The 288,358-nt window shown below is 38.3% G+C and overlaps 6 protein-coding genes, 5 long non-coding RNA genes, 1 other non-coding gene and 4 pseudogenes across 16 annotated transcripts; 8 read left to right on the top strand and 8 right to left on the bottom strand.

Annotated features, from left to right (window-relative positions):
* Nucleotides 1–30,745: 30,745 nt before the first annotated feature.
* Nucleotides 30,746–30,851, bottom strand: LOC126764764 (small nucleolar RNA U3; annotated as a pseudogene).
* Nucleotides 30,852–38,939: 8,088 nt separating this feature from the next.
* Nucleotides 38,940–40,188, top strand: LOC126764122 (uncharacterized). Its single transcript, XM_050481919.1, has 3 exons — nt 38,940–39,166; nt 39,229–39,959; nt 40,063–40,188. Exons 1-3 carry the CDS (start codon nt 39,045–39,047, stop codon nt 40,149–40,151), a joined length of 942 nt encoding a protein of 313 aa, XP_050337876.1. The 5' UTR covers nt 38,940–39,044; the 3' UTR covers nt 40,152–40,188.
* A 13,038-nt stretch (nt 40,189–53,226) lies between these two features.
* On the bottom strand, nt 53,227–53,594 carry LOC126764369 (uncharacterized). Its single transcript, XR_007667981.1, has 2 exons — nt 53,544–53,594; nt 53,227–53,487 (listed from the first exon to the last, which is right to left on the bottom strand). It is a non-coding gene; the product is annotated as an uncharacterized LOC126764369 (long non-coding RNA).
* Nucleotides 53,595–58,935: 5,341 nt separating this feature from the next.
* Nucleotides 58,936–65,908, top strand: LOC126764038 (uncharacterized). Its single transcript, XM_050481764.1, has one exon. It carries the CDS (start codon nt 59,144–59,146, stop codon nt 65,480–65,482), a length of 6,339 nt encoding a protein of 2,112 aa, XP_050337721.1. The 5' UTR covers nt 58,936–59,143; the 3' UTR covers nt 65,483–65,908.
* A 1,788-nt stretch (nt 65,909–67,696) lies between these two features.
* On the bottom strand, nt 67,697–68,739 carry LOC126764146 (probable deoxyhypusine synthase; annotated as a pseudogene).
* A 6,352-nt stretch (nt 68,740–75,091) lies between these two features.
* LOC126764185 (putative nuclease HARBI1) lies at nt 75,092–76,102 on the top strand. The gene is made up of 3 exons (XM_050481975.1): nt 75,092–75,453; nt 75,517–75,661; nt 75,726–76,102. Exons 1-3 carry the CDS (start codon nt 75,355–75,357, stop codon nt 76,100–76,102), a joined length of 621 nt encoding a protein of 206 aa, XP_050337932.1. The 5' UTR covers nt 75,092–75,354.
* Nucleotides 76,103–76,170: 68 nt separating this feature from the next.
* LOC126764207 (uncharacterized) lies at nt 76,171–77,736 on the bottom strand. 2 transcript variants are annotated; one of them, XR_007667824.1, is made up of 3 exons: nt 77,215–77,736; nt 76,941–77,121; nt 76,171–76,880 (listed from the first exon to the last, which is right to left on the bottom strand). XR_007667824.1 is itself a non-coding variant. In XM_050482002.1 (2 exons), exon 2 carries the CDS (start codon nt 76,818–76,820, stop codon nt 76,296–76,298), a length of 525 nt encoding a protein of 174 aa, XP_050337959.1. In that variant the 5' UTR covers nt 76,821–76,880; nt 76,941–77,736; the 3' UTR covers nt 76,187–76,295. The 2 variants fall into 2 exon arrangements, 1 of the variants encoding a protein (XP_050337959.1); XM_050482002.1 differs by having other exon boundaries at nt 76,187–76,880; nt 76,941–77,736.
* A 12,656-nt stretch (nt 77,737–90,392) lies between these two features.
* Nucleotides 90,393–226,594, bottom strand: LOC126764158 (ATP-dependent Clp protease proteolytic subunit). Its single transcript, XM_050481952.1, has 4 exons — nt 226,456–226,594; nt 159,182–159,598; nt 96,413–96,654; nt 90,393–90,547 (listed from the first exon to the last, which is right to left on the bottom strand). The coding sequence occupies exons 1-4, from the start codon at nt 226,495–226,497 to the stop codon at nt 90,520–90,522; spliced, it is 729 nt and encodes a 242-aa protein (XP_050337909.1). The 5' UTR covers nt 226,498–226,594; the 3' UTR covers nt 90,393–90,519.
* LOC126764261 (uncharacterized) lies at nt 105,941–115,338 on the top strand. Of its 2 annotated transcripts, none has more exons than XR_007667841.1 (2): nt 105,941–106,624; nt 114,033–115,338. It is a non-coding gene; the product is annotated as an uncharacterized LOC126764261 (long non-coding RNA). The 2 variants fall into 2 exon arrangements; XR_007667842.1 differs by having other exon boundaries at nt 114,112–115,338.
* On the top strand, nt 177,583–177,777 carry LOC126764749 (small nucleolar RNA U3; annotated as a pseudogene).
* Nucleotides 179,493–179,701, top strand: LOC126764758 (small nucleolar RNA U3). The gene has a single exon (XR_007668096.1). It is a non-coding gene; the product is annotated as a small nucleolar RNA U3 (small nucleolar RNA).
* On the bottom strand, nt 187,656–193,834 carry LOC126764332 (uncharacterized). Its single transcript, XR_007667945.1, has 3 exons — nt 188,964–193,834; nt 188,684–188,899; nt 187,656–188,146 (listed from the first exon to the last, which is right to left on the bottom strand). It is a non-coding gene; the product is annotated as an uncharacterized LOC126764332 (long non-coding RNA).
* Nucleotides 226,595–226,603: 9 nt separating the features above from the next.
* On the top strand, nt 226,604–228,726 carry LOC126764280 (uncharacterized). The gene is made up of 2 exons (XR_007667882.1): nt 226,604–227,907; nt 227,969–228,726. It is a non-coding gene; the product is annotated as an uncharacterized LOC126764280 (long non-coding RNA).
* Nucleotides 228,727–238,205: 9,479 nt separating this feature from the next.
* LOC126764265 (uncharacterized) lies at nt 238,206–241,087 on the bottom strand. Of its 3 annotated transcripts, none has more exons than XR_007667848.1 (4): nt 240,363–241,087; nt 239,188–239,276; nt 238,778–239,121; nt 238,206–238,700 (listed from the first exon to the last, which is right to left on the bottom strand). It is a non-coding gene; the product is annotated as an uncharacterized LOC126764265 (long non-coding RNA). The 3 variants fall into 3 exon arrangements; XR_007667847.1 differs by having other exon boundaries at nt 240,517–241,086; XR_007667846.1 differs by having other exon boundaries at nt 239,188–241,083.
* Nucleotides 241,088–253,859: 12,772 nt separating this feature from the next.
* Nucleotides 253,860–255,064, bottom strand: LOC126764675 (uncharacterized; annotated as a pseudogene).
* A 3,627-nt stretch (nt 255,065–258,691) lies between these two features.
* Nucleotides 258,692–259,603, top strand: LOC126764676 (uncharacterized). Its single transcript, XM_050482330.1, has one exon. It carries the CDS (start codon nt 258,692–258,694, stop codon nt 259,601–259,603), a length of 912 nt encoding a protein of 303 aa, XP_050338287.1.
* The last annotated feature ends 28,755 nt before the right edge of the window (nt 259,604–288,358 follow it).

Genomic DNA, 288,358 nt, shown 5'->3' on the forward strand with positions numbered 1-288,358 from the left:
CAACGCACTGAATGAAGGACAAAAGATACATTCAATCTACACCGATTTTAGTAAAGCTTTTGACCGAGTCGACCATATGATACTCGTCTCAAAACTCAATAAATTTGGCTTAACTCATATTTAACTGATAGGTTCCTACAAGTCAGGGTTGACGGACATCTGTCTAGAGAATATGAGGTCACATCTAGATCTCAGGGATCGCATTTAGGACCATTACTCTTTAATATTTTTATCAATGACATTGTAAACAATATACAGTCTAAATGTCTGCTATATGCCGATGATTTGAAAATCTTCAGAATTATTTCTAATGATTCCGATGTCACACAACTACAACAAGATATCAACTGCCTAACAACCTGGTGCCTTAAAAATAATCTCGATCTCAATGCGAAAAAGTGCGCTGTCGTATCCTTCTCACGCTCGCATAACAACATTGTCACCAACTACAAACTAAACAACGAGTATCTGCAGGAATTAACCGAAATCAAGGATCTAGGAATTATTATAGACAACAAACTCACATTTGCAAAGCATATTGACAAAGTAACTGTGCAATCTTTTAATGTGTTTGGACTCGTCATCAGAACAGGAAGGGATTTCAACAACCCGAATTCTCTGGTCACTCTATACCGTTCACTTGTACTGCCAATACTAGAGTATGGCTGTGTAATCTTGTCTCCATATACTGATACACTCATCAACAGAGTTGAGAGAATACAAAACAAATTCTGCAAGACATTGTTGTTCCATCAATCGTTAAGGATGCAGGGCCTCTCCACCGAGGACATGCGCTCCCGTTTCAGACTCAACAGCTTAACCTCGCGTCGGAAGGTTTCTGATGCGGCATTTTCCTACAAAATTGTCAACTGTCTGATTGACTCCTCAGAAGCACTCAGCAGTTTTGAGCTTGCTCCTACTAGCCTCTCGCTAAGTCACAACAGACTGTTAAAAACAACGAAGGCTCAACGAAACTACGTATACCACGAACCAAATTATAGGATTGCTAATCTCGCAAACTCATTACACGCAGACATTGATTTTTATGGAGGGACATATCAAGCTTTCATCTCGCAAACCAAAAATTTACTTACATTCAACCGATTGTGTATATATAACACTTTCCAAATTCTTATCTCTATATCATTTTGTACATTTTTACTAACTATTCGATGTATAAAGCCGATTGACGTATGGTTTATTAAATAAATAAATATAAAATAATGAGAATGTATAGGTTTGAAAGGGAACATTTGTAAAATTTGAATTGGAGAAATCACATCACAACCATGGAATTCAGCCTGTGAAATGTTAACGCTGTTTTGATTTTAGCATAAGGGAATCTGTATAATTACACCTTTGTTAACATGATCAACCAAGGATTATAGTAGACCAACCGAAGAAAGAATATATTTATGCCATACAATTTCCAAATTTCTTATATTTTTAAATTTTTTTATTTTTGTATTTTTTATAAATTTATCTATGAGCTAAAATTAGTAGTTGAAAAATACATTGTTATGCATATTTATTTCCTTACAACAACAACAACTTAAAAAACATAAAACTGCCTTTTGCCGTCGGCATCTTCATATCTATGCGCAATCAAATCAATAAATATGTGTAAATATATAAAAGCATATCTTCATTTCTTTGATGGCCCAATTTACAAGTTTCGATTAATGCGAAAATATCAAAAAAAAAAATGTTAATATTATACCTAAAAAATAAAAATTCTTTCTATTTTTTATTTTTTTATTTTTTTTTTTAATTATAATTTAATAACTTAATTAACTATTTCAAAATACATAAATGAGTAAATATCTTCTACTTCTTTTACTCTTCTGAGTTTGCGGGGTTGTCAGTTTTCCTTTCAGAGGAACATCAGAAAGTTGTTCAATTTATGATTTTTAACTTCTGCCATCATCGCGGAAGGTCGCTTGTCGGCAAAGGCATGCTCGGGGAGATGTTACGGCGTCTATTTGTATGAAAGAAATGAGGTCGCTTGTTGAATGTGCGCCTGTGTTTATGAATGAAAATGTTTTTGTTGTAATACTATGTTCGGACCGACAATGATAACATGTTTTCGTGGAAAAAACTGGTTTTCACACGAAAACTTGCCTTTTTGTCCATGTAATACTATGTTCGGACCGACAACGAAAACATGTTTTCGTGGGAAAAACTGGTTTTCGCACGAAAACTTGTGCTTTCGTCCATGTAAAATCTGTCAAACGAAAAAACAAGTTTTCGCTGAAAACTACTTGAAAACTTACATTCCCCTCATTATAATCGGTGCCTGCTCTAGTTTAATCAATGTTTTGGAAGACATATTTTGCCGGCCCTAAATTGTCACTTTAAATTTGTTTACACTCCATATACAAAAACAGCTGTCGCTTGATATTCTCATAAAACGGTGATTCTCTTGCTCTTGCAAAACCTTGCACGGTGCAGAAATTGCAGAATTTTCCTCTTAGTGCAACGGCATAACAACAAACACACGGAGAAAATTATTTACAGTGGCTATAAATATGTCAGACAGAAACCCACGTTTATTTTCGTGCCGTCTTATATCACTAGATTCTGCAATGGGTGCTCTCTTTTGGCCTTGCATATTTCGGTATAGGATTTTTGCATTTTGTGTCATCGAGCAATCTAGCAAAAGAATGCCGCTATTGATAGTTGTCAGTGAAAACTCATCGAAAATACACATTGTCGGTCCGAACGACTTAGATTCCACAACATACAAATGTGTTTACAAATGTTTACAATGTCGGTCCGAACATAGTATAAGATTTACTACATTCGGGCTTCGCCAATTTGGCTGCCATATTGACTTGTGATGCTTATGCTATTTGAGACAAATGTTGTATTTGTAGAATTATATTTAAATTTTTTGTTGGTGACATATTAACATGTGTACGGATATGCAAGTTTGTGTGCTTGTGCATTATTTGTTCGGCAATGTATACAAATATACGTATATGTATACATGTATGTACATATGTCCAAATAGAGCAATGCGGACATATGCAGGATATTGATAAGTGATAAACTAATAATTTGAATTTCTGAATGCCAGTGGCGTAGCTAGGGGGGCCGAAGGGGCCGACGCCCTGGGCGCAATGTCTTGGGGGTGGCAAAACGATCTTCGCTGTTTTTTAATATATATTAATAACAGCTTTTTTGTGTCAAAAGTGTACAAGATATAGGGCGAAAATGGGTTTTTTCTATGACTTTTAATAAGATGTCTTGTAAATTTACTATCAATTTCCTCAAGAACAGTATTGTGAGAATTTTGGAACTTCAGAATTTGCGTGGCTTCTAGTTCCTAAATTTTATATACTTAGTATCGAAGATATTTTTTAAAAATTCACTTTTGTTCGAAACTCATGAAACTTGTAGGTAGGTAGATAAAGGGGGCGGCAGAACATCCTTGGCCACGGGCGCCCGAAGTTGTAGCTACGCCACTGCTGAATGCGCTCATACATACATTCATATGTGCATATGCAAATACGTATATATTAGGTTGTCAAATATCCTTCCTTTTCCTATTCCGCCTTTTTGACTTATGAATCTGCGGCTATGTATAAAGTGCTATAGAGCTCGTATTTGGCAATACTATACATCTTTGAAAGGTCTTGATATTACCTACAAAACAACGCTATGCATGATTAGTTTGGTTATTGCGTTCAACAGTTATAGACGTGGAAACATGGAATTCACTAGCGCCGCAATTCGCGCTATTTAAAGTTTTCCTTCGTTAAAGGCAAATCCGCTAGAGAAACTTTCCGGGAGATTAAGGGCATTTTGGGTGATGGTACTCTATCACTTCGAACTGCGAAGGAATGGTTTAGACGATTCAGAGCGGGTGAAAACGACATCATGTATAAGCCGGCCGGCGGAAGACCTGTGACGACGAATACCGATCAAATCATGGAAAACATCGAGTTAGAACGGCATGTAGAATCTCGTGACATCGTCCTGAAGATGGGAGTTAGTCACCAAACCATTTTAAACCATCTGCAGAAGACTGGATACACAAAAAAGCTTGATGTTTGGGTGCCGCATAATTTGACGTAAAAAACCTTCTGGACCGAATCAATGCCTGCGATATGCTGCTGAAACGGAACAAACTCGACCCATTTTTGAAGCGGATGGTGACTGGCGACGAAAAATGGATCACATATGACAATTGGTCAACAGGAAGGGTGCAGTCTTCCACCAGTACAACGCCAGACCACACACTTTGTTGATGACTCGTCAGAAGCTACGGGAACTCGGAGTGATTACCACCTGTTCCTGTCCATGGCGAACGCCCTTGTTGATGTAAAGTTGAACTCAAAAGAGGCTTGTGAAAAATGGCTGTCCGAGTTCTTCGCAAATAAGGAGAGGGCCTCTACGAGTAGAGTATTATGAAGTTGCCGTCTAGATGGAAACAGATTATTGAACGAAACGGCTCATATTTGAACTAAATTTGATCACTGTAACACTTTTTATAGAGCATTGAATAAAGAGCAAAAAATCGGTAGGGAGATATTTGACAACCTAATAAGATTATTAAATATTCAAGTCCAAATTCACTATAAATACAATACTACTTTGCAATCAGTCATACAAATTGGCATAATTTTACGTACGTTTATACATCAATAAATATAATCGTACATAAACTTAAGCCAAAAGGCCATAAATGAAAGGAATGATCTACTAAGTGTGTACATACATTTTGCACTTTTAAACCAAAATAAGAAAAAATATTAAAATGATAAGGAAACCAACTTTTGCATAAACTTACGGATATTATCCATTCCACATTTGAACAAAAAATAAAATTCCTATATTTTTTTCATAAAAAACTATCAAGCATAAATATGTGACATGACATTATTTTCTGTTTAACTCCTTCCATTTTTCTCGTTTGGTTGACGATCCTCTCTATGTATGCAGTCGGTTGAAGTTTTCCGGTTCTGTTAGCCGTCCAATCATACAAAATTCAATTTGCACCTTTTCTATGTTTTATGTTCTTTGGTTTGACGACGCAGTTTTTATTTCCACCCCAATTTTGAAGATACAACATCCACATGCCTAGCTTCGGTCGCGAGATGGCAACACAGATGAAATGCTAATGCCACGAGCAGGAATAATGGGATGCCCAACTCCTCTCTCACTGGAAGTGAGAGAACAATTGCTAAACGTCAAAACCACCTAAACTTTGACAGTTGACTGGATTGGGGAGGTTTTGACGTTTAGCAATTGGAAACGAGCGATGGCCATATTGAAATCTTACCAAAAAAATATATATACGGAGGGATTTGTTGTATCGTTCAAGACCTCTTATAAAAAATGTAAAACAATGAATATTAAATAAATTTGTGAAATTTAAAGATCTTTGATGAAACGTTTTGTAATTTGAAGCATCATAGTTTTATTTTCAATGGAAAATGATTAAAAACATTTAATGATTGAGAGCTAACAAGCTTTAATCCTTTTATTGGGTATTGAAAGAACAAATGTCAGTTTTTCTAATATTCTTTAAAAAGATTTAAATAGTTTTTCCATATAATAAATAACCACTATTTAGTAATTTTTATACGTACTAAATGTTGGGTGTTGGGTTAATAAATTCCCAAAAATTGTTATTTTGTTCGATCTGGCCATAATGGAAAATGTTATAAAAAACGCTTATTTTGAGGCGCTCTCACACTGGAGTAAGTTGGGCATCCCATTATTCCTGGCCACGAGTTTAATGTTTTGTTTGCGTAAACTTCAATTTAGCAGATTAATGTCCAAAACATAAGTCTTTATTAACATGGAAAATGTTTATTTAATACTTACATATGTTCGTATATATATAGTCAACATTTTATTGAAAATGGTTAGTATATGCAAATATTCGTATTTAATTATTGAATTGGTAAATAAACATTATTTAAGTTCAAAAATACAAAATCATATATTTCTAAAAAATACACTTTTAGAAAAAAGAATAAATCTACATAATTTTTTTTTCATCCTCATAAAAATTGTAAACAGTTCGAGAGCATGCTCTATATCAGCTCGAACCTACTTACCCGTCGCCATTTCGAGCATGGTTAGTTCATGATAGTAAATTTCCACACAAGAACATTGGCAACCTCGATGGCAATGTATTTGACAGATTATAACCAATGGACATCGCGATTGGAAATGCGGGGTAATATCACATGTACCGATACTAAAGTCCGCTATTCAAATATCGACATATTCACCACTCAATTAACCTCCAACGCTACCCGAAATTTTTTGTTAAAGTTATCATTAGCGTCTTATAGGATTAACATTTGTAACCCAGACTACCTGTATTCTTGTTACGCATAGCTCTCTACATTTGAAGATGTAAATATGCGTTGCACAATGAATGAATTAACTGGTTAAAGTCTTATTACTTTCTATTCAACATCGCAGAAAATAACAAAACTTTTGCCATAATTTCGGTAGTCCACTCACTATAACTGAATACATACATAACAATCTAAGAAAGGATTGTGCAAACTTAAGAATATTTTAATAAGACTGCGCCCCAAATTTTTTTTGCGGAGAAAGAATTTTCTATGGTGTAAACAAATTTTAGATTTTGCTGTGCCAAACGGCATGCAAAATTGTTTATAGTTCCATTTCAAAACAAACGGAATTTCACCGCTTGAATATTTGCCTAGTTATTTAAATAATTAAATATGTAGGTATTTTAATATCTTCACATATTCATATAAAAAAACTTTACACTAAGCTTTATGAACTACGAAAATATTTTTTTTACTTAAATCTTCTAACTTAATTTTAGTTGCCAATATTTCGGCTATTTAATAAACAATCAAAAGTAACCAAGAAATTTTCTTATTTATAGAGCATTTCTGTATTGAATAGAATAAATAAAAACATAAAAAATGGAATAACCACGATTTAATAACATCTATTATAACATACTTCTTATGTGTTTATACAGCTTCTTTTAACTTCGTTTGGAGTTATATGAAGAAGTTCACGCAAGTGAGGAAAGTCCTCTGATTGCCATTCACTTGGGAGTAGTCAGAGTCGATTCTTTTACATATGGCTCAAGCAAGTATCCTCTGGATAGCCAAAGAATATCAGTTTAAAAGCGAGCTAAAGTGAGAAGGCAAAGCATCTCTCCTTAGGGTTGTGCGCTGGCCTTGGGACTCGCCACGCAAAAAACGCACTTGTGGCAATTACTACATTGGTCCTATAAAGGAGCGCAAGTTCGGTGTAATGTTCGAGGAGGGAGAAATACTCCGTCGTCGAGTACTGTCATTCACCCCAGTGGATGAACGTCTAGCCACAATCCTCATCAAGGCGAAGTTCTTTAACATATCGCTGATTTGCACCCACGCCCCGATGGAAGAGAAGGACGATGTGGCCAAATATAGCTGTTTAAAGGAGTTAAGTGAAGCATTTTTATTTAACAAAAGAGAACAAAGACCAAACGGAGTGCGAATAAAAGTAAAATATAAACCTTAAAGTGCCGTGCAATGGGGTGACAAAAAAAATAAATTGTATATATATATTTATACATTTATGTAAATACTTGAGGATCCGTCCACGTTTTACTGCGGCTGATACATAGGTAATACAAGTACTACCATCTAAATGATTTCTATTAGTTGGATTAAAACTGTTAGTTAATGAGATATAGCATTTTTGTGAAGCAACTTGTGTTTACAAAAAAATGAATCATATAGCATTTCGTGTGTTAATAAAGCATTGCTTTCTGGGGAATCTCCTTTCTTCTTCTTCTTTATTGGCACCGCTTACGCGATTATAGCCGATTTAACAACAGCGCGCCAGTCGTTTCTTCTTTTCGCTACGTGGCGCCAATTGGATATTCCAAGCGAAGCCAGGTCCTTCTCCACTTGGTCCTTCCAACGGAGAGGAGGTCTTTCTCTTCCTCTGCTTCCCCCGGCGGGTACAGCGTCGAATACTTTCAGAGCTGGAGTGTTTTCGTCCATCCGGGCAACATGACCTAGCCAGCGTAGCCGCTGTCTTTTAATTCGCTGAACTATGTCAATGTCGTCGTATATCTCGTAAAGCTTATTGTTCCATCGAATGCGGGATTCGCCGTGGCCAACGCGCAAAGGACCATAAATCTTCTGCAGAACTTTTCTCTCGAAAACTCGCAACGTCGACTCATCTGTTGTTGCTATCGTCCAGGCCTCTGCACCATATAGCAGGACGGGAATTATGAGTGACTTATAGAGTTTGGTTTTTGTTCGTCGAGAGAGGACTTTGCTTCTCAATTGCCTACTCAGTCCGAAGTAGCACCTGTTGGCAAGAGTTATTCTGCGTTGGATTTCTAGGCTGACATTGTTGGTGGTGTTTACGCTGGTTCCAAGATAGATGAAATTATCTACAATTTCAACGTTATGGCTGTCAACAGTGACGTGAGAGCCAAGTCTCGAGTGCGACGACTGTTTGTTTGATGACAGGAGATATTTCGTCTTGCCCTCGTTCACTGCCAGACCCATTTGAATTGCTTCCTTGTCCAGTCTGGAGAAAGCAGAACCAACGGCGCGGGTGATGAGGCCGATGATATCAATATCATCGGCATACGCCAGCAGCTGTACACTCTTATAGAAGATGGTACCTTCTCTATTTAGTTCTGCGGCTCGAACTATTTTCTCCAAAAGCAGGTTAAAAAAGTCGCACTATAGGGAATCGCCTTGTCTGAAACCTCACCTGGTATCGAACGGCTCGGAGAGGTCCTTCCCGATTCTGACGGAGCTTTTGGTGTTGCTCAACGTCAGCTTACACAGCCGTATTAGTTTTGCGGGGATACCAAATTCAGACATCGCGGCATAAAGGCAGCTCCTTTTCGTGCTGTCGAAAGCAGCTTTGAAATCGACGAAGAGGTGGTCTCTGCCGTTCTCTGGGTCCGGCACCCGGCCGCAGTGCGACTCCACATTGGACAATTGCCCTTCCTGCATTTAGGTTTAAACCACAGCCACCACGAATCTCCCCAAAGGGCCAAAACCCAATGAGCAGCCTGAAGCGAACTTCAGGGGCGGCTGCTCCCCGTGGTACCATGTTTTAGTCTTTGGTGTGACCTGTAGCCCAAGCTTGCGCTTAAGCTACTGCCAGTCGAGCCCCCAAAAATTCCGAGGAATTTTTAAGAACCCGACTGTATGATTTTTTTGTTATCCCTTTAGATTTTAGAATTTGTTATATAATCGCAAACCCATTTAAGAATATGACATCATTTCGAGCTATTTTTTTAGCACTGTTCCGACTTAGACCATGTTGACAATTATAAACAGACCTGTACTTGTCAGACATAGTGCATTTGGCTTTTAGTCGCCTCTTACGACAGGCATGCCTTGCCGCGGGCATATTCGGTTTCCCCCCCTACCCGCAGGGGGAACTCCCAAGTGAAGGGCGATCAGAGAACTTTGCGTGAACTTCTACACATGACTATTTCTGGGAAATATACTGTTGAATATGGGCTCAGGGAAATCCGCCGTTGAAAAAATATTTGCTAAGGTGGAAACAGGCGGAATGAGCACCGAGGACAATGATGCTCCAAACGCGAGAACTATACGGGCTTTTACAATGTGGTATAATCATTTTTCGTAGTAAATTTTCGATTTCTTTAATAACAAAATTTTTTGCAGATATAGAATAAGGATAATATTGATTGGTCTGTCATCCTTAGTTCTAATTTCTGCTTTAATATCTGTACTAAAAGATAAATCCATGTTCGCGTTTTGAAGAGCTTTATTTATTATTTTAATAACATCCTCTCTTAGCAATGGAATGTTGATATCTTTTGTTTCATTATTATTATATTTATACATATCAGCAAGTTCGTTAGAAATTTCAACATTACTTATATTTAAAATAATGTGAGCATTTGCTTCATTTTTCTATCCGTAGTATGATGTTTTATTTTATTTTTGCATTATTTTTCAATTATTTCGCTAGTATTATCTTTGACGGGTGCATCAGGATTTTTTGTCCCAAGGGGTTTAGTATAATTAAATCATTCAGAAATATTTGGAATATCAATTGTCGCTCCGATTTTATTTAGGAAATAAATTACAATTAAAATATCGTTCTCTAAATTGTAAATACGTTTCTGTATACCCAACAGATTGATATTATGAAAATGTTTTATTATGATCGAACCATGAATGGTTCTAACCCTCTTCTTAATTACTAAAATGTTTTCATTATTATAAATTCCAGCCCGTATATATGAGCTGGTTGCTCCCGTATCTATGAGAATTCAAAATATTTGCCCAGTTTTTGTATCGGTTTTAATAACATAAGGCAAATCGGAATTTATCTTTAAAAAATGGTTTTCACCAATATTAATGATTCTTTGAATTTTTGGTTGAAGTTGTTATTTGTTGGTTGATAATTGGTCTGCCAATTATACCTGTTACTCCTTACATGTGGTTGGTTCCTTTGCACAGGACTGAGTTTATTTATTAATTGAATTGATCGATCCACTTCCATGGGTTCTGGATGATTGGAATACACTTGGTATGATTTATTATTCGTTTGGGGGTACCTTAAGTTATTCTGAAAATTCCGATATCTTCGGTTAGCTTGATGCTGGATTCGTGAACCAATTTCATTGTTGTTTTTAGTAGTATTTGGCAAATCGGTAGGTGTCAATGTAAATAGTATTTGGTTTAGGGGGTAATTTAAACCAGTTATAAAAGTTCTTAAAGCGGTTTCTCGATTCTTAATATTTAATTGTTTTGTAATATCTGATTTTGTTCCGTGCGTCATTATAATTTCATTTATTAGTAATGCCAATTTCTGATTGACTTCATTATAATAATCAATTAAGGATACTCATCTCTTGATCAATTACTTGAATTGGTAGTCTGTCGGCGTAAGCAAAATCTAACCTTGCAAATATTGCTTCTAAATTCAAAACTGTGCCATGATTAGTTAGCATATCATTGGCATTACCTACATTCTTATTTCGGAAGATAGTTAGTGCTCCGAAATACCTTCTACTTCCTTCAATATAGACGCTCATCGAATTTATTGCAGCTTCTCTCCAACTGGCATAAGATTTACCAGAGAATTCTGGCAAAGACTTTACGATATCTAAATTTTGGTTATATGTTATAGAATCATTAATTTCTTCAGTTTCATACTCAGTTACTTGTGCCGCATTTGTTAAGGTTTTAATTTTGTTACTCAACTGAGCTATGTCAGTTCTTAAATTTGTGGTTTATGTAGCTATTAATCTAGCTATATCGTCTACAGTAAAATTATTCACTGCCTTTTTTGAAAATAGTAAAATTATTTTGTCCACTTTAAAAATTCTTTATTTCTTTTTTTTCTTGGTATATATTTAATGTACTAATACAATGTATCTTGTTGAGATAAAAATTTATCTTGTTTTCTTTTTCTTAAACACGAGAGTTGGGAGTGGCAATTAATAATACATATAATACTAGAGGAATTATTTCCCATGCAATTAATGAATATAAGAGTTACTTACAACTATTTTTTTGTTGTTGACTTTGATGCTGCTATTGAAGGTGTTGTTGTTGTTGCTGTTATTGAAGTTGTTGCCTTTGAAGTATGCTACTGATACTGCTTTTGTTGCTGCTATATTTCAATAGAACCTTACGCGTGATATTGGACAGGCTTATCCCACAGTAGTTGGTGCAGATTGTGGGGTCTTAATTTTTGTGGATTGGGCAGAGCACAGATGCTGATCCGTGCTCCTTATCAGTTCTTCGCCGTTTTTGAATAGCTCCGCTGGCGACAGGGCACTCCTTATCGTATCAATTAGTCTTTTGGTTTTCGGAAAATCCAATGGTTTTTTTAGGGAGCTTGAAATGTCGTTCCACAGTTCCCTTATAACGAGTTGTTGACGAGTGCTCCCAGAGACCAGGAGTGCCAGTCGAGTAGAAAATCATTCGGCTGTCGGTTGTGATTGCAGCTTATCGACGTCACGCTTTCCTTGTCGTTGTTGACGTGCACTTTTGCTGCACAGAAGCGGGTGCGTATTTTAGCTGCAACAAAATACTGGTCCGAGTCAATGTTATGACATCAAAGCTTACGCACGTCTAAAACACTGGAGTCTTCCGTCTACCACATGATCGATCTGGTTGGTGGGTTTCCGACCCGGAGACAGCCAGGTAGCTGAATAAATTTGTATATGCCGGAATATTATATAATTACTGCGTGGGCGCAAATCAGCGATATGTTGAAGAACCTCGCTTTGATGCGGATAGTGGCTAGACGTTAATCCACCGGAGTGAATGATATTAATCGGCGAAGGAGTCGGAAAGTTGCGCTCCTTTATATGGCCATCATAATAAATGCCACTAGAACCTACTCGCCTCAGTCCTTGTCCTGTCCATCGCATTTCTTGGACAGCGGTGATGTCAGCCTTTATTTTCATGCGGACGTCAACCAGCTGGGTAGCGGCACCTTCCTAATTAAAGGACCGGACATTCCAGGTACATGTCCTCAATTCATAGTCCTTATTTCGTTTGCCAATGTCGTCACCAAAATGGGAGGTCTCTCATCCGAAGCTGGTTGTTATTTTTCATTGGGTGGTGTTTTTTTTTTACGTGGCGGGTCCCAAACCCAGCGCATAACCCTATGTAGGGAATGTTTCGCCTTTTCACTTTAGCTCGCCTTCGAACGGATGTTCTTAGGCTACTTGGTCAAAGACCGGAAATCGTGAGCTGCTTGAGTTATATGTAAAAAAATCAGAGAACTTTCCTCACTTGCGTGAATTTCGACACATGACTCCATCCTCCAAAGTGGTTACCATAGAATTTTATTAACGAGTTTTGGTCCATCAGAGATTATTTTAACTATGAAAGCTTACTTAAACCCAGACTGCGTAGAAGCCGCACGACGTAGATTTCATAAATATAAAAGAATAGTGTTGCTGGCGGAGCTACCTTAGCAACAGGAAGCTGGGGTCACGACAGATAGCAGTCACGTCAGGAGCAGCAGAATGATTCATTCTAGGCCCAGACTTCTGGAATTTGAAATTGGTAAGCGAAAGCAAATATTAAATTTTTGCATAAAAAGCAACACAAAAATAAAATATAAAACAAGCAAACAGACATACATATATGAATGTATACGAGTATTCTCAATATACATACCACAAAAACATATTGACAAAAACCTAAACATACATATAATATCAAACATATTAGAATATGTGATTATTTATATACTATATGTACATATATGTATATAATAGTGCATACGTTAAACATCTGTTTTACTGACTCCGTTTTCGTGCTCTCTTTTCGTCGCATAAATATATTCTTCTTCTTAATTGGCGTAGACACCGCTTACGCGATTATAGCCGAGTTCACAGCGCGGCAGTCGTTTCTTCTTTCCGCTACGTGGCGCCAATTGGATATTCCAAGCGTAGCCAGGTCCTTCTCCACTTGGTCTTTCCAACGGAGTAGAGGTCTTCCTCTGCTTCCCCCGGCGGGTAGGCGGAGTGTTTTCGTCCATTCGGACAACATGACCTAGCCAGCGTAGCCGCTGTCTTTTAATTCGCTGAACTATGTCAATGTCTTCATATATCTCATACTGCTCATTGTTCCATCGAATGCGATATTCGCCCTGGCCAACCCGCAAAGGGACGTAAATCTTTCGCAGAACTTTTCTCTGGAAAACTCGCAACGTCAACTCATCAGTTGTTGTCATCGTCCAAGCCTCTGCACCATATAGCAGGACGGGAATTATGAGTGACTTATAGAGTTTGGTGTTTGTTCGTCGATAGAGGACTTTACTTCTCAATTGCCTGCTCAGTCCGCATAAATATATCGTCAATCAAAATCAAGCGTAATTTTAGACAACACATTACAGCATATTCTTTTCACACAGCCATTAGCACAGAGAATTCATATATTTAGCGAGCTCTCAATTGCACAAAAACATACAAGTTTCTACAAAATACACATCGTTCATATCCGAAAAGAAAAAATATACATAATGCGAACTATGCACAAGAGAGCATAAACTTTTTTATAACGGCGCAAATTTACAAAAAGCGAAAAATAAAGGGCCGAGGTCCTTGAATATTGAGCAAATAATAAAAAATAGAAATAATAAAAAATGTGATCAAATTGAATTTAATTTATACTTCGCGTGTTTTTAAAATCGGTAAATTTTTTTCTGTAAGTTGGTAATACTGTTAGTGACATCTATGCTAAATTTCACGTCAAAGTATTCAATAGGGTGACAAAAAAAATAAATTGTATATATATATTTATACATTTATGTAAATACTTGAGGATCCGTCCACGTTTTACTGCGGCTGATACATAGGTAATACAAGTACTACCATCTAAATGATTTCTATTAGTTGGATTAAAACTGTTAGTTAATGAGATATAGCATTTTTGTGAAGCAACTTGTGTTTACAAAAAAATGAATCGTATAGCATTTCGTGTGTTAATAAAGCATTGCTTTCTGGGGAATCTCCTTTCTTCTTCTTCTTTATTGGCACCGCTTACGCGATTATAGCCGATTTAACAACAGCGCGCCAGTCGTTTCTTCTTTTCGCTACGTGGCGCCAATTGGATATTCCAAGCGAAGCCAGGTCCTTCTCCACTTGGTCCTTCCAACGGAGAGGAGGTCTTTCTCTTCCTCTGCTTCCCCCGGCGGGTACAGCGTCGAATACTTTCAGAGCTGGAGTGTTTTCGTCCATCCGGGCAACATGACCTAGCCAGCGTAGCCGCTGTCTTTTAATTCGCTGAACTATGTCAATGTCGTCGTATATCTCGTAAAGCTTATTGTTCCATCGAATGCGGGATTCGCCGTGGCCAACGCGCAAAGGACCATAAATCTTCTGCAGAACTTTTCTCTCGAAAACTCGCAACGTCGACTCATCTGTTGTTGCTATCGTCCAGGCCTCTGCACCATATAGCAGGACGGGAATTATGAGTGACTTATAGAGTTTGGTTTTTGTTCGTCGAGAGAGGACTTTGCTTCTCAATTGCCTACTCAGTCCGAAGTAGCACCTGTTGGCAAGAGTTATTCTGCGTTGGATTTCTAGGCTGACATTGTTGGTGGTGTTTACGCTGGTTCCAAGATAGATGAAATTATCTACAATTTCAACGTTATGGCTGTCAACAGTGACGTGAGAGCCAAGTCTCGAGTGCGACGACTGTTTGTTTGATGACAGGAGATATTTCGTCTTGCCCTCGTTCACTGCCAGACCCATTTGAATTGCTTCCTTGTCCAGTCTGGAGAAAGCAGAACCAACGGCGCGGGTGATGAGGCCGATGATATCAATATCATCGGCATACGCCAGCAGCTGTACACTCTTATAGAAGATGGTACCTTCTCTATTTAGTTCTGCGGCTCGAACTATTTTCTCCAAAAGCAGGTTAAAAAAGTCGCACTATAGGGAATCGCCTTGTCTGAAACCTCACCTGGTATCGAACGGCTCGGAGAGGTCCTTCCCGATTCTGACGGAGCTTTTGGTGTTGCTCAACGTCAGCTTACACAGCCGTATTAGTTTTGCGGGGATACCAAATTCAGACATCGCGGCATAAAGGCAGCTCCTTTTCGTGCTGTCGAAAGCAGCTTTGAAATCGACGAAGAGGTGGTCTCTGCCGTTCTCTGGGTCCGGCACCCGGCCGCAGTGCGACTCCACATTGGACAATTGCCCTTCCTGCATTTAGGTTTAAACCACAGCCACCACGAATCTCCCCAAAGGGCCAAAACCCAATGAGCAGCCTGAAGCGAACTTCAGGGGCGGCTGCTCCCCGTGGTACCATGTTTTAGTCTTTGGTGTGACCTGTAGCCCAAGCTTGCGCTTAAGCTACTGCCAGTCGAGCCCCCAAAAATTCCGAGGAATTTTTAAGAACCCGACTGTATGATTTTTTTTGTTATCCCTTTAGATTTTAGAATTTGTTATATAATCGCAAACCCATTTAAGAATATGACATCATTTCGAGCTATTTTTTTAGCACTGTTCCGACTTAGACCATGTTGACAATTATAAACAGACCTGTACTTGTCAGACATAGTGCATTTGGCTTTTAGTCGCCTCTTACGACAGGCATGCCTTGCCGCGGGCATATTCGGTTTCCCCCCCTACCCAAAGGGGGTCCCCCCTACCCGCAGGGGGAACTCCCAAGTGAAGGGCGATCAGAGAACTTTGCGTGAACTTCTACACATGACTATTTCTGGGAAATATACTGTTGAATATGGGCTCAGGGAAATCCGCCGTTGAAAAAATATTTGCTAAGGTGGAAACAGGCGGAATGAGCACCGAGGACAATGATGCTCCAAACGCGAGAACTATACGGGCTTTTACAATGTGGTATAATCATTTTTCGTAGTAAATTTTCGATTTCTTTAATAACAAAATTTTTTGCAGATATAGAATAAGGATAATATTGATTGGTCTGTCATCCTTAGTTCTAATTTCTGCTTTAATATCTGTACTAAAAGATAAATCCATGTTCGCGTTTTGAAGAGCTTTATTTATTATTTTAATAACATCCTCTCTTAGCAATGGAATGTTGATATCTTTTGTTTCATTATTATTATATTTATACATATCAGCAAGTTCGTTAGAAATTTCAACATTACTTATATTTAAAATAATGTGAGCATTTGCTTCATTTTTCTATCCGTAGTATGATGTTTTATTTTATTTTTGCATTATTTTTCAATTATTTCGCTAGTATTATCTTTGACGGGTGCATCAGGATTTTTTGTCCCAAGGGGTTTAGTATAATTAAATCATTCAGAAATATTTGGAATATCAATTGTCGCTCCGATTTTATTTAGGAAATAAATTACAATTAAAATATCGTTCTCTAAATTGTAAATACGTTTCTGTATACCCAACAGATTGATATTATGAAAATGTTTTATTATGATCGAACCATGAATGGTTCTAACCCTCTTCTTAATTACTAAAATGTTTTCATTATTATAAATTCCAGCCCGTATATATGAGCTGGTTGCTCCCGTATCTATGAGAATTCAAAATATTTGCCCAGTTTTTGTATCGGTTTTAATAACATAAGGCAAATCGGAATTTATCTTTAAAAAATGGTTTTCACCAATATTAATGATTCTTTGAATTTTTGGTTGAAGTTGTTATTTGTTGGTTGATAATTGGTCTGCCAATTATACCTGTTACTCCTTACATGTGGTTGGTTCCTTTGCACAGGACTGAGTTTATTTATTAATTGAATTGATCGATCCACTTCCATGGGTTCTGGATGATTGGAATACACTTGGTATGATTTATTATTCGTTTGGGGGTACCTTAAGTTATTCTGAAAATTCCGATATCTTCGGTTAGCTTGATGCTGGATTCGTGAACCAATTTCATTGTTGTTTTTAGTAGTATTTGGCAAATCGGTAGGTGTCAATGTAAATAGTATTTGGTTTAGGGGGTAATTTAAACCAGTTATAAAAGTTCTTAAAGCGGTTTCTCGATTCTTAATATTTAATTGTTTTGTAATATCTGATTTTGTTCCGTGCGTCATTATAATTTCATTTATTAGTAATGCCAATTTCTGATTGACTTCATTATAATAATCAATTAAGGATACTCATCTCTTGATCAATTACTTGAATTGGTAGTCTGTCGGCGTAAGCAAAATCTAACCTTGCAAATATTGCTTCTAAATTCAAAACTGTGCCATGATTAGTTAGCATATCATTGGCATTACCTACATTCTTATTTCGGAAGATAGTTAGTGCTCCGAAATACCTTCTACTTCCTTCAATATAGACGCTCATCGAATTTATTGCAGCTTCTCTCCAACTGGCATAAGATTTACCAGAGAATTCTGGCAAAGACTTTACGATATCTAAATTTTGGTTATATGTTATAGAATCATTAATTTCTTCAGTTTCATACTCAGTTACTTGTGCCGCATTTGTTAAGGTTTTAATTTTGTTACTCAACTGAGCTATGTCAGTTCTTAAATTTGTGGTTTATGTAGCTATTAATCTAGCTATATCGTCTACAGTAAAATTATTCACTGCCTTTTTTGAAAATAGTAAAATTATTTTGTCCACTTTAAAAATTCTTTATTTCTTTTTTTTTCTTGGTATATATTTAATGTACTAATACAATGTATCTTGTTGAGATAAAAATTTATCTTGTTTTCTTTTTTCTTAAACACGAGAGTTGGGAGTGGCAATTAATAATACATATAATACTAGAGGAATTATTTCCCATGCAATTAATGAATATAAGAGTTACTTACAACTATTTTTTTGTTGTTGACTTTGATGCTGCTATTGAAGGTGTTGTTGTTGTTGCTGTTATTGAAGTTGTTGCCTTTGAAGTATGCTACTGATACTGCTTTTGTTGCTGCTATATTTCAATAGAACCTTACGCGTGATATTGGACAGGCTTATCCCACAGTAGTTGGTGCAGATTGTGGGGTCTTAATTTTTGTGGATTGGGCAGAGCACAGATGCTGATCCGTGCTCCTTATCAGTTCTTCGCCGTTTTTGAATAGCTCCGCTGGCGACAGGGCACTCCTTATCGTATCAATTAGTCTTTTGGTTTTCGGAAAATCCAATGGTTTTTTTAGGGAGCTTGAAATGTCGTTCCACAGTTCCCTTATAACGAGTTGTTGACGAGTGCTCCCAGAGACCAGGAGTGCCAGTCGAGTAGAAAATCATTCGGCTGTCGGTTGTGATTGCAGCTTATCGACGTCACGCTTTCCTTGTCGTTGTTGACGTGCACTTTTGCTGCACAGAAGCGGGTGCGTATTTTAGCTGCAACAAAATACTGGTCCGAGTCAATGTTATGACATCAAAGCTTACGCACGTCTAAAACACTGGAGTCTTCCGTCTACCACATGATCGATCTGGTTGGTGGGTTTCCGACCCGGAGACAGCCAGGTAGCTGAATAAATTTGTATATGCCGGAATATTATATAATTACTGCGTGGGCGCAAATCAGCGATATGTTGAAGAACCTCGCTTTGATGCGGATAGTGGCTAGACGTTAATCCACCGGAGTGAATGATATTAATCGGCGAAGGAGTCGGAAAGTTGCGCTCCTTTATATGGCCATCATAATAAATGCCACTAGAACCTACTCGCCTCAGTCCTTGTCCTGTCCATCGCATTTCTTGGACAGCGGTGATGTCAGCCTTTATTTTCATGCGGACGTCAACCAGCTGGGTAGCGGCACCTTCCTAATTAAAGGACCGGACATTCCAGGTACATGTCCTCAATTCATAGTCCTTATTTCGTTTGCCAATGTCGTCACCAAAATGGGAGGTCTCTCATCCGAAGCTGGTTGTTATTTTTCATTGGGTGGTGTTTTTTTTTTACGTGGCGGGTCCCAAACCCAGCGCATAACCCTATGTAGGGAATGTTTCGCCTTTTCACTTTAGCTCGCCTTCGAACGGATGTTCTTAGGCTACTTGGTCAAAGACCGGAAATCGTGAGCTGCTTGAGTTATATGTAAAAAAATCAGAGAACTTTCCTCACTTGCGTGAATTTCGACACATGACTCCATCCTCCAAAGTGGTTACCATAGAATTTTATTAACGAGTTTTGGTCCATCAGAGATTATTTTAACTATGAAAGCTTACTTAAACCCAGACTGCGTAGAAGCCGCACGACGTAGATTTCATAAATATAAAAGAATAGTGTTGCTGGCGGAGCTACCTTAGCAACAGGAAGCTGGGGTCACGACAGATAGCAGTCACGTCAGGAGCAGCAGAATGATTCATTCTAGGCCCAGACTTCTGGAATTTGAAATTGGTAAGCGAAAGCAAATATTAAATTTTTGCATAAAAAGCAACACAAAAATAAAATATAAAACAAGCAAACAGACATACATATATGAATGTATACGAGTATTCTCAATATACATACCACAAAAACATATTGACAAAAACCTAAACATACATATAATATCAAACATATTAGAATATGTGATTATTTATATACTATATGTACATATATGTATATAATAGTGCATACGTTAAACATCTGTTTTACTGACTCCGTTTTCGTGCTCTCTTTTCGTCGCATAAATATATTCTTCTTCTTAATTGGCGTAGACACCGCTTACGCGATTATAGCCGAGTTCACAGCGCGGCAGTCGTTTCTTCTTTCCGCTACGTGGCGCCAATTGGATATTCCAAGCGTAGCCAGGTCCTTCTCCACTTGGTCTTTCCAACGGAGTAGAGGTCTTCCTCTGCTTCCCCCGGCGGGTAGGCGGAGTGTTTTCGTCCATTCGGACAACATGACCTAGCCAGCGTAGCCGCTGTCTTTTAATTCGCTGAACTATGTCAATGTCTTCATATATCTCATACTGCTCATTGTTCCATCGAATGCGATATTCGCCCTGGCCAACCCGCAAAGGGACGTAAATCTTTCGCAGAACTTTTCTCTGGAAAACTCGCAACGTCAACTCATCAGTTGTTGTCATCGTCCAAGCCTCTGCACCATATAGCAGGACGGGAATTATGAGTGACTTATAGAGTTTGGTGTTTGTTCGTCGATAGAGGACTTTACTTCTCAATTGCCTGCTCAGTCCGCATAAATATATCGTCAATCAAAATCAAGCGTAATTTTAGACAACACATTACAGCATATTCTTTTCACACAGCCATTAGCACAGAGAATTCATATATTTAGCGAGCTCTCAATTGCACAAAAACATACAAGTTTCTACAAAATACACATCGTTCATATCCGAAAAGAAAAAATATACATAATGCGAACTATGCACAAGAGAGCATAAACTTTTTTATAACGGCGCAAATTTACAAAAAGCGAAAAATAAAGGGCCGAGGTCCTTGAATATTGAGCAAATAATAAAAAATAGAAATAATAAAAAATGTGATCAAATTGAATTTAATTTATACTTCGCGTGTTTTTAAAATCGGTAAATTTTTTTCTGTAAGTTGGTAATACTGTTAGTGACATCTATGCTAAATTTCACGTCAAAGTATTCAATAGTATTTGAGATACGCGTCGTTTTGTGAGACTCTAAAAGTGAATTCTTGGATTTTTTCTATGTCTGAATTTATTGAACAACAAGTAAGGAAGGGCTAAGTTCGGGTGTCACCGAACATTTTATACTCTCGCATGATAAAGTGATAATCGAGATTTCATTATACGTCATTTACATATTTTTCAAATACCGTATTTTTGTAAAGTTTTATTCCGCTATCATCATTGGTTCCTAATGTACTATATATTATGCAGAGAAGGCATCAGATGGAATTCAAAATAGCGTTATATTGGAAGAAGGCGTGGTTGTGAACCGACTTCACCCATATTTCGTACATGTTATCAGGGTGTTAAGAAAATATTATATACCGAATTTCATTGAAATAGGTCGAGTAGTTCCTGAGATATGGTTTTTGGTCCATAAATGGGCGAGGCCACGCCCATTTTCAATTTTTAAAAAAAGCCTGGGTGCAGCTTTCTTCTGCAATTTCTTCCGTGAAATTTAGTGTTTCTGACGTTTTTTGTTAGTCCGTTAACGCACTTTTAGTGATTTTCAACATAACCTTTATATGGGAGGTGGGCATGGTTATTATCCGATTTCTTCCATTTTTGAACTGTATATGGAAATGCCTAAAGGAAACGACTCTATAGAGTTTGGTTGACATAGCTATAGGAGTTTCCGAGATATGTACAAAAAACTTAGTAGGGGGCGGGGCCACGCCCACTTTTCCAAAAAAATTACGTCCAAATATGCCCCTCACTAATGCGATCCTTTGTGCCAAATCACTTTAATATCTTCATTTATGGCTTAGTTATAACACTTTATATGTTTTCGGTTTTCGCCATTTTGTGGGCGTGGCAGTGGGCCACTTTTGCCCATCTTCGAACTTAACCTTCTTATGGAGCCAAGAAATACGTGTACCAAGTTTCATCAAGATATCTCAATTTTTACTAAAATTACAGCTTGCACGGACGGATGGACGGACAGACGGACGGACAGACAGACATCCGGATTTCAACTCTACTCGTCACCCTGATCACTTTGGTATATATAACCCTATATCTGACTCTTTTAGTTTTAGGACTTACAAACAACCGTTATGTGAACAAAACTATAATACTCTCCTTAGCAACATTGTTGCGAGAGTATAAAAAAGTGCGATAATGCACCATCTCATACTGCATTGATTATTCGTAATCATTTCGCCACATTTTCAACTAATGTCGTGTCGCAACTACCGCATTCGCCTGATTCACTTTCGGGTAACTTCTGGCTATTCAGCAAATTCCCATGACCACTCCGAGGATACCGTCTCAACTCAATTGAGAATATAAAAGTTGAATCGAAGAAGGCTCTGATGTCCATCACGACGGAGGATTTCCATGATTACTGGAAAATTCGCTGTTATAAGTGTATTGCAGCGGCAGGGAATTACACCTTTCACCTTTCAAGTTGATTATATTTGAGTATGCAGTGGTTCGTAACCGGTGACACCAACATCCCGGTCCAGTTGAAAGGCATATCAAACAGGTAGAAGTGCTAGTTTTTGAATTGGTCGCCGAATGATTCCCTTCGTTGTTCGATATATACGCTGACTGTTCCGCAGAAGTCAATACCTCAACGTGCAAAGGGGCAAGATGGAGTCAATCGTTCGACAGATAACTGTCCCATTACTTGGTTCATCAGTTTTGGGTTGTAACGAATACAATGTGTGCACGGTTTGACGATACGTCTTGTTAAATCGCGTACAATGACTATCCAAAATTGAAGTCTTTTTAGAGCTACGAATGTCTTTGGTCCTGCGCGGTTGTGTTTCTGATGTAGGTGGCGTGTTTCCTTTCTTGTGGAACACCTTGAGCCTATTGTCAAGTGACTCCAGTTACTGACAATGTCTTTCCAAAACTACGATGCAATCTTCCCATGACGGCAGCGCTCTGAAGTCTAACGACTCTTCCACCTTTTGTTGGTCTGTTCATCAGACTTGTGCAAAATTAGAAAAGTTAGCATAGCTTCGGAAATTTGCTTGTCACTATATAGTGATGTCAAAGAACCATAAATAGCAGAAGCTTTATCAACCAAACTTCATACCTGAATGCTACTTGGTTTCATAACTGCTGGAAAATCAAATAGTGAATTTATTCCTTCCAAGAAAATTAGTTTTGTGTTGTCGTTCTAAAGCCTTTCGGTAGTTTTCATTTATCACCTAAAACGCATTTACAGTTTCAAAGGCTTGACATTGGAAATAATTTTGTAAAGGGTTGAATTTTTCAATACTTGATAAATTGAACTCGGTAATAAAGTTGGGAGGATGGAGACTTGTGTAGAAGTATACGCAAGTGAGGAAAGTTCTCTGATCGCCATTCACTTGAGAGTGGCCAGAAACGATTCTTTTACACATGGCTCAAGCAGCTCACTACTTCCGGTCTTTGACCAAGTATCCTCTGGGTAGCCTAAGAACATCAGTTTGAAGGCGAGCTAAAGTGAGAAGGCGAAACATCCCCTGCATTGGGTTGTGCGCTGGGTTTGGGACCCGCCACGTAAAAAAACACTCCAATGAAAAACCAACAAGAGCCTCGGATAAGAGACCCCCCCTTTTGATGACGACCATGGCAAACGAAATAAGGACTACGAATTGAGGGCATGCACCTGGAATGTCCGGTCCCTTAATTGGAAAGGTGCCGCTGCCCAGCTGGTTGGTGTCCACATTAGAGTGAAAGCTGATATCACCGCCGTCCAAGAAATGCGATGGACGGGACAAGGACAGAGACGAGTAGGTCCTTGTGACATTTATTACAGTGGCCATATAAAGGAGCGCAAGTTTGGTGTAGGATTCGTGGTGGCAGAGAGACTCCGTCGCAGAGTACTATCATTCACTGCGGTGAATGAACGTCTAGCCACAATCCGCATCAAAGCGCGGTTCTTCAACATATCGCTGATTCGCGCCCACGCCCCGACGGAAGAGAAGGACGATGTGACCAAAGATGCCTTTTATGAGTGCTTGGAGCGCACTTACGAAGGCTGCCCCGCCACGATGTCAAAATCGTGCTTGGCGACTTTAACGCCAGGGTGGGCAAAGAAGGTGTCTTTGGCACTACGGTCGGTAAACTCGGCCTCCACGACGAAACATCTCCAAATGGGTTGAGGCTGATTGACTTCAACAAGGCCCGAAATATGGTTATCTGTAGTACTAGATTCCAGTATAAAAAGATTCATCAAGCTACCTGGCTGTCTCCGGATCAAAAAACTACCAACCAGATCGATCATGTTGTGATTGACGGAAGACACGTCTCCAGTGTCCGAGGTCCTAACATCGACTCGGACCGCTATTCTGTTGCAGCTAAGATTCGCACTCGCCCCTGTGCAGCAAAAAACGCACGCCAACAAACACAAGGAAGGTTCGACGTCGAGAAGCTGCAATCACAACAGATAGCCGAACGAGTTTCTACTCGGCTTGCACTCCTGCTCTCTGAGAGCACTCGTCAACAACTCGGTATAAGGGAACTGTGGGACGGCATTTCAAACTCCTTACGTACAGCTGCAACCGAAACCATTGGTTTTCGGAAAGTGCAAAAGAACAGCTGGTACGACGAGGAGTGCCGTGTCGCAGCGGAGAGAAAACAGGCTGCCTACCTCGCAACGTTACGATCGACCACTACACGTACTGGATGGGATAGATACCGAGAGTTGAAGAGGAGGCCGAAAGGCGTGAGTACGAAGAGCTTGATAAGCTGGCCGACAGGGGTAATGCTCGAAAATTCTACGAACAAATGCGGCGGCTTACAGGAGGTTTCAAGACCGGAGCATACTCTTGTAGAAACCCCAAAGGTGATCTAGTCACTGATGCCCAGAGCATACTTAAATTAAGGAGGGAACACTTCTCCAGCCTGCTGAATGGCAGTACACGCACAACACCAGGAGAAGGAGAACCCGATTCCCCAATCGATGACGATGGAGCAGACGTTCCATTACCCGACCATGAAGAAGTACGAATAGCAATTGCCCGCCTGAAGAACAACAAAGCGGCAGGGGCCGACGGATTGCCGGCCGAGCTATTCACACACGGCAGCGAAGAACTGATAAGGAGCATGCATCAGCTTCTTTGTAAAATATGGTCGGACGAAAGCATGCCCAACGACTGGAATTTAAGTGTGCTATGCCTAATCCATAAAAAGGGAGACCCCACAATCTGCGCCAACTACCGTGGGATAAACCTCCTCAACATCGCGTATAAGGTTCTATCGAGCGTATTGTGTGAAAGATTAAAGCCCACCGTCAACAAACTAATTGAACCTTATCAGTGTGGCTTTAGACCTGGCAAATCAACAGCCGACCAGATATTCACCATACGCCAAATCTTGGAAAAGAACCGTGAAAGGAGAATTGCCACACCACCTCTTCGTCGATTTCAAAGCTGCTTTCGACAGCACGAAAAGGAGCTGCCTTTATGCCGCAATGTCTGAATTTGGTATCCCCGCAAAACTAATACGGCTGTGGAAGCTGACGTTGAGCAACACCAAAAGCTCCGTCAGAATCGGGAAGGACCTCTCCGAGCCATTCGATACCAAGTGAGGTTTCATACAAGGCGATTCCCTATCGTGCGACTTTTTTAACCTGCTTTTGGAGAAAATAGTTCGAGCCGCAGAACTAAATAGAGAAGGTACCATCTTCTATAAGAGTGCACAGCTGCTGGCGTATGCCGATGATATTGATATCATCGGCCTCAACACCCGCGCCGTTAGTTCTGCTTTCTCCAGGCTGGACAAGGAAGCAAAAGAAATGGGTCTGGCAGTGAACGAGGGCAAGACGAAATATCTCCTGTCATCAACCAAACAGTGTTCGCGCTCGCGACTGGGCACTCACGTCACTGTTGACAGTCATAACTTTGAAATTGTAGATAATTTCATCTATCTTGGAACCAGCGTAAACACCACCAACAATGTCAGCCCAGAGATCCAACGCAGAATAACTCTTGCCAACAGGTGTTACTTCGGACTGAGTAGGCAATTGAGAAGCAAAGTCCTCTCTCGTCAAACAAAAACCAAGTCTAAAGTCACTCATAATTCCCGTCCTGCTATATGGCGCAGATTCTTGGACGATGTCAACAACGGATGAGTAGACGTTGCGAGTTTTCGAGAGAAAAGTTCTGCGAAAGATTTATGGTCCTTGGCGCGTTAGCCACGGAGAATACCGCATTCGATGGAACGATGAGCTGTACGAGATATACGACGACATCGTCATAGTTCAGCGAATTAAAAGACAGCGGCTACGCTGGCTAGGTCATGTTGCCCGGATGGACGAAAACACTCCAGCTCTGAAAGTATTCGACGCTGTACCCGCCGGGGGAAGCAGAGGAAGAGAAAGACCTCCTCTCCGTTGGAAGGACCAGGTGGAGAAGGACCTGGCTTCGCTTGGAATATCCAATTGGCGCCACGTAGCAAAAAGAGGAAACGACTGGCGCGCTGTTGTTAACTCGGCTATAATCGCGTAAGCGGCGTCTACGCCAATTAAGAAGAAGAATAAAGTTTTGATAATTCAAATACTTGCTATCAAACGTAGGAAGCTTAAATAGTGGAAGTTTTGAACTTGATTGTTTCACGGAAGTTGTATTCGAAAATGAAACGTTGTTATCTTTTGCCAGTTGGGATTGGATAACCAATTTAGATGTTATGTAAAATTCTTCTATGTCAGCACATCCTCCGTCTTCAGTGTCCAATTGTTAGATGTGCTGTGCTGTGTGCGAGCGATGATGGCGTGTACAATGGTAAAGATGTGCAATGGTGATGATCCAATGACGATAATGTCTAACGATGCAATCTAATACTGACCACCAAACTCTGAAATGATGAGTAAATAACGAAACAACTCAATAAGCTATAAAGTATTTTTTTATGATCGCGCAAGTTTACAAAATGCGAAAAGTACAAGATAAATTGCAGCAACGAAGAAAATGATAAAGAACAGGGTAATGGCACTGTTAGATGGTCAGGTATTAGACGGACTTTATTTGCAAAATTCTTCTCCTTAAATAATATTCGAAACAATATTTCAAAACTGCTAAATACATAATGCCGGTCTGTATAAATTTATATAAACACTAAAGGACCCGTCTACGTTTAACTGTGGCTGATACCATCTATATGATTTCTATTACATTATAACTATAAAAAATCGCCTGGCCCTGACACTGGTAGACACATAATTTTTGACATGAAAATTCTTACGGCCGTATTATTGACAAGTTCGAAAACTAGTTTAACGTGAAAATTGGTTTAATAGGCTATTTAAAAACTAGTTTTGAGAAGTTTGGTATTATTCACTGTAGTTTTACGGAATAAAACTCGGGTTTTGAAAACTAGTTTCAGTGAAAACTAGTTTGCGTCAAAACCAGAAAAAGCTGGCTTTGGCGTCGATAAAACTAGTTTTGCCTCTGAATCACATTATTGATTTGAAGACATGGCACGTCCAGCAGCACTGTATGAAATGGGAATGGCCGATTTTTTAGCGGATGAGGACGATAACACCAATTCCAACTCTGACGAAGAATATGAAGCCGTTCGCGCTCGTCGACCATATACACTACGAGCCCACGCAGTAGTTGATTAATGGGACGATGTGGCCGTTCATCAGCGATTCCGAATGAAAAAGACCACTTTTCGGCGCGTGGTAGCTTTGGTGGAACCGAACATGGTAACGGAGCCAGGGAGGTAAGTGTCTTTATTTGGGTGCTCGCTATTAAGTACAAATAATTCGTGTTTCAATAGATGACGTTCTCTCAGCACTGAGCAGAGAGTTTTGATTCTGCTGCGCTTTCTGGCGGCTGGCAGCTTTGAGCAGAATGCTGCAGATTTAGTGCGTGTGTTTCAGCCAACTGTCAGTCTGAATTTGCCAATTGTGTGCGATGCGTTGCTTAATCATTTTACCGAATTTATTCGGATGCCACAGACATCGTCGGAGCGACAAGCGGCAGCACTCGCATTTCATTCTCTCGCTGGTTTTCCGCGGACTATCGGAGCAATAGACTGCACCCACATCAAAATTTTATCGCCAGGAGGTTTGCAGGTTAATATTGATAACAGTGTTGGTTATCTCTTCGCTTTTACAAGTAAACAAATTATTATATATGTATTACTTTTTCAGGCCGAAACGTTCCGCAACAGAAAAGGGTACTTTTCTCTCAATGTTCAAACGGTTTCTTCTGCCGATTTGAAGATTTTGGATATTGTTGAAAGATGGCCGGGTGCAAGCCATGATCAAACCATTTTTTCTGCCTCAAATTTGAAAATGCGTTTCGATACAGGTTATTTCGGCCAATACATCATGGTCGGCGATTCAGGATACGCTTCGAACTGCATCGATGTTGCGTTTACTGGTTCGGCGTTGTGTTTGTGTGGGAAAGTACTGTGATCGCCTGGGAATAGGAGTCTCGCTCATTGATGCTACATTGACTGATAAATTAGATGGAGGCACGCATTCGGTTTCAGAATTCACAAAAACTTCGCCATTGGCCAATTCTAATTCGACTCGAACTGTTTTTGGTAATGAATCTTCGGGATCCTTTACCAAATCGGTCCAATGGTCGGTGACTGCGTCCTCAAACAGATAAGTATTTCCAGGTCCGTCAATCTGACCAGTGACTGGCGCTTCATTAGAAATGTCCAACGTTTGTGAGTCCGAGCCGAATCCAGGCAGACCAGTGACGGAAATCCCCAAAAAATTACACAATTCGAAAAATGGATCTGTAATTTCGAATGGCGTTTTTTCTTTGCTCAAAGTGCTTAAGCCACCTCCTGTCGCTAAGATATTGTGGCGTTCAAGCGCATTGTTCTTCCGCAAATGCATTACGATAAATTTATATCGGCCGACCAATGCTTTTCTATCTCGTGGTGGATGTAGCTGCGATGAGAACAAAAAAGAAAGATTTCACTCATAAAATTTTCCACACATGAAATGCACTGACTCACCGAGTTAAAAAAATCCATGATGGTCGCCCACTGAGTATCTTTTTTGGCGATTGTTGATTTATTGGTCTCCTTTGATAATATGCCACTTCCACCATGTGAAACACAGAGAGACACCAATGTTTCCATTTCGCCTTGGCTCCACTTTTCACCTTTGCTGCGAATACCATCAGACGACGCGGAAATTATTTTTTTCGAAATGGTTTTAGAATGGCGCTGCATATTTTTATCAACACTTTAGTCGTTGAAATAGAACTAAAATAAAATAAATAAAATTTAACACACATTGCAAGCAATATTTATTTAAATCATACTCACGAAAAATATACAAAACAATATTTTGTTTCAAGCAATGAAATTAATAAGCAGTCCTTTCGCACTCAAAATATAAACGCTGACTGCGAAAGCATGTGTTTTGATGCACAAAACTAGTTTTGACAACAAAACCAGCCATGCGTTTGAAAACTGAAACTAGTTTTATTTTCAAACGAGAATAATACCAACTTTTTTTTAAAACTAGCTTTGAATGATTTTCACATTTTTTCCACCAGAACTAGTTTTCACGAAAACTAGTTTTCAGGCTGGTTTTATCGAAAGTGAATAATACGGCCGTTAGGTGTTACTAATGCAGTTTGATATTCTGAAGTCAAACAGAATTTTTCTATCACTCACAGATATTCTGTTACCTGCGGCCTTAGATTTTACAACACATAAAATTTCGTTATATTGCATCATCTCATATCTCATACCATCAGGGATTTTCCGGTTTAGACCGGTTCTGCCTGCCTGTTTGATGTAAACTGCGTATTTTACGATCATTTTATTTTACAAAATTTAGCAGTAGACTAACGGTGTCCGTTACGTATTCTTTGTTTGGATATCACATGTTTTGACTTCACATTCTTTTACGTTTTTGAAATTACTGTGTTTAAGATTTTTAAGTACAATGCCTAGGCAGCGCGTAAATAGTGCCAATAGTTTTTGTTATGTGTGCGGAAAACTAACTTTTAAATCGCAAAAACGTAATTCTACTGCGCTTGTGTTAGAAGCTTACGAACTGTATTTTGGTATTAAAGTTGGAGATCAAGACAGAGCATAGGCCCCTCATATCTGCTGCAAAACTTGTGTAACATTGTTAACAGCTTGGTTAAAAGGTTCAAATCGTAAAATGCCCTTTGCAGTGCCAATTGTTTGGAGAGAATCTAAAGACCATGTTACAGGCTGCGAATACTCACGAATATTAAAGGTATTAAGCCGAAGTCTAAACATACGGTTAAGTACTGTAATTTACCATCAGCCTTAAGACCTGTCAAGCACAGTGAATAACTTCCTATTTCAAAAACACCAGAATCTTGTAGTCTCGATGAAGAACTAGAATCAGAGATAAAGAGATCCCCAACTCTCCTGTCACTGGAAATTTGAGAACCGCTCCCCTACTAAACTTTGACAGTTGACTGGCTTGGGTAGGTTTTGCCGATTTGCAATTGGAATGACTGGAACGACCAGATTGAAATTATACCAAAAATATAAGTGAACGGAGGAATTTGTTGCCGCCGTTCAAGATCGCTAATAAAAAGGTGCGCGGAGTCCCTACGCGCGGATGAAGTTATACTTCTTAGTGATATTCCAAGAAATGCATATCATTTTGTATGAAAGAAAACTAGAAAACTTAAATTCACATTTTATAAATTAAAATAAGAGCTTTCTCCTACTAATATATTGGGCAAATTGACAAGTGTCGATAATTGCTCCAAAATCAAATATATTATATATAACATCATTTCTAATGTGCCACAAGTCAAAATTAGAAATGAACTTCTTAACCTCACGCTGTCAGATAAAACGAAAATACTTCGTCATCGCGGGTCGATTTTCAAAAAATGTAAATGAAGACTAACTACAGAAATGATCCTGTAAAGTATAGCCTTAATTTTTCAACGGCCAACGCAGAGTATTTTAACCAAAATATATGCAAAGTAGTTGAGAATTCGCAGAAATGAAAGACAAACGAAAGAAAAAGAAGCATAACTTCAATAATGCACAAGCATACAAACATATATATGCGCAGCAGCAGCAAGGAAAGAGGTAACAATCGGCGATCCATTGTATATTTCTTTCATGCATAACCAAACCATAATTAGGACAACGCAATACAAGTGTCAATGGTGGTGTTGGTGGTAAGCGCTTGAAAAGTTACGACAAGCACGTAGGTTCGAATCCCAACAGAATTTATTTTTAATTGAATATGTCACCAACCAAAAATTGAAACATTGTTCTACAAAAACAACAACAGCATAAGCATGGCAACATTGTGTTGTTGGTAGAAAAGCAGAGCTGTGCCGAAAGAAACGAACAGACCATCGCCGATTGTCACCGCTTCGCTTGCTGCTCGAACAACTTCGCAGACAAAGTTGCGTAGATTCATATTGAGCAAGGTTGCGCAACCTGAATCTATCGCAACCTTTTCCGAACTCGTATAAGAGTATAACTTAAATGCGAAACTTAAATATATTTCATGAAATGTTTTGCATAGTAGAATTATATTTCAATTACAAATGATTAAAAACAATTATTAATTGAGAACTAACAGGCTTATTTCACCTGTACAGTATTGAAAGATCAAAAGTTAGTTGTTTTAATATACTTCTTCTTCTTCTTCTTAATTGGCGTAGAAACCGCTTAAGCGATTATAGCCGAGTTAACAACAGCGCGCCAGTCGTTTCTTCTTTTCGCTACGTGGCGCCAATTGGATATTCCAAGCGAAGCCAGGTCCTTCTCCACTTGGTCCTTCCAACGGAGTGGAGGTCTTCCTCTTCCTCTGCTTCCCCCGGCGGGTACTGCGTCGAATATTTTCAGATCTGGAGTGTTTTCGTCCATCCGGACAACATGACCTAGCCAGCGTAGCCGCTGTCTTTTAATTCGCTGAACTATGTCGATGTCGTCGTATATCTCGTACAGCTCATCGTTCCATCGAATGCGGTATTCGCAGTGGCTTTTCTCTCGAAAACTCGCAACGTCGACTCATCCGTTGTTGACATCGTCCAAGACTCTGCACCATACAGCAGGACGGGAATTATGAGTGACTTATAGAGTTTGGTTTTTGTTTGTCGAGAGAGGACTTTGCTTCTCAATTGCCTACTCAGTCCGAAGTAGCACCTGTTGGCAAGAGTTATTCTGCGTTGGATTTCTAGGCTGACATTGTTGGTGGTGTTTACGCTGGTTCCAAGATAGACGAAATTATCTACGACTTCAAAGTTATGACTGTCAACAGTGACGTGAGAGCCAAGTCGCGAATGCGACGACTGTTTGTTTGATGACAGGAGATATTTCGTCTTGCCCTCGTTCACTGCCAGACCCATTTTCTGTGCTTCCTTGTCCCGTCTGGAGAAAGTAGAACTAACGGCGCGGGTGTTGAGGCCGATGATATCAATATCATCGGCATACGCCAACAGCTGTACACTCTTATAGAAGATGGTACCTTCTCTATTTAGTTCTGCGGCTCGAACTATTTTCTCCAAAAGCAGGTTGAAAAAGTCGCACGATAGGGAATCGCCTTGTCTGAAACCTCGTTTGGTATCGAACGGCCGTATTAGTTTTGCGGGGATACCAAATTCAGACATCGCGGCATAAAGGCAGCTCCTTTTCGTGCTGTCGAAAGCAGCTTTGAAATCGACGAAGAGGTGGTGTGTGTCGATTTTCCTTTCACGGGTCTTTTCCAAGATTTGGCGCATGATGAATATCTGGTCGGTTGTTGATTTGCCAGGTCTAAAGCCACACTGATAAGGTCCAATCAGTTTGTTGACGGTGGGCTTTAATCTTTCACACAATACGCTCGATAGAACCTTATGTGCGATGTTGAGGAAGCTAATCCCACGGTAGTTGGCGCGGATTGTGGGGTCTCCTTTTTTATGGATTGGGCATAGCACACTTAAATTCCAATCGTTGGGCATGCTTTCGTCCGACCATATTTTACAAAGAAGCTGATGCATGCTCCTTATCAGTTCTTCGCCGCCGTGTTTGAATAGCTCGGCCGGCAATCCGTCGGCCCCTGCCGCTTTGTTGTTCTTCAGGCGGGTAATTGCTATTCGAACTTCTTCATGGTCTGGTAATGGAACGTCTGCTCCATCGTCATCGATTGGGAAATCGGGTTCTCCTTCTCCTGGTGTTGTGCGTTCACTGCCATTCAGCAGGCTGGAGAAGTGTTCCCTCCATAATTTAAGTATGCTCTGGGCATCAGTGACTAGATCACCTTTGGGGGTTCTACAAGAGTATGCTCCGGTCTTGAAACCTTCCGTAAGCCGCCGCATTTTTTCGTAGAATTTTCGAGCATTACCCCTGTCGGCCAGCTTATCAAGCTCTTCGTACTCACGCATTTCAGCCTCTTTCTTCTTCTGTCTACAAATGCGTCTCGCTTCTCTCTTCAACTCTCGGTATCTATCCCATCCCGCACGTGTAGTGGTCGATCGTAACGTTGCGAGGTAGGCAGCCTGTTTTCTCTCCGCTGCGACACGGCACTCCTCGTCGTACCAGCTGTTCTTTTGCACTTTCCGAAAACCAATGGTTTCGGTTGCAGTTGTACGTAAGGAGTTTGAAATGCCGTCCCACAGTTCCCTTATACCGAGTTGTTGACGAGTGCTCTCAGAGAGCAGGAGTGCAAGCCGAGTAGAAAATCGTTCGGCTGTCTGTTGTGATTGCAGCTTCTTGACGTCGAACCTTCCTTGTGTTTGGTGGCGCGCGTTTTTTGCTGCACAGAGGCGGGTGCGAATCTTAGCTGCAACAAGATAGTGGTCCGAGTCGATGTTAGGACCTCGGAGCGCACGCACATCTAAAACACTGGAGACGTGTCTTCCGTCTATCACAACATGATCGATCTGGTTGGTAGTTTTTCGATCCGGAGACAGCCAGGTAGCTTGATGAATCTTCTTATGCTGGAATCTAGTACTACAGATAGCCATATTTCGGGCCCCGGCGAAGTCAATCAGCCTCAACCCATTTGGGGATGTTTCGTCGTGGAGGCTGAATTTAGCGACCGTATTGCCAAATATACCTTCTTTGCCACCCTGGCGTTAAAGTCGCCAAGCACGATTTTGACATCGTGGCGGGGGCATCTCTCATAAGCAAGCGCTCATAGAAGGCATCTTTGGTCACATCGTCCTTCTCTTGCGGATTGTGGCTAGACGTTCATTCACCGCAGTGAATGATAGTACTCGGCGACGGAGTCTCTCTCCCACCACGAATCCTACACCAAACTTGCGCTCCTTTATATGGCCACTGTAGTAAATGTCACAAGGACCTACTCGTCTCTGTCCTTGTCCCGTCCATCGCATTTCTTGGACGGCGGTGATGTCAGCCTTTGTCTTTAAGAGGACATCAACCAGCTGGGCAGCGGCACCTTCCCAATTAAGGGACCGGACATTCCAGGTGCATGCCCTCAATTCGTAGTCCTTATTTCGTTTGCCATAGTCGTCATCAAAAGGGGGTCTCTCATCCGAGGCTGGTTGTAGCTCTTCACTGGGGGTGTTTTTTTTTACGTGGCGGGTCCCAAACCCAGCGCACAACCCTTGTAGGGAATGTTTCGCCTTCTCACTTTAGCTCGCCTTCGAACGGATGTTCTTAAGCTACCCAGAGGATACTTGGTCAAAGACCGGAAGTAGTGAGCTGCTTGAGCCATGTGTAAAAGAATCGTTTCTGGCCACTCCCAAGTGAATGGCGATCAGAGAACTTTCCTTACTTGCGTGAACTTCTACACATGACTCCATCCTCCTACCATAAAGTCATAAAAAAGGATTTAAGTAGTTTTGCAATATCTTAAAAGTCCAATATACAATAATTTGCGATCGTAATAAATGTTGGGTGTTTTAATTTAAATGCCCAAAAAATCTTATTTTGTTCGATTTGGCCATAATGGAAAATGTTATAAAAAACGCTTATTTTGAGGCGCTCTCACACTGGAATAAGTTGGGCATCCCATTATTTCTGACTAGAATTGATTAGCTCTTCAAGTGATGTTACAGAAACCGCAAAGGAAATGACAACCGATCCTTTATTTGATTTACCAGAATGTTCAATAGTGCCGCATCTAATTTCACAGGATGAACTTGATGACTTAGTTCGAGATCTACCTTGAATGACCTTTCAAAATCGCAGTCCAAAGTTTTAGCATCCCGACTCAACCTTCTCCAAATTGATGTAAATATTACTTTTTACAGAAAAAGTTAGAAAGAGCCCACAAAATGCTTTCTTCAAGAAGAAGATTTAGTATACTGTTCAGAAGCTAATTTTTTGTTTAACGCAATAGAACAGAAATATGATTCAAGTGTTTGGCGTATATTCATTGATTCCTCTAAACTTAGTTTAAAGGCGGTATTAGTTCATAACGGTAACAAATATCAATCTGTGCCCTTAGCTCATGCGCTTCATATGAAGGAATCATATGAGAATATGACAGTACTTTTATGGCACATCCTGTGTATCATGAGTATGGTTGGGCAATATATGGAGACCAAAAAGTAATAGCTCTTCTTCTTGGAAGGCAGCTAGGATATACGAAATATTATTGCTTCCTTTGCGAATGGGACAGTCGTGCGAGAGAGAGTCATTATGTACAGAAGCGGTGGTCAGTACGTCAGGCACGCACTCCCGGACAAAAAACGTTACCAGTGAACCTCTAGTTGATCCCAAAAAGGTATTACTTCCACCTTTGCATATTAAATAGGGTTTAATGAAGAATTTTGTTAAGGCAATGGACAGAAATGGAAGAGGGTTCTTTTATCTGAAACAAAAATTTCCAAGAGTCAGTGAAGCAAAAATTAAGGATGGCATGTTTGTGGGTCCTCAAATAAGAGAACTAATGAAAGATAAAACATTTGAGGAAATGCTCAATGAAACTGAAATACGACCCTCGAGTGCCTGGAGTGCCTTGGAGTGCGTTGTTTAAAACTATTTTTGGAAATGTGAAAGCTGACAATTACAAAGATCTTGTGACTGCACTATTTAATGCTTATAAAAAATGGGTTGCAGCATGTCCCTTGAAATTCGCTTTCTGAACTCCCATCTGGATTTTCTCCGGGAAATTTTAGGGACCGTAAGTGACGAACATGGTGAACGGTTCCACCAAGGCAAGTGGAGAGCCAGTTTGCTTGCCGATTACTGCTGGACATTGTTAAGGGATACTCCAAAAACAAAATACCGCCGAAAACTATCGACAGTAACATTTTCAGGCACTCTTTAGTAAATAAAATAATATATCTATCACTGTTTTTTATTAAAAAATCTTCATAGCTAAAAAACTATAGGTGAGAGAAGAAATCTATTTTCTGCATTTTTGGCAATTTTCACATAATAAGCACTTTGATCTGTTCATGTCACAAAAAGCAGTGTAATTTAGCAAAGTATCCGCAATGTCGTGCCGACAAATATGTCAATGCCATTTTTGTTGTGATATTAAATATATCTGACGAGTTCGTCCTAAAAAACAACAGCCTGTTTCAGGGGGTTTTCTGGTCTAGAAGCATGAATTTCAGGTAATTTTTAAAGTGTCGTAAAGAAAAGGCAATTAATATTTTTACCATACATTTTTTTATTAGTTATTTGTTAATTTTAGAAGAGTACAGAAAAAAATTAAAAACTAAAAGAAGTAAAAAATTTCAAAAATTATGAGCTGAACCTTTCAAAATGGTCTCTAAAAATTTCCACGTGACCATATCATGATTTCAGCCCTCCTAGTTATCTGAAACCAAAAAAAAAAAGATTATTAATATAGAATAATGTCGCATGGCCGGAACTACGGAAAAGTGGGAAGATTTTTTTTCGCAAAATGGCGACTGCCTGAAAAAAAAAGTTTTTTTCAATCACTTTTTCTGACTATTTCGAATTTTTCAAAAATAATAAAAATAAAAATTTGGGGATGGGGCTAGTTCCAACCATAGACAAGCCTATAAAGAAGACTCTATAAAAATTTAAAGTAAATCGGTCCAGTAGAACCTGAGAAATCGTGTGTATCGTTCCGAAAAAGTCAATTTTGAGAGAAACGCGTTTAAAGTTTCGCGTAAAGTCTTTTGTTCGATTAGTTCCGGCCGAACCAGTTTGGATGCCGGGTCAGAAAAATGCCAATATCTCCGAAAATAATTTGAGTTTTGAAAAATCCTCTTGTACACATATTCTTGAATAGTTATGCTTTGAAAATAAAAAAAAAAAAATTCGATTACTTTAAATTTCTAGACCAGAATACCCCCTTCAGGAGCAAAAATCAGTATAACTCATATACTAAGTATGTATGTTTGGATATGAAAATTTGTACTTTAAACGCGTTTTCTCAAAACAAACTTTTTTAAACTGGCGGACAATTTTTTTTTAACGTCCGCAAAATGCCTGGCTATCCTCCATCATATTTTTTAATAATTTGTTGACAATGTTACGTCAAAATGTATGTAAAAAAACAATGGGGAAAAATTAAAAAAAAAACTAGTTTTCTAGTAGGGATGGTAACCATTCACGTACCTTTTAAGAATAAATTTGGTTTTTGTGTTTCAGATGATCCAAATATGAGAAATCGTTTCCGCCAGTGAAAAAACGCGTCTCATGCACCCAGCCATTTCTCTGACAGATGTCATCAAGATTCAGGCCAGATTACCCTATTGATCCCTTAATAAATATTAAGCGATGTGAATTCTTGTATGGCGAAAACACCTGTTTTATCATCTGTCCCACGGCAGTGAGAACGGCAAGTTTAGTGAAGAGATTAATCTAATCACCAAAAATTTTTGGTGGACACATACCGTGCTATTATGTACTGTGATACAGCCTCAAGTCTCTAAATTTGAGGTTTTAAGTTAGAGACAATTTTTGAGACTTGAGACGATTTTGCTATTCTGTAAGTACAGTCACAAAATCTTTTACATTTCATTATTCAGAGATGTTTTTACTCTTGAATGAAAATAAATATGTCGTTAACAATTATTAAATTTTCTATAACATAGTAAAAAAATAATTATCAATAAAAATAAAAAATATGACTTCGCTTCATAATTTTTACGAAGTTTATGTAAAATTGATTTATTTTAAACTTTTTGGTGTTTGAGTTGCTTACAAAATATAAAAAAAAGAGAATCGATTAATACCTTTGATGATCTCTATTCAGTATATTCAAAAGCGGCCTTTACACGGTCACACAGGCGTGACAGCATGTGTGACATCACACCAAGTTGTATCGTGTAAAGGGAAAAAAACATGCTTGTCACGCATGTTCAAAGTTTTTAAACTTGTTTAAGTTTTCTGCTGGTGTGTCACACATGTGTGACCGTGTAAAGGGCTGCATGATGCACGAAGTGTATTTTTTCAGTCGGAAAAGAGACAGCGTGCAGGAATGGTGTCGCGCATGAACGAGCAATTTTGGAAAGAAAAAGAATGCAAAGAAAGTTTTTGTAATGCTTTGGGCAAGATATTTCTAGTTCTTTTAACAAATTTGTATGCGAGCGTGTTGGCCTTTTCTTACGCCAATCTTGCACCCAAATTCGTTTTTTCTTGCCACTTTTTGCAATTTCTTCCTCTTCCTCCATTTTTAAAATTTCTTCAATCAGAAGAGCTGCCATTAATGCGTGTGCCATGTTTACTCGTTGAAAGCTGAAAAAAATGAAGTTCACGCACATGCATGACCGTGTAAACGAAAACGTCAAACTTTTGCATCATGCCATGTTCGCGAGCATGTGTGATCGCGTAAAGGCCGCTAAAGTGGCAGACAAGAGTTATTTTTAGTTTTGTGACCTGCTAACTATCAGGTCTCAAATTTGAGGCAATATTTTAAGACTAACGCCAGAGACTGTTTAGTGAATAGTAACTTATCTCAAATTAAGATTAGAGACTGGTTACAGAATCCCGCTAATAGTATTATACATATATCGGATCGAATTTGTGGATGATTATTTCATGATAGCAAAAAAGTTCCTCACAAGAACTTTGGCAATAGTAAGGGCAATGTATATTGTTAACAATATACATTGCCTGTGGAGATGCAGAGTTAGCTTTAGGTTAGATATCGGGTAATAATTTGCTTCTATTGAGTCCAAGTACTTTTTATTGTAATATATGTCCTGGGGGTATTTTTGCTAAAAGAATAGGTTAACATGGAGACAGATATCGCCAATTGTTGTGAAGTATTGCAAAAAGAACTTCAAGAGGCAAGGGGTCGTTTGGATGTGCTTAACGATAATATTAGAAAAATTGTGGGTCGGCCCAGAGATTTGGGGTAAATTTATAAGAAAGCAATTGTGATGTTTTTTTTAATTTGTTCTAATATTTCGAAATTAGGAATGAAAAAATCATGGACAGTACCAAGGATGAAGGGTGTCAGAAATATGGAAGTGAAAGGAAGAACAGAAGAACTAGCGATTGCAAATCTGTATTTAACCGGTTATCAGTATCAAATGATGATTTGAGACCCAGGTTAAGTTCACGCGTTATAAAGGAATTGCCGACGAGACAAGAGGTGTTAAAAGCCCAAGGATCCGATTCAGAATCCAGAGCAAGAAATCGAAGAATGTTTGGATGTCTTTTAGGCACACTTCACAAGTTTTGCCAGGAGGAATCTCGTCTTAAATTAAAAGAGGACAAAAAGGCACAAGTAGAAAAAAAATTAGAACAACAACAATTACTAGAACGAGAGGCAATAAGGAAGGAACGAGATTTTCTTTTAATCAAGCGACAAAAAAAACAAGCAAAAATTACAACTTTGGAATTAAAAATAAATCGTTTGAAAGATTTTACTGCTTATGAAAAAACATTAAATAATTTTAAAAGCTGTATTAAAACAAAGACGGAGCCGTCTATTTATTATAGGCCATACAAATATTGCAAAAAAACTGAGCTACTTTTAAACAGTAGTCGGGAATTATTGCAGACGGAAATAAGAAAAAGGAAAATATTGCTTGACAATGAACTGAAAGAGTTTGATCTCCTAAATGGAAGTGATGAAAGGATTGTCAAAGGAACAGCATTAACTCAAAATATAACAAAGTTGAATAAGCCATTAGGAATTCAAGGTAAGCTTTTTGGCCCCATGCATCTAGGGGCGAATCTATTTCTAACGAAACTGTTGGAAATAGTTTTGGCCGTTAATATTTCTTACCAACTTTGTTTTTGCAGGTGAAATGGAGTTCAAAGAAAATGAATCCCGAAACTCGAATGCACCAACATTAATTAGCAGTATAATTGTTGTTAAAAACAATAAATAGCTGTTTACATTTTTGATAATAAATGAATATCGACAAAGGCACGATTCCGATTACTTGGCGGAGGGGTAAAAAAACCGAATTTCCGGTGGGGTATGTACGGATAGGGGAGCTTCTCGAGAGGAGGAATATCCAAAAATAATGTAAAAACTACTAATATATTAAAAGTTCAAAAATTTGCACTAAGAAAACATGTTTATTCTCTATGTTTCGCAAAATTTGTTCACATTTTTTGCTTTGTATATTTAAAAACACACTCTAAGCTTTGAAATAAGCTTACATTTCACTTTTATTTTTCTATATTTTACGTAAATTTATTAATTTAAAAATCACTTAGCACATTCATCGTTGAAAAGGTTAGATTGTTTACAATTATGAGGAAAGCGAGCCTTGCCACATCTTAAACAGTAAATATGTAGGATTTTTAATAATTTTTCTTTGTTTGTTTTATCGCGTGATTCTGTTTTTCTTTATTAACTATAAAACAAATACTTTCTACATATGTATATGTGTAATACGTAATTTATGTGACTGAAATACTTTCGCGAAGTACTCCTTTTTGCGTTGGCGGCCTTCGGCCGCGCTTTAAAAAAATAACCCTGGTCGAGCGAATACCCGGGGTGACTGAAGTACTTTCGCGTAGTACTCCTTTCTGCGTTGGCGGCCTTCGGCCGCGCTCTAAAAAAATAACCCTGGCCGAGCGAATACCTGGGGTGACTGAAGTACTTTCGCGTAGTACTCCTTTCTGCGTTAAAAATAAAAAAAAATATATTGGCTTTTTGTTATTAAGTGGTGAAAGTGGTTATATTCTTTGGTTATTATGCACTCATATTCAAACAAAATTTAAGTTTTCGTTATAAAATTGATACATTTTGATTATTATTTCTGTCAGCGATTTCCATTTATTTTTTATGATACATTGGATTGTATATTAGATGACGATATATATATTATTATTTTTAAAATATGAGTTTTGGATATAAAGTGGTTATATTTTACGGTTATCATGCACTCATATTGAAACAAAATTTGAGTTTTCGTACTGTACTGTAACCTTACACTTTATTACGTAACATTATTATATAATATTAGGCTATGTTCGTAAATGCATAATGACGCGCATCATGACGATTGCATAACAAACAGAACGTTCATAAATGCCAATATTGCAGCACTGCAATAATCAAGCGTTCAAAAACACAACACTTCTATCAGTTGTCACTCATAATTTCTATCAAAAAATTGTTTACTGCATTTAACTACGATGTCTGACGAAAAGTGTGCAAAACTGTTTTATTTTAATTTTTGTATTGAAATTTAGTTAAATTATGTTAATAATAATTGTATAAATTATTATTTTTAAATTTTTAGTGAAAATCTCAGTAATGCGGAGACACAGTTATTGCTAAGAGTGCGGTTGAATATGGAGGACGAGTTTAAATCGGGTAGAAGGAAAAAAAATGTATTGTGGAAGAAAGTTGTGACCGAAGTTAAAAATGTAAATGAAAAAAATGAAAATTAAAATGAAGTTCATCAGAAAAAGTAATAAAAAAAATTATTCAAATAAAGGAAGGGGAGGTAAAGTAAATTTTTTATGATGAAAACAGAGTAGTAAAATAGTTTCTTCTATCGATTTCATTGTTGGTTTCCATATCGGCATGTGTTATTGTATCGTTAATATGTTCAAAATAACCTCTCTTATTTATGATAAAATTGTGTAAGATAGCGCAAGCGAGTATTGCATTAAATGTGGCTTTAATGCTCGAATCTTCAATATAATTTAAAATTTTAAACTGTTTCTTAAAAATCCCGAAAGTTTGTTCTATAAATACTTTGTCTTTTAAAAGACAAACATTTGTACCTACAAATTTTTCTTTTTGACTTCAATACCCTTCTTTTTCTTAAATTTAAAGAAAATCTACCATTTCTTTGCTCACAAATTTCGTCTAGTGTTAGATTCAGCAAAATTTCCATTTTAGTATTATACGCGTTCAAAAATGCAAACAAATGTATCTGCAAATTGTCAAAAATTGTATAAGAAGTATCACACGTCAAACTTGCAGTGTTGCTACTGTTGCTTATGTTGCAAGTCATGATGCATTTACGAACATAGCCTTACTTATACGTATGTATATATAATATTATTATATAATATTACTAATACATGTATATAATATTACTTATTTGCTTAATAAATTTAAAAAAGAAAATATCCATATGCATGAATAGAGGAATTTTTGCGAAAAAGAGGAATTTCAGCGAATTGCCTTGTCATCACATGGCAGCGCTCCATTTCTTCGTAATTTTTGGTAAACAAATGAGGTTCAAACGAGTGTAAAATGTAATTTTTAAAATAAAGATTTTTGAAATAAAAAACCTGCCAAAGGTGTAAAATGTCGATTTATTTAAAAGATTATAGTGTAATTTAATTAATTTAAAGAGAAAAATGTGAATAAAGTGGGTTTAACGTGGTGAAATAGCTTCTTGAAATGTTCGAATTTTGCGAATTTTTGAACTTTAAGGTCGAATATCTCGTAAACTTAGCGTTTGCGGTACCTATAAGCTTATATATTTTTTAATCGCGGCGCCAAAGAAATCGGAATTATGCCGTTATTTTATTTTCCTACTATATAGGGCAGCCGTTCATAACAATCAGATTATTAGAACTAATTTTTCGGTGCTCGCACCTGATAACCTAACACCTACCAAATCTACTAGCCATCACTTCGCGTGTATTGCTCTCATAACTCTTCATTCGGCAATTTTCACAGTTTGGGGCTATTGATATCGTTTGATACTGGCAAGCTTTTCCATTGTTGTCTGCAATTTGAGCCTCGCACTTTTGATGTTGTTTGCGTTGCAATTACAGACATAACTGCATTTGTTGTTGTGAGCTATTGTGATATGTTAACTATTCCTCTGCTAGAAGAGGAGGTGGGTACGGATTAATTAATCGGATTTCCACAAATCTGATACCCTTTTCCCTTTGGTCCGACCTCGTCGTAACAGCACGTCTCTTAGGCCTCCCGTTAAATGACGTCGACGACAACCTAGATAATCCTTATCCTAACGGGGATAAGATATCCGGTAAAACAACAACGCCCACGGATTCGTTAAGAGCGTTGTTTAAGATTGCAATACTAACGTTGCGTTTTCAGCGCCTTTTGACTATGTGGACTAAAATGACAACAACAAAAAAGGTACTTGTTTACAACTATCAGACCTTTGTCAGTTTCCTCTATAGGTTCGATGTGATCTGCTATAACGGTTTGACAGTATGTGGGGTTTTGGCTTAGTAGATATTTCACAAAATGTGTGGATGGCTCAAGCAGCTCACGACTTCAGGTCTTAGACCAAGTATCCCCTGGGTAGTTAAAAAATATCCGTGTGAAGGCGAGCTAAAGTAAGAAAGCGAAACAGCCCTCCCGAGGGCACAATTCCGATTTCTTTGGCGCCGCAATCGTACCGTTGGAAAGAGGAAGTCCCCCTGATTAAAAAATATACGAACATAAAACGCTTTGTTTACGAGATATTCGATCTCGAAGTTCAAAAATTCCCAAAATTCGAACATTTCAACAAGCTATTTTAACGCATTAAACACACTTTACTCACATTTTTCACTTCAAATTAATTAAATTAAACTATAAACTTTTAAATAAATCCACATTTTACACTTTTAACCGATTTTTTACCGAAGAAATCTTTATTTTAAAATTACATTTTACACTCGTAGTGAACATCCTGAGTTGCCGAAGGCCGCCAACGCAGAAAGGAGTACTACGCGAAAGTACTTCAGTCACATAAATCACATATTACACATATACAGGGATGGGCACCATCACAATCAAACAAGCATCACAAAATGAGATTGTGTTAGTGCGCTTACTGTGGGACCAAGCGTACCAGCAACCAAAAATAATCAGTCTGCTTGCAGATGTCGAACGAGCAGGTCTATGTCGCACGAAGCCGCCTTGCTACGAATACGTATGTAAGTTAGCACCCCATACATTCAAAAAGTATCATATGATGCACTAATATCATATGATACAAAGTAATATAATATGACACCACTAAATCGCTGAGAGTGCGACACGTGTAGTGGCAACCTGTGGGAAGCGCAGCGTCAGCAGCTCCATACCCTTTGCAGCGGCAAGCATAAGTCAGTCTAGGGTTAAGTATAATTAATTGTAAGTTTTAGTTCTTAAGTGGAATTCAATAAAGGAGCATAGCTCCCAGAAAACATTTTTTTTAATAAAAAATAACAAAACGTTTTTTAACTGGCGCCCGAGCAGGGACCAGCGCGCGTAATAGTAACAGCCTGAAAACAAAAAGTAAGGCTTCGCGAGTGGCGAACGGTAGTGATTGTGAATAAAAAAGAAAAAATTTTTAAAAAAACATTTTCAGCTTAGTTCTGAAGAATAAAAAGCCTGAAAATAAAGTAAGGCTCCGTGAGATAAAAAACAAAAAAAAAAGTGTGTAACAACGGAAAATACAATAAATACTGTGCTAACGAGCGGCTAAAACGCGCAACGTGGGATTTTTAAACGCCGAGGGACCTCAGTACTGTTAAAGAAAAGGGACAACCCCGGAGCGCATCACAACATCCTATGGAAAGCTGGAAACACCTAATAATACTACTACCGCTATGCCTGGCGGAAGTACAGATCCTCGACTACTCAAACTCCCAATTAATAACAATAGAAAAGGGAACAGCTAGACTGCAAACAGGAACATTTAGGATAATACATGAAATTGACATAGAAAAATATACGGACACACTTGACCACATAGAAGCGACTATCAAAACTGAAACTATCCGCAAAAACCCTAATTATCCCTTCATATGCCACTTGATAACACAGATAAGAGCCCAACTTAACAATCTCAGAGTAGAACAAAAAATAAAAAGATCGTTAAATTTCCTGGGTAGCGCATGGAAATGGATCGCAGGAAGTCCTGACCATGAAGACTACGAAATAATTTCAAATAAAATAAATAATGTCTTACAAAATAACAATAATCAGGTATTAATTAACAAACTTACAATTGGCAAAATTAGCGAGATAACCAATATTACAAATAATATAATTAAAACCATGCAAAATGAAAAAAGTTTAGAAATTGAAGCATTTTTACAGCTAAAATATAAATTAGAAATAATTAAAGAAGAAATTTTAAATATTGCATACGCAATACATTGGGCAAAAGCCAACATAATAAACTCTTTTATTTTATCAAATGAAGAAATAAATATTGTGAAAGAAGTAATAGACAATGACAATATTCCATATGTAAATTTAGACGAAGCACTCGAATTTTCCGAAATAAAAATTGCAACTAATGGCAAAATTATAATTTATATTGTTAGCCTCCCAACCGTAGATAACCAAAATTGTAAAACATTAGATATTAGGGCAGTAAAAAATAACGGGAGGATCAATAAGATAAATTTTAATACAATTTTAAACTGCGAAAAGGGAATTTATGGAATAGAAAATTATTGTAAGAAATACAATTCCCTACAAATATGCTTAAGTAATAATGTAGTAGATTTAAGTAATGATACTTGTATAATTAATCTTTTAAAAAGTCGTTTGCCAAACTGCACGGAGGTCAACAATCAGCATATCCCAACTATAGAGGAAATGGGACCTGGAATTTTACTTTTAAATAAATACAACGGAGAAATTTTAATAAACAACGAATCTACATTTCTAAACGGGACTTTCATCATTTTGTATACCAACGTAACCATTGCTATCAACCGGAAAAAGTTCTATAGCGAAGAAAGAACAGCAAGTAAACCACTACCAGCCATCCTACAACCGCCATCCGCACCACTCAAGATAGAAGAATTCCTCTCGCTGGAAATGCTGAAACAACTTAACTTCAACAATACAAAGGAAGTAAGTCTGTTAGAAGCAGCAAACAGAGTTAAATTCGGAACCAGCATCACTCTAATCGTAATTTTAATAATCATCGCCTTAATTTTCGGGAAGAATCTTCTGATGAAACAAAAGGAAGAGGAACCCAATAAACTGTCACAAACCGCAATAGAAGGACTCAACCAAATTTTTAATACACCTAAAGGTTCAAACGAGGACGTTTGAATTTCATGGGGGGACTAGTTAGCACCCCATACATTCAAAAAGTATCATATGATGCACTAATATCATATGATACAAAGTAATATAATATGACACCACTAAATCGCTGAGAGTGCGACACGTGTAGTGGCAACCTGTGGGAAGCGCTGCGTCAGCAAAGTGCCAACCTGTGGGAAGCGCAGCGTCAGCAAACTCCGTACCCGTTGCAGCGGCAAACATAGGTCTAGAGTTAAGTATAATTAATTGTTAATTTTAGTTCTTAAGTGGAATTCAATAAAGGAGCATAGCTCCCAGAAAACATTTTTTTTAATAAAAATAACAAAACGTTTTTTAACTTGTATATACATATGCACATTTTTAAGAATATGTGCATAAACCATTGAATATAAAATATAATTATTTTTCATTTCAAGCAAGAATAAAATTTAAGTTATTAGTTAATTATAAATTAGTAATCTAATTCATTTAAAAACTTAAAAATAAATTAAATTTGTATATGAAAAGAAAATATAAATCTATATTTGAATTCATCGAATATTTTAAATATATAACGAAACTTCAATAAAGTTAAAGCTATTAGAAAATGAAAGCTATTATAATATGAAAGTTTATGAATACACATTTCAAGAGGTCAGTTAATTTCAAACAATTATCCGAGTGTCAAAAAAAAAGAGTTCATTCTGTAATAAATTTAAGAAGGTCGTCATAATTTATATCAAAATTTGCTACCTTTATTCTAAGCAGGTCTTCTAAATGTTTGTCTGAAAGCCTTGTTCTATAGGAATTCTTTATGTATACCATAGCAGAAAACGCAGATTCGCAAATATATGTGGTTCCAAACATTGAGTACAACTTATAAATTTCGTTTTTTAAAATAGGATATTTATTTTCATCAATATTTTTCCAAAATTGAATACCACGGTCTAAAGGAAGGTTGATATCATTCTGAAGTTGACTGAGCTCTTTGTGTAAATGTTCCTCTTGCTCTTGGATGTCACAGAGCAAAGGATTCTCATATAACCTTATTACACGTTTAACTTTGATGAAGTCTTTGAATCTGCCATCTAGGTTAGTTTTAAGATCCTCAAAGGACTTAAAATATTGTCGTAACTCTTGTTGCATATTAAAACGGTCACATATTTCTTTAGTATATTTAAAATTATCCAATACTCCAGCTCGAAATTGTTCTTCGAGAATTTCCAAACGTCTTCTAAAAGCATCCATAGCAATTGTAAAATCAAAAATAAATTTGTATTTACCTTGCATATTCAAATTTAATTGCGAAAAAAAAATTGGTGATATCACACAAAAGGGCAAAACTTAACAAAAAACTTGGATTATTTAAATTATTAATTAATTCTTTTGTATCCACGGAAGTATCTTCCGCAAAAAACAAAAGAACGTCTGTCTTCAGGTTAAATAGGCGCTCTAGACATTTAGCCCTACTAAGCCACCTCACTTCGGTGTGAAGCAGAACATCGTGGAATTCTGCTTCGGTTTCTTCCAGAAACTGACGAAACTTTCGGTGGGTGAGAGCATTATGTCCACCGCGAATTTTTTTAATGATTTTTACTGTAGTTTCCATTACATTCCCCACCTTAAAACTTTTTGCAAATAGTTGCTGTTGGTGCAAAATGCAATGGAAAGTAAAAATATTAATATTATTACGAATAAGCTGTCCAATCAAACCATCTTTTTTGCCTATCATAGTAGGTGCTCCATCTGTGCAAATGGATGATAATTTTTCTTTTTCAGAAAATGAGAACAAATTATTTTGTAGAACCTTATATATATTTTTCCCGGTTGCATTTTTGTGCAATCCTCGCAAACAAAGCATGTCTTCTGAGACATTAAAGTTTTCATCAACGGTCCTTATGCAAATTAAAAGTTGACTAATATCTTGGATATCAGTGCTTTCATCTAAGGCAATCGAGTAATATTTGGAGGACAAAATTTTTTTCTTTAAATTTAAATACATATAATTTGAAATATCTCCAATGCGTCGGGTAACTGTTCGAAGGGACAAAGGAATATCATTGATATTTCTTGCTAATTCGATTCCAGTTTCCCCAAAACAATGAAGCACCGCTATTGCCATTTCTTTAAAAAAAGTCCCATCCTCTAAGGGTCTTCCTTTCTTTGCTAATGCGTAGCTTACAATACACGATGCTTTTAAAAATGCCGAATTTAAATCATAACTTGGTTCATTAACGTTTGCGTTAATTAAAAATACGTGTTTTAATTCAAAGAATTTTATTAATTTTTCTTCGTTATTTAAATTATTTATTTCTTTGTGAAAGATTATAAAATGTCTTTTTAAATTTTGTTTAAATACAAAATTTAAAACTTTTTGACATAACAAGCACTGCGGCTTCCCAGAATTATTCAAAAGAAAAAAAAATTCAAATTCCCACTCTGTCTGAAACGTTTTTTGGTCTTCCATGTTTATACTCGCATATGTGTTCATTTATATACGGCATACAACTCGTGCGCATCAACCTGCTCATTTCAACTTCTGATTGCAGACTGATTTTAACATCGCTTTGTTCCATCGTAAGTGCTCTTCGCTTGTGCGTGTTAGTGACAATCGGTGTGTGTACGTATACGATAGCTTACGCTCGTTTAGCACCTGCTAAGACTTTGCCCATGCCTGCTTATGAATTATAAAAACCACTAGTAATGTTTTTAATTACTTTTGATTGTTAATTTCTTTGTAAATCTTTAAATAAAATACACCTTTTTCTGCATTGAGTTCAATAATGCGAAAAACCAAAATGACTGCCTAATTTCAACTGTCAAATTACCGAGAAAGCACGAACAAAAGGGAATAAATTAAACCCAGTTAGCAATAAATGTATGAAGTGAACGCGAAAAGGTGTTCAATGCTAAAATACTGTGGATGGCGTAGCCGGTGTTGGACCGGCCAGGGTTATTCTTTTAAAGCGCGGCCGAAGGCCGCCAACGCAAAAAGGAGTTCTATGCGAAAAAAATTCTGAAACACCTGGTTGTTGGACCGGCCAGGGTTATTTTTTTTGAAGCGCGGCCGAAGGCCGCCAACGCGAAAAGGTGTTCTATGCGAAAAAATCTGATACACCCGGGTGTTGGACCGACTAGGGTTATTTTTTTTGAAGCGCGGCCGAAGGCCGCCAACGCAAAAAGGTGTTCTATGCGAAAAAAAATCTGATACACCCGGGTGTTGGACCGACCAGGGTTATTTTTTTTGAAGCGCGGCCGACGGCCGCCAACGCGAAAAGGTGTTCTATGCGAAAAAATCTGATACACCCGGGTGTTGGACCGACTAGGGTTATTTTTTTTGAAGCGCGGCCGAAGGCCGCCAACGCAAAAAGGTGTTCTATGCGAAAAAAATCTGATACACCCGGGTGTTGGACCGACCAGGGTTATTTTTTTTGAAGCGCGGCCGACGGCCGCCAACGCAAAAAGGAGTTCTATGCGAAAAAAATCTGATACACCCCGGTGTGGGACCGACCAGGGTTATTTTTTTTGAAGCGCGGCCGAAGGCCGCTCACGCAAAAAGGAGTTCTATGCGAAAAAAATCTGATACATCCCGGTGTTGGACCGACCAGGGCTATTTTTTTTGAAGCGCGGCCGAAGGCCGCCAACGCGAAAAGGTGTTCTATGCGAAAAAATCTGATACACCCGGGTGTCGGACCGACTAGGGTTATTTTTTTTTAAGCGCGGCCGAAGGCCGCCAACGCGAAAAGGTGTTCTATGCGAAAAAATCTGATACACCCGGGTGTTGGACCGACTAGGGTTATTTTTTGTAGCATTAATAGATAATTTGTACCATTAATAGATGCAATTAAATATGTATATACATACATTGCACTGAAACATTTTGGGTTTCTTTATTTTGAATTATTGTCCATACAAAAATGTTGGCTGGGTTGCATTGGTTTCAGTTTGTATGGAAAAATGAGCAAAAACACCGATTTTTGGTCATTTTCAAAGGGCTCCCTACAGGTCTATAGTGGCTCTAGGGGGTCGAGGGGGGTTTATTAAAAAGTCCTCTTCCGATAAGGGGGCGTGTTTTTCTCCATAAACGATACTAAACCGGCGCGATACTAAACATTTCCCTTTTTTTATAGTTAATATAGGAAAAAGAATCACGCGAAAAAACAAACAATTGTTAAAAATCCTACATATTTGCTGTTTAAGATGTGGCTAGGCTCGTTTTCCTCAAAATTGTAAACAATCTAACCTTTTCAACGATGTATGTGCTAAGTGATTTTTAAATTAATAAATTTAGGTGACATATAGTAAAATAAAAGTGAAATGTGAACTTATTTCAAGGTTTAGAGTGTATATTTAAATATACAGAGTGAAAAACGTGAACAAATTTAGTGAAACGGAGGAACCTCTAATTAATTTCCCAAGGGCCTTATCTATTTTAATATAAATAACTTTCTGTCTATAACAATAAATATGTAACTTACGGTGTTCGTACATTTTATTTTCTTCTAGGTTTGAATAAAAAGACATATGCGTATTTGCGTTAAAATAATTCGGACAAAATTTTATTTTTGAATATACATATAATATATGTATGTATGCATTTAATGCATGTGCGAATAGAAAAATATTTATGTTTGAATAATACGCTGTAATGCTGCAGCAGCTCCTGAGTTGTTCTTTCACATTTTAAACCGTAAAAATAAAGGAAATTATTATATATGCACCAAATTTAATAGATTTGCAAAGTTACTCACTTTTCTTGGTTGTCCATTTCCTAATTTTGTGTTCTTTGTTTTTGTGAAACAACTGGTTCACAGCAAAGTGCTTTTCACTTCTTTTGGTGAGTTTTTTGTGTTTTTTCTTGTGAGGTTTGAGCAAGAATAACCTCACAAAATAAAACTCACAACAAACCTCACATATTTTGCCTCACAAATCAGTTATGAGATTATCTCAGAATTACGCTGCTAGTACCTTTGAAAAAGTTCATAATTCGTTAAAGGTTCCTTGATATCAATTATTTACCTAGACGGAATTGATGAACTATTGAAAATTTTGAAAACTTATCTATGCAAGTTAGACATTTTTTCCGTCTGTGTTGGGTTTTCCCAATTCAGGATTTGGAGGGTGTCACTATCTTTCCCTTCTTGGCAAATTTTACAGTTAAGTTTAATTTCATTTGACATTTTTCGCATGTTTGGAAAATAGTGATTTAATAATATTTGCACAACGTTTTCTCTGAGATGCCGGTGTGCTCTATTATGCCCCGTATGAAGAATTTCTTTCTGATCATTCCTCGTTAAAGGTGTCAGAGGCCAATGACTTTCTAAGCACGAATTTTACTGATGGAAAAGTTCTTTTAATTTTCTTTTGAACTTTTTCATTTGTAACATTTAAGTTGAGTAATTAACTGTTGGATTGATAAAAAATTTCTTCTATATTTTGAAAAGTAATATGGCGTCTAATTCGTGATTGAAATCGATTTTTTGTAGTTTTTCAATTTGTATTTGTATAATTTATAACAGTGGAAATTTCTTCTGTGGATTTATTTCTCTGTGAACAGTTTCGTCGCCTGAGTTGGGTATACCCTTGTGTTCTAAACTATTTATGTGTTGTCTTGACAACAGTCCCGCGACAACGTTTTCCTTTGCCAGGTTTGTAATGAAATTTGGAGGAGAACTCTTCTACAAAGGTCTTCTTTTCAATTTTGCAATAGGGTTTTTATCTGATATCGAATACATGAGCGTTTAGTGAGCAGTAAATATGGTAATATTAGTTGTTCCATTTTGTTAATTTCTTAATTTTTGAGGGACCCAAACAATTGCGAGGAGCTCTCGCTCATTTGCTGCATACCCTGCAGGACGGAGGTAACAGATTGCACAAACACATTGAAACATTTTCAGCTGTTCACTAACACTGTTACATTTTCTGGAATTTTCAATTGAATGGGAAAAAACTCACCAAAAGAAGTGAAATAGAGAAAAACTATCGACATTCTAAACATATTGTAATATTAACTTGCTAGAATAGGAGAGACGAATGCCCAATTTTTCAAGAAGAAGAAAACGAAAAGCGCATTTTATTTTGGTTTTTAAAGAGGAAAGTTCGTTATTTCATTATTTGATATTTTATAATTAATTTCTTATATACATTTATACTATACTTATATGTTATTAACTTCTTTTATATAGAGTAAACGAAAAAGATTAACAACGAGAAAAAGGTAAGCATTGTGAATTGAACGTCGTGTGTGTAATTAAAATTTTAAATATTACAGAAATCATTTGGAGCGTTTGGATGCGTATAACAAAGACGCACCATTCAATTAGCCGCATCACCGGTGACTTGGAGGACGAGCATTACGTGGAGCTCGCAATTAGTTTAAGTAAATATTTGATTATTGTGATGTTATTATTAAATAAAGCGAAATAATAAAAAAAACTGAATTTTATTTAAAAGAATTGAATTTGCTAGAAGTAAAAAAATGGGTAACAGATAATCTTGTTACTGCTTGTTCTTGCTAACATGCTTATATATATTATATAAATAATAACACTAACAGATATTCGGGTAACAAATACTTTTTGTTATCCATAACACATAGGTAAGCAATGCGCTAACAAAACAATTTGTTACCCGTAACATACTGTGAAGAGATTTGCTAACAAATGTATGTATTCTGTTAGAACAAGGAAGCATGCGATATTTGTCAAATAGCTATGTGTTACTTTTTTCCCACTCTCTGAACAAAAGTAACAAATATTGTAACGAATGCAAAAGTGAACAATAACAAGCCGTTTACACGTTTGCTAACAGCTACCCGTCTTGCAGGGTAGCTTTCTTCAGTTTGCATTAATTCGTGATATCATAGTGATGGGTCTGCTACCTTGTAAGTTTGCGATTACATGAAGCAACTTTAGTTGCTAATTCTCGGGCGATTCTCTTTTGCTGTCGCCCATTACCTTCACACGAGCAACTTGTGTTGCGCAACTCTGCTCGAGTTTTTTTCTCATTCCCTTTCACTTTACTTTAACCCATTGTCTACTCTTTACTTTAACCCATTGTCGTTTCTTTTTCCTTATAAGTATTTGGGCCACTCTATCACATATATTAATTAGCTCTGTCAATTAAGAAATACATTTTATTTATTAAAACCAACATATATCACCCTTTTCACTATCGTCTGAATCAATTTGTATGGCTTCCTCCATACATTTCACAATATCTTTAATTAATTCGATTTTTTCCTCATACTCCATTTTCTAAAATATTTATATTATATTATGTATATTTGTATACATATTTGCAAATTAATTACCAAAAGATGAAATTAAATTTTTTAAATATATTCAAAATATTAATTTCAAAAAAAGATACGCAAATGCAACTATGTACTACGAAAGAAAGAACACGAATGCCGAAAAACGTCGCAGCGAACTGCTACGAATAAGAACACAAAGCGAGTTGCTGAACACTGGAAACTCGGCGCGATTCTCCTCTCCTCGTCGCCCCCTCGCCAATAAACCAAGAGTTGCCGCAACAAAAGTTGCTTCGTGTGATAAGGCTCTAAAAGTACTGCACCCAAGGCGTGAGAAGACGCATCCGTGGTTAATTCAAAAGATTTTCGTAGTCAGTAAAAAGAAGAAGTATATTTTCTGAAGATTACAGCACTGTTTTCACCATTATTAATACGTAGCCTTTTATAAAGCGCCTGTAGTAGCCAGACAAACCTGAAAGAGAACGCAATGTTTTAGGAAATTCATAGCCGACTAAGTCTTTTCCCTATTTCTGTAGGTTCTAATCCCCTCTTTAAGATATCAAATCCTAGGAATTCAACGTCTGATTTAAAAAAATGGGTTTTTTCTAAAGAAGCTCTCAAGTTGGCTGATTATAATTTTTCCAATATTCGGCTGACGTTTTGCAAGAGTGACAAACGTCACGGCTCTTTCCATTTTCCTCCCTCAGCACGTCTTTTATTGCTGGTTGAAAAATGGCAGGGCTGTTTTTCAACTCAAATGGCAACCTGCAAAACTCGTATTTTCCGTTTTCCACAAAAAATTCAGTGTTTTACAATTTTTATCGGCAAGTGTAATCTGATGAAACCCAGATTTCAAGTCTATTGGCGTAAAAATTGATGATTTGTCGTATTTCTAGCTAATAATTTTTTTGTTTAGTGCTTGAAATCAATGACCTCAGTATATACAGTAATAAACCTTTTCTTTGTTTACATACATATACTCTTCTTCTTCTTAATTGGCGTAGACACCGCTTACGCGATTATAGCCGAGTTAACAACAGCGCGCCAGTCGTTTCTTCTTTTCGCTACGTGGCGCCAATTGGATATTCCAAGCGAAGCCAGGTCCTTCTCCACTTGGTCCTTCCAACGGAGTGGAGGTCTTCCTCTTCCTCTGCTTCCCCCGGCGGGTACTGCGTCGAATACTTTCTGAGCTGGAGTGTTTTCATCCATCCGGACAACATGACCTAGCCAGCGTAGCCGCTGTCTTTTAATTCGCTGAACTATGTCAATGTCGTCGTATATCTCGTACAGCTCATCGTTCCATCGGATGCGATATTCGCCGTGGCCAATGCGCAAAGGACCATAAATCTTTCGCAGAATTTTTCTCTCAAAAACTCGTAACGTCGACTCATCGGTTGCTGTCATCGCCCAAGCTTCTGCACCATATAGCAGGACGGGAATTATGAGCGACTTATAGAGTTTAGCTTTTGTTCGTCGAGAGAGGACTTTACTTTTCAATTGCCTACTCAGTCCGAAGTAGCACCTGTTGGCAAGAGCAATCCTGCGTTGGATTTCCAGGCTGACATTATCAGTGGTGTTAATGCTGGTTCCTAAACAGACGAAATTATCTACAACTTCAAAGTTATGACTGTCAACAGTGACGTGAGAGCCAAGTCGCGAGTGCGACGACTGTTTGTTTGATGACAGGAGATATTTCGTTTTGCCCTCGTTCACTACCAGACCCATTTTCTGTGCTTCCTTGTCCAGCCTAGAGAAAGCAGAACTAACGGCGCGGGTGTTGAGGCCGATGATATCAATATCGTCGGCATACGCCAGCAGCTGTACACTCTTATAGAAGATGGTACCTTCTCTGTTTAGTTCTGCAGCTCGAACTATTTTCTCCAGGAGCAGGTTGAAGAAGTCGCACGATAGGGAGTCGCCTTGTCTGAAACCTCGTTTGGTATCGAACGGCTCGGAGAGGTCCTTCCCGATCCTGACGGAGCTTTTCGTGTTGTTCAACGTCAGTTTACACAGCCGTATTAGTTTTGCGGGGATACCAAATTCAGACATCGCGGCATAAAGGCAGCTCCTTTTCGTGCTGTCGAAAGCAGCTTTGAAATCGACGAAGAGGTGGTGTGTGTCGATTCTCCTTTCACGGGTCTTTTCCAAGATTTGGCGCATGGTGAATATCTGGTCGGTTGTTGATTTTCCAGGTCTGAAGCCACACTGATAAGGTCCAATCAGTTTGTTGACAGTGGGCTTTAATCTTTCACACAATACGCTCGATAGAACCTTATATGCGATGTTGAGGAGGCTAATCCCACGGTAGTTGGCGCAGATTGTGGGGTCTCCTTTTTTATGGATTGGGCATAGCACACTTAAATTCCAATCGTTGGGCATGCTCTCGTCCGACCATATTTTACAAAGAAGCTGATGCATGCTCCCTATTAGTTCTTCGCCGCCGTGTTTGAATAGCTCGGCCGGTAGTCCGTCGGCCCCTGCCGCTTTGTTGTTCTTCAGGCGGGCAATTGCTATTCGAACTTCTTCATGGTCGGGTAATGGAACGTCTGCTCCATCGTCATCGATTGGGGAATCGGGTTCTCCTTCTCCTGGTGTTGTGCGTTCACTGCCATTCAGCAGGCTGGAGAAGTGTTCCTCCATAATTTAACTATGCTCTGGGCATCAGTGACTAGATCACCTTTGGGGGTTCTACAAGAGTGTGCTCCGGTCTTGAAACCTTCTGTAAGCCGCCGCATTTTTTCGTAGAATTTTCGAGCATTACCCCTGTCGGCCAGCTTATCAAGCTCTTCGTACTCACGCATTTCGGCCTCTTTCTTCTTCTGTCTGCAAATGCGTCTCGCTTCCCTCTTCAACTCTCGGTATCTATCCCATCCTGCACGTGTAGTGGTCGTAACGTTGTGAGGTAGGCAGCCTGTTTTCTCTCCGCTGCGACACAGCACTCTCCGTCGTACCAGCTGTTCTTTTGCTCTTTCCGAAAACCAATGGTTTCGGTTGCAGCTGTACGTAAGGAATTTGAAATGCCGTCCCACAGTTCCCTTATACCGAGTTGTTGACGAGTGCTCTCAGAGAGCAGGAGTGCAAGCCGAGTAGAAAATCGTTCGGCTGTCTGTTGTGATTGCAGCTTCTCGACGTCGAACCTTCCTTGTGTTTGTTGGCGTGCGTTTTTTGCTGCACAGAGGCGAGTGCGAATCTTAGCTGCAACAAGATAGTGGTCCGAGTCGATTTTAGGACCTCGGAGCGCACGCACATCTAAAACACTGGAGACGTGTCTTCCATCTATCACAACATGATCGATCTGGTTGGTAGTTTTTCGATCCGGAGACAGCCAGGTAGCTTGATGAATCTTCTTATGCTGGAATCTAGTACTACAGATAACCATATTTCAGGCCCCGGCGAAGTCAATCAGCCTCAACCCATTTGGGGATGTTTCGTCGTGGAGGCTGAATTTACCGACCGTAGTGCCAAATATACCTTCTTTGCCCACTCTGGCGTTAAAGTCGCCAAGCACGATTTTGACATCGTGGCGGGGGCATCTCTCATAAGTGCGTTCCAAGCACTCATAAAAGGCATCTTTGGTCACATCGTCCTTCTCATCCGTCGGAGCGTGGGCGCAGATCAGCGATATGTTGAAGAACCTCGCTTTGATGCGGATTGTGGCCAGACGTTCATTCACCGGAGTGAATGATAGTACTCGGCGACGGAGTCTCTCTCCCACCACGAATCCAACACCAAACTTGCGCTCCTTTATATGGCCACTGTAGTAAATGTCACAAGGACCTACTCGTCTCTGTCCTTGTCCCGTCCATCGCATTTCTTGGACGGCGGTGATGTCAGCCTTTATTTTTGCGAGGACATCAACCAGCTGGGCAGCGGCACCTTCCCAATTAAGGGTCCGGACATTCCAGGTGCATGCCCTCAAATCGTAGTCCTTATTCCGTTTGCCATGGTCGTCATCAAAAGGGGGGTCTCTCATCCGAGGCTGTGTTTTCCTTTTCATTGGTATTGTTTTTTACGTGGCGGGTCCCAAACCCAGCGCACAACCCTATGTAGGGTGTTCAAATATCATTGAACATGCTTATTTATCAGCAAAGCCGAAATTCTGCTGAATACAAATATTTATTTATATATTAATAAACATATATATGTACATACATAATGCATTTACATGCAATGCGCATGCAATAAAAACAAAAATGCATAGGGACACATGTCATAAATTTAGAGAAGAGATAAGATTATCATACACACACATATGTATCAAAACAACCCCATGTCAAGCAGCAATAAACAATATGCTGCAATACATATAATATACACACATACGCATATATTTAGATAGATAAGATAGTTTTACAAATTGTATATAAGCAAGAAAAATACGAAATAAAGATCAGATTTGAAAGAAAATCTCAATCGAAAACATTCCTTTTATTTACAAATTTTACTTCCCCCCACCAGTGGTAAGGGGTAAAAGAAGAATTAAAAGGAAATATTTCAAATAAAGGAGCCGTTAGCTATCATTTATTGCCCCCCACCCGAGGTAAGGAATAAGTGAAGCAAAACGCTTAACCTTTATTAACATATATTTGGTCCAATCGAGCCTAAATTAAAGAAGCCCTGTTATTAATACAAATACAGGCAAAATTAAATTGTAAGACGGGTGTATATTCCCGCATATTGACAAAATAAAAATAATAATTGTAAGACGGGTGTATATTCCCGCATATTGACAAAATAAAAATATATGTAAGACGGGTGTATATTCCCGCATTAAAACCGATCGCATAAGCCGTTTTAGCAGAGACTAAACGCAGTGATCTAACTGCTATCCAAAAAATATTCAGCGGCTGTGAGTCGAGGCACAGCAAGGTCAACTAGGCGACCAAATCAAATACCTCCCACGATTTCTTTGGAGAAAAGCAAGCAGTTCATCAATAAATAGGAGAAGTTTTGCGAAAAAATTCTCGAAATGGGTATAAACAGAAAGAAAATTCTGGATGCCCAGGCAGATTTAGCCGAAAAAGTGTTGTCCACATCCAACACTATTTCAGGAAAGGCATTAAAGAAAGCAAAAATTGAAGAAAACATTAAAATTCTTGAAAAGTACCAAAAAGAATTCGATACCAACCACGAAAAGTTAATGGCAGATGGCATAGGAGAAGAAGATTACTTCAAGAAGAATGAATACAATAACACTATGATTAAAATCGAAGAGGCAATCAATGCATTAAAGATGAGCATTTTAAAAGATAAGCCTCTAGTCGAATTTGATCGGCAAATTGAAACAGTTCAAATACGATGCACTAATCCAGATCAAAAAACTTCCATATTCATGAGGAAAATTGAAAACCTCAGAAGAAAAATGGAAGATCTAAGCATGGAACTAACGATTGACAACGATCAAATAAAAGGCTTAGACTGCTTATTCAATGACATCCAAAATCTAAAAAAGCAAATTAGATTTTAATGTTGAAATTGAAGACATATTCGAAAAAATATGTGACGAATATTACGAAGATCTTCAGAATTTAAAAAGGAAATTAAAAAAAGAAGAGCCTCAAATTTCTTATCGCCCTAATTTGGATTTGGAAAAATTAAAAATTCCAATATTCTATGGCGATATTAAAGAATGGGCAAATTTTTATAACGTGTTCCAAGAAATGGTACACAATAACGAGCAGTTGCCAAGCGCAGAGAAAATGCTGCGTCTTCGTCTCTGCTTAAAAGGCGAAGCTGCGCGATTAATTCAGCACCTACAAATTTCAACAAGAAATTATGAAGCTGCATGGAGTCTGCTAAAACAAAGGTATGACAACCAAAGAATTCTGTTCACAACACAGTGGGATAGAATAATGGATCAACCAAATATAAATAGTGACAATGCTGAAAGCGTGAGACAACTATTAGATACAACAAATGAGTGTCTTAATGCTATAGAGTCACTGGGAATAAGCATTGAACAAGCTGATCCATTTATTGCGCGTGTAATTGTCCGGAAGTTAGACAAAGAAGGACTGAAGTTATATGAGCAAACAGTTAAAAAGACGAGAGAAATTCAACAATTATCGGACATCAGAGATTTTTTGGATCAACATTTTCAAACATTGAAAGCAGTGGCTGATAAAGAACATCTTAATAAAAATCGTAAACAACATATGTTCAAAGTCAATAATACCTTCAATAATACAAGACAGCCAATCAAGCAGATGTGTTCCTATTGTAAAATTGTAGGTCACACTTTACAGCAATGCAGAAGATTCAAAAGCATAACCATTGATGATAGACGTAAATATGTAAAAGACAACAAAATCTGTTACAGGTGCCTAAATCATAATTGGGGAGAAATTTGCAACAGCAACATCAAGTGTACGAAATGTTCTCGAAATCATCATGACACCCTACATGTTGAATCCGAAGAGAGCAAAAAAGTTATGTCCACAACAAATAGCTCAAAAGCTGTTATACTAGCTACAGCTCAAATAAGAGCAAAGACAGCAAGTGGAGAATATATATTGCTACGCGCACTTATAGATCAAGGATCACAAATAACCACAATATCCGAAGAAGCAGCACAGATATTAAAACTGCCGAGGATGAAAACAAAAACAAAACTATATGGTTTAAGTGACGCTGTAGTTGGTGAATCAAAAGCTACAATTCAAGTTGAAATTAAACCAAGATTTTTAAGTAACTACAAAGAAAAGGTAAATGCCGTAGTTTTACCAGTTCTAACCAGTGCACAACCGGATATCTCATTTAATTACAACTTTAAAATTTGGGAAAATTATACTCTTGCTGATCCGTTATTCAACAAATCAGACAGAATTGATATGATAATTGGAGGAGATATATTCAGCAGTATAATTGAAAACGGAATTAAAAAAGATCACGGTGTTCTTGGTCAAGCGACGAAATTCGGCTGGATATTATCTGGCATAGTTAAAGCAAAAGTTACTGGCAAAATAACGACAGCGGTAACTAATTTGGAACGATTTTGGGAAATCGAAGACATATCAACTGATGATGATGTACAAGAAGATGACACCACCTTGAAGCAGTACGAAGAAACTACCAAAAGAGATGCAGATGGCAGATTTATTGTGGAAATTCCATTCAAAAAAGATAAAGAATTAGGAGAATCACGTAAGAAGGCAGTAGCGCGTCTAATATCAATGGAAAACAGATTCAAGAGCAACAGTAAACTCAAAGAAGAATACAGCAAATTCATCAAAGAATATATAGACCTTGGCCATATGAGAAAAGTTGATGACAAACAAAGAGGTAAATATTATTTACCTCATCAAGCTGTTATTCGGGAAAATAATATAACAACAAAACTTCGAGTGGTATTTGATGCATCAGCAAAAACATCAAATGGTAGAAGTCTTAATGATATCATGTGTACTGGACCCAAATTACAAAGAGACATATTCGATATCTTACTTAAATGGAGGCTTTGGGAAGTTGTCATCACCGCTGATGTTGAAAAAATGTTCAGGCAAATTAAAATAGCCAAAAAGGATCAGGAATATCACAGGATTGTATGGCGTGAAAGTAATATGCAAAAAATAGATGAATATGAGTTAACAACAGTAACATACGGGACCGCATCTGCGCCATATCTAGCAGTGCGTACATTATTTGAAATCGCTAATAAGTGTCCAATTGAAAAGTTACAAAAAATAATTAAAGAGGACTTCTACATGGATGATCTTATGACCGGTGCAAATTCAGTAGAAGAATGTGAATATATACAACGAAACATCAGCAATCATCTTCAGGAATTTGGATTTCATCTCAGGAAGTGGTTATCAAATCAAACCAGCATTACTAATAACATATCTAATACTGGGGACAATGAAGTCATACAAATAAAGGAAAATGAAGCTGTAAAAACACTTGGACTGCATTGGGATCCACAGGAAGATCAATTCCAATTTAAAATTAATTTAAAAAATTCAAAAACTATTACAAAAAGGAGTGTTCTTTCTCAGCTTGCACAAATATTTGACCCACTGGGTTGGCTTTCTCCCATAATTATAATTGCAAAGTTATACATTCAAAAACTTTGGACACTGCAATCTAGCTGGGATAATCAACTATCAGAAGACCTACAGAAGGAATGGATGCAATTCATAGAGAAATTGCATTTAATAGAAAATGTACGAATTCCACGATGGATAGGAACTTGTATGGACTCTCAAATTCAAATGCATGGTTTCTGCGATGCTTCAGAAAGAGCTTATGCCGCAGTTATATACATAAAAAAGGGTAATAATGTTAAACTTTTAACGGCAAAAACAAAAGTAAACCCGCTCAAAAACCGAAAAACAATTCCGAAATTAGAACTCTGCGCAGCACACTTGTTAGCTAAATTGATCAGTAAAGTGATAAAAACAATAAGCTTATGTCAAGCAATCTATGCATGGAGTGATTCAACTATAACTCTAAGCTGGATTGAAAATTCAAAAAATAAAGACAAATTTATAAGAAATCGAATTGAAGACATCAAAATGCTTACTTCTAAAGTAAAGTGGAAACATGTAAGCTCTAAAGACAACCCAGCAGACGTTGCATCAAGAGGTATTTCTGTGGAGAAAATATCAAATCTAGACATTTGGTGGTATGGACCAAAATGGCTGAAATTATCTGAAAGTCAATGGCCAGAAGTCAAAACAAACAACTCAGCAAGAATATTGTTAACATCAAAGGATCAGAACGAATTTATGGATAATTTAATTAGCAGATATTCTAGTTGGTTGAAATTACAAAGGGTTGTGGCATATATACTACGATTTGGGAAAAAACAAAGAAATTATCAAACCGTAAACTTATCTGCAGAGGAACTCCAATCAGCTAGAAACATAATCATTCGACAAACTCAGAAACAGTTATTTAAAAATGAAATAAATAAGTTAATGAGTGAAAAACACATTAGCAATACAAGTCAAATCGTCAACCTCAATCCATTTTTAGATAAAAATGGCATTATGAGAGTGGGAGGACGACTAACAAACGCAGAATTACCGTATTGCAAAAAACATCCTATAATTCTTTCCAAATCCTATTTGAGTTCGTTGATAATTAAAGATGCTCACCATTCCACCCTACATGGTGGAAACAGATTAACAGAAGCAATAATAAGGAGACAATACTGGATCATAGGGTTGAAAAATGCAATCAAAAGTTGTATACGAAAATGTTGCAAATGCATAAGATACAACCAAGTCACAGCAAAACAAATAATGGGCAATTTACCAGAATTCAGAGTGTCACCATCAAGTCCTTTTACCTACGCCGGAGTTGACTATGCTGGACCGTTTCAGATGAGATGTTCTAAAGGCCGTGGGCAAAAATCATTCAAAGGATATGTAGCAGTTTTTGTATGTCTTTCAACAAAAGCAATACATCTAGAAGCTGTAAGCGATTTATCGACTGAAGCTTTTCTAGCAGCGTTAAGACGATTTTTTGCCAGAAGAGGAAAGAGTCTTCATATGTACTCCGATAATGGAACAAATTTTGTTGGAGCCAGCAGATGTATTGATAAGGAGTTCAAACATGCAGTAAAAAATAACAATGAAGTATCATCAATTTTAGCGAATGAACAAATATCTTGGCATTTTTCTCCCCCGGCAGGCCCACATTTTGGAGGAATGTGGGAAGCAGGAGTAAAGGGAATGAAATACCACTTAAAAAGAGCAGTTGGAGACACTAAGCTAACTTTTGAAGAAATGTCAACAGTTTTAGCACAAATAGAAGCTTCGTTAAATTCGCGTCCATTATATGCTATAAACGATGATAATGGAATAGATGCGTTAACACCAGGACACTTTTTAATAGGAAAACCTATGTTATCAATTCCCTCTTCGGGTGCAGATGTAAACATTTCCTCGTTAAATAAATGGAAATTAATACAAAAAATTCACCGAGATTTTTGGAATCGGTGGAAAGATGAGTATTTACATACACTTCAACAAAGGAATAAGTGGAAAATTCCAGCGAATAATATAAAAGAAGGAGATATTGTCATTGTAAAAGATGAAAATACACAGCCTACCAAATGGCCTCTTGGAAAAGTTATAGAAACGCATGCAGGAAATGATGGACGTGTTCGAGTTGTGACGTTAAAGCTTTCCAACAACACATTGAAAAGACCAATCCACAAATTATGTCCACTTATAAAACAAGCAGACAATAATGAAGAAAGAAATGGCGTAAGAACTTCTGCAATCACAACCAAACCTATGAAGAAGCAACCTGTAAGTATGTTTGCGCTCTTGATCTTAGCGTTTCTTTACATGGCAACAAGTACTCTTGGTATGAACATACACATTCCTCAAGAAAGAAGTGCAACAGTGAGCAAACTTCCTGAAAATACTACAATTTATCTGGACTCACTGGGAAAAATGGATGTAATCACATCTACCTGGGATTTGCTTATATATTATGATCTTAATGCATATTTCGAACAGTATAATATGTTGCCAAATTGCATTCAAAGAATAAAAAATCATTGCCAGCTATTATCCCAGTTTGAAGAAGCATGTAATGTCATATCATTATCACTAGGCAAACGTTACGAAGATTTAACTCACAATCATAATTTGATTGTATACAATAAAAGGCAAAAAAGAGCTCCATTAGAATGGGTCGGTTCAATTTACAACATGCTGTTTGGATTAATGGATACAGATGATCAAGAAGTAATAGAAAGTAATTTTAAAACGTTACTTTCTAATCAACATCAGATCAAGAACAGGCTAAAATCTCAAATATCCTTAATAAACTCTACAGCCAACATTATAAATAAAAATTTGAATGAAGTCAATTCGCAGTTCTTTAAAATCCAAACACAAATAAACAAATATCAATCCGAAATTATAAAGGACATAAATCGTGATAAAATGGCGATTCAATTTCAAATGTTAGTTACTCAAATTACCATATTATTGAGTGAATGTGAAAAAATACAAAATGCAGTAATAGAATTGCTGATAGATTTAAACCAAGGAAGAATAAATCCAACACTTTTGACTCCAACACAATTACAAACAGAACTGATGTTAATAAAGGACAAACTGCCAGCAAAGTTGTTAATACCTGGACAACAAACCAACACACAACTAAGAGATGTATACAATTTGATGAAAACACGAGGATTAATTGTGGACGATAAATTAGTCATAAAGGCAGAACTACCTTTAATTCAAAGTGAATCATCTGAAATATACAAACTAATAGTAATTCCACATGAATATAATGGAAGACTATTAAAAGCAAAACTAAGAAACGAATTTTTAGTTTACAACTTTGGACTTAACTCATATTTTTTGATGTCACAAGCAGAATTAAATAAATGTACAAAAAGCCTCAACAACCATTTAATATGCAAAGGAAAATCTCCATGGCAACCTGCTTTAGATCAAACATGCGAACTTTCAGCGTTGTTAAAAAGCGGACACACCAACTGTAAATATGAGGAAGTGACTAAATCAATATTTTGGTCAGAACTCTTTGAAGAAAATACCTGGATCTTTAAAGTGTTCAAAAATTCTACGATCCATCTAGACTGTCAAAAGGGCAAAACGCAGATATTGGATATTCCGGCACAAGGAATTCTTTCAATCAAAGCTGGCTGTACTGCAAGATATGAAAGTATCACCTTAATCGGTATGCAAATATTTAAAATGCAGAGCGACATCAAACCGACGTTGGACCCGATCGTGACAACTATAAAGGAAATAGCGGAGGACCATATAACTACTCTTCAAATAAGTAGAATAGACGACAACGAACAGCAGAGAAAGCTACGAGAAGACATTGACAAGATCAGCAACAACGAATTAAAATTAAGTGAGTTAAATTTAAGAAACCATAGCGGACATATATCTTTAGTGTTAGTAGTAATTGTAATATTATGCCTTTTAATACTATATTTCCGTTATAAATGTAAAGCGAATCATGCTGATAGAATCATTGTCAATATTCCCAACCGGTAGAATATTAATTACATAAAAAATACAGTCCACTAATAATCATTTCTTTCCCTCGGCAATATGTTCAAATATCATTGAACATGCTTATTTATCAGCAAAGCCGAAATTCTACTGAATACAAATATCTATTTATATATTAATAAACATATATATGTACATACATAATGCATTTACATGCAATGCGCATGCAATAAAAACAAAAATGCATAGGGACACATGTCATAAATTTAGAGAAGAGATAAGATTATCATACACACACATATGTATCAAAACAACCCCATGTCAAGCAACAATAAACAATATGCTGCAATACATATAATATACACACATACGCATATATTTAGATAGATAAGATAGTTTTACAAATTGTATATAAGCAAGAAAAATACGAAATAAAGATCAGATTTGAAAGAAAATCTCAATCGAAAACATTCCTTTTATTTACAAATTTTACTTCCCCCCACCAGTGGTAAGGGGTAAAAGAAGAATTAAAAGGAAATATTTCAAATAAAGGAGCCGTTAGCTATCACTTATTGCCCCCCCACCCGAGGTAAGGAATAAGTGAAGGCAGTAGGATACAATCCTGTGTGGTAATTTGTCGTTTGACATACATATGTATACAAATTGACAATTCGTTAGCCGTTATAGGAAAAATCAATTGGAAATTGAGTTTAAACAGAAATGTTGAAGTGTTATTATATTAGTGTTATTAATAAGTTTTTATTGTTTATATTGTGAATAAGTGTTGTTGCTGAAATAAAGAAAGATTAAGGTAAGGTGTATAAATATATTAGAAATATGTCGAAGTTTTTAATAAGTTTGTGTTTACAGAAGAATGCCGAATTCTTGAGTGAGAGAATTAGCAAGGTATGAATTTATTTTGGAATATGTGTTAGGTATTTAGTGACACTTGGGTGAATTTTTATATATATGTACATTCATCAAATATTTAAGGGTCTATACCAGTGTTACCCATGGAAAATTAGGCGAATTTCCTGATTTTTTAAAGAAAGTACTTAATCGAAATTTTCGAAGTTCTTTGGACATAATAAGGTATATTTTCGGCTATTTTTTATGTTTTTTTTACAAAAATATTGAAAAATAACGAAGTTATGTGCTGTTTTCGGAGGTTAAGAAAAAAATGTCTTTTGAATATATCAAGACAAGAAGACTTTGCCAAGACGAACTAGAACACTACTTCGGACAGATTAGGAAAGGGGGAGGATTGAACACAAAAACAACTCCTTCTATGTTTTCTGACCTTTTCCGCCAATCTTGGGGCCTTAGACATGTCAAATTTGTGAAAACTGTATAATGTTAGGAATTGTATCGAAATCGATGTAATTGAAAGCGATTTCCTACAGCGAAATTCATTTGCATATTTTTGCGGTTATATGTATTATGAATATTTTAAATTGCATAATTGTTCCCAACCTTTGCCACCTTTTGAAAAAGATCAGATCCCTGACGACGCATTCACTTTTACAAAAGAAAAAGTGTACGATTCATCAAATCTGGTAAAAGCTCCTGAACGCTTCATAGATTTTTTGAAAAAACTTGATGCAATATTGAATGACAATTTTGATTCTTGTTGTCATCTTGTAGGATTTTCAAAAAAATTACATAGTATGATGGGAGATGTAGAGCTTTTTTATTGCTGCGAAAATTCACAACCCGACGTTTTAAAATACCTTTTTATAAGAATTAGAACTTATTTATTTTTAAGAATTTTTAATAGGCAGGCAGCCAGCCCTCATTTTCGGCACATCAAATTTTTGTGCATTTCACATAGGTAACTTCTTCCCCCTTCTAAAAGTTAGTTTCTATATTTTAATATATTTAATAGAGTTATAGGATGAATGCATCTATTGTGGGAGCTTAAAAATCTTATTAAATTATTTTGTGCAATATTTTTTATTTAAATTTTTATGTAAGTTATTATTTATTTTTGTTTTAAGTTGTGAAGCTGAAAATAGGCCTACCGGGGGACCGAACACCTAAAAAAAAGTCGGTAACGCGCCTTATTGCAAACTTCAGTGGTGGTGTGGAAAAATGCAAAACTTAATAATTCAAAAATAAATTATTAAAAATATTTATAATGTTAATAAAATTTGTTTAATTTCGTTGGAATAAAAAGTAAGAAGAAATACATATGCCAATAAATTAAATCTGAAACGAGTTAACAGTCCTTGATCGAATATAAATATACTATAGATCTTCTGGTGACGAAGATCGTAAGTCGTTATTGACTAAACTTTATTAAAAAGTTCGTTTACTATTACAAATTAGAGTCCACAAATTTGCATTTTTTACAATTATTTATTATCATGGTTCATTACCTTTTTTTTGCATTGAAATGTCTTTTAACAAAAGTCTCACCAACAATCAATGGCACTACTAAACTAGCTTCTGCATACACCTTAACTGGTGAAGCTTCTTTCTTTATTTTACCCCAAGAAATAGCCTCATCTGGTCGAGCACCACTGTCACTGCCATCGAATTTCGAAGCTGTGTTAATAAAAACGGAATAATCGGCTCCACCAATTATAATCATTCCCGATTTGGTGGCTTTCACAGCCATAGTGGAAATACATCATGTCACCTAGGCTACCATCTGTAAGCGCAGGGCAAAACACAGGTATTTTATGTTTCGCAGCCCAGTAGTATATTGAGCTGGTGTCGTTTATCCTTCCCCCAAGTCGTTGTATAATACAAGAAGGAGACCAAATCAAGCCTTTCGTTTTTTGCTCTTCAACCATTTCATCAAGTAGCGGCATGTCGTTTCTACACAATCCAATCGTAATGTCTCCCGTAATCCCGACGACACTAGATTAGATGTGAATCCAAGGGATATTGTACAGCTGAATTCATCCGTTTCATGCAAATCGGCTTCTACAGGTTTCAACGGCTGCTGCCTACAATCAAGCTAAGAATATTTTAAAATACATAAACCTTTCCATAAAAAAATGGTTACATTACCATTAGATTGATTTCTCTTATTGCCAACCCAAGATTAGTAGCTTGAAACCCCGTATTAATACACGACTCAATTAATTCTGAGTAATCAATTCCTTGATTCCAATCATAGCCCCCCACGATGGGTGTGTTTTCCGGTATATTTTCACTTCGTTTAAGTACCGCTTTATTGGCGATATCTGGTTCAACGGACATTTTCTATTGTATAAAACTTATGTTCACTCCAATTATTAAACTTTAAATAAAATATTTATAACTTTATACAAACTAAACTTTGTTTTGATTTAATTTGAATGTTCGAATATGAAAAGCTGCTGCACTTTTTATGTTTTCTGTCGGTCAAATGTAAACAAATACATTCAGAAGAAAACTCACCACCGAGAAATCGAAAAATAGGGCTGAATTTTGTTATTAGGAACTGACTACAAAAAGAATATCTGAATATCAGTAAATGATATTTTTATGGGCGAAATATTGCATACTATGGCATTTAAATCACCTATTAGTAAATATATAACATTAATAAATAATTTCCTTTTATATTAAGCAACAATATTTATAGCTTTTATTATTTATTAAAATAAATTTGCTAAGTATTTTCTGCCTCAATTTATACAGCACTGCGTTGCTACCACTGAAAGATGGCTGCTACTCACCCCTCAGAAAGCTACCACGAAAAGGTTTTCTACTGTATATACTGTGTTTTAAAAATATTGTGATAAAACGAATTCATTTTACAAACATTACGAGTAAAGACCCTAGGGAGCTTCTATTGCTCTTGCACGATCACACAAAATGCAAAAATCCTTTACCGAAATAAGCAAGGCTATGAGAGCACCCATTGCAGAATCTAGTGACATATGATCAGCTGATTCGGTCAATTTATTGAGAATGACTATTGTGCATGGCTATTGTGAATTGGCGAAAAAAACAAGTTTTTATAGTTTAAGAAGAAATTATAAAATCTACTTAACAATTTAACAGCGAAATATGTATGTCTTTATATAACAAGATAGCTGGCACAGAGTTGCAATTATTTTTTTACGTGTCATTGCATGAAAATAAGCATGGGTTTTGGTCTGACATACATATTTACAGTCATAGCAAATATTTTTCTGCATGTGTTTTGTTGTTGTGTCGTTACACCAATTGGAAAATTCGTAAAATACGTGTACCGTGCAAGGGTTTTGCAAGAGCAAGAAAATCCCCCTATTTATTTTTAAGTGCATACCCATACTCCAAAGGAGTTACGACTTCCAGAATGATGTCGGCTCAGGTGGAAAGTCAGTCACTACCCAACCGTTCATATCAGTTCATTATACATAGGTGCAGACTTATTAAATAGTCTAAATGCATTACTTAATTTCGAAGAAGGTTTTTTAATTTTAAATGAGAAATCAGTGAATTTTATAAACAAGCCTTATGCCAAAAAAATTTGTTCACTTGAATCAGTAGATGGTGATATAAAAAATTCACAACTCGATCATTTAAACAAGGAGGAAATGAACAAAATAAGAAAACGTATAATAGATTATTTTTTAAAGAAGGAGATGTGCTTAGTAGTACAACGAAAATTCAACACGAAATTAGAACGATAAGAGTTCATCAAGGTATTCAAACCCTTTAATAGTTGCTCCAAAAAAATGGGCAACTCAGGCATAAAAAAATTTGGGTTGTTGTAGATTACGAAAATTAAATGAATTAATAATAGATGACAAATATCCTTTGCCCAATATTGATTCAATATTAGAAAAACTAGGCCGTGCCCAATACTTTACAAAAATAAATTTACCGAAGGGATATCACCAAATTTAAGTAAAAAATGAAGATTGAGAAAAAACAGCATTTGTAACGCCACATGGTTTACATATATGAATTTATAAAACTGCCATTCGGGTTAAATAATGCAGCCGCCACTTGGCATGTGTTGTCTATTTGGACGATATTTTGATTTTGAACACATCTTTAAGTGAACATATTAAAGCCATAACAGAGATTTTCGAAGTCCTTGAAAATCAAAATTTAAAAATTCAAATAGAGAAATGTAATTTTATGAAAAAGGAAACAAAATTTTTAGGGCATATGAAAACAAGATTAAGGCAATAAACAATCTTGAGTTATAACGAACAGAGAAACAAATGAATAGTTTCTTGAGTGCTACAGGGTATTATAAAAAGCTTATTAAAGACTACGAGAAAGTAGGCCAACCAGTCACAAATAATCTAAGGAAGGGAGATAAAATTAATTTAAAAGATCCCACGTATATTGAAGCATTCGAAAAATAAAGAAGGTTAATAAGTACACATCCGATTTTGCGTTATCCAGATTTTGAGAAACAATTTACGTTGACAACAGATGCATCCAATTATGCAATAGGAGCAGTGTTGTCACAAGAAGGACATTCGGTGTGTTATGCCTCTAGAACTTTAAACAATCATGAAATAATTTATTCGGTAACAGACAAAGAATTTGTGGAGTGTTTACTACTTCAGGCCATAACTTTATAAAAGAAAATTCAAAATTCTAACTGATCATTAACCGTTTAAATTTTTATATTCGAAATATAGAGGAAAAGACATGTTCAAAATATATATATAATATAATATATACATATATTCTCCGAAATATTTGAACACAGTCATAATATAGTGCAAGGGATGGAAATATGGACGATGATTACAGACGGGAAATACAGAGACGTTTACTGAATAATGACAATAGTAATAGAAATTGAAAACAAGTAAGGAAGGCTAAGTTCGGGTGTAATCGAAAATTTTGTACTCTTGCAACTTGCAAGAATCAAAGACAGGGAAATAATTTAAGGTGTAAAACCAATCATATAGAGTACAGTCAGCCTGATGTTCGAAAATCCTGATTTCAGTTATTTAGGGGATAGGCAAATTTTTCGCTCAAATTTGTTTATTTTAGGTATAAAGATACCCAGTTAATAAAACAAGCGCTCTTCTTTTCATTGGGATAACTCACATATTGGCCGATATGTGCTTTACAAAGTTTCCCGGAAGTTCTAAAATATTTATATTAGTGATATGGGGGCTAAGGGAAGTATTGATTGGATCCACCTCTTTTTTACCATTTCAGTTATATATATCACACATTGACCGATATATCAAAAGTCAACTATAGGCACCGACGTCTAAATATTCGGTACCTAGGGAATTGAATAGTTTTTATTGGATTTAAACAATTTTTCGTCATAAGGCACACACTAAAGACATTATTTGTGCAAAGTTGTATCCCGTTATATTAATTACTTCCTGATTTGTGTACTGGAAACTGAACAAATTAAGCTGAATTTAAAATTGTGTTATAAGGGAGGAAAGCGTGGTTGTTATCCGATTTCGTCCATTTTCACATTGTGTCATAAGAATGGCACGTACTAAATTTTTCGAAATCGGTCAGTCGGTTCCCGAGATTTCACCATAAAGTGAGCGATGCCACGATCATTGTCCAATTTTTACACCAGCTCAAATATGGCCTTCTTATACCATCTCGGTGGTAAAATTTTATGTCTTTGGCGTATTTAGTTATTGATTAATCGCGCTTTTAGTAGTTTTTACATTTTCACACTATCGGTAAATGTTCTTATAAGATTTGTACTCAGCAAATATGCTTGTTGTAGCCTAAGTGGTTAAGGAGATATTTACATTGAACTTGTTAGAGATCGGGACCCCGTGCACTTTTTCAAAAGATTTTGTCCACAAGCGCCCCTTGCTACTGCGATCCTCTGTACCAAATTACTTATTTATATCTTAATTGAGTGCTTAGTTGTGGCACTTTATATGTTTTCGGTTAATGACGATTTGTGGGCGTGGCAGTGGTCTGATTGTGCCCATCTAGGATCTTGAAATTTTTTTGTACTTTTGTACTAAGTTTCATAGAGATGTCTCAACTTTTACTCAAGTTACAGCTTGCACGGACGGACAGACACACAGTCAAGTGGATGCCAACTTTTATCGTCATCCTGATCATTTATATCAGGGGTGGGCATATTAGCCCTCAGTGGCATTTTGCCCGTTCGGGCACGAGTGCATATTTTGAGGGGATCATCGCAGGCAAACATGAAGAGGGAAGTTAGAGCAACGTATTTTACCACTCCATATTTACAAATGAGAGCAACGTATTTCGCCACACCATGTTTACAAATGAGAGCGCGCGCATATATGGGAAGTTGCACTGTGGGTAATAACTGTAAAATTGCCTAACAATTTTAAGTTTCTTTTTAACTACTATAAATTTATAAAATGTAAGATAAATAACAAAAAGTATAATAAATATTTTATTTTAGTAATAATTTTTTTAACATGTCTTTATAACAGCATTTAATTTAGTTTATTTCATACAATAATTTCTATGTTTGGTTTAATCTCATTTGTTGCAGCTACACGCATAATTGTACCAAAATTTAAATCAGATAACCTACTTCTTATTTTATGTTTGTTTAATTTCGTTTTTGAATAAAATTGTTCACAAGTGTATATGCTTCGAAACATAGGGATAATTTTCGAAGCAAAAAGTTTCAAACCAGGTAATTTATTTAAGCTTCCTTATAAAAAGTAATTTCAATAATAATTCCAGGTTATAACCCACTGTTTCTTCAAACGCACGTACACAAATGAATCTTATGGGAGGGCAATGTAAATAATTACCCAAAAACGCTTCTACCGCCCACTTACCGTAGAATTTCCAACGACTTGGGGTTTTCCCCATAGAAACGACTCAGCTGATTGCTCTCTCACAATGCAGGGTTGCCAGGCTCGATATACTGTAGTAATTATAAAAATCTTCAATATATTTGAAATTTTCTTAAACTAACGCAAAATCAGAATCGAATGCTATTATTTATAAATATATAAACTAGTTTTACTAGTTTGATTTCAGTTTTGATATTTTATATTACGAAAAATTATAAATGAAAAGTTAGATGTGTGCAAAACTACATATGCGTTTTGAGTAATGGCAACATTGTTCGCATGAAAATGAGAACAAAACGGTTTCCGCTCGTAGCGGAGGGAGAAAGCGAAATACGTTGTTTCTGACATTAGCGTTTGTATTCTATTTGTGCGCTTAGCCACTCTCAATCAATAATGCCTTACCGCGCAAATATATTTCTATTTGATGTTTCCTTATATTTTTGAAAATATATGTTTCCTTTCTATAGCGCGTATTATTTATTATTTTAATACATTTCCAGAGGCAACTTAGATTTTTAAAATTTAACAGAACAATTATAGAAAAAAACCTCAATTCTTTGAATAGGTGAATGTTCAGCAAAGCGGCTTTTCCGAAAACGTGCACCAATTTTCACGGGAAATGTCTTAAAATACTCAAAATACTAGTTTTTCTTTCTACTTTACGAATATGTTAGGCGCGTGCTTTTAAAAACAATATTTTCTTTGTTTTAATAGCAAAAAACATCGTATTTCCCGAAATCAAAAATTCACTTTTGCACTTTACACGGCTTTAGATGTTAAAAATATATTTTCTATCAATTATATACACGTAATTGATGTTAGTCAATCAGTGCGTAAGGTGACTTTGTTGGTTGGTATGCGTATGAGCGACGGTGAATGTGTGCAGCAATATGTTTGCGATTTCACATCAGTTGCAGAAAAGCTTGAAGAGATTGGAGTTAATTTACAAGATGAGTTCTGTGTAATAATGTTACTCGCCAGCCCTCCAAATTCATTCGAGAATTTGGTTGTGGCATTAGAATCTCGAGATGAGTTACGAAAGCTTAGTGCTGTGAAGATAAAGTTAATAGAAGAGCGTGAACGTCGAAAGTGCACCAGTTCGGAGCAGACCGAAGGTAATGTGCAAGCGTTTATGGTACGCGAAAGTACATGCGATAAAAAGAATAGCAAAACTGTACATACAAACGTGCAGAATACAGCTAGCAGCGGTCAAAAGAGCAAGCGGAAAATTTTCAAATGCTACAGTTGCGGCAAAAAGCGGCATTTCGCTGCTCAGTGCAGAGAAAAGCAACAACAAAACAACAATCAGAAGAGTGACAATAGCAACAGTAACGGATTGTTTGCAACAGTCGGGTTGAAACAGTTACATGCCGGCGTTTGGTGCGTCGACAGCGGCGCCTCATCACATTTATGCTGCGATCGAAATCAGCCCTATTCTGCATTTCGATTACGTTCCCGCTCTACGCTCCGTCTGAATCGAAAGTAGGTATTCTGAGTTACGATTGGATTGAAAGAAGAAGAGGAAGAGCTGTGGCTCTTTCGAAGTCAGCTGTGTGCCTTGAAACGTGTGAAAATGAAACATAACAAAGCAAAAATACACAAATTATTGTTGATTTATTAAAATAAAGAAATTATATCGCGTTTTATTTAAAAAACACTAACATGGAATCAGTAGCGGCAGCGATATTACTTGAGGAGGAGAGCAATGCATCCGATAATGCCGTGGCCAGAATTGAAAGGAGAAGATTAAGAGATATGTGCAATCCTTTTGAAATGAGTGCCGAATTGTAAGAAATTGAGTTGAAAGTGATAAATTGTATTTTCTTTTAATAATTTATTTACTTATTTAGGTTCAAAAAAAACTTTAGACTCAACAAGGACGCTTTCAAGTACGTCCTAGACAGTTTTGCGGAAGGAACTCGAGCAAGTACTTTGACGTCTTTATCTCCGCTCAATCGAATAGTTGCTGCTTTGAGATTTTTTGCGGAAGGCAGTTACCAACATGGAGTTGGTACTGATTACAACGTAGCAATGGGTCAGTCAACAGTGTCAAAGTCACTATCGAATTTTCTCGATGTCATGGAAAGAAAGCTTTGCCGTGAGTGGATAAAATTTGAGTAGACCGACGAGGAAAAAAAACAAGCAAAACAGGAGTTTTATGCGAAGGCAGGCTTCCCAGGAGTCATAATGTGCGTTGATGGTACGCATATAAAAATAAGAAAACCGTCTAAAGAGGGTTTTCTATACTACAATAGAAAAGGTTTTTACAGCATCAATGCTATGGTGGTGAGGATTATTTTTTCTTACATCAGTGCCACAATTGAAATAATTTTATCAATTTATTTTTAGGTATGCGATAACAGATTACGCATAAAAAGCATTGATGCGCGGTATCCAGGATGCAATCACGACTCACATGTGTGGGGATTGAGCAAGTTGAACTTTCAGATGGAACGGCGATATCGCGAAGGCGAAAGAAATACATGGCTGTTAGGTATTTAAATACATATGTACGTTTCTTAAACTCAGTGTTGAATAGTTATTTGCTTTTTTAACAGGCGATGCTGGGTATCCATTGCAGCCTTGGCTAATGACTCCGTATCGGTCCGTAAATCATGGCAGCCAAAAAAGAAGTTACAATATGAGGCACTCTAAAACGAGAAATATTGTAGAGCGGACAATTGGGGTCTTGAAGAATCGTTTTCGATGCTTGTTGGGAGCTCGAGAACTACACTACTCACCGGAAAAAGCATGTCAAATTGTAAACGTTGCTTGTGCCCTCCATTATATTTGCATCCACTACAAAGTGGATGATTTGAGCGCAAATAAATTCGATTTTGAAAACCGTGAGGAAGAGGAAGAAGAACAAAGCAATGACCCCAATTATGCTTCCATAGCAAACCGTATTAGAGACAATATACTTTCTGCTTTTTAAATTAAAATATTTTATATTCATTTTTTATTTTATTCAAAATATGCTCTACATTACTCTATTAAATAAAAACAATTGCATTCAGTCCATTTTACAGCTCCTACATTAAAAAATTAAATGCTTTTTTTTCATTTCACAGCTCGTTATATAAATGAATAATAGTAAAATAAATAAAAGGCTAACAATTAAAAAATGACTACTTTGAATCAGGCTTATAATTTGGATCTAATCTTAGCATTTGCATTTTTATTTCTACTTTTTCCTTCAACAGCTCTTCCTTAATTCTATTGTGTCGCTTCTGTTCTTCAAGTTGCTTCACTGCAGTTGCCGCCAAAGTTTCAAGAGAACGATTCATGTACCGTAAATATTTAGTAACTTCTTCCATTTTACCAAAGGCAGCTTCATTGAATTTTTTCGTCTCTGCATAAAATTCTTTTTGATTTTGAATCTGTTGCTTAAGTAATGAAGAATGAGTAATGAAGAAGTCTGCTCTCGGCTCTCTATTTTGGCTGCTAGCTCCACTGGTTGAAGGGATATCATCCGAACGAGCGGAAGTGTCCATTTCAGTGGTTTCGGCAGCATCTTCTACCTCCACACTATCGCCATAATCGCGGGCCCCACTTATTCCACTTGTGCATGTTTCCAAACCCGTCAAAGCTATCACCTTTTCCTCCAGTGGGCTTATGCGTTGTAAACGGCAAGGACCTCCACCGGTGCTCATCCTTTATTTTTTGTTATGCGATAATTTTCGCTTCATGTAGCATTTCCAGTCAATCCAGACCTGCACGAAAACGTTAGACTTAACTTAATTTTTTGAAATTAATTGTAGGTAATACCTTACCTTTCTCCATGTATTGGAATCTTTTGTTGGTGGGCCAAGTGCATTTAAATTCCTTGCAACCTCCTCCCAAAACTCTTGTACTTCTTCCTTCGGTCGCTTTTGGAAGCCCTGCGCAATATCTCTTTTTGTGGCCATCATATCACACAATTTTTCGTATTGCTCTGCCGTTGTTACTTTTGACCTGCAAACATATCAAAAAATATCATTTAAGCACAAACAACCAAGGACACCACCATTATATCTTTTACAACTATAATCATAAAGTTTTACTTACATATTTGAGGAAATTATTTTATCCAAGTGCACGAAAATGAATATAACGGCTTTCCGCCAACAAAACTTCAACGTACATCAACGTAATTACGATCGCAATGCAGAATACATAGAATTGGAATTTTCGAAGTTAAATCGAAACGCAGAATACCAAAGTTGCCAATCGGAGAAAATTTCGATTCGAGTAGAAATGCAGAATAGGGCTGAATATGTTTGTCGAGTTCGAGCAATGTGAAGAAGCGATCATACTAGCAGGTGACAACAAAATTTTAGCTACTGGCAGAGGAGTTGTGCGTTTGAAGTCGAACATGTGTGACGTAACACTTGTTGATGTGTTGTATGTATCAGGGTTGCAATGCAACTTCGTTTCGGTTGCAAAGGCAGTCAACAGTGGATACATTGTAGAATTCAACAAGCAAACGGCAACAATCAAGAATCAGCACGGAGGAATAGTTTTACATGCAAATAAGGTCAGTGATTTGTTTATTTTAGAGCCAAATAAAAACACATTGTTTTTTGCAAGGAAATCAATTGATGATGCTATGAAGTGGCATTCGCGCTATGGTCATATTAATTTTGCCAAGCTACGATTATTGAATGAGAAGCAAATGGTTCGTGGAATGAAGGTTAGAGTACCACAAGAAATTTGTTGTACTGTGTGTATGACAAGCAAATGTACGCAGAAACCATATAGCAGTACAGAAAGGCGATCAGTGGAAATATTGGGAGTAGTTCACAGTGATGTGTACGGCCCAATGAGAATTCCATCACTTGGTGGCGCAAGATATTTTCTAACGTTTATTGATGATAAAACGCGATACGTTTTTGTTTATTTTTTGAAGAGTAAAGATGAAGTCTTCAATAAATTTAAGGAGTTAAAAACAATGGCAGGGTGCCAAAGTGGCAAGAAACTCAAAGTGCTACGAAGCGATAATGGTACAGAGTTCGTAAATAATTCGTTTGATAATTTCTTAAAAGAAAATGGTATAATACGGCAACTTAGTGTTCCATACACACCTCAGCAGCACGGCGTTGCAGAAAGGTTTAATAAAACGCTGGTTGAAATGGAGAGGAGTATGTTAGTCAGTTCGGGTGTAAACGAAACCCTTTGGGCATAGGCTGTATAAATTAACGAGACGGAGGTTTATTTATTAATTAATTTTATTAGGTCGGCACTACATATGTGCCTATTTTATTATCTTAAAATTATTTATGTTTTTTTAGCGGCACTATGTGCCTGTCGAGTCTAGTAACTTAAAAAGACTGACTACACTTAACTTTAAAGTTTATAATCTAACCTATGCTTGAGCCGGCCTACGTGACCAAAGATGCTTGGTCAGCTAAAAGGGTTTGCGCGTGTAGCGCTCACCTGCAGCTATTTGGTTTTGGGGGAGAAGACATGGTTGCTCGTGTTTCGCTCACTTAAGAATTTAGCGGATGCGCGTTTAGCGCAGTTGCACTTTTGGTTGTAATAGGACTCCAAAGTATGCAAACGGTTTGCATGTTTCTAGCATATACGGTGGGAATGGAATTTATGTAGTAGTTCATAAAATATTGTGTTAACTCCTCCCTCCGAAATATCAAGCGTCCCCGCTTGATTAATTAAAAAAATGGGATGTCGTTAAAACTTCTATGCTGCGTCCTTTTAATTACTGTCATTTGAAATGATTCCGGTTTGCTAATAATTATTTCAGGCTTTACGCGCTTTTTGCATCTGAAAATTGCAATTATGGTAAGTACTAGGGCTAATAGCCCAAAATGAGTGAATAAACTGGATTTCACTAAAAGATTCAGAAATCTTATTTTTTTAATATTTTTTATATTAAGCTCTTTCATAAGTTTTAAGGATAGAACTTCCTCGAACTCTGAATTTGAGTTTGAATGTTGGATTAAAGCAAGCAGTGGTCTCAAGCTATGTTGTTCTAAAGTTGTAAAATTCATGTTATTTATTCTTATAGTTTCATTAAAGATTCTTATCAAATATGATCCTCTTAATTTTCTAGTATTATTATTTGTAGTAAATTTCCTTCGAAATTATTTAAAGGTATTAATCCATTATTTATTTCTACAATATTTTTAACATGTTCCGTATTTGTTACAGTGCACTTATATGGTTTATTCCTTATTAAATTTTTTATACAATTTTCGTTTTCCAAATTAACAATTTGGGTTTGTTTGCAAATTTTTATTTCATTTGTTATTTTACAATATTTTTCTATACCATAATATTCTTCATTACATTTCAGTATTTTTTCAAAATTTATCTTTAAAATAGTTTCGTTTTTACTTAAAGGCTTAATTGTAATAGATTTGCAAATTTCTTTACCGGTTTTCGGTATTTTTATCATATAAATTAGTTTTGAACGTCTGCAAAATTCAGAGATTCTTCTAACGAACCAAATTGCAGATTCTCTTGGATAAAAATTTTATTTATTCTATGAGCTTCTTGATTGTTAATAATAACTAAGTTAATAATGTTCGCTTTAGTTAAGTGAATTGCTCTTTTAATATTTTCTAACTCATCTTTGATTATGTCAATTTTAAATTTATATTTAAGTATTAGGGCGGTTTGAAATTCGTTACTACTTCCTAGAGACTTTATTATTGAGTTGCTAATTTCTGTTATATTGTTTATTCTTTCTAAAATGTTTTTGTTGATTATTAATTGTTGGTTGTTATTCTCGATTACTTCTTTAAATTTGCTGTTGATGGCTACTAAATCGTCATGGTCCGGGTTGCCAGCTATCCATTTCCAGGCTGATCCTATGTAGTCTAGTGATCTTTTATTTTCTATTATGGTATTGTAGGTCACGTTCTTGTGCTTTTTTAAGTTTTTCGAGAGTTTTTGTTCTAGTCTCTTCCCGATTTTCGCGATTGGATGGACAGGGTCTGCCAAAAAATATGTCAACTGGTTTTTTTCCTGTAACGGAGTGGATAGTATGATTGTATTCGTTTACAGACCATTGCAAAAGGTCCTCAAAGTTTTTGTCTGGGTATTCTTGTCTAAGGCATCTCATTATTTCGAAATGTCGAGTGGAATCTTTCTATTTGTCCGTTCACTTCGCTTTTGTATGGTGGTGCAGTGAAAATTTGTATGTTAAATTCATTTTCTAGCATGAATTTTATTGGTTGTGAACTAAATGTCTTTTCGTTGTCAAAAACCATGCATTTGGTTACTCCGAAGTAAAATATTATGTCTCTTAATGGTTTTTTTATGTTTTCGATACTTTTCCCGTCTATATTTTTTATTACAGCTAATTTTGAAAATTTGTCAATAGAAGTAAGTGCTTGCCTGTCGAAAAAATGTCTATATGAATGGTATGTCCTGCGTACTCTGGTAGAGGTGTAGCGCCGAGTTTTGGATTGTTTGGATGTCGGTCATATTTGTTCTCTTTACATATTCTGCACAACTTAATTATTTTCCTAACTTTCTTCGCCATCGCGGGAAAATAATATTTTTCCAAAATCTGTAATTTATTTTCTTTTTCGTTTCTATGGGCACGGTTATGTTCTTCGATAATAATTCTGTCTTGATCATCCGTATTTGTAATATCTTCGACAGCAAGTTGTGTGAATCGTATTTTGTAATTAGCGAAATGTAGAGGGTAAATGGCTTGAATTTTTAGCATAATCGTTTCTGTTGTTTGAATGCCATTTATTATTGAAGGATTTAGATGTTTTTTTAAAAGTGAATTCAGTGACTCCTCGGAAAGGATTTTTTCTGTGATAAGATGTCTATGGTACATTGGAAAAATTATTTCGAATTTATGTGAAGATTCCGGTCCTTCAGAGATAAAAAGTTGGTTTTTAAAGACATTTACTGGGGTTTCTACTGAGTATATCAGATTTTCCGGTGAACTATCATTACTATGAACTGTAAGTGAGTTAACGTTTGAAATTGGTGGTCGTGAAAGGAAATCTGCAACTACATTTGAACAGCCGGGTTTGTAAATTAGTTCATGGTTGTATTCCTCTAGCTGAGCTTTCCATCTCTTCATTTTGGTGTTTGTGTTTTTATTGCTTATAGCGAAAGTTAAGGGTTGGTGATCGGAGTATATTTTGACCTTTTTTGATCCGTAAAGGAAGCATCTAAGGGACTGTAAAGCCCAAATTATCGCTAGCATTTCTTTCTCGTTTGTTGCAAAGTTCTGCTCCGCTCTGCTTAGCGTTCTTGATAGGAAGCATATTGGTCTACCATCTTGTGAGAGTACTGCTCCCAAAGCGTAATCGGAGGCGTCAGTGGTAAGCTCGAATGCTTTCTCAAAATTGGGATAATGGAGTATAACATCTTCGGATGTGGGGCACATTTTTAGTTGGTTGACAGCTTCCACCTGTTCAGTTGTCAAATTCAGTTTGGTCTTTTTAGACTGATGTTTGGAAATTCTTCCCAGTTCCCCTCTCAATATTTCAGTGAGTGGTTTTGCGATTTGAGCATAGGCTCTTATGAACTTGCGATAATGTCCAGTCATTCCCAAAAAGGAGCGTAAGCCATGAACGTTCCTGGGAAGCGGGAAATTTGTTATTGCCTCCACTTTTTTTGGTGTGGTGCCAATACCATTTTGATCGACAATGATACCTAGAAACTCTATTTCTTCTTTAATCGAGCTTCTTCCAACGTATTGAAAATAATCTTCAGATTATCGAAATGCTCTTTTTTAGTTTTACTAAAGATTATAATATCGTCTATGTAGATGTAGCAGCGAATGCCAATATGTTCTCTAAGGACGTCATCTAAAGTGCGCTGAAAAATGGCAGGTGCGTTCCTTAGGCCAAATGAAAGTCGTGTAAACTCAAATTTTCCATTCGTAACCGAGAAGGCGGTCTTCTCAATGTCAGCCTCATTTAGTGCAATCTGGTGGAAACCACTTTTGAGGTCAATGGTGGAAAAAAATTTATTTTTCCCTAGGTTGGACTGAATGGTGGTAATATCCGGAATGGGATATTTATCTGGGATGGTTTCTTCGTTGAACTTACGATAATAAATTACCATCCGATATTTTCTCTGTCCCGAAGCATCCTGTTTCTTTGGTACTACCCATACAGGGGAATTGTATGGGGATTTCGATGGACGAATGATGCCATCATTCAACAATTCAGCAATTTGTTGGTCAATCTCCTTTTTCAGAGGCATAGGATATGGGTAAGTTTTTGAGTAAATGGGCCTTTCATTCCTTGTTCTAATTTCTGCTTTGACATTAGTGACGAAAGTCAATTTCTTGTCGGGTTCGGCGAATAGGGTTGGACATGAACTTATAAGTTGCTTTAGTTTTTCATTATCTTCAGGATTCAAGTGATTAGTCCGTAGGGTTGTATGTGTAATTGAGTTTATTGGAAGCTGTTTGCCCCGTTATGAAGTTGTGGCCTATTCTGATAATTAACCTGTTTGGTTTGTATGGACTTGTCAACGTTGGGACTGGGGGTTTGGGTGGTAGTTGTGGTCTGTAACCCTGTTGAGAATTTCCGTAAGCGTATTGTACGATGTGACGTATCGATTTGCTTGTGGTGTGCCGTATTGTCGATATTGTGGAGTCGGATTTGAAACGGGTTGTAGTACGACATTCCGTCCATATTGTAGGGGAAGGTTTAGACCATACCTTTGTGGAGGTCTAGGGAAAGATCCTTGCCCAAAATTGGCAAGCTCTGGGTAAAACGATCGTCCTTGCGTCTTAGCGGGGTATGTTCGTTGTTGGGAGTGGTTTGTCTGTTTTTGATTACTTATCATACGGGAAATGTTGTTGGCATAGCTTGTCCGATAGTTCATATTGTCCAATTTAAGGCACATGTGAAGGGCTTGTGGCAAGCTGGTTGGTTCCCTCACACTGAGTAAACTTGGCAGTTGCCCATTGAGACCCCTAACGAAGGTGTATAGTGCTCTTTCTCTATAGGTATTAGCCATAGCAGTCATGGCTTCCTCTCCTAGCTCCAGACAATAAATCTTATCTAGTATGAGAGAGAGACACCTGTAGACCTCGTGGTAGAATTCCTCTACTGTTCTACCCTGTTGGACAAGAGTTGTCATTTGGTACTCTAAGGTACTGACGTCTCTTTTATCCGAGAAATGAAGCATTAGGCACTTCTTGATCTTACTCCAATTCAATGGAGTCCGATATGACTCGAGTGCCGCGTCGGCCTCGCCTGTAATTTTGTGTCTGATTGTGTGAAGAATTGAATAATACTTTGGCGAATCCCTGTTTTGACCATGCATCAACAGTATCCTATCTACGGATTTCCTCCACGAGCTAACCTCTCCTGGTCTTCCAGAAAATTCCCTCAAACACTTCACTGCATCTGGTATTCGGTCTAATGACTCGGTATGCCTACTGAAGTCCACTCTATGCTCCTCTTCTTCTACTACTCTAGGGTGTAGTAGGGCGGTAACTGTTTCTGTTATTAAGTTTGAAAGCTCTCTTCTCTGGTTAGCAGTAAAAACAGAGGGTAAGGAGGAGGTACCTGAACTGTTATTATTTGCCTGAAAATTTAACCTCGAAAGGGTCTCTGCTATCTGTTCTTCTTGCGCCATTTTGTTCACTTGTTTATGATTATTTAAATTAAATTTTTTTTTTTTTTTACAGTGTTAACTTTTCTTTTGTTATAACAATAATTATTTCCTTTCACATAACCTTACTTACTAATAATTTTAATATCAAACTTACATAAATATCATTTGCATTTTCCTGTGTTGATAGTATTTCCTCTTTTGTGTGATTAATTTAGATTTCTCCTCTTGTAGTGGTATTTGTTGTATTGGTTCTATTTGATGAATTAATTTAAATCTTTCCTCTTGTAGTTGTATTTGTTGTATTTGATGAATTAGTTTAAATCTTTCCTCTAGTAGTTGTATTTGTTGTATTGGCTGTATTTGATGAATTAATTTAAATCTTTCCTCTTGTAGTTGTATTGGTTGTATTTGATGAATTAACTTAAATCTTTCCTCTTGTAGTTGTATTTGTTATATTGGTTGTATTTGATGAATTAATAGCAAAGTTCAAACCAAAAGGCAAAGAGTACATATTGGTAGGATACTCTGATGTATCAAAAGCGTACAGGTTATACGATCGTGAGTCGAGACGATTGATAGTTAGCAGAGATGTATATTTCGTTGAGTCAATGGTGCGAAACCAACAAACGAATATTCAAACGGCGGTAGGTGTACATGAGTAGGCACATTTACATGACAGCGGCAATAGCGATGTTGCAAATTTAAATACTAATTCAGGCGAAAGCGAAGTACTACAATCAGCATTAGTTAACAGCGATCCAATCCGCTGAAGAAGAAGAAGAAGTTCCAGTACTACAAAAGCAGAGAGGACCTGGTAGACCGAAAATTGTTCGAAGTGGAGGGCCAGGCGGACCAACGAAACAATACAACTATTTAAATATGATGCAATATTATGAAATAGAAGTACCAGAAACGGAAAAACAGGCGTTGACAAGCCAATACGCAAATAAGTGACACGAAGCTATGGAAAATGAATACCAATCGTTATTAGACAACGATACATGGCAACTTGCGGAATTGCCAAATGGGCAGAAAGCAGTGCGCAGCAAGTGGGTTTTTGCTTTAAAGAAAGACAAAAACGGTAAAATAGAACGTTTCAAAGCAAGATTAGTTGCTAAGGGCTGTTCGCAAACATACGGTGTAAATTATAAAGATACGTTTTCACCGGTGGTGCGGTATAGCACAATAAGAATGATGTTTGCGATTGCAGCGGAGTATGGCATATTTGAACAGCGAGTTGTGTGATGAAATTTATATCAGCCAACCAGCTAGGTTTGTAGATAAACGATATCCAAATCATTGTCTGAAGTTGAAAAAGGCATTGTATGGACTTAAGCAGTCTGGGCGGCAATGGAACATCAAGTTGGACGGCATATTAAAAGGTATTGGATTCCAACCATGTAAAAGCGAGCCGTGTGTATATGTAAAGCACTATAATGGCCACATCAATATTATAGCAGTATATGTCGATGATCTGCTTATAGCGTGCTCCGATTACAAACAAATGCAACAAATAAAGAATGACATTTCGAAAGAAGTTAAGATAGTTGACAAAGGACCAGTACAATATTTTTTGAGCATGGAAATCGATCGCGATGGTGAAACTGGGTCCATATGCGTTGGGCAAAAATCGTATATACAAAAGATGTTAAGCGAATATAATATGGAAAACTGTCGACCAATCGCTACTCCACTAGTTACGGGACATCAAGTAAATTGTAACGAGAGTAAATGTAAGAAGGCCAACCAGATGCGGTACCAATCATTAATAGGTTCATTGATGTACCTAGCAGTATGTACGCGGCCAGATATTTTGCACTCAGTGCGTAAACTTGCGCAACGAAACAATGATCCACATTCAGAGCATATGGCTGCAGCTATGAGGTTATTGCGTTACCGGTGTAATACTCAAGATATGCGATTGCGGTATTATAGCACTGGCAAAGAAATCGAATGCTTTGTCGATGCAGATTGGGGCGGCGATAGCAGCGCGGGTAAGTCATATACGGGGTATGCATTCATACTTGCTGGAGGTGTTTTTTCATATGAATCAAAGAAACAATCAACAGTAGCCCTCAGCAGCACCGAGGGCAAATACATGGCACTTACGTCAGCCGTGAAAGAAGCAGTATTTTTACGAACACTTATGGAAGAAATGAGAATCGAATATCCTAAGACGATCATGGTAAATGGAGACAACCTCAGTGCCATGAATCTTGTGAAGAATCCGGTATATCACGCAAGAACCAAACACAACGACATAAAATATCATTACATAAGGGATATTTATCGAGGAGGCGGCACCGATATCAAATATTGTTGCAGCAGTGACATAATTGTTGATATTTTGAGGAAAAACTTAGCAGAAGCCAGAAAACTTAGCCACAAGAAGTTAACAAAGATGCTAGGTTTAAATTAATTAAATGTATTGTATTATTTTGTAATATGCATGTATATGAACGTTGAGGAGACGTGTTGAAATGCAGTCCTGTGTATAACAAAGTACATATACATGCAACTCTGATGTATTTGAAATGAAATCGTATTGTAACTGAACTTTATTGTACCTACACATTTTTCTCACTCTTGTTCAAACCACTGAAGGTTAAACAAGTACTTTTAATAAAAAGTTTAACAAAATTCAACAAAAAACACGAGTTTTAAGACATTTCCCGTGAAAATTGGTGCACGTTTTCGGAAAAGCCGCTCTACCTTTGAATATTTTGATAAAACAACCAAACTGAAAATATCACAAATATTAATATATATATATATATATTTATTTAATATATATATATATATATATATACATATATATATTTAATGTATATTTATATAAGCATTTTCATTAAATGGAACTGCAATATGTTGAAACAAAATATAAATTATGGTCACAAGTATCTTTTTTTTATGTATGCAGATATATAAAACTGTCTTTCTTATGTACGTATTAAAGCCCACAACTTGAGAAAAGTTTTCCCAATTGTAGCTAAAATGAATTTTTACAACTGGCATCATCACCATTACTGTTCTATCGCATGTACAGTGTTGTGAACAAAATAGGAACAACCATAAGGTGTTGTGAAGTTTTAAAATGTGCTGGTTTCTTATTAAATAAAATTGTTTTTAGATACAAGTACAACTCATATAATTTTTCCAACCTGTGATTAGAATTTCCCACCATGCAAAGGTAAATAAAAACAAATATTAATGCGAAACTCTAAAACCTGCAAATTATGTTTACCTCTTTTTGTTCACACAACTGTACAATTCCGATATGAAGTAAACTTCCGCTCTTTAATTTGTGTACAACAGTGGTCAGCATTTCATAGCAAAATTTTGCAAACTAACTTCACACGTACGCTTACGCTCTATCGTTCAGTCGTTGTCGCGCCAGCAACGAATTAACATCACGCAAGACTATAGTGCAAAACTAAATATGCCCTGCGAGAAATATTTTATGATTATAAATGCCTTTGGTGCCATGCAATGCCATTTATGTTCCAAGTCTTTTAAAGATAATAGGGAATATATCCTTAAAAGACGTTTTGTTAATTTTCATTATACTCTTAATTAATTATAAAATTTGCTTAATTTTAATTCCAATTTCTCACTGGGCCACTTTTTTTTCGTGCTCACCAACACAGTGAAAGATCCTCTCATGCCGACCACTGGTGTACAATGTCAGTATTGCCGCAACCATTCTGCCAGAGATAATTAGTCTAAATTAAATTAGATTATTCCTTTGAGTTGCTTAAAAAATAAAAAGAAAACCACAATCGATTAATATCTATGATTATCTCTATTCAGTATATTCAAAATGGCAGCAAGAGTTCGTTTTAGTTTGAGCAGGAATAAAGGGATGTTAAACTTATTCAAGTGTGAGAGCGCCTCAAAATTAGCGTTTTTTATAACATTTTCCATTATGGCCACATTGAACAAAATAACAATTTGTGGGCATTTATCAACCCAATACCCAACATTTAGTACGAATAAAATTACTAAATATTGGTTATTTATTATATGGAGAAACTATTTAAATCTTTTTAAAGAATATTATAACAACTGGCTTTTGTCCTTTCAATACCCAATAATAGGATTTAAGCTAGTTAGCTCTCAATCATTAAATGTTTTTAATCATTTTCCATTGAAAATAAAACTATGATGCTTCAAATTACAAAACGTTTCATTAAATATCTTTAAATTTCTCAAATTTATTTAATTTTCATTGTTCTACATTTTTTATAAGTGGTCTTGAACGATGCAACAAATCCCTCCGTTTACACATTTTTTTGGTAAGATTTCAATCTGGCCATCGCTGGTTTCTAACCTGAAATCTTTTGCTTGGTCAGCAAGTGTTAATAACTGAAATTTAAACATTTTATTTGGTTACCTTAACATAGGTAACCCATGTTAATCTTTTGTTCGGTTACCAAACAAATGTTAAGGTAGCCAAACAAAATGTTACGGGAAGTAAACAACAGATTTTAGTAACAATTTTTGACGTTTCATAACATGAAATCCATGGTAACCACTGTAAATAACATAAACGTATCATCTACTTACGTTAACATATCATATTAAATATTGTAGCCCTCAACTTTTTATAACAATTAGGAACAAACTTAAATAGTATAGTTATAGTAGTATAGTATTTATTTTTAAAATTGAATGTTAAGGTATCTAACAAACACAAAAAAAAAATAATTTAGTTCTTTATATTAATTTTAGACATTTGCAAATTTCGGATAAAAAATCTCAAGCCGGACCCAATCATTTGGTAGCAACGAATATGTTCAATTTTGAACAATATTATTATTATATTTAAATTACTTAATACTAATAGTTCTAAATTGATTAATTTAAGATATCATTGTTAAATTAACTTACATATGTATTGTTCAAAAAGTTTATTCTACGAGCTGAAATACCATAAAAGAGTTCAGTTACTAAAAAATAAAAAACATCCGACTATTTTAGGCTAATAATGTTCAACAAACTGATTTCAGCTTTTCACCGTTATTCCGAATGTTTAAGAACTTGGATGATTAGCCGAAATCATCTATAGGTGGAAGTTTGTGGTGAGCATGCACTAGAGATGACAAATATCTGAGTACCTGTGACTTTGTCACTGCTACTTAAAAATCACTGGTCACAGCTGTGACAAGTTTCCTAATGTAGCAGTGACTGGAAATAACGAACACATGGGAAACAAAGTAGCAGTCACAGTATCACACGAAAAATTGCGACTGTGACAAAATAGCATTTACAGGGAAACATGAAAAATTACGACTGTGACAAAACAGCTTTCACAGGGAAACATGAAAAATTGCGACTGTTGCAAAATAGCACTCACAGTGTAAAATAAAAATTGTGGGTGTGATGAATTCATATTCATTAAAGCTATGAATTTTCTTCAATTTTAGATAAGTAAAAATTGGTTAACATACAAAAAGTTAATTTAGCTTTAAACGGGTAATACTTATGTACAAATTAAATTGATTACAGAAACCTCAATGCTGTAGTAAAGCTAATTATAAAACTTTTAATCTTAAAATTGCATTAATTTATATAGTTATTTAAAAAAACTTATAAAAAGTATTTTATAAGTAACGAAATATTTTTAAAAGTATGTTTTCGTTTACTTAAAATTGTCATCCGATCATTTACATTAATTTTTGTATGAAACGGTTACAAATTAGTTTGCTTATACGTAATAAAAATTAAAGATGTCTGTGTCAAAAAGAACCAAAACAAGTTATGTGTGGCAATATTTTAAAGAGATGGATGCTGTTTTCGCAAAATGTGATATTTGTAAATCCAAAATATCATATAAAACGTCAACATCAAATTTAAAGATAACATATCGAACGGAGGCATCCTACCGTTCGATTGGAAATGGTAATATAATTTTGAAGTTATTATCAAATAGGTATTGTGAAAATGTTTTTGCAGTCGGAAACTACGCCAGCGCCGCAAAATGCGCCTGTTACTTTTTAAGAGGATATTCCATCAACTTCGACTGCATTACCAAAGCCTTTAACACAAGCTAAGATTTTAAATGTCGCGCGGCTAAAATCAAAAAGTGAAATAACAAGCAAGTTATTGCAGCTCTTTACGGTGGATTTGCAACCTTTCTCTATAGTTGAGCACAAAGGTTTTCGGGAATTTGTAATAGCCCTAAATCCATCTTATGACATTCCTAGCAGACGTGTGATTTCAAAATCAATGATTCCTGCATTGTATGAGGAATGTAAACATAAGGTGCGAGAAATGATTAGGAGCGGGGAAAAGTTTTGCATCACCACTGATTGTTGGACATCGCGGAACACGTCTAGTTTCATTGCTGTAACGGCACATTATGTCTCCGAAAATGTTGAACTATTTTGCACACCATTAATGCTTTTGTTGCTTTTACCAGGGTCTGGTTCACATGCTGCTTCCACCGCAAAGTTGAATCCAGCGTAAGACCAAGATATTTGGCCCTGCTAGTCATCTCGACCTCTCTACCACCAAGTGTGAGTTTCCTGAGACCAGGTAGGGACCTGCGTCTCGTAAACGGAACTACCGTCGTCTTTGTCCGTAGACACTTGGTCTTTTAAGGGGGTACTCTCATGTGAACGCATACATTTTACCACCTTTTAGGAATTTTTTTTTTATGTGACAACAAAATTCAATAATTTCAATTTTTTAATATATTTTTATTTGTGTTTTAAAATGTACAAAATTTTTTTTTGTTTTTTACATTTTTAATATATTTTTTTTTTAAATCAAAGTAGTCCCCAACAAAAAAAAGTAGTTCACTGGTCATGGTGATAGCGGCTGTTCATGTTGTCTGAAATAAAAAAAATCGAATGGATTATTATTCAGTATTTCTGCGGCTATCGTCCCTACCAAATATAATCAATATCATTAAAAAAAATGTCGAACTTCAAAAAAAAAGTCACGAAAACCTTGTTTTTATTCGTTAAAAATCGTTTAAAAAAATATGAAAATATTTTCGAAAATAAACAATTCTGGTAGGGACAATAGCTATAAATGAGTAGAAGAACATATGTAAATTTTAAAGCAATCGGTTGAATACTTTTTTTTAGGACCATGACAGTTTCAGAAAATTATGATTCGAGAAAAATGCGTTTAGAAACGTAGCAGCTGCAGACTTGTCATGGCGTCTGGTAGACAGTCGCTTACGACACGTCGGCGACTATGAGCTGTAACTTATCAAATACTATGAATTTCGGTCTGAATTTTTCACAGCATGTTTTCAATAGGTTTTACTATCAAAATTTAAAAGCAAAATCGATTTTTCGAAGTGATTACATGAGAATACCCCTTTAAGGTATTATCAAAACTTTTAATGCCAAAGCAAATAAATATATATGTATGTAACCTATATTAATTATATATTTAGGTAATATTATAAACCTTACTTAAGTATGCATTTTAACAGATTTTGTGGAATTCAACAAGAAATAGGTCAATTTGCACATATGTACTTATCTGCTTTAATATCAAATATATAGAGAATATAATTAAATGATATCCGTAGTAGTTTGCGGGTTTGAAAATATGTGAATATATATATAATATTTCCCCTGCATACGGTTGTGCGCTGGGTTTGGGACCCGCCACGTAAAAAGCCCCCCCAATGAAATCTAAACGACAGCCTCGGATGAGAGACCCCCCTTTTGATGACGACCATGGCAAACGAAATAAGGACTACGATTTGAGGGCATGCACCTGGAATGTCCGGACCCTTAATTGGGAAGGTGCCGTTACCCAGCTGGTTGATGTCCTGGCGAAAATAAAGGCTGACATCACCGCCGTCCAAGAAATGCGATGGACGGGACAAGGCCGTGTAGGTCCTTGCGAAATTTACTACAGTGGCCATATAAAGGAGCGCAAGTTTGGTGTTGGATTCGAGGTGGCAGAGAGACTCCGTCGCCGAGTACTACCATTCACTCCGGTGAATGAACATCTAGCCACAATCCGCATCAAAGCTAGGTTCTTCTACATATCGCTGATTTGCGCCCATGCCCCGACGGAAGAGAAGGACGATGTGACCAAAGATGCCTTCTATGAGCGCTTGGAGCGCGCTTATAAGAGCTGCCCCCGCCACGATGTCAAAATCGTGCTTGGCGACTTTAACGCCAGGGTGGGTAAAGAAGGTATCTTTGGCACTACGGTCGGTAAATTCAGCCTCCACGACGAAACTTCCCCAAATGGGTTGAGGCTGATTGACTTCGCCGGGTCCCGAAATATGGTTATCTGTAGTACTAGATTCCAGCATAAGAAGATTCATCAAGCTACCTGGCCGACGGATTGCCGGCCGAGCTATTCAAACACTGCGGCGAAGAACTGATAAGGAGCATGCAGCATCTTCTTTGTAAAATATGGTCGGACGAAAGCATGCCCAACGATTGGAATTTAAGTGTGCTATGCCCAATCCATAAAAAAGGAGACCCCACAATCTGCGGCAACTACCGTGGGATTAGTCTCCTCAACATCGCATATAAGGTTCGATCGAGCGCATTGTGTGAAAAATTAAAGGCCACCGTCAACGAACTGATTGGACCTTATCAGTGTGGCTTCAGACCTGGAAAATCAACAACCGACTAGATATTCACCATGCGCCAAATCTTGGAAAAGACCCGTGAAAGAAGAATCGACACACATCACCTCTTCGTCGATTTCAAAGCTGCTTTCGACAGCACGAAAAGGAGCTGCCTTTATTCCGCGATGTCTGAATTTGGTATCCCCGCAAAACTAATACGGCTGTGTAAACTGACGTTAAGTAACACCAAAAGCTCCGTCAGGATCGGGAAGGACCTCTCCGAGCCGTTCGATACCAAACGAGGTTTCAGACAAGGCGACTCCCTATCGTGCGACTTTTTCAACCCGCTTCTGGAGAAAATAGTTCGAGCTGCAGAACTAAATAGAGAAGGTACCATCTTCTATAAGAGTGTACAGCTGCTGGCGTATGCCGATGATATTGATATCATCGGCCTCAACACCCGCGCCGTTAGTTCTGCTTTCTCCAGGCTGGTCAAGGAAGCAAAAGAAATGGGTCTGGCAGTGAACGAGGGCAAGACGAAATATCTCCTCTCATCAAACAAACAGTCGTCGCACTCTCGACTTGGCTCTCACGTCACTGTTGACAGTCATAACTTTGAAGTTGTAGATAATTTCGTCTATCCTGGAACCAGCATTAACACCACCGACAATGTCAGCCTGGAAATCCAAAGCAGGATTGCTCTTGCCAACAGGTGCTACTTTGGACTGAGTAGGCAATTGAAAAGTAAAGTCCTCCCTCGACGAACAAAAGCTAAACTATATAAGTCGCTCATAATTCCCGTCCTGCTATATGGTGCAGAGGCTTGGGCGATGACAACAACCGATGAGTCGACGTTACGAGTTTTCGAGAGAAAAATTCTGCGAAAGATTTATGGTCCTTTGCGCATTGGCCACGGCGAATATCGCATTCGATGGAAAGATGAGCTGTACGAGATATACGACGACATTGACATAGTTCAGCGAATTAAAAGACAGCGGCTACGCTGGCTAGGTCATGTTGTCCGGATGGTTGAAAACACTCCAGCTCTGAAAGTATTCGACGCAGTACCCGCCGGCGGAAGCAGAGGAAGAAGAAGACCTCCACTCCGTTGGAAGGACCAATTGGAGGAGGACCTAGCTTCGTTTGGAATATCCAATTGGCGCCACGTAGCGAAAAGAAGAAACGACTGGCGCGCTGTTGTTAACTCGGGTATAATCGCGTAAACGGTGCCTACGCCAATTAATAAGAAGAAGAATATATAAGCGTACATTTCTAAAGATTGAAATTAGCATCATAGTGCTACTTTGGTAAACAGAAAATTCAGTACAACGAACAGTGAGAGAAATGGCCAATTTGGCGGAGTTTTGAGGAAATCATATATTTTCGAATTCCGCCAAATTTCCTTGTTGTTTTGACAATTAACAAATCGATTGATTATTGATTTTCTTCTCAACTAATTTTCTTTTCCTACTCTTATGCAGTACAAAGTTTATTCACAAAAAAATATTCTATTTAAGTATACCTTTTCCTTTTGATTTGTTTGTTTGAAATTATTAGGTTGTATTAAATTTAAAAAATGTGTTTGTGATCCATGTTTATATGTTTTGTTACTCAATCACGGTGTTTGCCCCCCCCTTTGTAATAAAGCACATGTTCGACCTGTTTGGATTGTTTTTTTAAAACGATGTATTATGTATGTTAAGTTAAAAAATTAGCTTCAGGCTTTTTCAAGTTTTTGTTTTTTTTTAGCAGTTTTTAGATACAATGTCAGTCAGCAACAGAATGATTCGCTAGTTTTTTCATTGTTAAGCTCAGAATCTGCAATAACATCAAAAACGATTAAAAGTTTAGATAATGACACAAAAACCCGATACTGCAATATGTAGGTTGTTCGTCGGGATTTGGTAACACTAGTGTTGTAATCTGGAAACTTACAAATTCATCGCAAAATTTGGCATTTTTGATGGTATGCTGCATACTCACAACGTTTTGATATACGAGCTATTTGTGTTGTTTACATTTACTTAAAATATTCTTCCTAAAAAAACAGTACAATTATTTTTTTATTTATTTACTCCTTTAGAAGAGGAGTCAATTATTACAATTGTATTACTTAAGTGTAAAGAAAATTAAAGATTAGTTTGTACTAATGCCTGGTTTCCATTAGGGCAAAATAATTGACATCAAAAATTGCCTTAACGGACTACTGTCTGGTGTCAAATACGTTTTCATTACAACATCGAAACTGACCAAATGTCGATATAGCAGTGCATTTAAAAAACTGTCGGCAGTTTTCGGAGTCATGTCATTGACCATCCGTTTTTACTATAGATGTCAATTGTGACAATTTTGACAGCTGTTAAATTTGAAATATAATTTGCTAAAAAAAAGTGCGTAGTAGTGAATAAAAAATTAATAAAAAAAAAAGAAAAAGTGCAATAGTTGCGGGGATGTGTCTAATAACGACGCTAAAAGCGTGGAATAAGAGGACAAAGCAAAGAAAACCAAAGTAATGGTGGATTAAGTCAGGTTTGAGGAACAGTTCCATCTGTAGTTTTTACACCACACTACGCTCCAAGCTGGTTTCTCAGGACTCAAAGTGGTTGAAGAACTTCCTGAGAATGAGTCTGAAAGATTTCGTGGAGCGTCTTACGCCATATGTTTCAGTGGAGCGTCTTATGCCATATGTTTACAAAAGGAATACCAAATTCCGTAAAGCGATTTCGGTCGGTGAAGGAATACCGTAACACTACGATACTTATCCACAGGCGACTACTTCTCGAACTTGATGAGTGATTTCCCATTAGGATGCTTTTTTTCAAAAGGTAAGTATTCATTTCTGTTCGATGAAAAAATATAAATTGCATTTTAATAAGATTCCCAGCACTCATTAGGAATGCATAAATGTATCAGAGCGTTTTTACTAGCGATAGCATTTTCCCAATTGCTGTGGAGCATTGGATGAAAAACACATAGCGATTCAGGCGCCTGCGGTTCAAAGTATTTCAACTACGAGAAATACAAAAGCATAGTTCTGATGGCTTTGGTTGATGCCGATTATAAATTTTTGTTTGTAGAAGTTGGAGCTTATGGTCGTAAAAAAGATGGGGGAATTTTTGCAAGGTAAAACTATTACAAAATAATAAAATTAGCAGACACTTTATTATGAGGTTGGTAAACATGTTTGCCGAATCTGGGAAACCCAGATGCGAGTGTTGGGGTTCAACAAACAATCGCGGCAGTTGTATCGTCAATTCAGGCACATATATTGGTCAACCATACTTCTCAAAATTTGAAAACAAATTAATAGCAAGAAACTCCCCTTTCCCAAGGTCACCTGATTTGACTTCTTCTTTACTGGCGTAGGAGCCCCTTACGCGATTATAGCCGAGTTAACAACAATGCGCCAGGCATTTCTTCTTTTCGCTACGTGGCTCCAATTTGATATTCCAAGCGATGGCAAGTCCTTCCCCACTTGGTCCTTCCTCTTCCTCTGCTTCCCCCGGCGGGTACTGCGTCCAATACTTTCAGAGCTGCAGTGTTTTCGTCCATTCGGACAACATGACCTAGCAGGCGTAGTCGCTGTCTTTTAATTCGCTGAACTATGTCAATGTCGTCGTATATCTCGTACAGCTTATCGTTCCATCCAATGCGATATTCGCCGTGTCCAACGTGCAAAAAGACCATACATTTTTCGCAGAACTTTTCTCGCAACGTCGACTCATCAGTTGTTGTCTCCTTGTCCAGTCTGGAGAAAGCAGAACTAACGGCGAGGGTTTTGAGGCCGATGATGTCAATATTATTGAGGCAATCCCAACTTCAACCCTTCAAGCCGCAATGAATAATTTTCAAATTAAATGTCGCATATGCGTGGCTGAGCATGGAGGTCATTTACGGTTCATAATTTTAAAAAATAATTAATTATATTAAAAACAATAAAATTTGATATACAATGAAAAAATATAAATGTAATGCATTGATTGAAAAAACTATTTTAAGGTGTGTTTATACAGCACATTTTACCTACTCAAGCGAATAATACTTCAACTTATTATTTTAAAAATCAGTACATATATTATATCATAATGGTTTTATCGCTTCAAAAGCCTTTAATAAGTGTGTACAATTCTAATTATATATGTTTACCCATCTGAGTGTTTAACTGTGGTCATAACATCACCATCTGCCTCCGATTGGGGAGGGTGTTCCAGAACATGATCAATTAAACCCATTCTTTTCGCCTCTTCTGGCGACATAAAATTATCACGTTCCATATCCTGTTGAAGCTTATCGTAGCATTGTTTCGTATGTTTTACGTATATATTTATCAATTGCTTTTTTAGCTTTATAATTTCTTCTGCCTGGATTTGTATGTCCGTTGCTTGTCCCTGAGTAAAAAAAAAACATAAGTATTGGGTTAATAATACATATATGTACATACAAATCAAAAAACTAAATGCAACTAGAAAGTATAAACTTTGAGAAATTTCGAAATTATTTTAAATTTGCTCTAAAATATTAACAAGTAAAAATTGCAATAATTTTCTAAAATCCCAATAAATTTATTAACATAGTAAAATAATTCGGATACATTACCTACAATCAATCAGTATCAACGCTTTTCTATCTAGCGAAAAGAATAAATATGAGATTAGCTGAAAAAAAATGCTGCTAATTCTATCTTTTTAATACAATTATTTTACTTTTCGCCATCAATTGCTAAACATAATAATCTTGTCTCAGCATGTTTCTATCTCAGTTAAAGAAGATTTTTGTCAACACTATACAAAAAGGCAATGGTGTTGACTTAAGAAAAATAACGTAACATCGATATAATCAAAAGAAGCCCTAAATTCATAAATGCCTATGTATTTTATTTTTGTGTTAATTAAAATTTAAATCGCTTACTAAAAAAATAATACTTACACCAGAAAAAAGAACATTAAAGTAGTGAAAATAATTTTAGATCTTATAATAGTTTTTGGGGCCTTGTTTATAAAGTGCTAGATGTTTGTTAACAAATGTATATACATATATACATACAATAAGTTTTGTCGTTTCATAAGAAGAACATAAGTTTATGATTCGAAATACACTTTATTATTATGCAGTATAATCTCCCTGAACATTAATACACTTGCCCCAAAGATCCTCCAATCTGTGGATGCCATCTCTGAATTGAGAATCCGGAAGGTCTGCAAAATACGCTTCAACAGCCGTTGTGACCTCTTCAACTGATGAAAAAAGCTTGCCACGTATAAATTTTTTGAGTTCTGGAAACAAATGGATGCTCCACTTCGAACTTTAATTCATGGATTTTAGCCATTGTCAAAGTGCTCTTGTGATACGGTGCATTGTCCTGATGAAAAATAATTTTTTCTTCAGCAAACCTTGTATTTTTTCACGAATTTTCTCATTCAACTGGTCCAAAAGGTTGCTAGTAATCCACAAACTAAATTCCTCTCGCATCCCAAAAAACGGTTGACATAACCTCCTAGGCCGATTTTCGGACACGAACTCGTTTCAAAGCCGAACAACCAGATTTACACCACTCTTTAGCCTCTTGTTTTGATTCAGGATCATGGTGATAAACCCAAATCTCATTCGTAGTCATAAATTGACACACAAAATCCACTTCATCCTTTTTAAAACGCTTAAAATGTTGCTGAGAAAGTCTCACTCGAATATGTTTTTGTTTAATTGTTAGCGAATACGGCACCCATTGTGTACACAGCTTTCTAAAACCCAAAATGTAACTTAAAATATAGCTCACACTGCCACACATGTGTAGAGCCTCTACTAAATCTCTCTCAGTCAATCGACGATCTTCCAAAACCATAACCAGTGTTTTGGTTATGATTTCTATTGTTAATGCGCTTTTTGGACGTCCTTCACGTGGATCGTGTTCAATGCTCGTACCACGTTTAAATTCAGCAACCCATCTTTTTACTGTTCTTATTGTAGGTGAACAATCATTATACACTTTTAACATTCGTTCGTGAATTTCTTCCAAAAATAAGAATTTTATCACTGCACGATATTAAATTTTTTCTATTGTAAATACTGTGACACGCCGACACTAAATGGTTTGTGAACAAAGAATGAATTGACAGATTGAAATGAAACTTCACATACGTTCAGATGAAGAGTGTACCAACAAAATAAAATAAAAAAAATGGGCTAGTAGCAACATATTCTCTTATCGAACGACAAAACTTATGGAACAACCTGGAATATAGTATATATACATATGTATATTCATATATCTTAAACGTTATACACATTTGGAGGATTTGCTTTTTGCATAGCATAGGTCCAACAAACAGGGAAAAAGTTTTTAAAAGTTAACACATAGACCTTCAAAAATATTTTACTAGAAAGAATGAATAACATAATTCGAAATAATAGGTACTAAGTTTGTAATATAAAAAAAAATTTAACATTATTTGTATTTTACATACTTCTGGCCATGAATAATTGGTATTCACAACTAAGCTCGGAAGCAATATAACATTAGATATACTATACTCCAAAAATCGTACAAATTGCGAAGCTTTGTTAAAAATCGTGATCATATATCGCAACCGCAATTACTACATTTACCTAATAGACGAAAGAATTATATGTATTAGATTATTTAGACATATAGAAGTGTATGGGTCATTACTTATAGTTTTCAAATCGGACTATTGGCAGATGTCTGATAGCTTTTTTTTTTAATTTTAATTATTTCTCTTCTATATACAAGGTGCGTTCCAAAGTAAACAGGACTTTAAAAAAACAGGCCAAATGTTTTTTTCAGCAAAATCAATTTATTTTATTCAAAATAGTCTCCCTCTGCATTAATACAGATTTTTGCACGGTCTAAAAGCATGTCGAACGAGTGTTTTAGCTCGTTGGCCGGTATGGCCGCCAGTATGCCGATGAAAGCTTTTTGAATGACCTTTTTCCGAAAACGAAGAAGTCGCATAGTGCCACATCAGGTGTGGGGAGTGGTTAATGGTTAAAATGTGATTTTTGGTTAAATAATCGGTCACAAGCGTCGATCGATGAGACGGCAATTTTTGGTCGTCAGTCAATTTGTGCGGAACAAACCATGCCCAAATGTTCGGTCAAAATGCGATGTTTAGGAGATCTTCAATTCCCTTTCCATGAATTTCAATCATGATTTCGGCTGATTTTTGATGAATTCACACAAAGTTTCGATGGAATTTCCGGTGATCACGGATTTTGATTGGCCCACATGTTGATCGTCATTTATGTCCTCACGACCACTTTGAAAACGCTGAAACCATTCGTGCACTCTGCTACCGAATAGGCAATCATCGCCATGAACTTGTTTCATCAATTGAAATGTTTCGGTAAAAGTTTTACCAAATTTAAAACAAAATTTGATGTTGGCTTTTTGTTCGAAGCTCATTTTCGCACCAATAATACAAACATCTTCTTCTTCTTAATTAGCGTAGACACCGCTTACGCGATTATAGCCGAGTTAACAACAGCGCGCCAGTCGTTTCTTCTTTTCGCTACGTGGCGCCAATTGGATATTCCAAGCGAAGTCAGGTCCTTCTCCACTTGGTCCTTCCAACGGAGTGAAGGTCTTCCTCTTTCTCTGCTTCCCCCGGCGGGTACTGCGTCGAATACTTTCAGAGCTGCAGTGTTTTCGTCCATTCGGACAACATGACTAGCCAGCGTAGCCGCTGTCTTTTAATTCGCTGAACTATGTCAATGGCGTCATATATCTCATACAGCTCATCGTTTCATCGAATGCGATATTCGCCGTGGCCAATGCGCAAAGGACCATAAACCTTCCGCAGAATTTTTCTTTCGAAAACTCGCAACGTCGACTCATCAGTTGTTGTCATCGTCCATGCCTCTGCAGCATATAGCAGGACGGGAATTATGAGTGACTTATAGAGTTTGGTTTTTGTTCGTCGAGAGAGGAATTTGCTTCTCAATTGCCTACTCAGTCCGAAGTAGCACCTGTTGGCAAGAGTTATACTGCGTTGGATTTTCAGGCCGACATTGTTGGTGGTGTTTACGCTGGTTCCACGATAGACGAAATTATCTACAACTTCGAAGTTATGACTGCCAACAGTGACGTGAGAGAAAAGTCGCGAGTGCGATGACTGTTGTTTGATGACAGGAGATATTTCGTCTTGCCCTTCTTCACTGCTAGACCCAACTTTTTTGCTTCTTTGTCCAGTCTGGAGAAAGCAGAGCTAATGGCGCGGGTGTTGAGGCCGATATCAATATCATCGGCATACGCCAGCAGCTGTACACTCTTATAAAAGATTGTACCTGCTCGATTAAGCTCTGCACCTCGAATTATTTTCTCCTGCAGCAGGTTGAAGAAGTCGCACGATAGGGAGTCGTCTTGTCTGAAATCTCGTTTGGTATCGAACGGCTCGGAGAAGTCCTTCCCGATCCTGACGGAGCTTTTGGTGTTACTCAACGCCAGTTTACACAGCCGTATTAGTTTGCGGGGATACCAAATTCAGACATCGCGGCTAAAATATAGGTAGCTATTTTTCGTGCTGTCGAAAGCAGCTTTGAAATCGACGAAGAGGTGGTGTGTGTCGATTCTCCTTACACGGGACCTTTCCAGGATTTGGCGCATGGTGAACATCTGGTCGGTTGTTGATTTGCCAGGTCTAAAGCCAGAGTGATAAGGTCCAATCAGTTTGTTGACGGTGGGCTTTAATCTTTCACACAATACGCTCGATAGAACCTTATATGCGATGTTGAGGAGGCTTATCCCACGATAGTTGGCGCAGATTGTGGGGTCTCCCTTTTTGTGGAGTGGGCAGAGCACACTTAAATTCCAATCGTTGGGCATGCTTTCGGCCGACCATATTTTACAAAGAAGCTGAGGCATGCCCCTTATCAGTTCTTCGCCGCCGTGTTTGAATAGCTCGGCCGGCAATCCGTCGGCCCCTGCCGCTTTGTTGTTCTTGAGGCGGGCAATTGCTATTCGAACTTCTTCATGGTCGGGCAATGGAACGTCTGCTCCATCGTCATCGATTGGGGAGTCGGGTTTACCTTTCCTGGCGCTGTGCGTTCACTGCCATTCAGCAGGCTGGAGAAGTGTTCCCTCCATAATTTAAGTATGCTATGGGCATCGTGACTAGATCACCTTTGGGGGTTCTACAAGAGTATGTTCCGGTTTTTAAACCTTCTGTAAGCCGCCTCATTTTTTCGAAGAATTTTCGAGTATTACCCCTGTCGACCAGCTTATCAAGCTCTTCGTACTCACGCATTTCGGCCCCTTTTTTTTCTGTCCGCAAATGCGTCTCGCTTCCCTCTTCAACTCTCGGTATCTATCCCATCCCACACGTGTTGTGATCGTTCGTAACGTTGCGAGGTAGGCAGTCTTTTTTCTCTCCGCTGCGACACGGCACTCCTCGTCGTACCAGCGGTTCTTTTGCACTTTCCGAAAACCAATGGTTTCGGTTGCAGCTGTACGTAAATGAAATGTTGTCCCACAGTTCCTTTATAACTCAACAACTCGTGACGAGTGCTCTCAGAGCGCAGGAGTGCAATCTCGCCGAACAACATGATCAATCTGGTGGGTGGCTTTTCGATCTGAAGACAGCCAGGTAGCTTGATGAATCTTCTTATGCTGGAATCTAGTACTACAGATAACCATATTTCGGGCCCCTTCGAAGTCAATCAGCCTCAACCCATTTGGGGATGTTTCGTCGTGGAGGCTGAATTTACCGACCATAGTGCCAAAGATACCTTCTTTGCCCACCCTGGCGTTAAAGTCGCCAAGCACGATTTTGACATCGTGGCGGGGGCAGCTCTCATAAGTAGACGCGCACAAACATACCGGCACTTAAAACGCAATAACTTCCAATCTATGAAATGGTCAATCGATAAAGATAGCAGATTCTAGCGCAACAGTCGATGTATAGGTGGCGCCACCAGGGGGCGCTAGATTCAAAAAGTTTACTTTGTACTTGTAAAACTTTCGCAAAACATTTTGTCGACCACTCCTAAGGTGGAGCCATTGTCCATGCTTCCGCACCGTATAGCAGGACAAGAATTATGAGGGACTGGTAAAAGTTTAGCCTTTGTTCGTAGTCTTATGGTAAGATTGATTTTACTTTGGGTTTCAAGGCTGATATTGTTGTTGGTGTTGATGCTAGGTCCAATATAGACGAAATAACCTACCACTTCAAATTTCTAATACAAAAAATCGCGAATGCCATAAAGGTTTTCTTGAAGACAGGCGATATTTCGTCTTGCCACTTCCTTATCCCGTTTAAAGAAAGCAGAGCTAAAGGCGCAATGACAACAATTTCATCGGCGTACGCCAGGAGCTGTACACTCTTATAGAAGATTGCACCTTCTCTATTTCGCTCTGCAGCGCATTTTCTCTAGCAATAAGTTGAAGTAGTCACGGCATAGTGAGTCCTCTAGTGTAAAACCTCATTTGTTATCGAACGGCTCAAAGCTTTTATAGTCTTCTTCTTCTTCTTAATTGGCGTAGACACCGCTTACGCGATTATAGCCGAGTTAACAACAGCGCGCCAGTCGTTTCTTCTTTTCGCTACGTGGCGCCAATTGGATATTCCAAGCGAAGCCAGGTCCTTCTCCACTTGGTCCTTCCAACGGAGTGGAGGTCTTCCTCTTCCTCTGCTTCCCCCGGCGGGTACTGCGCCGAATACTTTCAGAGCTGGAGTGTTTTCATCCATCCGGACAACATGACCTAGCCAGCGTAGCCGCTGTCTTTTAATTCGCTGTACTATGTCAATGTCGTCGTATATCTCGTACAGCTCATCGTTCCATCGAATGCGATATTCGCCGTGGCCAATGCGCAAAGGACCATAAATCTTTCGCAGAACCTTTCTCTCGAAAACTCGTAGCGTCGACTCATCGGTTGTTGTCATCGCCCAAGCCTCTGCACCATGCAGCAGGATGGGAATTATGAGCGACTTATAGAGTTTGGCTTTTGTTCGTCGAGAGAGGACTTTACTTTTCAATTGCCTACTCAGTCCGAAGTAGCACCTGTTGGCAAGAGCAATCCTGCGTTGGATTTCAGTCTTTACTGATATTTAATTTTTATTTGAATTTTTATTTTTCTAAAAAAAATTTATATACACACATACATCATAGCAACTTATCGTTTTTAATGAATGCCATTTATAACAATAGTCAAAAAGTGTGGTAGAATCTTAAATTTGCAAGACTTGCTGAGAAAATGTAGAGTGTGTATGTATGAGCAAAAATATGGACAAATTTCGTTAGACTGACATAAATAATGATGTTAGCAAAAAAAATTTGGAAACATTTCTCACAACTTTGCCAATCGTAAAAAAGGCGGAGGGAACTAATATATTGTAGCAATATGTAAAAAGATTTAATTTTAACACGTTGCATGCTGCGCACATAAATTTTTATTTATCATCGACAAATTGAAAACTTTTAACCGGTTTCGAGATGTTTTTTTTAATAACAGACATAAATAGTTTGCAATTTGACAGTAAAAAAGTACAACATCAAGATAAGTTGTTTTTTTATTCATGAAATATACGAGGGCTGCTGTATATGTATATTCTGGCCGAGGACAACACTAAGTGTTGCCAGGTGCAATCTGACATTTCCATTGAAAAGTTTGACTTTTTTTTAGCATAACATCACTCAGAACGTTTTGTCATTTAATCGTGAATTGTTTTATTTACAGGGAATTAAAAAATTCATCTCGGCCAAATATGGAATTAACTCGTGAACATTTTCGTGCGATCATTTTTCACAACTTTCGACGTGGATTATCACGACAAGAGTGTATCGATGCACTAAAATCTTTGTATGGCTATGAAGCACCATCCTATAGCACTGTGAAAAACTGGTACAACGAATTCAATCGTGGCCAATCAAAGACGAATTCCGTGAAGGTCGTCCAAAAACAGCCGTTGTGCCAGAAAACATCGATGCCGTACGTGAACTGATAATGCAAGACCGTCATGTAACATACCTTCAGATAGAGGCATGCCTATGCATTTCTCCCACCAGCATACTACATTCGATATTGCATGAACACCTGGCCGTAAAAAAGGTTTGTTCTCGTTGGATCCCGCACAATTTGACAAAAAACTTGACGTTTATGTATTTACGAGATTCAGGTAAGGTCTGCTGTAGAAGAACAGAAATAACTGAGTACTTAAAATTTCAAAAAACATCCAATTCAAATTGGGTGTGCAAAGTTAAAAAAATAAAGAAATATCTTTTGAGTACATGTAGGGAATTGTCTTTCCAACATCAGTCAAGGCATCCGAAAAAATTTACATTTCACTTTTAAAAGCGTGATTTAAAGTTAGAAAAGAACGAACAAGATATTCGAAGAATGAGAGGTTCTTTTTTAATATCATTAACAGAGTGCCACAAAGTTTATAAAATCCAAAAAGGAACGTCGGAATATATATAATATATAAAGGGTGATCCATTTCGAGGTTCACTACTTTTATAAAGAAAAAACACAGAAACTTCAAATTTTATGTGAAATGCTTATTATCATTCGAAAGAACCTTTTTTGATATTAAAGTTTTGAAGGTTAGATGATCTATCAGTTCATTCCAATTTTCGATGACTCGTTCGAACATTTCGACTGGTAACTGCCGAATGGCACGAGTTATGTGTACACTATCATCCCAACCAGACACCACACAACAAAATATTGTAAATTGGACAAAATAAAAGATTAAAGAAAAACCAGTAAACATTACAAAAAAATAAGATAACAAGTAGAGATAAAGAACATAATGCAAATGCATATAAACATGTTTTAGTCCTTATGTTTGACTGTAATGATAACCCAGACATTATCGGGTAAACCACACAATCATGTTTGTGTGCATCAATAGAAAATAAGATTCAATTTAACAAATATTGTATTTCACAAAGAAATAGATTAAGAAAATTGTAATCACTTTAGTAGTTATATAAGCAGAACATAATTTGAAAAAAGAAGAGAATAAAGTATAATGTCACAGAAGTAACATCGTCGGCATTTTTATTCCTCCGCTCGAACAATTAAAACTGGCGCAGTCGGTAAAAACAAACTGCAAAGTTGAGCGATACTAAAAACTGAAGTTTTTTAAGTTTCGTAAGCTTTAGCAACGGGAAGCAAAACCTAAGAGTAGCTCCCATTTTAAAGATCTCTTATATATATATAAATATATAAGTCGGTCGGCACAGATAGCTAAGTTTAAGAAACTTAAGTTTCTACACAAGTTATCTGGAACGTAGAGAGAGCGAAGTGCATCATTCAAAGCAACAACAACAAGTTCAGTTGTATTAAAAGAGGATACATCAGCAATGAATCCAGGCGAGCAGCAACCACTTCAGAGGACAGGATCGCAAATTTTGAAGGAAGTTTCAAGAATCATGGACTTTGACGGCAGAAATTTATCATCGTTCATCAGGGAAGTTGACATGATCCTTCCTTTATTCAACCCCAACCCATCAATGTTGGAACAACGCAGCGACACGTCAAAACAAAAATTAAAGGAGAAGCAGCAAGTGTCATCCGGCCTTTGGGACCTACACCAGCATGGCAGCAAATGAGAGAAGAACTCATAAAGAATTTTGGGGTCGGCTTTAGTATACCATCCCACGATTTCAGGGTTAAAAGTGGTATGGTTGGATTGGATTCAGATTAAGAAAATATATAATTATAGCAGCCGCAAACTTATAGTTTTCGAGATATATGCATTTAAAGTTGAAAATTTCACTTTGTAACGTGGCTTTTACCACCTTACAATAATTTACGTCAACTTCGCTCCACAGTACATCATGTACCTTCACCATACCACCATACGTACTAAACTTCACCGCATTGACTACGCACCCAACTCACCTCACTACGATGATGAAAGCTGCTAGAGCTTTTCACCATACGTACTAACGCACCATACGCATACAACTTACCTCGCTACGGTGACGAAAGCTGCGCTATGCTGCTATAAAAGCAAGCACTTTACACCAAATGCGATCATTTGCTCCAGCTCGCCGAACCGGACGGTCGCTCAGCACCACGTAAGAAAGCAGCAGTAAGCAGGGGTAAGTGCAAGTAGAAGTAGATATTTCGCAGGCATTGCGCAGAAAAGGCATCACACTTCGGTGTGATGCCAGTGCTCGCAGTGACCCTGCCATAGAAGGGTAGTGCATACCGTAGAGGGTTCTTCGCAGGCATTGCGCAGAAAAGGCATCACACTTCGGTGTGATGCCAGTGCTCGCAATAACTGCCATAGAAGAGGGTTCTTCGCAGGCATTGCGCAGAAAAGGCATCACACTTCGGTGTGATGCCAGTGCTCGCAATGACTCTGCCGGAGAAGTGTAGTGCATACCGTAGAGGTTCTTCGCAGGCATTGCGCAGAAAAGGCATCACACTTCGGTGAGATGCCAGTGCTCGCAATGACTGCCATAGAATGGGGTACTTCGCAGGCATTGCGCAGAAAAGGCATCACGCTTTGGTGATGCCAGTGCTCGCAATGACTCTGCCGTAGCATGGGATACTTCGCAGGCATTGCGCAGAAAAGGCATCACGCTTTGGTGATGCCAGTGCTCGCAATGACTGCCGTATACCATAGAATGAGGTACTTCGCAAGCATTGCGCAGAAAAGGCATCACGCTTTGGTGATGCCAGTGCTCGCAATGACTCTGCCGTTTTGTTAGGCAGGTATCGGTACGCGCAAAGGCTCGACCGTTACTTTGAGGGGCACAGCTGCGCTGCTTCGAACAGCGTCAGTACCACTGCTTACGTACCGTAGGGCACCGTTACTAAAAACTAACGTGACCAACAGGCGACACGTAACTGGCGTACAGTAGAGGGTTGATAGCTGGAGGTCAACGAAGACGGTTGGCGAATAATAAGATCTCTCCTACACAGAGGAGCCCGTTTTCATCACCGCCGTGCCGACTTCATCAAACGTCAACGCCGGGCACGCTTAGTTTAACCCGTTTTCATCACCGCCGTGCCGACTTCATCAAACGTCAACGCCGGGCACGCTTAGTTTCACCCGTTTTCATCACCGCCGTGCCGACTCCATCACCACCGTGCCGACTTCATCACCGCCGTGCCGACTTCATCAAACGTCAACGCCGTCCGTGCCGACTTCATCAAACGTCAACGCCGGGCACGCTTAGTTTCACCCGTTTTCATCACCGCCGTGCCGACATCAAACGTCAACGCCGGGCACGCTTAGTCATCAATCAAACGTCAACGCCGGGCACGCTAATTTCACCCGTTTTCATCACCGCCGTGCCGACTTCATCAAGCGTCAACGCCTGACTCATCAATCCCGTTTATTTCCATCGCGCTGGTCTGGCTGTCCGCATAAGGAGTGGGGGTGTGGATATAACTTTACGAGGATAAAACTCGTCTCTCTTTTGCTAAGGGTTCGTGGGTCCCAAGGCTGACCCTGGAGCGGCTGAGCATACCTCAGCTATGGACGAAACCCCATTACAAATGGCGCCCGAGCAGGGACCTGACTTTGTGAGTGATAGTGAAAAACATGAAACAGTCACCAACGCTCATGAATCAGGTTCGCCGCACCCCCTACATAATCATAAGCATCGCAGTACTCCAGCGAATAAGGCTCTAACGCTGGAGACGGACACGACCAGTTGGATTTACTGGCTGAAGAAGGACCGATTAATCACCGAGTGCAGACGACACCACATCGCTGTCGAAGGACGCACCGTAGCAGATCTCCGTAGCGAGCTGAGCGCCTGCATCCGTGCAAAGCGCCACCATAAATCCACGGAGGACCTAGTGCAAGCCTTAGAAAGGGAGATGAAGGAGGAAGGTAACGCCACCATACTCGTTCCAACCACCACGGTAAGAATTCCAAAGAAAGCGGTAGCAACACGTGGCGACATAACCTCAGCTGCAAGAGTGCCGGATTTGGAGGTTATAAACTCCGTGCGGCGATGGAACATACGCTACAGCGGTCGCGAAAATTTACACGACTTTCTAGAGCGATGCGAAGAACTAGCCGAATGCTACTCTATAGCCAACAACCAGCTTCTTGCCACGATGCCGGAAATTCTGCAGGACAAAGCGCTGCAATGGTTTCGTGTAAAACGCAACACCATCAACACGTGGGACGACTTTCGTTACGAGGCTGAGCGGTTCTTTTTACCGAAGCGTCACCTCGCACATCTGGAGGAAACCATCCACCAGCGCAAGCAATTTCCCAGAGAGAAGGCAAAGGATTATGTGCTGGCTATCCAAACGCTTATCCGCCAGCACCCGAAACTTCGCGATGAAGATCACACCGAACGCATATATGACGGCTTAAGGGTGGAATATCGCTTATATGTCCGTCGGAGCGATTTCAACAGTGTGGACGAACTACTCGAATTAACGGAAGAATTCGAGTTGCTGAAAGGCGAGGAGACCAGGCAAGCGAGAAACACCAATCACTGTTTGACGGCGATAAGTAATAAGTATTGCCGCGAGAAAGTTTGTTGGCGATGCAAGCAGCCGGGACACCGAAGACACCAATGTCGCAACCAGCAGCGAATATTTTGCTCTCGCTGCGGACTCGACGGAACCATGTCGCGGGACTGCACTTGTCCTACACATGTGGCAGTGTGCGCCACTCCGCCCGAACCCCGCACAGCGGCACGCAAAGCAACGCTTCCGCACCCAGAAGGGAAGCAAGATGGCCGTTATTATCTGCCCATCACTATTGCGGGCATGCAGGTCGAAGCCCTGGTGGACACCGGAGCCACGCTCACATACATCGGTAAGGAACTCCAGCGTCATTTAGACAACCTCAGGATTAAAGCCAAACGCCAGACCCGTCGTATTCAGCTAGCTAACCGGACGTATATACCTAGCACGAAAATGTATCCCGTTACTATCGAGCTGGGCAAGAAGACGACGCATCTACTCGTATCCGCTTTACCGACGCTGTCGGAACCTGTCATCCTGGGCATGGATTTCCTGAGGAAGAGGGACCTGACTATCACCATCGATGGTCAAGCCCTAGCCGCTACACGCCTGAGCACGCAGGCACCTGCCGACCACCTCGCGATGCTGACCGAGAGGCAACATCTTACAGAGAGGGAGAATCACCAATTGAATACGCTCCTCACTGAAAACGCAGCAGTGTTCTCGACGATCACCGGCCCCAGCACAGCCGCCGAGCATGTGATTCGACTAAAACACGATCGCCCACTGAAGCAGAGATATTATCCGCGCAACCCAGCGATGCAAGGAGTAATCAATCAGGAGGTGAACGAATTGATTGCAGCCGGCCGCATCGAAGTCTCTAACAGCGCTTACAGCTCGCCCATTGTCTTAGTGCGAAAGAAACAAGGAAGTTGGCGAATGTGTATCGACTACCGGCAACTTAACGCAGCAAGTATACCAGACGCATACCCACTTCCCCAAATAAACGCAATCCTAGACCAGTTGAAGGAAGCTCGGTTTATCTCGACCATCGACCTGAAGAACGGCTACTGGCAGATTCCGCTACACACCCGCTCCCGCCCGTACACCGCGTTTACCGTCCCGGGGAGAGGTTTATTCCAGTGGCGAGTGATGCCTTTTGGGCTGCATTCAGCGCCCGCAACATTCCAGCGAGCCTTAGACACCGTCCTGGGATCAGAACTACAGCCGAAGGTCTTCGCCTATCTGGACGACATCATTGTACTGGGAAACTCTTTCGAAGAGCACTTGGACTATTTGCAAGCAGTGTTCACGCGCCTTCAACAAAACCGCATGCAGATCAACTTTGAGAAGAGCAAGTTCGTGCAGCAACGCCTCCATTACTTGGGCCATGTAGTCAGCAACGAGGGTATTCACACCGACCCGGCTAAGGTGGCAGCCATTAGCGATATGGCAGCACCTACCACCATCCGAGAACTACGCCGCTTCCTGGGAGCAGCCTCGTGGTACCGACGTTTCGTAGCAGACTTCGCCACAATATCAGCACCACTGAACCGTTTATTGAAAAAGAACCAGCGTTGGTCATGGGGTGCCGAACAAGAAGAAGCATTCCAGACGTTAAAGGAAAGACTAACTAGTGCACCCATCCTGGGCTGCCCTGACTTCGAGAGGCCTTTCTGCCTGCAGACTGACGCCAGCGGAGAAGGACTAGGCGTGGTACTATTTCAACGCCATTCGGACCAAGAACGGGTTGTAGCATACGCCAGTCGCAGCTTGACAGAGTTGGAGAAGCGATACTCTGCCACCGAACAGGAGTGCCTAGCCGTATTGTGGGGTATAAGGAAAATGCGACCATACCTGGAGGGCTATCATTTCACCGTAATCACCGACCATCATTCGCTTAAATGGCTTCACACCCTGCAGAACCCGTCCGGAAGACTCGCAAGGTGGGCCCTAGAGCTACAACAGTTTGACTTCGACATCGAGTATCGCAAAGGTACCCTCAACGTAGTCGCCGACGCGCTATCCAGATGCCCACTGAAAGACCAAGAAGGCAATGCGGAACTTTTGCATGCCGTCCATGATCAACCGGATAGATGGTATGAAAGACGTACGCGCCAGGTACACGATCAACCAAAGAAACATCCCGATTACCAACTTATCGATGGCCGGCTCTTTCGGCACATCGCCCCACGCAATACGCTATCCAGGTCACCACGCTGGAAACTATGCGTACCGGAGCACCGTCGACTCGAGGTCCTGAGAGAAAATCACGACGCTAGTACCGGCGGTCACATGGGTGTACACAAAACACTCAAACGCACACAAGAAGGGTATTATTGGCCTGGGATGCATAGGGATGCACTCAGATATGTTCGTCGATGCCAACAATGTGCCGAATATAAGGTAGACCAACGCCGACCTGCCGGGATGATGGCCACCATGCAATGCTCACGACCGTGGGAAGTTGTAACGGCGGATTTTGTAGGCCCACTACCACGTTCAACAAATGGCAACACATGCTTGCTAGTGCTCACGGATAAGTTCTCCAAGTGGGTGGAGCTCATGCCAGTCCGGAATGCAACCACCGCCAGCGTTATAAAGGCGCTACGAGAGCGCGTGATATACCGGTTTGGTTGCCCTGACGTATTCCTTACCGACAACGGGAAGCAATTCACCGGCAAGCCGCTCACACAGTTCCTGGAGAGCCACGGAATTCAACATCGTTTCACCGCCATTTACGCTCCACACGAGAACCCAACCGAGCGCACCAACAGAGTCGTGAAAACTATGATCGCCCAACGAGCAAAGGCCGATCATCGGACCTGGGACCACCAACTAGCCGAAATAGCTTTCGCGATAAATACATCACAACACGACTCAACAAAAACATCAGCAGCTGAGATAAACTTCGGGTACACACCAGCTACACCGAAACAAATCCGCAAAGAAGGGAACGTGCCCGACGAAGAAGCCACCACCGTGCCGACACTCACCGAGCTTTGGCAAGAAGTTTCTCGCAACTTGTCTACCGCAGCAAAACGCCAGAAGAGATACTACGATTTGCGCAGACGACCATGGAAGCCACTTATCGGCGAGAAAGTACTCAAAAGAGATCATCCGCTCTCTTCCGCAGTAAACAATTTTGCACAGAAGCTTGCTCCGAAGTATTCTGGCCCATATATCGTCAGAAAATTCAAGTCGACCAATACAGTTGAACTTGTGAATCCGAACGCACCAGGTGGGCGTACCATTCATGTGCATCTGCAAGATCTAAAGCAGCTGCCAACCGAATACTAAACTTGAGTAGCCGCTAGCGCGATCTCTACCGAGCCTACGGACTCTAACTCCGAGCCACCTAGCACCAATGTAACGCAACCATAGACGTTGCCAACACTAATCAAAGCGTCCGTTTGCTCATCTCTTTCCAGATAACCAAAATGAAACCGACAACCAGCAAAAGGCCGCATGCATCGAGCCGCCAACCACGGCCGCCGGACGAGCCGCAAAGGCCGCCACCTTTCCGGCCACCCCCGGAAGCACGACCTCGGGTGCACACGAATGCAACCGAGACATACCAGTTGCACGCAATCAGCATAGATGTCGCAGGGTCAGCTGCCCGAACTCGCCCGTGGGTACCCAAGCAGCCGCAGCAGCACAGCGCCCGCAAACAGCAAACGCGGCCGGGCAGACAGCCCGCAGAATTAGAAGCACTGCCGCGACAGACGCCGCTTAGCACAAACGCCCGTAAACTGACGACCACCAGACGAGTCCCAGTGGCCGGGGAATTAAACACCGAAACCTGTGCCATCCCCACGGCCTACGTCGAGACGACACCTGTTTGCCCAAAGGCCCAACCGACCGACGATGCAACGCCCGCCCAAACGACCACCACGGCACACGTCGAGACGACACCAAAGGCCCAACCGACCGACGAGGAGACGGCTACCCAGACGACCACCACGGCACACGTCGAGACGACACCTGTTTGCCCAAAGGCCCAACCGACCGACGATGCAACGCCCGCCCAAACGACCACCACGGCACACGTCGAGACGACACCAAAGGCCCAACCGACCGACGAGGAGACGGCTACCCAGACGACCACTACGGCACACGTCCGACCGACGATGCAACGCCCGCCCAAACGACCACCACGGCACACGTCGAGACGACACCAAAGGCCCAACCGACCGACGAGGAGACGGCTACCCAGACGACCACTACGGCACACGTCGAAACGACGTCGGTTCGCCCAAAGGCTCCAACAACGGCGACAACAAGCCCCTTGGCCGGGACCAGCACACGACCAACCCCGCCTATCACGGCGGCCGAAAAAGCGACACCGGCAAGCGAGATTCCAGCGTTCTTGGAAGGGCTGACCATGACACGGCAGCATTTTATCAAGCGCTCGAAACGAACGCTATTTTACCGAGGCCGACGGTTGGCCCTACAGAGACTAGAAGGCGAGCAGGTATTGGTGCGGTACGGCAGTGGACGTTGCGTCCTACATTTATATGACTGAACAGCGGAAGCTGAATTGTATTAGTTAAGGAGCCATGTAAAAATTTGTATGATTAATCCAATAAATTTGAATTGTATTAGTTTAAGAACCAATGTAAGAATTTGTACGACTAGGCCAATGAATTTTAATTATATTAGGTTGAGTATCAGTTTATGAATAATATATAGAGCTCACTAGTTGTAAGTACGCATAATCGTAGGATAAGACGCCTTGTACTATAAATTAAGAATTTGCTATTAAATAAAGATTCCACACCCGCTTCCCGCTCATGGCACACGCCAACCAGGACAGCCAGCCAGCCAGCCATCCTCCAGCCGAACCATCGTGGGAGATCGAAACCGCTCCTTCCACCGGCCGCCAGCGAAGTATCATTGTCCGAAGTGAGGGGGGGACTGTAACGTGGCTTTTACCACCTTACAATAATTTACGTCAACTTCGCTCCACAGTACATCATGTACCTTCACCATACCACCATACGTACTAAACTTCACCGCATTGACTACGCACCCAACTCACCTCACTACGATGATGAAAGCTGCTAGAGCTTTTCACCATACGTACTAACGCACCATACGCATACAACTTACCTCGCTACGGTGACGAAAGCTGCGCTATGCTGCTATAAAAGCAAGCACTTTACACCAAATGCGATCATTTGCTCCAGCTCGCCGAACCGGACGGTCGCTCAGCACCACGTAAGAAAGCAGCAGTAAGCAGGGGTAAGTGCAAGTAGAAGTAGATATTTCGCAGGCATTGCGCAGAAAAGGCATCACACTTCGGTGTGATGCCAGTGCTCGCAGTGACCCTGCCGTAGAAGGGTAGTGCATACCGTAGAGGGTTCTTCGCAGGCATTGCGCAGAAAAGGCATCACACTTCGGTGTGATGCCAGTGCTCGCAATAACTGCCATAGAAGAGGGTTCTTCGCAGGCATTGCGCAGAAAAGGCATCACACTTCGGTGTGATGCCAGTGCTCGCAATGACTCTGCCGGAGAAGTGTAGTGCATACCGTAGAGGGTTCTTCGCAGGCATTGCGCAGAAAAGGCATCACACTTCGGTGAGATGCCAGTGCTCGCAATGACTGCCATAGAATGGGGTACTTCGCAGGCATTGCGCAGAAAAGGCATCACGCTTTGGTGATGCCAGTGCTCGCAATGACTCTGCCGTAGCATGGGATACTTCGCAGGCATTGCGCAGAAAAGGCATCACGCTTTGGTGATGCCAGTGCTCGCAATGACTGCCGTATACCATAGAATGAGGTACTTCGCAAGCATTGCGCAGAAAAGGCATCACGCTTTGGTGATGCCAGTGCTCGCAATGACTCTGCCGTTTTGTTAGGCAGGTATCGGTACGCGCAAAGGCTCGACCGTTACTTTGAGGGGCACAGCTGCGCTGCTTCGAACAGCGTCAGTACCACTGCTTACGTACCGTAGGGCACCGTTACTAAAAACTAACGTGACCAACAGGCGACACGTAACTGGCGTACAGTAGAGAGTTGATAGCTGGAGGTCAACGAAGACGGTTGGCGAATAATAAGATCTCTCCTACACAGAGGAGCCCGTTTTCATCACCGCCGTGCCGACTTCATCAAACGTCAACGCCGGGCACGCTTAGTTTCACCCGTTTTCATCACCGCCGTGCCGACTTCATCAAACGTCAACGCCGGGCACGCTTAGTTTCACCCGTTTTCATCACCGCCGTGCCGACTTCATCAAACGTCAACGCCGGGCACGCTTAGTTTAACCCGTTTTCATCACCGCCGTGCCGACTTCATCAAACGTCAACGCCGGGCACGCTTAGTTTAACCCGTTTTCATCACCGCCGTGCCGACTTCATCAAACGTCAACGCCGGGCACGCTTAGTTTCACCCGTTTTCATCACCGCCGTGCCGACTTCATCACCACCGTGCCGACTTCATCAAACGTCAACGCCGGGCACGCTTAGTTTCACCCGTTTTCATCACCGCCGTGCCGACTTCATCAAACGTCAACGCCGGGCACGCTTAGTTTCACCCGTTTTCATCACCGCCGTGCCGACTTCATCAAGCGTCAACGCCTGACTCATCAATCCCGTTTATTTCCATCGCGCTGGTCTGGCTGTCCGCATAAGGAGTGGGGGTGTGGATATAACTTTACGAGGATAAAACTCGTCTCTCTTTTGCTAAGGGTTCGTGGGTCCCAAGGCTGACCCTGGAGCGGCTGAGCATACCTCAGCTATGGACGAAACCCCATTACAACGTGTAACACTAGTATACTTACTTGATACACTTGTAGTATACTTATTCCAAATAAAAACACTTTCTTTCACACTGTATTAATTTTCACTTCAATTTTGTATTTTTTCTTTCTATTTGTATAACAAGTTAATTACAATTATACAATTTATATTTGTTATAACAATTTATGTAATTATTTTCTTTTTATTTTTGTATTTGTTGTCACACACTGACACTGCGGCGAACTCCCGAACTCACGTCACAACGTCACTTTGGCGGGAAGTCACAAATGAGGAAAAATGCGGAGATTGCGGTTAGAAATAAATGTATCGTTGCGGGTCGACCGACTTGCTTTGCGGATCAAACGAAAAAGAGAGTGATCCCGTTCGGATCTATCCCTTTTGTTAGTTTGGGTGGTGAATATTAAATTAATCCGAGTCGTCTCGCTAATGATCGTGTGGTTGTTGTATTGTAATAGTGAGCGGTGTAAGGTACTGTGTTTGATGTGTGTGTGTGTAGTGGTGTGTGCTGAACTGTTGTGTGATGAGGTGTGTGACGCGACGTGATGTGATGTGATGTGATGTGATGTGACGTGTGATGAGGGGTTGTGATGTTGCAGAATGCTCTTGCTCATGTGAACATCCCGGCCCCCCTAGGCGAATTAATCGGCTAGGAGCCTTTGTAGCTGTTGGAGTGTACTGAGTACCGCGCTCAACCCTGTTGAGCGTCGTTGTTGCTGGCGATGAGCGTGGCGTGGCGGAGATGGCCGCGTACGTCTTGTGGGTGGTTGGGTGCGTCGTCGTCGCCGGAGAGGATCGCTGCGTGGTCTAGTACGGGAGTTGGTGTGATTGGCTCGTGTGGGAAATCGATGAAACAGAGTGTGGTGCGGCCTGTGGCAATATTGACAGGCACCGTCAGCCCAGCACTCTATGGTGGCGTGGTCATCTGCCAGGCAGGTCATGCAATGTCCGTGAGCCCTTGCAACCTGTTGTCGTTGAGCGGGCTTCATACTTTGGAAGATGGTGCATCGTTTTAGAACGTGTGGGCGATGGCACAGGCTGCAACAGGGAGGCCCCTGTGGCTCTACTAGCTGCTCTTCTCCTACTTCTCTGACGGCTGCGGCGGATGGCGGGGGGCGCATAACATTGGCCCTTGGAGCGGCAACGGGTGCAGCCGACGCTTTGGGTGCATTGCTTTCGGACCTTACGGTGTTGGAGGTGGTTTGGGTCTCCTCTACGTCCATTTCTATGGGAATATAAGATTGCATTAAATTGATTTTATTTATAATGTTATGATGTAGTTGTTGTAGCTACATATCTATACATATGTAAATGTATAATAAGTTGATCTTCAACGCGCTTGTTTGAATTTATTTTTATGTACGGATTATAAAGCGGGTTATTTTCGAATTAGCGGAATTATTTTATTATTTTTCGATTAATTTTGCGAGTTATTTTGCGGTTTTGGTTGAAGTTGTTCTTCGCCGTTTGGAAGAAAACACAGTTTGGTGACTGGTCGAGTTAATATGCCGGTTTGTGTTCGAACATCGACTACTCTTATGTGACCATCTGATCCTCGATGAACCTTTTCAATGCGGCCTAGTCGCCATTCTGTTGGAGGAAGGCATTCGTCCTGTATGATGACGCATTCTCCTGCATTGGCTTCCTTCTGGGCCGTTTTCCATCGATATCTCTTATGGAGATCTTTGAGATAGTCTTCCTTCCATCTGTGGCTGAATTCGTGATGGAGAATCTTGATTTTTTCCCATCGATTTATTAAAGTGAGTGAGTCTCCTTCTGTCTCAGGTATGGCGAGAAGAGGAGCTCCTCTGAGGAAATGACCTGGTGTAAGAGCTGTGAAATCGGAGGGATCTTGCGAGAGTGGTGATATAGGTCTTGAATTTAATACGGCTTCAATACGAGTGAGTAGTGTAGTAAACTCCTCATAATTGAATTTATGATTACCAGCCGTTTTCTTTAAATGGGACTTAAAGCTTTTTACTGCTGATTCCCAAAGTCCGCCCATGTGTGGAGAACATGGAGGTATAAATTGCCAATCGATCCCTTGGGGTGCATATTTGTTAACTATTTCAGGGGAGACTTCTTTCATGAAGTTTATAAACTCTTTCTCTGTTGCTCTTTGGGCTCCGACAAAGTTTTTCCCATTATCGCTCATTATTTTTGAAGGAAATCCGCGTCGTCCGACAAAGCGTGCAAATGCTGCAAGAAAAGCCGCAGTAGTCAGATCTGAACAAAGCTCGAGGTGTACTGCCTTTGTCGTAAAACATACAAAGACAGCCACATACCCTTTTCTAAATGAAGAAGACCTTAACATGGAGGCCTTTATCTGGAAAGGTCCAGCAAAATCAACCCCAGTGATGGTAAAGGGTAGAGCATAGTTGCAGCGTTCAGGTGGTAAAGCTGCCATGATCTGCGTACGCATTTTGTGTTTGTACATGGTACATGGTTTACACATGAAAATCGTCCTTTTGATTTGTGGCTTTAGTCGCGGTATATAAAATTCTTGACGGACCATTTGTTGCATTAAGCGATGCTCACCATGCAGTGTAAGATGGTGCAGATATGCTAGAAATAGGTAAGTAAAACGGGATTTCTCTGGAATAATGATGGGATGTCGTTCGTTATAACTAAGGCTGGAGTTCGCCAATCTTCCATTTGCCCTTATTAATCCCTTAGAATCCAAGAATGGATTTAAGACGAGAAGTGAGCTTCCCTTTTCGAGAGGTCGCTTTTCGAGCAACTTTGATTTCTCTTTGCTGAAATAGCGAGTTTGTGTATATAATATTAGACTGACCTTGGCATGTTGCAAGTCGGAATGCGTTAGTTGTACGCAAAGATCATTTGGTGCTCCTTTAATTTTTAGTTTAAGTCTTTGAATGAATTTGTGCATGTAAGCGACTACTCTTAGTGCTCTAGCAAATGACGAAAATCGGTGGAGAATATCATCCTCTTCTGGAGTAATATGAAAATTTTCGATTTTCCGACTTTCCGGCGGTATTATATTACGAGCGGGAGACTTTGGCCAGAATTCTTGTGATTCTGTTAGCCATGTTGGACCATTCCACCAGAGTGTAGTGCTGGTGAGGTGCAGTGGCTTGCAACCTCTTGTCCCAAGATCCGCTGGGTTATCCGCACTTGCAACATGTTGCCATTTTGCTGGGCCAACTAAGTCTAGAATTTGGGATATTCGGTTAGACACATAGGTCTTCCAGCAATAGGGTGGTTTTTCTAACCATGCTAAAACTATCTCTGAGTCTGACCAAAGATACATTTTATGATCGTTTAATTTGAGATGGGTTTGGACTATGGAAATTAATTTTGCTAATAGAAGAGCACCATTCAGTTCAAGGCGTGGCAGACTGAGTGTCTTCAAAGGTGCAACTTTGGCTTTGGCTACCAAGAGGTGTGAAGATATTTTATTATCGTACTGAGTGCGTACGTACACTGTTGCGCAATACGCCTTTTCAGAGGCATCACAGAAACCGTGTAATTCTGTGTTAATGTTAGGGGTGAAATTTACCCATCGAGGGATTCGAATTTCAGATATAGTATGTAAATTGTTAGCAAATTGAACCCATTTCGCTAAACGTAAAGGTTTTACCTGTTCATCCCATTCAGTGCCGTCTTGCCACAATTCTTGAATGAGGATTTTTGCTTGAATCATTATTGGCGAAAGCCATCCTGCGGGGTCGAAAAGTTTTGCCACCGAGGAAAGTATTTGGCGTTTTGTAATGGCGGACATTGCAGATATTGACTCAATTGTATATGAGAATTGATCTGTTATCGCATTCCATTGAATTCCTAGAGTTTTAGTTGTACTAGCCTTTTCAAATTTAAGGAAGTCTGTATCTAATAAGTCTTCTTTTTTAATGTTTTTTATTATATCAGGGTGATTTGAAGTAATTTTCTTTAAGGGGAATCCCGCTGAATTTAGTGCTTTGATCACTTGAGATAGTGATTCGCACGCTAAGGACAGACTGTGGCTACCTGATAGTATGTCGTCCACGTATGTTTGTGTTTGCAACACAGAAGATGCTAAAGGCAAATTTGTTGCATTTGTTTTTGCCACTTCATGTAGTGTCCTGATCGCCAAATAGGGTGCGCAATTGATGCCAAAGGTGACGGTTTTAAGTTTATAGTCGCTGATTGGACTATTACTTGATTTGCGGAAGACTATACGCTGGAAATCTTGGTCATCTTCATGTACTAGAATTTGTCTGTACATTTTTTCTACATCCCCATTGAAAACGTATTTAAACATGCGCCAATTTAGAATTAGCAACATGAGATCAGGTTGTAATGTTGGCCCTGTGTATAGTACATCATTGAGTGATTTGCCTGAGCTCGTACACTTTGAGGCATTGAAAACCACTCGTACTTTTGTTGTAATTTTATCAGGTCTTATTACCCCATGATGTGGCAGATAAAAAGATAAATATCTACCTTTAGATACTTTTTCATATGGTACAGCTTCTTCCATATGATTGAGGTCAAGATATTCGTCCATCACATTATCGTATGCCGATTTAAGCTCACTTTTCTTTATCAGGCTTTTTTCCAGGCTTAGAAATTGCTGGACTGCTGATATTCTAGAGTGGCCTAGAGCTATGGTTTCAGGGAAAGTTGGTTTGAATGGTAATCGCACAACATAACGACCATGTTCATTTCTTGTTGTTGTGGATTTGTAATAGGCTTCGCATGCCTGGTCTTCTTCTGAAAGCTGGGTGATTTGGGGTAATTCTTCTATTTCCCAAAATTTTTTAAGTTGATTATTTAAAAATTCGTTTGAAATATTTTCCACTTGTGTGGTGAAAGAATTTATTTTTTCAGGGACTTGGCCACTTATAATCCACCCAAAGATTGTATTTTGGGCTAACAATTTATTGGAGATTTTCTCAATACCTTCAAGAATTATTTGAGGTATTAAGTCACTGCCTAATAATATGTCGATTTGTGATGGGGTATGACAATTGGGATCTGCTAATTTAAGATGTGAGCATTTTTCCCAGTGTATTTTATTTACTTCATAGCTTGGAAGCAAATTGGTAAGTTGCGGTAGAACGATGGCTTGCGCATCTATTCTAATATCCGCATTTGGAGATACTATCGTAATTGGGCATATTTTATTCGAATTTTGGATAATTCTTCCGCCCATTCCCGAGATTTGGAAATTTGAATGTTTTATTGGCAATTTGAGCCGATTTTGAGCTTTTGATGATATAAAGGATCTTTGAGATCCTTGATCTATTAGTGCTCTTAGTTTGAATAAATCACCCTTATGTTCTATGGTGATGACCGCAGTGGGTAAAAGTATTTTGCTTTCATTTTCTGAATGAAGCGCTTGAATTTTTGCTGCTTTAGAGCAACATGGTTGTTCTTCCCTTTTTTCGGGATTTGAGATTTCGGGATTATCACTTTTGGTTGTAGTGACTAACCCGGTGGTTTTATGAAATTGATTTTGCTTCATATTTTGAAAGTTCGTAATATGAAGCAGTGAGTGATGTCTTCGTTGACAGTACACACAATTAAATTTGCTTTCGCAGTCTTTTGTCGTATGAGCATTCGACAGACAGTTGATGCAAAGTTTATGTTGTCTGACAAGATTGTTTCTGTCAGATACGGATAATTTTTTAAATTTCTCGCAAGATCTTATGTTATGACCTCCTTTACAAATTTCACATACTGGTTGCCATTTATTAGTTTGGTTTGACACGAAAGTGTGACTTTTATTAACGTGTCTATTGTATTGCATATTATTGCTGGCTTGAGGTTTAAACAAGTTTTTACTTGAGTCATTTTGATGACTTTTTGGATTTATAATTTTTTTGTCTATTCGCTCAGCTATCTCGTATTGAGCAGTGAGGAATGTTTTCATCTGTTGCCAGGTGGGCATTATTTTTCTTTCCACTAGAGATTGTTCCCATCGTAGCAAAGCAGCATCAGGCAGTGTTTCTGCGCAAATGGTTACTATCATAGGGTCCCACGATTCTGTGGAGATATTTTGTGTTTTTAACACAGATAAACAATTGGTCACTGTCGAGTGTAAGTTTTGAAACTCCTGGCTAGTTTCTTGTTGAATTTTTGGCAAATGCAATAAAGTTTTTATTGGGTTTTCTATCATAACCCTTTCATTTTCGTACCTTTCGACTAGTGCTTCCCAAGCCAGCTTAAAATTTTCGTCATTTAAAGCGAATCGCTTGACGATACTGCCTGCTTCCCCTTTTGTTTTGTACCTTAGATGGTATAACTTTTGTGCTTGTGAAAGTTTAGGATGGTTTATATAAACGGCAGTGAACATGTCCCGGAAGGACGGCCACTGGTCATAACATCCATTGAAAACTTCAGTATCACAAGCTGGTACCTTTAGATACATGCCTTTATCTAGGTCTTCTTTTGGTGTTGTAACTACTCTGGGAGGGGGAGTAGTGGCTCTACTTGGCCTTACTAAACTTATTTGTTCATTTATCATTCCCTTTGTTAACTCATACTGATCGCGGCAGTTATCACATTTGGCTGTCGCCGAAGCTTTTGCGTTTTCTGGGAGTTCTGCGTCGTCAGTATCTAGTACTGTATCGTACGCTGCCAGAAGGCGAGCCCAGAGATTGTTCACACTTTCTAGTTTTATATTCAAAACTGATTCTGTGATGTCAGTAATAGGGGAAGCTTGAAATCTTGTACAATATCTTATAAAACTGTCACTTTCAGTGATGAATCTAGATATTGTCTGATCTTTTGATTTTTTTTGTTTTATACTCTGCTTCGAGCGTGTAGCTTCTGCAGGCGTGCTTTGTGATTTATCATCATCAGCCATTTTTGGAACTTCCAATAATTGAGGTGTTCTTGGTTTAACCTCTTTAGATTTGTCAGATTGCATTAATTTTAATAAAGTTTGAAGCTTTTAGCTTAAAGTTTTGTCTAATAGATGTTGGTTCAAAATTAATATTGCTATAGCTATGTAGTTAAATAGTTTTTCGAAAGAGTATAAATTAAAATGTTATCAACAGAAGAATTTTTTTTTGTAAAAAATTATATATTTTACAAAAAATATATTTGTGATCAAAAAAATTTTTTTTTTTTTTTTTTTGATTCGCTACCGCATAAAAAGATTAAAGTTTTTTTGTAAAAGTATTTTATGTAAAGGTTCGATAATTTTTTTTTTTTTATAAATGTGACTGAAAATTTTTTTTTTCCAGTGTATCAAAATATCTTCAGTTCACTCGCGCTTATTTGTATATTTGTATCTGCAAACGAAACGTGAAAGAAAAAATACAAAATGCAAAATTGTTTGTATGTATATATTTATTTATTATAAGTTTGCATATGCTTTATATGCGCCACGTAACGTTTTCCTTTTTGTTTGGTTTTGCTCGTATCCCTTTTAGGTATGTAATTGTTATATATGTATGTATATATGTCATAAAAATGTAACATATAACAATTTGCTAATCACACCTAAATGTATAAATGCGCGGAAAAAGCAGTAGGAAATAATATATGTATATATACATATATGTTTATATATTTATGTCGGTATGTATGTGGTTTGAATTATATATGTACATAAATGTGTATGTACTAAATAATTCGTTCAAATATGTATGAAAAAAGAATAATTGAAATATAATGTGCAAAAATAAAAACAAATTGTATGTACATATGTCACGCGGAAGCTGCACACATTGGTACGTACATAAATGTAATGCCTTTTTTCTCTCTTTTTATTTCTTTATTTCTTTATTCGTTTTTTTTTTTTTTTTTTACCTACCTTTGCTTGAATGTTATAAGCGATCCAGCTTATTGCTTTATAGCCCAAGGGGTATCGCTGGAAACTTGCAAGCAACGAGTACTTGTCTTTGTAAGTTGTTTTTGTAATGTTTTTTGGTAGTGTGTTTCGTTACACGAATTGAAGATCCAAGCAGGTAGTTAATATTATATTGTTGTATGTTATAGCTTCATGTACATGAAGTTAGTTCACGTATGTAAATATGTATGTACCATACGATTATGTATGCATATAAATATGTACATATGTATATTAAATTGGAAGAATTTGCAAATTAGAAGAATAATGTGCTTACATAGGTATGTATGTTTTTATTATATATGTATGTATATATTTGGTTTTCTTTTGTTTCGTATCTTCCGCTTTTGCTTAGAGTTTGAGCGATCCTGCTTGTTGCTTTTTTTTTTTTTTTTTATAGCCCAAGGGGTATCGCAAGAATTATCGCAAGTTATACTTGACTTAGGAAAATTTTTTTTATTTTTTCGGAAACTATATAACGGGGTGTCTAACGACACAATCTAAGCAAAGGGCGGGTACCGTACTTTTTTTCCAGTTATTATTATTTTTTTGTAGATATATACATACATATATCGAACTGTTAAGAACAGTTAACGGTGTCCCGAAATACCGTCAAAACCGTACCTAACATACATACATATATATGTGCGCAATAATTAAATTTATATATATTTTTTTTTTTTTTTTTTTTTTTTTATATATACATATATCAAATTAATATATGGAACGGACTCACATTATTTTCCGCCAGGGGTTTTGGGTTTTTTTTTTTTACTTATCCCCTTTTTCGTCCCTGTGTCTATATCGTCTATAAATCTGTATGTATGTATGTCCAGCGCTGTCCCTTTTGCTTAGGTTTCTTCCTCCTTGTTGTTCGTTTGCGTAGTCTCCTGCTGGCTTGTGTATATATGTTTATATGTTTGTTAATTTGTGTGATTAAAACGCGCCCGTTTTTGATTTTAGGATTTTTTTTTTTTTTTTTTAATATATTTATGTATTTGTTAATTTATTTGTGGTTATAACGCGCCCGCTTTTGATTTTAGGTTTTATGTTTGATAAATTTTGTTGTTTTAATACCGCGCCCGTTTTAATGTTGGTAGGTTTTTTGTTGTTTTTTCACTCACTGTACAATTTCTGTTTCTTTTCTGTATCTTTTTCCTTCACTTCAGTTCACTTTCCTTTTGTTTTTTTTTTTTTTTTGTGTGTTCAACTTGTGTGATCGTTCTTTCCGTGTTTTTTTTTTTTTTTTTTTTTTTTTTTTTCACCGTGACTTTGTATATTCTGTGTTCACTTTAATATATGTATATACATGTATATATTTTTTCGTTGTACTTAGGTGCCTTTCGGAAAGGCTCGAAGGACCATTTGTTGACGTGTAACACTAGTATACTTACTTGATACACTTGTAGTATACTTATTCCAAATAAAAACACTTTCTTTCACACTGTATTAATTTTCACTTCAATTTTGTATTTTTTCTTTCTATTTGTATAACAAGTTAATTACAATTATACAATTTATATTTGTTATAACAATTTATGTAATTATTTTCTTTTTATTTTTGTACTTTTTGTCACACACTGACACTGCGGCGAACTCCCGAACTCACGTCACAACGTCACTTTGGCGGGAAGTCACAAATGAGGAAAAATGCGGAGATTGCGGTTAGAAATAAATGTATCGTTGCGGGTCGACCGACTTGCTTTGCGGATCAAACGAAAAAAGAGAGTGATCCCGTTCGGATCTATCCCTTTTGTTAGTTTGGGTGGTGAATATTAAATTAATCCGAGTCGTCTCGCTAATGATCGTGTGGTTGTTGTATTGTAATAGTGAGCGGTGTAAGGTACTGTGTTTGATGTGTGTGTGTGTAGTGGTGTGTGCTGAACTGTTGTGTGATGAGGTGTGTGACGCGACGTGATGTGATGTGATGTGATGTGATGTGACGTGTGATGAGGGGTTGTGATGTTGCAGAATGCTCTTAATTTAGCTTTGGACAAAATAGGCAAAATAATTCTCAACAATCTACAAGATATAATTCAGTCCAAAGGAGACAAAACCCCCCCGAACAGATGGAAATAGATCACGTTCAAGAACAAGCAAATTTTCGGTTGCCAGCCCAAAACAATCGTTACCGATAATAGAAGTGACCATTAAAAATTCAAAAATTAAATGTCTTATTGACACAAGGTCTACAACATCATTATTGAAATATAATGTGTTAAAAGATTTTGAATGCATTGAGCTTGATAAACCAATACACTTTAGCACCATTAAGGAAAATTTTTCCCTAAATAAAGAGTTAGTCACCCCAACCGCAAACGAACTCAGTGAAAAAAGTTATATACATTGGAAACTAACCAACATAAAAAATAATAACTTTGATGCTATAATAGGACAGAATATTTTAAAACCTATTAAAGCAATAATTAATTTAGAAAAGGAGTATGTAGAAATAAACGGCAACAAAATTAAATTTATAAACTCATGCCCTTACAATTACGAAGATATTAATATACTTACAGAATGTTAAGAAAATTTGCTAAATATTTTATCAAATAGTGAAATGAATGAAGATGAAATGCAAAAATTAGAATACATTCTAAAAGCAAATAGCGATTTATTTTTCCAAGAAGGTAAAAATCTTTCTCATACTTATGAAATTCAGCATGAAATTGTTACAAAAACAAGTAGACCAACTTATAATAAAATTTATAGATATCCCCAAATTCATGAAGAAGAAATTAGTAGACAGATGAACGATATGTTGCGATATATGGTATAATTAAAGAAAGTAATTCGCCGTACAACTCGCCTCTTTGGATTGTACCGAAAAAGCAAGACAATTCAATGAAGAAAAAATGGAGAATAGTTATTGACTACAGGAAGCTAAACGAAGTCACTATAGATGACAAATTTCCAATACCCCATATAGAAACAATACTCAGCAAACTTGGAAGAGCTCAGTATTTTACAACATTAGATCTTGCAAAAGGCTTTCATCAAGTATTAATAAAAGAAGAAGATAGACCAAAAACAGCTTTCTCTACACCCCAAGGACACTTTGAATTTATAAGAATGCCTTTCGGACTAAAGAATGCACCAGCAACTTTCCAGCGCTTAATGAATTCAGTTCTTAGGGAATATATCAACAAGATATGTGTAATTTATTTAGACGACATCTTAATTTTTAGTTCAAGTATTGAAGAACATACCCAAAATATCAACAAAATATTTTCAGCATTAAGAAAACATAATTTAAAGATTCAGGTAGATAAATGCAAATTTTTCGCGAAAACAACTGAATTTCTAGGTCACACTTTAACAGTAGAAGGGATACAACCAAATTTAAGCAAAATCGAAAACATACAAAAACTAAAGTTGCCTACTACATCAAAGCAAATTAAATCATTCCTAGGTATAACAGGTTATTATAGAAAATTTGTAAGAGATTACGCTAAAGTAGCACATGGTTTAACAAAATATTTAAAAAAGGTTATTAAAATAAACACTCGCGAGATCCTCAGTACATATCATCCTTGAAAAACTTAAAAATCTATTATTAAGCCCACCAATATTGAAATATCCAGACTTTAACAAAAAATTTGGCATTTTAACTGATGCAAGTGACTTTGCAATTGGCGCAGTATTAACCCAGGACAGTCATCCCATAAGCTATGCTAGTCGAACACTTAACAAACACGAAAGAAGTTATTCCACTACAGAAAAAGAACTACTAGCTATTGTCTGGGCAGTGACATATTATAGACCATACATTTACGGCAGAGCATTTGATCTCTTAACCGATCCCAACCACTTAAGTGTCTCCAAATAAGAAACAAGGTAAAAGAAATTAATCCAAGATTGCAAAGATGGTTAATTAAACTAGGTGACTACAATATTAATATAAATTACGTGAAAGGAAAGAAAATAACGTAGCCGATTTTCTAAATAGAATAGATAGTAACACAGGCGAGATTCATTCATTGGAAGAAGACAACATAAGCACAAATGCTACAATCCACTCTCAAGAGGAGGAACTAAATGATCATTTTCCAATTTTACATACTATTGTAAATCGCTTCAATACACAAATCATTTTAACAAAATAGAAAATTATGGAATCTGAAGAACTAGGCAACACGAAGAAAATTTTTATTAGCGCAGAAGATATAAAAAATAATAATTTATAGATCTTTGTCGTAGGCACATAAATAGTGAAAAAGTAGTTATTTTTTCTTATTTAACCGATAATCAGTACAATATAGTTCTGCAAAAGCTTATTCAAATATTTAATAGACAGGTAAAGTTTTTTAGATGTGAATTCCATACTAAAGATATGAAAAATGAAGAACAAGTTTATAAACAAATTTCTCAATATCATAAAAATGAAACAGGCCATGCAGGTATTAATGAAAATTATGAAAACTTGAAAAAACTAATATACTGAAAAAATTTGAAAGTTTTGATTCCAAAATATATAAATAATTGCGATGTTTGCAATAGAGCAAAATATGATAGAAAACCTTTAAAACCAAAATTTCAATTAACGAAAACACCATCAGATATAAATGAAATAGTTCACGCAGATATATACATAAATAAAAAATGTTACTTCCTTACTTTTATAGACAAATTTGCGAAATTTGCTATGGCATTTCAGCTAGAAGATAGAAACAGTATAACTATTATATAAAAGCTTAGATTATTCTTTTCTATCAAAGGAAGACCCAGAAAGTTAATATAAGATAATGAATTCAACTTAATTAACATAAAAGATTTTTTTAGGAAAGAAGAAATAGAAGTTCATTTTACAAAAGCAAACAGTCATACTGGGAATTCAGATTTCGAAAGATTTTATAATACTCTCTCCGAAAGAATTAGAGTCCTAGAAATTGAAAAACCAAGCATTTCGACAGCAGAAAAAGTATTTCAAAACATAGAATGGTATAACAAATCTTATCATTCTACAATTAAAATCACACCTCTTGAGGTTATAAATGGAATGGGATACAAATTTGATTAAAGACACTATTCAGAAGACTAAAGAAAAATGCATAGGAAAACTAAATAGAAATAGATATGAGTTTAATAACACTCAAAAAGAAGGTTACGTAAACAATTATAAAGCGTTTCGGCACAAATATGAACCAAGGTATAGAAAATTGCCATTAGATAATATTCACCCGACAAATATTAAACGTCCAAACAAATTTTTTAGGTCAAATACATCTTCAAAATAACATTGATGATAGCAATTGTAATAATTAGTAATGCAGCCAAACTGGAAGTACATCATATACAGCAGGCAAAGAAATAACAGCAGAAATTGAAAATGTTTTTGAATACAAAAATGTCACTTATAAATTCGAAGAAGCTAAAACACTCAATGAACTACAAATTTCTAAACATTGCATCTACTTATTAAATTGTGAACTTATCAAAAATAGCATTACAGAAATTTTTCTAATTGATGAAGAAATTATTTTAATAAAAAATGCAAATGGCATAGAACTAAACCAGAACTGCGACAACAGAAAAATTAAGTTGAAAAACACTACATTGATTCATTATAATAACTGCACAATTAAGATCCTATACCAAACATTCTGAAATACTAAAATATCATACAATCAAAGATTTTATTATCCAAACTATGATACTCACAATTTCACTAACAAAATTACAATTAACGACCTTGTATTTAAAAACGAAGAAAATTTAAAAGAAATTAATGAATTAATATATCACAAAAATATCTCTCATATTGGAACATCAATTTTAAGTTTTATTGTGATTATAATAATAATTTTAACATGTTGTTAAATTAAGAAAAAAAAGAAAAACAATACTATTCAAACTCAGGAGAGTTTTCCATTAAGGGAGGGAGGAGTTATGTGTACACTATCATCCCAAACAGACACCACACAACAAAATATTGTAAATTGGACAAAATAAAAGATTAAAGAAAAACCAGTAAACATTACAAAAAAATAAGATAACAAGTAGAGACAAAGAACATAATGCAAATGCATACAAACATGTTTTGGTCTTTATGTTTGACTGTAATGATAACCCAGACATTATCGGGTAAACCACACAATCATGTTTGTTTGCATTCAATAGAAAATAAGATTACATTTAACAAATATTGTATTTCACAAAGAAATAAGTAGATTAAGAAAATTGTAATCACTTTAGTAGTTATATAAGCAGAACATAATTTGAAAAAAGAAGAGAATAAAGTATAATGTCACAGAAGTAACATTGTCGGCTTTTTTATTCCTCCGCTCGAACAATTAAAACTCACGCGTGATGTTTTGCTCAAAGACGTGAATCGAAGTGGGATGTTCCGCATATACTCTAGACTTTACATATCCCCACAAGAAAAAATATAACGTTGTTATTTTGGTGCGCAATCGACTGACCCAAAATTATCTGCTCACCGAAATGTTTTCTCATTAAAATAATATGTGTGGGAAGTGGCTGCGTCTTGTTGAAACCAAATGTCGCCGAGATCACGATAACGGGGTCCACCTACGGTTACGTTCTCATCGGCATCATTTTCTGGATGAAATGGCAGCTCTTTTCAGGTTGTTTTTTCATTTTAAGTTGTCAGGTACAGATGCTATATTTTCTTCACGGCGTGCTGGCCGTGGTCTATTGAGTCGAATAATATCCAATAATGAATGCTGGGTCTCAAGATGAGTGACAATGTTGCGAATAGTACGCTCAGTAGGCCGATTATGTTGACTATAAGTTGATCGAAGCGCGAAAAACGCATTGTTTACCGATCGTGAATTTTCATAATGAAGTTAAACACTTTGTGAACGTTGTTTAGGTGTAAGTCTTTCCGTAATGAAATGCTAAACAATACTAAACAAACATAACAGCTTGACACGACTCAGGCGTGCTCTGTCGAAAAAGGATTGTCTCTGCCAGAGTTTTCCTCAACAAATTAGGAGGTGGTTCCACCTTGTTCTCATGTGGCATATAAGCCGAGACAGTGACAACATCCTCGTTGCTGAAATCGGGTCAAAGAAGAACATTAACGTCGTTTCTGGCCAACAAACAAGCTCGGGATCTATCTGTATAACTTACCGTCAGAAGCATGCAGCTCTTTTTTCTTAATCCAAAGAGGCCATGGCTCTTGAATAAGGACAGGGTCAGCTTCGTCCTAGATTTAGCAGGAGATCAGCGGAGGATGTTTGAAAAAAAACCGTGGTTTCTTGCCGAGAGAGAATTTCTCATCTTGAGACCTCTTCCGCTTCAACGAAGATTGTGACTCGTTTAACTCCGATTTTTTCATCACCTACGCTACTTAGCAACCTTTTGGCCAACTCAATTGCTGGTCATACTTCTGTTTAGCCAGCGTCGTTGAAATTTGTATAGTGACTTTTTCGGTGATTTTGGGTATTCTCTTTTTGCGGTTATTTGTTTACGCAGTCGAGCTGACACCGTTATTGCCTGGCGCGTGTGCGTACCGATAGTATTTTTGTTTGTGCAAATGGCGGGTGCACACTATAGCAGTGTTGTTGCTCGGGCACGTGACCGTGGGTGTTTTTGGGAGAGTACACATTGTTGCGCAGTTTTGTGTATAATTTCGGTGTGGTTGGCAATTGTATTGCGGTAAGTACAAATTGTTTTATTTATAGCTAGGTATTCGCCCAACGTGGTCATCCATGTTGTTATTTTTAGTGGAAGCTTCGCACGGCTCCAATTCAGTACCGTGTTGTTGGGGTGGACGTAACGGTCAACCGAAAGTGTGGTCCACGGGTTGTCATCTGTCAAAAAAAAAGGGTATTGAAAAAAGTACTTATACTTGGAACAGAGGGTAAATGATCAGCATAACGAGCTGACTTTCCCATGTCCGTCTTTCTGTGTTTACGCGAACTAGTCCACATTTTGCGAGCTTTCGTTAATAAATTTTGCACATGTCCTTTTCTCCCCAATAAACTGATCATTTGTTGGAACCATTCGGACCACTATACACACTTTGCTTACAGTTCACAGGTCGGCAGGCTTCAAAATTCTGGTGCTTAAAAAGAAGAAGATATTTTCCATGCTTGAGGATGGGGTTTCTACCTAACCTACTACAAATTATAGTTTTGTACCTGCAAATTATGTACGTGCAGAAATAGAAAAGGTTAAAAAAAGGGTCCATTTAAGTGCATATTAACCACCTTAAAGCTTGGCATGGAAATAGTAGCATCAAATATTTTAAATTTACGATTTTCCATCAGCTACTATATAATAATAATATCTTCAAATATTTCCGTCGATTTTTTTGTTAAAAGAGATGACATTTAAAAACCATTGAATTGAAAAGTCAACTCCCTTAATATTTATATGTCGACAACCTAATAATCCTTTACATTTAACTAAATGACGGAATAAGTGAAAGTCTCTTAAATACGCAGTTGTTGGATCTTATTTTAAACAGCCTAGAGAATCTGGAAAACTTAAAAGCTGAAATTCATTGTTTAGAGGATACAAGTTACACAAGGATTAATCACTTCATTGAAGCTAGGGGACGACTTGTGGTTTATTGTGCCCTAAAGGTTGGGATGGTAAAATCAGTAAGGAACGGGTGTAATCGAACATTTAATACGTTCGCAATTTGCAATGACTAAAGCTTAAGAATTACTTTCAGGTTTTTGCAAATATATTAAACAAGTACAGAAGGAATATGTTCATCTTAACCGAACATTTAACATGCTACCAATTTTCACGAATCAAAGCTTGGGGAAAACTTTCAAGTGTTGGCAAAACTTTATCTACCTTTTTTCCCCTCAATTATCGAATATCAAAGCCAGAGGCAAATTTTCAGACATTGGCCAAATTTTAAATAAAAAAACATATAAAGAAGGCCCGGGTTCAGGTGTAACCGAACATTTTAAACTCTAGCAACTTGCAAAGATCATAGCCGGGAAAATACTTTCAGTTGTTTCCAAAATTTCATATTAAAATATTTTACGAAGCAATTCAACATGCTTTATTAAAAAAACTGAAAAGACTATAATACAAATTTTTATTTCATATTTGTTCGGAAATTAATAGGACTGAGTCGATTAAAAGAAATTTATTGAACCAATCGTTACAATTATTTAAGAACTTTCAAAATAGGCTCTTTCTGCGTCGATGCAGCGCTGCCAAAGCGACTCACAAGCATTGAAGGCGTCACGGAAGGCATTCTCCGGAATAGCCTTGAGAGCCGAAGTTCATGCTACTTGGCTACTCTCTCGTCTTAAAACGCTTGTCTCGATTTTATCAATTTCTGGCACAAGATTATGCTGCCATAACTCAATACTGGCCTCACAAGTTGATCTATATGTTCGGTAGAAAATTAGCCATATGCACTCGGGCAACATATTTGGGTCTGGGTCCTTGACAAGTTCTACGATTCCAATAAATTGCTCGAAAAATGAAACAGCTGTGCAAAATTTTATTATTTTAACTTCGTTGATATTAGATTTGTGCACTGTAAAGTGAAAGGAGGATGGAGTCATGTGTAGAAGTTCACGCAAGTGAGGAAAGTTCTCTGATCGCCATTCACTTGGGAGTGGCCAGAAACGATTCTTTTACATATGACTCAAGCAGCTCACGACTTCCGGTCTTTGACCAAGTATCCTCTGGTTAGCCTAAGAACATCCGTTCGAAGGTGAGCTAAAGTGAGAAGGCGAAACATCCCCTGCATAGGGTTGTGCGCTGGGTTTGGGACCCGCCACGTAAAAAGCCTACCCCAATGAACAGTAACAACCAGCCTCGGATGAGAGACCCCCCTTTTGATGACGACCACGGCAAACGAAATAAGGACTACGATTTAAGGGCATGCACCTGGAATGTCCGGTCCCTTAATTGGGAAGGTGCCGCTGCCCAGCTGGTTGATGTCCTCGTGAAAATAAAGGCTGACATCACCGCCGTCCAAGAAATGCGATGGACGGGACAAGGACAAAGACGAGTAGGTCCTTGTGACATTTACTACAGTGGCCATATAAAGGAGCGCAAGTTTGGTGTGGGATTCGTGGTGGGAGAGAGACTCCGTCGCCGAGTACTATCATTCACTCCGGTGAATGAACGTCTAGCCACAATCCGCATCAAAGCGAGGTTCTTCAACATATCGCTGATCTGCGCCCACGCTCCGACGGATGAGAAGGACGATGTGACCAAAGATGCCTTTTATGAGTGCTTGGAACGCACTTATGAGAGATGCCCCCGCCACGATGTCAAAATCGTGCTTAGCGACTTTAACGCCAGGGTGGGCAAAGAAGGTATCTTTGGCACTATTGTCGGTAAATTCAGCCTCCACGAGGAAACATCCCCAAATGGATTGAGGCTGATCGACTTCGCCGGGGCCCGAAATATGGTTATCTGTAGTACTAGATTCCAGCATAAAAAAATTCATCAAGCTACCTGGCCTCCGGATCGAAAAACTACCAACCAGATCGATCATGTTGTGATAGACGGAAGACACGTCTCCAGTGTTTTAGATGTGCGTGCGCTCCGAGGTCCTAACATCGACTCGGACCACTATCTTGTTGCAGCCAAGATTCGCACCCGCCTCTGTGCAGCAAAAAACGCACGCCAACAAACACAAGGAAGGTTCCACGTCGAAAAGCTGCAATCACAACAGACTGCCGAACGATTTTCTACTCGGCTTGCACTCCTGCTCTCTGAGAGCACTCGTCAACAACTCGGTATAAGGGAACTGTGGGACGGCATTTCAAACTCCTTACGTACAGCTGCAACCGAAACCATTGGTTTTCGGAAAGTGCAAAAGAACAACTGGTACGACGAGGAGTGCCGCGCCGCAGCGGAGAGAAAACAGGCTGCCTACCTCGCAACGTTACGATCGACCACAACACGTGCGGGATGGGATAGATACCGAGAATTGAAGAGGGAAGCGAGACGCATCTGCAGACAGAAAAAGAAAGAGGCCGAAATGCGTGAGTATGAAGAGCTTGATAAGCTGGTCGACAGGGGTAATGCTCGAAAATTCTACGAAAAAATGCGGCGGCTTACAGAAGGTTTCAAGACCGGAGCATACTCTTGTAGAACCCCCAAAGGTGATCTAGTGACCGATGCCCAGAGCATACTTAAATTATGGAGGGAACACTTCTCCAGCCTGCTGAATGGCAGAGAATGCACAACGCCAGGAGAAGGCGAACCAGATTCCCCAATCGATGACGATGGAACAGACGTCCCATTGCCCGACCATGAAGAAGTTCGAATAGCAATTAACCGCCTGAAGAACAACAAAGCGGCGGGGGCCGATGGATTACCGGCCGAGCTATTCAAACACGGCGGCGAAGAACTGATAAGGAGCATGCATCAGCTTCTTTGTAAAATATGGTCGGACGAAAGCATGCCCAACGATTGGAATTTAAGTGTGCTATGCCCAATCCATAAAAAAGGAGACCCCACAATCTGCGCCAACTACCGTGGGATTAGCCTCTTCAACATCGCATATAAGGTTCTATCGAGCGTATTGTGTGAAAGATTAAAGCCCACCGTCAACGAACTGATAGGACCATATCAGTGTGGCTTTAGACCTGGAAAATCAACAACCGACCAGATATTCACCATGCGCCAAATCTTGGAAAAGACCCGTGAAAGGAGAATCGACACACACCACCTCTTTGTCGATTTCAAAGCTGCTTTCGACAGCACGAAAAGGAGCTGCCTCTATGCCGCGATGTCTGAATTTGGTATCCCCGCAAAACTAATACGGCTGTGTAAACTGACGCTGAGCAACACGAAGAGCTCCGTCAGAATCGGGAAGGACCTCTCCGAGCCGTTCGATACCAAACGAGGTTTCAGACACGCGAATTCCCTATCGTGTGACTTTTTCAACCTGCTTCTGGAGAAAATAGTTCGAGCTGCAGAACTTAGTAGAGAAGGTACCATCTTTTATAAGAGTGTACAGCTGCTGGCGTATGCTGATGATATTGATATCATCGGCCTTAACACCCGCGCCGTTAGTTCTGCTTTCTCCAGACTAGACAAGGAAGCAAAACAAATGGGTCTGGCAGTGAACGAGGGCAAGACGAAATATCTCCTGTCATCAAACAAACAGTCGTCGCACTCGCGACTTGGCTCTCACGTCAATGTTGACAGTCATAACTTTGAAGTTGTAGATAATTTCGTCTATTTAGGAACCAGTATTAACACCACCAACAATGTCAGCTTGGAAATCCAACGCAGGATTGATCTTGCCAACAGGTGCTACTTCGGACTGAGTAGGCAATTGAAAAGTAAAGTCCTCTCTCGACGAACAAAAGCGAAACTCTATAAGTCGCTCATAATTCCCGTCCTGTTATATGGTGCAGAGGCTTGGACGATGTCAACAACTGATGAGTCGACGTTGCGAGTTTTCGAGAGAAAAGTTCTGCGAAAGATTTATGGTCCTTTGCGGGTTGGCCACGGCGAATATCGCATTCGATGGAACGATGAGCTGTACGAGATATACGACGACATTGACATAGTTCAGCGAATTAAAAGACAGCGGCTACGCTGGCTAGGTCATGTTGTCCGAATGGACGAAAACACTCCAGCTCTGAAAGTATTCGACGCTGTACCCGCCGGGGGAAGCAGAGGAAGAGGAAGACCTCCACTCCGTTGGAAGGACCAAGTGGAGAAGGACCTGGCTACGCTTGGAATATCCAATTGGCGCCACGTAGCGAAAAGGAGAAACGACTGGCGCGCTGTTGTTAACTCGGCTATAATCGCGTAAGCGGTGTCTACGCCAATTAAGAAGAAGAAGAAAGTGAAAGAATTAGATGGAATTTAAGAGTTCGTTATATAGAAAGTAGGCGTGATTGCCTACACTATTAAATGAAAGAATAAGTGTGTAAACAGACCATAAGACATTCGAAAAATGCAGCACTGGGCTGAGAACAGATGTGACAATAGGGAACGAACCACTATGGTAACGAAACATTAGGGACGAAGTCAAATTAACAAGACGGACAATGGACATTATTAGCGCAACCACGGACCACTACAGACATTTCAATTTATATTCTTTTTATACTCTCGCAACAAAGTTGCTAAGGAGAGTATTGTAGTTTTGTTCACATAACGGTTGTTTGTAAGTCCTAAAACTAAAAGAGTCAGATATAAGATAGATAAGGGTGACGAGAAGAGTTGAAATGCGGATGTCTGTCTGTCCGTCCGTCCGTCCGTCCGTCCGTGCAAGCTGTAACTTGGGTAAAAATTGAGATATCATGATGAAACTTGGTACACGTATTTCTTGGCTCCATGAGAAGGTTAAGTTCGAAGATGGGCAAAATCGGCCCACTGCCACGCCCACAAAATGGCGAAACCCGAAAACCTATAAAGTGTTATAACTAAGCCATAAATTAAGCTATTAAAGTGAAATTTAGCACAAAGGATTGCTTTAGGGAGGGCCATATTTGGACGTAATTTTTTTGGAAAAGTGGGCGTGGCCCTCCCCCTACTAACTTTTTTGTACATATCTCGGAAACTACTAAAGGTATGAAAACCAAACTCTATAGAGTCGTTTCCTTCAGGCATTTCCATATACAGTTCAAAAATGGAAGAAATCGGATAATAACCACGTCCACCTCCCATACAAAGGTTATGTTGAAAATCACTTAAAGTGCGTTAACCGACTAACAAAAATCGTCAGAAACACCAAATTTTACGGAAGAAATGGCAGAAGGAAGCTGCACCCAGGCTTTTTTTAGAAATTGAAAATGGGCGTGGCGTCGCCCACTTATGGACCAAAAACCATATCTCAGGAACTACTCCACCGATTTCAATGAAATTCGGTATATGGGTGAAATCGGTTCACAACTACGCCTTCTTGCAATATAACGCTATTTTGAATTCCATCTGATGCCTTCTCTGTATAATATATACATTAGGAACCAATGATGATAGCGGAATAAAACTTTACACAAATACGGTATTTAAGCTGAGGTATCCCTTGTGGAAAAATTGTCGTGATCGGACTATAACTTTTCAAGGTCCCTGATATCGAACTCGAAGAACTGAGTGCCTAACCTAGCCTAATTTTTCCCTGAAAATATCGGTAAATCTCTCAGATATTTTCATGTAATTCAGAGGGCATCGTTTTTATACTCTCGCAATAAAGTTGCTAATAACGGTATCTCGATTATCACTTTATCATGCGAGAGTATAAAATGTTCGGTGACACCCGAACTTAGTCCTACCTTACTTGTTATATTTGTTAATAGTAATAATTTGTCATTAAAGAACGAAATGTCGCTTTTCATTAGCACCCACAAAAATTGGTGCCGGAGTAGTACAATTAAAATAAAAGTAAAGTAAAAACTTCGGGGAGAGTGGTTCGTGTGTGTGCGCGAGCTGTGATCTGCTACATTGGAGCAATTACGGGAGATACTGAGTAACGGCGGCGGTACGCAGCAGAAGTAGCGGAACGTTAGAAGTACAGTACACCCAAGGAGGTGGCGTGATAGCAGAGTTCAACGGAGCGAAGAAAAAACGAATAAGACTTTTAAATTTCATTTTTCAATAAAGTTTTTTAAGGTTTTTCGAAATTCGAGGTCGCTATTGTGGCCAAGGAGCCGAGAGAGTGCAGGATGTTGGAAGCGAGTACGAAGGCGGTCTACGAGACTGTGAACACGAGCACGGGTATGAATATCCAACCAGAGAACTACTGGTTGTTATGGAAGCAGAAATCATCAATATGGCAAAAATCATTTTACATACCAAATTTGAATATGAAGACAGCGAAGGTTATACGGAGTTGCGTAGAGTGTATTGTCAACGATTAAAAGTGAGGAAGGAAAGAAGGCTTCCTTAATCCCATCAACAAAGGGGACAAGTCTTTAGGGACACTACATCTCGACCAAGTCGGACCTTTGGAAAGAATCCTAAAATTATATTCTGTTGACCGTGGATGATGTTTCCAAATTCGTTTGGCTATATCCAATTAAGAATACTGAAGCAGAAGCAGTCGTAAAGTGCTTGAAGAAGCGAGCAGCCGTGTTTGGAAATTCATGCCGAGTTATTACTGACAGGTGCGGCGTTTACCTCAAATCTATTCAAAGGTTAATGTGAGGATGAAGAGATCCAACACTCAGCAAAAAGCGAACACCCAAAAATCAACTATGTTATCACCACAGCAACTCCTATCAGCTGTGCTGTGTCCTGCGACGGGCCCGGTAGAAAAATTCGCCTGCATACGCGCCTATAAGCTCCATCCAAACTCCACCTCAGTTAGGTGTAACACATTCAAAGGATGGAGGCTTCTTAAGAACTGTTCAGGATTTACAGTCGAGTGGCGAACAACGAATCACTACGGCTCAACTAGGCAGCATGACTCCATTCAGAACAATCTCACTCCAACCTTCATCCTGCTCTAATCCTCGCACAAGAAGCATAAGCCAACTTCTGGCCCCTCAAACGGTCTGCTCCAATTGGATGAGCTGTTGTCGTTAGTGGTTCCCATTAATGATTTCACTGCGTCTGATCCCACAAAATACGGAGCATTACTTTGGTATCAGGTATATTCGACTTTACCGTTACTGTGGCTCCAAGTCGCAATCCGCTGCAAACGTCTGGGGATGTTCGAGCAAGCAAATAACTGCGGCAATATTGCAACCCTAATGTTTTTTTGCAGATACTCAGCTGATACTTAAACAAATATTTTGCAAATATTTTGCGCGGTGTGCAGGTGCATTGAAGAAGTGAAGTTTAAGAAGTCTTAAAACAGAATTTTGAATCAATTTAACAGTGGTGTATAATTATCTTAAATACAAAAAAGCAAGGAAACAAAGTTTTTGCGTAAAAAAGTGGCTTATGACCGAAATTTTAAAGAATTCTTCTTTAAAACAATTAGATTTTATCCTCCAGATGTATATTTATCACATTTTCAATGTCTCGTGAAACACAATTAATGATAATAATTAGTTATAAACAAAAATAAAGAGCGATTTCGCTTGCCTCATTTTTTCCGTCATAAATTTTGTTGATGACGATTTTGTCACTTTTGCGCGCAAATGTCAAAATTTGAGTTGCTCGAACGTTTGACATTTGCAAAAGTCGCTACATTTTTGCGTCGAACATGATGCTTTGCAATATTGCCGCAGTGATTGAGACTCGAACATCCCCTCTTTATGTAGCATTCTACATTGCTTGTAACATTTGGTATTGCACTAATGTGTCACTAACAAAACAGAATCGACGATAAATTGCCAGCATCTACTGACGCTTCACATCTTTATATTTAGTTTGAAAAAATAATTGATTTTTGCCATCGTTTCCACTGACTTGTGACACAGTGCATTTTCTTGCTGAAACAGCACTTTCTTTTTCTTCAAATGCGGCCGTTTTTCGGAGATTTCGTTCTTCGTCGGCGACAACATCTTTTGGGTGTCCACTGCGTTCACCGTCTTCGATGCTCATTACACTACGTCTAAATTGGTTGATGGTTGATTTTCCTGAGATAACGTTCGGGTAACATTATTAAGCCAAGTTTTTGCATCAACTGTATTTTTACTGTTGTTATGTACATACAGTAGATTAATATTAAGATATGTGTGTGTACTCTGCATGTGTGAAGTAAATAGTGATGATGACGTTCACATTCCTGGAATTCCAGCACATTAAATGCATAACGGTACTAATAATGTGGAAAAATACTGACGCTAGTTGTTGAATCATGACAGTGTCAGAAGGTTACGAGCAAATGCTAAATCATTGGATCGATCATTATAAAAGTGGCCATCAGCAAAAGGAGTTGAATTCTCATAAACTGAAAAGTTGTATTCATCTACCTTCAGTTGTATTCATCTATCTTCAGTTGTATTCATCTATCTTTATAAATATTAATTAAATAATAAATCCGAGTGAAAACACGAAAATATAATTGGCGCCCAACTCGCAGCAAATAATAAAACCAAAGGACCATAGTATCCTGAGAAGTTGCTCTACCGAAAAGGACCATAAAATCCTGATTAACTGTACAACCCGGAGTATCATATAATTTTTATAAGCTGTCCAACTCAATGCAGATATCTAATATAGGATAACGAAAAACTGTAATTGATTTTTTAAAATACATATAAAGTTGACGTAAGTAAAATATGAAATTATGATTGATAATTAAACTGTGAAAAAGTTTGAAAATATTTCGAAAAAACACGTGTTCATAGCTTAAATTGTCGGAATTTAAAGTTAAAAATTTGCTACATTTTCTGTAAAAATTGGTGACAGAAAATATTTACTCTTTTTGGTTTTAAGGCAGGATAATTTGTCTCTCACTGATTACTACAATAGAATAGACAAAACGTTATCTTTGATTATTAATAAGCAGATTATGACCTACAGCAGTAACAACGAGCTCCTAGCTGCTTTCAACGAACGGGCTAGAGAGAATGCTTTACGTGTCTTCATATCAGGCCTTCGAAGACCGTTATGTGATGTCTTATTTTCCGCTAGACCAAAGGACCTTCCATCAGCATTGGCAGTTGCGCAAGAGCTTCAAACTAGTCATATGCGTTATGAATTCGCAGAAGCATTTGAATTAGGTGACTTAAATAAGCATTACCCATCAAGGCCATTTTTACACCATTGTCAGTCGACAGAGACGAAAAACCAGAATTTAGATAAACCTATCCCAATGGAAATTGATAATGGTTCAAGCTTTTACAGACAACGTAATAATTCGCGAAGTTCCACACACACAGAAAGTTAATTTTATGCCAGAAGAAGCGTCATCTTCAAATGAATATGAACACCAATGCATTGATGATAATTGTAATCAAAATGAAGAAGCTCACTATAATTATGATGAAGTTAATGTCGCGATTTCGGAATGTGAAGATGAAATCAATTATTTAAACTAAAATCGCTCCTGCCGTTTATTACAAAAAAGAGCAAGAACGGTCAGAAGCTGAATCTTGTTCATCTTACAATTCTCCTGTGCACGTCGTTTTCTAAAACAAAGCGCTGATGAAAATGGAAAGCCTAATTTACGTATGGTAATTGATTTTAGAACAAGTAAGGGTGTCACCGAACATTTTATACTCTCGCATGATAAACTGATAATAATTTACACATTTTTTTATTTTGCTGTAAAATCAATTACATTAGATCAATTTGTGTACTTTGAGTATTGAATTGTATTTTCATTTCCTAATGTATATATTATACAGAGAAGGCATCAGATGGAATTCAAAATAGCGTTATATTGAAAGAAGGCGTGGTTGTGAATCGATTTCACCCATATTTCGTATATGTTATCAGGGTGTTAAGAAAATATTATGAACCGAATTTCATTGAAATCGGTATAGTAGTTCCTGAGATATGGTTTTTTGGTCCATAAGTGGGCGACGCCACGCCCATTTTCAATTTAAAAAAAAAGCCTGGGTGCAGCTTCCTTCTATCATTTCTTCCGTAAAATTTAGTGTTTCTGACGTTTTTTGTTAGTCGGTTAACGCACTTTTAGTGATTTTCAACATAACCTTTGTATGGGAGGTGGGCGTGGTTATTATTCGATTTCTTCCATTTTTGAACTGTATATGGAAATGCCTGAATGCCTGAATGAATGCAAAAAAATTACGTCCAAATATGCCCCTCCCTAGTGCGATCCTTGGTGCCAAATTTCACTTTAATATCTGTATTTATGGCTTAGTGATGACACTTTATAGGTTTTCGGTTTCCGCCATTTTGTGGGCGTGGCAGTGGGCCGATTTTGCCCATCTTCGAACTCAACCTTCTTATGGAGCCAAGAAATACGTGTACCAAGTTTCATCACGATATCTCAATTTTTACTCAAGTTACAGCTTGCACGGACGGACAGACGGACGTACAGACATCCGGATTTCAACTCTACTCGTCACCCTGATCACTTTTGTATATATAACCCTATATCTGACTCTTTTAGTTGTAGGACTTACAAACAACCGTTATGTGAACAAAACTATAATACTCTCCTTAGCAACTTGGTTGCGAGAGTATAAAAATCAATGAAAAAACTATTCCTGATCGATACCCAATCCAGGATACGTCTGTTATATTAGCTAACCTAGGAAGTTCAAAATGGTTTACAACTTTAGACCTAAAATCCGGATTCCATCAAATTGTAATGAGCGAGCAGGACAGGCAAAAAATCGCCTTCAGTATTAATAACGCCAAATACGAATTTTGTCGGCTACCATTTGGTCTGAGGAACGCACCCAGTACTATCGAAGATGTGCTACGCGAAGTTATTGGTAAATTCTGCCATGTTTATGTCGACGACATAATCATATACTCCCCCAATGGAGAATCGCATTTGAAGCATATCGATTATATTCTGCAAACGCTTGCAAATGCTGGAATGCGGGTGTCCCCAGGAAAGTCAAAATTTTTCAAAACGGAAGTGAAGTTGTTGGGGTATCTTGTGTCTGAAATTAATTAATAATGAATTTGCACAGATAAGGTCCATGATATCGTCAATTATGAGCCCCCAAGAACGCTGCGTGCCTTGCGTTCATTTTTCGGGTTGTCCGGATATTATCGACGTTTTGTGAAGGATTATGTATCTTCGCGGTGAAAATGGACAGGTTGGTACAAAAACTTCGAAACAGATCAAAATCAATCTCGACGACGAAGCATTGCGTGCATTCGATACTTCAATATCCCGACTATAACCAACCATTTGAGCTTACAACCGATGCTTCGTCGAAGGCACTAAGTGCGGTTTTGTCACAAAAAAGTCGTCCAATAACTATGACATCGCGAACACTTTCGAAGAGTGAAGAAAGCTACGCTGTAAATGAACGTGAATTACTTGCTATAGTGTGAGCATTGAAAACACTTCGCCATTACTTATATGGAACACAGGAAAGCAAAGTGTTTACTGACCATCAACCACTAATATTTGCGATGTCAGAAAAAAATCCAAACAACAAAATGAAAAAGTGGCGCGCATTTATTGAAGAATTTTCACCTAAGTTTTATTATAAGCCCGGAAGAAAAAATAAAGTAGCGGATGCACTATCAAGACAGTTTTCTCACAACTTAAATGAGACCATCTCGTCCGAAACTATGCATAGTGAGATATCAGCAAGTAACGTAATAAAGACAGTTAGAAACTGTTACCTAAAGATTATTTTCCAAAAAATTATTAGACATTCTATCACATACAATTCAGTTGAAAATCTCATTAAGTGTTTAAAATTTGCTATTAACCCTGACGTTACCAATGTAATACACTGTACTCTTCCCACATTGGGTGAAATTCAAAACTGTATATTATCAGCTTATCCTGGCGTTAAGTTTATTCATACTGAGCTCTTCGTCATTGACTTAATCAATAAGGATGACCAACTGGAAACAATTATAACCGAGCACAATCGAGCCCTTCGAGGGTTACATGAAAACTTTCAGCAAATTCCGCCAGAGTACTATTTTCCAAATATGAAAAAATTACTTAAAACCATAATTACAAACTGCAAAATATGTTTATAAAATAAGTACCAACGTAAACCACCAGATGCATTGATAGGTCAAAGCCCAATTCCTTTACACATTGATGTATTTATAATTTCCAAACATTTATTCCTGACCTGTGTAGACAAATTAACTAAATTTGCTATCGTGAAACCTATTGCGTACAGAACCTTGATCGATATCAGATATGCACTTTTAGAAATCTCGCTGGTATTCCAAAATACTAAAACTATCGTTTCCGACAATGAAAAATCCCTGAAATCAAACGCTATTACAACACTGCTTAGAGACAATTTTTCCATTAGTCAATTTTTTATACCAACTCTCCACAGTACAAGCAATGGTCAGGTGGAAAGGTTTCATTCCACACTACTTGAAATTATCCGATGTATTAAGCAGCAGCACCACATTGATGACATTATCGAATTAGTATTACTAGCAACGCATAAGTACAATTGCAGTATTCATTCCGTGATTAATGCTAAGCCAATTGATGCGTTTCACGAGAACTCAGAAGATACTTTAAAAAGGTGTAACCAAAATAAAAATATGAAAACATATCATCCCGGTGAAAATGTCTTCTTAAAGCGAGTTAATACATGACTTACACTGAACCCAACTGATAATAGCTACCACACATATACATCTGCCTAGCAGTAAGCTGACATCACTTACTATAAGATAACACTATCCAAATAACTAAACTAATTGTCATCCACATCAGTACTTTTCCACTTCAGTACTTTTCCACAATAGAATAGAAACCACAAAACTACAACTGATAAACATATTACTTTGAAGCTAAGTTTTTTGTATAAATACAAGCACCCGCTTGTATACAACATCTTTTTTCTGTTCATTAAGTGATTAAATAAAGATCGCTCTACGGAGCTAAAAATATATTTTTTATAAAATAATAAAGTGTAAACTTTAATTGGCGCCCGAGCAGGGACACACTAATAAAAAGGAATCAGAATAAATTCCTTAACAAGTGAAGGATATAAAAACATATCCTAGGAAAGTGTCCCAAAACTAAAAAGGACCTGTCAACAAAAAAGGATTCGATACAAAAATCCTTCAAGGACAAGAAATAAGGTTGAATTCAGTAACTAAAATTCAAGCAAATTTTCAAAACGGTTCAAAACTTAAAAACAAGATAAAATGGCACAACAAGCAGCAGAGATCCAAGCACTCCAAGCGATGGTACTTGATTTGCAGAGGAAATTCGCCGAAGCTCAAATAGGTAATACACCAATAATAGAAGCCCAGGATGAAATCTGTACATACACTGATCCCAAAGAAGTCGACTTAGGACTCTTCAAATCAGCAATAACAGTGTTTAGTGGAGATTATCACGAATACAGAAATTGGAGAAAACTAGCAATAACTCTAATGAATAATGTGAAAATATTTCGTGGACAAAACATTTACACTGAAGCCCTGATCCTTCTCAGAGGAAAGATCACAGGACGAGCTGCACAAATCCTCATCAACAACAACACAAAGCTAAACTTCGATGAAATCATAGACCGCCTAGACGACTCATATGCAGATCAACGCCCACTCTATGTACTCGAGGAAGACATGATGAGAATACGACAAGGAGAAAAACCTCTCCACATATACTATGATCACCTGAACCAAGCACTCAACGGAGTATTATCCAAGATAGAAATGTCACACAAAAATGAATTTGTGATAGAAGCTCTATCAAAAGAAGTGCAACTAAAAGCGATACGTACATTTATCGCAGGGTTAAAAAGTACAGCAACAAAAAACGCACTGTACTCCAGAAATTGCTCAAACCTGATGGAAGCCTACGGTATAGCAAGGACCATGCTACATGACACTCATTATCACCAACTGGAACACATACCCAGAACATACCAGAAGAGTCAGCAACAATGGCAGAGACCACAAATATACCCACCTCTTCAACCAACTTTCGTGCAACAAACACAGCCAGTGGTACCAATGGATGTAGATCCTTCCTCAACAAGATTCAGAAGACAACCATACAATCCACAACCACCACAATTTCAGCAGACAAGCAGACAAACACCGAATCCCTTCAAAACAGTAATGCAACGAGTAGGAGAACAATTCAAGAGAAGCAGAGATGAATCATCAAATATAAATCAACGCAAAGCGCAGCGGATCAACCAAATGAATGATGCACAAACTAATGAAGATAACATATCACTCTACAATGAAGCAGCTAGCGTAAGTTATAAAAATAATAACCAACAAAAACATTTTTTATAAGGCATCACGGTCTTCCAACACTCCGACGTACTGCACCAGACGGAAGATACGTGTATATACTAATAGATACAGGTGCCACAAGTAGTTATGTAAGTAAAGACTATCCATTTGCAGAAAGAATTAAATTAGACAAACCTATTAAATTCAATACATTACATGGAACTTCAGTAGTTACCCACAAAAGAGAAATTAATCTCGTAGGATTTGACTTAGATTTTTACGAAACAGAAGAATTAAAAGAATTTGATTTAATATTAGGAGAAGATTCCTTAAGAAAAATGAAAGCAAAAATAGATTTATTCGAATATTCTATAACATTTAAAAAAATATCTGAACAAGTAAAGGAAAAAATTAATTATACGATAGGGAATAAAACCTATGAAAAAGAAATACACGAGCTAATGAAGAATAATTATAATAATGAGATATTACCGTTTACAACAACGATACAAGCAGAAATTAGGACAGAGACTAAAGAGCCAGTCTGGGTTCGTCAATATCCATACCCTTATGCAGACCAAGATTTCGTAAAGCAAGAAATAGAAAAATTATTAAAAAACAACATTATTAAAGAAAGCAAGAGTCCATACAACTCACCAATATGGAGAGTTTCAAAGAAAGGGCTAGACGAAGAGGGAAAACCAAAGAAACGAATGGTGATAGACTTTCAGAAACTGAATAAACAAACGGTCGCAGATAGATATCCAATCCCAGATATAACAATGACGTTACAGAATTTAGGGAAAGCAAGATATTTTACAACACTAGATTTGGAATCTGGATTCCACCAAATATTAATTAAACCAGAAGATAGGGAAAAAACAGCCTTCTCGGTAAATGGAGCTAAATATGAGTTCCTTCGATTACCGTTTGGATTAAAGAATGCTCCAGCCACCTTTCAAAGATGTGTCGACGACATACTGAGACCCTTTATTGGAAAATGTGCATATGTATATATCGACGATGTATTAATTTACTCTACTGACCCAAAGCAACATATTAAAGACATCACTAATATTATACATACCCTACATGCAGCCAATATGAAAATCTCAGAGGAAAAATCTAAATTTTTTCAAACAAAAACAGAATTCTTAGGACATATCATAAACAATGGAAGAATTACAGTAGATCCAGGGAAAATCGAAGCTATAGATAGGTATAAAATTCCTGAAACACTAAAGGAATTACGATTATTTTAAGGACTAGCCTCCTATTATAGGAAATTCGTGAAGAACTTCGCACATATATGCAAGCCATTAACAATTTACCTAAGAGGAGAAAACGGAAATATTTCAAAAAATAAAAGTATAAACGTAAAGTTACAATTAGATAAAGAAGCACAAAATGCTATAAATGAAATAAAAAATAAATTAAAAGAAAAAGTTGAACTATATCAATCAGATTTTAATAAAGGGTTTGACTTAACCACAGATGCTAGTAACTACGCAATAGGAGCAGTACTAAGCCAAGGAAGAAATCCTATATCATTCATATCAAGAACATTGACGAAAACGGAACAAAATTATTCTACAAATGAAAAGGAAATGTTAGCCATAATTTGGGCATTACAGAAATTTAGAAATTATTTATACGGAATAGCAGACCTAACTATATACACAGACCATCAGTCTTTAATATTTTCCATATCAGAAAAAAACCCGAATACTAAATTAAAGAGATGGAAAAATTTGATAGAAGAATACGGTGCCAAGCTAAAATACAAACCAGGGCATGAAAATATTGTAGCAGACGCTTTATCACGACAAATAAACATAATGTCAGATAAGTCAATGCACTCAGCTGAATCATCCGCACCAAGAAACATAAAAATGATAGCAAAACCATTAAATTCATTTCAAACCCAAATTATTTTAACACCGTCACAAACAAACGAAAAAACAGCAACAACTATATTTCCGCGACACGAACGATTTGAAATAAAATATAACACTGAAGAATATATGATTCAAACATTAAAACAAATAATGAAACCTAAAATAGTAACAGCATTCCACACTGACTTAGATACGTGGCATAAACACAAAGAAAAGACCGCAAACATATTTTCAACCTACTACAAAGTATTTACACAAAATAAACTACACGATATAATAGAACAAAAAGATAGGGAAAATATATTAGACTTTACACACAAGAGAGCACACAGAAACGCTCTAAACAACTATAAAGAAATATTAGAAACTTGTTATTGGCCAACACTAAAACGAGACACAGAAAAGATAGTGAAAAATTGTGTCAACTGCACTGAGAATAAATATGAAAGGAAACCAATTAAACAATTATTAGGAAAAAGCCCAGTACCAAATACTCCAGGCACATCAGTACAAATGGACATATTTTATATAAATGGCAAAAGTTATCTCTCTTCTATAGATAGATTTACTAAATACGCATATTTTCGTAAATTAGGAAGTAAACTACATTTTCATGAAATAATAGAAGAAGTTTTATCACAAATTCTTCCGAACTGTACCGAACTCATGACCGATAATGAAAGCATATTCGTCGGCATAGGCACAACCGCATTATTAAATAAATTACAAATTAAACACGAAAAGACAGCAAATAATCATTCAACTTCCAACGCATAAGTAGAAAGGTTACATTCAACGATATTAGAAATCGCGAGGACTTTAGCTAACGACAGAACAACAACTACGGAAGAAGAAATATTCTCAGCAGTCGAGGAATATAACAGGACTATTCATTCGGTGATAAAGGAAAAACCAGTAGACTTATTTTTTAATCAAAAGGAAATTAACGAAAAAGTGAAAAATAATATAGAAAAAAACCAAGAACGTATGTTAGAATACCATAATAAAAAAAGAAGCCAAAAAGATTTTAAACCAGGACAAATAATTTATGAGAAAAGTAGTAGAAGACAAAAATATAACAAAAGATATATTAAACATATAGTAAAAGAAAATAAAGAAAATACGATGCTTACAACGAAAAATAAACTAATACACAAAGATAACATACGAAATGTACTACCCGATAATAATATTAATAATTCTAGTGAACAAATCACTACAATACCAAATAACTAATGTGGAAAATAAAATGTTTATATTAACCGTGACATATCCGTCATACATTTATAATGAATCAGATTACTTATATCACATGATAAACTTAACAAAAATTTTAGAACATTATGACACACTCTCAACATTAGCTAAAAACTCTCCGGAATTACATACTGACGTAGCCTTAGTCAACAGAATAGAAGTGTTAAAAAATCAATTAATAATTAGAAGAAAGAAAAGGAGCATAAATTTCTTAGGATCAGCACTTAGTTTTATAACAGGCGTACCAGATCATGACGATATGATAAAAATAAAACAACAAATTAATGATATAGTAAAAAATAATAATAAACAGAGGTTAATCAACACTCACTTCGAAAAACTGTTGGAATCCTTTAATTATAAAACAATTCATCAACAAGTAATGCTACAAGAAATACTCAAAGAACTTGAAGACTTAACTTTAACAATCAATTTCGCTAAAAATAAAAACTTTTACTCTGCATCGTTAAACACGGAAGATATAGAAAAAATTATTAAATTAGAGAATTCAGACATTCCTGTAATAAATATAATGGAATATTCGGATATACACACTTGTAGAATTAATAACACATTTATTATTATATATAAATACCCTATAATTAAACAAAAATGTGAAACATATGATATTACACCAATAGCATATCGACATGGGAAGTTACAATTAGACAATAAAGTATCTAAATGTAAAAACGAAATAAAAAGAATTAACAAATGTAAAAATATTTTATCAAAATTTATATGCCAAGAAACTAAAACAGATACTTGTACAATACCAATGTTATTAAACCTCAAAGCACAATGCAATGTAAAAGAAGAATCCAATGAAGAAATAATTGAAATAAATGAAGGAAATATTTTAATAAATGGTAAAAATAAAATAAATAATGAAACTATCACAGGAACATACCTAGTGCAGTTTAAAGAAAATATAAAATTAAATAATATAACATTTCACAATCAAAACGAGGAAATAAAAAAATATATCCTGTCTCAAGAAGAAAATAATATTAAAATCCTAGATATATTAGAATCAAACTCAAAATATAAATTTAATAACATTGAAAAACTACATAAATTTATTATACCATACGAAGAACACCCAATACAAAGCATATTTGTAACCCTAGTAATTATATGTATACTAGCTACAACAATATACTTAAGTTTTAAATTGTATTATGCCATATTGAAATGTAAAACTCTAAAACTTAAAGAAAATCAACAAAAAAGATATGAACAAATACTGAAGGCTCAAGGATTGGAACATCTCATAAAGAAAGATGCAATCACAAGCGTATAAAAAGATCAGGAGATCTTTTCAATAAAGGAGGGGGGAGTTAATACATGATTTACACTGAACCCAACTGATAATAGCTACCACACATAAACATCTACCTAGCAGTAAGGTGACATCACTTACTATAAGATAACACTATCCAAATAACTAAACTAATTGTCATCCACATCAGTACTTTTCCACTTCAGTACTTTTCCACAATAGAATAGAAACCACAAAACTACAACTGATAAACATATTACTTTGAAGCTAAGTTTTTTGTATAAATACAATCACCCGCTTATATACAACATCTTTTTTTTCTGTTCATTAAGTGATTAAATAAAGATCGCTCTACGGAGCTAAAAATATATTTTTTATAAAATAATAAAGTGTAAACTTTAATTAGCGCAACAAGAGACTTGGCAACAAATTGGATAAAGTTTTTTTACTGAAAATTATCTAGAAAGATATTGGTACAACAGTTTTAATAGATGGCAAAATAATACATAAGACCAATCTTAGATAAAACATATTATTTAGTAAAAAGAAGACAAGAGAAACACGTTGACAAACCGAACTTAAACAAGTAAGGAAGGGCTAAGTTCTGGTGTCACCGAACATTTTATACTCTCGCATGATAAAGTGATAATCGAGATTTCATTATCCGTCATTTACATATTTTTCAAATACCGTATTTGTGTAAAGTTTTATTCCGCTATCATCATTGGTTCCTAATGTATATATTATTTCATTCTTCCGTAAAATTTAGTGTTTCTTCTTTCTTGATTTTCAACATAACCTTTGTATGGGAGGTGGGCGTGGTTAATATTCGATTTCTTCCATTTTTGAACTATATATGGAAATGCCTGAAGGAAACGACTATATAGAGTTTGGTTGACATAGCTATAGTAGTTTCCAAGATATGTACAAAAAACTTAGTAGGAGAGGGGCCACGCCCACTTTTCCAAAAAAAATTACGTCCAAATATGCCCCTCCCTAATGCGATCCTTGGTGCCAAATTTCACTTTAATATCTTTATTTATGGCTTAGTTATGACACTTTATAGGTTTTCGGTTTTCGCCATTTTGTGGGCGTGGCAGTGGGCTGATTTTGCCCATCTTCGAACTTAACCTTTTTATGGAGCCAAGAAATACGTGTACCAAGTTTCATCATGATATCACAATTTTTACTCAAGTTACAGTTTGCACGGACGGACGGACAGACAGACATCCGGATTTCAACTCTACTCGTCCCCTTATCACTTCGGTATATAACTGACTCTTTTAGTTTTAGGACTTACAAACAACCGTCATTTGAACAAAACTATAATACTCTCCTTTGCAACTTTGTTGCGAGAGTATAAAAATTAATCAAAACCAACCACTTTTTTCATGTTTTAAATGATCATATTTTTTTCTCTTTCGCTTTAAAAATTGTTAATTGAATAACTTTACGTTCTAAGAAGAAAAGTGGCTATTTAAATTTAAATACTCACTGTATAGATTTATAAGATATATTGTAATTAATTAATAAGATAAGTAATTGTTTCCGCAAATTGAATGTTAATGACTGCGTAAAGATTCGCCAATCATCGAAAACAGCCTGGTTCAGATAGACTTTACTTCTATCCGAAGACGTTCGATTTTAACAACGGGGGTAGTTAAGGTATCATCTTTGGATGATTGATTTTGCAACCCATTTTCGCATGCTGGGTTATGTTGGAAATCGCTTTTGACTGATCTATTTTGTTCTCCATTTTCTTATTCCTGGAATAACGTAAGAATTTTGACGCTTTGCTGTCAAACGCAGCAACCCTGCATTAACCACAAAGTAAATAGTGATGATGACGCTCACATTCCTGGAATTCCAGCACATTAATTGGGTAACGGTACTAATAATGTGGAAAAATACTGACGCTAGTTGTTTAATCATGACAGTGTCAGAAGGTTACGAGCAAATGCAAAATCATTGGATCGATCATTATGAAAGTGGCCATCAGCAAGAGGAGCTGAATCCTCATAAATTTAAAAGTTATATTCATCTACCTTCAGTTGTATTCATCTATCTTCAGTTGTATTCATCTATCTTTATAAATATTAATTAAATAATAAATCCGAGTGAAAACACGAAAATATAATTTATATAAATAAAGGAGCCCTGGGCAATCAGAGCTCACTCTACTAAGATCAGCTCTTAATTTCACGTGGTATGTTAGAAACAAACAGGTCCTAGAAGAAACAAATCTTCCTTCCATCCAATCGGCAGCTATTTCCTACGCCGCAAAAACCGACCGTTTCAGAAGGCCATGTATCCTGACAAATCCTTCCGCTCCCACCTAACCAAAAATTCGAGCTTCGCTTTTTAGCGTCAGATTCTTTTGAGGCCCACTACCGCTCACAACTGAATCTTTCTCCTTCTCCCGCAAAATACATTAGCGGTTCATAACCATATGGTTGGCAGCCGGTGTCTTTAGAAGATTTACCCCCCCCCCCCCCCCCCCCCCCCCCCCCCCCCCTCCGGCACATCTCTTAAAAAAAAAATCAGCGCTGAGTACGATTTTATACTTGAAACTAAACCGTCGCATTATTCAACAGATATAATTCTTAAGCTAATGGTCTGTCAAATTTATACACGCTTTTTTTGAAACTTAGGGAAACATATGCATTTAATTTTAGTAGAGAATTTAAATTAATTTTAGTAGGAAATGTGAGTAACCCTTGTTTAAGATGTATGTGGAGCCTGGGGTCTCAGCTAAAAGCTTCAGCAGAGACACACCGGTTTCAGGATTCTCTGACGTCTGAACAAGCGGTTTGCTATACAAATGTGTAAAAAACTTTATACTATTCGCCTAGCGAGGTTGTGCACTGAGTTTGGGACCCGCTGCGCAGAAACCACTACCAATGCAAAGAAACAACAGCCTCGGATGAAAGACCCCACTGTCGATGACGACGACAAAAATGAAACAAGGACAATGATGGAATGTCCGACCCCTAAACTGGGAAAAGGGGATGGCCAGCTGGTTGGTGGCCTCTTAAAAGTAAAGGCTGACATCACCGTCGTTCAAGAAATGCGATGGTCGGGACAAGCACGGAGTTCCGCTTACTACAGCGGCCATTTAAAAGTAAGCAAATTCAGTGTGGGATTCGTGGTGGGAGATAGACTCAGTCGTCGAGTCCTGGCATTCACTCCGGTAGAGAAGCGTCTGGCCACAATCCGCATTGGACCAAATTTTTTCAACATAACACTGATTTGCGTCCACGACTGACGGAAGAGAAGAACGATTTGTTCAAAGATGAATTCTCTGAGCGGCTGAAGTTCGCTTATGACAACAGCCCAGCCACAATATAAACATTGTGCTTGGCGATTTTAACGCCAGGGTGGGCAAAAAAGCCATCTGGTATAACAGTTGCAAAATTCGCCCTCCATGGCGAAACATCTCCAAATCGGTTTGGGCTGACTGACTTCGAAGGGACCCAAAATAATTAATAAAGCTACTTGGTTGCCTCCGGATCGAAAAGTTTGAAATTAAATCGATGATGTTGTGATAGATGGACGACATGCATCTTTGACGTGAGTACGGCATCGACCACTATTTTGTTGTATCGAAGACACGCGACCGCCTCTGTACTGCAAAGCACGGACGTCAACAAACACAGGTAAGGTATGACGGCCAACAGCTACCAAAATCGACAGTTACACAGTTTCTACTCGAGTTGCACTCCTGCTTTCTGAAAGCACTCATCAGCAGCTGGGTACAACGGAACTACATTCTCCTTATGTACATCTGTAGTTTAGTTAGTAGTTTAGTTGTAGTAATAAAGTTTGAAAAGCTGGCCGACGGGGCCGATGGATTACCGGCTGAGCTATTCAAATACGGCGACGAAGAACTGACTAGCTACATGCATCAGATTCTTTGCAATTGGAATTTACGTGTGTTCTGCCGAATCTACAAAAAGGTGGATCCCACATTCGGCGCCAACTAAAGTGAGATAAGCCTCCTTCCTATAGCCACATTGATAAAGTCCAGTCAGTTCGTTGATACCATAGATGGGCGCTTTGCAGTACCAGTAAAAATGCAGTCAAATTTTTTTTGCTGATAATGAAATTAAATTTTCATTACCAGTACAGTTTTACTGATTACTGAAAAAATTAGCAGTAAAAATATTTTTTTACTGGTTACTGAAAATAATTTGCAGTAAAAATATTTTATTACTGGTTACTGGAAAAATTTGCAGTAAAAATAATTTTTTACTGGTTACTGAAAGAAATTGCAGTAAAAATACTGATAATATCATTTGAGTTGCATAACCAGCAAAATATTTACTGTTTACTGAAAATAGTTACTGGTAATGAAAATTTTGTGCACTATCATCAGGGAATTTAAATCATGTATGCACTCAATAAATATTTTTAGTTTTGCTCTGTCGTCTTTTCCTTAGAAAAAACTACACATGAAACATTAAATGCAAAAGAGTCAGAACTCAAAACCAAAAAGATTCAAACAAAAATTATATGCAATTATTTATAATATTATGAACGGATTGAGATCACCAAAAAAGAAAGTCCTCCTTGCAAAATCATCACCTCATAACTGTAACAGTCGTACAATCCAAGCAATGCAATTATATGTAGAAGCATTGAGAAAAATAGTCCAATAAATATTTATTGCACCCTACACATATTTATGCAATATAAAGGAGTGGAGGTTATATGCTAATTGTTTTATATTAGCTGATAAGCTGCTTTATCAGATTCGATTTACCCACGTTCGTCCGTCTGTTAAATAAAGTTTATTTTAATTTAATAAGAATTATACTTCAAATTAAGAATGAATAATTTGCAAACCTGTTACAGGGTATCAATAAGTCGGTTCGCCTGACTAAAAACTATTTTACTATTGTCCATGTGCGCAATCAATGAACAAAACAGTTAATTCTAAAATAATTCGGTCATAGGTTTGAGTAACATACACTCTAGTGATTTTAAAAATTTAGGGTACTACATTGCAAAAAATAAAAAATTAAATATATTTAAATGAATACATTAAATTTCAATAGTGATGATTGTAGTAATGACCAAGATTTCGTTGGCGAACAAAATATTCCAAGTTATTCAAACGGTCGGAACTCACAAATAAGTCACAATATTATGAGATATGACAATTTAAGTGAAAGTTCAAGTACACCAGATTCGTTGATAAATGAAGAATTGGTTGGTGTCAATAGGATTCTCTTTAGTGAGAAATTTTTCAAAATTGTGGAGACGGTGTGTTTAAAAAGATGCAAAATAGCACTATTTTATTTGTTACTAGCTGACCCGGCGAACTTCGCACCGCCTAATTATTGGAGGCATATTTAGTAAGTCACAAACACACGACACAATACTTTTTTAATTTTATTGAAATTTGCTGCTTTTAAATTTTTACGAATATTAAAGAATTATAGTATAGGTGCATTCCTTTGATCGTGTGACGAAAATGATATGCGACATAAAAAAGCAATATAAATTACCCGTGGAAAAAATTGCTTATACGATTACTGACAATGGATCTAACTTCGTTAAGGCATTTAAAGAATTTGGAGTTGAATTAAGTACGTGAATTATATCGCATATATGTATTTAATCCAAATCAATATATTCAATTATTGATTCTCATTGATTTAGGACCTATAAATGAATGTGACAGTGATGACGGATCTGACTCTGATTCCGATTCAAATGACTCGATAATTGCTTTAGGTCCCCAATTTCGATCTGTAACTCCACGTCTGTCAAAACACTTTCCTTGTGCGAGCCACACTCTAAATCTTTTAGCTTCAACCGATTTCAACAAAATTTTTAATTCATCTAGTCAGGATATTAAAGATATTCACAAAAGATCTTTCCAAAGGTAAAAATTATTTTATTAACTGAACACTTTTTACATTTACATATTTTCTATAACTTTGTAGATGCACACAGCTTTGGAATAAATGCAATAGACCAAAATCTGCAGAAGTAGTTAATGAAGTTATAAACGCGAATTTAATAACTCCATGCATAACAAGGTGGAACTCTCTTTATGATTCCGTTACGAAGTTGCTGCAACACAAAACCAATTTAGCAGAATTGTGTTACCGTTTAAAAATTCCTACCATTCTCAGCGAAGAAGTTGAGTACTTAGAGGAGTACGCAAAGCTTATGAGGCCTATTGCAGAAGCGATCGACTTCCTTCAGGGCGAAAAGACCATGTATTTTGGTTACTTTATCCCCACTATAGTGACTTTGAGAATAAAACGCTCGTTTTTCGAAATAAGCGAAAAAATGCAAATAGCTTTGCTTAAAAGATTTGAAAAGTACTTCCTGATTCAGTCTGACGCTTGGGACGCTGTTATTGCCGCTATTTCTGTCCCTGACATTAAATTGCGATTTTTAAAAGCCCTTTTAGAAACTGCAACGACGCAAACAGAAGAAGAAGTAAAAACAATGTTCAACACTTATGTGGTGAAGTATGGAAAGATAACAGATGACGCAACACGTGTTCCGCCTCAAACTACTCAAAAACCCTTCCTTGATTTCGGGGAAGAAAGTAATGGTAAAATTATTGCATTTGACTTTCAATTAAATATTTGATTTATGCATATATTCACTTAAATAGATATAAGCATACAGAGTGGTTCCACTGACTCAGGCAATTATCTTCAGGAAACGCTTTTATACCTGGTGGAACGAGACGCCACAACAAGTTGTTTAAATAAACATCAGGCTATTAAAAACATTTTTCTAAAATATAATACCCCATTACCGTCATCTGCACCTGTAGAACGGTTGTTTTCTTACGCTGGTATTGTTAACTGGTCTAGAAGGCAAAAACTCAGCGATGCAAATTTCGAAATGCTTGTTTTAAGAAAAGCTAATGGCGGATAACAAGTTGAAATAAATGTTTCAATGAAAAAAAATATTCGACTTTTCTTTAATTATTCATTGGCCTAGTGGTTGGCTTTTGATTTTTAACTACCAGTAACTATTTTCAGTAAACAGTAAATATTTTGCTGGTTTTGCAAATCAAATGATATTATCAGTGTTTTTACTGCAATTTCTTTCAGTAAGCTGTAAAAAAATATTTTTACTGCAAATTTTTCCAGTAACCAGTAAAAAATTATTTTTACTGCAAATTATTTTCAGTAACCAGTAAAAAAATATTTTTACTGCTAATTTTTCCAGTAATCAGTAAAACTGTACTGGTAATGCAAATTTAATTTCATTATCAGTAAAATGTTACTGTTTACTGCTGTACGTAATGCAGTAAATATATAATGCAGTGTGCCCATCTATCTATGGTTGATACACACTATGCTCGATAAGACCTCATATAATATCACCTTATCAGTGTGGCTTTAGACCTGGAAAATATACTATCGACCAAGATATCACCATGCGCCAAATCGTGAAAAAGACCCGTGTAAGGAAGATCGACACACAATACCTCTTCGTCGATTTTAAAGCCGCCTTTGACAGCACGAAAAGGAACTGTTTCTATGACGCTAAGTATGAACTTAGGTGTAGTTGTGCTACACCAGGGAATTCCCTATCATGTTTTTCAATTTAGTGCTGGACATAATACAAGCCGCAGAGGTAAATAGAGAAGGTACAATCTTTTATAAGAGTGTACAGCTGCTGGCGTACGCCGATGATATTGATATCATTTGCCTCAACAACCTCGTCGTTAGTTCCATAAAGTATCTCCTGTCATCAACGCATTATACCAAGGGCGAGTTCCGCAGTCGATGGAATGATAAGCTGCACGAGATATATGGGGACATTGACATACTTCGGCGAATCAAGCGACAGTTGTCCGGATGGAACAGTCCAGCTTTAAAGGGTTTCGATTAAGTACCAGTTGGTGGAAGCAACGTTTTTCGATCGTGGCGTTATTTGAAGTGTTCGCCTTGGTTGTCACTGAACTAGCTCAGATTATGTGGAAAAAAGTCCAAATGCGAATGCAATAAATGAATTTTTATCGACATGGTGAAACCCATTTCTTAAGAATTCGTGTACAACCGTGATATAGTCATCTCTTCTGTTATTCGCAAGGAAACTATCACAAAACTCTTCGCACGTTTCTCAACACAGCTAAATTGTTCGCTTATAATTTAGAGAATTTTAAGTCCAGTGAAAACGCCTACATCTATATACACCGTTGGAAAGGAGTAGACGTACAGAAGTGCACAACGTTATTTTTTCGCATGAACGTCAATAGGAACACAGATAAAAACGCGTTGGCGCAAATTTAACGGTGGCGGTAACACAATTAAAGTTTGTTGAGCAAAAACAAATAAATTTTTTTAGACATTAAAATATAATGCTAATAGTGCTCGAAAGTACGAAAAACTCGGTTTTTAAGTTTAATTCGAGATTTTGGGTTTGAATGTTCCAAAATTTAATTCTCGTTAGACCTACAAGAAAAACAACATTATTTCTCAGGTATTTTGGAGTGTTACACAATATGACTGAGGGAATTTAAAATTGTATAATATGGGTGGTTATAATAGCTCGATTCCACCATTTCTTTAAAATAATAATATTAATAAATTTTTAACGGTAAGGTTTGGTTTACAAAAAAAATCGATGGACCTTTTTTATGAGCAATTAGAAAACAGTTAGGTACACGACCTTCCCGTTACAACTAAGCGATCATACTTGGAGGTCTCTATCAACCAACTTTTAAGAGTACATTCGTTTTCTTTTGACCCACCCTAATATATGTAACTCCACATCTATCTTGATTAGCTTTATGTGATACAAAAACAGTTAGGTGAAAAAAAAAACTATTATACTATGTAGCAAAATGTTGTAAGATTATAAAAATTATATTAGCAAACATACCTGAACTCCTCCAGAAGGCTGATGTATCATTATGCGCGCATTAGGAAGCGAATATCTCATCCCTGTAGTGCCTGCAGTTAACAGTAAAGAACCCATAGAACATGCTTGACCAACACACCATGTTGAAATTGGGGGTTTTACATACTGCATTGTATCATAAATTGCCAGTCCTGCAGTTACAACTCCGCCAGGAGAATTAATGTACATATGAATTGGCTTGTTAAAATTTTCAGATTGTAGAAATAACAGTTGGGCCACAACTAAAGAGCTTAGATCATCATGTATGGGACCCATTACGCATACTATACGTTCCTTTAATAACCTTGAGAAAATATCGTAAGCTCGCTCGCCTCTGCCCGTTTGCTCAACAACCATTGGAATTAGATGAATATATCTTTTGTTTGACGTTTTTTTCCCCTAAAATAGTAACATTACAGCAATTAAATAATATAATTAAAATAAACACAAGTCGTTCCAGGAATATAATTTCATACTTTACATCGAACAAACGAGAATTAAAATTACTTGTAAATTTTCATTCAAATTCCGCGTAAACCGCACCCGTGGTTCGAGATTTGTAATAAATACATGAAATTCTGGAAATATTTGTACAAAATAAGCTTGACTGAGATTGATTAAAAATTGTGATACAGGCGCGATTGTGATCAAATTTAGTCTAATTTCTCATTATAACATGGGAATGCTGGGATAATGTTATACACCAAATTTGTGATTTTATCTAAAATCTAAAAATAGCCTTATGTACCCTAACGCTAAATGCTTAAAGAGTTGTATTAAAGAGTTAATAGTTTTGACCACAATCCTTATATGGAGAGTGGACGTAGTTACCACCCGATATCACACATTTTCACAATGTGATTGTGTGGGCACACAGACAAAAAGTATCACATCTGGCAGCACCGTTTGTCAGTTATTATATTCTTTCTTTCTCTTGATATTCTTTCTGGAAATTTACAGTTTCAACTAAATGCTTAGTTTTCAGTTTTAAGAAGCGTCACTTCTTGTACATACGCCAACAAGTGAAGAAGTGTTTTGAATTATCTTAATAAATAATCTTTTAAATATTAAATGTGGTCTTTCATTACCCCCACATAATTGGTGACCCCTACAGTTTAACAACACACGCAAGCAGATCAACAACACTGCATCACCTTGCCGCCCAGTTGCGCTTACCAGGCCGCACAACTGCAACTGGCGCAAGCGGCCAGCGCCATACGCCACCTGTACGCCAGCGGACAACACATTCAAAGGACGTAAAGCGCCAATCTCACGGGCCTCTCGCCAGCCAACGGCGTTGGTACCAGCACCTACTACATTAGTGCCAACGATTTATATCAGCCCAATTTGATGGCCACCACCACCGATATGTCGCCGCATTTGGCTGGTACAGCACAACAACATGGCCACAACAATCAACAACAGCAATAACAGCACCAAAACTAGCACGTACAAATGCTACTGTAATCGCAGGTGCAACAGCAACAACAATATGTTCATTTCTATCACGCGACTTACATCAACAACAGCGCAGTAACAGCAACAACGGACGCTGTAGCAGCAGTCGCCACTTCAACACCAGCTATATCAAACTTGAATCTTAATCACTATCTATTCAACAGGACCTGTCGCTGGAGCAGCGCCCATAAGTACAGATAGGCCAGCAGCAACAGCAAGCACCACCACCACCACTGCCGCAAACTTTGTAGCAGCAGCAATCATCATCATCATTTTGCTAGCAACAGTACCTCCATATCCTGATGTACGAACTACCCAGCTTCTAACCTCATCATCAACCAATACCACAACCTCCGACTACATATCAATTGTCGCAGGCACCACAAGCCGTCATCATGCAACACGCACAACCACAAATGACGCTACAACCACTGTCACACGTGTCAACGGTACATATGATCGACATCAATTTGAGTCCACAATGTATCGCTTCACCTACAGTGAATTCGGCTCAACGCACCTTGCATCAGTCGCCGCCTCCACGCCACATGCAACACTATAAGGTGCACAACGCCACGCTCAACCGCCAATCAGCCGCCGCGCAGGTTGCCAACCGGCCGCCGCGCTACGCTTCAACACCCTACGCATCGCACTACCAACAAAGGTAACACATCGCCAACTATTCATTTACGACCGCACATCGAGTACGAAATTCCTCGTCGACACTGGGAAGGATATTTCGGCAACTCCGCTTTCTCGTAAAATAATAACTCCTTTTCGACTGCAAGCTGTAAGCGGTAGCAAAATCGAAACCTACGGAGATAAGGCACTCACTCTCAATTAAGGACTATGGCGTCTGACCAATTGGATATTTGGTATAGCTAACGTACCGTATCCAATCGGTCGCTTTGTAGACCCTAACTGAGTCTCGCACGTGTAGGCTCCTATACACCTATTACAGCGGTCATAAGCCTAACCGAAAACTGCACAACAACCACTTAACCATACCAATTGGCCAGTGACAACAGTACGCCGCATAGCCGTACTCTCACCGACCAAATGAATTCGCCACATTCAACAACCACTTAACCATACCAATTGGGCGTGACAACAGTACTCTCACCGAGCAAAAGAATTCGCCACATACATCAACCAGCCTAATTGAACCGCATCCGCACTAGGATCTGGTAGTGGAACTCAACCTTAGAAAAGTCCAGCAAGACTTTATTTGAGGGGGAGTACTGTGGGCACACAGACAAAAAGTATCACATCTGGCAGCACCGTTTGTCAGTTAAAAATGGTGAAGCAAAAATTCAAACATTTACTGAAAAAAGTTTCTTGAATGTTGTTAAATACTTGTCAAATAATAACAAGAATTACTACTCTTACCAACTGAAGAGCTCAAAAGGCCTGATAGTTGTCAGAAATGGTGTAGAATTTTCGGTAGACTCTAACGATGTTAAAGAAGCACTGGAAGAATGTGGTTTTAGTATTAAATTAGTAATACATATTTTTAACAGGAACAAAGTCCCACAACAAATGTTCGAAATAGAGTTGATGCCAAATTCTAACTAACTTAAGAAAAATTAAACATATCCGATTAACAATCTAAAATATATGCTCCATCGCAGAATTTCTCTTGAGGAACCATACAAAATAAATGCTTCAGTACAGGGCATATACTGCCAAGAATATGGACACACGAAAGCATATTGCATCCTAAGTTGCATGAAGTGTGGTGATTTACATCCTACAAAAAAATGTACTATTAAAACAAGGATTTAATTGTGGCGGAAATCACACTGTAAACTATACGGGTGGCCCTGTATATGAAGACTTAAAAACGAGATTACCTGTCGGAATTCAAGCACGTCGAAATCAAATGATAAATATCCTAGCGAAAATATTGAAATCCCTGTCCATATTTCAAAACCGGGTAATATTAAAAATAATGCCAAACAAGGAAGCTATGCAAATGTTGTGAAAGGCATCACTGCACAAACCATATTGCCCTTAAACCAACCAAATGAAAGCGTCGAATCTATGATTTTAAACCTTGCCCAATGTATTACACAACTTATATCTACAATGCAAAAAATTATTCAAAAAATAATAAATTCACAAAACCAAATGTTGCAAACGTTTTTAAGAAAAAAAAAATGAATGTATTGAACATTTGTATATGGAATGATAACGGTGTTAACCAACATAAATTGAAAGATTTCTTGATGAAAATAATATAGATATTACGCTATTATCAGAAACTCATCTTACGAATAAAACAATTTCGTTATACCGGGATTTAGACTCTTTGTTACAAATCACCTAAATGGAAAGGCACATGGTGGAACAGGAGTGTTGGTTAGAAAACGTTTAAACCACCAAGCATTAGAATATCATACTGCAGCGCAGTTACAAGCTACAATATCTATAAAAAAATCGCTGCGGTGACTTAAACCTGACGGCTATATATGTACTTACTGCCCACCTCGGTTTAAAATTATAAACATCCAAAGATTTTTGGAAGACTAGGTCATAGATTTCTAGCAGGTGGTGATTACAATGCAAAACACATAATATCTCTTGGTAACCTGACCTATATATGTATATAATATTGGCCTAGTGATCGAAACAAAATACCAGATTTAATTGATTTTGCTGTAATCAAAAATATTCTTAGATAAATCGCGGATGAAAGCTGATACATGTACAGATCTATCTTCTGATTATTCTCCTGCACTAATAAAGCTACGTGAACAACCACCGTTGATGCAAAAGTGGATCTAACATCTTTAAAACGCATTGGTTAAAATATAAAAAATACTTCGAAGAGATATTGAAGAAAGCATAAGAGAAACAAAAAACTATAAGCCGCTTGGTCCCAGAAAAATTAGTAATAGAGAAATAAAAAAGCTTCACTTCCACTCAGGTTCAATTAAAATCAGCTGTACGTAAATTAGAAAAGCGCTAAAACATGAGGAAGAAACGAATATAAAGAGCTGTGTCAAAATTTATGCAAGCGAAACTCCCTTTGGAAAGCACAAAAATCCTGAAGCCACCAGTCAACTTCAACATGCCTATAGGAGACTTTGGTAGCGGTGCTCTCCTTGCTCTTAAATGCAATTCTTAGTTTCGGATACTACATAAACCTGGAAAAGACTTAACATAGCCGTCTTCATACAGACCAATCAGTCTTCTACCCTGTATACATATCTAAAATATTTGAAAAAGTGTTCCTATCAAAGATGTCTCCTTTCCTCCACGAAAATAATATAATTCCAATTTGGCTTTCGTGATAAACATAGCACGGTAGAGCAAGTAAATGGAATTACTAATGAAATAAGAAAAGCATATGAGCACAGAGAGTACAGTTCAGCTATATTTCTAGATGTGCCTTAGGCGTTTAATAAGGTGTGGCATGAAGGCCTTTAATATAAGATTAGAAACTTTCTACCTCAAGAATTGTATAAAACATTGGAGTCTTATTTAAAAAATAAACAATTTATGGTTAAAGCGAGAGATTTTATATCTGATGAAAGACCACAGGGCAGGGCTTTAGGTCCAAGACTAAACATCAGATATACAGTAGATCTTCCAACAGCGAATAATGTATTGACATCAACTTTTTTACACATTTTAGCATCAAGAATGAATATTAGCGAAGTGCTTAAGGTCTGTCGAAAAATGGTAGCTAATGTGAATGAAGCATGTTACATTTTCAGTAAGACCAAAAATGTGCCCGGCAGTAAAAATGAACAAAATTTTAGTATCCCAAGCGAAGGAAGTAACTTATCTTGGTGTTCACCTAGATAGAAGGCTCACGTGGAGAAAACGTATCTCTAGTAAAATAACTTGCATGAAGATAAAAACTAGAAACTTAAATGGGCTTTTAAATAAATACTCAAAACTTAGCCTAGACAACAAAGTGCTTTTAGATGTATAATGCGGTCATAAAGTCGATTTGGATGTATTGCATACAACTGTGGGGCACGACCTCTGAAACTAATATTGATATAATACCAACGTTAATATCGAAAATGCTTAGAACAATCACGTTAAAAGAAGTAGAGGACAGCAGAATGAAATATATATCTAAACTTCGAGATCACCCAAACCCATTAGCTAATGATTTTGCACATTCCTGCGAGCAAACAAAAAAAACTCCCGCTCTTATGACATTTCTCTTCAAGAAAGTTTGCCATTTCATTATGGAAATTTATACAATCCAACGATTCGAAATTATCACAATTTACCACCGAAAATCGGAGTCAGTGGCCTCAACTTCAAGAGCGCTAGTGCAATTTATGGTCCATAATCGTCCTGCCAGTTCCTTAATTAAGCGTCTAGTGGAAAAATTTGAATCCACAGGCACAGTATCAAATGTTCCCGTGCCAATGAGACAAAACAAGTGCATATAGTGTCAAGAATATTGATACCGCTGGCGCATCAATTGAGGAAGACCCAAATAAGTCTCTCTTACGTCGTTATCAAACGTTGGATATCTCTGTGACGTCTTGGTAGCCTAAGAACATCCGGTTGAAGGCGAAACATACGCTCCACAAGGTTGTGCGCTGGGTTTGGGACCCGCCCTATAAAAAAACACTGAAAAAGCGTAAACAGCCTCGGATGAGAAACCCCCCTTTTGATGATGACCATGGCAAACGAAATAAGGACTTCGATTTGAGGGCATGCACTGGGAATGTCCGGTCCATTAATTGGGAAGGTACCGCTGCCCAGCTGGTTGAGTGGAGGTTGACATCACCGCCGTCCAGGAAATGCGATGGCCAATACAAGGACTGAGGCGAGTGGGTCCTTGTGGCATTTACTGTAGTGGCCATAAAAAGGAGCGCAAATTCGGTGTGGGATTCGTGATGGGAGAGGAACTCTGTCCCCGAGTACTGTCATTCACGCCGGTGGATGAACGTCTAGCCACAATCCGCATCAAAGCGAAGTTCTTCAACATATTGCCGATTTGCCCCGACGGAAGAGAAGGAATATGCGACCAAAGATGCCTTCTATGAGCGTTCGGAGCGCACCAATGAGAGCTGCCCCTGCCACGATATCAAAATCGAGCTTGGCGACTTTAACGCCAGGGTGGGCAAAGGAGGTATCTTTGGCTCTACGGTCGGCAAATTCAACCTCCACGACGAAACAGCCAAATGGATCGAGGCTGATCGACTTCCACGGGGCCCGAAATATGGTTTTATCTAGTACTAGATTCCAGCATAAGAAAACTCATCAAGCTACCTAGCTGTCTCCGAATCGAAAAAAAACAGATGTGCGTGCGCTCTGAGGTCCTAACATCGACCACCACTATCTTGTTGCAGCCAAGATTCGCACCCACCTCTGTGCAGCAAAAAACATACGTCAAAAAGGAAGGCTCGACGTCGAGAAGTTGCAACCAAAACAGTCAGCCGAACGCTTTTCTACTCAGCTTGCACTCCTGCTCTCTGAGAGCACTCGTCAACAACCTGGTATAAAGGAACTCCTTACGTACAACCGAAACCATTGGTTTTCGGAAAATGCAAAATAACAGCTGGTACGACGAGGAGTGCCGTGTCGCAGCGGAGAAAAAACATATTGCCTACCTCACAGAGTTGAAGAGGGAAGAGAGACGCATTGGCAGACAGAAAAAGAAAGACGCAGAAATGCGTGAGTTTAAAGAGCTTGACAAGCTGGCCGACAGGGGTAATGCTCGAAAATTCAACGAAAGGATGCGGCGGCTAACAGAAGGTTTCTTGACTGGAGCATACTCTTGTAGAACCCCCAAAGGTGATCTAGTCATCGATGCACAAGCATACTAAAATTTTAGAGGGAACACTTCTCCAGCCTGCTGAAAGGCAGTGAAAGTATAACGATAGGAGAAGGCGAACCCGATTCCCCAATCGATGACGATGGAGCAGACGTTTCATTGCCCGACCATGAAGAAGTTCGAATAGCAATTATCCACCTGAAGAACAATAAAACGGCGGGGGTCGATGGATTGCCGGCCGAGATATTCAAACACTGTGGCGAAGAACTGACAAGGAGCATGCATCAGTTTTTTTGTAAAATATGGTCTGACGAAAGCATGTCCAACGATTGGAATTTAAGTGTGCTCTGCCCAATCCACAAAAAGGGTAACCCCACAATCTGCGCCAACTACCGTGGGATAAGCCTCCTCAACATCGCGTATAAGGTTCTATCGAGCGTATTGTGTGGAAGATTAAAGCCCACCGTTAACAAACTGATTGGACCTTATCAGTCTGACTTTAGACCTGGACCAGATATTCACTATGCCAGACTGGACAAGGAAGCAAAGCAAATTTGTCTGGCAGTGAACGAGGGCAAGAGGAAATATTTCCTGTTATCGAGTTTGCGAGAGAAAGGTTCTGCGAAAGATTTATGGTCCTTTGCGCGTTTGCCACGGCGAATATTGCATTCGATGGAACGATGAGCTGTATAAGATATATGACGACATTGACATAGTTCAGCGAATTAAAAGACATCGGCTACGCTGGCTAGGTCATGTTTGGCCAACGTGGTAATTGGATCGGTCGCAAATTCGAGGCACTCGAACTTGAGAACAAACAGCTAGAGCTGAGTCACTTTTAGATTTTATTTGTAGCCAGAATCTTTTTATTTGTAATAGGCGAAACTCCAGTACTTTTATAACTGCGAGCAGCGAGGAAATCCTTGACTTCACTCTGGCTTCAAAAGAATTAGCATCCTTGATATGTTCTGAACGATGGCAAGACTTCTCCTAGACGCTCATTTTTCATGAAACCAAGCCACAGAGAAAAAAATTTATGACTAACTCCAGGCGTGTATTTACTGTCCAAGCGGGATTTTTAATGATGAAAGGGAATAGAGACTAACCCATTGGCTTATTTCAAATACATTGGTTTGAATGTGAACGACGGCGTCGGTAAGGTTTTTAAGGTAGAAAAAATACTTTTTTGCGAATTTATTTCTTAAATATAGATTGAGTAATTTTAAGAAAAAAAAAACACTTTGCGGTGTTCACCCCAACACGGCTGGAAATTATCGGAAAATAAACAACCAAGGAAAATTAGTCAAATTATAATCAAATCTTCCTCCCATCGTTCTCTGGAAATTTTTTTCCATTTAAAAATTTTTGGCGGCCATTTAAAGTGAAAACTGATATTTCCCACTAAAACATTCCGCCATTTTGTGAGTTGAAAACACCCTTAATGTAAAAAAATTACTTAATGATGGAGGAACTATTTTATATGCCAAAAATGTGTCCAAAGTTTGAAATGGATCGGTCCAGCAGTTTTGAAATTACAGTGAACACGGACTTTGAAACAGTAGTTTTGAGAAAAACGTGTATAAAATTTATAAACTAAAAAAATGATGAAAAAATTACCCTATATTATCAAAAGTATGCTCAATAATGTACAAAAGGTCCGAATAAAATTACTCAATCCATACTTAAAAAATAAATTCCCAAAAAAAGTATTTTTTTTCTACGAAAATCTAAACCCAACACCTTAACAATAAATACATAAATTATAATTTGAGTTTTCCATTCGAAAATAAAATAACGAAAAGTAAAAGATGCAATCGATGTAGACGAAAACTCATGGTAAAACTGTACAAGAGAAAATTATTAAAGAAATACCCAATATCATGAACTGGCTTAATAATGTGATATATCAGCACGTGAAAACCCATAACCAAAGGAAAGAACAGCAAATCCTTACACGTTTTGCGAAAACTATAGCATAGCATAAATCGAAATCGAAAATGCAATTGGTTTGGGCGGATACAGGATGTTCTCCCAATTAAGAATATACTATATACACATATAGCCGCAGAACACCTATAGTTTCCGAGATATTAGCTTTTTAAGTCAAATTTAAAAATTAAAGTCTGTAATATTATCCAACTGGTCTGGCAGTGTACGAGGGCAAGACGAAATATCTCCAGTCATGAAACAAACAGTCGTCGCACTCGCGACTTGGCACTCACGTCACTGTTGACAGTCATAACTTAGAAGTTGTAGATAGTTTCGTATATTTGGGAACCAGTGTGAACACCACCAACAATGTCAGCCTGGAAATCCAACGCAGGATAACTCTTGCCAACAGATGCTACTTCGGACTGAGTAGGCAATTGAGAAGTAAAGTCCTCTCTCGACGAACAAAAACCAAACTCTATAAGTCGCTCCAAATTCTCCTGCTATATGGTGCAGAGGCTTGGACGATGACATCAAGTGATGAGTCGACGTTGAGAGTTTTAGAGAAAAAAGTTCTGCGAAACATTTACGGTCCTTTGCGCATTGGCCACGGCGAATATCTCATTCGATGGAACGATGAGCTGTATGAGATACATGTTGTCCGAATGGACGAAAGCACTCCAGCTCTGAAAATATTCGACGCTGTACCCGCCGGGGGAAGCAGAGGAAGAGGAAGACCTCCACTCCGTTGGAAGGACCAGGTGGAGAAGGACGCTTGGAATATCCAATTGGCGCCACGTAGAGAAAAGAAGAAACGACTGGTGCGCTGTTGTTAACTCGGCTATAATCGCGTAAGCGGTGTCTACGCCAATTAAGAAGAAGAAGAATATTATCCAACATTATATGCACTAACACTTCGCCAAATAGTTTTTAGACATTTATTTAATCATAAATAATGCACAAATACACTATAAAACAAAGTAAACAAAAAAGAATTGTAACTTAATGTGTAAAAAATTAATTCAAGTCGTATTGACCAAGTCAAAATAATATTTTAAAGCCAGGTGATAACGAAAATTGGTGGTCCGATTAAAGCCTAACAAATAAAATGTGGTTCAGAGAATCAGAAATCAAAGTGCTTATCCATACCATGTTCAAAGTTTTGAACAAAAATTGAATTGATTGAATTGATGATTTGTTAGTACCTGACTTTGAAAATAAACACGAAACATGCATCTCATGGCGCAAGGAAACTCGAACACCTTCACATACATATCGCTGTTGATTGTACCCGATATAACGAATGAGCTGCTTTTTTTGCCACAACTGCAATTTGCTTGCCACACAAGAAATTTCTTTGGAAATTTTGTTAACTTTTTGGTCTTGAATTTTTCAGAAACATTTCTGCGAGAATCGGCTGTATAAGATTCCTGTTCAGGTAGCTGAAAAAAGTCCGCTAAAACGTAGATCTAGTCACCAAATATACAGCATTCGAATTTTGTAACAAAATCTTCCGTCAGCTTTTTAACTCGTTGTTTTGCGGTTTCGTTCTTGACGGCGTTTCTGTCCGGAGCATTCTGTACCTTTCCCGTCTTCGGCGCAGCTTCCTTTTTCGTCCTGCGTAAGAAAGATTCTGAGCAGGCCGCATTCCTTCGCCTTCTCACGATTATGTGGCCCCTTCTTTTAATAGAACTTTTTTTCTCTTAATATGCACATTCTCCATAAAGCGTTTAGTAAAGGGAGAAATGGTTTTAGGGTTGGCTCCTACGTCTTTGGCAATTTTCTGCGGATTCTTTTGAAAATTTTTAATAATTTTTTTGGGCACTTCCAATTCGCTTGCCATTTTCGCATTAAATTAATTTTTATTGACTCTAACAGACGTAAATATTTTCTGGCATTTATTTCAGAGCTACTAAGATAAAATTGTTTATTTGCATTTTTATTTGGAACGCAATGTAGCGGACAATTTTATTCGATGCAGTCAGCATTTTCACTAATCTTAAAATTCGCCGAATGCACTTTATGTACTTCATAAAGCCATTATTATATTAAACACTAATGATTATTTCGATGTGATATTTGGCACATATGTCACTGACAGTCATACCAACCTAGAGGAAAAATATTTCGACGAATGGGTTTTGGCGCGAAATTTAAATTAAAAAGTATGAATATTTTTTGCTCACTGTAGTATAAGGTTTTCGAAAAGTACAAGGAAAGTTCGAAACATTATTAAGCGTTAAGTACTCGTTACGCAGAAACAAAGTAACGGGTTTCGCGAACTTGGTGCTGTCTGAATTTCAAGACAGTTATTAAGACGCTACATTTTACGTACGCTGACAAGCGATCTTATTCTATTTTATTGAGCAAGAGTTGTCGACTCTACGTCAAAGAAATTTAGAAATAATTCAATACTAAAAGCAAATCGAGCGTAAGCTAACGCTTCTCATTAATAAAACTATAATGACAAACGACAGCACCTTGACTGCTTCTCTTAACGAAAAATACATAACATATGCATTAAGGGTATTTATTTCAGGAACAAAAAAACCATTACGTGACATTATTTTTGCCGCACGTCCAAATGACTTGCAATTCGCGTTAGCTTTACCTCAAGGAATTTAGTGTAATCCTGAACGCTTTCAATTCGCAAATAATGTTGCTAAAAACTTGGAAGAAAGAGCTTTTCGGATTGAACAACCTTCTATTTTTTAATAAGCAGAAGAGAAAACAGAAGCCACCTCAACTAATGGACATTAACAGTTTAACCCGATTCAGACAGCCTATTAAACGAAGATCATCAAAAGGCCAAATAGTGGCACTGCAAGGTATATAAAAGTCCTTATTTTCAAGAGGAATAAGAATATCAAACTACAGTCGATCAGAAGCTGATGACATTAAAGATAAACTTTTCAACATAATGCAGAGAATTTTTTAGGAACAGCTCCCTGCTGCTGTTTGCAGAACGAACAATAGTAGTCTAGCCATAAATCTACTTATTGACACAATGACAGCAGTAAAGGATTCTTTCTTTGCGAAGTCTCTGCATGGTTTTAACTCTATTTTTAATACTTCAAAATATGTCAGCATTTGATGGAATAATAAGACTACACTTGCTTAATTAAGTAGGATCAACATTGGATTTCAAAAATAAAACATAACAAACTGCACCCAGTTCATAGAGAATTCAATTTCTAAAGTATGCTCTCGTCAATTTTACAGCGGTCGAAAACATAGAAGTTCCCAAACTAGTTCAGGAAACATTTTTTTTGCCTATCCTCATGTTGCTCTCTCTTATAATACAACCATTGTTACCACTATTTAAAAAGAAGATGAAGAAGCGGTATACCCCAGAATATATTCTTAACCAACGGGTGTTTCGGACCTCGAAAATAACGAAGTTAGTATCTTGTTAAGAAATAATATAATTAGGCCAACTAAAGTGGGGTGATGAATCCAGTAAGGGTGATAGATAAAAACGGAGAATACGAAACAACAAGACGGAAACGCCCACAAGTTCAAGACTTTAGAAAGCTGTTCTCAAAAATAGTTCATGATATACCTTCAATCCTATCAAACCCCCGTAAAGCTAAGTATTTTATAACACTCGATTTTAAATGTGGATTTCACCAGATACGAGATTCGCAGACTTCCTTCCAGAATTTTTCAAAGAGCTATTGATGATGTGATGAATTGAGAAATGATGCCAGGTTTATGTAGAGGATGTTATTTTTTTTCTTCTAGAGAACCATGCAAACCACAACGCATTGATATTGGATAAACCCTATACCGCAAATATTAGAGCTTCGCGAGAAAAGTCGCAATTTTTCAAAGAAAAGGTCGAGTATCGCGAATTCGGGACCTCTTGAGAGAGACATTCCAACAAACCTCAGTAAAAGTTGTGATAGACGGATGACACGTCTCCGGTATTTTAGAGGTTCTAACATCCGACTCCGACCACTATCTTGTTGCAGGCAATATCCGCACACATCTCTGTGAAGCAAAAAACGCACGTCAGCAAACACAAGGAAAGTGCTACGTCGATCGCAATCACAACAGACAGCCGAACGGTTTTCTACTGGACTTGTACTCCTGCTCTCTGAGAGCACTCAGCAGCAACTCGGGATATGGGAACTATGGAACGGCATTTCAAGCTCATTACGAACAACTGCAACCGAAACCATTGGTTTTTGGAAAAGGAAAAAAGAACAGCTGGTACGACGACGAGTGCAGTGCATTAGCGGAGAGGAAACAGACTGTCTACCTCGCAATGTTATAATCGAACACAACACGTGCGGGATGGGATAGATACTGAGAGACGCACTTGCAGACAAACAAAGAGAGAGTCCGAAATGCGTGATTATGAAGAGCATGACAAGCTGATCGAACGGGGTAATGCCCGACAATTCTACGAAAAGTTGCGGCAACCAACGGAAGATTTCAAAACCGGATCATACTCTTGTAGAACCCAGAGAGGGGATCTAGTAACCGATACCCAGAGCATACTAAAATAAAAGAAATGTGGTGTCGTGGGACACCAGGTAGGAACGAAGTTCCTTCGGATAATGTAGAATCGATACAATTTGCAAAAAAAATTGTGCTTAATTTTATGTACGTTGTCTTGATTTTTCTCTCCAATTTCGCTGATTAGTTTTTATTTAAGTACATAAGTATAAGTATTAAGAAAATTTAGTCTTTTAAGAAATAATGAATTACGTAAAATAAAAAAAATAATTCAAATTATAACAAAAAACTCAAACCATTAACCAACCTGCGCCAAAAAATTTGCAACAATTCAACTCCCCATAAACGTACTTAGTGCAAGTACAATTCTCACCCAAACTAATTTGCATACACAATAATGTTACAGATTTTCATGCCTAATTATTTTGAAAAACCTAAAGGTAGGCTATAACTAGCGATCTTACAGTCTTTTTCTTACGGGTTATTTCTTACGGGTTTTTTCTTACGAATTTGCTTTTTCCTGCCTTAAGGAACTTCGTTCCAATTATGGACGGAACACTTCTCCAGCCTGCTTTATCTCAATGAAAGCATAAAATCTGGAGATGGTAAGCCCGATTTCCCAATAGCTGGAGATGGAGTAGACGTTCCATTGCCCGACCATGAAAAAGTCCGAATAGCAATTACCCGTCTGAAGAACAAGAAAGCGGCGAGAGAGAACTGATAAGGTGTATGCATCAGCTTCTTTGTAGAATATGGTCGGACGAAAGCGTGCCCGACGATTGGAATTTAAGTGTTCTCTACACACTGTGTGTCTGTAGTACTTGATTCCAGCACAAGAAAAATCATAAATTTTCCTGGCTGTCTGCGGATCGAAAAGCTACCAACCGGATCGTTGAAAGACGGAAGACACTTCACCAGACAACCGAATGATTTTCTACTCGACTTGCGCTCCTGGTGTCTCAAAGCACTCGTCAGCGACTTGGTAAAAGGAATCTGTGAGACGGCATTTCAAGTTCCTTACGTACAGCTGTAAACGAAACCATTGGTTTCCGGAAAACGCAAAATAACAGCTGGTACGATGAGGAGGGATAGATACCGAGAGCTGGAGAGGAAAGCGAGACGCATTTGCTGACAAAAAAACGAGGGCTCGAAATGCGTGATTATGAAGAGCGTGACAAGCCGACAGGGGTAATGCTCGACAATTCTATGAAAAGATGCGGCGACTAACAGAAGGTTTCAAGACCGAAGCATACTCTTGTAGAATCAAATCTTATGAATACCTTACCAACAAAGGCTGAACATCAAGAATCTAGAACACATTGATGACATGGAAAGCAAGCTAACAACAAGAGCTGCAGTGTTCAGTATGGGTATCCTCTTCATTATAGCTGTGATATTCTTTATTTTGACCATTCATCATAATTTTAAATATAACAGATGCAAATCTTCCTTAAAAATCTTAACAGCATGAGAAACTCCAAAGGCGACCTCCATTTAGAGGGTGAGGAGTCAAGTACTTACTCCGCATCAAGGAAACTTGCACGGAGCCTGAGACAAGGCATTTGCGTTCTGTCCCCGACGGCAAATTTTTTGCCAACAACGGAAGGAAATCACGTATGCAGCAGGGAATGGCGTTTTCTTTAGGCTTTAGGCTTAGTCTTAAGTTTATACTTTTTTTTAATGGTGTAAAAACCCATTATGCGGTTATAGACGAGTTAACAACAGCGCGCAAGTCGTTTCTTCTTTTTGCAATGTGGCGCCAATTGGAGATTCCAAGCGAAGCCAAACCCTTCTCCGCCTGACCTTTCCAACGGAGTGGAGGTCTTTCCCTTCCTCTGCTTCCCGCCGCGTGTACAGAGTCGAATACTTTCAGAGGTGGACTGTTTTCGTCCATTCGGACGACATGACCTAGCCGGTGTGGCCGCTGATTTTTAATTCGCTGAACTACATATGTCAATGTTGTTGTATATCTCATACAGCTCATGGTTCCAAGGAATGCGATATTCGCCAATGACAACGCGCATTCTCTATAAAACTCGTAACGTCCACTCATCAGATGTTGTCATCGTCAATGCCTCTGCACCATATAGCAGGACAGGAATAATCGGGTGATTTTTTAAGAGCTTGATAACAGTTAGGACAGGAATAATGAGTTGTCTTGTATATACAAGGTGCGTTCCAAAAAAATAGTGTTAAATGGACTTTTTTCTTGAATCTAAGTTTTCCCTCAAAATGGCCATAGAATCCGAGCTGTGTGGCGGTGGTTCTTCCATATTCGCCATAGACTGGTGCGATAGAATCTGCTATCTTTATCGATTGTCCAGTGAGAATTTCATGACATTTCATTGGTTGGAAGTGAAGTTATTGCGTTTTAAGTGTCAGTATGATTGTGTTATCGGTGCGAAAATGAGCTTCGAAGAAAGAGCCTACATTAAATTTTGTTTTAAAATTGGTAAAACTTTTACCGAAACGTTTCAATTGATGAAACAAGTTTATGGCGATGATTGCCTATCCCGTAGTAGAGTGCACGAGTGGTTTCAACGTTTTCAAAGTGGTCGTGAGGACATATGTAAATGACGGTCAACATGTTGGTCAATCAAAATCCGTGATCACTGGAAATTCCATCGAAACTGTGCGTGAATTCATCAAAAATCAGCCGAAATCGTCATTGAAATTCATAAAAATGGAACTGAACATCTCCAAAACATCGATTTATTGCATTTTTATCGAACATTTGGGCTTACGATTACAAATTGACTGACGACCGAAAAATGCTCAGTATCCAACATTCGATCGACGCTTGTGACCGATTATTTGACCAAAAATCACATTTTAACCATTAACCACTCCCCGTATTTACCTGATATGGCACCGTGCTACTTAATATTTTTCGGAAAAATGCATTTGCCCATGAAAGGAAAGCGCTATGCAGACGTAGAAGCCATTCAAAAGGCTTGCACCGACATACTGGCGGCCATACCGGCCAACGTGCTAAAACACTCGGTCGGCATGCTTTTGGACCGTGCAAATCCGCATTGAAGCAGAAATTGATTTTGCCGAAAAAAGCATTTGTTCTGTGTTTTTTTTAAGTTCTGTTTACTTTAGAACGCACCTTGTATTTGTTTTTATTCGTTGAGAGAGAACTTTACTTCTCAATTGCCTACTCAGTTCGAAGTTAATGTTAGATCCAAGATAGAAATAATTATCTACGACTTCAAAGTTATGACTGTCAACAGTGACGTGGGAGCCCAGTCGCAAGTGCGACGACTGTTTGTTTGATGACAGGAGATATTTTATCTTGCAATTGTTTATCCAAGAACAGGAGAAAGCAGAACTAACAGCGCGGTTGTTGAGGTCAATGATATCAATATCATTGGCGAACGCCACTACCTCTACACTCTTATAGAAGGTGGTACGTTCGCTATTTAGTTCTGCAGCTGGAATTACGTCATCCAAGAGTAGATTGAAGAAGTGATACGAAATGGAGTCGCTTTGTCTGAAACCGTGGTGGGTATCGAACGGCTCGGAGAGGTTACACAGACGTATAAATATTGCAGGGATATAAAATTCAGACATCGCGGCATAAAGGCAGCTCCTTTTGGTGCTATTAAAAGCAGCTTTGAAATCGACAAAGATTTAGTAATTTTCCAGGTTCGTTGACGGTGGGCTTTAATCTTTCAAACAATACGATCGAGAGAACTGTGATGTTGAGGAGGCACGGTATCCCACGGTAGTTGGCGCAAATTGTGGGGTCTCCATTTTTGTGGATTGGGCAGAGCACACTTAAATTCCAATCGTCGTGCATACTTTCGTCCACCCATATTCTACAAATGTTGCAAATGTTTTTAAGTAAAAAATGAGTGTATTGAACATTTGTATATGGAATGATAATGGTGTTAACCAACATAAATTGAAGGATTTCGTGATGAAAATAATATAGATATTATGCGATTATCAGAAACTCATCCTATGAATAAAACAATTTCGTTATACCGGGATTTAGACTATATGTTACAAATCACCCAGACGGAAAGGGACATGTTAGAACAGCAGTGTTTGTTAGAAAACGGTTAAACCACCACGCATTAGAATCTCATGCTACAGCGCAGTTACCAGCTACAACAATATCTATAAAAATCGCCTTAAACCGGGACTTAAACCTGTCGGCCAGCTTGTCAAGCTCTTCATACTCACTAATTTCGGCCTCTCTTTTTTTAAGTTATACTTCTTATACGAGTTTGGAAAAGGTTGCGATAGATTCAGGTTGCACAACCTTGCTCAATATGAATCTACGCAATCTTGTCTGCGAAGATATTCGAGCAGCAAGCGAAGCGGTGACAATCGGCGACCGCTTGTTCGTTTCTTTCGGCACAGCTCGGCTTTTCTACCAACAACACAATGTTGCCATGCTTATGCTGTTGTTGTTTTTGTAGAACAATGTTTCAATTTTTGGTTGGTGACATATTCAATTTAAAATAAATTTTGTTGGGATTCGAACCTAAGTGCTCGTCGTCACTTTTCAAGCGCTTACCACCTCGACCACCATTGACTCCTGTATTGCGTTGTCCTAATTATGGTTTGGTTATGCATGAAAGAAATATACAATGGATCGCCGATTGTTACCTCTTTCCTTGCTGCTGCTGCGCATATGTATGTTTGTATGCTTGTTCATTATTGAAGTTAGACTGCTTTTTCTTTGCTTTGTCTTTCATTTCTGCGAATTCTCAACTATTTTATGTGACCTTTTGTTGAAATACCCTGCGTTGGTCTTTGAAAAATTAAGACTATACTTCACTTCAGAAATGATCCTGTGAAGTACGGTCTTCATTTACATTTTTTGGAAATCGACCCACGATGACGAAGTATTTTCGTTTTATCTGACAGCGTGAGGTTAAGAAGTTCATTGTGGCATATTAGAAATGATGTTTCTTTGAAAATCATTCGCTTACAACGGATAAAACGACTTCTGAGTGGTGATTTTAATGAATGAATTCCTTTTGGTTGAAACGCTAGGTGTTGGCCGTTGAAAAGTTAAGACTATACTTCTCAGGATCATTCATTTCTTCAAAGAAATTAATGACATTTAGAAATATGCATATTTGCATTATTTCGTTGTCATTTCCATATTCGTAGCAATAGAAGTTCTATGGCATAAGGAAAGTAATGGCCGCCGATTGTCACCCCTTGCCGCTTTAGCAGCTTCGCCTATGTGTACGCATTTGTATGTTTGTATGCTTGAGCATTATTCGGCAATGTATGCAAATATATGTACATATAAGTATATATGAATGTATGAGCAAGTCAATGCGTGCACATGTAATAAGTATATTGATAAGTGATGAAAAATTTCTGAACGCGCACATGCGTATACATACACTCATATGAGCATGTGCAGATACACAAGATACGATAGAAGATGTATGCCTTTTAACATCGTATACTATACAAATAAATATTTTTCTTACTAATAGAAATTAAATTTATCACAGCAATATTATGTATATGTATATTATGTATATTGCTGTGATAATATACTGACTTAAGTATGGTTTAGTTATGCATGTACATAAGAAACATACGATGTTTCTAATAATTCTGTTTAAGTATAGAAATATGCTTTTGTAGAACATTTGCTTTCGCAAACATACAGACAAATGAGCAAACGACATAATATATGTATGTATGATTGTTTCGCATTTTGCTTCTACGCCGGTCAAATTTATATACAAAAATCGGCTGAAATGTGTGAGAAAATAAAAAATGGACAACTAGGGCAAATAATTTTTAAAAAATTTATTGGCAATTAAATATAAATGAAAATACATGTAAATTTACTTAAATTTATTTAAATTTATTGAAATTTCGTTTCGCATTTTTCGGCACTTTCAAATTAATTAATATACATAAGTAATATTCACGACTTAACCCGCACACGTCTCATTCGCGCAAAATTTCCAACTTTATGAAAATTGGCGCAATTATTGACACTTCAATTTTATGTAAAGTTTAAAACATGTTTACATATGAATATATAATATATTTGATTTTGGCGCAATTATTAACACTTGTCTTAATATACAAAATTGGGCCAAAACGAAACAATGAAATATATAATTACTTTTGCATGTCAATATGGAAATGCCGACGGCAAAACGCAAAGGCATATATTGCACATATGTACATACATACATACAAGCGATTTCTTGGTTGAAAGCAAAAACTGAAGCATGAGAAATTGAAATGCCGACGGCAAAACGAAATTGCTTACATTCATACATTGCGTATGAATCATGAAAATATCATCATAATGTTTAGGTAAATCTTTTATATATTTAAAATGAGTTATTATAAAATAAGATCACATATTCAATTAAAAAAAAAAATCTGTTGGGATTCGAACCTACGTACCTACGTGCTCGTCGTAACTTTTGAAGCGCTTACCACGTAGACCACCATTGACACTTGTATTGCGTTGTCCTAATTATGGTTTGGTTATGCATGAAAGAAATATACAATGGATCGCCGATTGTTAATTCTTTCCTTGCTGCTGCTGCGCATATGTATATTTGTATGCTTGTGCATTATTGAAGTTATACTGCTTTTTCTTTCCTTTGTCTTTCAATTCTGCGAATTCTCAACTATTTTATGTGACCTTTTGTTGAAATACCCTGCGTTGGTCTTTGAAAAATTTAGACTATACTTCACTACAGAAATGATCCTGTGAAATACGGTCATCATTTACATTTTTTGGAAATCGATCCGCGATGACGAGGTATATCGTTTTATCTAACAGCGTGAGGTGTAAGAAGTTCATTTATAATTTTGTCTTGTGGCATATTAGAAATGATGTTTCTTCGAAAATCGTTCGCTTACAACGGATAAAACGACTTCTGAGTGGTGATTTTAATGAATGAATTCCTTTTGGTTGAAATGCTCTGCGCTGGCCGTTGAAAAGTTAAGACTATACTTCTCAGGATCATTCATTTCCTCAAAGAAATTAATGACCCTTAGAAATAAGCATATTTGCATTATTTCGTTGTCATTTCCATCTTCGTGGCAATAGAATTTCTATGGCATAAGTAAAGTAATGGCCGCCGATTGTCACCCCTTGCCGCTGTAGCAGCTTCGCCTACACACATGCGTAAATATTGCGAGAAGCACCAGAAAGTTGTGCAATTTATGATTTTTAGCTTTTGCCATCGTCGCGAAAAGACGACTTGTTGGCAAAGGCATGCTCGGGGAGATAATAAATTATAATAAATTTATAAAATGTGAATTTAAGTTTTCTAGTGTTCTTTCATACAACATGATATGCATTTCTTGGAATATCACTAAGAAGTATAACTTCATTTACGCGTAGGGACTCCACGCACCTTTTTTCTTTGTCTGCTTCCTCAGCTCTCGGTATCTATCCCAGCCCGCACGTGTTGTGTTCGATTTTAGCATTGCGAGGTAGGCAGTCTGCGTTCTCTCCGCTAAGCCACGGCACTCCTCGTCGTACCAGCTGTTCTTTTGCATTTTCCGAAAACAAATGGTTTCGTTTGCAGCTGTACGTAAGGAGCTTGAAATGTCGTCCACAATTCCCTTATATCGAGTTGCTGATGAGTGCTCTCAGAGAGTAGGAGTACAAGTCAAGTAGAAAACCGTTCGTTGTGATTGTGATTGTTGACGTGCGTTTTTTGCTGCACAGAGGTGGGTGTGGGGATGTTCGAGCAAGCAAATAACTGCAGCAATATTGCAACAGTGTTGTTTTTCTGCAGATACTCAGCTGATACTTATATTGCAAAATTTTTGCGTCGAATATGATGCCTTGCTATACTGCCGCAGTGATTGAGACTCGAACATCCCCTGTGTATCTTGGCTGCAACAAGATAGTGGTCCGAGTCGATGTTAGGACCTCAGACCGTACGCATGTCTTAACCACTGGAGACGTGTCATCCTTCTATCACAACTTGATCGATCGTGTTGATGGCCTTCCGATCCGGAGACACCAAGTTAGCTTGATGTATTTTCTAATGTTGGAATCTAGTACTACAAATAACCATATTTCGGGCGCCGGCGAAGTCGATCAGCTTCAATCCATTTGGGAATGTTTCCTCATAGAAGGCATCTTTGGTCACATGGTCCTTCTCTTCCGTCGGGGCGTGGGCGCAAAATTAGCGATATATTGAAGAACTTCGCTTTGATGTGGATTGTGGCTAGACGTTCATCCATCGAGGTGAATGACAGTACTCGGCAACAGAGTTTCTCTAACACCACGAATCTCTTCCTGAATATATGGTCACTCCAATAAATGCCACAAGGACCTACTCGCCTCAGCCCTTGTCACGTCCACGGCATTTCTTGGACGGCGGTGATGAAGGTTTCAGTTTACGTCGATTTAAGTTCGCAGTTCTTTAAAGGAACTCAACAAGTACAACGAACGCTCACCCTTAATAAATAATGTATCCAGTAAAGTTACCAATAGTTATTTTTTGAAATGTAACCCTCTCGTTACCTTGTGCAAAATATAATTTATGGAAAACTTTAGTTATGATTTAAAGCAACTTTTGAATGTTTAATACGAAATAAATGCGCAGAAATAATTCAATGAAGTTAACGGATATCAAAATGAGCAACATATGTATGTAAATGAAAAATAACTGTGCCAATATAAGGACTGCACCGAAAAGAAACAGCACACTTTCAGCTCAATATTTTTCAGGAAGTAGCCGTTTAACCGCATTGCGGTAAGTACCGTTAAAAAGCATGATCAGTTCTGCTTCTATTGTTTTTTTTTCTTCGTAATTTGTAATATCATTTTCGCGATGGCTCGAATCAAAGAACACGTGCGTAGGCAAATTGTGCACGATTACTACAATGAAAAAGGGATTTCATACAAAAAGCTAGCAAAACGTTTTAAATTCAGTGTAAATGGTAAAAAAAAAATACTAAAATAAAGTTCAATGAAACCTGTTCTCTTAATGATTGTATCAAAAAGTGGGCGAAAAAAGGCCCTAGTGATCCAAATCTTAAAGCAAAGGTGTTGGACTTAATAAACCAAAACAGACATTGGTCTGTGCGCGATTTGGAGAAAAAAGCTAAAACCAGTGCTACTATGATTCAAAGGGTGAAGTAAAGAATTAATTTAGAAACTTATAAAAACAAAAGATTCCCAGAAAAAGTCAACGACAAATAAAAATAGGGAAAACAAGGCTACGGAAGTTGTACGAAAAAATTGACTCAAGAATATTACCAGGTCCCCAATTCTACACGAAACCAAAAGATGGTACTGTCTGCAAGTCAGTGTCAACAATTCAAATAGGAAAATTTGGCGAGAAAATACTCATCTGGCAGGCTATTTGATCTTGCGGCCTTAAAACCACTCCATTTTTCAGAAAGGGTACTATATCGGCCGACAATTATAAGAAGGAGTGTCTAAACCGTCGCCTAATACCATTTTATAAAAAATACACAGTGTCAACATTATTGTGGCCCGATTTAGCCACAGTGCACTACGCTCACTCCACTTTGGCTTTGTTGAGAGAAAACAATGTAAATTTTTTTAAAAAAGAGGAGAACCCTCCAAACGCTCCAGAACTTCGTCCGATAGAGAAGTATTGGGCAATTTTCAAGCAAAACTTGAAAAGGGATTATCGAGTTGCCAAAAACGACGACGAATTAAAAAAAACTGGAAAAAGGCAAGTCCAGATATTACTAAAAAAGGTGTGCTGAATTTAATGATGGGAATTAAAAGAAAAATTCGGCATAAATTAAAAGAAAATTTTTTTTTTACTAATTTTAAATTAAATTGGATAAAAGCTGTTCTATTTGTTTTTAAAAAGAGTAACAAGCAAAAAATAATAAAATCCGTTACGTTACAAATAAAACATTGTGTGCAGTTTCTTTTCTGTACATTCCTTATTATACATGGAAAAATTACTCTAAGTATGGAATTTTAACTTTAATGCAAGGAACAGGTGAATATTAGAATAGCATATAGGGGATGTTCTCCAGATTAATAAAAAATAAAGCAAATTCTGAAAAATTTTGCGTTCCCCATCAGACGATAATAAATTTAGTATTTACCGTATAATCACTCTTTTTCAATTAGTTTATTCGTTTACAAAATATGGCAACACTTATTTTTTGTTCGCTTGCAAGTATTTTATTATTGTATGAATAGTTGGATTTCAACGGATATATGGTGTATTTAGAACTAAAATTAGTTTTGCATATAAAAAAATAAAGAAAATTCTGAAAAATTTTGCGTTCCCCATCAGACGATAATAAATTTTGCATTTACCGTATAATCATTCTTTTTCAGTTAGTTTATTCGTTTACAAAATATGACAACACTTATTTTTTGTTTGCTTGCAAGTATTTTATTATTGTATGAATAGTTGGATTTCAACGAATATATGGTGTATTTGGAACAAAAATTAGTTTTGCACTACTTAATACATAAGAAATGTGTAGACAAGATTAGTGAAGTGTTAGTGGATATAAAAATTAAAAATATATATTTTAAATTAATTTAAAATGAAAAAAACATTCGCAAATTAAAGTATGCAATTTTGTAATAAATTTTACACTTTTAAAGGGTTATCCATTTCAAAGTTCTCTACATAAAAAAATATAGAAATTGCAAATTTAATGTAAGAGTTTCATCAGTCATTCGAAAGAATCTTTTTTAACTTTTGGAAGATTATCTCTTTCAAATCTTGGCCACGGCAACGTCTCAGATGGTTCATCTGACCAATCAAATTTTCGATGAGTTGTTCGATTATTTCCATCGGTAACTGGCGAATGACACGCGTAATATTAATATCCAAGGCCTGAATCGAAGCTGGATTGTCCGCATGGACTTTAAAGTTTACATATCCTCACAGGAAAAAGTCGAACGTTGTGATATCATGTTGTAAAAAATGGAAAATAATAAACACCAAATACTTATAAACGATAACGGGTTTTTTTGGGTGAATTATAAATATTTTTTATGTGCAATCCAGGCTGTGAAAATTCGCAGGCAGATTCGCCGGAGATGCTCAACATCGTTAACATCGCGAGATACATCAATTATCTGTACCGTACTAAATTTTAAAATAATAACAAAAGAAATAATAATATCAAATTAAAAAACACTCAATTACTTTTAGCGCTAAGATTATCCTTCGCACATCTGAAGTGCTGTATCAGCTGTGGCCAGGGACACTACATTATCTGTACAGTCGGTAAAGCAGTTGATAAGGCAGTTTATATCACTTAAGGTAACCACATTTCCATTAGATCGTGATGGGCATATAAACCCCGCCTCCTGGTGGGGGATCACCACGTAACCAATTATGTATGTTGCTCGAACGAATTAATAACACAGAAGCATTGAACAATGAGCTGAAAGATGAAAATGCGACACTCCAAAATGCAAACTGAAGGATATCGCTAATCAAATATACCAATAAAATGCCTACTTCTTCACCAAAATCGACTTTTGTAGCCGAAACAGATGAAGAAGAGCTGGAAAATGAAACAAATTGGTTATTAAAAAAGAGAAAAAATAGGGAAACTAAGAAACGCAAAGCGAATTCTTCACCGGATATAGCGTTGAAGTCTCCGAGCCCGGATAATACAGCAAAATATAAAAAAAATATAAAAGTAAGTCATCGCCCTCCGCCAATCATAATATCAGAAAATTTTAACCAACCCTTGATGCGTTCCTTGATAAACGCAGAAGTTAAAAATTCTTACACACTTAAGCTCATTGGCAAAAGTTCATGTAAAATAAACCTTTCTCAGATTATAGAATACTTAGGAAATTAAACGAATCGAAAACTTCCTGGTACTCGTACGAGGACAAGCAATCGCGTGATATTCGCGTAATGGTAAAACATCTTCATCACTCATGTGAGCCGGAAAGCATTGTCACAGATCTTCAGAAGCAGGGGTTTAAAGTTACAAAGGTCATAAATAACCTTCAATACAAAACAAAAAATCCATTAAATATGTTTACTGTATGCTTCGAATCTACAGAGAACTTAAAGAAAATTTACGAAATCAAACATATTCTAAATTTTGTTCTTAAATTCGAGCCCATCAAGCCATCGAATCTTGTACCGTAGTGTAAGTCCTGTCAGGCACTCGGTCACACCAGAAATTATTGTTGTAAACCACCAAGGTGTGTGAAGTGCGCCGGAAATCATACAACTCTAATCTGCACAAAACCTGCCGAACTACCGTCAAAAATCTGTAACTGCAATCAGAATCACTCTGCGAACTATAGGGGATGTGAAGTGGCAAAACAACTTCAAAAAATTAAAAACGAGACTGAGAAAAATAAAGAGCATAACCAACAAACAAAACGATTAAGTATAACCACTTCTACTGCTCCTCAGAAGGAAGTTACTAATGTAAGTCAGCAATCTGTAAAACCCTCATTTGCCAGCATTACCAAAGGTACTAGTCAAATTCAACAACATACGTCTGCAAACATACCATACAAAGTCCAATTCCATTAGTGATATTATCAATAATTTCTCCTTAATTCTCGACAAGCTTAATAACTCAGTATATACAGTAATAAACCTTTGCTTTGTTTACATACATATACTCAACTCTAGAAAATCTTAGGGCGTTGTGTAACACTTTTTTTGCTACTTTCATGGTAATCAGGGTGTTGTGTTAGCATTTAAGCTACATATAAATTTTAAAGTTTGATAAGCTACACTTTAATAGATATTATGAAATGCAAGTATTTACATTATTTAAGTGATTATTTTGAATTACTTTGCATGTTTCTTAAATTTTACTGGAATATTACTTGTTATGTAAGTTGTTTATTATTAACAAGTTTTAAACACGCTTCAAGAATTTCTTAACTTTTGCATGCAAAAAGATACAGTCCAGGGTGGTAAGCTATCTTTTGACATATACAAATTGGTTAACCGTTAAAACAAAAAATTAGTTGGAATTTGCATTTAGATATAAGAATATAATTTTAAAAATAACTTATTTAAATAAAATAAGCGTATTTAAAGTTAAAAAACAAGATTGGCTTAGGAAAGCAGCAGCTTTTATGTTTTCTGTCGATCTAATGTAAACAAACACAGCCGTAGAAAACTCACCACCGAGAAATCTAACACCAGGGACAGATTTTATACATAATAACTCACGACTTGCAAAATATCTGATTATCAGTAAATCAATGTTTTAAGGACGAAATATGACACACTATGACATTTAAAGCATCTATTAATAAAAATATACCATATAAATCATTTTTGATTTGTATTAAATAAGATTATTTGTAGTTTTTGCCTCTTATTTACTACGTCAATATATACAGCACTGCGTTGCTACCACTGAAAATCCAAGATGGCCGCTATTCACCCCTCAAACAGCTACTACGAAAAGGTTTTCTACTGTATATACATACTGTGCTGAATAAGCTAGAAGAACAAAATAAACTTAGCCACGATCGTCTTACTCAACTAGAGTGACAGCAAAGCGAAAATAAAGCGCAAAAATTAAACCGATGAAAATTATGACCTGGAATGCAAATAGCTTGCTCAAACGTAGTAAAGAATTAGAGACATTTCTCCATGTTGAAAAAATTGATATCTGTCTTATCTTGTTAGATTCAAAAAGCATTACCGCAATATATAGCCCACCTAGACACAATATTAAAATGGACTTGAACACAGAACTTATACTAAAACACCACAGGAAATTCATCATGGGTGGTGATTTTAACGCAAAACACTCCTAGTGGGGTTCAAGAGTTACGACACCGAAGGGGAGAGAGCTATTTAAGGCTGCTATGGCCACTGGATGCGACTTCATATCTACTGGAAAGCCGACTTACTGGCCTTCCGACACAAGAAAATTATCTGACTTGATCGACTTTTTCATTACTCGACAAATATCCAATACCTTCATTACTACGGAAAATGGATTGGGCTTAAATTCGGACCACTGGAAGCTATATGCTATAGTTAACCGATCTGATCAATTTCTTCGAAGATTACATTGTTGCTTTAGAAAATAATATATACTAAATTTCGTCAATGTATCTTGTCAAATGTGAAAGTTTTCCATACAAGAACTTGTTTCCGATCGTTCAGTTTGTATAGCAGCTATAGGCTATAGTTAACCGATCTGATCAATTTCTTCGGAGATTACATTGTTGCCTTAGAAAATAACATACACCAAATTTCGTTAATAAATCTTGTCAAATGTGAAAGTTGTCCATACAAGAACTGGATTCCGATCGTTCAGTTTGTATGGCGGCTATATGCTATAGTTAACCGATCTGAACAATTTCTTCGGAGATTACATTGTTGCCTTAGAAATAAATAATATATTCCAAATTTCGTGAATATATCTTGTCAAATGTGAAAGTTTTCCATACAAGCATTTGATTCCGATCGTTCAGTTTGTATGGCAGCTATATGTTATAGTGGTCCGATATCGGCCGTTCCGACAAATGAGCAGCTTCTTGAAGAGAAAATGACGTTTGCAAAATTTCAAAAGGAAATCTTAAAAACTGAGGGACTAGTTCGTATATATTCAGACAGACGGACAGACAAACAGACAGACAGACAGACGGACAGACAGACGGACATGGCTAAATCGACTCAGCTCAACATACTGATCATTTATATATACTTTATAGTGTCTCCGACGATTCCTTCTGGGTGTTACAAACTTCGTGACAAATTTAATATACCCTGTTCAGGGTATAATGAGAAATCACGCGTTTCCTCAATACAAAACAGAATTTAACAATTTAACTAAAGTTCTCAGTACCAAACTAAAGTTATTTACAAACCAAAATATTTCTAATTATATTGAGAAATTATCGCCAAACAAACATTCCGATTATTCCCTTTGGAAAGCTGTAAAAAATGCAAGAAAACCAATATTGTCGAATACACCCCTCAGAAAGCCAAACGGATCCTGGGCCAAAAGTGACCAAGAAAAAGGGGAAGTTTTTCCAGAGAAACTAACTAAAAAGTTTAGTCCTTTTGTGTTTCATGGAACTTTACCGCAACTGGAAGGATCGCAATGCGTAGGAGAAATCCAACCAGTATCAATAAAAGAAGTGGAAAGTATCATTAAAACTAGATTTAAGCCAAAAAAAGCTCCCGGCTTCGACTTGGTGACTGCTGATGTAATAAAAAATCTAACGCGAAAAACATTAGAAAAACTTACATCAATAATAAACGCTTGCTTAGATCTCAGATACGTCCCATTGTCATGGAAGGTATCTGAAATCATTATGGTAGAAAAACTTGGCAAAAGCGCCCAGGAGGCCTCGTCATATCGGCCAATATCACTGTTGCCTATTTTGTCCAAAATACTTGAAGCTGTAATGTAATAAATATAGTTAAAAAAAACTAAAAAACACGCTTTTAAAGCATATCAAACTAAAAAGTGAAAAATAATTCTTTGTATAAACTAACAATAATAATGAAGGAAAAATTCCTGCATTATTGTGAAAATAGCGTGGAATGCTCGATATATGAAAAATATGTCACAAAGAACCTCACGCTTTTCTCACAATAATGCAAGAATTTTTCCTTCATTATTATTGTTAGTTTATACAAAGAATTATTTTTCACTTTTTAGTTTGATATGCTTTAAAAGCGTGTTTTTTTGTTTTTTTTAAACTATATTTATTTTTAATTTTTTAGTTTGATGTGAGAAACCTCAAATTTGTTAAAATATGAACTATGACATGTAGTATTGGTTAAGTAAATCGATAATTAGACAGCATTTAATATCTACTCGTAACCTTTCATTGACTAATTGTTATACAATATTATTTGCGACCAAATTCTATTGACGACTTTACGAATTATTATTTCTTAATCGAATCATTTCTTCTAAAGCTTTATTGTTACCTGTCAACTTTGAAGAGTCTAGTTCTTCAATTCGAATTCCGTCCAAAGATCTACAACGACTAAGTGCTACATAAGCTTGTCCAGCAGCAAACAGTCGAGAGCCCAGATAAATTACTGCGTGATCTACTGTGCAACCTTGCATCTTATGAACGGTCGACGCCCAACTCAGTATTATTGGCAACATTCGTCTCTCAGCGATTCCATAGCTGTATTTTGCTGTAAATTGTATCGATATTTTCTTAATTACGTGTTCACCATCTGAACCGAAATTAATACGTACTGACGGGATGTCTTCTGCATATACTTGGTCCCTGCGAAAATTTGGCCAGATAATTTCTGTAACAAACCCCATATTACCATTCACTATAATAATATCGACCTTAACATCACTTTTGCTCCACCTCCTGTTTTATTGATATCATTCGGTATTACAGTATTTAAGTCCTTATTACCTAAATTTCGTGTAGCGTCAATGTGTTAGTCTTGTGCTTTAATCGTATAAATAACAGTCCCTTTATCTTGAAAGCTCTTCAGAACTTTTTTATTATGTATAACAACTTAGTCGTTAGTAGGGTAAATCCTTAAAGCTTTCTCAATCGAGAATTCTTCAGTGGTATCTGTTGACACTTTTTCAAGAAGAACTTCAAGATGCTTCGACGTCAACTTTCCAACTCTTAAAGCATTAAGCAAATCTATAAATGTCGTATCTTCTTGTTGACGCATGTTTTGTTGGAGTTCAACCAGGCGGAATTGTCGCCACAAATGTGTAGCGGGTTTCATATGTTCTGGCTGTTGAAATACTTGATGTCCTCGGACAGGTGGTAACTGCATTAAATCACCAAAGAGTAAGACATTTATACCTCCAAAACAAGCGTCCTGTCTCTTTAGTTGGCGCAAACGAGAGTCGATCATGCAAAGCGTTTCATAAGGCACCATAGAAATTTCGTCTATGAACAGAAACTCAACGTTTTGCCATAACTGGCGCATCCCTCTTAAATAATTTCCTGTAAGAAGTGGCATGTTATTGATGACGCCATCTTTTTGTACTGGTAGTTTCAACAGGCTGTGTAGTGTAGAACCTCCGACCAACCGTGCTGCAACTCCAGTAAGAGGACAAATTTCACGACCAATTTTCCATAACATCGGTTAACTTGGTTTTTCAATACATTACAGTTTTTCCGGTGCCTGATCCACCTGTGACGAAAGTTTTCTCTCGTTTAATATCACCATTAAGTTGATTCTTAATACTCTCTGTAATGACAGTAAAAAATTGTTTTTGATCAATATTCATAGCGTGCTGTGCTCTTTGAAATTGATCATTGCTCATTTCTGTGTCCGGTAATTCCTCTTCTATAACTTCAGGATTTATAATCTCTGGCTGTTCTAAAATTTCAAATGCATGTATCTGATTGAATGCATTTTCAAGCTGTTGGTCACGCTCTCGAAATTGGCGCATATACCTGCTCATTTCCTTCAAACGATTCTCTCGATGTAAAAACGCCTCTTTTGCATTATCGAAACCTTCAAGTAATTCAGTTTCCAAACGATAAGGCATATATTGAAGAAGTAAGCTATAGAAAAAGTTGTCGGGATGTGATATTGCTATAAAATATGGCACCCTAACAACTGCGGGAACCTTTCTCACAACCATTTTGCTCTTATCTAATAGCGTAATGAGTGGACGACGTGTGTTACGAAATTCTTCATACGCGTCATGATCAACACTTTCCTCAGTTTCGCTTACTTTTTTCGGATAGAATGGTTCAAACAACATTGCAAACTCTGTAAGGCTCATGTTTGCAAAATCGTAATCGGGAGATTGTAACGGACGTTTTTGATATATTTCAAAGATATTACTACAATAACCAGTTGCGCGCCCGTTTCTGTCGAATTGCAATACTCTGTCACGCTGTTCTGCCTTTCTTGTGTTCAGAAAAATGCAGCTTCGAGAACTGTCTCGTAATGGGATATGACAAAGTCTATATGCACATTCTGCAGCTGATACTTGTCGTTCATGAAGAATCTTCATACATATGCTGAACAGTTTGCGTGAAATATCAGTTTCTTCGCGTTGAATTTGCTGTATTGCCTGCGCAATTCCAGAATCTATACCTGCAGGTTCTGCTTTCGATAGGTACTATATAGTACGCTATCGCTTCGTTTGATCCACATGGGTGAATATCCATGTTGCCTGCCAACAGTCTTAGCAGCTCTGGGTGGTAATTATTTACCCAAACATCTTCCTTTCGACGCTTAAGTAAACAAATTCTCCCTCCGTTACGATGAAAATCATCTGAAGAATGTGACACAATTCGTGTCTCGTCACATTCTTGGCGTGCGAAGTCGAATCGGCATCTTATAGAAATATTATTTTTTGAACAAGTTTGTGTATGCCGATGAATTTGACATTTTTTAACTAATTCATGAAGCTCTGGGTCTTCTTCTTCTGGAGGGTTTCTACAGCAACAATTACGATCCAGAAGAAGTTTCCCTTCTTCTGAGTCAAACTCGGGATGATTTTCCATCCAAATCACCATATGAAGGTGAGGACTGCCCCGATTCTGGAATTCAATGCGCCACCAATGATTCTTCACTTTTCCGCCAAACTCATAATCATTATTTTTTATAAATTTCATTAGAGCATTTACTCTTAACATGGAATGTCGACTCAAAATTACTGGATACTTCTCGATAAGTCTTTGGGTCTCATAAATATCGAGAGTACTGGGATCAACATCAGCCCTACCATCGGCTATTAGCAAAGCCTTTCGTTGGTCTAGCCAGTTGAGCTCATTTGAGCTAAATGTTACAAAGTATGTTGGAGGTCCTAAACATCTGATTTCAGCTAATAGTTCAATCAGAGCTGATCTCCAATAAGCTCCCGAACCTCTTAAATTTTTTACATAAATATGAACATCTTCTATTGCTTCTTCTTGATTAACAATTTTTTAGCCGCATGCAGATGTAGTGCTTTTGATTCTATAATATTCAGAGAAGGATAAGGCATAAAATAGATAGTCGTTACGTTGAGATCTTGTGTCACTTCCCAAAATTCTAAACTGAAAGTAGTCTAACGCTGTAATATTTACAGGCCTTTGTTCTTTGAGAAGTACCAGGCAAATTCTTCTGCTTTCAGTTCATGTCCGATATTAACGATGTTGTCTTTCGTTTTGCGGGTAATTTCGTTAAGGTTTTGTGAAACCTGTAGTTCATCTTCCACATTGGGATGCATTACATCAATCGGCGCCATCAAAGATGTCTGCAGTGGAATTAAATGATTAGGTAGTTCATGTTGAGAAGTAATCATTAAAAATAATCAAGAGTATACTGCACATTTTTTCAGTCTGTTGTACGTTTACAAATCCTCACAAACTCGTCTAAATTGTCGTATTCGATAATGCAGGCTTTTCCATTGTTACCCTTTGCTCTAGATCCCATTTGACCACAAGAATGTGAGTTAATGAAGTAATATTTGTTATCATAGTACATCACTCCGAATGATTGTCCATCTGTTATTATTATGCCGGCGCTATGTTCCATGAAAAGTTCTTCCACCCCTTGACCAAGGGTGCGTCCGAAGTTTGTTTCATTATTCTTGTCGCTCAAGCTTCCATATATGCTTGGTTCATCGGCAAAAGTGATCTGAAACCGTTTGCCGAATGCGACTAAAACATCTTTTATTGCGTGGAAATTTCGCACCAGTAGGTATCCATCGTCTTCAATACGATAGGCCATTAAATTTCGCTCCGTTTGAAATCTTATATTGCTGTAGATTTGGTCACCCGTTATCATATTCAAGTTGAGGGCGTTTGTAAACCACTGCTGTGGTGCAAGAATACTGGCTCTTAGGATGTTAGACAATTCCATCGCACAGCATTGTGCAAATCCTGATGCGAATATGAGCTCGTTTCCTTGGTGCCATGAAGCACGCGCAATTCTCGAAAAATCATATATTCTTGTGTAAGCACTAGTGTTATTGTTAAGTTCATCATTGATTTCATTCATAACCTCTAGTGGAGCTTTTTCTACTCTAATAATATCCTCTTCATTCATTATGACGTTTTGATTGATAGTGACGTCTTTATAAAGGGGATTGTTAGCGACCAACCAATGTAGTGCATCATATACCTTTTGCCTAGATACTGAAAACTGTCGCGTTACATTAATATTTTCCAAAAATTCAGTAATGACAACTATTCTAGCATTATTAGTGGTTCTTGGTAACATGTTCGGAAGTTTTTAAGTAACTTCGAAAACATCCTGAGCAAACAATACTGCTTGACCTCGAAAACTATATTGCCCAAATACACCGCTTAATTTTATAATTTTGGCAAATGGAATAATACGTGAAATCAGCCTTTGCTCGGCTTGAGATAATTCCGAAATCACGTCTGGAATAAAGCCTGGATCTGGATTGTTCCAATAAGATTTAGATGGTGGAATATTTTTCATTGAATTCAAATGGGTTTTGCAACGATTGCAAACAACCAAAATTATTTTTAGCTTTAATTCATTAGGCAAATATGTGTTTGCTCTAGCATCTACAATCCACTTAAAAATTTGATGTTTAGCATCGTTTAGTACAAACTTCACATATCGCATCGCAAAACGAGTTAATTGCCTGCCTAAAGCTCGTTATACTGGCTTTACGTAACCTTCGGACCTTTTCGTTTTGTTTCTGCATTTGCATCAAACGAGCCTCTCTGGCTTGTTCTGATTCTAAGGCTCGGCTTTCCGGTGCATGCTGACGCATTTGCTGCAAACGAACCTCTCTGCCTTGCTTTGGTTCTGAGGCTCGGCTTTCCGCTGCATGCTGACGCATTTGCTGCAAACGATCCTTTCTGACTTGCTTTGGTCTGGAGCTCGGCTTTGCGCGGCATGCTGACGCATTTTCTGCAAACGATCCTTTCTGACTTCTTCTGGTTCTGAGGCTCTCTGCCTTCCTTCGACTGCTTGGCTCTATAACTTCTCATATAGAGCCTTCTTTTCTCCTTTATTTTCTCTAATTCGCTTAAGTGTTCTGACGATCTTTCCATTCTTTCACTGAGATTTGTTGGTTTTTGTATAAACAATTCGTTAAATACAATTAATTTATTAGTTTATAATGAAAAGATTTTAATCAAATATACTATACGACACACAGACTTTTTGAAAATCTATGTAAATATATTTACACTTCGACTGTTTTTTTTTCGTTTGATTGTATACCTAATATATTCCTGATATTTATGATGTCCCGCGGGAACCAAAAAAGTAATGGTACAAACTTGGGTTAATCCATTTCTATTGTTCTTGACTAGCACTTATAATTCAAGTGGTCGACCCGGAAAGTAGGTAAGCTAGGTAGGTGGGTTGTCTCATTTTCCATTTTTTCAGGTAGAGGGATTCAAATAAGGGGTAGGTAGAATATTTCTTTGTGTATTTAAAATTTTTATGAATTCTTATTTTATATTGAAAGAATCTATTTTTTCTTCTATGAGATTTACCAATATTGTGAAATATAAACGAATATAACTTAAATCGTATTCTCCGCCATTAGATTCGGTGACAATTTTTAAAAAGCTCACATCGACGTGACAGCCAAAGTTAAAAAAAGGAGTTTCCTACTGCAGTTGCTTCTCGTAGGCATTTTGAAAACTAGTATCTGAATTTTTTTTTTTCCTACAAAATTTTTTTTATAATATGTATTAATTTTTTATTACCTAAAAGTCACATGTTTTGCATAATTTGATATTATTTCTTCTGGTGCGCGGTTATAATTATACATAAGTATGTCTATATAAAGTATACTTTCTTTAAGGATATACATATGTATATTTCAGTATATACATATGCTACTCAAATGTCGCCAAAACTAGTTTTATATAGATGTTGCATATTTTTGGTGAGCTGCTTAAACTTACTGTCGCCTTCCTACAGTGTCGCTCAAATATTCTACGATTCAGTACCACTTAAAAAAGTTACAAACATACATACATACATACATACATACAAGTGAAGCTGATAAAAGCGTATTAAACAGACTTCAGAACATAATTGAAGAGAAGGGCCTTATACCAATTCATCAACTTGGATTTAGATCGCAACATTCCACAATTGATCAAGTTCATCGAAAAAAAAAGAAAATTGCACAGCTGTTTTTTTTTTTGACGTATCTCAGGCGTTCGATAGAGTATGGCACCATGGCTTACTTCATAAATTAAGACTTCTCTTTCCACGGCATCGAACTGAACTACTTGCCTTCTTTCTGAGCAACCGCTACTTCCGAATCAAACAGGGACAATGGTATACTACGTTACAGTCAATAGGAACGGGTGTGCCCCAAGGAAGTATCCTGGGACCACTCTTATACATTCTATTTACTAGCGATATGCCAACGCCGCCAAACTGCACAATTGCCACATTTGCAGATGATACCTGCATCGTTACTACTGGAAAAAATGTAGTAGAGTCGTCGAACAGAATGCAGTCTTCAATCAACCAAATTGTAGAATGGAAACAAAAATGGAACATTACTCTAAACGAGTTGAAGTGTATACATAAAAATTTCACTAACAAAAGTGCTACGTATCCCGTACTCCACCTCAGCGAAATATCTTGGTTTGACGTTGGATGCAAACTTAAGGTGGAGGGAGCATATACAAGGAAAAGTTGCAGAACTAAAACTAAAATAGAACCAAATAAGCTGGTTAATCGGCAAGAAATCACCATTAACAACCTCAACTAAAGTCCTAGTCTACAACCAAAGGTTACAGCCAATTTGGACATACGGAATTCAACTGTGGGGATGCGCTACACCGTTATACATCGAAGCGGTGCAAAGATTCCAAAACAAAGTTCTGCGAAAAATTGTAAATGCCCCGCGGTACATACGAAATTCAGATCTACGTCGTGATCTCCGCATAAAAATGTTTCGGGAAGACATTTACGAAACGGCATCGAAACATGCTACAAGGTTACAAAATCACGTAATCACTGAAGCCCGACAACTGAGACAGGCTAGAAATAGCAGGTGAAGACTGAAAAGAAAAACGTTTCATAACCTTTTAAGCAAATAACAAATATTAGATAGATGAATAATTGAGGAATGCACCGCGACCTTAGGTCTATTGTGCCCTCCCCTAACTCCCAAGGACTCACTTAGCCCCATCATATTGATAAAGTCCAATATCCTGCCGGGTGCTAGTGAGGCAATGTGATCCCTATCCGGAAACATGAATCCAAGGACCTTAAACCTGCGTCTAAAGACTGCTATGCAGTCGATTAGCAGATGTTCCGGGGTTTCAGGCTCCCTGTCGCAAAACCGGCAGTTAGCGCAAGAGGATAGGCTCATGTTAAATAAATGTCTATTCAGCTTGCAGTGGCCGGTGTAAAATGCGACCAGTAGCCTCAGTTTATCCCTAGGGAGGTTAATTATAGATTTAAACCTGATCTGGATGTACCCCCCTAATTAGCAACTTGGCATATCGCATACCATGCACTCATTGCCAATGCCTTTCCCTGCCCACTCCTTCTTCCTTGCGGAGCAGCTCCTTTAAGGTATGGGGACCCACCCCAGTGGAGAGTTCGGGCCCTACCATATTGGTGGAGCCTGCGGAGGGGGCCAGCTCACCGGCTACACCTCTGTGACCAGGCACCCAGATTAGGTGCACCTGGTTCCGTTAAGCTAGGCTGTTCAGCCGTTCTCTACACTCCTGCACTAGTAGTGATTTGACCTCATAAGTGGAGATCGCTTTTAGTGCCGCTTGACTATCGCTAAGTATGGTTATTCGCTCATTGCAATAGCTGCGATGGAGGTTTATCTCTATACACCGACTTATGGCAAAGACTTCTATCTCGAAAATGCAAGGAAAACTTCCCATCGGTATGGAGAGCTTGGTGCGTGGACCCGCGATCAATGCACCAATTCCCTCCGACGTTTTCGAGCCTTCGGTATACCACTTCAGCGTGCTATCCACTCATTCTTACTGCCGAGGGTAACCTTAAACTTCTTCGTGAAGTTAATTGTTTTGGTAATGCTGTCCTTCGGGAGGAGGGCTAATGGAATATTGCCACTTATCTCTTCCATTCTCTGGGACGAGATTAACTTGCCTTTGCCACAACCCTCTGCTGTTGTTTGCAGAAGTGAGTGCTTGGCTACTTGACCGATCACCAAATGAAGCGGTGTGAGTTCCAGCAGGACCTCCAGTGCTGCCGTTGGGCAAGTGTGTATTGCGCCCGTCATGGAGACACAGGCTAGCCGTTGCAGATTCGATAATTGGGTTCCTACTGAAGTCTGCGAGGCTATTGAGACCCAGGACACCGCCCCATACGTGATTATCGGTCGCACAATCATGGTGTACAACCACCTTACGATCCTTGGCTTACAGCCCCAGGATTTTCCCGCCAGCCGATTGCACACCATCAATGCTTTTGTTGCTTTGACCAAGGTCAGGTTCACATGCTGCTTCCACCGCAAAGTTTAATCCAGCGCGAGACCAAGATATTTGACCTTGCTAGTTATCTCTATCTCTCTACCACCAAGTGTGAGATTCCTGAGACCGGGTAGTGACCTGCGTCTCGTAAACGGGACTACGGTCGTCTTTGAGGGGTTGATATTCAATTCAACACCACTACACCACCCCTTTGCCAGGTTTAGACCTCGTTGTACCAGGTCGCAGAGTGTGTCCTCAAATTCACCTTTGGCTATAATTGCAATGGCGTCCGCAGCGGATCCCATGGTCCGTTAGCATTGCTAACAGGTCGTCCACGACAAGGCTCCATAGCAGAGGTGATAGCAGCCTCTTGTTGCGCCAAGACGAATCCTTGTACCTCCTACTGTAGTCTCAGCAATTCTGGTGCGCAGTACGGTCTCTATCCATCTACGTACCGGTGCTGCCACACTCCTTTTCTCCAGTGCCCTGGCTACACTCCTGTGAGATGTGTTGTCAAAGGCACCTTCGATGTCCAAGAAGGCGCATAGCATTACTTCCCCTCTCACCAGTGAACTCTCTATCTCAAAGGTTAACTAGTATAGAGCCGTATTGGTGGATCTTCCCGCTCTGTATGCATGCTGAGCAGCATGCAGGAATGCAATCTTCAGCGCTTTCGACCTTATTTCATGGCCTATGATATTTTCCATAGTTTTTAGTGGGAAAGAAGTTAGGCTGATTGGTCCGAAAGATTTCGCCAGAGAATAGTCCTTCCTTCCTACTTTGGATATGAAGATCACCTTAGCCGTCCTCCATAAATCAGGGATGTACGCCATTGCTAGGCTCTCCCTCAGCAGCCGAACCAGGTATGGCAGCAGAATCTGCTCTCCCTGTTGTAAAAGCGCTGGGAAGATGCCATCCACTCCCGGAGACTTGAATTTCTCAAACGAGGCCAATGCCCACTTGATCGAATCCGTGGTGAATAATTGTTTAGCGATTATCCAATCAGAGCGGGAGGACACTGGTCTTCCGGAATAGTCTCCTAGAAATGAGCACGCAGAAGCTCTGTCTTCTGCGCTGGTAAATGTCCCGTCGCTTCTTTTGATTGCTAGTCAGCGTTTTGTGCAGCCGAGACACTTCTGGTGTGGACGTGACATTTTCACAGAATCTCCTAAAGCTAGCCTGTTTAGCAGACCAAATCTCCTAAACAGGCGAGGTTGCATTATATAGGGTGAGGTTGCTCCTATATTCTTCCCAGACCCCATGTACGTTTTGCTCTATTAAATAGACTTTGTACTTTTTTCCTGAGGTCTGCAAGCTTCCTTGACCACCAGGGACAGTTGCGTCTGTCTGTGGACACTTTTAGGGGGCAACTGCCATTGTACGCGTTAATGATAGACCCGTTCAACGGAGATAACCTGCTCTCCATTCCCGGGCCTGTAACGCTATTGTCAGTCTGCCCCTCCCTACTCAATTCCTCACTTAGCCTCTCCCAGAAGGCAGTTCAATTTGCCCTCCGAAGGTTGCGTCTAGGGGGGAGTTGTCTGACCTCTACCTTCAGCGCGAACCTTACTTTTCTGTGGTCTGACAGGGAGGGCTCCGTTGAGACCCTCCATCGAGGGACCCTTGCGTTACCAGGCTCGTTGTTGAAGGTGATGTCAAGCACTTCCCTCCTGCTTATCGTTATGAAGATGGTTCGCACCCCACATTTTCTATTGCTAAGTTATTGCCCAATACATACTCTAAGAGAGACTCACCCTTGCGTTGCAGATAACAAATATTATAATATTTAGTTTATAAAACAAAGTTTAGTTTTTGAATAAAGCTTTTTAATAGAGCTTTTATTGTTGTACCTTAGAAATTATGAAAAATATTGCTTGTTAGTTTGAATGAAATGTAAAACCATATCCTTGCTACGTTTCAGTAAAAAAAATATATATATATGTAGGGTCAAATAGGACCAAAGTTATTACAAATGAGTTTAAATACATAAATGTTGATACAAAAAGAAATTAAGTTATAAAACGTTGAACCTCAGTCTTTGAAAGCTAAATTCACACTGTGTTGTGTCGGTTTTTTGCGTTCTCTCTTCCTCACCTCTTCCTGCCCGGCTGTCCTCTATTGACAAGCGTTGCATTCGGTCATCCTGATCGTCATCTGTCTCAGATGACTCCTCATGAAAGTCATTTTCACCATTTTCGACGTAATGCCACAGTTTCATATGATCTGCACTAGTTGACGTTTGGTGTGGTCCTTGAAAATCAGCAACCTTTCTAACACAATATCTGTCATGCCCTTTGATCTTAACCACCTCGTATGGACCAATATACTTACTGGCTAGTTTTTTTGCCTGTTATAAACTGAGTGACCTTATTGGCTACTAAATCAGCTATCTGATACCCACGTTCGCCTTTTTTCTTACTATCGTAATTTGATTTGTATGCGTTTTGTGCTTTTAAAATTTGCTTTCGGGCCTCTTGTCGAATCTTGTTGCGTTCATCTTGCATACCTTCTAGTACCTCTTCTTGCAGTATCTTTAGCAACTCGCTATCTGTTTCGTTGCGCATCTTCACACCGAACACAATTTCAAATGGTGTAAATGTTGTCGAATCGTGAATGTGAGAATTAATGGCCCGCTGTACTTGTGACGTGTACTTATACCACTTGTCCGGTTCTGTTGCTGACATCTTCGCTAAAACGGAAAGAATAACTCGGTTGACTCTCTCAATCTGACCGTTACCCCTTGCTACGCCCGCTGTTATCTCGACATGCTCGATTATATATTTGCTACAAAATTCTTTAAACATTTTGGAAGTATAAGCTGTACCCTTATCGCTTATTATAGCTGCCGAAAATTGTCACCCATGACTCAAGGTGTCTTACAACTTCTGTATGTTTCTGTAGTTTTAGTAGGATATATCCAAGTATATTTGGAAAAACCATCCACGACAGCAAAAATATATTTGTAGCTCTTTGATGTCGCATCCAAAGTACCCAAATGGTCAATATGAAGCGTAGATAGTGGAATATCACCTTTGTCGATGCAATGTAGAAAATCATCTTTTTTACCCAGCTTCTGGTTATGCATTATGCATTATATACAGTTTTTGATAGTCTGCTAAACTTTCATTTCGAGATGTGGGATAAGTGGACAGTTCAACTGAATAAAACTCGGCTTATAGTTTTCAATTAACTGTTCGACAACCTTCTTGAATTTAGGTTTGACATCTACTTCATTGTTGCTACTCACAAAATAAACATTACAAGCACTTGTGTTATGGTTTTTTTATACCCCATATGCCCAAATCTGTGCGTCTCCTTTATTATTTCGCCCTCCATCTTCTTCGGAACCGCCAACAAATCTTGCCCGTCAACTTGCTTGTAGATTAACTTGTTTTTTATTTTATAATCGCCGTACTGCTTTGTTTTTAGGATCTCTGCCACAGCTGCCAAATGTTCATCTTTCGTCTGGGCCCTTAAGATTTGAGCTTCAACCTCTGACGTTACTGTCATCACGGGAAATCGACTTAAGCTGTCCACGTGTTTCATCCTGCTTCCGGCGCGATGCTCTATATTAAATGAAAAGTCCTGAGGATACATCAGCCATTGCACCACTTCACGTGGCATATCTTTTTTTCCGTTTGTCTGCTTGAAAGCCGCACAATCTGTCACCAAGGTGAATTCTGTGCTTATCAGGTAGTGACTTCTTGGATGCTAAATAAGCTGATTTAACTTCAAGGAAATAGCTGTGTAATTTTTCCTCTTGTGGGGAAGTATTTTTACTCCAATAGAAAACAGGATCCACTTTCCGTCATGCTGCTGCAAAAGTATTGCACCAAAGCCATGTTTCGATGCATCGACATGTAACTGCGTATTAGCATTCTGCTTGTATATTTGTAAAACTGGTTCTGACGTGAGTGCCGACTTCAGGTAATTGATCGCTCAAACCTCTGTCTTTCCAATCTGAAATACTGAATCTCTTTTAAGCAGTTCTGTTAATGGTCTGGCATGTTTAGCGTAGTCTCGTATAAATTTTCGAAAATATCCGGTTAAACCCAGGAACGCCTGTACGTTTCGTACGTTTTTTGGTATCGGAAAGTTTTTGACTGCTTTAACTTTACCTTGCCCAGGCCAGACACGCCCGTCTTCAACCTCGTGTCCAAGAAAAAGAATTCGATTTTTTAGAAATTGGCACTTTGCCCACTTAATTTCTAGCCCATACTGCTGCGCTTGTTGTAAAACCCATTGAATATTGCTTAAACATTGTTCTTCTGTACACCCACAAATTACGATGTCATCTACATACATTTCCATTATACCTTCGTTTATTAATTTTTGGAAAATATAGTTAACGTAGCGTACAAAAACGGCGGGAGAGTTGCAAAAACCAAATGGAGCTCTGTTAAATTCATAGAGTCCTTCTTTCGTTACAAACGCTGTATATTTTCGACAACGTTCTTCGACTTCGACGTGGAAGAATCCATTTGAAAGGACCATGACGGTAAAATATTTTGCGGCTTGCATTTTTTCAAGTACTTCTTCAACAATTGGTACTGGAAACCTATCTTTTAACACCATTGTATTTAGTTTACGAAAGTCTACGCATAATCTGTAGTGACCATCTTTTTTCTTCGCCAATACCACCTTGCTAGCGACCTCTCAGCACGACTCACGTATAATGCCTTTCTGCAACCATTCATCTACTTGTTCCTTTACAAATTTTCTTTCCGCTATTGACAAACGAGTAGGAGACTCACGAAAGACGACATCATTATTTTTTGGAACAATATTCAACTTAATTGGACAGTTCAACTGAATAAAACTCGGCTTATAGTTTTCAATTAACTGTTCGACAACCTTCTTGAATTTAGGTTTGACATCTACTTCATTGTTGCTACTCACAAAATAAACATTACAAGCACTTGTGTTATCTTCAATCTGACGAAAGCAATACCCATTGCCGTCCATTCTTACAACAATTTTTTTTAAAAAATCGTACCCAATGATTACGTCTACATTGATTTTACTATCTGTTATTACTAAAAAAGTGTGCTGCGTACATAACCCGTCGACTATGACTTGCGCTACAAATTCACCCACCACATCTCCGGTGACGTTGCCTAAACCATATAGTGTAGCGAAACTTTTCTGCAATTTACATGTGCTAAATCTTTGCTCTAACACACCCATACGTATTAACGACACGTCTGCATCAGTGTCTACCAAACAGCACAAGTTTTCGTTATTAACTGTCAACTGCTTCATTCGCTCTTTGTTAAATACAATGTTGATGTTACGCCTATACTCGGGACACTGTTTAGCCATATGATCCGTGCCATTACATTCAAAACACTTTGTGTCTTGTTTGCAATCGACCCTTTTGTGTTGTGTTGAACCACAATTAAAACAATGCTGATTCTTACGCTCTACGTTGATGCCACTCTTATCTCTTTCAATTTGCTCACGACCACCTGCTGCATGTCGACGTTTACTTGCTTCGTTAGGCTTAACCAAGGGCTCGATCAATTCATATGCTTTGATTAATTCTTTATAACTTCGTGCGCTATATAAGGGATATTTTAGATCATTTCGCACTTCGACACCATCAGCTATGTACGAAATCACTGATTCCTCTTCTACATTACCTACCGCTCCTATTTTACGCATCTGAAGAACGTACTCATGAAATTTCTCTGATGCAAGTTTTCGTCGTTGCCTTAGCTGTTTATGTACCTCCGCGCTGCTTGGTGTTTTCTCGAACTCCTCCAGTAATGCAATACACAATGACTCATAGCTGGATACTGTAACAGTTTCTAAAAACAATGCTGCTGAGCCTTTCATTTTGTTACGTGCGTTGACATACTTTTGCTTGGGTGTCAAATCATAAGCCTCAGCATTTTCGTCGAAATTAGCAATCCACTGTCTAATTGGAGTGGATTCCCCATCAAAACACGGTATAATTTTCGCGAACGCCTCGATTGACACATTATTTTTGTTTGTGTCACTCTGCTTCAATGTTTCCACAAATAATTTGTATAATTCTCCAACGTCGTTACCACCGGCCATGTTTCTTGCTTCTTCCTTTTTCTTCTCTCCTTCTTCGTCAAACTCTACGTTGCTCTGCTTTTGTTCGAATAACTCAACTTCGTTGACTGCTGCTCTGTTCTCACTGCTGAGCTCTGCTTTGTTTTCGCTGCTTACTTCGACAGCAACCGCTTCGTTCTTCGAATTTTCTGCTCCGTTCTTCTGCGTTTTTTTGGCTGCTGAGAATTTACTCGGCTTTTTATTTAAATGCAACATTTCGCGCTCCGTTTTTGCTCTTCGGTTGATCCGCCATGTAAGGTCAAATAGGACCAAAGTTTATTATTACAAATGAGTTTAAATACATAAATGTTGACACCAAAAGAAATTAAGCTATAAAACGTTGAACCTTAGTCTTTGAAAGCCAAATTCACACTGTGTTGCTGTCTGTTCTTTGCGTTCTCTCTTCCTCACCTCTTCCTGCCCGGCTGTCCTCTATTGACAAGCGTTGCCACCTTACATATATATATATTATTTCATAGATTTTTTCTACGTTCTGCATTGGCAGCCTTGTCCGCACTTCAAAAAAATAACTCCCACCGATCCAAAAACGGAGTGTTCATAGTTCTTTGACATTTTCCTTCAATAGCGCCTCAAACAATAACATTGGTCAATGAAACTCCGAGGTTAATCAAGAGAAGTGATACTGCTAATTGCCTGCCAAAACCCCTGAGTTTCTGTGGACAACCTAGCTACGTCAACTTTAACAAAACAAAGGTCACTTAGAGCACCATCAATGCATTATCCTTTACCACGTACATATTCGTTGGAGAAGTGATCGCTACATTCCCGCTGATCGAGTTCAAGAACTTCGACCGAATTTCTTCGCCGGAGTGAACAAGCTTTTGAAAAGTAGAGCGAGCTACTTTACCAAAAAATTTATACTGCACCCCTCGGCGATCAAAAGACAATGCACCACTTTTTTCACCAGCAGGGAGGCTCTGATGTCAGCAACAAATCTAAAGCATCTAAACCCATTGGCTCAGACTGTATAAATATGTTGAAGTTAAAACACCTTTCACTGACCACCCTTCCCCTATCAACCTGGAAAGCTTGCCAACTGAAGGTAATCTTAACGCATTATTTTGAGATGTCTCCCATGGAACACCGCATGCTACCTGTAAATGAATAGTACACCCTCCTCTTTATCCGATTCCTGTTCGAATGTTTTCGTAGAAACCAGAATAGACCCCGAAATACCCAACTTATGCTTTGCATGCAACTAATCCCCTCACGACACACGTGAAATATAAATATTTCTTATTAACACCCTCACAGAAAAGTTAGATGGACGATATCAATTAGAAAGGTACAAAAAGAGAATTAATCGTGTAAAAAAAAATATTTTAGTCGCAAATTGTTTAAAAGTTGTTGTTGTTTTAACGGTTTATCAGTCCCCGTTAGGATGGTAAGGGCTATCCGTGTTGTCATAGACGTCATCTAACGGGAGGCCCAGGAAACGTGCTGTTTCGACGGGGTCGGACCAAAGGGAAAAGGGTGTTAGATGAGTGCGGTTGGTAGGGCATGCAAAGAGGTGGTCAGTGTCATGCGGAGACTCGTTGCATCCAGGACATACATTGGATATGTCTGGGTCAATTCTGGATAGGTAGGAGTTTAACCGGCTACAATATCCAGAACGAAGCTACGGTAGGGTCACTCGCGTTTCCCGCGGCAACTCGAGCTCTTCGTCTGCGATGGGTGGTGGTTTGACTGCAAAAACTCCATTCACGGAGGCGGTTTCGCTCCAAGCAGATGATTTCTACGAAAACATCCCAGCAGGAACTGCTTGGAGAGGAGTTCATTATGCTCCTTAACCGGGACCATAAGCGTCTCACTGTGTAGGTGTTCGATAGGAGACATCAAAAGGCATCCCGTCGTGGTCCGGAGTGCAGTATTCTGGCAGGTCTGGAGTTTCCTCATCTGCGTACCACTGCATCCAGGCGACCATATAAGTGTTGCGCAGTTGAGGACCGGCCGGCCGATTGCCTTGTACTTGCCAACAACGTTTCTTTATCTTTTCCCCATGTGCTGCCGGCTAGCGACTTGAGGATTTTGTTGCGGCTCTGTACCTTGGCAATAATCGCAGTCGTATGGGGAGTGAAGGAGCATAGATTATCGAAAATTACACCTAAAATCTTAGGGTTATTTACAGTCGGAATTTTCACGCCATCGACTTCAATATTAAGCTCAAGTCTATTCTCGTTCGTCCAGTTCGTAAAAATGGTCGCTGTGGATTTGGTGGGGGAAAGTGTGAGGTTCCGTGAATTAATTTATTCACTCGTTAGGAATAAAATAAATATATAAATTTAAGTCAGCCAATGAGATTGGTTCTGACTGATCCTTTATTTGTATAATATTTCACCGTATACGCATGTACTTCAATATTGAATATATTACACTTAAACTGTACAAGTGTTACAAGTGGTAACTTGTTACTCGGCAGTCGATAATGATAAGGTGACCTCGAGGCTATTGTTCCAGTTGCTTATTAGGCTATGCTTATCGCTGCTCATACTATTGAGATGCTTGTTGTTTACTAGTAAATAACTATTTGGGTTGTTATTGTTTGTCGTACTGATAGTGCGCTTCTATTGTTCCAAGATAAAGTTGTTTTAATGATTTTTCTTTAATGTTTACTAAAACATAAGGTCGTGGTTAAAGGTTAAAGTATTAACTCGTGCAGTGAGGAAACGAGAAAGTTTAAGAGCTGTTTACCTTCGAACACATGCCATCGATTCCATTGCCCGACGTCAATATCGTACAATTAGCTGCGTACGAGGGTATGGAAACCCCCTCTGGTGGCTGCGGGAGTTTCGATATGTAAAAATTAAACAGTAGCGGGGAGAGGACAACACCCTGTGGAACCCCCTGTTTAATTCTTCTCAGTTTGGATGTTTCACCTCGAAATAGTACGGATGATTGACGACCGTTCAGGTAGTTCATGGTCCCCCTCTTTAGCTCTGGAGGAAGCGTGGTTTTCTCAATGTTGTACAATAGCGTTGTGTGGTTGACTGTGTCAAAAGCTATTGACAAGTCCAATGCTACGAGAAACGTTATCTCGCAAGGTGGTTTCTGGTTGAGGCCACGAACTATCTGAGCATTTATGACGCTAAGTGCTGACTGTGCACTTTTCGGAATCCATGCTGGTGGCTGGCTAGGCTCAGGTGGTGAGTAGGGTGAATCGATTCCGGACTTTTTTCGATGCGGGATTTCTAATAGTGCGGAAAAGTTGCCTTGGTACTTCCTGATTCTAATGCAATTTTTTGTTTTGAGATCGGATTGCATCTTCAACCCCAACTCCGGCCTTGAAATTTCGGATATTAGCCTAAAAACGTGAAATTGTCTACCTAACGCCTGAAATACGCATCTCATGGCAAAATGTATAAAACAAAAGTTATTTGTCACGTCATTTACTACCGAAATGGTATATGTGATCATGGCCGTAGGACGAACCGTTCCCGAGATACGAGCGAAAAGGCGGCGCGCCACAGCGCAAGGTGAAATTGTTGCAGCTCTCAGCTAACCTGTATTGGCCACCCAGAACCCACCGCGTGAAGGTGGCTGCTCTTCGGGTTCCTCCCAATAACAGCTTCTGATATTTTATAGAGATAAGCTTGGTCTGTGCTAAGTTGGGTCGGATTAATAACCTCAGAAGGTAATTGGCAGGATGGAAAACTTTCAAATTTGACAACAGGCAACTTCTCACAATCAGGGAGCAGTTTAACTATGTCGCCAGAGAATGTATTTGGACTCTTTGAGACACCATCTATGTGTTCGAAAAGAGCACGAAATGGAAGTTCGTTGAAATGTAGAAGACAAATAACCCACTGTAATGGCCTACCTATTCTTTCTTCTAGTTTCCGAAAGATTCCACCTTTCCAACCTGTGTTCGTGTTGGTGCCATCAGCACCGACAACTTCTAGATGTTCCACAGCAACTGAATTGTCTTGTAAATGTTGCCATATAGCTTGCGTCTCATCCTCAGCTGACCCGAAAGGAGAGGTGACGTGGCCAAAGTAATGACAACCAGGTTCCGCTATAAGAGAAATATGTTCCTCTTTGACAGTGTCGCGGTAGTACTTTTCACCTTCGCTGACTTGTGTAAGTATATTGTCTTTGCGGCCGTCAAAATACAGCCCATATACAGAGTAAATACTATCGGTGTTTTGGAGCTTAACTCCAACACTTTTTTTGCCCAACTAATCTTGCATTTGTCAGTGACAAAGCTAGCCTGATCCTCTGTTATCAAACCTGCTTTTTTGGCATCCAGAAAAGCAGATGAAACAATCAAGGCCGCTGCTCTATCACTTACTCCAAATCTTTGGGCAGCTAAAGCAGTGTGTTCTAATACTAGTGTGTTTTGTTTGGTTTTAGAGGATGGAAGAGAAAATTCATCATCAGCATCGTTTTTGGAAGAATCCATGTGCGACGCACCTACATTGTTGTCGTCTGTATGAGAGTCTGGCTGATCTGCATGGTCACGTGTTCTAGCTGATACTTTTCTGGTAAGTGTTGATGTTGAATGACGTTTTGAAAGCTTTTCTTCACGTTCATTTTTCTTTGTAATCTTTTTTGTTTCAGGTAGATCAACACTTCCAATGCGACCAATTCTTCTGGTTTTCTGGTCCAAGAGAAATGGTTGTTCATTGATAGGAACTTTCCTTTCCTTTGGACAAGTGCAAGAAGAAAAATAAATGCATTTACAAGCAACGATGGCAAATAATTTTCCGGCAGAAGAGACAAAGTCTTCTCTTTTAGAGCTCAAACCTATTGGGTTCCTTAAAAACATTTGTTTAAGAGTCAGAAATTTCTTATGGTATGTGGTGAGCATTTCTACAACTCTGGTGTGTGAAACTATCGGAATAGATGACTCTTCGAAAGTATTTTCAATCTTTTTTGCAACTATTTCTGTAACCTCTTTACTCCTTGGTTCATAGTTGTCGCCTCGGAGTCGCCCTATACGAAATCTTTCAAACTGATAACACAAAAGAACATCTTGGTAAGTAGATAACTGGGACTCAGAGAGATTGTACGGATATATGCCAAACACAGGACATTTCTGTCTAAATTTAAACTTAGATACAGACATTTTGAGTTCTGTGTTCTGTTGAGAGAATATAAGTGATAGCACTCGGCGAAATCAACGACAAGAGTGAAGGAACTCGATGAAAAAATATTTATGTGGAGACCAGTCCGAACGTGTCGTATGGCGCAGGGAAATGAATGTAAGTGATAGAACTCGGCGAAATCACCGACAAGAGTGAAGGAACTCGATGAAAAAAATATTTGTGTGGAGACCTATCCGAACGTGTCCTTTGGCGTAGGTGAATGAATGTGAGTGATAGCACTCGGCGAAATCAACGTCAAGAATTGTGGCCGCAAACCGATTTTCACCTTGCGCTATGGCGCGCCGCCTTTTCGCTCGTATCTCGGGAACGGTTCGTCTTCCGGCCATGATCACATATACCATTTCGGTAGCAAATGACGTGACAAATAACTTTTGTTTTATACATTTTGCCATGAGATGCGTATTTCAGGCGCTAGGTAGACAATTTCACGATTTTAGGCGAATTTCCGAAATTTCAAGGCCGGAGTTGGGGTTGAAGATGCAATCCGATCTCAAAACAAAAAGTTGCATTAGAATCAGGAAGTACTAAGGCAACTTTTCCGCACTATTAGAAATCCCGCATCGAAAAAAGTCCGGAATCGACCCACCCTAGTGGTGAGTAGCAACGCCTCAGGTGTCATCACTCCTGGGGAGAGGAGAGTTATCGCTCGATAAGATTCCGCTTTGTTGGCGGGTTTCCCAGGTTTCAGTAGTACGTCCACTCTTCCGACTTTCCACACATCGGGTATTTGAAGAGCTGTCAGCGACAGATTGAGGACCTTGGTGAGATAGACTACTCCCGTCGAGCCTAGATGCTTTAGCATTAGCATGTTGATTCCATCAGGGCCAATGGATTTGGAGGATTTTGCTTTGTTGATGACACTCTGAACCTCCTCATCGGTGAAAGTGGCGCGCAGTCGTTTGGCATTTTGCGCAGCCGTCGGTTAACACATCTCTTGGCTTTGTCTACCGAAGGGTGCAGTGTAAATTGCCGGCTAAAGTAGCTCGCGCACTTCTTCTGGTCCGAAGAGGCATGACCATTGAATTGAACCTCAACTCGGTCGTCGTGTCTCTTCGGGTTAGACAAAGCTTTGACAGTAGCCCAAAGCTTACTCACACCGTTTGAGAGGTTGCAGGACTTTAGGTGCTCTATCCATTTCGTCCCCTTATGTTGATTTACCGTACGCCGAATCTCCACTTTGAGATCCCTTATTCGCGGATCCCCGGGATCGGCATGGCGTAAGGTGTCGCGCTCATTAGCTAAGACGGCTGCTTCGGTTGGGAATTTGGGGCGGATTTCCGCTATTATTCCAGCCGGGATGAAGCGAGCGGTAGCTGCTGCGATCACTTTGCGGAGTCAACGTTCGCCAACGCATTCGTCCGTAGGAATGGGTAGAGCGTTAAAGGTGCTCTCGGTAAATTCTGTGAAGCCGACCCAGTTAGCTTTATTAAAGTTAATGAAGTTACGGTTGTTCACAGAAACGAAATCGAAAGGTGTCTCGATCGAGATAATTATGGACAGATGGTCTGATGCGAGAGTTAGCATAGGTCTCCAGGCTATTTATCAGACCACCACTGGCAATGGTAATATCGGGCGAGCTATTACAGGTGCCCATAACTCTGGTAGGGGCTTCGTCATTCATTCTGCAGAATGTCGAACCGTCAATCTGTTCCGCCAGCTCCATCCCCCTACGATCATTTGACAGGCAGGAATGCCAAAGACGTGGTGCGCGTGAAAGTCGCCTAGTACCAAACGGTTTTCACCACGAAGGAGCGCGCCTATATTAGGGTGATATCCTGTAGGGCAACATGTAACTGGGGGATGCATATATTAAATATTTCGAGCTCGACATCGCCTGACCGGATAGCTACACCCTGACATTCTAGGGATAGTATCCCTGCGGTCGATGTCTTCATCGATTAGACGAGACTGCACGGTGTTGTGCAATGTGAAGGCTAGGCCACCACCATTATCTCGCTCGCGATCTTTACGTATTACGTTGAAATCTACACAACTCGGAAGATCTGAGCGGCTGTTTAACTTGGTTCCTTAGACCGCAGCTATCGATACGCGTTCCCGATTCATAAATGCAACTATCTCCTCGATCTTACTCTGGAGTCTGTTGCAGTTGAATTGAAGTACACGGGTTTATCGCGGGTGTCCGTGGGTAATCCTGGGGGTGAGGGAGTGACGTGTAGGTGGTATTTGTGCGTAGGCAACATGGAGCCACGTAACTCGTGGTCCACTCCTTGTGAGTCGTAAGGCCTGATCAGGCCTTAAGATGGCTCCATCCATTGCATGTAAGTGGAAAATATACCACGGACCCAAACCAAACGTACTTACAGACCTTAAAATACGACCCTGCGACAATTACATTACAACACTGATAAAACGAAAGACAACAAATGAAGAACTAAAAGGAAGCACAGTTGACCGCAAACTATCGTACAGGACAGTCGCCTATGTAGACTAAGTGAAATTAACTAATGTGAATTTAAATAAATAAACTTGTTAAATTGTACCTAAGTATATGAATAAGACGCAGTGCATGTTATTTCAAAAGTGAAGGACAGTGTGTTAAGTGAAAGACGGTGTGTGAAAGAAAGACACACCACATGTATTACACCTGACCGAGGTGGAGTATGGATGGAGCCGTTTTGCGCATACGCAGCAGAAAAATTCCTCCGGGCCCGGATTGGACTCGATGCCAGCACGAGGCATTGCTCCAATGATGACAAACACAAATTAACACTCACCGATCTAAACGGGGTTAGATCGCCGAAAAAACAGCCCTTGGTCGAATAAAATTCGAGTCAATGCCGGTACGTAGAACCGGCTGTGGTGGGAATTGATGTTTAAAAGTCAAACATATTGTTCCAACATTTGACACTATATCCTATAAAATTAAAAAAAAATCCACAAATATAATAACCCAATAATAATAAATTTATATTTTCCATAAATTACCTACAATGACATTTTACCTGTCACATTTGCTTTTGGTGTAAATTTGTGTACAACTACTTTTCAAATGTTGGAAGTTTTGCATGTTTTTGCGCATCAGCTATGACAGTGATGCTTTTTCGAACTTTCCTTTTTTGCCAAAGAACCCGGTTTGCTTTTCCGAAAAGTTTGCATCATACACACTACACAGTTCGCATTACCCAAAACGCTGAAAATTCACATTCTGAAAAGAACGGGTCTAATTATTGAACCGGCATCGAAATAGAATTCGTTGCGGAAAGAGTTTTCGACCGAAAGTGTTCATGCGATCATTGATAACGTCGATAACCTGCTTTACCATACCTTGAGTAAACTGCGTTATCAACAGATTTGACAAGTTGGAAAAGTGAAATAAATTGTCTTAGCTTTTGGTTCGTTTTTACACATATTCAAAATGGATACAATTGCATTATATTTAAGTGATAGTGATGATGAAAATGGTGTAAACATTCGTCGTGAGCGCAGAAATTTGAGGAATATTTCAAAGGACGTGTTGGAAATGAATGACTATAAGTGAGTTGAACTATTTAAGCTAAAAAAAAAAAAACATTTTATTTACCTATGTATGTATGTATGTACAGACGCAGTTTCATCAAAAATTTTCGGATCATAAAAAGAGCCCTTATTTACATTTTGGGAGAATGCGAAAATGAATTTGGAAATGATAACAGAAAAGGTACTCTTTATCCAAAAATAAAACTTGCTGCATGTATACGTTTCTTAGCCACAGGCAGTTATCAACGTTGTATTGGAAAGGACTTCAATATAAATATGGCCCAATCGACATTTTTTGTTGTATTAGATGAAGTACTCAACATTCTTGAGTACAGGCTTTGTTCAAGATGGATTTCCATTGACATGACCGCCAACGAGGAATTAGAAGCAAAAACGTATTTTTTTGGAAAATCAAAAATTCCTGGTGTGGCAATGGCAGTTGATGGAACTCTCGTAAAGATAATGGCACCGTCAAGAGATAAACATCTGTATTTTAAAGGATTCTCAAGTCTAATTGTTATGGTGGTTAGGCTTTTTCAAAATTAGCTTTTCACTCAGTATTCTATATATACACATGTTTTTCGTATGTAGGTGTGCGACCACAAGATGCAAATACGATACGTTTGTGCTAAGTATCGCGGCAGTAGTCATGATTCTCACATATGGGATATGAGTGATTTGAATTTGTTGGTTAATTTTTGTTGGTGTGTTTTTGTTTCTTCTCTCTAAATTACACATTTAACACATAATTTACTAGCGTAGACAACGCTTACGCGGTTATAGTCGAATTAACAACAGCGCGCCAGTCGTTTCTTCTTTTCAAACTGTGGCGCCAATTGGAGATTCCACTTGTTTTGCTTCTTAATCCATTTTGAAGAAAACAGAACTAATGGAGCGGTTGTTACGGTCAATGATATCAATATCATCGGCGTACACCAGCAGCTGTACACAATAGTAGAAGATGGTACCTCCTCTATTTAGTTCTATTATTTTCTTTTAGAGGAGATTGGTGATGTCGCCATGTCTGAATCCTCGTTTGGTATCGAATGGTTCGGAGAGGCCCTTCCCGCTTCTGACGAAGCTTTTGGTATTGCTCAATGTCAGTTTACACAACCGTATTAATTTTGCGGGAATACCAAATGTAGACATAGTGACAGCTCTTTTTCGTGCTGTCCAAGAGGAATTAAAATCGACAAAGTATTTTCCAAGATTTGGCTCATGGTGAATATCTGGCCAGTTTATTTTCCAGACCTAAAGCCACACTGATAAGTTCCAATCATTTTCTTGAACGTGGGCTTTAATCTTTCGCTAGAGAGAACATTATATGCGATGTTGAGGATCCCTTCGTAGTTGGCGTCGATTGTGGAGTCTCCCTTTTTGTGAATTGGGCAGAGCACACTTAAATTCCAATCGTCGGTCATGCTTTCGCCGACATTATTCCGGCCGGCTATCCATCGGTACATGCCACTTTGTTGTTCTTCAGGTGGGTAATTGCTATTCGAACTTCTTCATGATCGTGCACCAGATTGTCTCCTCTATCGTAATCGATTGGAGAATCGGGTTCGCCTTCTCCTGGCGTTATAGTTTTACTGCTATCCAGCAGGCTGGAGAAGTGTTCATTCCATAATTTTAATATACTCTGGGTATCGGTTACTAGATCACCTCCTTGGGTCCTACAAGTGTATGCTCCGGTCTTGCAACCATTTGTTGGTCGCCGCATCTTTTCGTAGAATTGTCGAGCACCCCTGTCCGACAGTTTGTCATGCTCCTCATAATCACGCATTTCGGACTCTCTCTTTGTTTGTCTGCAAGTGCGTCTCTCGGTATCTATCCCATCCCGCACGTGTTGTGTTCGATTGTAACGTTGCGAGTTAGGCAGTCTGTTTTTTCTCCGCTAAGCCACGGCACTCCGCGTCGTACCAGCTGTTCTTTTTCTCTTTTCCGGAAAAGAATTTTTTTATTTGCAGCTGAACGTAAGGAGCTTGAAATACCGTCCCATAGTTCCCACATACCGAGTTGCTGATGAGTGCTCTCAGAGAGCAGAAATGCAAGTCGAGTAGAAAATCGTTCGGTTGTCTGGTGACGTGTCTTCCGTCCTTCATCGATCTGGTTGGTAGGTAGGTAAGTAGGAGTGCAGCCCTATCGGGCTCAATTAGCACTTGATGTGCCATTTTGATACACTATTCGTAGAACCACTTGTATCTGCTATTACGTTTCACCTTCTCTCTCAAACCATTTTGAGGTTTCGATGAAACTACTTATGTCCGATATGCTTTTGGTGGAAATCCATTAAAGATTTGGTGCTTGGTGGATTCCGAGTGTTTTGTGTCGGATCTGTGCTAGAGCTGGGCATTCGCAGAGAAAGTGGAAGATTGTTTCCTTGTTCCCTTGTTCCCTGCTCCTCCGCAGCCGCGGCAGATGTCATTGTAGGGCATACTCATTTTGGACGCATGTTCCCCAAATGGCCAGTGCCTTGTTGTGGTAGCTGTTATTCTGTAAACACTTTTTCTTGACTTTTTAATTAGTCGTAGGTTCTTTTCCTGTCATATGTTGGCCATAATTGTTTAGTTAAGACGCATTTTGTAATGTTTTTGCACCTGTTGTTTGCAATTTGTTGAAATTGTCTATTGATCTCTCCTTTGATCGATCCTAGCGGGCTTGGTATTAGCTCAGCCTCGGATTCATTGAAGAAAGCTCCTGCCTTTGCCAACTCGTCTGCGTTTTCGTTACCGAAAATGTTCCTGTGGCCGGGAACCCAGATCAAATTTAGTTGGAGCTTGTCTTTTATTGAGCTTAGTGCTCTCTTGCAGTTGTGAACTATACTGGAATTTGTCATGGGTGAAGACAATGCCAGGAGGGCCGCCTGGCTATCCGTAAACATAGTTGCTTTATGTATATTCCCGTGTTTTACTAATAGAACTTCGCAGGCTTTTTCTATGCCTAGTACTTCTGCTTGGAAGATGCTAGTCGAGTTCGGTAGACGTATAGAGAGAGATATGCCTAGATCAGCGGAGAATACCCCCGTGCCCACTCCGCAGTCCATTTTGGACCCGTCGGTATAGACTGAGGTGGTATCTTCCTCTACTATTGAACCTCTTCTCCATTCTCGTCTAGATGGTATCCTCACCTGGAAGTGTCTACTGAAATCCAGCTTTGGGAGAATGTAGTCTGATTTGTTAATAGTGAACTTGTTTAGAATTACACTATGTCCGTAGTTCAGCTGTTTCCAACCTCCCAATTCTTTTATTCTTATCGCCGCAATAGCTGCTGTTTTGTGAATAAAAATGTCCATTGGTAGTTGATGCAGGATCACATTGAGCGCATCAGCCGGACATGACCTGATTGCACCCGTAACACCCGCACATGCTGCTCTTTGTATTCCATTTAATTTTCTAATATTGTGATGTTTGTTTAGCGCTGGCCACCATACCAGAGCTCCATATGTAAGTATAGGTCTTATGACAGCCGTATACATCCACATGATTATACTTGGTTTAAGGCCCCAATTCTTGTTGACGATTTTCTTACAAGTATAGTAGGCCATGTATGCTTTGTTTATTCTTTTTTCTATATTTATTTTCCAGGACAGTTTGGTGTCAATATCCACCCCCAAGTATTTAGCTGTGGGGGATAGAGTGAGTGTTGTACCGTTTAGTACCGGAAGTTGAAACTGAGGTATTTTGGTTCTGCTAGTGAATAGCATCAGTTCTGTTTTGTTCGGGTTAACTCCTAGACCATTGTTTTTAGCCAATAGGTTTAACCTACGAAGTGCTCTTTCCATAATCTCGCTGACTGTTGAAGGAAACATGCCTGAAACCAACAACACTATATCGTCTGCATACGCTACTGCTTTCACTCCTTCACCGTTTAGTTGGAGTAGTATTTCGTTCAGCGTTGCAACCCAAAGAATCGGAGAGAGGACCCCCCCCCCCTTGAGGCGTTCCTCTACTCACATAGCTTGTTCGTGTTGCAGCGCCGTTTGAAGCTATAATCTTGCTATTCTCAAGCATCGGTAGTATCCATCTGCACACAGTGTCGTCTATGCCACCATGTGCCAGAGAATTAATTATCGCATTTACTTCTATGTTGTTGAAGGCGCCCTCTATGTCTAGAAATGCAGCCATGGTGTATTGTTTGTGATGTAGTGATTCACACACAATCACACTTATCACCTCGTGAAGGGCGGTTTCGGTTGATCGGCCCTATATGTACGCATGTTGGGACTGCGATAACTTCTCCGCCATTATTGCTCTTACGTGTAGATCTATTAGCCTTTCTAGTACCTTCAGCATACAGGAGGTAAGGCTTATATGTCTAAAATCCTTGGCATTCTCGTGTGTTCTTCTGCCTGGTTTTGGAAGGAACACAACTTTACTCCTTTTCCAACTTCTTGGGATGTAAGATAGTTGAATGCTAGCCTTGTATATATTTTCAAGCCTTAGAACCATTGGTTCTACTAGTTTTTGCAGCATTATGGGCATAATCCCGTCAGGACCTGCCGCTTTAAATGGTGCAAAACTGTTTATGGCATATTTGATTTTACTTTTGTCTACTATTTGGCTTCGATAGTCAGCTGCATTCAGCGGTGGTTCTGGTTGAACCCTCGTTGAAGGTTTTTGCTGGCTCCCGGGGAAGTGCGTTGTGATTAGTACCTCCAGAGACTCTTTTGCCGAGGAGGTCCAATCACTTCCCTCAGCCCTAATGTAGGCAGTGTTAATATGATCTTTGGATAGCATTTTACTCAGCCTAGCGGCTTCTCTGCAACTTTCTATCGATGTGCAGAAAGATTGCCATGAGTCCTTTTTAGCTTTCCTGACTGCTTTTTGGTTGGTAGCTTGATGATTTTTTTTTTGTGCTAGAATCACGTACTACAGATAACCATATTTCGGGCTCCAGCGAAATCGATTAGCCTCCACCCATTTGGTGATGTTTCATCGTGGAAGCTAATTTACCGACCGTTGGGCCACAGATACCTTCTTTGCGCACCCTGGCGTTAAATTCGCTAAGCACTACACTGTACGAAATGCTAAAAGGACCTACTCGACTCATTCCTTGTCCCTCGCACTATTTTGACGGAGGAGGTGTCATCCGTTATTTTTAGGAGGTTACCAACCAGCTGGGCATCGACACCTTCCCATTTAAGGACCGGACATTTTAGATGCATGCCCTTAAATCATAGTCCTTATTACGATTGCTGTGGTCGTTATGAAAAGGGAGCTTTCACCTCCGAAGCTGTTTTCTTGCTTTTCTTTTTTTTTACATGGCGGGTCCCAAACCCAGCGCACAACCCTGGTAAGGGATGGTACACCTTCTCACTATAGCTCACCTTCAAACGGATGTTCTTTGGCTATCCAGAGCGAAAGTCGTGAGCTTCTTAAGTTCGTTTCTGGTGTGAAGTGAATGGCAATCAGAGAACTTTTCTTCTACACATGACTCCATCCTTCCATTCAGTATTGGATAATATTCGATCGAATAGACCACGTTCAGCATGCAGTGAAGAAAATATAGCAGCCATGAAGACCGTGAATAGTAGATTCGAAATATTTCGAAGAGCTTTTGTGTAAAAGCTTTTAGCAAAGTTTGTTACCTGTTTTTTAGCTTTATACAAATACCACAATGAAACATCATAGTATTGTTACCAGCAAAATACTACATTGCTCATATGGTATTTTGCTGGTAATTGGTGACACACATATGGTATTTGTACCATATATGGTATTGTTACTACATGTATGTCTCAGGTATTAGGGGTCTGTGAAAGTTTTTCCATTTTGTAACGTGCATTCACCAAATTCGCGCTTTTCAATAGACGTACGACGACCCATTAAGTTATATTCAAATTAAACTAAAAACCCACTAACTTTCAATGTGCAAATAATACTAAAATATTACCTAATGTACCATTAAAATCAAGTTTGCCTATTCTTATTAAACAGCATACTGATACGTAATAATTAACCTTTTATTATGTATTTGTTGTATTTACTATACTTAAAAAAAATTATTTAGAATGTTTTTGTATGTGTTCGTAACCTACACTAATATTATAAAGAGGAAAAATTTGTACCTATTTTTGTTTGTTTGTAATGAATAGGCTCAAAAAGTACTGGGCCGATTTAAAAAATTCTTTCACCAATAGAATGCTACATTCTTCCAATTTGACAAAGGCTACATTTCATTTTGAAAAAATTAGGGATCCTTGGTAAAATTTGAACAATGTAACCGAAGGTGTAGAAAAATGAGTCTTAAAATGTCTTTCGTTGAATGCGCTTCCGAAACTATTAGCGATAGAACAAAATAATGTAGAACAATATTGAAAAACATCATAATGTCTACAAAAAACGCCGAGGTAGCATATGTCCAACTATTGTAGTTATGTTACTACAACAACTTTTTTCATTTTAAACATTAATTAAAATGCTAACCAAATCTAAACCATGCTATTTATGTGTTTATATTAATGTGTATTTCAACTCAGAGAATACAGTACAGCCAGTGGAAACACCGCCAGCAATAAAATTAACATTGACGAGTTTTTTCTCAACTTTCGTCAGTGATCCGTTTACGAGAACGTTGCACTATTCGGAAATACCCTTATATTATACATGGAATGCATCGTCGAAGAAATAGTTTCGCAGAAAGCAAGGCCAACCAGTAGATTGAAATCCAGATGTGTTCTCAACTAATGCATTAGGACGAATTTACACAATCCACCCGAAAAACGACGTCTGCTTCTACCTTCGGTTGCTATTGATTAATGTACGCGGTTCAACTTTATTTGAGTTATTGCTTACTGTGAATGGTACGGTGTGTGCAAGTTTTGGAGAAGTAAGCCAGCAATTACAATTGCTGGAACACGTTAATCACTGGAATGAAAATGAAGTTCGCACACTTTTCGCGATAATCATTTCGACATATCAGCCTTCAAATCGGCGTCAATTATGGGATACGAACAAAAAGGACATTGCCGAAGACATTTTACATGGCCTTCGCTAAAAATTGGAAATGGTAGATTTTCGGTTTATACTTCCGGTGGTTCGATATCAATTCCATCTTCCCTTTGTCAATTCACGAAAGATGAACTCATCACAAATGTTCGGACATTACCGATGTTGTTGACTTAAACTGGAAGATTCAAAGTCAAATTCCGGGAGACTTGCGCTCATACAAATCGATCGATAGTCTTGACAATGAAGACGGCGCCGTGAATTATCCAGTGGTATTTCTAAATTCTTTGGACAGGCTTGGTATGCCACCGTACCATTTGCGTCTCAAAGTAGGATCGGTCGTTATTATATTTCGCAATCATCATGCCACGAAACTGCGTAATGGAACCCGACTGATTGTGAAACCAAAAAATGTTGTTTATCAAGCTGAGTTACATTGAAAATAAAAACAAAAATTAAATGATAAATTTAACATTCTTTTCATTTCAAAACACATAATTTCACGCAGGACAACGCCTGCGGGGTCAGCTAGTGTCAAATAATTTAGCTTTGAATATACATTTTACATTTTTTTAAAATAAATAAGATATGCAAATATTTCATGTTTTCTTTTAAATAAAGAGCACACAAAATAAGCTGTAAGCCACTGTAAGTCTATGTGAACAATCCCGCCACGATTCACATTTGGAACAAAATATCAAGCGTGTCGTTCGCCAGTCACTAGTCATAATGATCTAACGGGATGGTCTTTCGAATAGAAATTCCCATTAAATTTGAAATTTCTTTGTAACAGAGAACAATAAATATGTAAAGTTAATCAAAATGTCCCTAGAGTATTTTACTATTCCGATATATTAACTTTTTACAGGACACATTTTTATTCGTAGCAGAAACTTAAATTTAGTTTGTACTTTTTCACATTATACATTCATATGTACATATTAATTTCTAAGGGCTGGTTTAAAGAAGCGGTCGAGACTTCTTTGTTTATTTTCTTTTGTGTAATTTTCGTGAGCATATTAATAGGATGTGATATCTGATCTGCATCGTTATTGTATTCATACCACTTTATCAAGGTATTGATGCATTCAACTGCTTCCGAAAAACTTACTTTCTGTTGTTGCAAATTCCCCTTGATAACTGGTTCTTCAACTTTACTCTCAGACACTTCGAAATCTGCGTCATCTTCCATATTTTGATAGTAGTTCTGTCATCAACACCACACAGCTTGGACAACAACGATTGTACCTCCCAAAGTCGTCTGAATTTATTCAAAACTTTTCTGAGTTAGCATATTCCAATGGGTTTTCCAACCCTTTGAAGCTACGTGGGATGCGGATTTACCAATTATCAATGTTTTCAACTCTTGCGAAAAATCTGCGCTCGCACACCACATAAATGTGATTTTTCAGCATGTGCCGTCTTGGAGTAACTTTAATCTGATTTGCAAAGATTTTTTCTGCTTTGTTGACATTTTACAGTAACTATAAACAACTCAAAAGTTCAAACGCCCATGACAATGTATATACCGTGGCTCCATCGCATAATCGGACAGAAGTTTATCTAATATTAATGTGCTCCAAGCATAAAGATAAAAAAGCAGAATGTACTGTTTTTTGCTATTATTTGCACTTCATAATACAGTTTCTATCATCAATAAAAAAAACAACTATGATAACTGTAAATTTGAGTAGCAAAACATAAATATCTCAATTTTTTGCACTCAACGAATAATCGGACAAGTGAAAATAGCAATGCTAAATGTGCCGTTATTTTGTAAATGCGCACTTTACAATCACATTTTTTGGTCTTATTTAGTCATAAATTTTATTTAGTCACAGAAGAGTTTAGAATTTTGTGAATTATTTTTAAAATGGCTCCAAACGGAAAGCAAACTTCGCTCGAAATAAGGCAACTAATAGTGAAATTGAATGGTGAAGGTAAAACCGTCCGAGAAACCGCTGAATTGGTAGGAAGAAGCAAATCCACGGTCCATGATGTGATCAAGAGGTTCCATCATGAGTTCAGATTGGCTAATAGAAGCAGAGAAGGTCAAGGCAAGATATTATCTGTGCGAGAAGAGCGTTCTATAGTAAAGGAAGTCGCAAAACATCCTTTCAAAACGGCGAAAGAACTTAAAAATTCTTTTAAAAATCGAAGTGGAAAAGATGTCTGCCTAAATACTATTCGTAATACGTTACACAAATACGATTACCATTGTAGAGTTGCAAGAAAAAAACCTTTTATTAGCCATCAAAATAAAAACAAAAGGCTGAAATATGCTAGGGAGTATTTGTTAAAATCAGAAGACTTTTGGAATCAGGTAGTTTCACATTATTTCATCGCAAAATACATTTATTTTGATAGTTTTCCCTGTTTTTAGGTTTTATTCACTGATGAAAGCAAATTTAATTTGCATGGATCAGATGACAAAATGTTTGTGTGGCGTAAACCAAATGCCGAATTTGCTCATAAAAATACAAAAGCTACTGTGAAGCACGGAGGGGGCTTTGTTATGGTTTGGGGGGCATGTCAAGTGCTGGAGTAGGCAATTTGCATTTTATTGATGGTAAAATGGACAAATTTGGCTATCTCAATATTTTGATGGAAAATGAAGTTGGGTTTCGCGAACAATTTTGCTTTTTATCAAGACAACGACCCCAAGCACACATCGGGCGTTGCAAAGCTTTAGTTGATACACAACTGCCCTAAACTAATACAAACACCACCGCAGAGCCCTGACCTTAATATAATCGAGCATTTGTGGGAGGAATTAGCTAGAAGAGTGTATCAAAAAAAGTTTAACACGTTAGGTGAGCTAAAGGAGGCCTTATTACAGGCATGAAATTCCATAAAGCCGGAGGTTTGTCAAAATTTGGTAAAATGTGTTCCACAGCGCTGCTCTGGATAACAAGGGTTATGCAACTAAGTATTGACTCCTTTTGTTTTATATATTAAGTGGTTCTATTTTGTTTTGTCCGATTATTCGTTGAGCATAAAAAATTTAATTGTTTTAGTTTTTTTATTTAAATTGACAGCTTATATTTAAAAAAGTTACCTTTTCTTTATCACTTAAGCAGACGATAATATGAGGTATAAATAAAAGCGAAAAACAACACATTCTGCTTTTTTATTTTAATGTTTGGAGGACATTTATGTTAGAAAAATTCTTGTCCGATTATGCGATGGAGCCACTGTACATACCTCGCGACACCAACAACTTTTTGCATAGGAATTCGGGGAATACTTGTATTTCCTTAGAGCGGTACGTGGACGCTTAAAATCAGTCAACTTAGCTGAAGATTTAACTTTCTCGCTAGTTAACTTTTGTGCGATTCTACTCTACTTATTAAATCGAAAAAGTAAACAGTTTAAATAGTTAAAACTTTTAACTTCAAAGCCAAATATCACGAAAACTAAGTTTTACTCTATATTCACGAACCTGCTCTATCTGCCTATACCCATTTTATCCCCGATTATGCCTTTATAAGGCATCACCGATATATTTATAACCAGTTAATATGCCATTTAGACCACTTCCTCCCAATAAACCATAACTTGGATAACCTGCACTCTGGTTTCTCCAAAGGGGTAAATTTTAGAATAGTATTCGCCGATTTTGGGTATTTACGGATAGAGGGGGTCCTCCAGATTAAGAAAATATATATATACACTCAGTCCTTTTTTTACGCGATTTTTGGTTCTGCCACTAATCGCGTAAAAAAAAATCGCGTAAAAATGGTTAGTTTTCCAATATTAACTGACGAATTGGTTCCGAATATAAAAAATATCGCGTATAACAATATATACGCGCAAAAAAATATTCAAAAACAATACAATAAGTTTCAAATTTCAGACTTATGATTTATTCATTCATAACAAAATAAAAAATACAAAACAAAAACCATATATAAAAGAGAAGAAAATAGAAAATAGGTAGATTTATTGAAAAAACCGTTGAATGCTGTTTAATCACTGTCATTATCCGTAGTGGAAATTATTCTTAGCCGCTTATTTTGAGGGCTGGCACTGATGTCACTAGAATTTGTATCAGAATCAATAGACTATAGATTGATGTTCTGATTGACTTAGCATCTCCGACTGTCATGCATTTGCGTTTTTTTTTATTTATTTTTATTGTTTTCAATCATTTGTGATATGGCATTACTTATTATTTGACAACACGGAACACTTATTGCATTGTGCGTGTAATAATATTTATGTAAAATATAAAATGCTTATTTTCAGCAAATATCTGACATATTAATAAAAAATACATATGTAGAAATATTGTAGTGAATTGTAAGTGTATAAAAAGTGCATAATACGGAAGAAAAACTAACCAAAAGTCGAGAAATTGCAAAATTAAATTTGCAAAATTTTCAACTTTAAATGCAAATATCTCGAAAACTATAAGTTTGCGGCGGCAATAATTATATATATTCTTAATCTGGAGCATCAGCACTATCCAACCATACCACTTTTAACCCTGAAATCGTGGGATGGTATACTAAAGCCGACCCAAAAATAACCCTCGGTTGGACCAACACCTGGGCGTGCTCAGTTCTTTTGCGTTGAACTCCCTTCTGCGTTTGCGGCCTTCGGGTGCGCTTCAAAAAAATAACCCTCGGTCAGACCAACACCCGGGCTTGCTCAGTTCTTTTGCGTTGAACTCCTTTTTGGGTTGGCGGCCTTTGGCCGCGGTTAAAAAAAAAAATAACCCGGGCCCATTCAATACCGGGATTTATCAAGATAATGAGAATTCTGAAAGATTTTACATTACTCATCACACGATAATGAATTTAGTTATGTCGTCATAGTCTTTCTTTTTTCTTATTTTTATTCCTTTACAACATATGACACAACAACTCACAATCTAGGGCAAATGGTCTTGCATATTTGCAATTGCAGGACATTTGCAACAGATTCTGAATTGCCCTATGGTAACACTAATTTTTTGCTTACAACAATTTTGTTATTTTATGAATAAATGGATTTTAACTAAAGTTTGATATGGAATTAAAGTTATTTTTGCACTATTTATTATAAAATAAATGAATAGAAACGAATTAGTGAAGTGTTAGTGGATATAAAAGTTAAAAATATACATAAGTGTAAAAGGTATTATAAATCTATGAAACACGCATTTTAAACAGTTGATTTTTTGAACTTTAAATCAGTGGTGCGCACGCCTCAATACTAATACATTTTACGTTTGCGCTGCACAAACATTGCTATAGATTTTCGTACGTACCTAGCGTACGTGTTCAGCCGCTTTCGTGTGCGTGTGATATTTTTCGCAGTAGCAGAATTGGCACGATTCCGATTACTTTGGCGGAGGGGTAAAAAAACCGAATTTCCGTATAAATGGGGTATGTACGGATAGGGGAGCTTCTCCAGAGGAGGAATATCCAAAAATAATGTAAAATTTTCTAATATTTTATAAAATATTCACGATTAAAAGTTCAAAAATTTGCACTAAGAAAACATGTTATTTCTCTATGTTTCACAAAATTTTTTCACATTTTTTACTTTGTATATTTAAATACACACTCTAAGCTTTGAAATAAGCTTACATTTCACTTTTATTTTGCTATATTTTACCTAAATTTATTAATTTAAAAATCACTTAGCACACTCATCGTTGAAAAGGTTAGATTGTTTACAATTATGAGGAAAACGAGCCTTGCCACATCTTAAACAGTAAATATGTAGGATTTTTAACAATTTTTCTTTGTTTGTTTTATCGCGTGATTCTTTTTTCTATATTAACCATAAAAAAATACTTTCTACATATGTATATGTGTAATACGTAATTTATGTGACTGAAGTACTTTCGCGAAGTACTCCTTTATGCATTGGCGGTCTTCGGCCGCGCTCTAAAAAAATAACCCTGGCCGAGCGAATACCCGGGGTGACTGAAGTAATATCGCGTAGTACTTCTTTCTGCGTTGGCGGCCATCGACCGCGCTCTAAAAAAATAACCCTGGCCGAGCGAATACCCGGGGTGACTGAAGTACTATCGCGTAGTACTCCTTTCTGCGTTGGCGGCCATCGGCCGCGCTCTAAAAAAAATAACCCTGGCCGAGCGAATACCCGGGGTGACTGAAATACTTTGGCGTAGTACTCCTTTCTGCGTTAAAAATAAAAAAATATATATTCTTTTTGTTATAGTGGTGAAAGTGGTTATATTCTTTGGTTATTATGCACTCATATTCAAAAAAAATTTAAGTTTTCGTTATAAAATTGATAAATTTTGATTATTATTTCAGTCAGCGATTTCCATTTATATTTTATATAAAATGGTTATATTTTACGGTTATCATGCACTCATATTGAAACAAAATTTGAGTTTCGGATATAAAGTAGTTATATTTTTTGGTTATTATGCACTCGAACTCATATTTTAAATATAATAATACTAATATAACTACTTTAATCCAAAACTCAAATTTTGTTTCAATATGTATGCATGATAACCGTAAAATATAACCACTTTATATCCAAAACTCATATTTTAAATATAATAATATATATATCGTCACCTAAAATACAAACCAATGTATCATAAAAAATAAATGGAAATCGCTGACAGATATAATAACGAAAAAATATAACTACTTTATATCCAAAACTCAAATTTTGTTTCAATATGAGTGCATGATAACCAAAAAATATAACCACTTTATATCCAATATTCAAACAAAATTTAAGTTTTCGTTATAAAATTTATACATTTTGGTTATTATATCTGTCAGCGATTTCAATTTATTTTTTATGATACATTGGTTTGTATTTTAGGTGACGATATATATATTATTATATTTAAAATATGAGTTTTGGATATAAAGTGGTTATATTTTACGGTTATCATGCACTCATATTGAAACAAAATTTGAGTTTTCGTACTGTACTGTAACCTTACACTTTATTACGTAACATTATTATATAATATTACTTATACATATGTATATATAATATTACTAATACATGTATATAATATTACTTATTTGCTTAATAAATTTAAAAAAGAAAATATCCATTTGCATGAATAGAGGAATTTTTGCGAAAAAGAGGAATTTCAGCGAATTGCCTTGTCATCACATGGCAGCGCTCCATTTCTTCGTAATTTTTGGTAAACAAATGAGGTTCAAACGAGTGTAAAATGTAATTTTTAAAATAAAGATTTTTTAAATAAAAAACCTGCTAAAAGTGTAAAATGTGGATTTATTTAAAAGATTATAGTGTAATTTAATTAATTTGAAGAGAAAAATGTGAATAAAGTGGGTTTAACGTGGTGAAATAGCTTCTTGAAATGTTCGAATTTTGCGAATTTTTGAACTTTAAGGTCGAATATCTCGTAAACTAAGCGTTTGCGGTACCTATAACCCTATATATTTTTTAATCAGGAGGACTTCAAATCTCTTTCCAACGGAGCGCCACTGCTTTAAATACAAATATCTTCCAAAGAAATTGGATATGGGCTTTCATAATTTATGTAAAAAAATCATAACTGCCTATTAGAATACGCAAATTGCCAATTTCTAAAGTAAATACTTCAATGTAATTAGAATATGCAGAAGCTTGATTGTTCCTTGATACAAATCATCTTCAATGAGTACTTCATGAAAAGCCAAAATGCTGTATCCTATAACATTTTACAAAGGTCAGACACATACATATATTCCTGAATATTCTAAGTACTTTGTAAATATAAAAGCACGTACCATGGACAGATTCCAAATTCGTTGCAATGACTTCATTATCATCTTAAGTAATTATATTTTTCACTACAATAAGGTTATAAATAAAAAAAACTTTCATCTAACACGATGTACCGACAAGCAATAACTCTTGTCAAGCCAACGCCGTGCATACTGCCATTGAAGTCGATTCATTATAAGTATGTATATGTCGTTATTTATATGTACATTAATTTTAGAATATCGACCCCAAAATTCAAGGTTAAAAAGGGAACGTACGGAGAGTTTAGTGTGTGGTTCTCCAATTTAGAATACGTTTAACGCTAGATTTATAACTTTTATATTCAAAATATTAAACAAAACTCCAAGTAAAGATATCATAATTGTTGATAAACAAATCTTTCAGTATTTCACTTCTCATAAGAACCTTCGGCGTTTGATGGACCAGGGCTACTTTTTGATGTGAAACATCTATAGGCGCTGGTAAACATGATTGTCGCCGTGGCGATCGCCACGCTATATTACGTAGTGTCTATACGTAGTCTATATGAAGCATACATATACATACATATATGTATATTTTTCCGCGGCTGGCAAAAATCTGTGTCGATATGTATGCAAGCTCATACATAAACATACATATTTACGCTGGCTTCTTTGAGAGGCTGCTACAGCCACGGTAGAGGAGGAGTAAGGTCACTATCAGCTGATGTTACGTAAACAAAGGCACAGCTGAGAGGTGCCACTGTAGAAACGTCAAGTGTAGTCCGGGGTTGAGTTTCTATTGGAATCCAAGATGGCCGACTTTTAACCGGAAAATGGTTGCATTGTGTTATTTTCTTAAAATTTATGGAAAAGTTGTCCCAAAAATATTGGTTATATATAAAAGTTTAATATATTTTCAAAAGAAAATCGTTTTATTTTAATATATATTCTTAAAGATGAGAACAATATGAGCTAATACATGAAAAATTAAGTTTTTTATTTATGCCTCTTTTTAACTGTGGTAAGTTAATAAATGTTCACCACAGAAAAATGTTACGAACAAATAAGCAACCATGCCGAACAGTGGGGTCCAGATTATACTCATTCACAGCCTTATTTACATTTTTGCCATCGTAACGAAGGTTTTTGCAAGGCGATTTGGTTGAGTTTATTTCATGGTTAAATGCTTTACGATGGTTTATTTAGTTATTTGAATCTGGAAGAAGTGTGCAAATTTCCCTTGAGACGATAAATAACAGATCGGGTTGGGATTTTATTCCAATAAAAGTACGGAATAACTAAACATGGCCTCGTTAATACTGCTGCGTAATGGGTCAGGCGCTGTTCCAATTTTATGATTTAAGAGATGTAAAAGCGATACGCGATGCTGTGAAGTACTCAAATGTATTTATGAACTTAGTTGGTCGTGAATTCGAGGCAAAATTTTAAATTCAATGACGTGCTTGTGGAAGGTGCACGTCGCATTGCTAGGTAAGCTAAAATTAAACTTTATTTCAAAAGATTTACCATGTAATTTTTATTTTTTTTATAGAATCAGCAAAGAAGCTGGTGTAGAACGTGGAAGTAACTTTTAGAAAGGGTGGAAGTAACTTTTTGAAGAGCAAATACTCCGGTGAGCACATTCGGATGTTGTACGAGCTATTGTCGATTGCACTTAGGATCCCGATACTTTCTAATATGCTAAACACCCACCTTGCAGACCAAAGCGTTACCAGTTGAGCGAATTAATTGACTGGTTTCATCGTGTTATGCGCAATAATGAAAAATGGTGGGGATACCGTCGTTAAGACATGCGTTGCGATTCTACCTTCTTATTGAAAACCAAGTTCACTGAGCTTATCTGTCCTGGACAACCTATTGGTGAGCTACATACGGAACGTATCGATCGCGAATGTATTACCGATGTCGTTCCCTCCGACATACCGTGGTTGAAGAATTTTGGTGTACAATTGGCCTCCATGGAAGAGTAAGTACCATGGGAATTGTGGCCATATCGTGCTGCGCAATATTATGATGCCGAATTGGGAGAGTGGGGGGAACCAGTTCCACCAAAACCGATAGAACATCGGGAAGAACTACGCTAATAATTAACAACACTCATCAAATGAAAGTTGGCAGCGTTGGTGACCAAGCAGCGATTTGAAAAAGAAACATTTGCATCTACGCGAATTACAATTCGTCTTAAAATCTAGTGAATTATGGTCGATTATGAATGGTGTGGAAGTTGATATTTAAACTTAAAAAAACAAATAAATGTAATTTGGCTAATAATGAAGTGCTATTAAGGAATTTGAGTTGTATTTTTAATTGGGCCAAACAAGTTATTATCGATTTGAATAATTTCAAACGGAATATATTTCGAACAATCAGTTATTTTTTTAAATACTATGCCAGTATTGCTACTGAGCATGGCAAAATAGTGTTGCGTAAGCTAATTTAAACTACTTTTTACTACTATATAGATATTGCAAATTCAAAAAATAATTTCTTTAAGAATCCTTTTTATTTAAAAAGTTAGCTTAGAACTAAAAAATAATGTGGTAAATCTTTTAGGATAATCAAATACTCCATTTGGGAACGAGTAGGATTCCTGATCGCCGGCATATAGCTAAATTCTGACATATAAAACGTGTATGTAGTTTGTGATTACAAAAATTTATACTTAAAATTCAGAAAACATGGCTATTATAATTATCTCTTGATTTATCTTACAGTAAAAAATTGTGTTTTACTGTTCAGACGAATTATTATGATATGTAATAGCAAATTTTTCCACAATAGTTATCTCTTTTGGTACACTCATTATCAAAAATTATTTTCAATTTGTCCATGAATAAATTAACTACAACGCTTAAAAATATATAGCATATTTATTTATATCAAGAAGATATAATTAAATCTTTTGATAACAGCATTAAACTTCATTCTATAACAAAAATTGAAAATAGTATAATTTTTTTTATAATTTTATATTATAGCATTTTCGCTTTCTGCAACCCGTTTTGACCTCTCGCCACCCTTATTCACCAGAGGTGGCCATGATGTTTTATTGTGAACGTACACTTGAGGGGTAGGTTAAGGACTGTGAATGGCTCTTTTTTCTATTGTGAATAGGACTTTCCCTACTCCTCTATACCATGGTTACAGCGGCAAGGGAAGCAGTGGCAATTGCGCGACCGCTTGGTCTTTTAATATGCCATCAAACATATAATGCCCAGCAAATAAATATGTAAATATGTATATAACTTATTAAACCTACATTAATTAAATACTTAGGTACTAATGCATGCAGAATTGAACATTTTCGGTGTTAAATGAGAAACATAATGCTACATAATTTCAATGTAAAGAAATGTACGCCTACAGATTCGTTTATTTTCTATGCGCAACCGACTCGGCATATAATTTATATATGTTCGGTATATATTTGGCTAAATAGAGAAGGTACCATCTTCTATAAGAGTGTACAGCTGCTGGCGTATGCCGATGATATCGATATCATCGGCCTCAACACCCGCGCCGTTAGTTCTGCTTTCTCCAGGCTGGACAAGGAAGCTCAGAAAATGGGTCTGGCAGTGAACGAGGGCAAAACGAAATATCTCCTGTCATCAAACAAACAGTCGTCGCATTCGCGACTTGGCTCTCAAGTCACTGTTGACAGTCATAACTTTGAAGTCGTAGATAATTTCGTCTATCTTGGAACCAGCGTAAACACCACCAACAATGTCAGCCTAGAAATCCAACGCAGGATAACTCTTGCCAACAGGTGCCACTTCGGACTGAGTAGGCAATTGAGAAGCAAAGTCCTCTCTCGACGAACAAACACCAAACTCTATAAGTCGCTCATAATTCCCGTCCTGCTATATGGTGCAGAGGCTTGGGCGATGACAACAACCGATGAGTCGACGTTACGAGTTTTCGAGAGAAAAATTCTGCGAAAGATTTATGGTCCTGTGCGTATTGGCCACGGCGAATATCGCATTTGATGGAACGATGAGCTGTATGAAATTTACGACTACATTGACATAGTTCAGCGAATTAAAAGACAGCGGCTACGCTGGTTAGGTCATGTTGTCCGGATGGATGAAAACACTCCAGCTCTGAAAGTATTCGACGCAGTACCCGCGGGGGGAAGCAGAGGAAGAGGAAGACCTCCACTCCGTTGGAAGGACCAAGTGGAGAAGGATCTGGCTTCGCTTGGAATATCCAATTGGCGCCACGTAGCGAAAAGAAGAAACGACTGGCGCGCTGTTGTTAACTCGGCTATAATCGCGTAAGCGGTGTCTACGCCAATTAAGAAGAGATATATTTGGTATCAAAGCATATTCTTAGTATATAAGTATGTATTAAGGTGGGCCAAAAAAGTTTTTATTTTTTTTTTCTTAGTTACCATGAAAATCACATCCGACATGACTAAAAACAAGTTCTGGTAAAACCTGAGCTCTTAATATTAATATTAAGAGGTGCCTCATCGACATTTTAGATTTCCCATATAAATAACACAGGAAATTTTGTTTTTTTGTTTGGATTTTTAATGTATATAAACAAATAATTGGTAAGCGATAATCAACATTTATTGTTATAGGAAATTTACCGATCTACAAAAAAGGTCTAGAACATTTTTTGACTGAGTCAACTCATTCAAAGTTATTTGTAGTTAAAGTCCAACAAAAAATTATAAAAAATGATTTCCACAATTTTTCATCTTATATTACAAATTGATGGCTAATAAAAATAACCAGTCATATTTTTCGTAAAACTTATCGAGTGTTTAGCAATGTAACCATAGAATTTTCACAAAATATCGATAATCGTTTAAAAAAATTAATTTTTTAAGTACTTAATTTAAACAAAAACTTTGAACTATTCTCTGTGTGAGTGATGACTTAGAAACATTAATCGTTGCCTGAAGAAATAATGTGTCCTATTTGCTCGTGACTCTCAGGAAATGTAAATAACTAAAAGCCATTTTTCAGTAATTTTTCGATTGCAACACAACTTTTTATTTCATATCTCTTACATATTGATTATTTCAAAATTAAACTAAAGTCTTTTTCTTACAATCGGGAAATTTTTGTCGGTGATTTTTAACAACTTGCAATAAATATTGCAATTGTTCTTCATTTTTAGAAGGACATTTGTTGTACTCCTCTATCAAAGCAAAACCTCTTTCTGCTACATCATTGACCACGCTGAGAAGCTTAAAAAATGTCTGATTCTTTTTATAGCTTTCATCATGTGACCAAGATTCCACATTTTTGTCAATGCAGTCAGTAGGTGAATCGAATGTTTGAAATATAGTCATTGACTTTTTCGAAATAAAGTCAATCAGATCAACTGATAAGAATTGGTCTGAATTTCCTGGCTCAATTTAAAATCTTTTTTTTTGGATCAGTGTTTATATCTTTTTTATTCAAAGCCTGAATCATTTTTTGTTTTATGGGTAGAGGCACATTATCATCAAAAAGAGAAATAATGGCCAACTGTTCACTCAAATACCACAGGTGATTTTTCATTTTTGAACAAGCTGCTGTTGATACGGAGCTGTTCACAGTTTTATACTCAACCATGGATAATATGATACGAGACTCTTTGATTCGAGAGAGAGCTGTCAAAACTCGCATTTTTTATAACATTTGTCAATGATGCCACTGCTGAAAAACATTATATTGAGTATGTAATAAATTATACAAAACACTAAATAAAACACTTTGAAAATGCATACATATATAAAAGCTAAAATGCAAAATCATTAATAAATTTACATAAACATTTATTTTGCCAAAATATGTTCGCACAGTTCAATGAAATTTCATTTCACACTAATATCGTCAAGTAATTATAGCGCTTTACTTCTGGCATCCCGCCTTTTCTGAAATCACCTGTCAAAAATTCCCTGATCTCCTTGGCTGTCAAATAATCAGGGAACGCGTTTGAGGGAAACATGAGAGCCAATGTGAGAGTCTCGTATCATATTATCCATGACTCAACTAAGTCTTGGATGAAGGTCATGTCATTGTATGGTGCCAGAATCGCGGATGGAGCAGTGTACCAAGCTTTTAAATAAATTTTAACGATAAAATTTATGCATGACAAGATTGCATGAATTTCTTTTATGAATTAATTAAATATAAATTAGATAAATCGAAAAATATGATTTATTATGTTTTTAAGCCATCAATTTGTAATATAAGATGATAAGTGGAAATCATTTCTTATAGTTTTTTGTTGGACTTTAACTTCAAATAACTTTGATTGAGTTGACTCAGCCAAAAAATGTTCTAGATTGTCGCCGTGGCCGTGGTTACGATCACCACGCTATATTATTATTATGGAATATATGGGCGATTCGCAGTCTATACGTAGTCTAAATGTAGCATATATATATATATGTATATTTTTACGCGGCTTGCAAAAATCTGTGCCGAAAACACAAACGAACGATCGCCAATTGCCACTGCTTCCTTTGCTACTCTAACAGCTTTACCAACAAATTTTTGCCAGCCACGGAAAAATATTTTAGGATTGGCAAATATTATAAATCGACAATAGCCGCTTTTCTCACTTTTTCTGTGGAGAAACATCAGAAAGTTGTTCAATTTATAATTTTTAGCTTTACACACCGTGGCGAAAATACGCTTGTAGGCAAAGGCATGCCTGGGGATATGTAATTGTGTGTGCTTTTATGAATGACGCGAGTTCCTCTTTTGAAAGTGCGCTTGAGTTCATGAATGAAAATATTGCTGTTGTGTGTTTTTCTACAAATTTGGGCATCGACTGTTTGGCTGCCATATTGACTTGAGTCGCAGCTGATGGTATTTGAGACAATTGTTGTTTTTCTAAAACAATGTTTGTAATTTTTGCGGGTGACATATCTACATGTGTACGCATATCTGTATGAAAGTTTGTTTATGCATTATTTGTGTGCCAATGTCATGCGAGCATATTTACATATGTACAATTGATCAGAGCGCACTTGTTATTAATGATAAGTGATAATATGATTTGAATTCGCGAAGGGAATATTGCCATGATACATGTGGATAAAAGATAAAAAAAGAATATATCAAATATCAGAAATAATTAAAAATAGGCCTTATTTTCATATTAACTACGAATATTACTATTAAGTTAATTAATTTAAATGTATTCAATTGCACCTGTATTCATAAATACATATGCACAAAAAGAATTCATATGAATACACATACATATTTGCATATAAACGTATAAAAATATAAGCAAAAGAGCTAACATACGTCTGTAACAGCTATATACAGCTATAATGCTCAGCTCTGCTCAAGCGCAAGTGTTAAGATTTCTCCTGTTGAGCTGGCAGTGGTGAAACTCCCTCATCTTGACCGACTTAGCCAAAAATATTTTTCGTTCTCCGCGCCGTGAACCTTCTCTATGATAAACGTTCTCTGCTACATATAGACTGCGTATCTTCCATGTATTCTATTATAATAATAATATAGCGTGGTGATCGTAACCACGACCTGTATCGCCACGGCGGCAATCATATCGATATGGGTATATGCCATTAATATCGTTCCTCCAAGAAGAATTTCAGTTGGAAATAAACAACAATCCGAGAGAATATACTACAAGATATGAAACAACAATAGATGCTGTATTTATTAGATATTTTGATAATGTGATGTCTAATACTTTTGTAACATACATACTTCAGTTATCATCGACCAATTGTCACAGTAATACCGTCAGAGGCAACTTCAAATGTAACTATTACGGAAGTCACTAATGAAAATAATTGAGTTGACGTGATTTTAAACAAATATTTGGATAAAATTTTGTATATAAAGAAAATAAATGTTTATTGAATAAACTATCTGTCATCATTTTCTGGAAAAAATTCATAATATTGTATTCTTTCATTGTGTACCATATTTAGTTCCTGTCGTATTCTGCCCTTTTTAACCTATTACTTGTATAAAATAATTCCGACGTTTCACATCTGCCAGCTGTCAACTGACAGCTCACTCTTTTTTTTAAAACACCGCAATACCCGAAGAAATTGATATTACCCCAGTGTTGGACCGTATGGTTTTACTTGTAAGTGTGGCTGAAGATCACCAACGAATTTAGGAATTCTACGCAAAAAAATAATGAATACACACCGGAGAACTACAGCGATTAATAAATTTTTGTTCATAATCGAGTATTCATTTGTTACTCTGTTTCATTCTGTCAGTACGATTCATCTTCACGAATCGAACCGTTTGTCTTCAAATCAGTGATAGAGAAAAACCTTTAATCACTAGGGATCAGTTTTTACTTGATTTGCTTATGAAAGTTGAAGAATGAAAGATGGAGTCATGTGTAGAAGTTCACGCAAGTGAGAAAAGTTATCTGATCACCATTCACTTGGATTCTTTTACATATGGCTCAAGCAGCTAACGACTTCCGGTCTTGGACTAAGTATCCTCTGGGTAGCCTAAGAACATCCGTTTGAAGGCAAGCTGCACCCAATGAAAAATATCACGATTTTGAGCATGCACCAAGAAATACCATTGCCAATACAAGGACTGAGGCAAGTAGGTCCTTGTGGCATTTACTACAGTGGCCATATAAAGGAGCGCAAATTCGGTGTAGGAGTAGTGGTGGGAGAAAGACTTCGTCGCCGAGTACTGTCATTCATCCCGGTGGATGAACGTCTAGCCACAATCTACATCAAAGCGAAGTTCTTCATCATATCGCTGATTTGCGCCCACGGTCCGACGGAAAAGAAAGACGATGTGACTGAATATGCCCTTTATGAGCGCTTGGAGTGCTGCCCCCGCCACGATATCAAAATCGTGCTTGGCGACTTTATCTACAGGGTGGATAAATAATGCATATTTGGCACTACGAATGGTAAATTCGGCCACCGCGATGAAACATCCCCAAATGGGTTGAGACTGATCCACTTCACCGGGGCCCGAAATATGGTTATCTGTAGTACAAGATTCCAGCATGAAAAAATTCATCAAGCTACCTGGCTATCTCCGGATTGAAAAACAGATTTATCATGTTGTGATAGACGTAAGACATGTCTCCAGTATTTTAGATGCGCGCACGCTCCGATGTTCTAACATCGACTCGAACCACTATCTTGTTGCAGCCAAGATTCGAACCCACCTCTGACCAGCAAAAAACGCACGTCAACAAACACAAGGAAGGTTCGACATCGAGAAGCTACAATCAGAACAGTCAGCCGAACGATTTTCTACTCTACTTCCACTCCTACTCTGTGAGAGCACTCGTCATCAACTCGGTATAGGGGAACTGTGGGACGGCATTTCAAGCTCGTTACGTACAGCTGCAACCGACACCATTGCTTTTCGGAAAATCAAAGGAACAGCTGGTACGACGAGGAGTACCGTGTTGCAGCGGTTAGAAAACAGGCTGCCCACCTCGCAACGTTACGATCGACCACAACACGTGCGGGATGGGAGTTGAAGAGGGAAGCGCGACGCATTTGTAGGCAGAAAAAGAAACTGTCCGGAGCATACCCTTTTAGAACCCCCAAAGGTGATCTAGTCACCGATGCCCAAAGAGTACTAAAATTATGGAGGAGTGCGACTTCCTCAATCTGCTACTGGAGAAAATAATTCGAGCTGCAGATATTAATGACTAGGCTCTCACGTCACTGTTGACAGTCATAACTTTGAAGCCGTAGATAATTTCGTCTATCTTGGAAACAGCGTAAACACCACCAACAATGTCAGCCTAGAAATCCAACGCAGGATAACTCTTGCCAACAGGTGCTACTTCGGACTGAGTAGGCAATTGAGAAGCAAAGTCCTCTCTCGACAAACAAAAACCAAACTCTATAAGTCACTCATAATTCCCGTCCTGCTATATGGTGCAGAGGCTTGGACGATGTCAACAACTGATGAGTCGACGTTGCGAGTTTTCGAGAGAAAAGTTCTGCGAAAGATTTATGGTCCTTTGCACGTTGGCCACGGCGAATATCGCATTCGATGGAACGATGAGCTGTACGAGATATATGACGACATTGACATAGTTCAGCGAATTAAAAGACAGCGGCTACGCTGGCTAGGTCATGTTGTCCGAATGGACGGAAACACTCCAGCTCTGAAAGTATTCGACACTGTACCCGCCGGGGGAAGCAGAGGAAGAGGAAGACCTCCACTCCGTTGGAAGGACCAGGTGGAGAAGGACCTGGCTACGCTTGGAATATCCAATTGGCGCCACGTAGCGAAAAGAAGAAACGACTGGCGCGCTGTTGTTAACTCGGCTATAATCGCGAAAGCGGTGTCTACGCCAATTAAGAAGAAGAAGAAGTGTAAGTATGTATATAAATATTTTCACTGCAATTTAAGGAATATGAATGAAGATTAGGAAGTCTTATGAAAATTTCCAAAATAAACTATTAAGCTGTTCACGGTAAGGTGGTAATCGGGTTGTGTGATTATTGGATTAAAAATAACCTTTATGTTCCATGAACATTCTATGTATTATTATTATTACTTATTTTTACACAAACAGCTGTTCATTGTTTACAATTTTAGTTCAATGAAATTCCTACTTATAAAATGCCTAGCAAAGTTTAAAAAGCGAAATAATCGAATTTAAAATAAGTTCTGCTATTCAGGAAATGGACTTTATTGAAGGTATGTGCTTATTAAATAATTCAAATTCTAAGAGTTCAAAAAATTGTTTGTATAAAATTTGCAGACATCTTGCACCTTAAACAGTGTCACAATGCAATGGATGAAGTACTAGATGAACTGCTAGAGGATATATCTTTAATCATCTCTAGTAGACGGGGAGATGAATTACATGTTCCGAAATCTATTCATTGGCGAGAAAATGTACTGTGTTCTTTTGACGATGAAAGACTTTTACAAATGCTGCGCGTCAGCAAATGCCAATTGGCTCATCTCCCAGAAATATTTTCTAATGATATGAACTTTAATAATTCAACTTTACAAATACCTGTAGATTTGCAACTCGCAATCGTATTGCTCCAGTTAGGTTCATCGGGTGAAAGTGCTTCTGTACGTAAAATCGCTACAACTTTTGGTGTGGGAGATGGAGGTACATTGACCAATACCACCAAAAAAGTTTTTTCGGCAATTTGTAATAAACTACCCCAATTCATTCATTGGCCTGGACCGGCAGAGCACCGGGAACTTGTTTTCCAAAGATTTTGCGAATTACCATATTGCATTGGTTACATTGACGGTAGCGAGATTAAACTGGCCTAAAAGCCGAATAAAAATCATGAGGTGTATTTTTCTCGGCAACGAATATACTCTATCAAATTGCAAATCGTATGTGACCATAAGTTACGCATATTACATTGAGAAGTGGGCAATTCTGCGTATAAGTTGACAAAACATTTAATAACACCATACCGAAGCAATTCTTTTTTAGCAGACTCTAAAGACAAGCTAAATTCAACAAAATACACAGCCAGTATCGTGTTAGAGTTTAAAATTGTTTCGGTATACTTAAAGAAAAGTTTTGTAGTTTGAAACAAATACGGATAAAAATAAAAGACCGAAAGAGTCAAACATTTTTTAATAAATGGGTACTTGTCTGCTGTGTGCTGCACAACATACTCTTGGAAGGACGAAATTCTTCACACTTTGAAAGCCAAAGTGTCGAAGCCCATGGATGCCAATATGATGGAGATGCTATTGTTGCACCTACCCGCGAACTAAAAAGACAAGCACTATACAATTTAATTTTTGAATAAAAATTCATATTTTTGTTTTAATAACAAGTAAGAAAATTATTTATTTGTTTATTGGTTATTATATTATATTATAATTATTATTTTTATATTTTATTTATATTTCCAATTTTCTCATTTTTTCATTTTGCTCCAACTCCATTTTTGTGAGTTGGAAATCGTATTAAATTTTTTTCTTTTCATTTTCATTTTTGTTTGCTTCAGCTTCTTTCATCCAATTGAATTTTTCAATTTCAAATTGAAGCTGTTTTTCTCTGAAGCTCATTCGTTCAGATTCTAATGCAGCCAGTTTATCAATGGCAGTGTGTTGGTGTTTGGCCTTAATTTTTTTTGCAAACGGGCTGGCCGCAGATGAGCCAGATGCCAATTCAGAAATGTCATGTTCTTCCTGCGAGGTCTTCCAAATTATCCACAACATTTTCCACAGAGTCGAGTTCCATTGCAGAGGAGCTCATTATCACCACCTCAGCTTCCCTCTCCGTAGCAAAAATGTCCGCTAATTGTTTGTAATGCGGACAACTTTTAAGCACTTTATCTGTAATAAAGCAAATCATTGATAACCATTTAATTATAAAGTTGATATTAAAATATACATATGTATATAAAATGTACCCATCACTGTCAGCTCTACATCGCCATCCTCTACTCCAGCGCCCGTGGAATTTAGCCAGTGTTCTGCCGATTTCATTTGGCTTTTTAAATACCGAACCTTACATTTTAGAATCTTCCATGTCGCTTAAATATTTGTTACTGCAAGCAACTTACTATAATAGATTATCGCTGTTGGTTTCTGAAATTAAAGGAGATGTAATTAAATCAAAATATATAACTAATTTGTCGAAAACTCGCCTCGATGTTTCGGTGTTCCTGCATATAGCACAGCACTGTTTTAATTTCGGCTTCCGTCCATTTTTTCACGTCCTTTTTTCGCCGGCGCTTTCGTATTTCTGTAGACACTAAAATTGGAGTATAAATAAATGTCAAAAAATTTATATTTATATTGTACTTTGTGATTTAATTACTTTGATGATTTTTGGTGATTATTGATGCTTTTTATTCCGGTTTTAATGTGCTGATTGTAAACAAAAAACAGCAGTTCCAATAAGAAAATCTAAGAAATGGAAATGCAATTCGCTTAGTTTTATTAATTTTTTGTGCTGCCATTTAGTTAAATTCCAAATAAGCAAAACAAGCAAACAACCACATAATCTGTAAACAAGGGCCTAGGTTGGCCAAAGTTGGTTATTTTGTCATAGGGCATTTCGTTGTTGTTTACTTAATCACATAACCCGATAACCACCTTATCGTGAACAGCCTATACATATATTTAATAATATTGATTTTAACTAAGTGTAGGATGAATTTAATGATTACTTTGATTTTCCTTCAAGAAACGCATTTTATTCAAAAAATGTATTAAAAATTAGTTTTAGATTTCTTTAGAGCTGCATACTAGCACAAGAGAATTGAACGCAGGAAATTTTCTCGACCATTTCTTAAGCGAAGAGAATCCCTCTATTATGTTTGACAATTTAATGGTTTTTATCTATGTCATGTATGTAATATGTAAATATATATTTGGTAAGTATACAAATTAGGTAATTAAAATTATTTTTATACACTGCCTATGTAAACCCTACAAGAATTTGAGAATATGGTATGTGTTTGGTCAGAATCATGTTACTGTGCAAAATCGGATGACCGTGAACTAGCATATTCTCCTTTGGGAGAGTACCGCTTATGCATATGCTCATCAATTCTTACATCCATGTACATAATCGGATTTTATATATGCTCATTTTCGCTTGAACTTTGCAAGCAGGTACATACTTATATATAGTATATACGCACAAACATACGTATTTCATACCTACGCCCTCATAAAATATACACATAAGCTTACATAGCTAATGAGAAAATTAGACACAATAAGGTAAAAAACCGGTGCTAGCATAATAAAGTATTAAGACATTATTAAATTAATTAAAACCCAAATTAAATAAAACTAAATTATTAACCGGACATTAATCTGTTATTGGGCTCCTCTATAATTTGGCGACCGCGACAGGACATATGTATGTATGTTCTGTATTAAATTTTTCGATCAAGAAAAGCCAATAGATTAATGCCAAAGTTAATTTAAGTAATTATTTTTGTGTAATTCTGGCAAGAGATGGCTCTGAGTTTGTTTAATCACATGGAATTTGTCCACATCATCTCATCAATAAGCTGTGTAACGGTATCCAACAACTTGAATTAACGGATAATTAGATTATTGTACCCGGGCAAGCGCAAATAGCAATTCTGGCTGTAATCATACATAAATATTACACGTGTTTTTATTAGCGTACGTTACAGATCTTCTCATCAACATCCGTCGAAGTTACCGACAGTACGTCAACTCGTCTCAGTCTCCGTGCAAGGATACGGGACTATTTACAGTACAGTTTCATCGGATTGCTAATCTGCTTTTGATACATCTATAACAACAGCATCACATTCTTCACTGCAGGTACTCGTATATACATATATATTTGATTTCGTGTCTTCAAATGCGCAACGGTCAAGCCACTGCGCCTAACATGGCTGATGACGAACAATCGGTTTCATCCTCGCTAATTCAAACGCGTTCAACGATTCTTCCCAATCTACAAAATATAAAGCAGTGTTTCCCAAAGTGGGCGATAACGCCCCCTTGTGGGCGCTGCAGCTAGGAGGTCTCTTAGATAACGACTACATGAGCTCTCGACTCTCAACAACAACTTGTGAACATCAACGAATATGAATTAAAAGATTGCTCAAACTCGGTTCTATATTTCTCTCCGCGTAGTTCATATATCTATCCTATTTTATTGAATATAGAAAAAATTAAAATCATGTCAATCGGTCGCTCCGTTTCATAACGGGGCATCTCGACAGGATAGAATTTATAGAATACTAACTGTCAAACATATTGCTATTGCCATTGCCAAATCTGTATGTGGGCATTTGCTATCATAATATAATCATTTGCGCAAAGGTGTAGGGTAGGTAGGTTCGAGCTGATGTAGCGAATGCTTTGAGCTCTTGAATAATTTATTTTATCACTTTCGAAATGACGTCGGGTAGGTAGCTGATGTAACGCACGTTTTGAGCTTTTGAACTCCTTAAATCTTTTATGTGGAAAATAAAAAAAGGATCTTTATCCTTTCTTAAAATGTATATCTGGGGAAAATAAAAAAAGGATAAAGACCCTTGTTTTTACAAATGTATTTCTGGGAAAAATAAGATAATAAGAAAAGGAGAAAGATCTTTTTTTTACAAATGTATTTCTAGGAAAATAAGAATTCATATTTTTGGACTACTATATAATAATTGTACTTAAGCTTTCCTATATAAACAATATAATATTTATTTTATATTCATTTGTGGTTTTGCGCGCAATAGATGAGCATTACTTACGCCTCCTTTACACTACTCGCGAAGTTAAACGTATTTCTCAAAGCAAAACAATGTCGGAAGTAAAAAAGAAGAGACGGCAATACTGTGCGGAATACATTAAATTCGGATTCATTGAAAATCCCACAAACCCATCCTCGCCCTTGTGTCTTCTATGTCTAAAAACATTTTCGAATGAAGCAATGAAGCCTTCAAGACTGCAAGATCATTTGAATAAAATGCATCCAGATAAGAGAGACAAGAATGTAGCATATTTTCAAGACCTAGAGAAGAAGCATTGTGGGGTCACCTTTCTTATGGATTGAGTATAGCACACTTAAATTCCAATCATTGGGCATGCTTTCGTCCGACCATATTTTACAAAGAAGCTGATGTATGCTCCTTATCAACAACCGACCAGATATGCACCATGCGCCAAATCTTGGAAAAGACCCGTGAAAGAAGAATCGACACACACCACCTCTTCGTCGATTTCAAAGCTGCTTTCGACAGCACGAAAAGGAGCTGCCTTTATGCCGCGATGTCTGAATTTGGTATCCCCGCAAAACTGATACGGCTGTGTAAGCTGACGTTGAGCAACACCAAAAGCTCCGTCAGAATCGGGAAGGACCTCTCCGAGCCGTTCGATACCAAACGAGGTTTCAGACAAGGCGATTCCTTATCGTGTGACTTTTTCAACCTGCTTCTGGAGAAAATTGTTCGAGCTGCAGAGCATAATAGAGAAGGTACCATCTTTTATAAGAGTGTACAGCTGCTGGCGTATGCCGATGATATTGATATCATCGGCCTTAACACCCGCGCCGTTAGTTCTGCTTTCTCCAGACTGGACAAGGAAGCAAAGACAAATGGGTCTGGCAGTGAACGAGGGCAAAACGAAATATCTCCTGTCATCAAACAAACAGGCGTCGCACTCGCGACTTGGAACTCACGTCACTGTTGACAGTCATAACTTTGAAGCCGTAGATAATTTCGTCTATCTTGGAACCAGCGTAAACACCACCAACAACGTCAGCCCAGAAATCCAACGCAGGATAACTCTTGCCAACAGGTGTTACTTCGGACTGAGTAGGAAATTGAGAAGCAAAGTCCTCTCTCGACAAACAAAAACAAAACTCTATAAGTCACTCATAATTCCCGTCCTGCTATATGGTGCAGAGGCTTGGACGATGTCAACAACTGATGAGTCGACGTTGCGAGTTTTCGAGAGAAAAGTTCTGCGAAAGATTTATGGTCCTTTGCGCGTTGGCCACGGCGAATATCGCATTCGATGGAACGATGAGCTGTACGAGATATATGACGACATTGACATAGTTCAGCGAATTAAAAGACAGCGGCTACGCTGGCTAGGTCATGTTGTCCGAATGGACGGAAACACTCCAGCTCTGAAAGTATTCGACGCTGTACCCGCCTGGGGAAGCAGAGGAAGAGGAAGACCTCCACTCCGTTGGAAGGACCAGTTGGAGAAGGACCTGGCTACGCTTGGAATATCCAATTGGCGCCAGGTAGCGAAAAGAAGAAACGACTGGCGCGCTGTTGTTAACTCGGCTATAATCGCGTAAGCGGTGTCTAGGCCAATTAAGAAGAGAAGAGAAGAAGCATAATACTCAGCCAAATGTAGCAAAACTATTTTCGGCTATTGCTAAGCAAGATGACGACGGACTTCGAGCTTCGTACAATATCTCTTTTTTGCTTGCTCAAAAAGGCAAACCACATAACATCGGAGAAGAGTTAATATTGGCAGCAATAAATGAAGTAATAACTACCGTGCTTCATAAACCGGCCGCAGATATTATCCGAAAAATTCCTTTGAGTAATAATTCTGTGCAAAAACGAATTGATGAAATGGCTGAAAACATTAAAGAATCATATACGATCACCTGAGGTCAAGTCAGTTTTCAATTCAGCTGGATGAGTCCACTTTACCAACTAATGAAGCATTGTTGTTGTCTTACGTGAGTTTTATTGAAGATGAGAAAATATGTGAAGAACTACTAACTAATGAAGCATTGTTGTTGTCTTACGTGAGTTTTATTAAAGATGAGAAAATATGTGAAGAACTATTATTTGATAGAAATTTAGAGACCGAACGAAAAGGCGAAACCATATTCAATATATTGGAAAAGTTTTGCGATGGGAAAGAAATTCCTTTGAAAAATATTATTTCAGTTGCTACGGATGGCGCTCCGGCTATGACAGGGTGACATAAAGGCTTCATAGCGTACTTAAAAAATAAAATTCCAGATGTCATTGGTGTACATTGCGTTATTCATAGACAACATTTAGTTGCTAGAAACTTAAGTGAAAAACTATTTCAATCACTGCAATATGTCATCAAAGTAGTCAATAAAAACCGCAACAGCTCTTTGAATGATAGATTATGTCATCAGATGTGTTACTAACGACGAGAATTTCAACCGTTTGTTGTTTCATACTGAAGTTCGTTGGCTATCAAGAGGCAATTGTCTGACTCGATTTTACAACCTGTTTGACTCTGTTATAGAGTTTTTGGAAACTAAAGATACAGAATTGCAAGACAACCTCATAACATTAGAGAATGATATAGCTTACATGACAGAGACCTGTATAAATTGTTCAACGACATGAATCTCCAACTGCAAGGCGATACACTAAATTTAATTAAAACAAAAAACGTCGTTGCTGCTTTCGCAGCCAAACTGCTTTTACACAAAAAGAATCTGGGCAGACGTGAGCTTCACAATTTTCCGAATTTATCAGTATCATGCAGTAACGACGAATTGTTTGCCTACTGCCAACATTTGGAAAACCTCCACATTGACTTCACCGAACGATACCAGGACATTTTGAACTTGGAAATACCAGACTGGGTGTTGGATCCGTTTTCAAATGTCAACACAGCAATGTCACCTTGGCTGAAAGAAGAACTTATAGAATTGACAACAGACGAGGAAATAAAAATCAAGTTCAAAAATGGTTACCAAGAATTTTGGCTACAAAAACCGATCCAGCAAATGTACCCTGGATTGTGGTCAATCGTTCAACGATTCTTGATAGCATTCGAATCGTCATATTTGTGTGAACGTGGACTTATTAAACAGCATCAGATTTATCCTTCACATTAGTTTTTATATAAGGATCGATTATTTTAGTTTTATTAAAAGATTAAAAAATTTAAAAGATTCTCTGCTTTAATACTATAAAGTTGTGTTTCAATAATCATTCTTATTGGCAGGTGGAGCCCGTAAGAGTTAACTTGAGACCTAAGCGCCGTTGTATGTTACCTATTGCGCTTAGGTTTCAAGTTGCGGGTTATAGTAAAAGTTTCGTTTAGAATTCTCCGTTAATATACATATATAGGTCACAATAATTAATTAATTTAATTTGAAGTTATAGTGGTTTTTAAATAGGTGAAACAATGGGGGCGCTAAAACAGTATTTATTCTCAAAGTGGGCAGTAGACAAAATAAGTTTGGGAATCACTGCTCTAGAGGGTCTTAAATAGATAAAGCCAGTCAATAAGAAATTTAAAATGAAATCCATAAATGGATTCACCAATATTAAAAAAAAATTCAAGGTGCACTTATTCGGCGTAGTGTCAGATTTTTTTATTTTACCTGATTTAAATATGTTCGACGGAATCGTCGGTCTAGACTTACTAAATAGGGTGCTCACAAATATTAATCTAATGGAAAACTTTATTAAATACGACTCTTCTTCTTCTTCTTAATTGGCGTAGAAACCGCTTAAGCGATTATAGCCGAGTTAACAACAGCGCGCCAGTCGTTTCTTCTTCTCGCTACGTGGCGCCAATTGGATATTCCAAGCGAAGCCAGGTCCTTCTCCACTTGGTCCTTCCAACGGAGTGGAGGTCTTCCTCTTCCTCTGCTTCCCCCGGCGGGTACTGCGTCGAATATTTTCAGAGCTGGAGTGTTTTCGTCCATCCGGACAACATGACCTAGCCAGCGTAGCCGCTGTCTTTTAATTCGCTGAACTATGTCGATGTCGTCGTATATCTCGTACAGCTCATCGTTCCATCGAATGCGGTATTCGCCGTGGCTAACGCGCAAAGGACCATAAATCTTTCGCAGAACTTTTCTCTCGAAAACTCGCAACGTCGACTCATCCGTTGTTGACATCGTCCAAGACTCTGCACCATACAGCAGGACGGGAATTATGAGTGACTTATAGAGTTTGGTTTTTGTTTGTCGAGAGAGGACTTTGCTTCTCAATTGCCTACTCAGTCCGAAGTAGCACCTGTTGGCAAGAGTTATCCTGCGTTGGATTTCTAGGCTGACATTGTTGGTGGTGTTTACGCTGGTTCCAAGATAGACGAAATTATCTACGACTTCAAAGTTATGACTGTCAACAGTGACGTGAGTGCCAAGTCGCGAATGCGACGACTGTTTGTTTGATGACAGGAGATATTTCGTCTTGCCCTCGTTCACTGCCAGACCCATTTTCTGTGCTTCCTTGTCCAGCCTGGAGAAAGCAGAACTAACGGCGCGGGTGTTGAGGCCGATGATATCAATATCATCGGCATACGCCAACAGCTGTACACTCTTATAAAAGATGGTACCTTCTCTATTTAGTTCTGCGGCTCGAACTATTTTCTCCAAAAGCAGGTTGAAAAAGTCGCACGATAGGGAATCGCCTTGTCTGAAACCTCGTTTGGTATCGAACGGCTCGGAGAGGTCCTTCCCGATCCTGACGGAGCTTTTGGTGTTACTCAACGTCAGTTTACACAGCCGTATTAGTTTTGCGGGGATACCAAATTCAGACATCGCGGCATAAAGGCAGCTCCTTTTCGTGCTGTCGAAAGCAGCTTTGAAATCGACGAAGAGGTGGTGTGTGTCGATTCTCCTTTCACGGGTCTTTTCCAAGATTTGGCGCATGGTGAATATCTGGTCGGTTGTTGATTTGCCAGGTCTGAAGCCACACTGATAAGGTCCAATCAGTTTGTTGACGGTGGGCTTTAATCTTTCACACAATACGCTCGATAGAACCTTATATGCGATGTTGAGGAGGCTAATCCCACGGTAGTTGGCGCAGATTGTGGGGTCTCCTTTTTTATGGATTGGGCATAGCACACTTAAATTCCAATCGTTGGGCATGCTTTCGTCCGACAATATTTTACAAAGAAGCTGATGCATGCACCTTATCAGTTCTTCGCCGCCGTGCTTGAATAGCTCGGCCGGTAGTCCGTCGGCCCCTGCCGCTTTGTTGTTCTTCAGGCGGGCAATTGCTATTCGAACTTCTTCATGGTCAGGTAATGGAACGTCTGCTCCATCGTCATCGATTGGGGAATCGGGTTCTCCTTCTCCCGGTGTTGTGCGTTCACTGCCATTCAGCAGGCTGGAGAAGTGTTCCCTCCATAATTTAAGTATGCTCTGGGCATCAGTGACTAGATCACCTTTGGGGGTTCTACAGGAATACGCTCCGGTCTTGAAACCTTCCGTAAGCCGCCGCATTTTTTCGTAGAATTTTCGAGCATTACCCCTGTCGGCCAGCTTATCAAGCTCTTCGTACTCACGCATTTCAGCCTCTTTCTTCTTCTGTCTACAAATGCGTCTCGCTTCTCTCTTCAACTCTCGGTATCTATCCCATCCCGCACGTGTAGTGGTCGATCGTAACGTTGCGAGGTAGGCAGCCTGTTTTCTCTCCGCTGCGACGCGGCACTCCTCGTCGTACCAGCTGCTCTTTTGCACTTTCCGAAAACCAATGGCTTCGGTTGCAGCTGTACGTAAGGAGTTTGAAATGCCGTCCCACAGTTCCCTTATATCGAGTTGTTGACGAGTGCTCTCAGAGAGCAGGAGTGCAAGCCGAGTAGAAAATCGTTCGGCTGTCTGTTGTGATTGCAGCTTCTCGACGTCGAACCTTCCTTGTGTTTGGTGGCGCGCGTTTTTTGCTGCACAGAGGCGGGTGCGAATCTTAGCTGCAACAAGATAGTGGTCCGAGTCGATGTTAGGACCTCGGAGCGCACGCACATCTAAAACACTGGAGACGTGTCTTCCGTCTATCACAACATGATCGATCTGGTTGGTAGTTTTTCGATCCGGAGACAGCCAGGTAGCTTGATGAATCTTCTTATGCTGGAATCTAGTACTACAGATAACCATATTTCGGGCCCCGGCGAAGTCAATCAGCCTCAACCCATTTGGGGATGTTTCGTCGTGGAGGCTGAATTTACCGACCGTAGTGCCAAATATACCTTCTTTGCCCACCCTGGCGTTACAGTCGCCAAGCACGATTTTGACATCGTGGCGGGGGCAGCTCTCATAAGCGCGCTCCAAGCGCTCATAGAAGGCATCTTTGGTCACATCGTCCTTCTCTTCCGTCGGGGCGTGGGCACAAATCAGCGATATGTTGAAGAACCTCGCTTTGTTGCGGATTGTGGCTAGACGTTCATTCACCGCAGTGAATGATAGTACTCGGCGACGGAGTCTCTCTCCCACCACGAATCCTACACCAAACTTGCGCTCCTTTATATGGCCACTGTAGTAAATGTCACAAGGACCTACTCGTCTCTGTCCTTGTCCCGTCCTTCGCATTTCTTGGAGGGCGGTGATGTCAGCCTTTGTCTTTACGAGGACATCAACCAGCTGGGCAGCGGCACCTTCCCAATTAAGGGACCGGACATTCCAGGTGCATGCCCTCAATTCGTAGTCCTTATTTCGTTTGCCATGGTCGTCATCAAAAGGGGGTCTCTCATCCGAGGCTGGTTGTAGCTCTTCACTGGGGGTGTTTTTTACGTGGCGGGTCCCAAACCCAGCGCACAACCCTTGTAGGGAATGTTTCGCCTTCTCACTTTAGCTCGCCTTCGAACGGATGTTCTTAGGCTACCCAGAGGATACTTGGTCAAAGACCGGAAGTAGTGAGCTGCTTGAGCCATGTGTAAAAGAATCGTTTCTGGCCACTCCCAAGTGAATGGCGATCAGAGAACTTTCCTCACTTGCGTGAACTTCTACACATGACTCCATCCTCCGACTCAGGCAATGAAATAATTCACTCCCTCAAGGGCAATGATGTCAGTCATCTCCAGCTACAAACCGAATCCGTTCCAGTAACCATAAGGGATGATTTTAATATAATGATACAGCGCTTGTAAGGGATATTTGCGAATCCAAACAAGAAAGAGATTCAAATTATCAAACTTGGGCAAAGCCCAACCGTTTGCAATCTTGGACTTGAAGTCTGATTTTCACCAAATTGAGCTCAATGAGCGGGATCGCGAAAAAACCGCATTATCTGTCTGCAACGGCAAGTACGAGCCGTCTTCCGTTTGGACTAAAAAATGCACCCAGCATTTTCCAGAGGGCAATTGATGACACCCTTAAGGAACATATTGGCATATATTGCTTTGTTTATATTGATGATGTGATAATTTTTTCCGAAACCCAGGACGACTGAATAAAAGAATACGACCTTTATGCTTGATAAAAATAAATTTTGTTTGTATTTTGACAATTTCATAAACGGAATTATAATTTTTATAATTATAAATGTTACATAATTTAATGTTTATAAAAATAAGTGTCGACAAACGGGGCGGCGAGAATCCTGTTCGGACTTGCTAGAGCTGGCGATCGAGTTCTCGCGAATGGAGGTGAAAAAAAGTATAATCTCGGTAGAGTAGCGAGGTGTTGAAGCGGCGCAGTGTCTCAGCAAATGTTGATGTGCGGCTTGTGTAGATCGATGAGTGTTAATGCTAATGTCGATTAACGAATTGTATCTGCTTTACCGTTTCCCATCTTTTTGTTGAGTGGGTTGCATGCGGAAGCCGTTTTAAGGAACTTGTTAGAAAGAAATATAAGAGTTTCTGTGGAAAAATCGAAACTTTTCAAAACAGAACTGGACTACCTTGGATTTCAGATATCAAATGAGGGTATAAAAACTTGTCCACAAAAAATCCACAAAACTGTAAAGGGTACGGTCATTTCTAAACCTCAAAACCTCTAACTAAAATACTTAGAGGCGAATATAGTAAGATGTCCGCCTCTCAATAAAAAAAAAAAAAAAATTTCATTCGACCAAGATCAAAAGAACGCGTTTAATAAACTAAAAAATATTCTTATGTCAGAAGACGTGATGCTGGCTTATCCAGACTTTAGAAAAGCGTTCGACCTGACCACCGATGCCTCTTCACACGCCCTGGGAGCGGTGCTTTCCCAGGAAGGAAGACCTATTACAATGATTTCGAGAACACTCGATAAAAAAGAAGAGCATTTTACCACTAATGAGCGGGAGCTTCTAGCCATTGTGTGGGCCCTCAAAAGCCCTACGGATTATTTATATGATGGCAAGGAATTAAACATTTACGCCGACCATCAACCCATAAATAAAAAAGGGGAAAGCTTTCATAGAAGGATATAACCCAAAACTTCACTACATGCCATGGAATGATAATCTGGTAGCCGATGCTCTATCACGCCAATTTATAAATTCTATAGATCCTGAACTCGAGTCAGATGCCGCCACAGTCTCTAAACCGGTAAATGTTTATCGAAACCAATTAATTCTGGAATCAGGCAATCATCCGTCGAAGAAAACATTTGTGCTTTTCGGAAACAAATTACGTCACTTCCTTACATTTACTGATAATTAGACTTTGTTCAAAATGCTTCCAGAAGTATGGTATGGTATTCACTCCGAGCTAGTACCTCTGCTAGCACAGATCCAGCATTCGCTAATAATCACATTCCCAAACACCAAATTCCGCCACACAAATAAATTTGTTACAGACATTTTGACCCTAACGAGCATGTGCAAATAATTAAATAAATTATTTTAAAGTAACGACTTGATTGATTGAATAGTTATAATAGTCATAAAATCGAATTTTTAAATATTGAACGGGTACATTAAAATAAAATATTATTATTATATTTTGTTACATTTTGTAAATTATTATTTTTTTCATTTAGTAGGCGTAAATGTTGGCTAAAACGTTTAGGTGTTTTTGAAGATCTCGTCCAGGAGACGTTCTGGACATTAATTTAATTATTGAGCCAACATTTAACGCCCCAAATTCTTTTATTGAAAATACCATAAAAATGGGCATAGAAGATTTTGTTCCCCAAATCGAAGCAAATACAAACGGTGCATCGGGGCAGCTGCTTCCGCTTTTAGAAAGGGAAGTCCGCGATATAATTTTAGAGCCTTTGCCACTTCTTAAGGAGGAACTATTGGAGAGTAGTAGAAAATAGGATTTTAAAAATAAAATTGGTTGAAAAAGAACAGGAGAATAAGCTCCTCAGGCTCAGTTGGTCCAAATGACGACTGAATTAGAAAGATGTAGGGAAATTATAAGAAGTAGTTCATTTGGGGAAAAGTCAGATCCTCTTGAGATAGTTTGCAGCAAAGTTCCTCCTCATTTGGGTGCTTGCATTAGGAGTAGTAAATAGTAATCGAAATACTCACGGTCGGCGATATGATGACTAAAAAGGGTTTCATAGGTTCCCCAGAGCAAAACCAGTTTTTAGCTGATTGTTAGATCCATTACTTTAGAAAGTACATAGTTTAGAAGTTAACTTTTTAAAAGAAAATTCTTTCAATTATTTGTGCGGCTATCTTTATTTAAATTTTTTTAAAATGCACTCATGCCTTCCGCCATTACCTTACCTCTTCTTCTTCTTCTTAATTGGCGTAGAAACCGCTTAAGCGATTATAGCCGAGTTAACAACAGCGCGCCAGTCGTTTCTTCTTTTCGCTACGTGGCGCCAATTGGATATTCCAAACGAAGCCAGGTCCTTCTCCACTTGGTCCTTCCAACGGAGTGGAGGTCTTCCTCTTCCTCTGCTTCCCCCGGCGGGTACTGCGTCGAATACTTTCAGAGCTGGAGTGTTTTCGTCCATCCGGACAACATGACCTAGCTAGCGCAGCCGCTGTCTTTTAATTCGCTGAACTATGTCAATGTCGTCATATATCTCGTACAGCTCATCGTTCCATCGAATGCGATATTCGCCGAGGCCAATGCGCAAAGGACCATAAATCTTTCGCAGCACCTTTCTCTCGAAAACTCGTAACGTCGACTCATCGGTTGCTGTCATCGTCCAAGCCTCTGCACCATATAGCAGGACGGGAACTATGAGCGACTTATAGAGTTTAGCTTTTGTTCGTCGAGAGGGGACTTTGCTTTTCAATTGCCTACTCAGTCCGAAGTAGCACCTGTTGGCAAGAGCAATCCTGCGTTGGACTTCCAGGCTGGCATTGTTGGTGGTGTTAATACTGGTTCCTAAATAGACGAAATGATCTACAACTTCAAAGTTATGACTGTCAAAAGTGACGTGAGAGCCAAGTCGCGAGTGCGACGACTGTTTGTTTGATGACAGGAGATATTTCGTCTTGCCCTCGTTCACTGTCAGACCCATTTTCTGTTCTTCCTTGTCCAGCCTGGAGAAAGCAGGACTAACAGCGCGGGTGTTGAGGCCGATGATATCAATATCATCAGCATACGCCAGCAGCTGTACACTCTTATAGAAGATGGTACCTTCTCTATTTAGTTCTGCAGCTCGAATTATTTTCTCCAGAAGCAGGTTGAAGAAGTCGCACGGTAGGCAGTCGCCTTGTCTGAAACCTCGTTTGGTACGACCGGCTCGGACCGGCTTTTTGTGTTGCTCAACGTCAGTTTACACAGCCGTGTTAGTTTTATGGGGATACCAAATTCAGACATAGCGGCATAAAGGCAGCTCCTTTTCGTGCTGTAGAAAACAGTTTGAAATCGACGAAAAGGTGGTATGCGTCGATTCTCTTTCACGGGTCTTTTCCAAGATTTGGCGCATGGTGAATATCTAATCGATTATTGATTAGGTCTAAAGCCACACAGATAAGGTCCAATCAGTTTGTTGACGGTGGGCTTTAATCTTTCACACAATATGCTCGATAGAACCTTATATGCGATTTTGAGGAGACTAATCCCACGGTAGTTGGCGCAAATTGTGGGGTCTCCTTTTTTATGGATTGGGCATAGCATACTTAAATTCCAGTCGTTGGGCATGCTTTCGTCCGACCATATTTTACAAAGAAGCTGATGCATGCTCCTTATCAGTTCTTCGCCGCCGTGTTTGAATAGCTCGGCCGGCAATCCATCGGCCCCCGCCGCTTTGTTGTTCTTCAGGCGGGTAATTGCTATTCGAACTTATTCATGGTCGGGCAAAGGAACGTCTGCTCCATCGTCATCGATTGGGGAATCTGGTTCGCCTTTTCCTGGCGTTGTGCGTTCACTGCCATTCAGCAGGCTAGAGAAGTGTTCCCTACATAATTTAAGTATGCTCTGGGCATCGGTGACTAGATCACCTTTGGGGGTTCTACAAGAGTATGCTCCGGTTTTGAAACCTTCTGTAAACCGCCGCTTTTTTTCGTAGAATTTTCGAGCATTACCCCTGTCGGCCAGCTTATCAAGCTCTTCGTACTCACGCATTTCAGCCTCTTTCTTCTTCTGTCTACAAATGCGTCTCGCTTCCCTCTTCAACTCTCGGTATCTATCCCATCCCGCACGTGTAGTGGTCGATCGTAACGTTGCGAGGTAGGCAGCCTGTTTTCTCTCCGCTGCGACACGGCACTCCTCGTCGTACCAGCTGCTCTTTTGCACTTTCCGAAAACCAATGGTTTCGGTTGCAGCTGTACGTAAGGAGTTTGAAATGCCGTCCCACAGTTCCCTTATAGCGAGTTGTTGACGAGTGCTCTCAGAGAGCAGGAGTGCAAGCCGAGTAGAAAATCGTTCTGCTGTGTGTTGTAATTGCAGCTTCTCGACGTCGAACCTTCCTTGTGTTTGTAGACGTGCGTTTTTTGCTGCACAGAGGCGGGTGCGAATCTTAGCTGCAACAAGATAGTGGTCCGAGTCGATGTTAGGACCTCGGAGCGTACGCACGTCTAGAACACAGGAGACGTGTCTTCCGTCTATCACAACATGATCGATCTGGTTGGCGGCTTTTCGATCCGGAGGCAGCCAGGTAGCTTGATGTATCTTCTTGTGCTGGAATCTAGTACCACCGATAACCATATTTCGAGCCCCGGCGAAGTCAACCAGCCTCAACCCATTTGGGGATGTTTCGTCGTGGAGGCTGAATTTACCGACCGTAGTGCCAAATATACCTTCTTTGCCCACCCTGGCGTTAAAGTCGCCAAGCACGATTTTGACATCGTGGCAGCTCTCATAAGCGCGCTCCAAGTTCTCATAGAAGGCATCTTAGATCACATCGTCCTTCTCTTCCGTCGGGGCGAGGGCGCAAGTCAGCGATAAGTTGAAGAACATCGCTTTGATGCGGATTGTGGCTAGACGTTCATTCACCGGAGTAAGTAATAATTCAATATAATACTTCCCGCTTCAACATTAATGCTATAATACCCTTTTCTGATCATGTAATCTTGCGGTACAACTGTGTTTGACCAACATGAGTGCAATTAATTGCTCCAATTACACCCTTTATTCCAAATTTCGATTATAATTTGGAATAAAATTGTTGTAGAGCGATTTATTTTCTTTTTAATTGGAATAAACTTACCCGGTTTTAGTTCTATTGTGTTCTTCAACAGAATTAGGAAATCGCACTTCGCCGTGTTTACGCTCCATCACCAATTTAGAAATATATTCAATGCACGGGAAACGGTGGGTTGGCTCATCACTGCGAAATATCTATTTCCCACGCAACACTGGTATGAGTCATTGCATAAAAAATGTAGAACTGAAATAAATTAGAGAAATTTGATTGCATGAAGACTTACTGTTTCTTTAAGGTTAAATTGTAACTCGCCCGAAGTTCAAATGGAATCGAGGATTGCTGTTGGTAATACGGCTTGAGTTGCTGGATGAGATGATTTTGGAAATCGAAAGAACTTCCTAAATGTTTTCTCTTCGTATAAAAAGGGAATTTCGTTGTTTTGCAAAACAGCCAGATTGCGCCTGCGGATGTGGCTAGAAGATAAGCTTTAAGAAGATATATTTTCATTATAAGATAAATTAGTCAAACTTCATCAACCACTATTGTACTCTAGTTTTTCAGTGACCTGGTTTAAAGCATTTAACAAGTTAAATACTGATATTGCTCAATTAGAGATGAGACAAGCTCGCCAGAATACCAAACAGTCACAAAATTGATTTCACCACAGATTCGTCTCTATTAGAGACTTGAGACTGCTCGCAGAATACCGGCATTACTGTCATTATGAACGAGGAAATTCAAAAAGAATGCATAAACGCGCACACAGAAATAGAGACGAATATGCAAAACAATTAATTACTTCTTGTACCTCCTTTATGTGCTTAAATTAATTTTTTGCCGCCCCTGTGTCCATTAATATATTTTTTATTTTTATCACCCACCCAACTGTCGCTTGATATATGGCAGCCGGGAGCTGCAATGAGTCATTGTCGCATGATTCGCTATCGGTCTAAAAGGGCTTTTTCAAGCCATAAATGAAGCAGAGGAGTGCATCTGCCCTTACTTCATTGTTGAGCAATGTAGCCTGCTCCATCTCTTGTGACATTACAATTTTGTTTGTAAGTAGGGTTATCGTCCTTTAGACCTCATCATAATATTCCATGAGGCTTAATTCCCCTTACCTAACCGTTTCGCGGCTTTGCCTCAATAGGCGTGACGAAGTTTTATCTGGGTATGAGCAATCTAACCGAGCTTTGATTGCTTCGAAATTAAGTACTGTATTGTGACACACTAGCACTGCCCTAGCTACACCTCTTACTCTATTTCTATTGATTATCACCGTTTAGTAAATGGTTTAAACAGCTCATACGCGTCTACGGCCGATTGCCTCTATGCCACGTACACGCCAGACCCCCACTAAACTCGGAAATTGACTTAATTATATCGAGAGGAATATCGCGAATGATTTCTGGATTTATCGAAATTCTTTATTAAACTTCCACTTGTGGCGCCTGAATGCACAAATTGTTAAACTCAACTTGCTCACAAGCTCATATCATTAGGCTGTGCCTGAAATCTTTGTTCCTGCTGCGATCTGCACTAGCTCTTGCACTTGATTAATATTCATGTCGCTTTGTGTGTGGCTAATACGTTCACTTTATAGTTGCTGTCTAATTACTATTTTCAATTGCTTTTAACCAGCTCATATGCGCTATTATTTTACACCGAAATTTGTATATTTTTAGTATTTCTATTCTTGCAACCAGTTGCTACAGAGTATTATAGTCTTATTGTTGCACTGGGCAATTTTGTAGAGTGAACAATTTTGAGGAAACAATTCTGAGAAATTTTTACATGCCTTGGTCCAGTTCTTAATGTTAATATTAAGGGCTAAAATTTTCAGGGAATTTTTTTAGGGTATTTCCAAGGAAATTTCGTGACGGGATTAAAAAAAATTAATAGTTAAAAAAAAACACTTAAGTATGTATACGTATAAATGATGAGGACAACGAGAAGCGTTGAAATCCGGTTGACTGTCTGTCTGTCCGCCCGTGAAAGCTGTAACTTGAGTAAAAATTGAGATATCTCGATGAAGCTTGGCATGTGGGTTGCTTAGTACAAAAATCAAAAAATGCCTAGATGGTCGTTAACGGACCACTGCGACGCCCACAAATCACCATTAAGCGAACACATACAAAGCGCCATAAGTAGACACTAACTTACAATATAAAGCTGTAATTTGGAACAGAGAGTCGCAATAGCAAGGGGCACTGTTGGCCAAAATTATTTGAAAAAGTAGTCGTGGCCGCGCCCTATAAAAAGTCTAATGTACATATCTCCCAAACCACTTTAGCGACAACAACCAAATTTACTGAAATCGTAGGATAACCCCGCTCACACCCCACATATCGGTACTGTTAAAAACTGAGCGATAAAAAGCGCGATAAATCAATAATACACCAGAGAGATCAAATTTTACCACCGAGATGGTATGAGAGAGCTTTATGGTACCGCCCACTTTTTGGTGAAATCCCATACTTCAATTTCGACAAAATTTAGTATAAAGCATTCTTCTTACATTCTTATGTCACATTGTGGAAATGGTCGAAATCGGACAACAACCACGCCTACTTCTTGATTGTTCAATTTCCAGTACACAAATCAAAGAGCAACTAATATAACAGAATACAACTTAACACGAATAATGACTTTAGTGAGCGTCACCTTTTGACTAAACGTTTTTTCAACCAATAAAAACTTTTCAAGCCCCTAGGTACCGAATAGTTAGACCCCGGGCCCCATAGTTGACCTTTGAAAGAAAATGTCGGTGACTCTATGAGATATATAATTGAAATTAAGGGATAATCCTTCTCTTATAATGGTATCTCTGTATGTCAAATATGGGTTGAATCGGAACAATCCTTCTCTTAGACCCGTATACTTAATATAAAGATTTTTGAACTGCGGTGTGACTTTGCACCGCACATATCGGCCAATATGTGAGTTATCCCAATGAAAATAATGAATTTTCGAACATCCGACTGATTTTACTCTATATGATTGGATTTACACTTTACAGTAGATCCCAGGTTTTGATTCTTGCAAGTTACAAGAGTACAAAATGTTCGGTTGCACCCGAACTTAGCCCTTCCTTACTTGTTTTTGTTTTTATAGGCTTAGGTTAGTATATTGTAAATATATGGGTCAGTAGTTAGCATTCCATTTCACGCATATGTATATGTACAAGTATATATTTTTTGTTAAAGGTTTTCAATGCACTTCACGTATACATATGTATAGATATATTTTTGTTACAGGTTTCACTGCGCTCTTCCACTTTACTGATTATATATCAGTATATAGGTATACGTACTTATATGTATATATGTAAGGATTTTTAATCCTTGTTATAATTCATTATAAAGTTTTGTTTTGTGTAATTTGTTTCTGTCGCTATCACTGAAGCGTTAAAAAAGGGCAACGAAAATCCGAAAAGTGAAGAGTATAACTCAGGCAAATGGTTGCGAAAAGAATTTTTTGCACTATTATTATTGCACTTTTTTGTGCGTATTTTAAATTCTTAAATCACGCTCTACTCCCTGCTCGGGCGACATGAAAATTCTCAAGTGTTTTTGAGATTTAAAATTGTCATTTGGGGTGCGAGATTTCTTTAAATTTAATGGTTAGCCAATTGCCTGTATAAAAATTATTAAAATTGCCGAAAATTATAGCGAAAAAAGAAAAGCGTGCGATTCCGATTACGGTCTTAATACAATTGAATTCTTTATTACATTTCATGTTACTTATCCTAAAACTTAAGCTAACGGCGAAAAATAGTTGTAATGTAAGTGTGTATGTATGTATTTACAAAAAAGTGTTAAGTATAATTAATTTGTTAAATTATAGTAATAGATTAAATTGAGTATGTTAAATATTATTATTGGTTTTTTTACCAAAAAAACATTACAATTAAGTATAATATTTTAATAATTTTTTTTTAGTATGTGGCTTAGGATGTAGTGCAGGTCGCCTCCACGCTGGTGCATCTTGGGTAACGCTAAATGGCCTGCGGCCTTCACGGCCTTACAACTCCCTAGACGACTTTTTTGGCATCGAACTGGCTTTAGAGTAGGAATACTTATTTGGATCTGTTAGACCCCTGGGCGGGTGGTGGCGGCATTCTGGCACCTTAGTATGGTGGGGTGACACCCATCAGAAATGGCTGTCGGGCTAATATCGAAACTGCCTCCGTCGTCGTTAAGTTGGTGTGGTAGGTGTAAGTTAAGAGGACTCTTTCTTTGCGCTGGTCGGCTCTGAACGTACTGCCTTACTGTCTCATAAGGGCGTACGTCAACCCTCGCCTTGGCTTCATCACTGAGATAACCTTGGGACCATAAAAGGCGACTACCTTGCCGGGGGACGGATAGCGGCTCTGAGTGAGGACCCTTGTAGCATAGACAATGTTAAAGCTGACGAGAAGGTGACGAAGGGAGGTGAAGGGGCGTCGAAGTCGACACCCAGATCTGTCCCAGGCGGGGCTGCTGCTCCCGGGGCGACGAAACCGTCGCCAAGTAGCTGCAGCAACAGGACTAAGACCCCGGTAGGTGTCTCCGCTTCAGGCGGCAAGATGGGGGAAGCCGGCGCAAACCCGACGGCATAGAAGGTAGGGAAGGGTGGAGCCTTCATTCACGGCGGAATCGCCAGCACTAGCAGAGGAACTTCTGCTAGATTTATGAAGGGATCGACAGGGGGCATTAGCAAAGGTGCTTTAGCTAAAAAGTTGAAGTCGGACCGTCGATTAGCGGCAAAAATCGTGGAACGCTACGGTGGTAAGCATGCTGGTCAGGTATCTGAGCAGCATGCTAACACACTTGAGTGGGCCAAGAAGGTGCTCAGCGAGAGCGAGACCGAAGGGTCACGACTCGAAACAAAGAGACCTGAGCCAGCGGTTAAACGGCAAAGGTCGCCCGAAGGAGAAACCTCACTTGGCAAGAAACCGCGAACGGGGGCTGCGCCAACCTTCAGCGAAATTGCTAAAGACGCTGGTGGAAGAGTACTAGGTGTTCTCGATCGCAGCAGGGAGGACGGCACTATCTCCCATGAAGAGTGGAAGGGAGTAGCGGCGGCTATCGCTTCAGTCTTCCTCACGGTGGTTAAGGAAAACCCTGGGCCACACCCAAAATGTGTTAGTGCCGGTTGGCACCATGAGCTACACAAGCTGACTGGATGCGCCGGTACAAGATCGGCCATCTTGTATAAGAAGACATTATCTCTGCTGGAGAAGGTCTGGAAGGGAGCCAGACTGGAGGCCGTGGACAAAGAGGATCTTCCTCTTCGCCCTAGGGCTCGCGTCTGGCTACCAGCCGAACCGTCCACTGCGAAAGAGATCGAGGAAAACCTCAGGTACTGCAACCCCTCACTTCCTGCGCATGACTGGAGGGTAATAAGGCTAGAGAGAACCGGTGAACCATATCGGCAGGCGCTGATAATGCTTAACGCGGAGTCCATCGGTCCTCTCAGTAAAACCAAGGGAGCCATCAGCTATGGGTTCGAGATGGTAGTACTGAAGGTACTCCCGACGGATGCCAGGAAAATGTTTTTATTTAGTAGAAGATACAAGATCCCTGTGGCACCGTTGCCGTAAATGGGAAGTATGCGCCTGCAACCGGCGGATATAGTAAAGTATTTAGGGCTGATCCTGGATAAGAAGCTTTCATTGAAGCCGAATATCGAGGAAAAAGCCAGGAAGGCATCGATTGCCCTATACTGCTGTAGAGGTGCAATTGGCAAGTGGTGGGGACTCTCGCCGAAGGTGGTCCTCTGGCTCTATGACACCATAGTCAAGCCCATAATGTTCTATGGAGTATTTATGTGGTGGAGGGCTTTACAGAAGACCACACTTGCAAAGAACTTGAGAGCGTTCAGCGGACTGCGCTCATCAGTATGTGCGGTGCATTAAGGTCCACCCCAACTATTGCACTCAATGCAATTCTAAACATAACGCCGGTGGACATTGCCAGAAGGTGCATGGCCGCAAAAGTGGCTATCAGGCTCAGGGAATCTGGGTTCCTAATGGAGCGTGTATCTGAACACGCGGATATCCTCACAAGCTTTGACTTCATACCGTATCATCTGGATCATGGAGTAGCCATATCGACCTCCGGCGGTTCTTTTACTGCCCATATATCGACGAGGGAGGTTTGGGAGGGAAGAGCCGTTGAAGGAGAGGGGCAATAAGCTTTTTTACGGATGGGGAGGTTGGTGGAGGGGTCTACTGTCGGGAACTCTCCATCAAATCCAGCTTCAGACTTCCCGACTATTGCAGTGTCTTCCAGGCGGAGGTCGCAGCCATCAAGATGGCAGCAGATTTGCTGCTCCGGAGGGTGTCTTCTTCTTCTTCTTCTTAATTGGCGTAGAAACCGCTTAAGCGATTATAGCCGAGTTAACAACAGCGCGCCAGTCGTTTCTTCTTTTCGCTACGTGGCGCCAATTGGATATTCCAAGCGAAGCCAGGTCCTTCTCCACTTGGTCCTTCCAGCGGAGTGGAGGTCTTCCTCTTCCTCTGCTTCCCCCGGCGGGTACTGCGTCGAATATTTTCAGAGCTGGAGTGTTTTCTTCCATCCGGACAACATGACCTAGCCAGCGTAGCCGCTGTCTTTTAATTCGCTGAACTATGTCGATGTCGTCGTATATCTCGTACAGCTCATCGTTCCATCGAATGCGGTATTCGCCGTGGCTAACGCGCAAAGGACCATAAATCTTTCGCAGAACTTTTCTCTCGAAAACTCGCAACGTCGACTCATCCGTTGTTGACATCGTCCAAGACTCTGCACCATACAGCAGGACGGGAATTATGAGTGACTTATAGAGTTTGGTTTTTGTTTGTCGAGAGAGGACTTTGCTTCTCAATTGCCTACTCAGTCCGAAGTAGCACCTGTTGGCAAGAGTTATCCTGCGTTGGATTTCTAGGCTGACGTTGTTGGTGGTGTTTACGCTGGTTCCAAGATAGACGAAATTATCTACGACTTCAAAGTTATGACTGTCAACAGTGACGTGAGAGCCAAGTCGCGAATGCGACGACTGTTTGTTTGATGACAGGAGATATTTCGTCTTGCCCTCGTTCACTGCCAGACCCATTTTCTGTGCTTCCTTGTCCAGCCTGGAGAAAGCAGAACTAACGGCGCGGGTGTTGAGGCCGATGATATCAATATCATCGGCATACGCCAACAGCTGTACACTCTTATAGAAGATGGTACCTTCTCTATTTAGTTCTGCGGCTCGAACTATTTTCTCCAAAAGCAGGTTGAAAAAGTCGCACGATAGGGAATCGCCTTGTCTGAAACCTCGTTTGGTATCGAACGGCTCGGAGAGGTCCTTCCCGATCCTGACGGAGCTTTTGGTGTTACTCAACGTCAGTTTACACAGCCGTATTAGTTTTGCGGGGATACCAAATTCAGACATCGCGGCATAGAGGCAGCTCCTTTTCGTGCTGTCGAAAGCAGCTTTGAAATCGACGAAGAGGTGGTGTGTGTCGATTCTCCTTTCACGGGTCTTTCCCAAGATTTGGCGCATGGTGAATATCTGGTCGGTTGTTGATTTTCCAGGTCTAAAGCCACACTGATAAGGTCCAATCAGTTTGTTGACGGTGGGCTTTAATCTTTCACACAATACGCTCGATAGAACCTTATATGCGATGTTGAGGAGGCTAATCCCACGGTAGTTGGCGCAGATTGTGGGGTCTCCTTTTTTATGGATTGGGCATAGCACACTTAAATTCCAATCGTTGGGCATGCTTTCGTCCGACCATATTTTACAAAGAAGCTGATGCATGCACCTTATCAGTTCTTCGCCCCCGTGTTTGAATAGCTCGGCCGGCAATCCGTCGGCCCCTGCCGCTTTGTTGTTCTTCAGGCGGGCAATTGCTATTCGAACTTCTTCATGGTCGGGTAATGGAACGTCTGCTCCATCGTCATCGATTGGGGAATCGGGTTCTCCTTCTCCTGGTGTTGTGCGTTCACTGCCATTCAGCAGGCTGGAGAAGTGTTCCCTCCATAATTTAAGTATGCTGTGGGCATCAGTGACTAGATCACCTTTGGGGGTTCTACAGGAATACGCTCCGGTCTTGTAACCTTCCGTAAGCCGCCGCATTTTTTCGTAGAATTTTCGAGCATTACCCCTGTCGGCCAGCTTATCAAGCTCTTCGTACTCACGCATTTCAGCCTCTTTCTTCTTCTGTCTACAAATGCGTCTCGCTTCCCTCTTCAACTCTCGGTATCTATCCCATCCCGCACGTGTAGTGGTCGATCGTAACGTTGCGAGGTAGGCAGCCTGTTTTCTCTCCGCTGCGACACGGCACTCCTCGTCGTACCAGCTGTTCTTTTGCACTTTCCGAAAACCAATGGTTTCGGTTGCAGCTGTACGTAAGGAGTTTGAAATGCCGTCCCACAGTTCCCTTATACCGAGTTGTTGACGAGTGCTCTCAGAGAGCAGGAGTGCAAGCCGAGTAGAAAATCGTTCGGCTGTCTGTTGTGATTGCAGCTTCTCGACGTCGAAACTTCCTTGTGTTTGGTGGCGCGCGTTTTTTGCTGCACAGAGGCGGGTGCGAATCTTAGCTGCAACAAGATAGTGGTCCGAGTCGATGTTAGGACCTCGGAGCGCACGCACATCTAAAACACTGGAGACGTGTCTTCCGTCTATCACAACATGATCGATCTGGTTGGTAGTTTTTCGATCCGGAGACAGCCAGGTAGCTTGATGAATCTTCTTATGCTGGAATCTAGTACTACAGATAACCATATTTCGGGCCCCGGCGAAGTCAATCAGCCTCAACCCATTAGGGGATGTTTCGACGTGGAGGCTGAATTTACCGACCGTAGTGCCAAATATACCTTCTTTGCCCACCCTGGCGTTAAAGTCGCCAAGCACGATTTTGACATCGTGGCGGGGGCAGCTCTCATAAGCGCGCTCCAAGCGCTCATAGAAGGCATCTTTGGTCACATCGTCCTTCTCTTCCGTCGGGGCGTGGGCGCAAATCAGCGATATGTTGAAGAACCTCTCTTTGATGCGGATTGTGGCTAGACGTTCATTCACCGCAGTGAATGATAGTACTCGGCGACGGAGTCTCTCTCCCACCACGAATCCTACACCAAACTTGCGCTCCTTTATATGGCCACTGTAGTAAATGTCACAAGGACCTACTCGTCTCTGTCCTTGTCCCGTCCTTCGCATTTCTTGGAGGGCGGTGATGTCAGCCTTTGTCTTTACGAGGACATCAACCAGCTGGGCAGCGGCACCTTCCCAATTAAGGGACCGGACATTCCAGGTGCATGCCCTCAATTCGTAGTCCTTATTTCGTTTGCCATGGTCGTCATCAAAAGGGGGGTCTCTCATCCGAGGCTGGTTGTAGCTCTTCACTGGGGGTGTTTTTTTATGTGGCGGGTTCCAAACCCAGCGCACAACCCTTGTAGGGAATGTTTCGCCTTCTCACTTTAGCTCGCCTTCGAACGGATGTTCTTAGGCTACCCAGAGGATACTTGGTCAAAGACCGGAAGTAGTGAGCTGCTTGAGCCATGTGTAAAAGAATCGTTTCTGGCCACTCCCAAGTGAATGGCGATCAGAGAACTTTCCTCACTTGCGTGAACTTCTACACATGACTCCATCCTTCCCAGGGTGTCTACCTTCAGGGAAGTGACCATTCACTCAGATAGCACAGCGGCGATACCAGCCTTGAACTCATTCACGGTGCTTTCAGGGCTGGTCGAAGGTGTCTAGCATCACTGCCTCTGGCGGCTAGAGCTTTTACTATAAGACTTGTGTGGGTGCCGGGCCACAGCGGAATCGCGGGTAACTGCAAAGCTGATGAGCTAACAAGGAAAGGCACGCTAGAATCGGGCGTAGAAATTTAGCGCCTTTGCAAATCTGTATAGGCTACGAAGTGTTTCGCCGATCATTAAGTCCGAACAGGGTAGTTCTATTTTCAATGGCTTCACAAAGGACTACATCTAGTCCACGTGCGATCTATGATCAGCCATCTAACCTAACCTAACCTAGTATGTGGCTTCTGGTCGCATTCTCGCTTTGTGTGCGAACATAAATAGTGGCGCAATATGCCTTTTCAAAGACGTCACAGAAGCTGTGCCGTAATTTTGCCATCGCAGTAATGGATTTGTGAAATATCATTTAGATTTCTCCCGAATTGGGTAAATTTTATAAACTTAGTGTTTTTACGTCCCGATCGACTGGGATGACCACCTAGTCATAATTCTTGTATCATGATTTGGCTTCATAATTGGCGAAATCCATCCTACAGGGTTAATGCAGATATTGACTCCATAGTGTATGAAACTGGTCTGATATGTCATTTCGTTGCATCTTCAAAGATTTCTTTGTACTTTCCTTTTCAAATTAAAGGAAATTAGTTTAAAGCGGATTTGCTTTAGATATGTCTTTTAAAATATTATCTTTTTTAACAGAAACGCTGCAGTTTTGTGGTATGCTTGTGGAAGACTATCACCTCCCGACAAGATATCCTCTACATACGTTTGTGTTTTTAACACTTGGGTTGCCAGAGGAAATTCTGACGTGATGTTTTCTGCCAATTCGTGGAGCGTTCGAATGACTAAATATTGGGCAAAGTTGACGCGTAGTGGACTATTGAGGGATTTTCGGAAAATAATTCGCTGAAACAATCTTCAACTATCTTTTTCATTGAGCGGACGTGTTTGCTTAACTACGGTTATACTTTTGTGCTTTACGATTTATTTTCGTAATTCTTCTTGTAGTGGTATATAAGTGCACGTGCTCTTGATTTGCTTTGATCATACGGTTACTCGCGAAGTTAGTGTAAAAATAGGTTATATTTTGTTTATTATGGCCCCAGGGCCTATTAACTCCGGGAAAATACAAACACTACTTTCGCTTCTGTTGCAATAGAAAATACAAACAAGCAAACAACTAACGTGATTTCCCACCGCTCATCTTCTTCTCTCCTACCAATATCCACAGATATTGTGTTTCGAAAGAGAGCAAGTTTCAACAAATGAAACTACAAATGAAAAAACGAAAAGCGTTCCTAACGTAACATTTTCCCAAAAAAAAATAAACTGAGCCAAAATAAACATACCACTCATTCCAAAAACGATTTCGATCTCCGTCAACCTACTTGTGCAGGTGTATTGCTACAATAGCAGTAAAATATTTGTTGGATTTAAATTAACCATCCTAACAATATACATTCCACCACACCAAAACTTCAGTATCAAAGAATACTGTACGATATAATCGGACCTATCCAAACACCCGTACATATACTTGACGATTTCACTGCCTGGAGTGCTCTTTGGGGCTCCATATATAGTAACCAAAGAGATAAAACTTTATTTTAGAGGTCCTTATATGAGTAGAAAAACTTGACCATTTTAAACGATGGCTACGTACTTTTCTCCACATAATTCGTTGACGAATGTAGATTTGTTCTTCTGCTATCGCCCCCAAACTAAGGATTGATCACTTTCCCATTATAACTCACCTATCAACCCGAACAAGGGGTCGGCGAAGCTCAAATTTCTGTTGGACAAAGCGAATTGGTCAAAACTTAAACAACTCTGAGAAAGTTATTCTGCTGCACATCCCATTGTCGATAATATCAATAAAGAAACAGCTACGAATATCAAAATAATTGAAACCTCCGCTTACCTCTCTATCACCCAAATGGGTAAAAAGAGCTTCAACAAGTAAGGAAGGGCTAAGTTCGGGTGTCACCGAACATTTTATACTCTCGCATGATAAAGTGATAATCGAGATTTCATTATACGTCATTTACATATTTTTCAAATACCGTATTTTTGCAAAGTTTTATTCAGCTATCATCATTGGTTCCTAATGTACTATATATTACACAGAGAAGGCATCAGATGGAATTCAAAATAGCGTTATATTGGAAGAAGGCGTGGTTGTGAACCGATTTCACCTATATTTCGTACATGTCATCAGGGTGTTAAGAAAATATTATATACCGAATTTCATTGAAATCGGTTTAGTAGTTCCTGATATATGGTTTTTGGTCCATAAGTGGGCGAGGCCACGCCCATTTTCAATTTTTAAAAAAAGCCTGGGTGCAGCTTCCTTCTGCAATTTCTTCCGTAAAATTTAGTGTTTCTGACGTTTTTTGTTAGTCCGTTAACGCACTTTTAGTGATTTTCAACATAACCTTTGTATGGGAGGTGGGCGTGGTTATTATCCGATTTCTTCCATTTTTGAACTGTATATGGAAATGCCTGAACAAAACGACTCTGTAGACTTTGGTTGACATAGCTGTAGTAGTTTCCGAGATACGTACAAAAAACTTAGTAGGGGGCGGGGCCACGCCCACTTTTCCAAAAAAATTACGTCCAAATATGCCCCTCCCTAATGCGATCCCTTGTGCCAAATTTCACTTTAATATCTTTATTTATGGCTTAATTATGACACTTTATAGGTTTTCGGGTTTCCGCCATTTTGTGGGCGTGGCAGTAGGCCGATTTTGCCCATCTTCGAACTTGACCTTCTTATGGAGCCAAGGAATACGTGTACCAAGTTTCATCATGATATCTCAATTTTTACTCAAGTTACAGCTTGCACGGACGGACGGACAGACGGACGGACAGACAGACATCCGGATTTCGACTCTACTCGTCACCCTGATCACTTTGGTATAAATAACCCTATATCTGACTCTTTTAGTTTTAGGACTTACAAACAACCGTTATGTGAACAAAACTATAATACTCTCCTTAGCAACATTGTTGCGAGAGTATAAAAATCATATTCCTTATTGGTCTACTGAGTTATCTAAACACAGAGAAGAAAAACAATCACTATGGTTAATTTACAAAAGAAATCGCTCTATCCATCTTAATATATAAAAATCCAGTGTCCGTGTGTATGTTTCGAATGAACTCAAAAACGAGTCAACTGATATTCATGAAAGTTGGCATATACATGTAATTTGGTCCAACTTAGATGATAGGATAGCTTACATCTCAATTTATACTCGCAATATTATATTATTGCAAATTATTTGTATTATTTGTTAGCTCAAAAAGATTCTAAGAGATGGCGCTATGTTAGAAATACAAACGTTTTATATAAGCTACAATTTTATCGCCTCCACAATTAATAACACTGGGGAACAATGTGAAACAAAATTTTTGTTGCTTTCGATTTTACAGCTGTTTTAGAGTTATTTAGGCATGTTAAATTCAAATCCGAAGTCAGTTTTCTTCTATCACGTCAAGTTTTTTTGCTACAGCTTATAGTAATGAGACCACTCCCTGCAGTGTGCTGCTTAGATCATAAAACGGGGTCCGCTCTTCTATAGACGAAAGTTTAATTTTTTTTATTTGGAATAAGTGAATATCGCTGTAGGAGAATAGCAGCAGATTCATGCTTGTGACGACAATCGTCTAGACGGTAGTTGGGACATGTACGAACCTGTCGTGGGTGACCTACGGCGTCATTCTCTTTTTCCCATACGAGCAAGTTCAGTTTCGCGCGAGATTGTGTGGTGAGCCGTTGTTTGTGCTCATACGTTACGTCCGGTTTTTTAAACAAGAATTTTTATTACATTTATTTCTGAGAAAAACTTCTCTTTTCTTTAGATCATGTCTGTCTCTGGCATTTCACGTCGAAGGTGTATAAACCGTGCTGATTCGTTTTGCTATATTTGTGGCAGTTTTAATATTCCAAGTCAAAGGAGAAACATTAGTCCATTTGTCAGGCAAGCCTATTTAGCGTATTTTAAAATGAAAATCGGTAATCAGGATAAAGCTTGGGCCCTTCACAAGGTGTGCAAGCAGTGTGTCGAGAGTTTACGAATGTGGACTAAGGGAACACGTGATAAAATGCCATTTGGTATACCAATGATTTGGCGAGAGCCCAGAGATCATTCAAGTGACTGTTATTTCTGTATGGTGAAAACGTCAGGTTATAACAAAAAAAATAAATGTAAGATAGAGTATCCTAGTTTACTATCGGCTATACGCCCAGTGCCTCATTCGGCTGAAATCCCAATGCCAGTTTTCGAAGAATTACCCCTATCAGAATGATGATTCAAGTGACTCCAACGATGCAGACTTTGAAATTGAAGACGACTCTGCTCGAAAGGGATTTGATCAGAATGAGTTGAATGATTTGGCACGAGATTTGGGACTATCCAAAAAAGCTTCAGAGCTGATGGCATCCAGACTGTATGAGAAGAACTTGCTTGAAAAAGGAGCTACGGTATCCTACTTTCGATCCAGAGAAAGTGAATTTCTGTCATACTTTCGAAATAAATTGCTGTAACGTACAAGGTTTGATGAATGTGTTGGGAATTCCAACATATAACGCTCTTGAATGGAGACTTTTCATAGACAGCTCAAAGAGGAGCTTGAAGAGTGTCCTATAGCACAATGGAAATGTCTTTAGTGCAGTTCCAATCGGCCATTCTATTCGTTTACAAGAGGCATATGAAGACATAAAGAGAGTAATTGATTTGCTGCAATATGACATGCATAAGTGGATCATCTGTGTTGACCTTAAAATGGTTTGCTTCTTTCTTGGTCAGCAATGAGAATACACAAAGAATCCCTGTTTTTTGTGTATGTGGGACAGCAGAGCTCGTGAGAAACATTGGGTGCAGTCGAATTGGTCGCCAAGATCTGAGCTAAAACCTGGTGATCCGAACATTCTACATCAACCACTTGTCGACAGGAAGAACATTGTATTTCCACCTCTACATATAAAGCTTGGGCTCATGAAACAGTTTGTTAAAACTTTGTCCTCTGAAGGGGGCTGTTTCAAGTATTTAATTTTGGCATTTCCTGGACTGTCTTTTGAAAAGATAAAGGCTGGTGTATTAAATGGTCCACAGATTCGGCAACTCGTTAAAGATGAACATTTCATCGAAACAATGACAGAACTCCAAAAAAACGCTTGGTTGGCATACAAAACCATTATCAAAGATTTTCTTGGAAATACTAGAGCAGAGAACTACATTGACATTGTCAACCAACTCTTGGAGAGTTTCAAAAGGCTAGGTTGCAATATGAGCATCAAATTGCATTTTCTACATAGTCATCTCGCCAATTTCCATACAAACCTTGGTGCAGTCAGTGATGAGCAGGGAGAGCGTTTCCACCAAGACCTGCAAACCATGGAGGCTCGGTATCAGGAGAGATGGGATGAGCACATGATGGCTGACTATTGTTGGAGCAACAAGCGAGATTGTCCACAAACTGAACACTCCAGAAAGAGTTATAAGAGAAAATTTTTACCGTAATATTGATGTCCGGGTTTGAGAAAACTATGTTATCCCTTCTACAATGACAATTTCTCTTTACCAAAAATGTGATTTAATAGCATTTGTTCAAATTAAATCACAATTTGTGAACAGTATATTCAGTATAATTTTTCATCTTTACTTTGTTTCGTAAGGATATTTTATATGACTATTGGGAGAAAAAGGGTATTCTGAGTTTAAAAAGTTGATGTGCTAGACTAAAAACGAGGTTATTTTTGGATTCAGAGGGCAAAAGTGACTCAAACACAAGTATTAAATCGAAGTCAACGAAAATTGTGTTCCTCAGTGTAATTAACATTTTGTTACTTCTAATTTACAGTTACATAAATACAGCAAATAATCTACAAAATCAGAGAACAGTGAAATTCATTCACATTAAATTAAATTAAATTAAATTAAAAGTTTATAATTTTCAGCTGTCACAAAAACAACACTGACAACACCGACAACTCTGAACGCTTACCAAAACTATATACCAACAGTGAAGTGTCGTATGTGGCAGGTAGTTTACTACAATACTGTATTTGGATGCCATTCGATGGCCACAGGTGGTGTATATGCAGGAATAACAATTTCTATTTAGGAGATGCATGTATGCATTTATTTATATCATATTTAATGAAAAACTATTTAATAATGACCTGGTTTTGCATAAATATTCTGCTTTCTCAACATGTATCAACATGTAAAATTTAGCACGACATGAACCTACGGTTATTTTCCAATTGGAAAAGTGTTATGCACAGCGTATAAGCACATTAAGAGAAGGGTTACCAGCACAAATAAGTTTAATTAAATTACAAATTTACGAATGTAAACTTAAATTAAACGTAAGACATTGTGTTCAAAATTGAACATGTTCGTTTTCTTAAATAAGATTAGTTAAGAAATTTGTAATATTTAAGATTATGAAAACATATACAGTCCACTAATTTTAGATAATCATTTCTTTCCCTCGACAATATGTTCAAATATCATTGAACATGCTTACTTATCAGCAAAGCCGAAATTCTACTAAATATTAATATCTATTTATATATTAATATACATACATACAAACATATGTATATACATAATGCATTTAGATGCAACGCACATCTAATAATAATAAAAATGCATGGGTAGACACAAGTCATAAATTTACAAAAAAAGATAACATTAAACACACACACACATACATACTATGTATTAAATTGTACACTTGAAAACAACCCCATGTCAAGCAGCAATAAACAATATGCTGCAATACACACATACATACAGTCCACTAATATTAATTATCTACCCAGCAGATTTTAGGATGATCGTTTTTTCAAATATATTGAACATAGTACATACACATATACAGAAACAGACACATACTTAAAATGCATTGTCATGCAAAACAATAGCATTCAACAGACAATAACACAAACATTACTAAGGATAAGATGTTTGCATATGATAACTCCCGGGTTTTTAGAATACATTTTAGCAACTGTTTGTAAATGTACGCACATTAAAACAAACCCAATGTCACACAACATAGGTTAAAACAATAGCCAACACACATTCATATAAACATACACTTACATTTAGTTATTTAGGATATTTTGAAAAATAGTATATAAGGCTTCCAAATTTAAAAATAAAAGCAGAATGAAATAATTCTCAGCTCAGTGAAGGTCTCTTCATTTCCTCCCACCAGTGGTAAGGAATGATAAATCTTAGTTGAGTTTAAACACATTGCAAGTTAAACAAGCAATATATTTTAGCTGATTTATAAAAATACTGGTTTTGGCTGTACTGTTTTACATTTAATTTTTTAATGCTCACTCATCATGGGAAAAACAAATAAAAAACTTAAAGACTTTGCAACCCTATGCAAACAGCTGGGTATTATTTCTCCAATTGGAAAACAACCCACAACAAAAGCACCAACTACTATAAGTGGAGACCTTTTCGTTTAACTGAAATTCAGAATTTCAAATTCTACAGTGGTTTATTTGATAACCGGTGCTGGAACACACAGGTGGAAATTCTCAATCAAATTTAATTTTTATCGAAATTAATTCAACTCTTAATAATTAACATTTTGTTTTACTTCTAATTTATACCTACATAAATACAACCAAATATATAATCTATAAAATCAATCTAAATCTTTGCCCGTAGCAAAGAGACTCGATGTGCACGTGTTGAATGAGTTCATGAATCAGTCGAACAGAGAGCAGAAAGAAATGCAGCTCAAAGAATTCGTACAGCTGAAATTCGTGCACGAGAATCACGAGAACAGCGTGATAATCGTCGACAAGAAAATGCATTGAGACCCAGGGTGGCACGTCAACAACACATAGATTCATTTAGAGAACAAAACGGAGAAAATCATCGGACCAACCGCGCAGTAACACGTCGATCATTTGTTCGTCTTGCATTTGATTACGAACCAGACATCAATTACTCGGCTGATTCTAAAGTCACTATTGGTGCGATGGACAAAATATGCAATTATTGTCAGGCGTTAAAATTTCACAATGAAACACCCGGCATGTGTTGCGCTTCAGGAAAAGTTGTATTACCACCACTCCCTATTCCATCTGAACCTTTGAAAAGCCTTCTTTCTGGCATTTCAAATGATTCAAAATTATTTTTGCGTAAGACACGAAAATTCAAATCGTGCTTCCAAATAACGTGGTTTGGAGCATCCAAAGTTTGTGATTTGTCATCTGATGGCCAGGTATACCATAAAATTGGATCATTGATGCCAAAGCCAAAATTTCTAAAGATATATTTTATGGGCAATTGCGAAGAACGTGTAACAACTCGATGTCAGTATAATTTGATTGAACAAGCAGAAGAGAGAGCAATTGTATTTTCGTTAGAATTATTTTTGAAGAGCAATAATCAATTGGTTCAATTGTTTAAAAGAGTGCCACCATAATTAAAAAGTGACAATTATCAAATTGTCATTAAAGCGGACAAAGTGCCTGTGGGAGAACACGCCGGCAGATTCAATGCACCGACCGTTGATGAAGTTGGTATTATTATGGTCGGTGATCCAGTTGATAACAGATCCATAAAAATTATACGCCGAGATAATTCAGTAAGTAGAATTTCAGATTTACACCGTTCGTACGATGCACTCCAGTACCTACTGATATTCTGGCAAGGACAAGATGGATATCATATCAACATTAAACAGTGTGATCCAGTCAATGGTAATGAATTAAATAAAAAGTTACTTCAATGAACTACTATTCGTATCGATTAATGATTAGACACAATCAAGACAACTATATCTTTCGATATCGTCAATTGTATCATCAAATCTGACAACCCTTCTCGTGCTCAGCTGTAAATTTGGTGCTTTGGCGAATTTATTTAATTTATATTTAAAACTTTATTGTGAAAATTTTTGTATTAAGTGATCTTTTAAGATAAGTATCAGTGTTATATTGTGCTAGTGAAGCAATTGATTTTGCTTTAATTCTCTTCTGGCAAATTTTAATTTATTGTGCCGAGTCATTTTCACTTTGTTTTTGTTGCTACATTTTAAATAGTGCAATTGTTAGTGTTAATTTATATTGCTTACTTAAATTTCTTTCTTGTTTTTATTCATTTCCATCTTTGTCCACAGCTGATCGCGAGTTTCTTACTTTTCGTGTGTTACAGTGCATCTCAAACTGCTCGCTATATTGGTTATTATCTTTGATAACTAACTATTTTATTGCATTCATTTGTTATAAATATTTTTGTCATCGCGCTTTTTACTTTTATTATTTAACATTTTTTATATTTGTGTTTAATACTGTTTTTGTTCATTATGACTTGTAACTTTCCGAACTGCTCTGTGAAAAGCGAGTCGGAACGCTATGTTTCTTGTTGGCTTTGTGATGGGCTTGCCCATCTTAAATGTGCTGGACTGACAGGTAGGATTTTGGATTCCATTCTTGACAGTAAGGGCTTGCGCTGGTCTTGCTTGAAATGCAGACCAACTGAAATTGAATTGTTTAAAGTTTTTAAGCAGGCGCGCAATGGTTTCAAGGAGATTGGTCGAGAGCTTGAAACCCTTACTGAAAAATTTAGGCATTATGAAACGCTGTTTCAATCATTTCAATGCCTAAATACTCGGGATGAGAATCCAAAACCTAAACGAAAACGTCCGTCTGATGAAGATACCACTGTATCTTTCTTAAAAAGTATGCCCCCACCCGCTATTGACCTCATAAATCTTGCATCCCCTCGTCCTCAAGGAGAGAAGGTTCCGTCTGCTCAGGACACAGAGAAAACTGTTACTGAATACGGTAAGCGGAAAACTTCTCAAGATCCGCCTCCAAATACCTCCAAGTCAGCTAATAAAAACTTAGTGGTAATACCGCGGAAAAAAGCAATTTTTATCTCGAGACTTGCTGCGGATACCACAGTCGAGGATATAAACAGTTACATCTCGTCGAAATTAAAAACGGTAGATACAGACATCCGTAAATTTAATTCCAAATACAACAGGGATATTTCCTCGTTTAAGATCGACGTGTCCGCTGACAATTTTCAATTGATACTTGACAACTCATTCTGGCCATCTGGGGTTTTTGTGCGCGAATTCGAGCACAAACGTGATAAGCCCCCTGTAGTTATCACTAAAATGCCAAGAAATCCCGTTGATACAAAAAACTAATTAACAATAATTCGCTGATTGTTTATTATCAAAATGTTAGAGGGCTTAATACAAAACTTACTGATTTGTATCTAAATAGCATTCATTGTAACTTTAAAATCATTGCTTTGACAGAAACTTGGCTAAAGCCCCACATTTTTGATAACGAAATATTCAACACCGAATTCGAAATCTTTAGATATGACCGGCTGAACAGAAAAGGAGGTGGCATCTTGTTTTCTGTTCATTCTTCAATTCCATCTGAAGAAGTCGATGTTCCGTATGCAGACTTCATTGAATTTAAGTGCATTCGTATTTGCGCTAATAGTGGCCATATCTACTTAACATTGTCTTATATACCGCCTCACTCTGACATATCTGTATATATGTAGCATGCTACATTAATAAGTAATATTTTCTCAATGGTTAATGATACTGATTCCATGATAGTTTTGGGAGATTTCAACTTACCGTGCGTATCATGGAAATCTATTGATGATCACACCATCCCTATTAGTACTCGTTCATGTTTTAACGAGTTCTTAGATGAAATGTCGGAGTTGGGTCTTAACCAAATTAATTTAATTTCAAATGAATTTGGTAAGCTCTTAGATCTAGTTTACGTCGATAACGCTTCAATGTTCTCTGTTGTCCGATGTGATCCTTTAGTTCGGCCAGAGGAGACGTATCATCCTGCTTTGGAAATTAACATCGAAATCAAAGCCAACTTTGCTTATGATAATACACAAGACCTTTGTTTTCGGTTCAACTTTGCGAAAGCTAATTTTAAGAAGATTAATTACGAACTTTCTAAAATAACTTGGCCAGATTACAGTGGCAATATTGAATTTAGTGCCTCCCACTTTAATGAAACTATTGTAAACTTATTTGAAAAATATGTTCCGAAGTGTGTTGTTACTCAAAAAATTAGTTCTAATTTATGGTTTTCGAAAGAATTATTTAAATTAAAAAATAGAAAATCTCGTGCTTTTAAACTTTTTAAAAAAACTGGTTTAGTTGCTAACTATTCAAAATATTCTAAACTGCGTCGACAATTTACTGAACTTAACAAAATATGTTATCATAATTATATAAATAAAGTAAAAAATAATATTATACGTAATTTTCCGTCCGCTATGAAATATAAGTCTAGTATGTCTAGTGACAATCACACCATTTCTAATATGTTCGCTGAATTCTTTAGGTCCAATTGGAGGATGGAGTCATGTGTAGAAGTTCACGTAAGTGAGGAAAGTTCTCTGATCGCCATTCACTTGGGAGTGGCCAGAAACGATTCTTTTACACATGGCTCAAGCAGCTCACTACTTCCGGTCTTTGACCAAGTATCCTCTGGGTAGCCTAAGAACATCCGTGCGAAGGCGAGCTAAAGTGAGAAGGCGAAACATTCCCTACAAGGGTTGTGCGCTGGGTTTGGGACCCGCCACGTAAAAAACACCCCCAGTGAAGAGCTACAACCAGCCTCGGATGAGAGACCCCCCTTTTGATGACGACCATGGCAAACGAAATAAGGACTACGAATTGAGGGCATGCACCTGGAATGTCCGGTCCCTTAATTGGGAAGGTGCCGCTGCCCAGCTGGTTGATGTCCTCGTAAAGACAAAGGCTGACATCACCGCCGTCCAAGAAATGCGATGGACGGGACAAGGACAGAGACGAGTAGGTCTTTGTGACATTTACTACAGTGGCCATATAAAGGAGCGCAAGTTTGGTGTAGGATTCGTGGTGGGAGAGAGACTCCGTCGCCGAGTACTATCATTCACTGCGGTGAATGAACGTCTAGCCACAATCCGCATCAAAGCGAGGTTCTTCAACATATCGCTGATTTGCGCCCACGCCCCGACGGAAGAGAAGGACGATGTGACCAAAGATGCCTTCTATGAGCGCTTGGAGCGCGCTTATGAGAGCTGCCCCCGCCACGATGTCAAAATCGTGCTTGGCGACTTTAACGCCAGGGTGGGCAAAGAAGGTATATTTGGCACTACGGTCGGTAAATTCAGCCTCCACGACGAAACATCCCCAAATGGGTTGAGGCTGATTGACTTCGCCGGGGCCCGAAATATGGTTATCTGTAGTACTAGATTCCAGCATAAGAAGATTCATCAAGCTAACTGGCTGTCTCCGGATCGAAAAGCCGCCAACCAGATCGATCATGTTGTGATAGACGGAAGACACGTCTCCAGTGTTTTAGATGTGCGTGCGCTCCGAGGTCCTAACATCGACTCGGACCACTATCTTGTTGCAGCTAAGATTCGCACCCGCCTCTGTGCAGCAAAAAACGCGCGCCACCAAACACAAGGAAGGTTCGACGTCGAGAAGCTGCAATCACAACAGACAGCCGAACGATTTTCTACTCGGCTTGCACTCCTGCTCTCTGAGAGCACTCGTCAACAACTCGGTATAAGGGAACTGTGGGACGGCATTTCAAACTCCTTACGTACAGCTGCAACCGAAACCATTGGTTTTCGGAAAGTGCAAAAGAGCAGCTGGTACGACGAGGAGTGCCGTGTCGCAGCGGAGAGAAAACAGGCTGTCTACCTCGCAACGTTACGATCGACCACTACACGTGCGGGATGGGATAGATACCGAGAGTTGAAGAGGGAAGCGAGACGCATTTGTAGACAGAAGAAGAAAGAGGCTGAAATGCGTGAGTACGAAGAGCTTGATAAGCTGGCCGACAGGGGTAATGCTCGAAAATTCTACGAAAAAATGCGGCGGCTTACGGAAGGTTTCAAGACCGGAGCGTATTCCTGTAGAACCCCCAAAGGTGATCTAGTCACTGATGCCCAGAGCATACTTAAATTATGGAGGGAACACTTCTCCAGCCTGCTGAATGGCAGTGAACGCACAACACCAGGAGAAGGAGAACCCGATTCCCCAATCGATGACGATGGAGCAGACGTTCCATTACCCGACTATGAAGAAGTTCGAATAGCAATTGCCCGCCTGAAGAACAACAAAGCGGCAGGGGCCGACGGATTGCCGGCCGAGCTATTCAAACACGGCGGCGAAGAACTGATAAGGTGCATGCATCAGCTTCTTTGTAAAATATGGTCGGACGAAAGCATGCCCAACGATTGGAATTTAAGTGTGCTATGCCCAATCCATAAAAAAGGAGACCCCACAATCTGCGCCAACTACCGTGGGATTAGCCTCCTCAACATCGCATATAAGGTTCTATCGAGCGTATTGTGTGAAAGATTAAAGCCCACCGTCAACAAACTGATTGGACCTTATCAGTGTGGCTTCAGACCTGGCAAATCAACAACCGACCAGATATTCACCATGCGCCAAATCTTGAAAAGACCCGTGAAAGGAGAATCGACACACACCACCTCTTCGTCGATTTCAAAGCTGCTTTCGACAGCACGAAAAGGAGCTGCCTTTATGCCGCGATGTCTGAATTTGGTATCCCCGCAAAACTAATACGGCTGTGTAAACTGACGTTGAGTAACACCAAAAGCTCCGTCAGGATCGGGAAGGACCTCTCCGAGCCGTTCGATACCAAACGAGGTTTCAGACAAGGCGATTCCCTATCGTGCGACTTTTTCAACCTGCTTTTGGAGAAAATAGTTCGAGCCGCAGAACTAAATAGAGAAGGTACCATCTTCTATAAGAGTGTACAGCTGTTGGCGTATGCCGATGATATTGATATCATCGGCCTCAACACCCGCGCCGTTAGTTCTGCTTTCTCCAGGCTGGACAAGGAAGCACAGAAAATGGGTCTGGTAGTGAACGAGGGCAAGACGAAATATCTCCTGTCATCAAACAAACAGTCGTCGCATTCGCGACTTGGCACTCACGTCACTGTTGACAGTCATAACTTTGAAGTCGTAGATAATTTCGTCTATCTTGGAACCAGCGTAAACACCACCAACAATGTCAGCCTAGAAATCCAACGCAGGATAACTCTTGCCAACAGGTGCTACTTCGGACTGAGTAGGCAATTGAGAAGCAAAGTCCTCTCTCGACAAACAAAAACCAAACTCTATAAGTCACTCATAATTCCCGTCCTGCTGTATGGTGCAGAGTCTTGGACGATGTCAACAACGGATGAGTCGACGTTGCGAGTTTTCGAGAGAAAAGTTCTGCGAAAGATTTATGGTCCTTTGCGCGTTAGCCACGGCGAATACCGCATTCGATGGAACGATGAGCTGTACGAGATATACGACGACATCGACATAGTTCAGCGAATTAAAAGACAGCGGCTACGCTGGCTAGGTCATGTTGTCCGGATGGACGAAAACACTCCAGCTCTGAAAATATTCGACGCAGTACCCGCCGGGGGAAGCAGAGGAAGAGGAAGACCTCCACTCCGTTGGAAGGACCAAGTGGAGAAGGACCTGGCTTCGCTTGGAATATCCAATTGGCGCCACGTAGCGAGAAGAAGAAACGACTGGCGCGCTGTTGTTAACTCGGCTATAATCGCTTAAGCGGTTTCTACGCCAATTAAGAAGAGAAGAATTACTCTCCAAAATCTCCACAAAATGTCCCACATCAGCACAAGTTTTGTCCGATTTCTGTCATTAATGCACCTAAAGTTTCAGAAGCAAACGTCTTAAATCAGTTAAATATGTTAGAACAATCATACAATTACGGCCCAGATATGATTCCCTCATGCTTTCTTAAGAAATGTGCCAAATATATTTACCAACCCCTAACAAAACTATTTAACTCATCTCTTAAGCAAGGCTTATTTCCATCCATATGGAAAAAGTCATTTATAATTCCTTTGCATAAGAGTGGATTTAGGTCATCTATTGAAAACTATAGGGGAATAGCAAAGTTGTCTGCAATACCTAAACTTTTTGAAGCAATTATAACAGACGACATAACCTTCCGGATCTCTCCACTAATTTCTTGTTCTCAGCACGGTTTTCGTAAAGGGAAATCAACCACAACTAATTTGCTTGAATTTGTATCACATGTATCAGCGGGCTTTAGGGAGAATAAGAATACTGATGTTATATATACAGATTTTAGTAAAGCTTTTGATAAAGTAAACCATTCAATTCTTTTGTAAACCATTCAATTCTTTTGAATAAACTTGATCTTCTTGGTTTTCAACCAATATTTCTAAAATGGGTTGCTTCTTATCTTAGTAATAGAATTCAACGAGTCATATTTAAAGATACTTTTTCTGACTTAATCAATGTTCCTTCAGGCGTTCCTCAAGGTAGCCATCTTGGTCCAATTCTGTTCTTGTTATTTATTAACGACATATCATCTGTTGTTAAGTTTTCAAAAGTTTTATTATATGCTGACGATGTAAAACTTTTTAAAACATATACTTCAAACAGCGAAAGATGTCAGTTGCAAACAGACTTAAACAACCTAGTTTCTTGGTGTGATAGATTTGACATGCCATTGAACCTTAAAAAATGTAAAACGATGTGCTTTTCACGTAGAGCTGTAGACCCTACCTCATACGCAATACAAAACTTTAGGTTGGAGCAAGTATGCAGTTTTGTTGATCTGGGAGTAACTATGGACCCCAAACTCAATTTTAATCTTCACGTATCTTCCACGGTTTTTAAAGCTAAAGGCGCTCTTAGTTTTGTTAAACGTTGGTCTAAAGAATTTAGAGATCCGCTTACCACAAAAATTCTTTTTACATCTCTGGTGAGGCCTATATTGGAGTATGCTTCTGTGGTTTGGAACCCTAGTTACCAAGTCCATTTGGATAAGTTAGAGTCCGTTCAAAAACATTTTTTACTTTTTGCCTTAAATCATTTGCATTGGGATTCCAGTTTAAATCTTCCCCCTTACATTAACCGTTTAAAACTTATAAATCTCCCGACACTCGCTAGTCGTAGGTAAAACTCATGAATGGGTCAGTCTGTAGCCCATCTCTCTTATCTGATATTAATTTTAACGTTCCCGCTCGCCCTACCAGGCAGTTTAGACCCTTACTTTTAAAATTTTCTAGAACAAATTTTGAGTTAAACGAACCATTCCGCCGTATATGTAATGATTTCAATTTTCATTCCAGCACATTTGATCTAACAGACTCACTCTTTACCATTAAAAAAATTATTTTATCTACTCTTAACAAGTAACATTTAATAATTATAAACTTTAATCTAATTCTTAATTTCGGCTGTTGAAATTTTTGTTTCTGTAGCTGAGCAGCTTAAGATCGCAACGCTTAAAACTCTCTTGCCTTTTATGACTCGGCTAATTCCTCTCGTTCGCGGATTGCGCCCCTCGCGTCGGTTGGGCGGGAGGAAGGTAATCGTTGGGTATTATTTCGGGTGATTTTTTAAGAGCTTGATAACTTTTTTAAAAAAAAAAAAAAACGCATAAAATTTGCAAAATCTCATCGGTTCTTTATTTGAAACGTTAGATTGGTTCATGACATTTACTTTTTGAAGATAATTTCATTTAAATGTTGACCGCGGCTGCGTCTTAGGTGGTCCATTCGGAAAGTCCAATTTTGGGCAACTTTTTCGAGCATTTCGGCCGGAATAGCCCGAATTTCTTCGGAAATGTTGTCTTCCAAAGCTGGAATAGTTGCTGGCTTATTTCTGTATAGACTTTAGACTATTTTTTGTGGGGCTACGTCAAGTCTAAAGTCAACAGAAATAAGCCAGCAACTATTCCAGCTTTGGAAGACAACATTTCCGAAGAAATTCGGGCTATTCCGGCCGAAATGTTCGAAAAAGTTGCCCAAAATTGGACTTTCCGAATGGACCACCCAAGACGCAGCCGCCATTACTGATATTGATGGTTATCCATTGTATCGCCGCAGAAACGCTGATAATGGTGGACATACATATAAAATGAGAACTTCAAATTCTAACCAATTAGAAATTGACAATCAATGGGTAGTACCATACTCGCCACTACTCTCCAAAACGTACAAGGCTCATATTAATGTTGAGCTTTGCAGTTCTGTCAAATCCATCAAGTATATTTGCAAGTACGTTCATAAGGGTAGTGATTTGGCCGTATTTGGAGTACAAAATATAGACGAAAATGATGAAATAACACACTACCAAATGGATAGATACATTAGCAGCAATGAAACTATCTGGCGCATACTTAGCTTCCCCATACACCATAGAGAACCTGCTATCCAACATCTTGCAGTGCATCTTGAAAATGGACAACGTGTGTATTTCACGGAAGAAAATATTCTCCAAAGAGCATGTGAACCACCAAAAACGACACTAACCGAATTTTCACTCTTTGTAAAAAATCTGATATGTATGGTCAATTCGCAAAAACACTATTATATACTGATATTCCATGCTATTTTACATGGAACACGTCAGCTAAAAACTGGGAACCACTTAAAAAGGGAGAACGACATCCTTCAATTGCAGGCATATTTAAAGCTAAGACACTGGGACGACTTTATACTGTACATCCAAAACAACGTGAATGCTTTTTTCTGCGTTTATTGTTGGTAAATGTTCTTGGACCAATCTCTTTTCAATTTTTACGAATAGTTAATAGCCAAGTGTTCAGTACATATAAAGATGCATGTCACGCGTTGCAACTTTTAGAAGATGACAGCCATTGGGATCTGACACTTGCTGATGCTGCTTTAACGTCCTCGCCGAGTAATATTCGTCAACTATTTGCCATTTTTTTGACGACATGTCAAGCCTGGATAAGCGAGAGTTCAAGGGAGCTCAATTTCATTCTCGCTTATAGAGGTTTCTCGCTAACCCGAGTGCGACAAAATAACAAAGTTATTTAGTTCCACGCAATAGAATAGGCACAATATTGACAAGAAAACAATACAAAAACAATTGTAGGAATTTTCACGAAAGTTAAGAATGAGCCATAAAATAGCAGATGTTAAATTTTGAAGTTTGTTTTGTGTGTATCTTTAATGTAAGTATGTATTCTTATTGTAATTATAGTTCCTCCTAAATAATATACATAAATAAATAAAGCTTGACTGTCGCTTATAGAGGTATAGATAAGTAGCATTCTCACTTAGGAGGTCCAGGAGGGAAAAACGGCTCTCCCTTAAAGTGGATTCTGTTTCTCGCTAATAGAGGTTTTGGGAGCTTAAAATGACGGGTCCTGGCTCTCACTCTCACTTATAGAGTTTTCTTACTAATCCAGTTCTCACTTACCCAGTTTTGACTGTACTCTACAAACTTAGACTTCACACAATATATGTATAACGAAGCATTATTAATGATTGAAGATTTATGTATTATGATCGCAAGTTTACCACTTAGTCATTATGGTATTCCATCTCCTGATCGCCCAGCTACAGACTTAGTAAATAGTGATTTGCAGCGAGAAGAACAATTTAATAATCGTTATTTAAATACATTTGTTACTAGCAATGAACCATTATTAACTGAAGAGCAGAAGAGCATATGCAATCGAATTATGTTGGCTGTTAATGCCAAACAAGGCGGTTTTTTCTATTTAGATACACCAGGTGGGACCGGTAAAACATATTTGTTATCTTTCATTCTTGCGAAACTACGGTCACAACATAAAATTGCATTAACAGTTGCATCATCAGGCATAGCTGCTACTTTGTTGGATGGTGGGCGGACAGCACATTCTGCTTTCAAGCTACCATTAGATATGTATTCCTAACAATCCAAATGCAATGTGTAATATCAAAAAAAGAAGCGGAATGACAGCAGTGTTACGGAAGACTTCGATCATAATTTGGGATGAGTGTACTATGGCTCATAAGCATTCACTGGAAGCATTAAATAGCACTATGCAGGATTTAAACAATAGTGACAGACTTTTGGGTGGTATTATTTTATTACTCTCAGGTGATTTTCGGCAAACGTTGCCAGTTATTCCTCGCTCTACTTTTGCAGATGAAGTTAATGCATGTCTAAAACAATCAATTTTATGGAGAAATGTTGAAACACTCAGACTGACAAAACACATGCGAGTAAAACTCCAAAATGATCCAACAGCACAAGAATTTTCTAAACAAGTACTGGATCTTGAAAACGGTGAAATAGAATTTCATCAAGATACTCAACATATTAGATTGCCAGATAATTTCAGTACTGTTGTTCAAACTAAAAATGAACTGATTGAGAGTGTCTTCCCTGATATACTAAATAACTATTTAAATCATGACTGGTTTAGTAATCGTGCAATTTTAGCAGCGAAAAATGTTGAAGTTGATCTGATTAACTACCAGATATAACAATTATTACCAGGTGATTTAATGTCATTTAAGTCTATCGATGCTACTGTAGAAGAAAACGAGGCAGTGAATTTCCCAATTGAATTTTTAAATTCCTTAGACATATCAGGAATGCCACCACACAATCTAATTTAAACCCTCCTAAACTATGCAACGGCACCGTTTGGTGATCAAAAGAATTACTGGAAACGTTCTTGAAGCAACTATTTTGACAGGAAAGTTTAAAGGAGAAATTGTTTTGTTACCCCGTATTCCGATGATACCATCCGATTCTCCCATACCATTTAAAAGACTACAGTTTCCCATTCGTTTAGCTTACGCGATGATTACAAATAAATATCAAGGCCAAACAATGTCTATTTGCGGATCAGACTTGGAAAATCCATGTTTCTCCCATGGGCAATTATATGTGGCGTGTCCACGAGTAGGAAGACCATCAAGCTTATTTGTATTAACAAAGGACCGATTGACCAAAAATATTGTACATCGATTGGCGCTTCATTGAACATTAACTGCGATTTATTACCAATAAAGACATTATGTATATATATCAAATACAAATATTCAAAGTATTTATTAAATATGTTATAAAAATGTTATGTTAATTTGTGTTAAATTTTGTCTTTCAAATCTTTCTTGAATCACTCAGCCACAGCAACGCGTGGCCGGGTCTGCTAGTAATCTAATAAAATACAAAAAAGCTAATGCAGTGTTTCGAAAAAATATTAAAGAAGCTAAGAGGCCTTGCTTACAAAAACATACCGGAGCTATCACTCCGTTAACTAATTTCAAGAAATTATGGGCTCACATAAAAATACTCTCATGGTCCTATAAACAAGTTTTTTTTGTTTTTTTTTTTATTTAATTGACATTGTTACTAGTTAACATAAAATAAACTAATGAACAGTTTGTTTTGCTGGCTTCAGTGTTCCCATGGTCATAAAGTCTTTCCATATGAGACTTTGCATATTTGTTGATTGATACGGCATGATACATACGGCAACTGAGTCAATTCCGAAATCGTTTTTAAGATGGCGCTGCGAACATACCAATTTTATTTTTAATTCTTCTTTTTTTTGACATATGTATGTGCTGATTTAGTTTCGTACTCATTGGGAAATGACAATCGCTGGAGCAATTATCACTGCATCTCCAAGTCAGATACAAACATTATTTGCTATCATCATTTCGACATGCTTTCCATCGAACCCATCTTACCTGTGGCACAAATACAAGGATAATATAAAAATCGTGAAATCAATTGCGTCAATCAAGAGTTTGAACGAGAAAGTGAATAAGATCACCAAGAATGAAATTTAATAATTCGAACGAATGTATCCCTGTTGAATCATCAACAAAGGGATGTTTATAATACATTGATGACGGCCATTGACAATCGAAATGGTGGTTCCTGGATGCCCCTGGTGGTACTGGTAAGACATTTCTCTTGTCAGTAGTTTTGCCACTGTTCGTGCGAGAACCAACATTGCGGTAACAGGTGCTATTTCTGGAAAGCAGCCACATTGTTAATTAAAATTTTCGTTAAATCTTCAAACTAATGAAGAATCAATATGTCATATTGCAAAACCCTCTGCAATAGCAAAAGTTTTAATAGCATTGAAAATCATCATCTGGGACGAATGCACAAAGACACATAAACGAGCATTGGAAGCATTAAATCGAACATTGAAAGATCTACGCAATGACTCAAGATGTTTTGGAGGCGCGATGATTTTACTTTCTGTAGATTTCCGCCAAACACTACCAGTAATACCAAGATCAACTGCTGCAGACAAAATTAACACTTGCCTCAAATCATTGAATCTATGGCGCTATGTGAAATAATTTCATCTGACAACAAACATGAGAATTGCATTGTTGGGCGTTACATCTGCTGACGATTTCTCTGAGCAATTAATGACTATTGGTAACGGTGGAGTACTGTCGACGAGTTCAGCGGATTTCTTTTTCATAGAATTTCTGTAACTTTGTCTCATTAAAAAACAAGTTCATAAAAAAAGTATTCCAAAACATCATTACTAAACACAAAAATAATGAATGGTTGAGTGAGCGAACAATTTTGGCGCCTAAGAATAAAGATGTAGATCTAAGAAAGTTGGACGGAGATTTTAAATAATGTATATCGTGCTGCATGTGTATGTTTTGAATCTTGACTATAAATGTTTTTCCGGGTATTTTAAACACTTTGAGAAAAAGAGAAGTATCAAAATGTGCGCAAAGTATTTACGAAAGGAAGTGAAGCGAAAAAAGTAGGTACATTTGGAAAGGCGAAGCGGTTACTGGTTATCCGGATTTGTAAATAAATCAAAAAATTATGAATGCTTCTATTTGCGGTTGTTGTTCGTAAATATGTGTGGACCAACGTCATTTGAAAGAGTACAGTTAATGGTATAATATGACCAAAGAATCGTGCTGCATGTGAAGGACTCATTTTACTAAAAAACGATACTCATTGGAAAACGACAAGTTGAAGCAATTATATCTGCATCTCCAAGTCAGAAAACAGAAAATATTGTGTATAACAAGATAGCTAACTGAACAAAACGACATCTACACTAGAATATATGAATAATAAAGAATCATTAAAAAGCTTTAATAATTTAATTTTTATTTCCTAAAAAGAGGATTTAATAAAACTCAAAACCTGCTTATTTGTTTCATTTAAGGCAAAACAGAGTTCGACGGGCCCTTTAATTTATAATAATGTAAATATTGTAGATACTACTAGACTTAAAGTCCTAGGTTTAATATTTGATAAGAGACTTACTTTCTTCTAGGCTTATATAATTAAGTGTATATCAAAATATTGCTCGACTCATATTTCTTCTCTCATCAATATCACAAGGGCTTTAATTTTATCTAATATAGGTTAAGGTCTCTCAATCTACGGCAATTGTGCAAAAAACAATATAAAGCAAGTCTTTACAAAAAACAAAAACGAAAACATATTCCGAAACTACTATTATGCAATAAGCCAAATGGACTAATGTGACAGACTCCAATAATTCCTCCACTTCTTCTAATTGCATTAAACAAGCTAAAAATCCAGGTATTATAATTAAAAACATCAAAACAAGAACACTAACTCCAGGGTATATCAAAGTTTGTTCAAAGAACTCATTGTGCATCATACGTAATCGGAAACTCATTTTTACTGACGCTCCGGTGGCCGACTTCTACACGTCATATGCCCAACCCTCACAAAACTATAATATGTATATCAAATAAGTTCGGGTGCAGTGTTTTGAATAAAACACGCTCTCTTATTTCCATTGGTATAACTCACATATTGGCCGATATATGCGGTTCAAAGTCACCCCGAAGTTCGAAAATCTTTATATTAAGTATGTGGGGGGGGCGGGGGTAAGGGAAGTATTAGTCCGATTCAACCCATTTTTAACATACAGACATACCATTATAAGAGAAAGATTCTGATAATTTCAATTGTATATCTCACACATTGACCGATATTTTCGATCAAAAGGCAGGGGCTTGAACAGTTTATTGGATTTAAAACAATTTTTGGTCATAATGTGACACACACTAAAGTCATTATATCTTTTAAGTTTTATCCTGTTATATTAATTGCTTTTTGATTTGTGTACAATGTGTCATAATATGCCACGTACTAAATTTTGCCGGGTCCCGGGATATGGGGTTCTACTAAAAAGTACCACGCCCATAGTCTAATTTTCACGTCGGCTTCCATAAAGATGAGAGAGATCGGTATTAAAATTTCTCTCTGGTGTATTTAGCTATTGATTTATCCTGCTTTTAGTAGTTTTTAACAGTTCCGTTATATGGGAAATGAGCGGGATTATCCTCCATTTCTATCCGTTTTCACAATGTCGGTAGAATTTCTTAAAAGATTTGGGTTCAGAAAATTTTGTTGTTGCAGCGTAAGTGCGATCCTTTATACCAAATTACAGCTTTATATCTTAACTTAGTGCTTAGTTATGGCATTTTACATGTTTTTGGTTAATGGCGATTTGTGGGCGTTGCAGTGGTCCGATTGAACTCGTTTTTTTTTCACTAAGGAACCCACATACCAAGATTCTTCGAGACATATCAATTTTTACTCAAAACGTACGTTCTGTTTTTGACTTTTATCTGAAGCTAAATGCAAGCCGAAGACTGAGCTGTGCAAAAAGTATGGGTGCTGTCTTACCACATTGAACAGAATTTTGCGACATGAGTCCAAGTGAAAATTGTCAAGCGATCGTGAACGGCATGTAGATCATATTGAAGTTGAATGGGCGCACACTAGTTGATTTCAAAGGCCAAAAATAAAAATAAAAGCTTGAAATTGCCAATGTTTGAATCAAAGCTATTTCTTAAAACACCAATAAAACTAACGGTATATACATTTTTGCTGTACCCCATTCGTAGGGGCTACGAAAAGCGAGAGAAGTGAGAGCTTAAGAATTATCTCTTATAATAAATTAAATTGCAATATAAAATCGTGTTTCATCCCCATAAATCGAAATGAGTATTGATAATAAAGGTATACGTTAAAACAATTATTTTATAAGTGCCCTTTTGTGTGGTATGTTTTTCTTCATACATCGAATTTTGGTATACAAAAAGTTGTAATCCCTGTCTCGCCCTCAAATAAATCAAGTTTGTTTATATTAATTAATGTTTTCTAAGTATATGCTTTTGATTTCAGCTGAAACCTTTTGTAACTCTCTTTGTTATTCATGTTATTCTTCCAGACATGCGATTTTTTGGGGGTTCGCTTTTATAATTTTTTGTATTTACGTATATATATTCTTGAATATTTTATTGTTTTTTTTCATCATACATATAGTATATCCATATTTCAGCTTTGGTTTTCATTTTATCATTTTCTCACTTTTATCAAATGTTTGTTTTATACGTACTTTTATTTGGGCACATCATATCGCTGTGAACTTTCACGTCTATATATAATATTATATTTTTAAATTTCGGTGTTTAGAAAATGTGTGAAGAAATATCACTTATCACCAAAGCGAATTTAATAAAGCTTAAGTATCTACTTATATGAAGCTTCGTTAACAAAAAACTTGATATTCACTTTTTACCCTGCTGTGAAAACATTTTAAAGGAAAAACAGTTATCCTGGTCAAATAAAGGTCTCAGAATCTGATGTTGAAGCTGAGATAAAAAAATTATTGGACCACATTGCGTCACAAATGTATTATGTTATTCAATATACACCAGCTTCAACTGGAGAGCTCTCATAAGAATCTGTTGAGTCAAGCAATAAGGACGT

This window comes from Bactrocera neohumeralis, unplaced genomic scaffold, assembly GCF_024586455.1.
Source record: "Bactrocera neohumeralis isolate Rockhampton unplaced genomic scaffold, APGP_CSIRO_Bneo_wtdbg2-racon-allhic-juicebox.fasta_v2 cluster09, whole genome shotgun sequence".
NCBI classification, from domain to species: Eukaryota; Metazoa; Arthropoda; class Insecta; order Diptera; family Tephritidae; genus Bactrocera; species Bactrocera neohumeralis.

What these genes read in the sequence shown, in the direction of transcription:
- LOC126764122 (XM_050481919.1), top strand. Translation starts at nt 39,045, where the DNA reads ATGGAGACAGATATCGCCAATTGTTGTGAAGTATTGCAAAAAGAACTT. An exon ending in GGTCGGCCCAGAGATTTGGG is followed by an intron (nt 39,167 to 39,228) that starts GTAAATTTATAA and finishes TTTCGAAATTAG; the next exon opens with GAATGAAAAAATCATGGACA. An exon ending in TAAGCCATTAGGAATTCAAG is followed by an intron (nt 39,960 to 40,062) that starts GTAAGCTTTTTG and finishes TTGTTTTTGCAG; the next exon opens with GTGAAATGGAGTTCAAAGAA.
- LOC126764038 (XM_050481764.1), top strand. Translation starts at nt 59,144, where the DNA reads ATGGTACACAATAACGAGCAGTTGCCAAGCGCAGAGAAAATGCTGCGT.
- LOC126764185 (XM_050481975.1), top strand. Translation starts at nt 75,355, where the DNA reads ATGTGCGTTGATGGTACGCATATAAAAATAAGAAAACCGTCTAAAGAG. An exon ending in ACAGCATCAATGCTATGGTG is followed by an intron (nt 75,454 to 75,516) that starts GTGAGGATTATT and finishes ATTTATTTTTAG; the next exon opens with GTATGCGATAACAGATTACG. An exon ending in AAGAAATACATGGCTGTTAG is followed by an intron (nt 75,662 to 75,725) that starts GTATTTAAATAC and finishes CTTTTTTAACAG; the next exon opens with GCGATGCTGGGTATCCATTG.
- LOC126764207 (XM_050482002.1), bottom strand. Translation starts at nt 76,820, where the DNA reads ATGAGCACCGGTGGAGGTCCTTGCCGTTTACAACGCATAAGCCCACTG.
- LOC126764158 (XM_050481952.1), bottom strand. Translation starts at nt 226,497, where the DNA reads ATGATAATGAAGTCATTGCAACGAATTTGGAATCTGTCCATG. An exon ending in AGCCTTCTGGAGGAGTTCAG is followed by an intron (nt 96,655 to 159,181) that starts GTATGTTTGCTA and finishes TTTTTTACTCAG; the next exon opens with GGACAAGCAACGGACATACA. An exon ending in ACAGTTAAACACTCAGATGG is followed by an intron (nt 90,548 to 96,412) that starts GTAAACATATAT and finishes TTTTTATTTCAG; the next exon opens with ACAACATGAACAGCCGCTAT.
- LOC126764676 (XM_050482330.1), top strand. Translation starts at nt 258,692, where the DNA reads ATGAAGGGATCGACAGGGGGCATTAGCAAAGGTGCTTTAGCTAAAAAG.